At 34.3% G+C, this 267,306-nt stretch overlaps 7 protein-coding genes across 9 annotated transcripts; 3 read left to right on the top strand and 4 right to left on the bottom strand.

The window, feature by feature from the left end:
* The first annotated feature begins 632 nt into the window (after positions 1–632).
* Positions 633–14,094, top strand: LOC149413380 (uncharacterized). Of its 2 annotated transcripts, none has more exons than XM_089644868.1 (2): positions 633–797; positions 10,374–14,094. In XM_089644868.1, the coding sequence occupies exons 1-2, from the start codon at positions 737–739 to the stop codon at positions 10,805–10,807; spliced, it is 495 nt and encodes a 164-aa protein (XP_089500994.1). In that variant the 5' UTR covers positions 633–736; the 3' UTR covers positions 10,808–14,094. The 2 variants fall into 2 exon arrangements, with proteins under 2 accessions (XP_089500994.1, XP_089500993.1); XM_089644867.1 differs by lacking the exon at positions 633–797 and adding an exon at positions 9,399–9,865.
* A 1,125-nt stretch (positions 14,095–15,219) lies between these two features.
* Positions 15,220–20,316, bottom strand: LOC149413381 (uncharacterized). Of its 2 annotated transcripts, none has more exons than XM_089645021.1 (5): positions 19,919–20,316; positions 19,644–19,780; positions 18,269–18,406; positions 17,298–17,851; positions 15,220–16,451 (listed from the first exon to the last, which is right to left on the bottom strand). In XM_089645021.1, exons 1-5 carry the CDS (start codon positions 20,151–20,153, stop codon positions 16,172–16,174), a joined length of 1,344 nt encoding a protein of 447 aa, XP_089501147.1. In that variant the 5' UTR covers positions 20,154–20,316; the 3' UTR covers positions 15,220–16,171. The 2 variants fall into 2 exon arrangements, with proteins under 2 accessions (XP_089501147.1, XP_089501148.1); XM_089645022.1 differs by having other exon boundaries at positions 19,644–19,797.
* A 211-nt stretch (positions 20,317–20,527) lies between these two features.
* Positions 20,528–49,142, top strand: Ddx1 (ATP-dependent RNA helicase Ddx1). Its single transcript, XM_089645472.1, has 13 exons — positions 20,528–21,026; positions 21,943–22,060; positions 25,422–25,588; positions 31,853–31,987; positions 41,907–42,096; positions 43,385–43,572; positions 43,856–43,986; positions 44,187–44,324; positions 45,008–45,222; positions 46,214–46,329; positions 46,444–46,554; positions 46,665–46,799; positions 48,015–49,142. Exons 1-13 carry the CDS (start codon positions 20,577–20,579, stop codon positions 48,114–48,116), a joined length of 2,196 nt encoding a protein of 731 aa, XP_089501598.1. The 5' UTR covers positions 20,528–20,576; the 3' UTR covers positions 48,117–49,142.
* Positions 49,143–50,460: 1,318 nt separating this feature from the next.
* Positions 50,461–56,424, top strand: bonsai (28S ribosomal protein S15, mitochondrial). Its single transcript, XM_089644963.1, has 5 exons — positions 50,461–50,729; positions 51,173–51,306; positions 51,609–51,682; positions 54,382–54,503; positions 56,123–56,424. The coding sequence occupies exons 1-5, from the start codon at positions 50,533–50,535 to the stop codon at positions 56,364–56,366; spliced, it is 771 nt and encodes a 256-aa protein (XP_089501089.1). The 5' UTR covers positions 50,461–50,532; the 3' UTR covers positions 56,367–56,424.
* A 1,533-nt stretch (positions 56,425–57,957) lies between these two features.
* Dlish (Dachs ligand with SH3s) lies at positions 57,958–72,674 on the bottom strand. Its single transcript, XM_089644970.1, has 7 exons — positions 72,492–72,674; positions 72,183–72,376; positions 71,469–71,659; positions 68,654–68,802; positions 65,260–65,364; positions 63,477–63,592; positions 57,958–62,828 (listed from the first exon to the last, which is right to left on the bottom strand). Exons 1-7 carry the CDS (start codon positions 72,538–72,540, stop codon positions 62,664–62,666), a joined length of 969 nt encoding a protein of 322 aa, XP_089501096.1. The 5' UTR covers positions 72,541–72,674; the 3' UTR covers positions 57,958–62,663.
* A 1,420-nt stretch (positions 72,675–74,094) lies between these two features.
* Positions 74,095–76,906, bottom strand: LOC149413385 (uncharacterized). The gene has a single exon (XM_089645017.1). The coding sequence runs from the start codon at positions 76,761–76,763 to the stop codon at positions 75,207–75,209; it is 1,557 nt and encodes a 518-aa protein (XP_089501143.1). The 5' UTR covers positions 76,764–76,906; the 3' UTR covers positions 74,095–75,206.
* An 8,437-nt stretch (positions 76,907–85,343) lies between these two features.
* On the bottom strand, positions 85,344–221,457 carry Rph (Rabphilin). Its single transcript, XM_089644938.1, has 9 exons — positions 221,320–221,457; positions 124,772–124,844; positions 118,063–118,310; positions 117,421–117,655; positions 116,695–116,923; positions 92,020–92,241; positions 90,486–90,630; positions 89,196–89,444; positions 85,344–86,217 (listed from the first exon to the last, which is right to left on the bottom strand). The coding sequence occupies exons 1-9, from the start codon at positions 221,388–221,390 to the stop codon at positions 85,923–85,925; spliced, it is 1,767 nt and encodes a 588-aa protein (XP_089501064.1). The 5' UTR covers positions 221,391–221,457; the 3' UTR covers positions 85,344–85,922.
* Positions 221,458–267,306: the final 45,849 nt, after the last annotated feature.

The raw sequence follows: 267,306 nt of genomic DNA on the forward strand, positions 1-267,306 counted from the left end.
TTGACAAGAAGCAATTAAACATATGAGTTATTGAGTGTGCGCCTTCGACCTTAAACGACACTGTTCAATTTACGCGATCAGATTTCACACATCCAGCGATTGTAAAATTGCGGGCATGGCAAATATATATTATTATTTATTATATAACTATATGATATGAATAAACGTGTTATCTTTTACTTGGAATTTTCAAATATTGAATATTGAATGCTATTTACTGAATTAATATCAGGTTTTTATATTCATCTTTGAAATGTGGTGAAATTAGCAATTATAATTTATTGTTGATGATCAAATGTCATATATGATTTCTTTGAAAATTTCAATTGAAAATATTATTTGGTTTAGAAATTGGGTCAATTTTAGCAAAGCGATATATTTATGCGCTAATCGCGAAAAACACCCGCTATAGGATAGATTCTATTGTTTGAAGCTCCCGACTACAATGTGTTAACTTCGGAGCGTAGAAAATTTCTATTTAAGCTGCTTGAAGTTACCGACAAAATCAATAATGTTTGCATTGTAAATAAATAAAATAAAAGTAAATAGTTAAGTTGCAGCCCTGCAAAAGATGTTGGTACCTGCTAGCTGCTATAAGGACAAAACACATAAATAGTCAGCATAATGACTCAATATCCTTATAAATAGGAATACTCCTTATTGTGTAGTACAAAGTTTGTTTGGAAACCTGTCAACATCTAAGAAAGTAATCTATCGTGTGATTAATTATTTAGCAATGTTCGTTGTGCGCTATCATAATTTAATTCAACTGGCTTTAATATTTGCAGTCGTCTGCGGTAAGTGTTTACATCGATAATTATTGTTCTTTTGGAATAAATTATTTATGTAACGGTAGATTGGTTTATCAAATACAGCCCCAAGGAGATACTGAAACTATGTTATTCATTTACGAACACTCTGAATATTCAATGAATTTATTAGCTTATTCATGTCTTTTTATAAATGAAGATATTTACCTATACAGTATTTGTAATAGTTAAATTTCTGAATTTATTACTGGAATTCAATTTCAAAGCGTCGTTTTCAAATTTAAAAAATCCACTCAATCCTTAACAAATGGTTTGCAATCTTTAGAGCACAGGCGTAAAGTCCTTGTTTTACCGTTATTTCAATGGAAGACGCTCCGAGGAACTAGTAGCACCATTGGTCCCTCGACACCTGTGCATAGTCAGGAAACACATCAACCGTGGCATGCTCTACATTTGTACACAGTTGAAATTTGTCTCTTCAAACAACATGTTAACTCCTTCCTCTCCTCAAAAAGACCCTCCACACAGCATCTTCAAAGATTACATAGGTCCTGAGAAAAATTATTTTCCTCCGAGCCTACTGTAAGGAGGTAAGGTAGTAGTTAACATGGCGATATATATACATTCACTTTAAAAGCTTGGCAACCAAAGTTTTCTGAGCCATGTTTGAAGAAATCACGTAATGGAGATACAGAAGTCGTCAAGACAATTTCAAAGATCAACATTACATTTCAAGAGTATATTACTCAAAGATTGAGTAGAAAGCGGAAAACATGAACATCTAATGCAGCAGTATAGTCCTGGTCAGAGACCATTATTCAGAATTAAAATGTTGCTTTAAATGGCTTTGCCATGTTTGGTGACCAGGTCTGAATAGCCAGGCACTTCCCCACCTTTCTTTTCCCCGTCTCCTTCCTCTCTCTACTACCTTCAGCCTCACGAAATACCCCAATTGCTGATGCCACAGGGCATATGTGGAATAACTTCCAAACCCAGCCTTAAATAAACCATTTTTATAATGTCAACATCGAGATGCCTACTATGACTTCTTGAATTATTAACTCCTCAATGTGTTGATATATTCGAGGATTTTAGCAGAGAAAAGAAAGAAACCAGTACACATACGAACTCTCTTAGACAATCTTTATACTATAATAATAATAATAATAAATATCTTTATTGTGACAAATTTTCAAACTATAACTAAAATAAAATTAATATTTAAATTCACCTTTCAATACACCTTTCTCAATAATTTTAAATGATGGCCAAGAACACCCTTGAAGGGTGAAAGCCAGAAATAATGGAAAAAAAACTATAGAAATACATGTAAGACTGTTTTGTGTACATTGGTTTATAAATTAGAAGAGTATATAATTTTATCAATGGAAATTAATATATAAACAGTAGGTAAAATAAATGTAAATAATAGAAATGTTAATGTAGTTATATGTTAAGGTTTATCATAGCCCGCCTCACTAGGCTTAGCCTGTGTTGAGGCAGCTATATACCAAGTTTATTTATAGTACTATAACGTACCTACAATTATATAAAAAAATGAACAATCAATAGTTAGGTAGCATCAATATCAATACATCATATACCAAGTTCGTTTCTAGTTCTAATAATATACCTACAATTATATGAAAATACATACAATAATTAGGTTGCATCAATGACTGCGAATTTGGATGAGTGCACCGGTAAAGGCCCTATTATTACTTTTAATCCAAATTTTTACGCTATCTTTGAAATTTTTTTGTGGATGACATGTTTTTATTTTATCAGGGAGAATGTTATAAAGTCTAGTCGCAAGATATCTAAAATTTCGTTGTCCAAAAGTAGTGTGCGTTACAGGAATTTGAAGTAAGTCTTTGTTATTGCTTCGAGTACAGCGAGTATTAGATCTTTTTTCGTAGTATGTATGTTTATTTGTGTATAGGTGAGTGAGTATTGTTTTTGCGTATGTCTGCCGAACATCAAACACATTCATAATTTTAAAGATCAAGTTCGAGTCAGTAATTAGAGGAAGCCTAAGAATTATTTTTATAATAGTTTTCTGTGCCCTTATGATTGGGTCTAGTGCAGATTAAGTTCCACCTCCCCACGCTATGATACCATACTCAATAATAGATTGACAGAGTGCAAAATAAACCATTTTCAAGTGTTGTAAGTTGAGGAAGTTTCGTATCGTTCTGAAGAAGTGCATGGTTTTTCTTATTTTGTTTGCAATACTTTGAGTGTGAAGATTCCATTTGAGGTATGGATCAATGGTGAGGCCGAGGTACTTTATCTGAGCAGTGCGCTCAATGTAGGGACACTGACAACATTCTTCAGAATTCAAACATGTGTGTATTCTAACGCGTGATTTTTTTGAGGTTAGGATTTTCATGCATTAGTATTTGACAGATCACGTGGGATTTCAGACATGGTGTCAAAGAGAAAGATGCTCAGTATGCTTCAGAGTTACCGAAGCTCCCGATTTTTCGGGAGATCTACCGATTTTTCACTTCATCTCCCGATCTACCGAAATGGCACCAAAATCTACCGATTTTTCTCAGCGATTTATCGTTTCTCGTCGATTCTTTGTTTATGGTCCGCACAACAGGCAAATAATTGTCTATGGTTAAAAAAAAAAAAACTAAAAAATTCCCCGGATTCGGGAATTGACCAGAATATTTACAAAATACTGCAATCTAAGCATATCTCTATTATACGCGGTTCACACGGGGCGACTTTTGTCGGTCAACTTTTGTTGGTTGGACAATTGAAAGCTAATCGCCACGTGTGAACACTCAGTCAACAAAGTTATCAACTTTTTTTGTTGCCTAGCAAAAGTTGAAAGCCCGTCTACTTTTGACGTTCGAGTACGACCATCGCCATTTTGGTTTTACTTGTCGTTCGAGTTTTTCACCGAATCGCCCCGTGTGAACACATGTTTCAACTCGCTTGTCTTTTTTAGTTACTCGCGGGAAAAAGTAAAATTTGAAACGGACCTCCTTCAGCGAGGAGTATTTTTATTGTAATTAAATTTAATCTAATAAAATATAACAGGAGGAACAAATTGAAAGAAGCTATGAAGCGCCGCTTTACTACGTTTACATACAATCATTCTTGTCGGCCGTCGGCCGCCCATGCGCCGACTGCTTTTCCCGCTTTCTATGTGGAAGGACCCTATTGATGGGTATTATTTTTATGCTTTCCGGCAGCACATTATTATTTTTTATTCCTTATAGTTATGATATTGTTTTGTAATATGTTTTCATTATCATTATTATTTTGGTAACACATTGTTTATTATTTTTTTTTTTTGTATAAATATTATTGTTTTTGATATCTTTGTTTTACTTTGTACATCGTACAAAAAAAAAGGATTGTTGAGCAGTGATAGAAATGCGGAGTTGTATACTGCGCTCACAGCTTTTTGGGATAATTTTTGAAGGATTCTTACCAGATAAGAGATACTACTGCCCAATTGTCTTTTGTATACACTCAGCATGCTTGTAAAGGTTTAATTTTAATCTAATATAACTCCATTTATAACAATTTCTGTATAATTTCATTAACAATTCTAATTTGGCCCATGCACTTTCTTTTTGTTTTTGATGATTCAACTGAGATAATTGTAGGTATTTCTTAATAAAGGATTAAGGATTACTAAACAGTGTACCTACCGTTATCAAGCATCTGTCGCCAGGTGACAGGTGTTTTGAAAAAGCCCATGAGGTGGTTGATTGGTTCCTAAATAAAATTAAAATTCATAAATTTTTTCGTTTCATTTAATTGTACACATCCCGATGACGAAGGTCGTTACTTGTATGAATGTCGCTCACTTTTAAAAGTAAGTAGGTATTACATGATTTTTGACGTCTCGCAAAGTGACAGGTGACAGTCCAAGGTCGATGTTTCACAAAAATTTGCGCCGAGTTGCCAGACGTAAAATAAGTCCCCGTTAAACGTTAGGGCAAATTGCGTTATTCCACGGGCAACATCTACAATAATCATATTGACGGCGCTGCTTATGGGTTTTTTCGTTAGTTGTTAAGGTTATGCTTCGGAATAATAAAAGGGATTCGTATTATTGACAAAGGAGAAATTTTGTTAAAATAATTCTAGTGATCTCCCGATTTCTAAGAAAATCTCCCGATTTCTCACGATTTCTCCCGATTTTTAGGCGTAAATTCTCCCGATTTTGAATTTTTGAGTTCGGGAACACTGGTATGCTTTGACATTTCATCATGAATAGACTTACTAACGAGCAACGCTTGCAAATCATTGAATTTTATTACCAAAATCAGTGTTCGGTTCGAAATGTGTTTCGCGCTTTACGTCCGATTTATGGTCTACATAATCGACCAAGTGAGCAAACAATTAATGCGATTGTGACCAAGTTTCGCACTCAGTTTACTTTATTGGACATTAAACCAACCACACGAATGAATGCGTACAGTGCGTACAGAAGAGAATATTGCGTCTGTTTCTGAGAGTGTTGCTGAAGACCGTGAAATGTCGATTCGTCGCCGTTCGCAGCAATTGGGTTTGTGTTATTCGACCACATGGAAGATTTTACGCAAAGATCTTGGTGTAAAACCGTATAAAATACAGCTCGTGCAAGAACTGAAGCCGAACGATCTGCCACAACGTCGAATTTTCAGTGAATGGGCCCTAGAAAAGTTGGCAGAAAATCCGCTTTTTTATCGACAAATTTTGTTCAGCGATGAGGCTCATTTCTGGTTGAATGGCTACGTAAATAAGCAAAATTGCCGCATTTGGAGTGAAGAGCAACCAGAAGCCGTTCAAGAACTGCCCATGCATCCCGAAAAATGCACTGTTTGGTGTGGTTTGTACGCTGGTGGAATCATTGGACCGTATTTTTTCAAAGATGCTGTTGGACGCAACGTTACGGTGAATGGCGATCGCTATCGTTCGATGCTGGGTCAATCCACACCAAATCATCCAGGCCATGTCACCCACCATCTCAGATTTTGATGAAACTTTAAATTTTTAATCCTTCCATATAGATAAGAAAATATACCAAATTTTACCTTCCTACCTCAACTCGTTTTTTTTTATGGGCAGTTGAAGTTTGGGCAAAATAAGCGTTTTTACATATTCCGAGCACTCCGGAAGAGCTTGTACCTTCAATGAAAAAAAATTGTATCTTTGTCATTTATAGTGCAAATGCAATGAAAATTTTCAATATTATCAAGAAAACTATGCTGATTGCAGAAAAAAATAAATAAACCCTTTACATTTATCTACTTGACTTTAAAAAATTACCAAAAGTAATTTTTTAAGTAATTTTTGGGACGGAAAAGGTACTTTACAAAAAAGCAATATCTCGGGAAGGTACAGTGTTAATGAAGTAATTTTTTTTTTATTCATATCTACAAATAGCATAGAATCACATACAAAAATAAAATTCATGGCATTTTACTTGCTTCAATAAATAAAATCCATTTTAAACTTTTTTCAAACTTTTTGTAATTTTTTTTTATTCTTATCTACAATAAACATAGTACAACCTAAAAAAATAAAACTCCTGGTATTTTGTGTGCTTCACAGTGTAGAAACGTTTTTAAAATAAGAAATCTTTATCATACAGAATTGTTCTAGGTTTTTTTAAATCTAGATACAAAAATAAATAAAATCTATTTTAAACTTTTTTCAAACTTTTTGTGATTTTTTTTATATCTATTTTTAGTTTGTAACTGGGCAAGTTATAGTTTAGGTATATAGCTAATAATATAGGTTGAATGAATGGACTAATATCAAAGAAACAGTCCTAGAGACAAGTCACTACATGGAAATGATGTATCTGCAACAAGAACAAGACAGAACATGAAAATTACTATCTGCCTCATCACTAAGTTTGCAGGATACTACATGCTTTGTTTCCTCTGACATGCTTAGTTCTGAGTCAGCTTCAAAGCAGTGATCATCTATATAAATACAGTAGTTGTTTCATGTTATGGTGTACGTTGTTAAAATGTCTCTAATCGAAACAAGTTTAAAATGTGATGCAAAAATACCAAGATGTATTCAAGAAAAAGCTAATGACATGGACAGGCTTGTTGAGTTGGTTAAAAAAAAATTGGAAACACAAGTTACACGCCGTGAGAGAATTCAGCTTCTAACTCTCGCTCCAACTTCGTGGAGTAGAAAAAAGGTTGCTGAAGAATTCAGTGTTGGTGAATACTCAGTTCGTAAAGCACGAGAGCTACTAAATGAAAATGGTATCATTGCTTTACCTGATCCAAAAAAAGGAAAACCATTAGACCAAGGAACAGTTACTTTGGTTAAAAATTTCTACCAAAACGATGAATTTTCTCGTGTTATGCCAGGGAAAAAAGATAAAGTTAGCATAACCAAAAATGTTTATGAACAAAAAAGACTATTGCTTTGTAACCTGAATGAACTTTATGCTACCTTCAAGTTTGAATACCCTGCTTCAAAAATTGGGATTTCGAAATTTTGTTGGTTGCGTCCCAAATGGTGTGTGCCAGTAGGTTCTCCAGGCTCTCATTCTGTCTGCGTTTGTGCAATTCATCAAAATGTAGTGTTGCTTCTTAATGCTTGTGACAGTGAAGAAACGTACAATGATTTAATGGACTACTTAGTGTGCTCAAAGAACAATAGAGACTGTATGCTTCGACATTGCGATAAGTGTTCAACATCTAGTGAAAATCTTAAGAAACATTTGTTAGAAAAATTTGAAGAATGGGACCAAGAAGATGAAATTACATACAGTGCATGGGTAACTACTGATAGAACACAGCAGGTTTCAGTTACAGTTCCCTTTCATGAATATGTAGAACATCTTGTGAAGAGTCTTGTAAAACTTCTTCCTCATTCTTTTATAACAAAGTCTCAATCAAAATATCTCAAAGAGTCCCTAAAAGCACAGCTTCAGATAAATGAAGCTGTTGTGTTATTAGACTTCAGTGAAAACTTCTCCTATGTTATCCAGAATGAAGTCCAGGGTTACCACTGGACGCAAGACAGTTGTTCACTCCACCCAGTGGTAATTTACACTTGTGAAGAGCCTGGCAAAGATCTCACAGTGTCAAGCTTGAGTGTAATTTCAGATGACTTGGAACATGATGTAAGTTTCGTTTACGAAACTCAAAAAATTGTTGCTCAATTTTTAAATCAAAAATTTCCCCAAATTCAAAGTGTTCATTATTTTACTGATGGTTGCGCAGCGCAATATAAAAACTGCAAAAACTTTTTAAATCTGTGTCACCATCAAAAAGACTTCAACTTGAAAGCATGTTGGTCGTTTTTTGCTACGAGTCATGGGAAATCTCCCTGTGATGGAATAGGTGGAACAGTAAAACGTCTTCTAACTAGAGAAAGTTTGCAACTTGGCCCTGGCAACACTATCACAACTGTCGAGAGTAGAAAATATATATTTTTACTTGCTGAGAAAAGAAAGCTTATTCACTTGCAGGCAACAATTACAGCAGCGTTTTTCACAAGCTAAAACAATACCAGGCACTCGAGGTTTCCACTGCTTTGTTCCTCTGTCTGAAAATGAAGTTGGCACAAAAAGGATAAGTTCAGATTCAGATTATGCTTTGATTTTTAACTTCAGTGGGGAACGAAATCGCTCTGAGCAACTAAGTATGGTACAAATTTGTACAAACTCTTATGTAGCTTGCGTATATGACAACCATTGGTTTTTTGGACTTGTGGTTTCCAAAGATGAAGACGAGTGTGATGTATCAATCAAGTTTATGCATCCTTTTGGCCCAGCTCCATCCTTTTACTGGCCACATCAAAAAGAAGATATTTGTTTTGTTCCACTACAAAATATTTTTAATATCGTTGACCCTCCCACAACAAAAGGTTCAGGAAGAGCTTACTACTTTCTTGAAAAAGACGTTCATCATGCTGATCAAAAGTTCAACCATCTTATGGGTCAGATCAAGAATAAAAGTAAAAAATGAACTTGAACATTTATTTGTAAACAATATTATTGTAATGTACTTTCATTTAACCTAATCCTACATTGCCTGTTTTATTTTTATTGTATTTGTTTTTTAAAGAGTTAACTTTGTATTGAAAAGAGTTAAAAAGTTGATCTTGTTATAAAATATTGCTATGGTGTATGCATTCAGGGTAAGGAACAAGGTACATTATTTTGTTGGTGCCTTAAGCTTACATTGCAAGCTTACCAGCATGTTGTAAAGGACCGAATAAGTTTGACTTTTTTTATTTGCAAATACAGTATCTAGATTTTAAAAAACTTGGAACAATTCTGTATGATTAAGATTTCTCATTTTAAAAACGTTTCTACACTGTGAAGCACACAAAATACCAGGAGTTTTATTTTTTTAGGTTGTACTATGTTTATTGTAGATAAGAATAAAAAAAAATTACAAAAAGTTTGAAAAAAGTTTAAAATGGATTTTATTTATTGAAGCAAGTAAAATGCCATGAATTTTATTTTTGTATGTGATTCTATGCTATTTGTAGATATGAATAAAAAAAAAATTACTTCATTAACACTGTACCTTCCCGAGATATTGCTTTTTTGTAAAGTACCTTTTCCGTCCCCAAAATTACTTAAAAAATTACTTTTGGTAATTTTTTAAAGTCAAGTAGATAAATGTAAAGGGTTTATTTATTTTTTTCTGCAATCAGCATAGTTTTCTTGATAATATTGAAAATTTTCATTGCATTTGCACTATAAATGACAAAGATACAATTTTTTTTCATTGAAGGTACAAGCTCTTCCGGAGTGCTCGGAATATGTAAAAACGCTTATTTTGCCCAAACTTCAACTGCCCATAAAAAAAAACGAGTTGAGGTAGGAAGGTAAAATTTGGTATATTTTCTTATCTATATGGAAGGATTAAAAATTTAAAGTTTCATCAAAATCTGAGATGGTGGGTGACAAATCCAAAATTTTCTGGATGATTTGGTGCGGATTGACCCTGCTAACAAACTTTTTGTTGCCAAAAATGGAAGAACTGAACTTGGTTGACATGTGGTTTCAACAAGATGGCGCTACATGCCACACAGCTCGCGATTCTATGGCCATTTTGAGGGAAAACTTCGGAGAACAATTCATCTCAAGAAATGGACCGGTAAGTTGGCCACCAAGATCATGCGATTTGACGCCTTTAGACTATTTTTTGTGGGGCTACGTCAAGTCTAAAGTCTACAGAAATAAGCCAGCAACTATTCCAGCTTTGGAAAACAACATTTCCGAAGAAATTCGGGCTATTCCGGCCGAAATGCTCGAAAAAGTTGCCCAAAATTGGACTTTCCGAATGGACCACCTAAGACGCAGCCGCGGTCAACATTTAAATGAAATTATCTTCAAAAAGTAAATGTCATGGACCAATCTAACGTTTCAAATAAAGAACCGATGAGATTTTGCAAATTTTATGCGTTTTTTTTAAAAAAAAAGTTATCAAGCTCTTAAAAAATCACCCTTTAATAGAGGCATCGTCATGAGGTTGACCTGTAATATTAATGCTTGATGTGATGTATTTGGTTTTCTCGGCATTCATTATACTATGAACATAATATCTTAAAAAAATTATTCCATAGATCCTTACTTAGGCAATGTTTTTTTTTTTTAAATTACAGATGGCCAAACTGCAGATCAACTCGTTTCCAACAGCCCGCCCAACGATCCCATCATTTTAAGACTCGCCCGATCTACTGATAATAAATCTGATACCATAAGTCAAGAAGCAGAAAACGAAGTACTAAACACCAACGCAGATGAACCTACAAATCAAATAACCAACAAAGAAGAGTCTTTAAAAGATGATGAAAGCATTAAAACACCCAATAAAGATGAAAATTCAACAACGTCAAATGCCAGGAGCGCAGAAACTAAGAAGGAAAGCACTACCACTACTGCCAAACCACAGGCTGCAAGTGGCATGCCAACCGGACTACAGGGCTGGCCAGCAGGCAACAGTAAAGCAACTCTCATCATGGGCACTTTCCAAGCCATCATGATGCCAATGCCTGATTCTCCTGTAGGCTTTCCACCGGCCGCTGGAGCTGGATAATAAGACAGCTAAAACACAATACAACATAGCTAGACTCGCCACCAGAATATTGGTTTTTTTCTTTAGTCTATTTTAACAAGATGTGGGAAAGGAGCATTCCATGTTGACATGTTTACTTATGCGATTGCGTTTAGTTAAGAAAGATATTTTCTGTTATTCTAATGTTACGTGACATATATACACAGTTTTGATTTTATAGCGTTACTTTGTGTTCTTTATCCACAAAACGCCACACTGTTTTCCATCGTTGTGGATGTAGAACAAACCGACAAGCAATGCTAAACATTATGGTTTTATATGAAAAAAGTCCATTTCCTTAAAAATGGATCGTAGAACAAACCGGCTTTCGGCTATTCGGCTAGCGAAGTGTTAGAGAAAGGTGATTCAATTACTGCAGTGACCAGTGCGGTTCATGATTATTCTCAATGGGGGTTCAATCATAGTTCAAAGAGGAAAAATATATAAATTTAAATATCCGTTCACATAAAAATGTATTCAATTTTTGCCAATGCATCAAATATTTGTAAAAATTACACAAATAATATGACATCATTCAAGTGACATCTGGCGAATTTTATAAAAGCTTGGATGTATGATAAAGTGTACAGTAAATACTAGTTGGAGATGCGCCATGACAAAATATGAGTAATTTGGCCCTGGAAATAGAGAAGTATGTACCTCTCACTCTTTTAGAAAGATTATTGTATTTATTCAATTCAATTTATTATTTTTAAAACATTGCAAAATTGTTCATTTTAGTGCATTTTTAAAGAATAAATATAGACAGTGAGTATATCAACTATTCTACATAGTATTTAATAACGTAGCTTTCCTTTTAAACACTTTTGATGCTAAAAATGTCAATATCCGAATTGATTCTGTTCAATAGCTCCTCACCGGCATGACGATTGAGAAGTAAGCCCTGCAGGCTAGGAGATAGAACAGTCTGTGCTGTCGGTGGCGGAGGTAACCATTTGAAACATAGAAATGAATGCTCTCAATGATAGCTTTTTTCAAACAATCAGTCTGAAGAAATATATGCATCCCTTCTGACCTGTATATTGTTCATTCAGAGAATACCCAAAATAAAATCGGTAGGATAGCCACGTATGAAATATTCCATAGGAATTATCTCTCCGTAGGCACGTTCTGGATTCCGCTCCCATGAATGGATTTTCACACGGGTGGCGGGTGGATTTATGAGAAGAGTTTAATTTGCTACTGTTCGGGAGTTCACTGAACATACGCTCCTTAGAGAAAACCGCCACTGGTTGTGACTATAACCGATCCGTAAAAATATAAATATATGAATGTATATTTCAGAGATACATGCAGCACGGTAAGGCAGTAATAGAATATAATAACATACATATCTGTTTTTCAGTGCTTGGGTTATGAAACAAAACATGGCTTGTACTGGCGTCACACACATTTTGAATACAGATATTACAAAGCTTTACAAAATCGTATTTTATAATTTCCCCGGGAAATTAAAACATCACTTAATTTCCCAGATAAGCACATAAATTTTCTTTGTGTACATGAATTTGATGTCTTTGGAATGTTATATTTACCAGTAATGTTCTATAAATTCAGGGTTTAATTACCTGTTAATAATTTCACTGATAGGCAACCCAATGTAGGGTTGCTCCTGAAATTTGATAGGAATCAAATGTATACAATTTATTAATAATGTTAAATAAAAAGTTTTATATAATGAAAGTAATTGTTTGATTTCATATATGTAAAACTTTTTTGGATTGGTTTGGGCATGAAGAGAGGATGAACGGAGAAAGGGGTGCTGTAAGAATATATATGATGCAAAAGTGAATAGTAGAAGAAGTCAGGGATTCCCGAGGAAGAGATGGCACAGTGAAGTGTATCGAATACTTGAATCGGGTCATGTCAACAGTCAGAATCAGAAGAATATGTACAAGACGATGTATGAATATCATCATGTCATGCTGTGTGTGATAGTTCGAACTACGTAGCATAGATGACTCTAGTTCTAGTTGCTCATAAAATTTATAGGGTTATCCAATAGATGTCTCTAGTGTATAGGTGTGCCCCTCCATGTTCAGAAACGAAGTGGGCAAGCAGATAGGTATTTAGCAACAGAGATTTTGAGAGCAAAATAAAGAGAACGTTGTCTACACACTTGCTCAGAATTATAAGAGTTTCTAGTCTAAATAAAAACAAAAACTCGAACGAGCTAGCTGGAACCGATTCATACCGTCCCCGATTGCCGAGATTATGACAGCTCGTGAAGTGCTTTCGTGTGCGCTTCTTGTTAAAATTCACCTTCTTGTTAAAAATTTAATTAGGTTTATTGATTGTATATATACTTGTAGATAATTTTATAAAGTATCCCACCTTTAACAGCTCCATAACAAAACAAAGTGAAGAAATAATGGTTTAACTAGTAGCCCTGTTAGATAAATATGTTAATTATGTTAAACAGTTCATACCTTCTATTTAAAGCCCTTTTTATTTCAAATACGGGCAGTTCTTGATAAGAAAGGAAAGTGTCAACATTACTAAAACAAGTCAATACAAAATGTCCTTCATTTCGGTAATACCATACATAGCATTGGTATTTTTACTATATTTAATACCTTTGGGAACTTGTGCAGTAGTCGAAAATTCGCCACAAGAATATACAAGTCTAGAAGAAATGGACTCAAATGAATTAAAAGAATTCTTCAAAGACAAAGTCATCTCGATAAACAGCTTCAAAAATAAAAACGAATACGAAGAAAATAACATCGAATTTAATAGAAGCCCACAGCCAAAAGTTGACGTCTTGAAGATTAATACTGAAATGTCACAAGATACAGTGAGGTACCAACACATTCCTACTACGGAAAAAGCACCCGGAAACGTTGATGGAAAAAGTAACATTCCAAAGTCAGAAGAAACATTCTTGGAAGAATATATTGAAAGCAGTGAGGAATATATTGATGGAAATGGTTGTTAAAATCAGAAACTTCTTATAGAAGCCATCATTAATTTGAAGGAAGGGGTTTTTGAAAGTGAAAAGTGATTTTTGATTGGCAACTTCAGACAAATCAATGACTTTAAATTTAACTTTTACGGATTACTGTTTTAGCATCAGAGTAAAAATATAAACACACAATAAATAATGATCTTGTAATATACGTAATGTAAAAGATTTTCAACGTGAAACTTTTTTTTGATTGAATCTTTAAAAAATTTCTAATAAAACATAGTATATCCGAATATTGTTGCGTTTTGTGTTCTTTTTGTCAATAAAATAGGTATTTTGGGGCTCCATACTTCATGATTCACATAAATGACAATGCAAGCTGAAAATATTCAAGCTAGAAAATAAAATGATAATAATATTTGTTTATTTCAGTTGAACAGAGCGGTGAGTGCAATACTCTGTCTCTGTTTGCCGTAAAAAAGCATACATCTAAATAAATTACATGGTATTATGTTGAAAATACAAGTCATCTGCAAATAGTAAATACAGCGAATGTGTGATGACTGAACCAATATCGTTAATAAAAATCAGAAACAGAAGTGGTCCAAGGATAGACCCTTGAGGAACTCCAGAAAAAAAATGTATCACCAAGGGAGGCCCAAGAGTGCCCAGTATGCGTGGTTATACTGTACATTCTATGTCATTTTTATCATTTAGGTCATCAGTGATGACATGCCCCACATGTTTTATTTCGCGGCAGATTTTGACATTAGCTCCGCCGAGACATATGGGCGGAATGACAGCCGGACCACTGAAAATATCAGCAGCGATGATTTTTTACGTATGCTTCGCACATATGGCCAGAAGTAGCCTCATTGCTCTTGCCGATGGGGCTAATACGACTATGTCGCTTGCATAACTAATATTGTTCATACATACCCCGGCAATGTGACATCCGATTCTTGTTTTGTTCTATGATTTACTGAGTTCATCCATATACACGTTGAACAGCACAGGGGACATTGAGCCTACTTGTCTAACGCCACACTTAAGTTTAGCATTCAATGTGACAAAATTTTCCTGCTTTTTGTACCATGTAGTCAATATATTGACAATTTTCAGTGGTACTGTTGTCGTTTGGTCAGTTTTTTCTACAAATTATTATGATTAACCCTGCTTAAATCTAGGAAGCATGCATACACCATATTTTTTCTGACTTTGTACAATTCGATTGTCTGTTATATATGTTGTATTTGGCTGAGCATCCAGCTAATAAACGAAGGAAAAAAATCTGTGTAAATTTCATGATTTCAGAGTTCACAATTCTTTGTAGATATATATATATATTTTAGATTTGTAAATATAATAAAGGGGAAAAATAATTACGTTAACTAAAATATTACAAACACATTTCTTGTTTTTTTTTTTCTCATGATTTACCATACTTTTATTCTGTTATGTAAAATATAATATGAATCGCATTAACATATATATAAAATACACAATGAGCCACTTTATTGTTATTTACATAAAACTATTAATGACATTAACGGGTATTGTAATGTAACGGCCATGTTGTTACGCTTGTCTGCTGATGACAATTTTATCAAAAATATTTTTTAACATTTTACCTTTTAAATTACTGTATGCTTTCAAAATATATTAAAAGCTGCATCGGGCTGAATATCAGAGTCTAAAGGGAACCGTTAAAATGCGAAAAATTTGAAATGGTGCTGATCGTCAATTTTATGGTTAAATGTGTTGTAGTTTGAACCACCCAATGCTAACACCAATTGATTGAACAGCCATCTTTATAAAAGAAATATAACAATAACAAATTTACAAAATAAACCTGCCAAAGTTATATGCTGTTATATGTTTAGGGTATTATGCCGAGTTGCGCTACCTTCTTCTGTAGCCAACGTTTCGGACAGCATTACAGTGTTCATCATCAGGGCAGATGTGTAACGATTTCCGAAACGTTGGCTAAAAAAGGAGGTAGAGCAATATGGCATAATACTTCAAAAATAAGTCACGATAATACCATTGGCCGTTAAAATCTCAAATCATATTTCATACAAAATTTTATGAGCAAATAACACAGACGGAATTTTTTTTGAATAAACTCAAAGTTCAATTTTGAAGATTCAATAAATTGAGAGTAAAATTTAAGAACCGTGTTTAGCAACTGTATCAGAACAGCCAGGCATTTTCCAATCATCATCTTTCTTATCTCCTTCCCTTTCCCTCACAACATACCCCAATTGGGGATGCGATGATACCAGTGGCTTCAGATGGTAGCAAGCAGTTGATTCTCAAACTTGTGTGGTATTAAAAAATAAATTTTTAAAAAACCTGATCATTTTGGTCCTCGGTAGAAATTTGATATAATACCTCAAAACAAACTTGCATTATTGCTAGTCTTGTGTGTTGATATATTTCAGTATAAACTGTTGATTTCCATTGTCCAAACGATACTGATTCACAACCGTATTTTCTAGTATAATATGGTGGTTTAAAAGTTCAGGTTGCACGGTGGATTGCGGCAGTTCTACATGTTTGTATTCCATGGGCAATTCCACGTAGGAAACCACATTGTAGGGTTGTGATAATTCCGTCACTGTATTGTTGACATAAGTTATCTGAGATACTGGACCCTTGGGGGGATTTGGTTTTCTGGGATTTTTCTTGTATTTCCTAGAAAATAAAACAAAAAATATTTAAAATCAATCAAAATCCTACATTTAGTTTTCACCGCATGAGCGAACAGAGTTGAGAAAATACAATATATCCCTGTCTTGGTATCATACCTGAAGGTATCGAAATGATAATCTAGTCTCCTTCAATGGAAACAAGGTTTCCATTAAGATGCTTGGTGTAACCGTAAGTGACTAGCTCAGGTACATTGGCTCCATCGTAACCAGAGTTACGTTAACCTCTCCGAAACTGTGAGAATTGTAGAGTCCATGAGTCCAACCTGTGCTTTAATTTAGTTGTGGGTGAGTGTGATAGTTCAAGCTTGGTAAAATAGATGGCTTTACTGCTAGTAGCTCATAGAATTTATAGAGTTATCCAAGAGATGTCTCTAGTGTATAGGTTTGCCCTTCTATCTTCAGAACCGAAGTGAGCTAGCAGTTAGTTTCTAGCAACAAAAAGATTTTTTGAGCAAAATAGAGAGGACATTGGCCTACAGGCCATCCTACACACACATTCCAAATTAAAAGAGTATCTAGTATAAATAAATACAAAGTGTTTTGATGTAAAGAAGGTGTTATTATTTAACAAGATCCCCATTCACAACAGATATTATGAAAGTAAGACAAACATTCCCAGGATACAAATAAACAGATAGTATTTGAAAACCTTCTACTACCATCAATATAAATAAGCATAAAATGTTGCTTGTGCAATGTTGGATGGTTTAGTTAGCAGAGGATTTAACCTTTGATGCCACAGAGGAAACCCAGAGATTTGGACCACTCAACCAACTGACCAGTTCACAAACATGTATTAAATCACGCAATAAAACATAGCAAAAGTTACCTTAAAACCGGAGACATTGAAATAACATTGCTTTGTTGTCCTAACTGTAGATCCTCAGAATGATTCAATTCATTAGTCACTGGAAACAGATCAGCTTGATTAATTGCTGCCTGAATCAAATCTTGACAATCTGGAATCAAATTTGCCTTCACAGCTTTAGCGTGATTAACCACAACGGACGTATTAGAATTCTTTGAGTCAGAATAAGATTGATTTAAAACTTCGTAGATCTTTTCCATTTCTTCATTTACCGAATTCAAAACTTGCGTGTTTGATATAGTGAAGGCCATATCCTTTATCTTCTGAGCCAGGTCATTTAATTTCGTCTGGCCATTTTTTATATTTTCTAGTAACGTTGTAATTCGTTTATTTTCGATTTTTTTCATCGATACTTTCTGCAATGGCGGTGTTTTCTTTCGTGTTTTCTTTTTTGTATCATTTAAGTAAGGGGGATGTGTATGAGTTTTTTCATTTGATATTACGAGATAAACTCTGTCTCTATACATAATTTTCTTATCTGGATTTATGTAGTCTTCTTTAAGCTCATTCATGGTCTGTAAGAGATTGATCATTTTAGTAGTCATCACACGAGAGTCGCATTGTCCAGAGTTAGAGTAACTGGTTGGGAGGAATGATATGGGGTAGGATAAGGAGTGGGGAAGCAAAAGGTTTGGGAGGATCTGGATTAAGACAAAAAACAGTCCTACAGTAAAATACAAAATGTGAATATCGCAGAAGAGTCCGACCTGCACCGAACCGTCTGGAGCTAATGTAACTATGGCATCTCCGATTGGGGTATATTCTAGATCTAGTAAACAAACAAGCAATGTTTCAAGCTGAAGTAGCCCAGAACAGGGACATCAGTAGACGCTGCCTCAAAGCGACAGGTCCTCGACCTGATTGCAACAAGAGGAAGAAGAAAAAATGTAAGATATCTATATTTATATTATACTTAAAAAATCAAGGCAAACCTTTTTTCTATTGTGGCAATTGGTGTCAGCTTTCACAGCGTACTCGGGGAAGAACCGTATAACTCTTATGGTCAGTTTGGCCGGACAACCTATCTTCTTCCATTTCCTATTGGGTGGCTTGGTGTATGTGCTTGACGGCTGCATAAACAAACAACTCAATACAATTCAATTTGGAAATTTGTTACTTTGTTATGGAACATTTTTAAAAGAAACATTGGCCATACTGCTCTGGTAAAGGCTGTCTGAAAATAATCTGAAATCGCATTCGCATGGACTTCGTATAAGCAGTTTCTCACATCTGTGCCATGCCTGCAGTGCACTGTGCCGGTAGATGTTAATAGACCTTTCAAATGCAAAATAAGTTTGCACCGGCACACCAGTGAGAGACTCAATGGACAAAAGAGCAGAAAACTCATATACAGTGTCATTACTAAGAGCATAAGAATTCATTTCTCTGACTCGTTATTATGTAAAATAGAAAAAATGTGGAACAAACTACTGGCGTTATTTTCTCTAAATCATTTAATTTGGGTGTCAATAACATCAAACAATACTTAATGGCTTGAGTGTTGCCATATCCATATGAATCAAAAAAATCATTTCTCTCAGCTATTCTGGGGAAACTACTCACGGTAGATCATATACTTTTTTATCAATATATAGAGAAATTATCCGGTAAGACAGTACAATTTACAAAAACGTAATTTTGCAAAAAACAAATAAGTTATTACGAAAATACAACCAGCTGGCGGACGTCTATAATTTTGCATGGGCACTCTAAGAGTTAAATGATATAATTTAAATTGACTTTTTTTAATTATATCTAACACTTGAACCCAAGACCTTCGCCTTGCCAGGGCGCTGCTTTACCAACTGCGCCAATGGGACCCTATATAACTGTATCATACTTTGAATAATAACTACCAACAATATCTTCATTTTTCTCAATGCTCATTCTTATTGGCTATATGCAGCTATGCTATGTATGATCGCAAGATTCAACTCAAACTAAATGCAATCTAGATATAGTGTCTTGGATAATAGTGACATCTATTGACTTTTTTTGCAAGTCTAGGATGTATTTTTTTTAATAACTTAATGAGTGAAACCTCAAATTGTAATATTTAATTATTGGAGACAATATTAGCGAATCTTAAACAAAAATTTGAAACAGAAAAATCAAAAAAAGATATGGTTACGTCTAGAACTAGGACAAACTAAATGCAATCTAGATAGTGCCTTGGATAAATATATCCTATTCTTATTTTGGCAGTGCAAGGCGAAGGTCTCAAATTTTCATTTAAAAACTGTTAATATCATCTTCAATAATTAAACATTACAATTTGAGGTTATTCTAAAATTTAAATTGACTCACCTGAGCAGGTTTCGGTTTTGTTTTGCTTGGACCTGAAACGCATTCCATTTGAAGATGTGTGAGGACACAAAATGGCGCCCCTTGAGCTTGTATGTGAAAGTATTCTCTTCGAAAGGAGAAAAATAAACGCGGCATATCTAAAAATGTAAAAATACTAACCTTTAAATATTGTAAGATACAACGTAGCTCTAACATTATCAGTGTATGACTTAAAATTCAAAAAGTTTGTGAGTTCAATTTCTTTGGCTAATACGAATAAATAATCAGTAAAATACCTGTAATCTTCTTTTGGAGGCTAGTTCTTATTACGAATGGGAAGCCAAGTTGGTGAATTTGCCGAAAGAAGGAATTGCACTTATCTATTCCTCCTTCAATAAACCCTGTATACACATCATTTACACGCTCAAAATCACACAATATCTTGGATAAAGTTGTCCCGAAATCTGTCGAAGTTAAAGAATAACAGTGATTGGAAAGATTGACATCTTGTTCTTCCAAGTTTTCCTCCATGATTTATTAGCAACACTTTTGTGAATCTACTCTACTCTTCACTGGTAACACATGCTATCATGATATTAAACTTTCGTGATATTAAACCAGCAACTAAACGGGAAAAAATGTACAAATCGTAAAGACCAAAAAAACTATTCGTTCTATTTTGACTTTGTTTTGACATTTCACAACCATAGAACAAAATCAAAAAAGACAGATTTAGTGATGTAAAAACATATACCTAAGCTAATGGTTTGTAGGAAATATCGATCATATTGTCGGTGCTTTTCTAGCTTGTCTTTAGTCGAGAATGGTACATCTATGCTTTTGTCTTTGTCGGCTTCTCGTTCAGTTTGACGTGATTGGTTTATTTATGAGTTTGACCAAGTTTGACGTTTGACGTTCACGTCAAATCCGTATTTTTCTTGTCGCTGCATCACGATGACTGCTTTCGAGGAGTTCGGAGTGCTTCCCGAAATCGGGAAAGCGGTGGATGAGATGGAATGGATGCTTCCCACAGATGTGCAAGCCGAAGCAATCCCCCTCATCCTAGGCGGAGGCGATGTTCTCATGGCGGCAGAAACCGGCAGCGGAAAAACCGGCGCTTTCTGTCTACCCATCTTACAAATCGTGTGGGAAACTCTCAAAGATCTAAATGAAGGCAAAGGCAGTAAAATCATCGCGGCGACTTCTCCGTTTTGGACTCTCAGCTTCTTTGATCGCGGCGAAGCTCTGGCGGTGACTCCCGACGGTCTGAGATGCCAGTCGAGGGAGTTTAAAGAATGGCATGGGGGAAGGGCTACCAAGGGAGTCTTTGGGAAGGGGTGCTACTATTATGAGGCCACCGTTACAGACGAAGGACTCTGCAGAGTAGGATGGTCCACACAAACTGTAAGATTTTACACCTTTTGTTATAGAATGACTCAACGTTGCACAATTTTTACTAGTAGAATTTTAAAAATCTTTTATTATATTAACTGTCTGTCTTTACTGTTTGCTACATATCCACATTAGTGACCAGTTAGTAGCCGAGTGGAGAAATGCGTCAGGCCCCCGCTCACCAATCAGAGGCACTATTGCGTACTAATATCTAACGCGTTTCATTATTAGAATGCGATAAGCATTGTGCGTAGACCAGATACGGTAGTTTTAGTTTAGGTTTAGAGTGTTAAAGGTAAATGAGTGGAACTGATGTTTTCGCTCATGTCTTATCTAAATATAATACATTGACAATTCGTCGCTCTAGTTCGTTTTTATCCAACAGACCAAAGCGTAAATCGGGAGAAATAGCGCTTCAAAGTTTTTTTTACGAAAAACGCATATACAATGAAATAAGCTCATTGTAAGATAACTAAAATGATTTTAAGTGATAGAAATTATTATTTTTAAGTAAAATTCGTTCCAAATGTTTAAAATTACGCAGAAAACCGTTTTTAATTTGGATGAAGGACAAAGTGTTGGATAAACACGCTCGGAATGTTTTTAATTTTGGTGGACTTAAGACAAACTTCGTCTTGAAACACATAAAAAAATTTTTCACTTGTATCGTATAAATAAATAGTTTTTGAAAACAACTGCGTATTTAACTCAATTTCACCAAAAATGATCTGTTGGACAAAAACGAACTATAGCAACGAATTGCAAACATATTTTACAAACAATATTTTCCAATTATAATGTTTGAAGCAGGAGGAAATCAAATATTGTCAGGTTAATCGTAATCCGAAATGTTTTTCTCTCTTAAAAATTAAATAAAATGTGCCGGTACACCACATGTTATGTGAAACCCCATTTAAACTCCTTTCAGGCATCCTGCGACTTGGGAACCTGCCGCAATGGGTTTGGATTTGGAGGGACCGGAAAGAAGTCCAATGCCAAGCAGTTTGACGATTATGGTGAAGCCTTCGGAATGCACGATGTCGTAGGTTTGTTCTAATTCTATATAAATAAAAATTTAAATGTTTGTTTATTCAAAATCTTAAATCTCCGAAAGTTCTTCCCCGATTGCTTTCATATTTTGACACAACGTTGCATTCGAATATGCACGTGTTTTTATGTATCTATATTATATAGTTGTCACCTGTGACAGGAAAAAACATGCTTTTTTGAAAAACAGCGCCATCTGTTGGATGTAAAAGCAACAGGCGCTATTGTTTCTCTATCTACACAGACAGACTGACCCACAGCAACGTATAGCTAGTATAACGTAAAATAATAAGGAAAGTACCAAAAAAAAAAAAAATAGGCACAAAATATCCATACCAATTATTGTTGGATGTAAAAACTGTTTGTTACCCTTAAAAATAGGTAACTTAACTTACCAGGATGAAAACTGGAAAAATTTGTTTCTGCAGAGTCATAAAATTTTACACTTTTCAAATATAGAATAAAAATAATCTTGTCAAATCGCTTGTCCAGAGGTACAAAGATTCCTTTTATAACTTCATTATTTTCGCATCACACAACAGTCAAAACCACAGGCCAAGATAAAAATAGATGTGTCCTAACCCAAAATCTGAGCATCATTTCGATGAGCTGGAGGCAAACCACGTGACAATCATTTTGGCACCAGATGGGTTCTAGCACTTCTTGAATAAACCACGATTTCAGGTGTATTCGAACCGTTGTCAAGAGCTCGTTGAATAACCAGACTCTGCGCAGCAAAGCACACTAAAATTACTATCAAACTATCTTAAAGACAGAACACAAAAAACAAAAATTGGGAATAATTATAGTTCAGAGACACAGATAAAAAACGGAGTTCCGCAGGGAATTGTTCTTGGCCCGATTTTATTGTTAATTTATATTAATGATTTATCTAATTTTGTAATCCCTGGTAAAATTGTTTCTTACGCCGATGACACGGCAATAATAGTGGATGGTAATAATTGGACAGAAACTTTTTCGAAAGCAACTGTATGTATTTTACTTGTTTCAAAATGGTTAAAATACAACAAACTTGTCTTAAATACAGCAAAACATTTTACTTACCTTTTTATAAAAACATAACAAACAAACCAAAAGACAACCTTAAAATTAGAATCCATAATACAACTTGCAATCAAGAAATGTGCTTCCTGTGCAACGAACTCGCTAATGTCAAAAATATAAAATATTTAGGAGTATCAATAGATATTAATCTTAATTGGAAATCACATATTAATCAAACCACTTCTAAACTAAGATATCTTACCTACATATTTTATAGACTCAAGGAAATTTTAAACGCTGAAAAATTGAAAATTTTCTACTTCTCCCTGGTGCAATCTGCAATCACTTATGGCATAATAGGATGGGGTGGTGCACCTGATACATTTATTAAGCCTCTACAAATAATTCAAAAACACATAATTAAAGTCATATATGTATAACAAAAATAAAACACGACCTATTATACAAGGAATCTAAATTATTTAACATTCGTAAATTATTTTAATTACAAACTATGAAATATTTATTTAAAAACAAAAATAATTTCAAAATAAATGAAAACAGAATGAGCAAAAGAACAAATAATATATTTTACACCCCCCAAACCAATACTAAATTAATGCAGACACATAGCAGTTTCATTGGTCCTCGTACATTTAACCTTTTACCACTACAAACTAAAATGATAAATAAAAAGATAGAATATATTAAAGAGGTAAAATTATGGCTAAATGAGGCAGATATTGAAACGCTTTTACTATAAATTTATTAATCCTTTCTACAACTCACTTGCTGAAACTTTATAAACTATTGTACATAATGTTTTCTCTTTACTTTTTATAATAACTATAAACAAAAAAAAAACTTTTCTACTAATGTATATTATACTTAGGTACTTGAAATATAGTAATCGTTTTATATTACCCACACTCAGTCAGTGCCTTAGTGGGTTTTCATTTCTTGTGTATACTATTTGGTATTGTATATTATGTTATTATATACTATCTATTAATATGTATAATATGTGTAAAGAAATGAAAATAAATAAAGTAAAGTTTGCCAAAAACGTAACGGTTGGTAGCGCAGTCCATTGTGGTTTTCTGCGCAGGATCTTATGAGTCTTTTAAACTATTAAATAGAGTTGTGTAGTACAAAGTTGAGTGAGGGGAGTAAATTATTACACATTTGTAAAAGTGTCACAAATACTGTAACCAAATATTCGATTTTGGAAACAAGGCGAACTTTTTCGCCTGATATGGTATTCTCAAGTATTTTTTTTTACGATGCAAGCAATACGCCTACCATTGTAAAATGGACTATTAATTCATCAATTCAATGGCGCAATTGGCGCAATGCATCGATTCAATGGCGCCTATAAAACTCACACACAACCTCTTTACATTTCGCAAAAACTAATAATTAAAATAATATTAAAGAAATCATTTTTATATTCATCTGAACTCATTTTCAAAGAATTTAAAGTCAGAAAATTAAATACTCTTTTCCTGTATCACTCAACCTTACAAGTTTACAAAGATGATATCCTAAACAAAACCGTACCATTCAAAACACAGCAAATCTCTGGCAAAAATACATGTTACCAATTCCGATTTGTAAAAAAACTTTGGGTCAACAAAACTACAAATACTTAGGAACAAATTTCTTCAATAAATTGCCAGAAAATATAAGATCACTTAATGATAGATTCAAAGAATTCAAAACACAATTAAAAAATATACTGAAAACCTAAACTAAATTACATAAATAAAAGAAAAAGAAAAAAAAAAAAAATCTAAGAAACTAAACAAATAATACCTCATCCCATACACACAAGCAATTGCTTATTATGGGAGAACATTTAAAAATAATAATCATATCATAATATCTTTTTTCTTATTACTAGTGAAATATATATGTATATCACACATTGTAAAAAAATTTCTTGAATAAACATAATTTAAAAAAAAAAAAAAAATCAGCAGAAGTCTAAATAGTGATGGTACAATGTGATTTGTCTGTAAACTGTCAGATTCATTTATTGATAAATCAGTGAAAAGGAATCATACATGTCACCTCCACGCTCCGCGCACTTAGTGTGTTCCTTCACCTTATGGGCCCGTCTATGGTTTTTTAATCTGAAGTCAAAACACATTTTTTATAAGGTTTAGTGTAAATGTTTAAACCTTTTTTATTAAATTTATGTATTTATGCAGGAAAGATCAGTACCATTTTTGTCTTGATTAAAACATGTCTAGTGATAATATATTTTTATACTTTCAGTTATTGAACTAATGTAGATAGATGTGTTTGAAAGTTGGTAGTTGGTTAATGCCCCCTATTGTTCCCATATTTCAGGGTGCCTTTTAAACCTGGATGCCGGAGATATAAAGTACACAAAGAACGGTGTAGATCTGGGAGTCGCATTCAGACTAAATCCTCAGCAGAAGAAGGATACCTACTTCCCTGCCGTGGTGCTGAAGAACGCTGAGATGTCATTTAACTTCGGCGCAACTCCGTTCAAGGTATAAATCTATGAAAATTGTCAATTTTGGAGAATACATATACAGAAAAGTGGGACACGGTTAATGGGCGCATTTTATTTTAAATAAGATGACAATTTGAAACAACTATTTCAGTAATGGAAAATAATTAATTTTATTTCTTCATATGAAGCGGTTACTTTGTGATGTGACATTATAATTTAAAATTAAACAATAACTTTGTAAACATCACTTATAGTATAGAGTAGAATACATCTTAGCCTTTGAAATAATCGAGTATTTTTTAGATAAGTATTTTTATAAGCCCAGAAAAAAATAATGTATAGGCCTATGAAAACTGCTTTGAAGTTCAAAATCTCCTACTTACAAACCCATTTTCGGTTATGATTTTATTGTATAATGTGTCAAATTAAGTTATTTATAAAATGGTGGTAAAAAAATTAAATATTTATGCCTGAACATCCACAAAATAAAATAAAAGGCACTTTTTTGCCATGTTTTTTTCTTGCATAAATCAAAACAGGCGGATGGTGTTAAGCGGGAATTTAAACCTTATCGCCATCTACGTAAGGGGTTTTATTGATAGCGGCTCGATTTAAAATATTACACGACGTAGTGCATCGCCTTAAAAAATATATTTCTAGAAAGTGCATTATCTTGCAGTCGAAAGGTCGGAAGACGCATTGCTTTTTACCTTTTGTTGGTCTGCACGGTGTAAAATTGCCTTCCAGCAAGTTCGTCCCAACGATGGTGAGCTTTTGAAGATCTTTATTTTTCAAACACAAATTTGAGGCAGATAGATTTATTTTAGCTAATGGCTCTCAAGGACTTATCATTAATTTAATCAGCTATGTAAATATCAAAATATGTATAAACTATTTTCAAAAAATGCACTACTCAATTTTAAAGAAAAATATGAGTACCTTGCTGAACAACACACCTACACTACAAGGAAATCCTAAAAATCTTCTTAACATTCCAAAATTAAATACATCTTTCGGCCAGAAAAACCACTATTTCCATGCTATAAAATTATATAATGCCCTTCCTATTGAAATTAAAAACACCATGGATATAGAAAAGTTTAAAAAAGACATCAAATTATCTCTAACTAAACATGAAGATGAGGAAATCATTAAATTAATGTTAAGTTAAGTAACCCCCACGCAACCTATAGACAACAAACATAAATACTTTCTGCTTAATTTATTTTATATTTTGTGGGAAACAACAAATTAGAAGATGAGGAAATCATGATCAACACAAATACAACAACCTACAGTCCGCATCGGAACAGGAATACCCAGTGAGGAGGACTGAGAACAAACTACATCACTTTATATTTTTATTTTACTTAATATTGTATCTTTTTTACTTTACTTTATATTGCCGTTAAATAAAAAAATTAAAAAAAAAACATTATAGATAACTTCAAGGTGACAAATAGAATAGTGGATGCATGGAACAAACTTCCACAACATGTCATCGATGCTACTAATATAAACCAATTTAAACCTCGACTGGATTCCTATTTGGAGAGAAGAAAGGATTAATATTAAATTAAATTTAAAACAACTCAATTACTATTAAACTTATCGTGAAATCAGATGAGTGCATCAGCAGAATGCTGTCTGCTCATTAAGTAATAATAATAACTGCACACAGCATATAAAGCTACGCAAATAAATAATTTATAAATTTTAGAAATTAGAAAACATATAAATAAAAATGCAGACTTAATTAATAAGCAAAAAAATTTATAAACCCACTTTTAATAATTTTCCCACTAAACTGGTCTTTTCCGTCTTTGTAATTCCCAATTCTGAAAAACTCCGCCCACTCTTACCCCTCCCCACTTCTTCCACTGTTTAATTATAATCTATATTTAGTTTTTGACTTTAGTATATACTTGCTCCTGATGAGGTGAACTTTGTTCATGAAACATGTAGAGGTTATACACGGTGTCCAGAAACTCGTAGTACAAGCGGGAAACTGGAGATCTACACCACATGGGGAACCCAAATAATCATAAAGTTTTTTGATTTAAGCCAATGTTAGACATATTTAAAATTAGTTAATGTACTTTATACAAATAAATAAATTATTAAAAAAATAATATTAAGCTTGTTTGCGTTGGTTCGAGCACTACTGTATCTTAAGTTCCTTGACTAATCGTATTTTTGAAAACTATCGTGCGTCTCTTTCCTTCATATGTTAATAGAACCCAACATACTAGAGAAAGCTATATTTTGCGATTATGTCAGAGATAGGTATGAATATTAGAAGAACAGATGTTTTAACCCTGCAGAGCAGAAATATTTTATGATTTCACCGGGTTAAATGAAGGGTGATTTCAAAATAATGCTTTAAATCCGGGTTTCTTTATTTATTTTACTTTTAAATAGTTTTAATTATTTGGGTACTTTGATCTTCAGTAATAATTTATAAGAATTTGATCAAAAAAAAATCAACTTCTGACTCGATTTACTCGAAAACGAAAGCTCAAATCAAAAAAAAATATACTACAAAATCGACTCCAAATGTGATGTAGATTCACCAGTTTCCCGCTTGTACTGCGAGTTTCCGGACACCGTGTATATATTAAAGTGATGTAAACAGTTAGTTAGTTATTTGTGTTTTAATATAATAAATAATGACATCACAAAGTGAAAAGCTTTCAGAAGAAATTTTCTTCGAAAAATTAATAATAATAACAGCTATTTAAAATGGATAATTTGATGTCTTTTCTTAACTAACATAACTAAAATAATAATGACTACCAAATAAACAATCGATTTTAATTTTAACGGAATAACTTTAAAAATACATTATTTTCCATATCCAGAATAACTTCCTTCTAATTACCGATGCAAAGGTTTTTTTTTTTAAAGCATGCATATTAAACGTATCCCACTTTTCTGTATAATTAACATGAATTTATACATAAAAATTGGAATTTTGCAAACATTCATTTTTTCACACACAAATATTGAGTGAAAATTCACAAATTAATACAATAAGGAAGTTGAGTGAAAAATATTTTGACTTATAAAAAATATGTTCATGTAGATCAAAAAATATCGATTCTAAATATATAAATATATTTCTATATTATTATTCTTAGAATTAGTTAAACGTTCTTGAAAAAGCATTCAATAGCAATAGACTGTATACGCTCCACGATTGGTCGAAAGAATTCTGTCGTCACATGTGTCGTGACTTGTACGTACAACGGAACACCTATGGTGCATCTCTTTCTATTACATGAGAGATGGTCGATTTAGATGAGAGAGGTGTATAGGCCAAAAGTTTATTTGGGTTTGTCAAATATATGTACGTATTTGTTATTATTATTATATGAAATGGATTTCTAAAGATACATATTCGTATAGTGCTTTATAATAATATGTTGTTTATTGCATAACTCAGATGTTTTTATTATTATACATGTCACATAGCATGTGATACACTTCAGGCCGCCGGCCGCTCAGAAAAGTCTCACAGTGAACTGGGCTGTAAACCGTTATTTTACTTTTGGTCTTTACTTTTCTGCGCGGTGGTCCTGAATTCGCGCGGGGAACGTCAACAAGTAGCGACGGCGATACCGTACAAGTACCGTATCGGGCGTGAAAAGCAAATATTCTAACTTAAAATATTAATTTAACTATGAAATCTTAATCAATTTTCTTTTTTTTTTAATAACATCAATTATAATAGACGGTTAACATTGGTAAAAAAATTACTGGAATTCCTTGTTGAAGAATTAAATTTTTTTCCATACATAATGCTTAAGCGACGTGGTTTTCACAGTTCTAATGACGTCACACTACACCCCGCCTGTTACCGCTCGGATTCCGCTCGTTTTGGCGGGCTTAATAAAATTTAAACTTTGAGAATTAATTTAACTATGAAAACAAACTTTAAAAAAAAAAAAAAAAATACCAGTATTTAAGTTTGAATGCGAACATTGATAAAAAAAAATAAAAAAATGGACTCAACTTCCTTATTTCACAATTATTTCAACATGTCAATTAATTCAATCAAATGAATGCCCTTTGCAAGTAGTTCACCTCACTTGACCTGATTTGATTTTATTTTGTACCTTAAATAATACTCCTGGCATACTAAAATATATTTTATTCACTTGGCAAGGAAAAATAGTGTATTGTAATATTTTTCTAGCTTGTCATTTCGTCATTTGAAAACATATTTATTTTGTCTGTGAAAAAGTGTGTCACGAATTCCGTGTCGAATATCATAATTCCGATTTTCAAAAGTATAAATGATACTATATTTCTGCACAGGAAACCCTCATATTATGACTTGTTTTCATTAGAACGCTTATTTAGCTGGAAAATATAATTTTCTTATAAAGGAAAAAAATATTTCTCTAAATATAAGTAGTTATCCTGGAGAAACTGCATAGGAAAGATATAAACATTTTTTATAATTTACAAAAACATTATTTTGCAGAAAATCAGCTGGCACACTGTGGGCAGCTTGTCATTTTAGCTTATGTATTGCAAGGGTTAACTTAGTTATTTCAAACAAACTAATATTTTAATCTATTTTTAAATTAAGCATAGTTGTATCGAACGTCATCAGCATCATCAATATAAAATGTACATCAATTATAAAAAACACAACAAAATGCCATCATATTTACCACTGTCGAAAACTATTTAAAACCTTCCATAAAACTAATGTTGATAAACCTGCCTTACATATAGGTAACTCATGTTTAAAAACCTGCCCTGCCGTTTAACGGTAAATTTTATCGCTCGGACCTAAAAGGCAGTTGTCTCGCTTCAACTCAAGCAACCATCTTACTCTGGCTAGGCAGCCGCTGATTGGCTAAGCACAAAACCTGCTTGAGCGGCCCACGTGTATCCAAGAGATTTGTAAAAAATACAAATTTGCAAGCCCTTCCTGTAATAATAGGAAACAATGTTAACTAAATAATTATATACAAAGATACTTATATGTTAATTAAATAAGCTCGAATAGAAATAAAATATGTTACACGTAAGATAATTATGTAATCAGCGAAACTCTGAAAATGTTACAGAGATTTGACCACTTGTCTTGTAGAATATGTCTTATTATAACTAAATAAACAATATTGCGACGATGTGGTTTTGGCAGGGCGACAGAGGCAGATAAGGTCTAATATTATAAAATATTTCTATATTTCTGAGATAAACAGATTTAATCCTACAAACGTGGCGAGCTTCATAGCAAGAAAAAAGCAAGCTCGTTACGGGAATTTCATAATACAATCAAGGGTCGGAGGCGCGGTCCTATAGAATCTTATAAAGGCGCCGCAAAAACCGGTCCCTTCACCATTCTGCCATAAGCCCTGGACCGAGCAACATCTACCGCTGTCCGCTCTGCCTGACCCGCTTCGCTACCTGAGACCAACACGCTGTGTTTGATTTCAACCCGGTTCCCCCCCCCCCCCGTTCCACTTCCGCTGTAACCTGCAACTGCCTGCTGCTGAGCTCCCTGCTCACCGACAAGCCAACAACGCCCCGACGTCGTGGCGCCTCTGCCTCGGGCTTCACTGAGCCTTCCCAACAGCCAGCCTCGGAGAGGGGATCTGCCATTGCCTACTGAACCAGCCAGCGCCCCGCAGAGCCGTTACCGACTGAGCCTGGAGGGATACAAGAAGTTGCACCCGCAATAAAAACCAACCGCTTTTATAAAAGCGTTCTTTTCAATATGCAAATTACAAATGTCGAATATATCGTCTTTCTCAAGACGCATTTATTTATGCAAACATACAAGAGTCGATATTCCCTGGATCGAGGGGATTGAACATTGCCGACTGAGCCAGCCCGCCTGCCAGCCAGCCCGCCAGCGACACCCGGAGAGCCTTCCCTCCAGCGTGCGGTCCTGCTCACTGGCCCCGATGTCACAGAGCCGTTACTGACTGACCTTGGACGAATACAAGGAGTTTTACCCACAATAAAAACCAACCGCTTTTATAAAGGCGTTCCTTTCAATATGCAAATTACAAATGTCGAATATATCGTCTTTTTCAAGACGCATTCGTTTATGCAAACATATTACAATGGTCGATATTCCCTGCATTTTTATGGTATTTTAAATAACTCTGTAACGGTTCAAATGAAATACCTCAAGTGTTTTATTTGAATCATTACAAAGGACAAAGGTAAATGTGTGCCGGTGCTTATATTTTATAGTTTTTTCTTGTACAGGAGAACACGTCCCGTACAATAGTGATTGGTTCCTACACAAGTAACTTGGTAAATATTTCCCCAGCACGGCCCGCCCGCTGGCTACGTGGGAGTGAGCGAAGCCAGCCCCGACTGCACGAGGGCCAACTCCACTTCGGGAGGAGCCAACTCAGCCTCTTCCAAGCCTGTTTCTAACGCCCCGCAAGCCATCATCATTGAGGTAAAGACATCCATTGGTATTTGTATTATTTTATATCACCCTGGTGAAGACTATTCAGAATCAAAACATTGCTTAAATGGTATTAGCCGTATTTGGTGACCAGATCTGACTAGGCAAGGTACATACCAACCTTGCTGTCTCCATCCTCTTACCACTCCCTTTATCCTCACTACATAGCAATCAGCTGTTATGGATATTAGTGAGGCGAAACGAGATAGAGCTATATAGTTCATACATATAGCATTATTCCTATCTGCCTACACCGAACCCTCGTAAACCCTTGCTTGGTGTGGCCATCCCAAAGAATTTGATTATAAAAAGTACTTGACTTTAAAAAATACAACAGGGTTAAATGTGTTCCTTTCAGTAAATTTAATAAAAATTTCATGATAATTCTTATTTCCATACCGATGCCTTAGGGCCCGTTCCCACTTCCGTTTTAAAAACGGAGGCGGGTCCCGTTTTAAAAACGGATGCCCTAGCGGCTGTAGTGGATGTATGGAGCTGTTCACACTTGTCCAACACGATTTTAAAACGGATCCGGCATTTTTTGTCGGAAGGATCTCCAGCGCAGCGTGTCCGTTTTAAAATCGTGTCAGAACTCGCTCGCTCATAGTTTTGTATGGAGCTGTTCACACTTGTCGCCTAGTCGTTCTGGCAGAGTCCCCGCCACACCCCGACCCCTCCCCGCCCGCTCCCAGTCGCAAGGAAGCAGGCACGCTGCGTGCTTGTATTTGGTTATTTTGTTAAGTAAATAAATTAAAACATATTTTTTATCCTAGCAATCTAGCTCGCTAAAAACTCACGGACAAAATTTATTTTTTAGTTTTAAACTTTACTTATTTCTCTTTATTTTAAAGCTTAAATGAGCTGCACGATACACGGAAGAGCGCATTAGTTTGATAAACACATAATAAAAAAATATTTGATTTGTAATTGTTTTCTTACCTTAAAAATATCGATAGCCTTTCTTCAGGAAGAATGCACTCTCTTTAAATTTTGTATTTTGATGCGTTAAGCTCTCTGAAATTCGTTCCAGTAGATGGTTAAAGGAAGTGATAGACATTCTAAAATAATTAAAGAACTTTAGTTAATCACTTCTCTGGAAAGTTCCTATAGAAAATCTTTCACTCAAAATTTTCTATTAATTTTTTTCCTTCTTTTTAATAAGTACCACATGATAACAAGAGCTTCATCATCATCCATTGCGCACGATCGTCTACTGAAGAATTAGCAAATAAAATGTTTTGGTTGAATTGACATTTATTTGTTTTCGTAGAGTATGATCCGATTTTAAAACGGATCCGTTTTTAAAACGGAGGTGTGAACAGGGCCGTAGAGCATCCGTTTTTAAAACGGGACCCGCCTCCGATTTGAAAACGGAAGTGGGAACGGGCCCTAAGGAAAATATTTGGTTTGCACATTCAATATTTTCAAAGAAGAAATAATATTTTGGCGCAGTACTTAATTGTCAAAAAATCATACATTTCCGCTTAACACGTGATTCAATGGTGGCTGTCAAATATTGCGCCCAAACTGGACTAAAATCGATGTCAAATATAGAACAAGACCTATTTTCTTTACCGAATCCATTTGAAAAAATGACCTGTGTGGAATCTGTACAAAAAAACGTATTGTGTAAAACGCTCATAGGAACATGATTCCCGTGAAGGTGGACTCTATAATATTTTACACCGCTGGTTGTAAGTACTGATCTGTCTTCGCCCGGCGACACTTTGGATTTTGTAAATAATCAACTCTGATTACGCAAAGATGCATAATAACGTAACGACCAGAGATGTGCAAAATGGGTACCCAAAACCATTTGAAATGCCAAATGGAAATGGGTCAAAACATTTCCATTTGAAAATGCAAAATGCAAAATGGTTTTTAGAAAAGCATTTCAAATGCAAAATGCAAAATACCTATTTTCAAAATGCATTGAAAATGCAAAATGGTTTCTCAGGTTAAACAATTAAAATAATTATAGAATTTTTAAACAATTTTGTCATTTAATAATAGACATCAATGTAGAACAAACATATTACATGATGGTAAATACAAAAACACCACGACTACAGATTATGAAACCACAAAAAATTTGCGCGGGACTAATGTTGCCAACGTAAAAACATAGAAACTGCTATCTAACATTTAATATTACAGCGTCATGGCCCCATGTTCAGTATTTGAATCAGTATTTTTTGTAATGGTATCACTCAATTGCCAGGGCTCCTACCAGGGAGCAACTTGACAAATGTAAATTATCTTTCATAGCGAGGTTGAGGACCGACTGATATTTGGGGCTTATGAAAAAAAGATGAGTGGAGATAATAGGAAGAATGTTGCAAAAAAGCATTTAAAATGGAAAATGCATTGAGAAAAGCATTTAAAATGCAAAATGCAAAATGGTTTTTAAAAAAGCATTTAAAATGCAAAATGGAAAATACCCATTTTGCATTTTGCATTTCCATTTGAAATGGATTTATTTGAAATAAAGCACATCTCTGGTAACGACTAACCGTTAGTATGACCTTTTTTCTGATGCACCTACACGTTTACGTCACTTTTTGTGGCTAAAACAGACGACCTCTTGCTTCGACATTCGCTCACTTACTGACCATAAATACTCACTATATACTCATACTCACTAGATCGAAAACTTCGGGCTTTTTGTAACAAACAAATTGGTCCTAATATAGACAGTAAAATTTCCATTCGGTGCCTACTTATTATACTATAAACCAATGAAAAACTCTGAAAATTTATTCCATAGACTTTCAGAGTTTTTCATTGGTGGATATAGTTAGGAAATCATATGACGTCACAATATTTCAGTTCCAATTTTTGATTGGAGTTATACCACCCTGTTACTGACTGGAAATTATTTGAAAAGCTCTTTATACTATTAAAATACTGTTTTTATTTATTTAAGAAATGTGCCTTTTAAAATAATCTTACTAATAAATGGTTTAGACATTGTTTATCTTATAACAATGAGTATTTTTATTATTCCTATGTATTTAGAGTTGAAGGATGTAATCGAACTTTAAGCCAGGTATGGTTTGAGATTTTCACGGCCAAAAGTATCAGAGTGATTCGTTTTTGGGGTATTATGCCGTGTTGCGCTACCTCCTTCTTTAGCCAACGTTTCGGACAGCATTGCAGTGTCCTTCATCAGGGCAGATGTTTAAGGTTGTGGTGAAATGTGTGCTTATTTATTTATTTATTTATTTGAGGAACATAAAAAGTCTTAATAATACAATATACATAAGAGGATAACAAAAAAACAGACCAATTATTAATGTTCACAGATATATATTCAGAAACATAAAACTAACCTGTAAACGATAAACCTATAATATGCCTACCATAAACAGCAATAAATAAAAGTTATTATAACTATACTTAAATATACTTGGGTTGGAACGGGAAAGGGGAGGAGAGGGATAAGGAAAAGTTGCCACGCAAGTAATATTAAAATATTAGGTACAATCAATTTAACAGTCGTTAATATGAGTTAGAATGTGATACAATGAAATTCTGTAGTGATAGTAACTAGCAGTGAATATGTCAGCATGAGTGTCTATATTTGCAAATTTATTATTATAGTAGTTACATGTCCTTTGCATAAATTCATTTTGGTTGGAATTGGTATTGCATCTATCAATGTAGAAAAGGGTATTTTGTCTGCTGTATCGAATTGGCGCATGGAAATTTATTTTGTTCAGCAACTCCCGGCAGTCAACTTTTGAGTTAATAATTTTATACAAGAGCATCTGATCAGCGACAATCCTCCTTTCGAGTAGTTTCGTGATTCGAAAATGTTTCTCGATTTCGTCGTAAGAGTTGTATATGTTAAATGATTTAAAATTGAGGAATTTGAGAAATCGTTCCTGAACTATTTCTAACCTGTTAACATAAACAATATAGCACGGGTTCCAAACCGGTGAACAGTACTCCAGGTGAGGACGAACATGTGAATTGTAGAGAGTCAGATATGTCTTAGTATTTTTGAAAAATTTGCATGTTCTCAGTACAAAACCTAGACTTTTTGATGCTTTGGTGACAATGTTATCAACGTGTTTATCAAAGGTAAGTTTAGAGTCCAAGAAAACCCCGAGATCACGCACATAGTCTTTATTTGTTAAAATCGATCCAGAAATGGTGTAATCATGCAGTATTTTCACACGGTTACGTGTGAATGTGACTTTGCAACATTTGGAAATATTGATAAAAAGCTTATTTCTGAGACAGTAATCCGTCAGTCGATCAAGATCTGCTTGTAAACGCGCAGAACAGTCCGGGGAGCTTATAGGAAGGTATATCTTCATATCATCAGCAAATAGTAAAATTTGAGCGTTGTGAAAACGTAATATCATTAATATAGATAGAGAAAAGCAAAGGACCCAAAATGGACCCCTGAGGCACACCGGAAGTAATGATTTTCCAGACGGAGGAAAATCCACCGAGGCAGCCAAGAGGCAGACAAGAAGTTTGTAAAAGTTAGAAGATTAGTAGCAACAGAGCGACCTGCAAAGAATCCATGCTGAAATTCGTTGATCGAATTCTGTACCACAGAGAATAACTGGTCATAGACTATGTTTTCGAACACCTTTGAAAAAATGCAAAGCTTGGAAATGGGTCTATAATTATCTGCTTCACACTTAGTTCCCGATTTATGAATTGGTGTGATGTAGGCTCTTTTCCATATATCTGGAAATGTACCAGTCTTGATCGATATATTAAACAGTATTGATAGCGGGAGTGACAAATGATTTGCGCACTCGGTAATGAACAGTGGTGGGATACCATCCGGCCCAGCTCCCTTGCTAGAATCGAGCCGTTTTAAATATTTAGACACGAGGTCAGCATCGATAAAAACTGATCCCTTCGCACAAACCTGCTTAACTACAGAGTCATCGCAGGAAATCCCCAGAGGGTCAGCCGGTTCGTAGACAGAATGAAAATAATCTGCAAATAAATCACAGACTGCCTGTCCACCCTCGGCTGTTACATCCTTAAGATTTAATACGCTAGGAATAGATGCTGATAGTTTTTTCGATTTAACATATGACCAGAATGCCTTGGGATCTTTGGCGATATTCTCTTAAGCATTATTAATTAAGTCTTCGTGACACTTCTTTGCCATTTTTTTCTGTCTGGTGCGTAGCCTTGAAAAAGTAATGTAATCGGAAGGGTTCTTGTAGGTTGTATATAGTCTGTGAAATTTCTGCTTTTCACGAATAAGTTTTATTAATGATGAGCTATACCACGGGGGGTAGGAATATTTACCAGTACGCCTCAATGGAACCTTATCAGCGATCAAATTATTAATAATATTGTAAAAATGCGATACTGCAGGATTGACGGAATCGGTAAGGTTAAGTGCGTTCCAATCTTCTTGTGCCAGGCTATCTCTTATGTCATCATAATTAGCCTTGTGGAATGAGGGCCGTTTAATTGAGTTTTCCTTTATGACCGGGGGTTCAACGAACTCAGCAGTGATAATGATGGATTTATGATGAGCATCCTCAGGAACCAACGGATCGTTCGCGGGAGCTACGCGTACCAAAAAATTACAGAGAACGAGATCAAGAATTCTTCCTAATGTATTTTGAATACCATTATATTGGTGGAGGTTACAGTAATTAATATTGTCGATAAATGTTGAGCTTATTGTAGAAGTGTAGTTGCTAGGAATCAGGTTAACCTCACCCACACGAAGAGTCCAGGTAATATCGGGTAGGTTAAAGTCTCCCATGATAAGAAACTTGCCATCTGGTTGGTTCAAAAGCTTAATACCTAGATCATTCGAGAAGGTGGTGATTCGAGCATTGAAGTTGAAACTTTTTGACAGGTAGGTATGAACGTTAGTGAATCCTGTTGCACGTGGGATGCGAAGAGTAACCCATATTTCCTCATCCGTAGAACACCATGAGTAATTACAAATTGCATTGAGTTCCTTTTTGACAGCCAGGAGCACACCACCACCCATAGTTACACCTTCGATACTTCTGTCGCGTCGGAATACGTTGTATTTTGAGTCAAAAAGCTCACCATCTGAAATAGTATCTGTAAGCCAAGTCTCTGTTATGCCGATAACATCATAATCACCGCTCGTAACACTACGAAGAAATGTGTCAGTTTTAGTTCTCAGTCCACGTACGTTCTGATGAAAAACACTTAAAGGCAGTGACTCTTTTTCAGTTGAGTGTCAATTACAGGGATATGCAGAGAATGCGTGAACAGAATGTGAGGTATAATTATCTGCAGAAAATAAAATAGTAGTAATATCTCTAAGTAATTGTTCGTTACGAAAAGGAGTGGATGCCATAGAGGCATAAATACGTTGTAACATAAATGTGCACTTGGAAATGAACGCTTAATGAGCCCTTTGCACATCAGTATTACAGAATCCCGAGTAAAATTATCGAGTGACATTTGAAATATGACAAGTACATAATAATATGATGAGTACAGAAAGTGAGAATATCTTGCAGTTGACAGGAGTTGTGAACAGGATGATATAATAAGGTAATGTTGTGAGAGTATAATAAATATAATAGTAATGCAGTCGCAACATGAGAGGGAGGGTAGCGGGCGTGTGGAGGGAGAGGGAGGGTAGCGGGCGTGTGGAGGGAGAGGGAGGGTAGCGGGCGTGTGGAGGGAGAGGGAGGGTAGCGGGCGTGTGGAGGGAGAGGGAGGGTAGCGGGCGTGTGGAGGGAGAGGGAGGGTAGCGTGCGTGTGGAGGGAGAGGGAGGATAGCAGGCGTGTGGAGGGAGAGGGAGGGTAGCGGGCGTGTGGAGGGAGAGGGAGGGTAGCGGGCGTGTGGAGGGGGAGGGAGGATAGCGGGCGTGTGGAGGGGGAGGGAGGATAGCGGGCGTGTGTAGGGAGAGGGAGGGTAGTGGGCGTGTGGAGGGAGAGGGAGGGTAGCGGGCGTGTGGAGGGGGAGGGAGGATAGCGGGCGTGTGGAGGGAGAGGGAGGGTAGCGGGCGTGTGGAGGGGGAGGGAGGATAGCGGGCGTGTGGAGGGAGAGGGAGGGTAGCGGGCGTGTGGAGGGGGAGGGAGGATAGCGGGCGTGTGGAGGGGGAGGGAGGATAGCGGGCGTGTGGAGGGAGAGGGAGGGTAGCGGGCGTGTGGAGGGGGAGGGAGGATAGCGGGCGTGTGGAGGGAGAGGGAGGATAGCGGGCGTGTGGAGGGAGAGGGAGGGTAGCGGGCGTCTGGAGGGAGAGGGAGGGTAGCGGGCGTGTGGAGGGGGAGGGAGGATAGCGGGCGTGTGGAGGGAGAGGGAGGGTAGCGGGCGTGTGGAGGGGGAGGGAGGATAGCGGGCGTGTGGAGGGGGAGGGAGGATAGCGGGCGTGTGGAGGGAGAGGGAGGGTAGCGGGCGTGTGGAGGGAGAGGGAGGGTAGTGGGCGTGTGGAGGGAGAGGGAGGGTAGCGGGCGTGTGGAGGGGGAGGGAGGATAGCGGGCGTATGGAGGGGGAGGGAGGATAGCGGGCGTGTGGAGGGAGAGGGAGGGTAGCGGGCGTGTGGAGGGAGAGGGAGGGTAGCGGGCGTGTGGAGGGGGAGGGAGGATAGCGGGCGTGTGGAGGGGGAGGGAGGATAGCGGGCGTATGGAGGGGGAGGGAGGATAGCGGGCGTGTGGAGGGAGAGGGAGGGTAGCGGGCGTGTGGAGGGGGAGGGAGGATAGCGGGCGTATGGAGGGGGGGGGAGGATAGCGGGCGTGTGGAGGGAGAGGAAGGGTAGCGGGCGTGTGGAGTTGGAGGGAGGATAGCGGGCGTATGGAGGGCAAGGGAGGATAGCGGGCGTGTGGAGGGAGAGGGAGGGTAGCGGGCGTGTGGAGGGTAGCGGGCGTGTGGAGTAGGAGGGAGGATAGCGGGCGTGTGGAGGGGGAGGGAGGATAGCGGGCGTGTGGAGGCATAGGGAGGGTAGCGGGCGTGTGGAGGGAGAGGGAGGGTAGCGGGCGTGTGGAGGGGGAGGGAGGATAACGGGCGTATGGAGGGGGAGGGAGGATAGCGGGCGTGTGGAGGGAGAGGGAGGGTAGCGGGCGTGTGGAGGGAGAGGGAGGGTAGCGGGCGTGTGGAGGGGGAGGGAGGATAGCGGGCGTATGGAGGGGGAGGGAGGATAGCGGGCGTGTGGAGGGAGAGGGAGGAGTATACAATAATAATAGAATGAGCAGTATTTTCTTATGAAATTTTCTGGAGGTCGTCTTCCCTCCTGACTAAAAAAGCTTGTGAATTATCGTTTTTTCTCACTAAGATCTTACAGTCCTTTACCCATACAAATCTAAAGCCTGCTTCCCGTGCCTTGCTTTTAACTTTCGAGAGCAGAATCTTATTGTTAATTGTTAAGTGGTTGTTAACATAAATTATTGCTTCTGGTCCGGAATATTTCAGGTTGGTAGTGGTGATCTTCCTGGCCTTCTTAGATAATGCAAGAAATTCCTCCTTTCTCCGTTTGCTTGCAAAACGGATAATTATCGGCTTAACCTGGGCGGACTTGGTAGCCACTCGCGTCACTGTGTCCACATCTTCTGGTTGTAGTTCAAAACCAATCTGCTCGCCTATTTTTTGGCTATGCAGAGTAAGTTTTCTCCCTTCGTCATTGGCACGTTCTTAATTTCGAGGTTTTTCACACGGGAGAGCTGATCGCGCTCGTCCAGTTCGTATCTGAAGATTTCCATGTTCTTCTTGATGGATGCCACCTCCGAAAATAACTTGTCGACAGTCTCCAGTCTCTTCTCAACCGCCTCCACCCTCTTTTCCGTATCGGACATGGCTGCTAGAGCAAACTCGAGGCTCTTCTTTATGTCAGATATCTCCCCCCACATCGGCTTGATGCGAGTGAGCTCGACATCGATTTTGTTGAGCTTCTCCATTATTTCGGCCAGAGAACCAGCCGGTACTGTTTGTGAGGACGCCGCTGGAGTTGCAACTGGAGACCCACTGCGGGCTGCATTACGCATGCACGGCTTCATAATGTTGTTATAATCGGTTCACTTGTTTTGACTGGTCCAAATTGTGTTTATTTTATACACAGATAAACACTGGATTTCACAGCAACTGTCACTTGATCGAAAATAACTTGAAATCACTTATAGAATTAATAAATTAGAACCAACTGTAAAGTTTAAATGTAATCCAAGGAATCACCTCGGATCAGTTATTATTTGATAAATCGGTTTTAAATATAGATTAAATAATTTTTTTGGTAGAGTAAATGCCATGGGTACACAATGTTTATTGTTACGATTATGGCTTATGTATGAAAATGAGATACCGTGTTGCCAAGTCCAACCCTCTAAGAAGGAGGTAGCGCAACACTGCATATTACCCAAAAACAAATCACTCTAGAACTCAAAGCCATTTTTAGAGGTTCTGTACATTTTTTTTACACAATTGTTGTATTTTTATTAATATTTAATGAGCTTTTAAACAATTTAATATTTTTCATCCCCCGGCGTATAGAAAAACATAGTATTTATTTAAAACTTTGCATCTAAAACAGTTGTATTGTGCATCGTGGGGAGTTCTGCCCTTAAAGTCTGGAAAACCAGTGACAAAAGTGCACCAATGAGAAAAAAAAATGCCCGCCGACAAACGGTTAGTGTGCTGCTGGCATTGGAATTTCGCTCTATCTAGAATTTTTTGATATGCGATTTAAACCTGTATGCTATGAGAAAGTGCATACAATTTTTTAACAGAACCGCTTGCACTTGAAATACTTTAGAGTTCATTTACGATTTCTTTCAAAACGGGTCTGGTGTTCCAAAGGTTAAGAGCTCTTTTATGTTGGATTCTTTCAGTTGTGTATGAATTTACTTCATAATTTGGAGACCAAGCTGAGAAATATTATCACCTTTTATTTCTATTATCTATAGAAAAAACAGTTATTTGAATAAACATTTTGTTCTGCAGCCATCCCGAGAGCTGGCCGAGCAGACCTTCAATCAGATAGTGAAGTTCAAGAGGTACCTGGACTCTCCGGTGGTTCGCGAACTGCTGGTCATCGGAGGGGTGAACATTAAGGAGCAAATCGCAGTGCTCAATTCCGGAGTGGACATTGTGGTTGGCACACCTGGTAGAATGGAGGATCTCATTCAAGGAGGTGACATTATTTTATTTCCCCGATTAACCTTTAGTGTCCTGGTCCGCCATCAATAAGTTACGGTGCTCCCATAGCCGCTGTGCCCACATGATGCACAGATGGGGTCTTAAAGAGTCGGCGATGTGTGAATGTGGTGCGGTGCAGACCATCGAACATGTGGTCAACGAATGCCCGCTCCATTCATTCCCCAGCGGGATTGATGAGGTTCACATGGCGATGCGCCGGCTGACACTATTTTCATAATCACTTACTTGTTTATTTTGTAAAATTGTTCAGTCTTGACAGATAATATTATATTTTTTATATACAGGGTTTTTCAATGAGATGTGTTATTTTGAATAGCCCGCTATTTCGGTAGATGTTACTTTTGAAGCTGTCATTTTTTGACATTTGACAAGTAGAAACTACGCCATTAATAAAAATAGAACGATACACGCTTCAACAATGCATTGAAATTATTAAAATTCACTTGAGTGAATTAAATGCAAATCATCTTGAGTGATGAGGCCCATTTCCACCTCGGTGGCTTCGTCAACAAGCAAAATTGTCGCATCTGGGGCTCGGAAAACCCAAGAGTTATTGTTGAAAAGCCTCTCTATCCTCAACGTGTGACTGTTTGGTGCGGTTTATGGTCCGGCAGAGTTACTTTTTCGAAAATGAGGCTGGAGAAACAGTTACGAGATGATTAATGATTTTTTATTGCCTGAATTGGATGGTATTGATCTGGACAACGTTTACTTTCAATAAGATGGCGCTACGTGCCACACAAGCAACGATTGAATACCAAAATAACACCTCTTATTGGAAAACCCTGTATTTATACAAATCGTATATTATAATCTATCCTGTGTCGTTTCCCCAGGATAATTACTTATATTTAAAATTTAATATTTTTTTAGAAATGAGAATTTTTTTAACTCTGACGTTATGTAATGAAGTAATAGGCTGCCTTTACATACATAAGTCGCTCACGTAAGTAACTTATGACAAAATTACCAATGTAAACAACACTGTAAGTCTTGCTGTCGATTTCTTAGCACACTAAAGGTTAGGCTAGTTTTTTTTTGCACAATCTTTGGAGAGTTATGGCCACCTCTAGGTAACAACTCCACTTTTTTTTACATTAACTCCATACAGGAGGCCCTGAAGAAAATCATTTCTCTCAGGGCCTATGTCAACCTTGGGTATGCTGTGTGAAGGGTCTTTTTGGGGAGAGAAATGAGTGAACATGGAATTTCAATACAATTTTGAACCAAAAAGATTTATGTATTATTATCTTCTCCATCAGGATTCCTGGCGCTTACCCACTGCCGCTTCTTCGTGCTGGACGAGGCCGACGGGCTGCTGTCGCAAGGCTTCACCAACATGATCGAGAGTCTACATCGCCAGATTCCCAAGATCACCTCCGACGGCCGGCGCTTGCAGATGATAGTCTGCTCCGCCACGCTGCACAACTTTCAAGTCAAAAAGATGGCGGTATGTACTGTATTATTTTTGTCTTAATTAAACTAAGACTTGTGAGCTTTTAAATTGAATCGAGTTTTAATTTAACTACTGGGATGCTGAGCTCAATACAAACCACCTTGTGTGCCAGCCGTAAAATGGCATTTTTATTTGTTAATTATTCACTGTTGTTTTGAAAAATTATGTTTTTGTAACCTTATTATACTCATACACGGACGCCTTCAAAATGCTTTTATTTCAACCAATAATCATCTCCCCAATATTTACTGGCAGATGTTTATCATTTTGTTTCCAGGAAAAACTCATGCATTTCCCTACCTGGGTGGATCTGAAGGGAGAAGATGCAGTTCCTGACACAGTCCACCACTGTGTTGCCATCGTCGACCCTCAGAAGGATCGCTCCTGGGAAACGCTTCTCAAGAGCAAGTAAGTACAGTATAGTCTCTGTAACAATGCGTGTATATTAGTTGTTTCAATAATAAAATACAACAAATGTTTGGTTGTGAGTGAGGTTATGAAAGCATTCTAATTTTTTACTATTACTTTTGACTGTTTGGAGTATTTTGATGACTGTCTATGTTCCATCCTTGCTACATACTCATACATGTAATGTTTTTGTTTCTTAGGCACCTTCAAACTGATGGTGTTCACGCCATGGACAATATCCGCCCCGGGGTAAACAGTGCAGAATGCCTTTCCGAGGCTGTCAAGATACTGAAGGGGGAATACTGCAAGAGGGCCATAGATGAACACAAAATGGACAGGTATTTACATCAAAATTCACTACTAAATTTAATAATGTTTCCAAAACAGCTTCTAGTTAACTCGAAAAATCATGCACCCTTGTTGATTCTATTGATTAACTGTTATATCTCTGCTTACTTGCAGATTTCTGTGTTGGGAACTCTTTGATAAAGTAAAAGGTTCTTTACAATAATTGCGTTTATTTACGTTACAATAATTTAAGTCTGGATTTAGCTACACTGTTTATTACCGGAGGGTTGGTAATTCTCTGTTTCTAGAAGCTTGTTGTCTTGTCAATAATATCCCACAGGCAATTGCTACACTCTAGCGACATCTGTCAGACTCTGGAGTAAGCTTTCTGACTAGTGCCATCTATCGCTTGAATACCCAACTTTTTACCATACATCAGATTAACAATGATATAATTTCAATTGAATCAAATCCTACGCTATCAGTCTCATTACCAGTTTTCTTTACATAGACACATCCTCAAAATACCCTGGGCAGGTGGAGTAATGTTTATAGATGTAGTTCATGAAAAAGCCAAAGATTGTGACATCGTACTAGATATAAGAATAAGAGAAAATGCTGGAACAACATAACTTTTCTCTATTACCTCTACCCTCCAAAATTCCTCATTGGTTGTGACTAAGTCTCACTTTGTAACTGTTGATATAATTCTAGAGATTTTTCTTTATTTCAGGGCCCTTATCTTCTGCCGCACGAAGAACGACTGTGACAATCTGGAGCGTTATCTCGTCAGCTGTGGCCCACAGTACACATGCGTGTGTCTGCACGGGGACCGCAAGCCGCACGAGCGCAAAGCCAACCTGCAAGCCTTCAAGGACTGCAAGGTGCGCTTCTTCATCTGTACCGACGTGGCCGCCAGAGGGCTGGACATCACCGGATTACCCTTCAGTATGTATTGATTTTAATTCTTTATTATTTGTTCCCTCATTGCTGAGGTTGTGGCCTCCACTCCAAATTGCCTTGGTGAACAAGGCTCCTCTCCCCACGGTCTTGTGCTGCATGGAGAGACGCGGACACTGACGTTCCGGACACCTTTGATGTTCTATCAGTTCAAATCATCGGTAATCTTTCTCTGCTTCTCCTTCTTTCCACTTTGCCACTGACCATGAGCGTCTCAAGGTTTGAGTTCTAAGTTTGGAAAGTGACTTATCTAAAGTATCTCAGGATAAGTTGTCAGCCAACTTTTCGAATAGCGTTATAGAGTCCATGAGCCTGCAAACTCGGCCATCCAGACAAATCGGCAATTATCGAGCACTTAATTGAAACCGGTCATTAATTTGGATTTCTTCCTGAAATAGTGGGAAGACCCAAAATGCATTGAGCACGCCTGATTACTGAGGCAATTGAAATCCACAACAACTCTATTAATATCGATGGGGATGACAGGGCTAAGCTTAATCTTATTTGACGGTTACACCGAACTAAACGCCGAAAGCCATGTTAATTTTCATTCATTATTATACTGAAATACCGGCCCAGAGAGGATTAACTCTTGCAACATGTTACCACTTCTGTATACTTGTACACACACGTCACCACAATCTACACATATGCCCTGATGATGAACAGTGTAATGCTGTCCGAAACATTGTCTTGGCCGTGAAAACCTCAAATCTTACCAGTTTTTTTTTTTGCCTGTTTTGGGAGCCTAGCTCTTCAAAAATGGATATTGATTTTAGTAAACCTTTTTACATCCTAGGGATTGGGCATCCTCTACAAATGTTCTCCACTGGCTTCGGTCCTTAGAGATTCGTCTCCAGTCCTTAGGCCTTCCCGCCCTGCTCCATGGACGTTGCTCGAAACACTGGCTAAAGAAGTAGGAAGCGCAATATGGCATGATAATTCAACAATTAATCACAAAATGTTTATATTTTTTCAGTCATCAATGTGACGCTGCCAGACGATAAGGCCAACTACGTTCACAGAATCGGCAGAGTCGGCCGAGCAGAAAGAATGGGTCTTGCCATTAGTCTTGTATCCAGTGTTCCAGAAAAGGTAAAACATCATAAATGTTCATTACTATTATTATCTCAGAAAGTTTTTTCTTATCTGATAAATCTATTTTTATTTTGTGTGTTGCCGCATTGAAAATAATCGTTTTTATTTTAGGTATGGTATCACGGAGAGTGGTGCCCGTCGCGAGGTAAGAACTGTTCCAACACACAGATCACTGATAAGAATGATAAGAAGGGATGCTGCATCTGGTATAATGAACCTTTGGTAAGAATTACTTTTATTTACTTATTTTAAGTTGCGAGTGTCTCAACGTCAAATACACGATATTACACTTTCATTTGCATGTGAATAATTATTGTTTTTTTTCCCTGCAGTACCTCGGTGAAATAGAGGAGCATCTCCTTGTCACAATTCAACAGGTTGATAAAGACATTAAAGTCCCTTGCAATGATTTTGACGGGAAAGTGACTTACGGAGAAAAGAAGCACAGAACTGGATCTGGTTACAAGGTAATGCGGTGTCACATTATTAAAGTGGTGACTGATGTGAGCAAAATAAACTAATGTTATTATAACGAGCGAATATTTGAACAAACATTCAAGGCAGTCGTCAACTTTAACCCCCCGAGCGATTGCGATAATAATGGAAATATGAGTCCAGCAACCGGGATTTCCGAGCGTTCGATTTGGAAATTTCCCGCCCAATTAAAAAAATCATACCTCCAAATTCTGAATAAGGAGACATACAAACTGATTATAGTATATAGCCAATGAATTCACATATATTTTACAGCTTATCCCATATTTTTAGGATTAATAAAAAAATTATTATGAATGCATGAATTCTGTGTGTCAGTTCCTTTGAAATTGCTATTTGTGGTACTTATTTGGGTCAACATTAAATATTTTCCATTTCTATATATTGTCTATGGCCTACTTAATAATCACAGATACAAATATATATACATTAGCGGCTGTTGTTGCCAATCTTACTGATCAACTGTTGAGCTGACATTTTGGCTCAACACTGCTCAAACACACAACTATGCTCTTTCCAACGGAAAAGTGACGACTGAGCGATCAACCAATTTAAGCAAGCCTACTACTGGATTAAGTTTGCCTCAGTAAATGACTAGTTATAAAAAGTGTCGACAGTGTGAAAAATATTCGCCACGCCAAGACACGGTGGCATTAAAGTCAAGCAAACACTTTTTTAACATCTTACATAAGTTTGTTTAAAAATATAGGTTTATGTATTACAGTATTTAAAAAAACTTATATGCATTATCAATAAATACAATAATTAAGTCTTCAATATTAATTTTACATTGAAATTTTTTTACTTTGTTGTCATTTTATTGTCTATGAAAGTGGGCGGGGCCACTTAAGATAATCAACGGTAAAGATGTTCGGAAACAGGCGAATTGAATGTCACTGAACAAATCACTTGACTGATCGGAGCCTAAGATTGATAGTTCGAAAAGTTGGGAACAACTGCCATAGAAGACCACAAAAACATAAAATGGGAAAGTGTTATCTCAGCTTTCTACTAAAGCAAACTGCAGATCGCGGGAAAGTTTTGAAAAAAAGTAGATAAATTTGGCACATTATGGCAAGCGATCGATCAACAAGGTTTCAGACCTGTCTTAATATGCCAAAAATCGTTTGAGTGGGAATTCTCCTGTTTTGTTTATGATTGAATCTACATATTTTTATTTTTTTCAGAACCACGTTAGTCAACTAGTCCCTGTGGTCAGACAGTTGGCTGATCTCGAATCGCAAGCCCAACTCTATTACCTGAAGGCACATCACAAAACGGCTGCGTAAACTGAAAAAAAAAAACAAACCCCTCCTCGAATAAAGCTTGCTACTAATGTCTTACAAACTGTATTAAAAACATTATTAATGGCTTAACCTGTTCTATTGTTGTCTGTAACCCGTACTGATATGTTTACTACAAGTCTCTGGCCAAATTATTAGCCCACCATTTTTTTTTCTTCCAAACTATGTCTTGAAATATTGCATTTTTTAGCAATAATTTCACTTTGTAAAAGCACATTTTCAGTTAAAAGAAATTTCACAACATTTTATCTTCATTCATGACTTCATTTGTTGTTTTGCACATTTTGTCAAAAAAAAAAGTCGTAAGTTAGCGAAGTAAAAAAATATACAGGGTGTCCCAATTGTCAACTTCATCCATTGGAGGGCTGGTAGGCCGACTTATTTTTGTTAGTTATTGGCATTTTTGTTAAAATAGTCACCTTTGGTTTTTAGAGTGTCACAGCTACAAAATTCAATATTCTAATTTTTTTACTACCCAACCCTAAACTATAATATTTTTTTGCTTTTTGTTCAGTTAAGTTTTCATTGTAATTTTTTTTTAAAGATGTACTGCATTGCATCTACAAGCCCATTGGGCGTTTAAATAAAATTCGGTCAGTGGCCGAGTTGGCATCGCATCTGGTTCCCATTCTCTTAGGGTATTATCTTTGGGCATTGGTTGGGACCATGAGTCGTGAGTTCAATTCCTCGACTGGCTGAGTCCTCCATCACGACACAAGTAACATTTTCAGCTTACTTTGGTGGTAGTAGGTAGATTATTAGTAACCCGGTAACGTTTCTTTCTTTTTTTAAATGTGTTATTTTTAAATCTATAAATGCACTTATTATTGTGAAAGATTTCAAAACAAAATTTTCCATTTACTTACTTATTTTGTAAACATTTGCAACAAAACAATTTAACAAATGTAGGTTGGGCTAATAATAAACTGGTCAAAGGACTGTAATTTATCTACAAAACTATGTAATTGTGTTTATCTTAAAATTATAATGAATTAAATAGAAATGTGTGTCTTCTTGTTTTTTTATTTTTATTTCATTTTAAAAATCTACATTTGACCTTAACTTTTCGATCGGCGATTCTAAATTTTCACTGTGCGCCAGCTGATTCTATTTTTTATAAATTTTACCCTCTTACCAAATAAAGTGTTTATGTATGTACCGTTTGGGTGCCAATCGTCGATTCGTGTTTTAACGAAGATTGCCGATCGTCGATTGCGTCAGTCGTGTTCTGATTCGCGCGTACGTCTGTACGTAAAATTCTCATTTTTTCGAAACGCCTGGACTTCGGGATCCTCCTCCGCGTGATTCTGAACCAATATTCTTTAATAAAACACCTGAAAAATCATTGAAATCCTTGAAAATTCTAAGAATTTATGGGGTTTTAAAAAAATATATAGTTTCATAAAAAATAATGTTTTTTTGGTGGCATTTTACAAGCAACTGTATGAATTTTTTGGCACTCAAACGGTTAAAGTATTATATAATCTACCTGATGCGGTTAAATACTATTTTTATAAATCCCCAGAATAGCCAGTTATTTTCAGAGAAATTATTTAAGATACGCCTGCAAACAAGAGGTTACTTTTTATTTACTAGGGATCAATACCCGGCTTCTCTCTTTCTACTAATTGGAAATTGGGTTGCTTTTCTTTTTTATTAGTTTATCTGCGAATTCTAGGTTATATTATTAGGAATTCTAAAACAAAAAATATTTTGAAGTTATCTTTGTGAAATATCTCGGAATCGAATAGATCGATCACCGATAATTCCGTTTAGTGGTGGGCAGGATCGAAACATCGTTTTAATCGCTCGGAGTTCACCATGAGCAGTAGCTGCGTTTTTGTCTCGGGGGGGTTGATGGGTTTTAGTTCATACTGGTAATGATATGTTTATTTTTTACTTTTACGTTGGCCAATTTATAAATCGGACCGATCGGGAATTTCATATAGGGAACAAACATATATATATATATATATATAACTTTAAGATACATCTCAACCTTAGATCATTAATACAGCGCCCTCGAGTTGATTATTCGCAAAAATGTTTAATTTATTATTTCTTTATTATTTACCTTCCCAACTTATAAGTCGGAATGCCTTTTTTACACATACTAAATTTTTGACAATCGATTCCTTGTTCGATGACGTTTCAAAACGATTGTCTCGAACTGTGATTTCGAATGATTTTTGACAGAATTGGTTTGTCAACTAACAATGAATCGAAATATTTCGTTGGTCAAAAAGGATTGAGTAAATCATCGATTGTACCAATCGCTATTTTAGATTGTGCCCATCACTACGTCGAATTCTAAAACCATAGATAAAGTAAGTCAATTCGGTTTATTTATGGTCAATCGCATATTTTTTCTGAAGTTGACGTTTCCGCAATAGTTTTCATAATGTTGAAACAATTTGCTAATATCTCTATAAATCAAGTCAGAAATTATGCGTTTAAAAGTAATTTGAAAATTAAATGGATACGTCCAGAGAAAATATCATGCGTCAAACCAATAAAGAGTGGAGACTTAGAATCTATGCCAGAAAGACCTCTTGAAGATATTGTATTATGTTTCAAAGATTCAAAAGAGCTTGAAACGTACGTATTAGATAATTTAATTTGCCTTTATTTTTAAAAACTTCGGTTCATTAGTTTTCTTATCGCATATACTTACGCGATAATCTCGAAACAAAAATACGAAAAATGAGGTTATGTTCTCAATGCAATTCTTGTTGTTTTCGCCATTTAGGTGTATTACACTGGGGTGACTTGTTCAAAATTATCAACAATAACGTCACTATAATGACACGCATGTGAATGGTGTAAGAAGTCGGCGACACTCCAGAAATATATGGCATGACTCGGAATCAAATACTTGACTCGGATCATGTCATATGTTGTGTATAACAGAAGATATATTATGTTTGAATGGCTTTGAACCAGGGAGTGTGTGCTGAGGCGTTTTGTGGCGTTCTAACTTCCCTGCCTACCCCTGCGGAGAAATGGCGTGGCAATTTATAACATTATGATTATTATTTCAGAGCTGATGAGGCGGTGAGGAAGCTGTGTTCGATTGGTCACCACGGACACAAGTATTCGTACCAACTCCTGAAAAAAGAATTAGTAGAGAGGGTCAAACGCCATCAGTATGATGAGACCTCCCGTGAAGTGATACGTAAGATATCTCTAAAACAAAACATCTTCATAATCATTAAATGTTGCGGCTGGAAGTTACTCTATTGTTATTATTATTATAGTTGAACAAAAACTGATGATTGCTAAACTGTTCTCAGTTTGGCAAGTAAATATCTTACAATACGTTGTAGGCAGACAGTTGATGGCCTATTTTGATTGCCTAGCTCTTCCAGAAAAGATATATTGGTTTACCTGGCTGCTCGTGGAATCTGAACGTATTCCTCTAGCGCCACATTTCGAGAAACCGTTTTATGACTACGTAAACTTTATTTCTTGTTTCAGTTGCTGTTATGACAGCAAAAATAAGACACTTTCAGCGACATTTAGAAGTAAATCCCAGAGAGAATACAGCTAAGGTAAGTTAGGAACCTATGGTATCCCCAATTGGGGTTGTTGTGACAATAAAGGGAATGAGATGTTGGGAAGTACCTGACTACCTGACGAATCACAGGCCACGTTTAATACGATTTTTTTTTTAAATAAAACCTGTTTATTTACCTTAATTACTACAAAAGGCAACTATCTGCATTGGGAAGTTTTTCATTTTAATGTTTTTTTTTTTTTTTTCCATTATTTCTGGCTTTCACCCTTCAAGGGTGTTCTTGGCCATCATTTAAAATTATTGAGAAAGGTGTATTGAAAGGTGAATTTAAATATTAATTTTATTTAAATAGGCAACTAATTTTTATTTAAGTAAAATGAAAATTCGCTTTCGTTGTATGGAATGAAAGCCATTTACAATAATTTCTGTTAATGATATTTTCTTATATTGGTATTCAAGATTCTACACGAGTGGCTATTCTAAGATCATGGCCGACTTGAATATAATAAAATATTATTCATTTTTCAAAGTTCCCGCAAAATAGTGCCTACCATATGCATAAATTATTTATTTAGGTATTATTATTTTATTTAACTTAACCTAACCTTATCTAACCTAAAAAACATGCCTAAAAATTTATTTTATTTTAAGAATTCCGCCAAAATAGTACCTACGTAATATGCACAGATTGAATGGTAATAACATCTTTTCTAGCCATTCATATAGAAGCAGGAATACCAACATAAGAAAATGTAACATGGACAAAAGTTACTATAAAAGTGAATTGTCATTTTACAGGGCGATGCACTATGTAGTAATTTAAAATCATGTGTTTTTGGTTTGAAAATTTGGTCGCCTAGAAATGTTTCAAATGCTTTAATTAAATACTGCGAGTAGAATACATCCTGGCCTTTGAAATAATCGAGTATTTTTTTATAAGTCTTTTTATAAGCCCAGAAAAAAATAATGTATAGGCCTATGAAAACTGCTTTAAAGTTCAAAATCTCCTACTTACGAACCCATTTTCGGTTATGGTTTTATTGAATAATGTGGCAATTTAAGTTATTTATAAAATGATCGAAAAACATTTAAATATTTGTGCGTGAACATCCAAAAATAAAATAAAAGGCACTTTTTGGCCATGTTTTTTTCTTGCATAAATCAAAACAAGTGGATGGTGTGATGCGGGAATTTAAGCCTTATTGCCATCTACGTATGGTGTGTTATTGATAGCGGCTCGATTCAAAATATTATACGACGTAGTGCATCGCCTTAATTGAGAATTAGAATGTCAAAATTAAAAATTTCCCAAATGCAGATAGTTGCCTTTTATAGTAATTAAGGTGAATCAAAAGGTTTTATTTAAAAAAAAACGTATTAAGCTGACCAGTGGCCAGCGATCCCAAATAATTGCCGTCATTTCAGGCGATGTTTCGATTCTGAATGGTGTTTTTACACCAGGGTCAATCCGCACCAAATCATCCAGAAAATTTTGGATTTGTCACCCACCATCTCAGATTTTGATGAAACTTTAAATTTTTAATCCTTCCATATAGATAAGAAAATATACCAAATTTTACCTTCCTACCTCAACTCGTTTTTTTTTTATGGGCAGTTGAAGTTTGGGCAAAATAAGCGTTTTTACATATTCCGAGCACTCCGGAAGAGCTTGTACCTTCAATGAAAAAAAATTGTATCTTTGTCATTTATAGTGCAAATGCAATGAAAAATTTCAATATTATCAAGAAAACTATGCTGATTGCAGAAAAAAATAAATAAACCCTTTACATTTATCTACTTGACTTAAAAAAATTACCAAAAGTAATTTTTTAAGTAATTTTTGGGACGGAAAAGGTACTTTATAAAAAAGCAATATCTCGGGAAGGTACAGTGTTAATGAAGTAATTTTTTTTTTTATTCATATCTACAAATAGCATAGAATCACATACAAAAATAAAATTCATGGCATTTTACTTGCTTCAATAAATAAAATCCATTTTAAACTTTTTTCAAACTTTTTGTAATTTTTTTTTTATTCTTATCTACAATAAACATAGTACAACCTAAAAAAATAAAACTCCTGGTATTTTGTGTGCTTCACAGTGTAGAAACGTTTTTAAAATGAGAAATCTTAATCATACAGAATTGTTCTAGGTTTAATTACTTCATTAACACTGTACCTTCCCGAGATATTGCTTTTTTGTAAAGTACCTTTTCCGTCCCAAAAATTACTTAAAAAATTACTTTTGGTAATTTTTTAAAGTCAAGTAGATAAATGTAAAGGGTTTATTTATTTTTTTCTGCAATCAGCATAGTTTTCTTGATAATATTGAAAATTTTCATTGCATTTGCACTATAAATGACAAAGATACAATTTTTTTTCATTGAAGGTACAAGCTCTTCCGGAGTGCTCGGAATATGTAAAAACGCTTATTTTGCCCAAACTTCAACTGCCCATAAAAAAAAAACGAGTTGAGGTAGGAAGGTAAAATTTGGTATATTTTCTTATCTATATGGAAGGATTAAAAATTTAAAGTTTCATCAAAATCTGAGATGGTGGGTGACATGGCCTGGATGATTTGGTGCGGATTGACCCACCAGCGCGATACTGAGAGCATCTACCATTCTGTTGCCATGCAAATTACACATCAGGGATTTTTTTTGTAATTTCTTTAATTTAAAGTGGATAATTATGACACTTTGTATAATGTGTACTATTTGGAATGTTTCCAGGTTTTGTGTAAGGAGTTGATAGACAAGAGGAAAAAGTACCTTAAGTTTCTGAGGAGATGGGACTACAAACGATTCGAGTGGATTTTGGAGAAACTATCCCTCGAATACAAAGCACCAGCAAGGTAACATATATTATATCCCTAGATTAGTACACATGGTATGTAGTTTGTTTTTTTTCTTTTAACGCCTCTGGTATATTCTGTCAGAAGGTCAGAGTATTTCTGCTTTGCAATAAAATTCAAATAAATGGAATATTTCTTATATCATATTTTTTTTTTTTTTTTTTTTTTTTATAGTGAATACCTCACAAGAGTCCCAACTGCTCCCGTCTGGAGCCAGTGAGACTATGGCATCCCCAATTGGGGGATGTTGTGAGGCTGAAGGTAAGTGGGGAAGGGAAAGAGGAAGGTGGGGAAGTACCTGGCTATTCAGATCTAGTCACTAAACACGGCTAAAGCCATTTGGAGCAACGTTTTAATTCTGAATGGTGGTCTTACACCAGGGCGATACTGGTAGTATCTTCCACTCTGGGAAGATACTACCAGTATCGCCCATATATGGACGTATCAGAAAAATAAAAACTGTTTTTAAAAAATAATGAAATATGCTTTCAGATTTTATTATTAGAAATGAACATGGGTTTTCCAATAAGAGGTGTTATTTTGAATAGCCCGCTATTTCGCTAGATGTTACTTTTGAGCTGTAATTTTTTGACATTTGACAAGTAGAAACTACGCCATTAATAAAAATGGAACGATATAGGCTTCAACAACGCATTGAAATTATTAAAATTCACTTGAGTGAATCAAATGCAAATCATCTTGAGCAATGAGGCCCATTTCCACCTCGGTGGCTTCGTCAACAAGCAAAATTGTCGCATCTGGGACTCAGAAAACCCAAGAGTTATTGTTGAAAAGCCTCTCTATCCTCAACGTGTGACTGTTTGGTACGGTTTATGGTCCGGCGGAGTCATTGGACCTTACTTTTTCGAAAATGAGGCTGGAGCAACAGTTATTGTGAATGGATTGCGCTATCGAGAGATGATTAATGATTTTTTATGGCCGGAATTGGATGGTATTGATCTGGACAACTTTTAATTTCAACAAGACGGCGCTACGTGCCACACAAGCAACGAAACCATTGATCTTTTACGATTGAATATCAAAATAACACCTATTATTGGAAAACCCTAATATTTGAAATACAAAAATTTGCAAACATAAAAAGTTTAAAAATAGCTCATAATTTTTTTTAACTAAAATTACTGATAATTAACAAAAATAAAAACACACATTTTAATAAACAAATTTTTTATAAAAGTTTTTGTTCATGATTATAAAAAAATTCACAAAATTTCATAATTTTTTTTCAAAGTGCAGTCAGAAACTTTGGTTTCATAGAGATTTTCATTTTAATTCTGTGATGTGATGGGGTTAAAAGAAAGACTAGAAATAATCTGACAATATTTAATGTTCAGCACCCAAAAATATACCACTTTGTAATCTGATAACGCAAGAATGTAAAATAACGCATTAGGTTGTTTAGGTGGAAATAAGGCCCCTGTGCGTAGATGCGATTTGCAGTATTATGAGTTAATGCTGTTGGTGATACACGATTTGCGCACGGTTTCACACTAATTAATAATGGTTTATTGCCCACATTTGTTCACATTTTGGGAAGTGAAAGATTTTATTTATCTGTGTTGCACTTTGTGTGTAATAAGCCCCGTTTTTTTGTTCAGTTTCTTCCACTGGATTACGAGGAAAGAGTCCCTGACTAAGCTGACCGATATCCACTGCGAGGAGATAAAGAAGAAGAAGATGGAGGAATATAAGGCGGTGCTGATAGCGCAGCGGGAGAAGCTGCTGAAAGAGTTCCAGTTGGACCTCAGTGACGAGGACCACCAGGCCATGTTCCAGAAGTTGACCGTGGAAACTCAGCTGCGCCTCACAGACCAAAATGCAATTCAAGAAAAGCAGATTTAAGTTTATCATTCTGGCTTTTATAGTTCATTAGTTAATAAATTATATATAAAATAATAATATTTTATTTGATACCTTCTCATCATACGGATTCTTCTCCTTTTTTAAAATTTGGTAATTATTCGGGATCGCTGGCCACAGCTAATACGTTGTATGGGATGACAGCCATTTCTAATAATTTCTATCAATTGGTACTCCTGATTCTACATAAGTGGCTAGAAAATGAACGGCTAGAGACAATCGAATAACGTAAATTAAAAAATATATATAATGTATTTTAACACATTGTCGTCGGGACACGGCCTTTGCCGTTTTTCGCGGACTGTCGGTCAACTGCAGGACACGGCAAATGCCGTTTTTGTCGACTGTCGGTTTTTGGCAGGAAACGGCATTATATGGGTTTGTTATCAGCGTAAAATACCATGATTCATAAGTGGAATGGGCTCTTCAATTAGGCGAGGCAACCACAAAAGACTCTTTTTTGACAAGAAGCAATTAAACATATATAAGTTATTAAGTGTGCGCTTTCGACCTTAGGCGACACTGTTCAATTTACGCGATCAGATTTCACATATCCAGCGATTGTAAAATTGCAGGCATGGCAAATATATATTAGTATTTATTATATAACTATATGATATGAATAAACATGTTATCTTTTACTTGGAATTTTCAAATATTGAATATTGAATGCTATTTACTGAATTAATATCAGGTTTTTATATTCAGCTTTGAAATGTGGTGAAATTATGATGTAATCAAAGCAATTATAATTTATTTTTGATGATCAAATGTCATATATGATTTCTTTGAAAATTTCAATTGAAAATATTATTTGGTTTAGAAATTGTGTCAATTTTAGGAAAGCGATATATTTATGCGCTAATTGCGAAAAACACCCGCTATAGGATAGAGTCTATTGTTTGAAGCGCCCGACTACAATGTGTTAATATTCAGACAAAATAGTAACCTAACCTAACCTAAAAAGCATAAATTATTTATTTAGGTATTATTTTTAAATTTCACCTAACCCAAACTTTTTTGAAATATTCCTTTATTTATAAAGCATGTTTAACATTTATTTTATTTTTCGAGTTCGGTCAAAATAGTACCTACCTAATTGGCATAGAAAAAATTCTAGCCACTCATATGGTATTAGGAATACCAACATAAGAAAATGTCATCAACAGAAATTATTTTGGCTGTCATCCCTTTACAACGAAAGCGAATTTTCATTTTATGCAATTAAAATGCTAAAATTAAAAATTTCCCAAATGCAGTTAGTTTCCTTTTATATTAATTAAGGTAAATCAAAAGGTTTTATTTAAAAATATTTCATTTTAGCCGTGGCCAGCGATCCCGAATAATTACCTTAAATTTTGTTGTAAAACTGTACCAAGAGTTTCAAATCCCTGGAGACAGGGGGACTATACAGAGCATCACCAATCAGGAGTATTTTGTGAATAGGGGAAGGAGATGGGAAATACCTGACTATTCAGATCTAGTCGCTTAACTCAGTTAAAGACATTTCTAGCAATGCTTCAATTCTGAATATGTTTGTACCTTTTCTTATTGTGATGCTGCACAAGAGTTTCAGCTTCCCAGAGCCAGTGGAACTATGGCATCTACGAATGATTAAATGGATGAGGAAAAGGAGAATAGGAAGTCCAGAGCCAAGTTTTGATCGTCGGAGGTCGTCTCAAGTTTTGTAGCACAGAAAAAAAATTAAATTTTATCAAAAAAATTTATTGTATAAATGTGTAAAATATGTATAAAAATAAGCAATATTCAAGTTGCATTCAAATAACTAAATATAACTCAACAATATCATTTAGCAACAAACAAAATTCTTTCAACCGTACAGAAAAGATATCTACAGGCATGAAGACGCTAAATCCTTAACTAATTGGTACATGTAAAAAACAAAATACATATTTTCAAAAAACACTTTGGCTATATGTATTTTAAATACATACGTAATAATTATTCAGCAAGTTAATACATTTATTTTATTAATTTCATTTTGAGTTATATTCCTAAGAATTATTTTAGATATCTAAAAAATATTATTATCGTTGTCATTATTAAAAATCATTCCTATACAAAACGTAATCAAATATAATTAGATAAATATTAAAATAAAGAAATCACTAAATTACAAAAAATTGCAGTTACGGATCAGTCCAATAGCCATATAGTTAAAAAAAAAAAAAAAAAACTTATCGCAACATTTCTGGCATATATTTTTTATTAGATTCTTCGGAAACTGATAGTAAATTTATAATTAATTAATTTAATAAGATTAATTTTAACTCTCAACTGTTTCTCCGTACAAAGTACAGAACTGTTTTTAATCATTTTAACAAACATTTTGGACGGATTCGATAATCAAAAATATAAATTAAAGTATTGAAATTTTATCAACTACCTAATGAAAATATAAATAAAACGTATACATATCTAATATTTATCTCAATTGTAATGTATAATAGAAATTATCCCACATTAATTGCCCATTCATTAGGTTTTCAAATAATAGAAAAGTGAAAGAAACACGCCTTGTCCTCATTTTCACAATAATATTATTTGAATACAAAAATAATAAGTATTGAATTTGAACACTGAATAAACAAACCGATAGAAGTGTCGTGGAAGTGTCTAGAGCAGTGGCGGCTCGTAACTTTTGGGTGTACTAGAGTCCTAATATTACAAAAAATGGCATTATCGATGTTGTTGCAGCTGACAATGATTTTTTTTTTTTGGCGCACGGCTAAACTGAAATTTAGTACACCCAAAAGTCACGAGCCGCCACTGGTCCAGAGTGTCATCTGTGGCTAAAAGCCGAAAGGTTTTAAGTAAATTGACAACGTCAGTTTTTTAACGTTACAACATTTTTAAAAAGGCTGCCACACTAAGTTCCCACCAGAGTAAACGATAGTTCCCACCAGAGTTAACGATGGAATGCTTTTTTTATCGCCAAATATTTCAATATATTTCGTGGCCCAAGGGTTGTGGCGCTAAGTCGCGCTTATATTCTAAAAATAGAACATTACTTGTTAGTGCGCTTCGAGCGTAGTGGGGGGGGTTCAGATAAGAGCCTCGAAATTCACTCTGAGCGACCAAATAATCAGTCATGACTCCACAAAGGAAAGGTTGACATGAGTTATTCGTGCATCGTCGTGTAGATCTTGAGGTGCTCTAAAAAGTAAGATGAGCAGAAAAACAAAATTTATGCCCAGTGACGAACCAGAGACGTTTTCAAGCAAAAATGTAACTAGTCTAGAGATACTAACCATCCCAATTTTTTTTTTAAATCGTTGCAGAACGCACTTCTAAGGATTTTCTGTTCAGTGTATTTTATATATACTATTTCACTATGCATTGGTAATGCAGCCAATATACAGGGTGTTCTGAAACTAGTGAAATACATTACTTATTCATTTAACAATTGGCATCACAATACCCAGACTGACAATGCCCATAATAATAATATATTAAATGTACAGAATAACATATGTTTGAACTGCATCGGGAATTGAACCCACAACATCCCAAATCAAAGTGAAGTGCTTATACCATTGCACCCGGGAGATTTTTACAACTGAAGATAGATATGAACTGCAATAAATAAAATTTGATTGGTACAAAATTGATAAAAGTGAACTAGTTAATTCTTTGTCCCATTTCCCACAATTGGTATCAAGTTAGAAACTTTTTACTACTTCTCTGGGGATAATGTTTAGTTTATAGTTTCACCTGCAAAATGTTTATGGGTACAATAACTATTATTTATGTTAGAAAAGAGAAAGAGAGATTCATTAACAGATCATTTGATTGCATCTCACAAAGTAAACACACTTTTATTTCATAATCACAATAAAGTTCCTCATTCCCACCAAATTTACTAAGCACAATTCAATTTATATGCAAGACACGATATTGTCGACCGAAGAAACAATACTGCTTAAGTGACATGCAGTTTAAAAAACACTTTTTTATGAAATTCGATACAATAGTGAATTCTGCCTATGTCTGAATACTTCGTAATACTACCACTAGATAACGCATACAGTGGCAAATAAGCAATAACAGACAACCGACATCGGTTATCTAAAATATATTGGCGTGAAACAGAAAGTTGATGTTGTAAATATGTAATTGTAAAGGACGCGAACAAGTTTTTTGTTCCTCCAGCACAATATATAGATATATTCGTCGACGATATGTCGATGATATGATATGTTATACCCAAATTAAAAACAGTGATGTCGCTGTGTTATCCTCAATCATAAGTGCAGTGAAACGGTTTCATGATAACTCAACACAATGACAATTCAACACACCTTTAAAAAGTGATATAAAATCCATAAAAGTCAATAAAAGTTATGAAAAAAAAACTAGTCTGTAAACCTTACATGTTTAACCTTTCCCTTACTGTGCTAAAAAAATCCACGCGTTCCGGTGCTGTGTAGTCAATACACATCTCAAAATAAACGATTTAATATCAGAAAAATATGTATATTCATCGCTAATCGCTTATGTTTATTATGTTTAATATCAAAAGTGATAAAAATTGTAATTTAATTGTTGAAAACATGAGAAAACCATCGGCAGATGCTAAAAAAACGTGCGAGGGGTCCACATCTAACGACGGCCTGCGACCAACTGGCTGGGGGCTAGCACATACACAGCTATGCGGTCCTAGGTATCAATGGTCTAAATAAAAATACAACTGCGGAAGTGTCGATTTCTCATGTTCCCGCGTAGCGAACTAAAGCGAGACATCAATAGCGTGTCATTTCCTCGCACACTCTTCGCGTAGCATTGTCACACGGTTGATTGTATTGGTGTATTTGTTTCCGATTTTTAACAAAAATTTCTGATTTTTAATTGAATTTGAAAACTATGTAAAATATTATTTTTTAATTCAGTGCATAAATGTATAACGGAGGAATACCTAAAATCTGAACACAGAATTTATTATATTTATAGAGTTATTAAAGTTATTAGAAGCAATGTGTAGTAAATACACACCACAGATAAGGAAAGGTTAACCTAGTTTTTGTTTCATCACTTTTTAAAGGTGTGTTGAATTGTCATTCTGCTGACTTTTCCGGTCACCGAGTGAAACATACAAGAAACTTGTTATTATTATACAACTTGTTTGACTGAACAAATAATAACGTGCCTTTAACAGTAAATGGCGAGAGAAGGCACGATGTGGCAAATTCAATGTTGTTAGAAAATATAACATGCGTCGTTCATCAACCAAGCATTTTTAATGAAATAATAGAATCAAATCAATAATCTGTGTGAATCAAATTTGTCCTCATGAAATGAAAAATGTACTGTGAAATTTATGGCAGTCAACTTTTTCACAACTCGTAAATAAAAATTGTTAAAATCTATGGCAATAAGGTCTCGTCAAAACTTCATCTTTTTACCACTGTTAACCCTTGAAATGCCGAACGCCAGTCTCCCGTGACCTAATATTATAATACCCTGGTGTGCGAGGGGTAAATTGCTGAGCTGCCCGCCGTGCGCCGGTTGATACTATTATCGTAATAACTTGCTTAATTTTTGCAAAATGATGTTTTTGTACATTGTACTGTCTTACCCGATAATGAGTTTATAAGTCACACGAGACTATACGGTAAATAAATATAGTTTATTCGTTTGACACGAAATTTGCGACACGCTTTTCACAGATAAAATAAATATTTTTGCAAATGAATAGACGTCAAGCTGGAATAATATTAAAATACATTATTTATTTGCCAAACTCATAAAAAATATTTTAGTATGCCAGGAAAAATTTTTGATGTTCAAAATAAAGTCGAGGCAAGTGCAGTGAGCTATTAGCAAATCCATGGTGAATTCGCCGTCACGCGACAAGTACAAACATCAGAAATCCACGGTGGATTTCTTGGCACACTAGAGGTTAACAATCAATAATTTACAACTTCTCATGGACCCTTGGCTGTATCATTTGCAATGTGACAAATTGCCACCAATATCTATTCGAGCGCTTGGTGTCATATACATTTACCTTATTATTTAATTAATGCCTTTCCTCAAAATATTAATATGGAAACTGCTTACTGCAATTTGAAGCCAATAAATCTACCTAGATTTATCTGTTTGTCCCATATTTAGGTTAACGTTTTGCAAACTTGGCTTAATATGCCAAAAATCACCCGAGTGAATATTGACTGATTCAAATTTCAAACATAGAAAACGACTATTGATTATTGTAAAAGAACGGCTTGGTTGATGTCCAGACGACATGTGTGCCTAATACTATAGGCTGGTGGTAGCGGGGGGACGTGCGTACGCCTTGGGGATGAACCCGTACCGCCGGGTCTTGGGTGCGTGTGCCCACAGCCATCCCTCCACCGTCTGGTGCAGCAGATCTGCATACACCCACTCGCCGCGGCGCACCGATAGATCATCCGGCGCTTGTGCCTGTGGATAAAATTATGAATGTGTTAAATTTGACTAACTTTTTCAACAGTTTACAGCCAGATACAATATGATAGCCATGTTCGATGGCGTAATAAGAAGCAAGCTGGAGTATGCTAGTGGTGTACTAAATACATTAATATGCTGTGTCGTGATCTAAGAAAGCACCCCAATATTTTGATTATTATTTAGAAGATTGTCACCCTTTATTAAATTGCAACACCGGCCGCTCGAGTCACAAATGGTCCGACCGGACACACTAGCGACTCAAGCGCCACTCTGTTTTTGGGCATCCTAAAACCAATACGTCGTTACCTTTGTAAAATCACTTTCGCTCAAATGTTAAACATAACCTTCCGTTGAATAAATAATTAAACGTGGAAATTTCTTTTACTACTCCGAGTCAACGGCCCTGCTACCACGAGTAAGTATTCATGGCGAACTACAATCCACATCCTGAAACTTCCACAGCTGAAACCAATCCAGAAAAAATCCTCAGATCTTTTTTATAGTGCATTACTCTATTGACAGTCCATTCCCTTGTAACTTGTTCAAGATACCACACGGCAGAACAATGTTCTAGCACTTTGAATACCCACATTCCCATATGGATAACACACGGGATAAATAATCTATGAAGAACGCGCTCACCTTATAATCGTAGAGCATGACCAGTTCCGTGCCATGGTACCTTGGGTCCGGTTCCGGCAGGGGTGCGGGGGGAGGGGCGGGCACCGGGGTGGACACTGCCCCACTCTCTCCACCACCTAAATAACCAATAAACATAACATTTGTCATACAACTCTCCTTTTTGTCATCTCCTTTGCCACCCACTTCACGACTTGGAACTCCGCAGAGTCATGCGATGACCAGTGTTTTTTGATATAGTGTTTATCTTTTATAAGCATAAACTTTTTAATATAAGTGTGTTTGTCGGAAGTGACTTGCTAGGTAAGTATGTTTTGGTATCTTTTCTAAATAATAAATGTAGATCCTAGGAAATAAATTGTACAGCGCCCTTGAGGTGATTTTTCACAAAAACGGCGCTCTACAAATTATCCAATTATTATTATTATTATTATTATTCCGGACAGTAGTTGCAAAATTGGAACTGATTGTCGGAACGATTCAGACAAGCTTTGTACATAACAAAATTATTTTATTAATTAATAATTCTATATTCGAATGTGTATTTCTTTTGTTTAAATTTTTTAAAGACCTCGTAATTTTTCACGTTTACTAACAGTGTTTATTCGAAATTTAAATTTCTGATGTCCTTTTGGAAAGCAATGATCCCAAGGCAATTATTGTTTTTTTTTTTTTAAATACTTTCAGCTTCACAAATACTACAATTATAACATCCCGTGATTTTTCATGGGTCTGCGCTAATATATAGGTCAACAATTTTAATGATAAATTAAAAAATATCAAAAACGACCCTTGCAGGGTGAATTTCTGACCTGATTCGTTGAGCAGTGTTGGAGTTAAAAGTGGTAAAAGTTTCTTGTGTAATGATGGAGAACTTAGCTAACAGGGGATTGAACCTGCGATGTCTGGATGAGGAACTATAGAACGCTCAACTGCTAAAGAGTCCAGTTTGTGTTGGCTTCCAAACCGAAAAAACCTGCACAAATATCGTGATGAAATTCACTGTTTTATAGTTAAGATTATTAGTATGTATATCATAGACATATGAATATTAGTAGACCTGCCCCAAGTGATTAAAAGCGTTTTATTCCCCACTCCCCATACCGGTTCCATTGGAGCCGGCTGTGCTCGCTTATGGCCTCAAGTGAATTTAGAAAACGTGACATCATCATTCTTGTGCGAACTATGGTCGAGGCATCATCGGTTCATTTTACGAAATAACACGGCAAAATGGTGGCTTGTGGTATGAAAACTTGTAAAAATAGATGTGAAAAAGAGAATAAACCCAATTGTCGTATTACATTCCATATATAAGCATTATTTTACTTTATTTTAAGCATATTCACAGTATAATATGGATCAGTTGTAGAAACATATACTATCACATCGAGATACGTCTGGACGTGAAACACAAAGCTGGTTGGTTGCTGGGAAGTAAATTATGAACATTTATAAAAGTGTCTTAACTAAATACGTAAACGAAATATTCGACTCTGAAAATAGAAGAAATTTATTTTGCCGAATTTGGACTTCGCAAATTTGTTCATAACGTGGCAGTAATTAGCGCTCCCATGTAAAAATGTCTATTCATTCAAAAGCAGATTTTACTTTTAAGAACTAAATGGTGATATTATAATGCGAGATGCCTATATACTGTCAGATTGATTTATTGACGAATCACAGTCAGCTTTACCCCCTTCGTTCTTCAACAGTTGATTTTACCCCCACCTTTAATTTCTAGTCTATATATTCATATGTCTGTGATGTACATACATATTTGACTTACCTTGTATAACATTATCAGCCGGATATACAAATCCCGAGGGAATGAAACCCTCCTGTCCGTTGCTCCTAACAACCCAGAACCAGTCAGGGTCTTCTCGATTTAAAACTGGAAAAGAGAAAACATATTTTATTTATGTGCACAACAGACAGAGCGTCAACATTAAAACGATTACAAAGAATAAATACAGTCCAATAAAGGTGTACAACAATAAGTACCTATGTAAAACAAAACACAATATCAAGCTATAACTACAGCACTCTTTTAAGTGATTAGAATATGCTTAAATTATCACAGAAGGATTTTCACTGACTTGGTATATCTATATAAAATTCTAAATTATGCATTTGATAGACCAGAATTGCTTGCATTTATAAGCTTTCGGATTCCAATAATCAATACTAGAAGTGCGGATTTATTTCAGAGCAGAGATTCTAGGACTAACTACCAAAGTATTCCTTATTGCCCAGAATACTAATGGAGGGAAATAATTATGCCAGTGAGTCAGTGGATATCTTCAATTTATCACTAAATAAATACAATAAATTATTACCAAGGCAGTCCAGTTATATATAATTTTTACTAGGTATTCCTATCTAAAAGCCCTTAAAAAAGGCGTTAATAATTAAATAAGAAATTTTTGTTGTTTGTTTTTGGGGTGTTATGCCGTGTTGCGCTAACTCCTTCTTTAGCCGACGTTTCGGACAGCGTTGCAGTGTCCATCATCAGGGCAGATCCGGTAGATCCGCTGTCCGAAACGTCGGCTAAAGAAGGAGTTAGCGCAACACGGCATAACACCCCAAAAACAAACAACAAAAATGCTTTTGGCCGTGAGAATCTAAAAACTTACCCAAATAAGAAATTCGATAAATTTTGTAAAGTTCTGGGGGCTATTGCTAAATATGTCCGGAATCTTGCCAACCACCCAGTTTAACCTTCTCCCAACCTCTTGTGCGATTGTGTCGACTATACAGGGTGTCCGGGAATAAAGTGCGCTAACTTCGGGAGGTGATTTGACATGATGGTAGAATTAAAAAAGATAAATAACTTTTTCGAAATTGCAATGTTTATTTTTCCATAGAAGATGATTCATTTTTACCTAAAAATTACCTTAAAATGTTGGAATTTCGAAAAAAAATTATTATCTTTTTTACTTGTATGTACTATCATGTAGAATCAACCCCCCAAGTTAGCGCACTTTACCCCCCGGACACTGTATATTCAACACATTCCTGCACAAGAGCTTCGAAGAAGGTTAAGTTGGATCTTTAGAAAGGAATATAAAATCTTCGACGTTTCTTCGTAGACGGTGATTGATATTGATTTTGATTATAGCCAAGAGGGAAGATTCTACAAGGTTATTTACAATTTTTGAAAGAAATTTGATGTAATTTTTATCACAACATTCATTTAATGTTTCTAATTTTAAATATTCTGGGCGTTTCTTACAGTATTTATACAGGGTGTATCGGCACGTACCCGACAAACTTTAACCAGCTATTCCTTAGCACATTAGGAGTAAAAAATGTTATGGGCACTTTGCTGTCCGGTAACATTTTTTTTTAATTAAAAACAAAATTTTTTAAAAAAAGCTCCTTTTAAATATAATCTCTTGAATAAGACGAGGGGAAGAGGATGAAAATTGCAGTACATACTACTCTTTTGTAAATGTTCCCTTTGCATTTGAAAATCTGTACAGTGAAATCTCGATTAATTGATTTCTTCAAGTCCTGAATTAATTTCATACAAAACTCACAAAAATAGATTGAGTCGATCATTCGTCCATGCATCGTTTTACGCAGTTTTAATACTATTTTAATCAATCGATTGCTGCCGGCGGCCGCTTCTGACGTTAGTTGTGCATACTTTTATCTTTTTACTTTCAAAAACTTTGACTTGAGGAAAAAAAAACTACCTCTGAAGATTTTAAAAACACTTTGTATCAGTTAGATAACAACTATTTAATTTTAATATTGTTCACTTGGCGGCCATTGTTAATGGTGTAAAAGTTTTGAGGTTAGATTTTTTCATATTTTATTTAACCCAAATTATGAACCTAAAATAGGTTTTTAGTTTGGGTTTAATTAAAAAAACTAAATTTAAAAACTAGCCTAAAATCCATTTTTAATATTATTATGCAGGGGGGTATAACTAAAATACGGGAAAAGACACGGTAATCTCCATTGTTTGTGACATCATATTGTTGCCTAACTATATCCACCGATGAAAAACTCTGAACGTCTTTGGAAAAGTACTGGCTGAATGGTGCATCTGTGGTTGTAATATATGTAGTAGTTTTGGTGGATTTGAATATATTATTGTTTATTTATCCAATATTACCAAGATGTCCGTCAGTTTGTGGCTCTCATTTCTAAATCGGAAGCAAAAAGTCGAGTGGTTCGTTATGAAATTACGCATTGCCAACGCGAATCTTGAATACATGTTTGTAACCAAAAAATAGGTGAAAATCTCTCTTTGTTTTGTTTCTAATTCGCTAATTTGTAATAGCCTTAATTTATCTTCATCGCAGAAATTAACCTATTTTCTTTTTCAGACAGCACCCGAGTTCCTGTCAGGAATGTGCGTATTGTGAGGCCGCACTGGATCGTGATTATATCATGCTAGGTAGAATTCCATCGGTCTACCTCATTCATTAATGATTTAACCTGTATCTATAATTTATTGTGACGTAGTATTGTCGCACGCATAAAATTTGTCTATATATATGCATATCTATGGTTAAATTGAGGACCAATTTGTTTCATACAAAAGCCCGAAGATTATCCATGATACCGATCTAGTGAGGGGTATATTTATGATACCGATATAGTGAGAGGTTTATTCATGATACCAATCTAGTGAAGAGTTTATTCATGATACCAATCTAGTGAGGGGTTTATTTATGATACCGATCTAGTGAGGGGTTTATTCATGATACCAATCTAGTGAGGGGTTTATTCATGATACCAATCTAGTGAGGGGTTTATTTATGATACCGATCTAGTGAGGGGTTTATTCATGATACCAATCTAGTGAGGGGTTTATTCATGATACCAATCTAGTGAGGGGTTTATTTATGATACCGATCTAGTGAGGGGTTTATTCATGATACCAATCTAGTGAGGGGTTTATTTATGATACCAATCTATTGAGGGGTTTATTCATGTTAATATGTCAAAACACAGCGTGAAGAAAAGACATCAAATTATTAATATTTTTAACAAACTATTAAAATGCATTATTTTCCGTTTCCGCTAGCTAAAATAGTTGTTTCTCATCAATACCTAACTGATACATAGTGTTTTTTTATTTATAATGTGCCTTGTTTGTGTATCTGTATTTTACCAAGAAATCTAAGACTGACTTATAGAAAAATCGAAATAAAAAGGATGTTTACCTGTAACAAACTCCCCTCTCTCAACAGGTACATCATTTTCATCCCTTGCTTGGAACGTATAAAGCACTATACACCTCCCCGACGGAGCTTTACTGAAGGGGCACCCATCGCTCTCACTGCCGGCTTCAGATCTGGACTCATTGCCAGCCCTGAAACATAATAATATTTCTCAATATGGTTACTAAATAAACATAAATTCACTGGAGCCTGTTGTTGTTGGTACATATGTACTTCTCATAAATGAGGCGTACAGAAAAATACTTAACTTACAACAAAGCTCTCAGAAGAAGGACCTTAGTAGAGACTTAACTTTCCACATAACTTCTAGTTGGAAAACTAATAATCAATTATTCAGTGTGCATCTTGCTGAAAAAAATATTTCTGTAGGAACTTTGAACATCTAGAGGACTCTGATTAAATTTAAATACTAGCAGTACCCCGCCGCGCGTTGCTTTGGCTCAGTCTGTCTGTGCGGATAGAGAAACAATAGCGAGTTTTGCGTTTACCTCCAACGGAAGGAACTGTTTTTCAAAAATCCATCTATATAAAATAGGTATAAAAAGACACACATATTCGAATCCAACGTTGTGTCAAAATTTCAAAGCAATCGGTGAAGAAAAATCAGCGTTTTAAGATTTTGAACCATCGAACACTTTTTTTTTATATAGATAGATTATTTACTTATTTTTTGGGTAAAGGTTACGAATTCCGCTTCACGGTAAATATGGAATGTTTACTTTGAATTTATACTTGAATTTAGTTATATTATTACTAAAAGTTACTATAAATATTGGGGAACCTTTAATAACGCCTGCTCGCGTCCCCTTTAGAGTTATATTCAAGTAGTTTGTGGGCTACGCTAGGTTTGTATAGACTGGTTTATGATTTAATTCTAATACGATATTATGAATATAATCCAACTCTTGATATGAACATAGTCGCCGTCGGCTGCGACTATAACGGCACCGCATACTAATTGACATATCGCGTAAGTGACTTAATAAACGATATTAAAATTAAAAGTGCGTATTTTTCCGTCTCCCCCGACATAATAAATCATGTTTTGAATTAATAAAGCTAAATCCATTTATTTGAAAGTGAAATATTGCGTATTAAGAGTGAAGCGGAATAAGAGAAAAATAACATTTTTTGTAATATTGACTACATTTTATTCTTTTGACTGTCCAACTAGGAAGGATTCCAGTTTTAGGACAGTCAAGATTGAACCAAAGAAGAAAAGAAGTTATAATGGTTGAAACCAACCTCAAATACTACAATAAATCTAATAATATATGTCAAAATTATAAATAAACTCGAAGAAAAATCAAAGTACAGTAGGAACGGCTAAAATCAGTTTTTTATTCAAATGTAAATAATATTCCAATCTGTGTTGCCATGTGTAGTAGCGAGGATGAAGAAGTACCTACCTACTTCATTGAAAATAAGTACAGGTACTTCTTCAGAATAAAGCGATTCTTGCTTGTGTAATGGTGTACTGTAACATGGAGCTACTGTGGGGTAATAGGGTGCAGGCCAAGGTTCGTAGAAAAGGCATTTGAAATGATTTATTTATAATGCGTTAGTAATATTATACTAATTATTATATTAAAAGCAATGTTCGGAATAAAAAAGAAAAAACCCAGGAATATTTGCAGTTTCACTTATGCATTGATGATGCAGAATCGAGGTTATTTACTAGCCCGTTGTACATATTGCCTTTAAAGACATTCAAATATTCTAATTGAAAGTCTCAGCTAGCAAACTACAGGGTTTTCCAATAAGAGGTGTTATTTTGACATTCAATCGTAAAAGATCAATGGTTTCGTTGCTTGTGTGGCACGTAGCGCCGTCTTGTTGAAAGTAAACGTTGTCCAGATCAATACCATCCAATTCCGGCCATAAAAATCATTAATCATCTTTCGATAGCGCAATCCATTCACCGTTACTGTTGCTCAAGCCTCATTTTCGAAAAAGTAAGGTCCAATGACTCCGCCGGACCATAAACCGCACCAAACAGTCACACGTTGAGGATAGAGAGGCTTTTCAACAATAACTCTTGGGTTTTCCGAGCCCCAGATGCGACAATTTTGCTTGTTGATGAAGCCACCGAGGTGGAAATGGGCCTCATCACTCAAGATGATTTGCATTTGATTCACTCAAGTGAATTTTAATAATTTCAATGCGTTGTTGAAGCGTGTATCGTTCCATTTTTATTAATGGCGTAGTTTCTACTTGTCAAATGTCAAAAAATGACAGCTTCAAAAGTACCATCTACCGAAATAGCGGGCTATTCAAAATAACACCTCTTATTGGAAAGCCCTGTATCATGACAAGGAAAGTGTTGAGAATAATAATTGACCGGTCAGTTGACATCGCGTTTGGGTCACACCCAGGCGTAGTGTGTTCAATTCCTCGCCCACAACACAAGCAACATTTTCCGCTTACTGTGGTGATTGTAGGAGATTTTCAAATATTGTCAGGTTATTCATAACCCGGAATGTTTGTCTTTCTTTAAAAAAAAAGTATTTATACAAAGAGACACACATGGTGGTAGATAATCTCAGTATCGCCTTGGTATTAATTGACTGTTAAAAAACAAAATTTTATTGACATTAATTTAACTCGTATGTACAAACTTAAGTGTGAGGAAATTAATTTAGATTTACTAAAATAAAAATTATATATCTAGTGAAGAGGGAAATAAGACAGTTTTTTAAAGCAAATATTGAGTCACTAGTTCTCCTGGTACAGAAAATTGCCCATCAGGGTTGGGGAGGGGGAAGGGGTTGGGTTGGTTGGTCATTATAAGACTCACTGAGTGGTATCCTGCTGCGTGAGATCTGAGGATGCCCGAGGGAGCTTTTTCTTGAGGTCTGGCAGCAGATGGGGGGAGTAGGGAGCGCAGTACGAGTGAGGAATGAACCCCTCCTGGCGCGACTCGGCCACTATCACATACACCCAGTCGTTCTCACGGTACAGGATGTTCACCACCTGGCCGCGCTTCACCTAGATACCACAACCAAGATAAAAAAAACTTAACAATTGGTGGGATGATATGAAAGGTATCTGGGGGTAAATTTCAGTAACTTTGGAGATGATTCTATATAACAAATTTTTCTATGCAAAAAGTACTTAAGTCTGTAGTGTAAGATCGAACTTACCCGATAAATATGGCGAGAGTGAAAAGTGGCAACATCACAACTATGTCTAATTTGTATTCATGGAAATCCCACACAAACAATAACAGACGAGAGGTTTGACATTTACACAAATGCAAAAGTTCTGATTTTGGTTAATACCAGAGGATTGCAGTTTCGACAAATTTACTTGAAGCAGCACAGCTGCTTCTAACAATAGTGCCAAAAATATCAGTTAATCATTTTCTACATAGGTAGAAAAAAAAGTCAGAATGCAAAATAGCAATTCCGTGTACTTAATTAATTTTTTGACATTACGATTGTATATATTGATTGTAAAAAATAAGGGTCCAAATTGCAGAACAATAATAATATTATTATCATCCCCTTACCTCCAGTTCGTCATCTACACAGGGTGCAAAATCGTGCAGCACGACCATCTTCGAGTCCGGGCTCAATCCATGCTCTTTCTCGATCCCGACCCGAACCAGGGTCTCGATGCTCGCGGAGCCAGTGATCCTGCCCATACCAGGGCTGAGCCCGGAACTGGGACGGGACAGTTCCTTGTCCACATCTCCACTGACCGCTGAAAACACACGACTTGTCAAATTGGGAAGTCAGGGGTCATTGACATGATAACACATACCATTTGCGCAACTTTCCCACGGTCTGTAAACCCGCAAATGTCGGACACAACTCACATTTTTTCTTTTTCCCGCGCCGTATCCTGACAGGGCAGAGGAACGCCATACTCAAGTTGTTCTCATTATTATTGTTGTTTATGTGTTCGGATTTGTGGGCGCGAGTCGATCAACAGCATAAATAAACCACTCACATCAACAGGTAAACAGGTAGACGTATCCAGAAATTGGCTGTCGCGCAAGCGCAGGTACATTCCAACAGGTACATTTGTTTAGTGTTGCTAGTTGCCTGGTTGCCATTTACTTAAAACTTAAAAGTAATTTTTAATATTTTTTATTCGGGACACTTGATGACAGCTCAGCATAAGTTTATACAAAAATAGAATATAATAATTAGGATGCAAACCCTTTAACCAATGCTCACCTCACACAAACACAAAAATAAAATAAATTCCATTCAATGAACGCCTCAATTGCACATGGCTGAAAAACAACTACAATAATGAATAACTAATGTAAAGCACCACCCATGAGATATTATAATAATTACTGCTTGATAATTGCAAATATTAAGATAACTGTTTATTAGTACTGTTAACTTTTATTAGAGAAAAACAAATAACCTCACAATTTTAAAAAAAAAATCCTACTACCATCACAGAAAGTGGACATGTTGCTTGTGTCGTGATGGGGGACTTATACAGCAATACAGCCGAGGAATTGAACCCACAACACCTTGGTGAGAACCAGCCGCGATGCCAATCCAGCCACTGATACAAAATAATCAAGATTGTAATCAATAAACAATCTCGCCAATTGGCATTCAATATCGCGTAAGCGACATAAAACATGTTCATGTTCACTTATCCTTTTATAGAAAAAACGGAAATATAAACAAATTTTCGGCATTGTGTGGATGAACATGCGTATTGGACTCAAAAATATTACAAGTTGAAAGGAATTAAAATATCAATTTTGAAATTCAAAATTGACGAATTCACAGTATTACATGCCAAACGACGATATAATTATCAACGAAATATGAAATAGAAAAAACTTTTTTTTAAATTTTTCATTTGTAGACGTTGTCCATGAGTAACCTGAACCTAAATTAAAACCCTGGACAGAGCATTAGTACAATTTTGTATGAACTACATTGATGCCAAATGTATGACAATCTTTTGTATTTTCTGTATAGATGATTTGTATGGAAGCTGGTATAAAATCAGAGCTGGCTCTGTATAAGGTGTTAGATTAGCGCTTTGCCTCCTTGGTTCCCGGGGCGGACATTATGAATAATGTATCTTGTTATGAATTATTTTCGAATAAATTGTTTTCAAGTTATGCTCATGGCAACACTGCGGCAGAAGTAATCTGTTTTACCAGCTGATTGAAGTGATGGAACTAAACAATCCGACAGGTGGATAAGGATTCCATACATAATTAATTCAATTTAAAAAGTTTTCATTGAAATGCAACAATGTCTACATCTACTGTAAATATTAAAAAGAAAACAAACTATTTATTTGTAAATTATTAAAGTCAAATTTTAAGTATTACAAATTTATTTGTGAAGTGGGAAAAGAAACAACAACATTATAAATAAAAAAAGTTTACATTGTTTTATTATCAAGAAAAACATTAATTAATTAAATAGCGTAATTTTTATTATTCCTCTGCAAAAAAAAACCCAAGAGGAATGGTTGGGTGACCTTCTTCAGACACAACTTAAACTTTGATTGTAGGTCAAAAAACTGAATAATTATTTTTTTATAGCAAATATCTAGAATGGATATGTGCTACTAAATTCATTTGTGTTTCAAATTATAAGCTATAAAAATTCAATTTTTCGCCATTTTAAATTGACTGTTTATTTATTTATAGAGCGGAGACGGTTTACATGTAGTTCCCGTGAGCACTTAGGCCGTAGGCCCATTGTGCTATTTCCCATTTTACCTCATTCCTTTAAAAGTCACCCGGTCCCTTTTATAAAGTTCACCAGGGTTGTCATTGGATATGTGGCTATGTCTTCTGGTTCCACAATGTCTCTTCCCAGGTCTCATCTCTCCTCTCCAATCCCCCTTGGTTCCCTGGAGGCCCCACAAGGGAAGAGAGCCTCATCTCTCCTCTCCATTCCTCTTTGGTTCCGTGAAGGTCCCACTAGGGAAGAGTTCACGAGGTGGTCTCAAAATTTCTTGCATCATTCTCAAATTGTGGTCAGAAACTTCGGTTTCATAGAAGTATACATTTTTATTCTTCTGTGGTTAACTTCTGGATTTGAATATAAAACGTAGTGTTTTCTCTTTCTAACTCTGTTTAGTTCATATTTCTCAGCATGATGTAAGAGAGATACAATGATTTCTATCATACCATATGAGCTGTTTCAAAAGCGAACACACAGACTTTACGAGTATTAGCTATGTGTTTGCAAAACCGAACAAATTAGCCTGATGGTTTAATGGCAAATACTTTATAATTTGAAACACTAGATATTTACAGCAGCACATATCCGTACAATTTATTGAATCAATGCTGTTTGTAGGTCCCATTATTATTTGAAAATCTTTGTGCCGAAGGTTGTTTATTTTGATCATGTACAATCTTTTCCATGCACAGCCGTTTGAAAAAATTGTTTTGAATTATTTAATATTTCAATGAGTTTGGTTTCAATTGAATACCCGCCATGTTTATGTTATGTATGATATTTTAACTGCTTTATGAGGCCTATAAATCACTTGGAGATCAATACCCTAGGTTATGAATACAAAAGACTTTTTAAACTGCACCATTATTTTTAGTTTCTACAATATCGTCAAAATTTTCTTGAACATTTTTTTCTACCGTCAATAACTTTGAAGCGTCGATAAACTTTGCACCACCATTTTGTTGATCTAAGAAATAAATCATTTTATCAGATGAACCCATTACATTTTTACAAGATGATTCGGTACTTGACGATTGAATAATTTTCCAGTAAATTGGTTCAGAAATTTGTTCAGGTTCATTCTGAACAGAAAATGGAATGAATCCTGCGTCACAAATTGACGAATTATCCATTTCTATACCTTGTACAATATTCCCAGCATTATCGAAATTTTGCTCAAGAATTAAAGAATCGTTAGAAATAATGTTTTGTGGACATTCATTATTTGCAACCTGCTGTGATGCATATAAATCGCTTTTTTTAAGTATCTTCAAATTTTCTTTAAATGTATCCAAAAGTCCTTTAACCAAAGAAAATTCATTCGGTGTAGTTAAAGATGAAACTATTTCACAAAATTCTTTTTTCAAAATTTCTTTTTCTTCGTGTTGTAAGTCCGATTGATCTTCTTCAGTTTTGCCATCTTGAATGTTGGGAAACACAATATTGCAATACTCATAAACTTCTTGATGTTCGACCATTTCTTCGTACAAATCATCATTAGTCGTGGAAGTATTCTCAATCAACGTATTTGCTCTGCGTTCAATGTTATAAAGATCTTTTTTAGTCAACAAATTTAATCTTTTTAATCCACCATCCGGTATGTTATTTCTCACCTCGTTAAGAATCATATTATAATGTTTTTTGTTGATTATTTTACCAGCCACAAATTTGCGATCGGAATTGGAAAGATTTAAGTGTTCCACTTCGTTTTTATGGCCGACATGAGTCTTTCTGAAGGAGACGGAACATTTTCCGCTTAGAGCTTCGTAAACTTTGAATCCTGCCGGACAAATCCCATCTATTTTATTGCTGCCTGTCATTTTCAAACGTCTGATTCCTTTGCCTTCAGAAACGTAATATCCAGATCTATGACAGACGTAATAATGTTCGTTGAAGTATTTGTTCTTGCAAGAACCTCTTTCCTTTACAAATTTTGATTTGGATTCATTCTCCGTGTTTTCCTTCCACCGAGTGAACTCTTCCAAAGATCGAAATTCCAAGTTCTCTGTCTCAATTTTGATACTATGCACATTGTCAAAATGTTCGAAGAACGTTTTCTTTGTTACATCTAAACCACAAAGCGGACATTTATGAGTAGACTTTTTAGTAGGGACGGAACTAGAATGGAATTTACGTTCGTGAAATCGTAAATTGTTTATATGATTGAACTGTCTTCTGCAGAAACTGCATTTGTATTTGTATGTTTTCGTTGGTTTATCAAGATGTTTGCATTTTTCCGAATGAGCTATTTGCACATGTTCAGTGAGGATAGACAATGAAGTGAATACCTTTAAACAATGTGAACAGGTGAAGTTGTGTTTCTCACAGTCGTTTTCAATTTGTAATGAAGAAGCTTGAGACTGACAGACGTTAATTGAAATTTCCTTTGCGGGCTGCACAACCTCCATGTTGTAGATAAGTTAAAAATATTAGCTTTTTACGTAACTATTATTGTCTGTGTCTTGTTTTCCTCGGAATATCCCAAATACGAAGCAAAAATAGGTCATTATTTTTACGTTTGAATTACTGACTTCAAACATCAAAACAACTGAAAAACTGAAGAACTGTCATTTTTTGACAGATGAAGGGATGGGGCTTGGAGGGAATCGATATTAGTTTCTTTTTTAAATTTTTTAGTTTCAATTGCAAAGTTTGTACATGATCTAGGTACAAAGTAAAATATAAGTATAAATCACCTGAGGAGGCCTGTGGTTTTTAAACTTTTGTATTTAGTTTCAAGTTGTCTTTACATCGTCTTCATAATGTTTGTAAGTTGAATAACACTTTGTTCTCCTAGCCATGTTTTTACTTTTGTTTTAAATATATTCATTTCCGTTTTTTTTTGTTCGATTTGGTCAAGCAATGTATAGTATCGTAGCATAGAATTAAATATTTACCTGTCCAAAAGATGTTTGGGGATCAGGAGAGAGGCACGAAATGAAAGAAAGTTGTGAAGGTCACATGTGTTTATTGGTAAGTCAGTTGCCGTGACGAGGAGATGATGTAGGACAAATGTTGAATACTCCGGTTGCTGCGATGATGTGGTGGTCGAGCGCGGGTCAGTGAGTCGACGCCGGGCGCTGGTGACCGGGACTCGATGACTGTCCCGCGCTCGACCACCACATCATCGCAGCAACCGGAGTATTCAACATTTGTCCTACATCATCTCCTCGTCACGGCAACTGACTCACCAATAAACACATGTGACCTTCACAACTTTCTTTCATTTCGTGCCTCTCTCCTGATCCCCAAAGTGGTGACCCCGACGTGATCTGCAGCCTGACGTGATAGTGTTACCCCGACTCACCGGTAACCCCGTCTTAAAATGGGTGATCAGTTAAGGCACCACGGAGCATCATGCGCCAGACCATCTCCGCACAAGCGCGGATAATAGTGCCACCATGGTAATCTGAGTGTATCTTCAGCCTGTGTTGTGAACATGTGTTTTGCAAAAATTTTTTTTTATGAAGTGTCACACTTTAAAGACGTTCGTCTCTGAGCTATTTCTTCAATCGCAGCCCTCAGCAAAGCTGCTGGGAAGGGGGTGTCTGTGGCGTCGAGAATAATCCATTGAATGAACATTTTTAATTGGGGTGTTAATATCTGTGCACATTCCCACCGAAATAATATAAATGTAATAATTGTTAACACTCTGTAAATGTTTCAAACAATAAATAAATAATAAATAAATAAATGAATAATTAATAATAAACCGCTCGACCTACTTAGTACCTACTCCCGAATTATGTACCTGCATCGCATCGTAAACAAAGTATGCAGGGACCTACTTGTCTACTCGCGACAATACTATCGCGCACTCAGTCTGGGACATTACGAGAACTCGTCAGAAGGTTCGAGTCTTCCGCCTATGCATAATTGCCACGCTGTCGAAGGTTCCCGAAACACACAGTCTGTGCGAGTGCCTAGAATTTAGTTGCCATCCATCTACCTATTGCTACCGTCGGCCGTGTAGTATAAATAAGCCCAACACAGCGAGTCAGTCAGTCATCATTCCGCCGTCAGTCTACAAGGATCAACGAGTGATAGCCCGCGCTACTCTTACTAGCGCAAAGGACATATACCCGGCTTCGCCCGTACCATCATGGACTCTATCGGGACATCATCTTAGCGCCTTGTCCAGATCGCCGTTCCTGGCAAGCGCTGCTCGGATTACAAGCGCCCTGGTTCCAGCGTCTCTGACCAGCGCTTCTTCCACGCTACCATGACCACCAAGAGGACACGCAGCATCCTCACTGGTCACACCGTTCCCGTTCAACCGCCTACAAGGTCCACCGCACCTTCGGCCGTTTCGTCAGCACTGGAGTGCCTGAAGACCTACGTTCTTCGCCAGTGCCTGACCTTCATCGAGTCCCGGTCACCAGCGCCCGGCGTCGACTCACTGACCCGCGCTTGACCTGCCATCACAGCCAGCATCCGGTGTATTATTCTGTCCTACGTCCACTCTCGTCACGGCTACCTGACTCATCAATAAAACACAATGACCTTTACCACACGCCTTTTATTTCGTGCCTCACCACTGATCCCCAAAGATGTATTCAAAGTGGGAGTAACGAGTTTATTTTCTCTTAGTGCTCTGGTTGAGTATTTAAGTTGGGCAGTGGAGTATTAGATATTTTTTTGAATAAAATATTTTATTAATAATTTTCCTTCTAACTGAGAATTTTAGTGATCTTTTATCTCTAACTTGTGAACGAGTTAGAGATAAAAGATCAATTTTTCTGCTCGGCATGACGGGGATTATAAAAACAAAAGAACACATTTAAAAATTTATATTATTTATTGTTTAAAATCAGCTGTAAAGACTTACTCGATTACATAAAACATATGTTCAAAGCGTCAATAATCAATATTGTTTAATAAAACGTGCTAATAGGAAAAATGTTTTTTTTCAATTCGCAAGACTTATAAAAATATTTCAGAATATATTATAACATAAGCGTTTTTATACAATAATGGGCCACAGTTATAATAATAAAATATTTATTAATGTATTCGAAGTTATATATTTCCATCAAATTAATTTGCTGTGAGTTCCGAACATTTTTTTTATAAATTTCACATAGCTTATCAGTGTATGGTGTATAGTTAAATATATACTTTAAAAAATGTTCATACTCAACATATTTTTGATAATCCTTGTCCGCAAAGCCACCAACACATTATATACGATTTTTGACAGCAAAAAACAAGATGCCAACCTAACATGACCTAGTGGAATTAAGTTCGTAGAGGTAAATTGACGAATATGTGAACTTACTACGTGGAAGAAGTTTAGATCGATAAGGTCCGATGATTAGTGGTGAACATTTGTGGAAGAGGTCTTGGTTGCAGCGCTATGATGATAATCACCTATTTGAAATTTATTATAATGTTTTCTGTACCACAAGCCATATTCAAACATACTTACAACAAACTAAAACCATATTTTATCATACAGTTACAACAATCCTAAGCAATACGTAGTTGACTGAAGTAGAAATTTTTTTCAACATGGGAAAAATATTGCCAGATCAGTGCTAGACAAAAAGTATGTGAACGCCATTCTTCTAATCGATAGCCATAACAATATAATTCACAAAAACAGGAGTAGGTAACAGGATATTTAAAAATGTAGATGGATTCTTATAATATTATATTTACATTACATTATATCGTATATGAAAAATACATAAGCAAAGCAGCAAACATGTTGGTACATACATTCTCGTATCGCATTTTGTTATCCGCGTGCCTAATGCGATATCATTTTAAGGCTTATATTCTCGTTTCATCATTTACTAGAAATAATACATACGGAGTAATAAGGAACGTACTTGACTTACTTTAACCAGTGATTCTTGACATCATTTGGACTAAAAATGTAAATGAAATTTTGTTCTCCGGTGACATTTTTTTCTTTTATTAACTAAAAACATATTTTTAAATCTGTTGGAATTTGAAATTTAGCAAGGGTTGAGGGGCTGGGAGGTTACTTGGGTGAGTAACCAGTCATGGCTTTGTGCTGTTTGGTTTTGATGAGTCAACTCAAGTACGACCCTTAACAACCTGTATACTTATACACATATTTTATAAAACAATGAATAACTATTTAAATGTCGTGAATAAAAGTGTTTAAAAAAAAATATTTTTTAGGATATTTTCAATACATATTATTTACAAAATGATTGAGATTAATCAAATTTATGTTTAAATGAAGCTATAATTTTAAAGTTTCATTAAAATGTTTGAGGTTTCAACACTGAATAGACACACACAGAAGTGTGTTGCGGGCGTATCCGTCTGCTCGAACTAAGCTTAATGTTCCCTCACTCCTAGTGAAATTGATCAAATTTTTGAAAAAAAAATCGAATTCATTGGCCTGCTTGTCTTATGTAAATTGTTGACATCCGAATTCTTTAAAATCAGCATAGATAACACTTCATGGGTCTAAATAAATTAATCCTATTGGTATTATCAAATTTTTAACAAAAATACTACGAGCCTGTATTTCAGTATATTCAGGAATGTTATTAAATGAACGATACACTTGTTCAAAGTAATTACCATATTGATGAAAGAGATTTTTCAGTTAAGTGATTCGCTAAAAAATCGTCAGTAAAACAACCAGAAGATGGTACATATTTATTTATTTTGTTTCATTATCAATAATCATTTCAAGTAAAACATTAAGATAATATGAGAAATACCAGTAAAATTGAAAAAAAAAACTGACGCGCTTCAGAAAATTAGATTTCACTTTTCAATTACATGGCTGTTTATGCCGATATGGCAGTCTGTTGATTCACATTGAACTAATAGCAAAGCCCGTTAAGATTTCAGTGAAATATTTACATACAGTGAGAAAATTACAACTAAAACGAGAGTGGGAAATCATAGTCCAGTTTACACACATAATTTGAGAACCATAGCTTATGTGACTTTCATACCCCTTACTAAAAATGCGTTTAATTTTACACAACTGATAAAAACCCATTTAAGGTACATAATGGTTTTTTTTAACAGTTATGTTAAATTTGAAACACATTTGTTAAAATGTGGGAAGCTGACGTAAGAGAGTGAAAAGCGACAGACAAATAGATAACCTAACTTAAATTAACCACGACCGCATATCTTCTCAGTGGAGGGTGTCATACCTCTCAACTATGTCCTGGAAAAGACTTATGACTTCTTTTATAAATATTCTTCTGTCATTTCGCCTTTTGACATCCTGTCACATGCAGGGCCGGCCCTGAGCCAAACGGCGCCTGGCACGAGTAAATTTTGACGCACGTTGTCAAAACCAGTAGAAGCATATGTAGGTGATCACTGTAATCAATAATATTCGGATGATTTGTATTTTTGTGTAGCGCCGTATTGTGAAAAATAATCTCAAGGGCTGTGCATTAGGACTGTCAGGTGTTAGTGTACGAACACAAAGAACGCGTGTTTCGGCTTTCAGATTAGCCGGCGAGTAAGCGGCCGACTGGCGCAGGCGCGCCGACAAGAATGTTTGTATCTAAACGTGTGAGAACGCACATAGTGAAGGCAGGTTCAGATTTATGTCCGCGCGCTGGCCCGCCGAGAAGCTTTACCGGAATGAATTCTTAATTCCGGCTCGCGGGTGCGGCCGGTTAGTGAAGCTTGTTTTGGAAGCTAGTGTCAAAACCTCAATAAACAAGTCCTGTCAAAATGAGCGACTTACTAATTGCTGCTGTTTTTAACAAATCGCCGATCTGGGATAAAAGAAGTTTACATAGCAACAGAAATGTTGTCGACAAGTGCTGGAAAGAAATCAGTAAGGATATGAATGAAAACGGTACGAACTAAGAAAATTTTATAATAACCTCAAATGTCACGAGTGAAATAAGGTATATTTAAAAATCTTTCTTCGTCCGCCTTAAGCTCACTAAACAGTGATGATATTCACCATGACTTTTTCTAGTACTATTAATTGGATGAATACCAATTGTTTTATTTCTTAATTTCAAGAAAGAATTCTACAAAAGTAAAAATTTTCTTCCGACAAGCTTGACATTTTGTTAAAACTGACAGCTGCTATCAGGCTACCGCGCAAATGGCGCGGATTTAACCGGCGTTCTATGTGTCCACAACTCGGCGCCTATCTTCTCCGGCGGACTCAGGCACTGAGTGCTGGTAATCTGAAAGCCGAAACACGCGTTCTTTGTGTTCGTACACTTAGGCACTATCAGCGCCATGACAATTCGGTGCCCGGAGCGGACTGCTCCAATTGCCCTACGCGTCGCAATTGGAGCCCTGGTCACGTGAAACATGACACATGATCCAACTCAAGTCTTCCGTGCGTCCCAGATATTTTATTCCATCGACTTGCGTAACATGTATTTTCCTGACGTTCTTTTCTAAATGCTCAAACCATCTAAACCTAATCTTTTATCACCGTCCCCAATCTTCAAAACCTATCTTTAATATTTAAATAACTTATTGAGTAAAACCTCAAATTGTTATATTTAATAATTGAAGTCAGCATCAACCACTTTCCACCGAAACATGCGAAACAGAATATGATTAGATCGCATCTTAGAATTGATAATAAAAATGAATTAATTCGATTTTTTTTTAATATATTCAAAAAATTAAGATAAAAATGAGGGAACCTTGTTCCTAGTCAAAGTATGATGCAATTGAAATATGATAATTTTGGAAGTTCTAAGTCGAAGTATGATATCGCAAAAAAATACTGAACTTGATACTGTCGAATGGTACTGCTCAGTGGTAAAATCAATGCAATTCCCCGGCAAGGCAGGGTTCAATTGATAGATGCGACTAAATCTTTTTGTATTTCTTGTTCCCCTTTTTTGTTTGAGATCGGTCAATACTGTCTTCAATGATTAAACATACCAAACCTCAAAAATCTCTATCCACAGCATTCAGTCAACTACTTTAAAATAATGTCAATTACATGCCTCACTGCCTCATCAGGGTTGGTCAGCCTCGCTTCTAAGGAACTTTTCACTAATGGACTCTTGATTCTTATATCAATTTCCTTATCTTCCATTTAATCTCTAGTAAATATACGAGTCTCAAATAGCAAATCTTGGAACATTTACTTATAGCTCCAAGTATTCACCGTTCACAAATATTATATTACATAAACTCGAAAGCTAGATTCTGTAAGGTCTTTCTGTAACATCCCGACTTTATTTTCCACCCTCTTAATAACTTATATGCTTCTTAGTTTTAAGCTGAATTCGCGGAGAAATAAAACATAGATTTGTTACATCGCCACGTAATTTTAATACAAAAAAAAATTGTGGTTCATTTTTTAACGTTTGAACCAGGATTAATTATTTTTTGATGAGCTATTACTAAAGAAAATATAAACTTTTAATTTTCTTGCTTTTACAACGTGACATCAAAAGCTGACAATTAATGGGCCGTGATTGACATAAAATATTTGTAACATAGCTATTTTTTTGAAAAGATACCATTATTTTTCGTGCTATTCATTTTGTAAAACTTAATCGTTATTTTGGCATGATTACAAATATACGACATCTTAATTCTAAATCATAAATCTGTGTCTGAAGCAGCAAAATTCTCGAGCTTTAGGATTATTAAATTTGCACAGCTGTTTTGCCTGTAATTACAAGGTGTACTAATTTACTATATAACTATTAATTTCATTTATTTCACACACATTCTTCAAAAATATACCAATATATTTTTGAAATAATATAATAAACCAATATATTTTTGAAATAATATAATATACCGATATATTTTTGAAAACAGTTATTCTTTAAAAGAACGATTTCCGACAATCCAAAGAAACCACAGACAGCATTGATTGAAAATACTATTGAGCAACACACATTACAATAATTCGATGCTACTTACCAAAAAGCGTAAAAATATTGATAAGCAGTTAGCACTTATTACGCAGAATCTGCTTTAACAACGATTCCTGTATTTTTTTTCTAACGATATTATCTATGGTTCTGTTTCAGTAAATCAGTGTCATTGCTCATGTCTATGGTCTGGTAACTTGAATATCTATGGTTCTGTTTCAGTCAAGCAGTCCCTAGGGGGTATAACTCCGATCAAAAATTGGAACCGAAATATTATGACATCACATGATTGCCTGACTATATCCACCGACCAAAAACTCTGAAAGTCTATGGAATAAACTTTCAGGGTTTTTCATTGGTGTACAGTATAATAAGTAGGCTCCGAATGAGAATTGTACTGTCTAAATATTGGCATATCTATGGTTTTTAGGACCAATTTGTTTCATACAAAAAGCCCGAAGATATCGATCTAGTGAGAGGTTTATTTATGGTCATTGCTCATGTCTATGGTCTGAGAACTTGTATATTTTTGTTTCTGTTTCAGTCAAGCTGCAAGTCATTAACCTAAAAAGCCCCGGACGGAGCTATTCGAGAACATTTGAAGCCGCGGAGCGAGGGGGAAGATGTTTGAAAAATGTCAAAAACTACTTAATTTTTTTTAGTTACACAACTTTGCATACAAATCAATTCAAAAGCTAGTCATATATGATGGCAGCTAGGCAATTTCCCCGCACCCTAAATTTGGCTTCAATGCCGTTAATTTAAATTCTCAGTAATGCTCTGTCCATGACTTTTTAGGTCTATGCTGTAAGTAGTGCCACCGTTCGTATCTATGTTCTGGAATCTGATTAACTACGCAATCCAACCCGTGCAACTACAAACCCTTCGATAGACCTATTCGAGAACAATACATTTGAATCCGCGGGGTGAGAGAGAAAATTTAAAAAGTTTGTCTTTTAAGATGGCTGGCAGGTAATTTCACCTTCATTTGATTTGGCTTCAATGTCATTCACACAAAATTGCATTAATGCTCTGTCCACGTCTTTTAAGTTGAGCGGTGCCACTACTCGTATCTATTATCTGGCAACTCCACTATCGATGGTTCTGTTTCAGTTAAGCTTGTGTCTATGATCTGTCAACTCCATTATCTATGGTTCTGTTTCAGTTAAGCTTGTGTCTATGATCTGTCAACTCAATTATCTATGGTTCTGTTTATGTTAAGCTTGTGTCTATGATCTGTCAACTCCATTATCTATGGTTCTATTTCAGTTATGCTTGTGTCTATGATTTGTCAACTCAATTATCTATGGTTCTGTTTCAGTCAAGCCATGAACCTAAAGAGCCATGGACATAGCTAATCGAGAATAATTTGAAGCCATGGGGGAGGGGGAAGATCTATTAAACTGCCAAAACCTACTTTTTTTAATGACATATCCCATTCCTTGTCTCATCAAATACCCCAAAAACTTAAGCCTTTATAACAACACAAATAAAATATAAAAGTTCATTATGCACCACATTGCATTCAAATCATTTCGAAAATTTGTCATACAAGATGGCTGCCAGGCAATTTCCCCTCACCCTAGATTTGGCTTCAATGGCATTCATATAAAATCGTACTTCAGGGCTTTTTAGGTCCATAAGTCATGCAGTGTCACTGCGCGCGTCTATGATCTGGCAACCCATTATTCTGGTTCTGTTTCAGTCAAGATTGTGTTTATGATCTGTAAACTTCACTATCTACGGTTCTGTTTCAGTCAAGCAGTGCCACTGCTCGTGTCTATGGTCTGGAAACTTGATGCAGTCCAGCCAGTGTTTCAACCTCTTCCCCTTGCTAGCAGATCCAATCACCAAGCTACCGAGGAAGTCATTGGGCTTTCCGTAGTCCTTATCCCAGACTGTGAGGGCTAGACTCTGCTTTGACAGCTCCGTTGGGCGAGTTTCGAAGAAAAACTCCTCGTTGTAGACCGGATTCAGGTTACGCCATTTGATGGAGGTTTTGTGCTTGCGGTGATAGGGGTCCGGATCCAAATGACTGAAAAAAAACAAATCAATTAATAATACTATTAAAAATAGGCCAAGTCATTTTCGGAAATGCTGTATGGAGGGTATTCAGGGAACGGAACGAGTTAATCTGTGCCTTGAAGAGTTACCAATGCCAGAGCAATTTATTTATATAAATACGCCTAAAAAGGCTTTAAAATAAAAGTGATACATGATGCAGTGTACATAGGAGAATATCTGTATTATACAGGAGATACTGACAGTAAATAGATGTAATCCATTGTAAAGTAGGTACAAAATACACAATTGTAAAATTGTGATTATAAGTATAATGAGAAAATATTAAGAAATAATAAAAATGAAACTAAATATGAGGCAACATTAGTAAAACGTAAGAGTAACATAAAGTAAAAAATAAATTACAACAACACTACATATAAGACAAAACATCAAAACTAATTTACCAACGCTACTCTAATTTGTAGTATTCGAAAAAGTGTTGGTATAGATTATGCTTAATTCTATAAATGGAGTCAAAAAATAAATCAATAGCACCCCCATACTTGTTGCCCAGATCATGCATCCTATTGGTCAGTGAGTGTGTCTGATAGTTGGTCGTGTATGTATTGCAGAAGAATGTTATAATTTGTCTTGTATTCCTAGTCGGCACATGGAATTAGCAATGAAGTAAGTCTTTCAAAATAACTTCCGCTGGCTTCGACGGAGTCTCTGTTCCTGGACTGGTCACTTAAGATACGTAAAGTCTACATCAACATATTAGTGTTGTTAAAAATATATATCTCTATTACCGAAAGAACATTAAGCTTTGGTTTTATTTAGTAGTTTAAAATAAAGTTTTAAAATAGCTAGTTAATGACATGAACGTGTCGAAACCGGTCGCTAATTAATAAAATTTATACGTAACAAATGTACATTGTGAATAATAAAACTCATAAAAAACAAAAAAATGTCTAGAAATTGTTACATAGTGAATGCCAAAGAAATACAAAAAAAATAATAAATAAATAAGCAAGTTCTGTTCAAAGAAACACCATTAACTTTAATGGTGTAATTTTAAAGGCATTTAAAAAATAATTATCTATTTGGTCATTTTAATATAGATAATCCTCAACCTCAACCCCATAAAAGTGCTAATCGAAATAAACGTCGCTATTGCCAGTCGTTCGTGTTGTTTAGGTGAATCAGCAGAGGTATTCGGGTCCATGGGGTGATATTTTCTAATTTTCTTTTTGGTGGCGGACAAATTTGCCCACAGTACTTATCTACTGCGAGGAGGGCCAGATCGGGAGAGGCCGATTTAGACAGCAGGACTCTCGACCCATCGCCTTGCAACCAGTGGCGGCTCGTGACTTTTAGGTGTACTAGAGTGCTAATATTACAAAAAATGGCATTATTGATGTTGTTGTAGCTGAAAACGATTTTTTATTTATTTTTCGAAAATTGTATTTTTGCATGAAGATTTTCAGGAAATTTCAGTTTGGCCGTGTAAATAAAAAATCGTTTGCAACTACAACAACGTCAATTATGCGGTTTTTTGTAATATTAGCACTTTTGTACACCCGAAATACACGATCCGCCGGGGTCACAATGAGGCTAAAATTACCTCGTCCTCTCAACGGCCAGTTTTGATATTCGAAAAAATTTCCAAATAATTTTTTGAATGGTATATTCTGCGGTGATATTTATTTACGGCGGTTAGGTAAAATTCTTAAATCAAACAATTCCGTCTTAGAGCCCCGTAGTAAGCGTTCAAAGATGGTTTGAAAGGAAGATATGTTATACAAATGTTAGAGGGAGCACCCAAATTAAAAAAAAAAACAAACAATTTAACGAAAATGGTGAAAATATTTAATAAATCACGACTATTTTGAAATAGAGCAAAAATCTCTCGACAAATGTTTTAGTTGCATTTAAGATAAACTGTGAATTTTTTCATGCCTTTAACATATTAAATAACAAAATAAAACTTGTTTTAAATAATTTTCGGAGTTTACTTTGCGATTTGTTTCTATCGAGGGAATTTCAAATAATTAACATTTCGGCAAAACAAATGCACAGATAGTATCTTCAAAAATAACGTAATATTTTTTTGGAATTTAAAAAGTAAAGGAGTTAACGAGAAACTTATTATAAATTGATATAGCATCAAGTTGCTAGATTAATATGATTGCAAGTCAGATAAGTAATACAAAACAATGCTTGCACTTGGTTAACTGTGAAAAAGAAACTAATAAGCCTCTCTTGTCCATGGCACTAATATTGATGAAAGAATTCTAATTTAACCCATTAGGAGCTGCATGTATCATATTTGCGACAGTAGCGTACAGGATACGCCGTTAAAATCTCACATTTGATACAGCAGCGTATAAGTAATCTAATAACATAAAAAACAAATCACTTTTTAATTTTATTTTTTGCTTTAAATTATTTTTTATAACATTACATAATATTGTTATTTAATTTATTGAACGTAAAAATATGGAATAAACGGTGAAATCTAGATTGTATTTAAACCGCATTAATCAGTTTCGTTCGTTTCCATGTTAAAATTTTTGAGACACAAATCACTCGAGTGGAAAAAAATGATTTGTCTGCAAGAGGCTTCACTATGGTTTGATAATACATTAGAAAGGCAAAACAATTGTAACCCTAATAATAATTTTACTGCAGAACTTTCTTATAAATATAAATAAACTGTTTTTGTTTACTAAATTAAATAATAATATTATTAAGTATGTACTAGAAAAACTTATAATTAAAATTGATTTCTACAGATTATGCTTGATAATAATAGATAAAACATCTACAGTTTAAAACAGAAGCTATCCATAGCCAGTTCGATCAAAGAATTCTGACTTAATCCCTCTGTGGAACCTCATGTATCATGCCGCCATCAAAATATCGCATTCAATTCTCCCGGTTCTATCGTGTAAAGCATAAGATTTGTCCAAAATAAATAATGCAATTTAAATTTAAAACATTGCCTACAGTTTGACAAAGGGGTCCGAGAAGCCATTGCTGTCCATGGCTGGTAGGTTCCGACAGCGGCAAACCAGCACGGCCAGAGCCCTGCGCTTTGTGTTGTAGCACAGCGACACCAGTAGCTGGGGCTTCATGAGACGCTCTCCCAGGGCCTCCTCGGCTGACAGCGGAAGGGTCAGCTCCTGGGGCCTGCCGCCAGCTATGGAGGCCCCGGTCAGCGGGAGTGATGCAGAGCCGAGGATGTCGCAGCCATACCTGGACAAGGAAAAAACATATTACACGGTGTATCCGACAGACCGATTTTTCCCAACGTGATAATATATTTTTTCAAAACCATAAATTGTGATGTATGGTAATAAGTTGAGTATTTAAGCGATAGATGGCGCTAATCATAAAGCTTACTCCAGAGTCCGTCAGATGTCGCTACAGTGTGATGGTACAATGCTTGTAAGGTTATAGTGACAGGGAACAAGCTTCTCGAACCTGAGAATTACCAACCCTCTGGTAATGAACAGTGTAGCTAAATCAAGACCCATTATTTGTAACGTAAATGAACGCAATTATAGTAGAACCTTTTACTTTTTAACAAAGAGTTCCCAACCCTTAAATCTGCAAAGTAAGACAGATATAACAAAAATGGTTAAATATATCAGTAGAGATCCAAATGAATAAACTTACTACCCTATCATCTAATCTGGGTATCATTTCGACGAGCTAGAGGTAAACGGCGTAACCATATTTTTGGCACCAGGAATGCTTTGAATAAACAACGATTCGAAGAGCGCACACTGAAATAATTAATCAAACCCTGTCAGAAAAGTAAAGTTTGCTAAAGTAAGCCGAAGGTTTGCAGCGCAGTCCATTGTGGGACTTTTCTGCGCAGGATCTGAATGTTTCGTTTTCAAGTTGAACGAGGTGGGTAAATTATTACACATTTGTAAAATTGTTTAACTAAATAATGTAACCAAATATTAAATTTCGGGAATAAGCCCGAACTTTTGTTTACCCGATTTGGATTTGCAGTTAAGTTTTTTTACACAGCCATCAATTTGCGCGCCATTGTAAAAATGACTAGTAATTCGTAAGCAGATTTTATTTACGAGGACCGAATGGCGATAATACAATGTGAGTTGCCTGTGTAGTGTCTGATTCATTTATTAACAAATCACAGAAAGGGGGACGGTCACATCGTCTCCCGCGCTCCCAGCAACTTGATTTGTTCCCCTTTCACTAATTGGCCGGTCTAATAAATTGAATGTCTGAATATTCCCATGAAAAGGTATCTAAAATTCTTACTTGTCTTCGTCGAAGAGAGTGATGCGGAAAGTCTTGGAGTCCAGATCGCTCTCAGTTATTCCATAAAAAGTGACTGTTTCGTTGAATTCTGGGTTTCGCGTCTTGTGGACAGTTTTTGTGCGAAGTCGGTTGCATTTTGTGCCCTCTGAAAATATAAATGTACTATAAATAAAGCAAGATAAAAAGACCTGGGACATTTATCCACTGGAGCTGTCTAATCAATTTCACATTTTCGCCAGCGGATGCTCGTGGGTGTTTGCAAAGTGGCCAGAATTTGGCCAAAAACGCTCCAGTGGATAAAACGAAGTGTTTTAGAAATAAATGATCTGTATTTATTGCGTTCCTCGCACATCCAATGACAATAAGAAAAGCCAATCTTTAGCAAAACACCTTATCGTGTAACATACTGAATCGTTATAAGCAATAATTAGTCGCCTGAAATATCCATACAAATTGAAAATATCTCCCGAGTAAACATAAATGCCGCCGACGGGAATTGAACCCGCTCCTTCTGATGTCCGGTCAGGTGCTCTGGGCCACCGAGCTACGTCGGCTCATTTCCAAAACGCCAAATAATTCAATATGAACTACTACTTCAATAAAAAAATTCTGTTTATTATATTTATTCACCTGTAAACAACCAACTTTATTTTTTGTAGGAAAGGCTTTGTTAGTGCTAAATTTCCCACTAGATGGCGTCGAGACATATTATATCTACATTTGTTGGTAAAATGTAGCTATGCATAAAAAACATTATCTTATAAACATCAGTTTATCATTAAAAAATAATAATACTGAATACAGAAGACGATAAGTATTTCTGTTTTGATTTATGCAAAAAAATCACCAAAATGCATGTTTTATTTTATTTTGTCAAAAACTTTATCCTTTCAAAATAAGCTCGATTATAGCAAAAGTCAAGATTTGTTCTACTCACAGTAATGTATATTTGTAAGCGATCAATTTTTATAGTCCGAAATCACAATTTTCGATTAAACTTTACCACGAATTTATTGGTTTACCTAATGAATACAAAAAATATGCTCTGGATAAATTGAAGCTTTACCTATCGCTTCTGTTGAGTAGAATTAAAATAAAATTGTTAATTACTTTACAAAAAATACAAGCGCAAACTAATAAAAAAAATTTCATTAGAAATGTATGAACACATATAAGAAACAACTTTTTATCTAATCTTGTATCTCTCGGTCAACTTTTTTCCTCTTAAAAATGATCACAAAATAAATAAAAACAAAAATTCGCGCTAAATTCGACCGTTTCTAGACTCTGTTTGCCAAGCGTTTTTATTCCTGTTACCTATTTTCGCGGTGATATAAGGCACCATAAGAATATACACGTAGATATGGACTAGTGGAGGTATTGAATAAAGCACTTTGTGTGCGACTGTTCTCATTGTCTGAGGTCAAAACAATGCGCAAAGGAATATTTTCGACGAGACTGTTATCATGTTGTCGTGTAAAGTGTGCCTACTAGTAGTGTTTTGAAGAATTCTATATTTGTATGAGATGTATACCTGGTGGAAGTATCTCCATGGCACAATAGGGGTCCGCCAGTCCGGCGAGGTCTGTGGAGGGCAATCCTCGTGCCCGAATGGCCGTGCAGTGCAGCGTGCCGTCGGCCCCGTCGTGCTGCAATCGAACTTCTGCGGAACCGCACGCGCCCGGGGCTGCACACAGAGGGAACGATGAAGACACTACGGTGGTCTGACCGTTTGCCGTCAAGTTTGTTTGGCCATCTGGAAAAAATAATAAAAGGCTATATTGGGTTTCCGGTGATAAGTCCGTAGCGATGGTTGCAACACATTGAAAAATTCAATTAGTTTTCGGTAATGTACTGAAAATTGGGACAAGGTTAACACGCACTAATATATATATTTTTTTTAATCAACAGTAATAGAAAGCAAGTAGGTACTTCAGTTACTGGAAAATAATGCATTTTATTAGTTATTTTGTTAAAATTAAAAACTATTGTTTTAGCGGATATTGTTGTTGATGTGAAAGTTTTGAGGTTAGTTTTTTCTTCTCCTATTTAACAAAAACTATGAACCTTAAAACCTATTTTAGATTCTTAGTTTGGATTTAATTTTTAAAAAAATTAGTGTAAAAACATATTTTAATATTATTATGTAAAAACATAGCGTGAAAAGACGTCAAGTTACCTGTTTTTTAACGAAATAGCTATTAAAATGCATTATTTTTCATGTTCAATTACTGTAATAGTTGTTTCTCATTGTGATCTAATTGATACAAAGTGGTATAAAATAAAATATGTCTATTAACTGTGTGTCACTTTTCTGCATATTTACCCAGTTTTCTTTAAAATCGGCACAGATTTCTTAAACCTACGCCGGTAGGTTTGAGAAAAATCCTAGCCAGCCGTTCAAATGTAACCCGATTTTATACTAGAAAGTAAACAACGAATCGTTTTTAAAAATATCATACTAAATACTAGGTTCACCAAAATAGTAGGTTATGTACAGGGCCGGCGTCAAACGGTACCTGTTGCTAGTAGAAACCTCAAGGGCGCTATAGATATATTTTTTTATTTTTTACTTTTTTATTATATTATTTTTAAATACATAAACGGCTATAAGTACTGCCTTTTATAAATAAACATATAATAGAGTACAAAAGTAAGAAAAATAATATCATTACATAATAGTAGTTTTAAACTTAAAAATAACATACAATTATTTTGTGTATCACAACCAAAAATAACAAAAAAAGAACAATGAGAAATATCCTCATTTCATTTCAACATGTCCATATTGCGTATATAAAGTTACATTATGGAAAAATAATTTTTGAGTGCATGTTTATATTGTGCTAATTTTAAGAAATAAATGTCACCGATGTTAGTATGTTGATTTCCCAAAATGTGTAATCGACTGATTGGTGAGTAATAATGTGATAATGTATGTGTGTTATTATAGTAGAACGGTAGAGTCAGTCTATTGTTAGCGCGACCAGGGCAATGAAATCGTATTAGTTCTATTAAATCAGGGGTATCCAGGACCGAGTGAATTAATAGATCATAGATTTTTCTGCGATCTGATAAATTTACGAGATTAGTCCAGTTTAATAACAAATTATAGTCCACGGATTCTTTTGGAATACCTAATTTAAAATTAATATACCTAAGGAATCTATGCTGGACTTTTTCAATCGCTTGAATATGGATATTGTAATGTGGAGCCCAAATCATAGAGTTATATTCCAAAATGCTTCTCACTAGCGTTATGTATAAAATGCGAATAGTATCAATGTTACAATTTTTTTTGGTTATTCTAATAATAAATCCTAAAATCTTCATTGCTCTATTAATAATATTAGTTATATGGCTAATAAATGTAAGTTTTGAGTTAAAAATAATACCTAGATCATTTATTGTTTCTACTGAGTTTAATATAATTTTGTCAAGATTGTATTCATAAATTGTCGGTTTCTTCATTTTATAAAATCTTATTATTTGACATTTACTAATGTTGAGTGCCAGTTTATTGCATATACACCAATTAAACAAGTTGTTTAAATTTTTTTTGTAAAATTATGCAATCAGAAATATTTATAATTTTTTTATATAATTTTAAATCATCAGCAAATAACATGATATGAACATCGGAAAAAACGTCTACAATGTCATTAGTAAATAAAATAAACAGTATTGGTCCTAAATGGGAGCCCTGTGGCACACCACCAGTGGCAGAAAAGGCATCCGATATTACGTCATTTAACTTTACAAAGAGCTGTCTATTTGTTAAATAACTCTCTACCCATTTAAGAAAGTTCCCGATTATACCCATACCTACTCCTTAATTTATTTATCAATATTTTATGACAAACTTTATCGAACGCCTTGCTGAAGTCAGTATATATCGAATCTACTTGACATTTATCTGCAAAGGCATTCGCTATAAAGTTTTCATATATTAGTAGATTTGTCAGAGTTGATCTATTCTTCATGAAACCGTGTTGAAACCTTGTTATAATCCCATTTAATTTAAAAATAATTTTATCCAAAATATTTTTTTCAAATATTTTTGGAATAGTTGACTGTATACACATAGGTCTATAGTTTCGTATATCGCATTTGTCACCTTTTTTAAATATGGGTGTGATGTAATTATTTTTCCATGCAATTGGAAAATATCCCGATGACAATGACATATTAAAAATTAAATAGAGGGGATACGACAAGGCATGTATGTATACAGTGTTTCAATAGAATCGGTGGTATTTTGTCAGGACCCGAACTTTTTTTATATCTAATTTGTTAATATGGGTTTTAATTTCATTTATATCTATGTGTATGTTAGAAATTTGTAAATTGATGTTAAATGAAAAAAAAGGAATTTCACTATTATCAATTGTGTTGTCATATACATCTTTAAAAAATGAAGCAAATAAATTAACAATCGTTTCTGCATTATTTCCATTTATGCCGTTATAATACATGCTAGCAGGTATATCTATTTCATTTCTTTTTACTGACTTTGAGTACTTCCATAAAGTGTTCCATATTATCAGCTAGTCGACGCCAGGATCAGACTGATCCAATTGCGCCTGCACAGGGTCGGCCCTGGTTTTTGTAAACAAGCCACACTTTCTTAATAAACTGTTTATTATTTTTCTTTTATATTTCCGAATTGGTAGTTTGCAAGATGGTGTACATTCATCCTTAGTGGTTGTATCGCACGTTTTATGTCATTTTTTTGTTCGCGATGGCACTCCTGCCGCTATTTAGTGATGTAATAATAAAGACATTATGACAGATGAGGAATTTTGCTGTATATTTAACAAAAGATTTAAAATTTAAAAAAAATAGCTCAATTTTGAAATTGCATCAGGTGAAATCACATTGTTTACTAGAATATGGGAGTGACAAATTACGAAGTTACTACTGTCGTTTAGAGGAAGCTACAAGCCAAAAATGTGTATATTCTTGGTATGCCTTATATCGTAGGTATTAGGCATTAAAATCGCTTGACAAGTCGAGTCTAGAAACGTTCGATTTCAAGCAAAAAACTGGTTTTTACTTATTTTGTAAATAATTTTATAAGAAAGTAAAAAAGTTAAACAAGTGAAACTGTCACAGATAATCTTAGCTATAATACTGTATTTTTAAAAAGTTGTTTCCTTTTTAAGTTCTATTGAAAAATATATTTTTTAGTAGTTTGCATTTATATTTTTTTAATGAGTAATTTATTTTTTATTTGTATTCTACTCAAGAGAAGCGATAGGGAAACTTTCAATTTATCTAAAGCATATTTTTTGGTATTCATAATGTACACCAAATCGTTATAAAGATTAATCAAAATAGTGATTTTGGCATTAAGCTTCGCCTTAAGTAAACCTCACTAATTAAACTATCATAATCACGGTGTCATTTAATATGCTCTCGCTAAAACAACACGAACATCAGCAGTAACAGCGAGTATCAATAATAAGCGGCGCCATTTGCAAACTGTCGTTGCGCGATGGCGCTGACTTGATAACGTGACATGGTTGTCAATCTCATTAGAGTCAAGCCGACGATTTACTTAGATTATTATTTTTTACGATTTTTTTACATCAAATAACCATATAGAGTTCCCAACAATGAGAGATTTTTTGAGATGAAAAAATCCACACTGAGTAAGTACCCTACCAATAAATTGGGCAAAATAACATCCTCGTAAAAAATTTCGACATGTTTACAAAAACAGTTATTTATTTTACCTCGCGTAATTTCAAATCTAACTTGTATAACAATGGTAATTGAGTTAAATAACAGTTCAAGTGACAACAGCAGTGGCGTACATTACTCTGTGACCAAATGTGGGCTGAGTGTAGTTTTTTGACGTTTTTTGATTCGACACTTATGTAGATCAAAATATTTTAATTTTAGGACCATACATATATACGTAATTGAAACCCTACGGTGTGGTGTGGTAGAAAATACAACCAATCAAAAGGGAATAATAATAAGCGTTTTATTATCTTCCCCTTTTGTAACAAATAGATATAACGATATCCTCCCTGGGATCTCCCATGCTGAGGATTTAATTTATATATTATTAGAATTTAGTAGTTGGGACAATATAAAGTAATTGTAAATATATTAAACAGTGTTTTTCTTAAATAATTGTAAATATAATAATACGTGGCGTTTTTGAATACCATTTGTTCAGTTGAGTGGTTTCGTTTTCAGTCTGTATTTGGTGTCAATTATCTATTTCTGATCTCCCTATGTTTTGTATCCAACATTTTTAATGTTAAAATTTTGTTGTTAGTTTTGAATGAGAGTGGGATGTTGCCGTAGAGTTTAGTACTCTTTTGCATAGTGTTATTTTTGTAGTTGCTTGTTGAATATATGTTCGACAAGCGTCTTTGAACATAAATGTTAATTAAAGGTAATGAATTAATTTGAACCATTTAACCGGACATCTTTATTGTTTTTACTCCTCTGTCTAAATTAATTTCAGCTGAAATAGGTAGGCAATAAACTTTTAATGGACGACACTATTTCTCAAATACAAGCAATACTCACTCGTAATAAATTATTCGTATTAATTGTTAATACTTGTTATTTGATAGTTTTTGGTGCAAGCATTGTGGGGATGTCAGGTGATATACGTTGTGTTTCCCGAAAAATAAATAGATTGAAGAAGCCAAGTTGCAACTACAATAATGAATTCGTCAAATGGAAACCATTTATTAATGCAGAGCGATAGAGACATAAGACACAAAAAAATCTCAATTTTTAAGAAATGTATTTCTTCTGTTTATGGTTCGTTTTTCTTAGGGTGGGTATTGCTTTTCAGTCTTTATGGACTGGACGCCACTGGACATCAGCCAATTGTGACGGGAAATGGGACAGAGATGTTTTAGGGTCTTGTTTGCTTGTCTATCATTTTCTTTGATATGTGGTTTGAAAGTAATTAAACTGCGCATCTACCAAGCAAAATGTAGTCCACTCTGATAATGTAGAGTTTACACAGTGTCCGGAAACTCATAGTATAAGCGGAAGATCGGTGAATCTAGATTACATTTGAGTTTTAGTTTTCGAGTAAATCTTGTCCGAAATTTATTATTATTAATGTGAAATATGAAATATGAAGAATATTCTTTTAAGTGCGTAGTCCCAATTAAAAAAAATAACATTTTAGTTGCCGAAAGCAGTTAAAAAAAAAAAAAAATACTTAATTAGAAAAAAAAAGATTTTTTTCTGATGTAGCCTCTCCAGTTTCCCGCTTGTACTACAGTTTAAATAATTTCTAAATGCCGTAAATGAGATGTCATTTTCAGCTGTTATAAATAATCGAAGGCAGACCGCAAATTTAATTAGGTAGGAACGTTATACAGGGTGTCCGGAAACTCGTAGTACAAGCGGGAAACTGGTGAATCTACATCACATTTGGAGTCGATTTTGTAGTATATTTTTTTTTTATTTGAGCTTTCGTTATCGAGTAAATCGAGTTTGAAGTTGATTTTTTTTTTTTTTTAATCAAATTCTTATAAATTATTACTGAAGATCAAAGTACCCAACTAATTAAAACTATTTGAAAGTAAAACAAATGAAGAAACTCGGATTTGAAGCATTATTTTGAAATCACCCTTCATTTAACCCGGTGTAATCATAAAATATTTCTGCTCTGCAGGGTTAAAACATCTGTTATTCAACCCTAAACACCAGAAAAAACTTTAACCCTAAAATAGCCGAAAAATATATTTTTTTGGTTTTTTTTTTTTTTTTTTGAAAATGCTCAAATCAAAAAACTTTATGTTTTTTTGGGTTCCCCATGTGGTGTAGATTCTCCAGTTTCCCGCTTGTACTACGAGTTTCCGGACACCGTGTATAATAAAAACATTATTGTTAAAAACTCTGATTTTCTAAGCAGATTAGCAATTAGCATACGCGGATACTTAAAAAACAATTTATTTAAAATCTGATTAAATTAGTCGTATTCCAGTTGAGACTGTACGCCTTTAACAAATAAATCGACAGTTTTCCTTAAAACATGTCAGTGAAATACGAATGTATTATGAGGATGTCGAAAGACATGTTCATAAAAATTATAATATTTTCGCATTTCGTCGGATATTTTTAGCATAAGCGCAGCTGCAAGAGCACGTGATCCGATTTCTGAATTTACTGATATTTAGTTGGGAATTGGCGTGCTATCACGTTTTTAACAAGATTTTAGTATGTACGATGTAAGATATAAAATTACACCTTTCGAGATATTTACAAAAAAAGTTACATTTTCCAAGAAGATGGCGTGTTTTTAGAATAAATCATATCAACAAATAAAATTGTCCAAAGAAGCGAAGTTAGCAGTCCACAACGGAGTGCTGGTACCTACCTTGATGTATGGAAGTGAGGCATGGAACTGGCAAAGAAAGGATGAAAGTAGATTAAATGCTGTTGAAATGAGATCCCTGAGGCGTATGTGTGGTAAAACCATGTTTGATCGTGTGAGGAATGTGGAGATCCGCAAAGAGTGCAAGGCTGATGAAAGCGTAATGAGTAAGATTAAGAAAGGGACGCTTAGATGGTTTGGGCATGTAGAGCGAATGAGCGAAGATAGGAGTGTAAGGAGGATATATGATGCAAATGCGAATGGTAGCAGAAGTCGGGGACGCCCGAGGAAGACATGGCACGACCAAGTGAATCAGATACTCGAGTCGGGCCATGTCAAGAGTCAGAATAATAGAAGAGTATTTAGGAGACGATGTATGAATGTGAATGAGGCAAGAAGTGTGGGCCAAGACCGAGTTGTTTGGCGGTCCGTCCTCTCTGCCTATCCCTGCGGGGAAACGGCGTGATGGTTAGTAAGTTTGTTATTTAACAAATAACTAATTTGTAACCACAATCATTTTCACAATACGTTTGATTTTTAATACAACTCGGAGGAAGTTAGCTAAATTATAACCTATTCTATCGCCTCGTTACCAATTATTTAAATAATTTAAAAAATAGTCCAGGAAACTCCATATTTTCAACAAAAATAATTTATCAGATTATTACATAAATTATCTTGTCAACTTATTCAAAATCACTCAGTCCGTTACTATCCTAATGGGCCACTCGCATCGTCTTTTGTCCTGGTTTAGGCAACATTTTAAAGACATTATTTTTTATCGAATTATAGAAAAATTAAAAATTTGAATACGCGAAATCGGACCATTTTTTATTAATTGAAAAGACAGGACATAATATAAGATCCAAAAAAGAGAAACAAACAGCCAAAAATCGTTTAAAAAACGACAAAACCTACGTGAATGGCATAGGAGGAATAACGAGGAATACCAAAAATATTAATCTGCTCCCACTGAAAAAGCCGACTCAAAATTGCAGAAGCTGACCTAGCATCTGATTCTGTCCATGCTTCGCAACCTGCCAACTCAGGGCAAATTCATCGTATTCCTGGAAATACTATTCGCGGTAAGAATGGACGCGGGATTTTGGTCAACTAATTAAGGGCCAATCATCTCACAGAACTTCAGCTATGAATATAGTCCGCACCTCTCAAGGACCAGCTCAAATTACAGATTAAATCTAGTGGGCACTATTCGATGAAATAAGCAGGAAATCCATGAACAATTGAAGAACTCGAGATCTCGACCTATTGGCAGTACTACGTTTTCTTTTGATGGCTCTTTGACACTTCTATCGTACATGCCAAAATCTGCAAATATGGTTTACCTTTTATCTTCTTGTGATGAAAATGCAATAATTAATAATTCAAGTGGCAAACCAGACATGATTCATTTCTACAACCAAACAAGAATTTGATCAAATGTGCGCCTCGATGTCGTGCAGCCGTAAAACTAATAGATAGTCAACGGCTGTATTCTATGGCATCTTAAACATGGTTTTTGTCAATTTTGCTGTAATTTATGGCCACAACATAATCAAATAAACCCTCAAACAAAAGAGAATTCATTAAGCAACTCAGCACAGATTCGGTCAAGCCTTGGATGAGGATGACACTTGAAGCTATGACTTCAAAATATAAGCCAATTTCTCGCAAAACCTACTGATTCAAGTAACAAACTGCTTGCAGAAGAACCGAAAAACGTAAATACTGCACTTTTTTCTGCTAAAAAAAGAGTAGGTATGTCAAAGTTAGTGTGCTGTAAGTGCAAAAAGTCAGTTTGTTCTGAGCACAATGTTGATATCTGTGTAGATTGCTCTAAAATTATAGATTACTTTTAATGTTTGCTCTAAGAATAAGTAATTAATGTTGAAAAAATATTAGATTAGTTAAAAAAAACATATGTTCAAGTTGATTTTTTTGGTTGAATATAAGCATAATGTTTTGATTCGTTGTAATAAATACCTGTGATAGTAGTTTCATTGATAATAGTATATGTTATTATTTGTTTATATACCAACCTTAACATTCCTTCTAAAAATAGGACACAAATATACCTACTTATATTTTGGCCAACAGGCTGTCATTTACATGTGTACTCCTCTGAGGCGTATGTTAAAGCTTTATGTACCTATAAAATAGATTAGGCTTCTAGGGTTAATAAATAAATCACATCCGTCATAATTCAAATAAATGCGGAGAGCGCGGACGCTTTCTTTTATAGTTAAAAAATGGATTCATATAACCACCGTAGGATGCAAAATTGTAGGATCGTAAAAATAATTTTATTATTTTTATTTTATTTTTATTTATTTTATATATATAAATATATAAATTACAAACAATACAAAACAAAATGAACCTTTGTCTGTCCAACTGGGAAGGATTCCCGATTCAGGACAGCCGAATTGTGTATTTAGTACATAATATTCTTACAATGGAATGGCGATGCTGTCAAAACAAATTTTGAGAACATTGTTGATTGCATTCGAAGTGACAGGATGGGTTCTTTATCCTTGAAAGAATCGCAAAGATGTAATTTATTACCAGGGTCAATTTGGATATCATTAGTAATTGCATTCAGAACAGATGAATGGTTTCTTTCGGGACATCACAAGTCTGAGATTCTTTCCAGGGCATTTTGGAGAACATTTACAATTGTATAGTTAGAATTTCCACATTTATAAATCAGTATAAGACATATGAATCCTATAGTACTATATTTTTAGAATTTCTTACGTGATAGAAATTAAAAATTGTAGATAATATTCTATAATCCAAAAGATTTCTTTATCCCTTATTCTTTCTTGACCGCGTTTGCATGCTGCAAACCGTCTGCAAATACAAGTGAATTAATGTCAAGTGTCAATTTGAAAAAGTCGACGGAAGCCTCAGTGTGAAAAGTGGAATTTTATTAAACCTTAGATCTCTGCCATATTGTCGGTTATGTTTCTTAACAACGCTGTCAAATGGCATGGGAATTTGTGTGTATTTCCGCGTTGTAATAAAATCTAAATAAATTGAAAATTTCTGAACGTATCCAAAAACTAAAAAATGTATTTGAAAGGTGATAAAATGCGCTTTTAAATTGAATTATTTGAAGTAAATATATTATTTTTTTAATCTTATATAACTGTACGAAACAATATACTGTCCGTACAATAACTGTAGATACGAAGGTAGCTGGGTACACGGGTCAGCGTTTTCAGTCTTGGTAGAGGTAGTAGATGTTGTAGAAGTTCGTGGTAGAGTTTAAAGCCACGATCAGAGAGGAATTTATTTCCAGATCTGAACTGACGAAAAGAATTTAATACTTGGAAAAACTGAATTTACTACTGAATAAAACACTTGAAAATATTTCTTGAGACTTTTGGAGACTTGGAGATGGTTCTTCAGGAGAGAGGATTCTCTTTCAGAGGTAGTTGTTGAACTGACTTTGTATGGAATTCGGTTCTCTATTTATAGAACGTTTTCAAATCGAACCCTCTCGGAGGCGTTCTATCCTCTTTCGTGAGGAGTAAAGTGGTTAGGTATTTTTCCTCTCTGCAATTATCTTGTTGAGAGGAAAGTTATATTTTAATATGATACCTTTCACCAAGTCAGTTCAATCTACCAAAACCATCTCCCGCAGTCCCGTTTATTTATTTTATAAATAATTATACAAATTTTCATATTGGGTTTGAAGTTAAATATCTTTGGTTTGAACATTTCCCAAAGGGTAACAAATATAGTTAGATATAATTATTCATGTTATTGTATTAGTATATAATCATTTCTTGATGTTGATATTTATTTCGTAGTTATATCTTGCATCATTTTTCCGTAAATCCAGTCTGATGATATCACAATTAATCACATTTGAATCTGTTATCAGTGTTTGATAAGAAATTCAAGGTGACATGCTGGGCTGTGATTGGTTGGAGACGGCGGCCATCATGGAATTCCATCCGGGGAGTAGTGGAGGGGGTCCTACGTAAATACTGAGTAGCCTTCCTAGCCGCGGTCACTTCGTGGGTTGGTGTGTCCGAGGGAGGTGATAGATGATTATTTTCAGATGTGTTTCAGGTTCTGCTATTATATTGCTATGTAATTATCTTGATTAATCACATATAATACATCATTTGATTGAGTTATTTTGATGTAAAGATCTCCAAATGTGTCGGCGACACGGTATCAAGCGGTTTCGGGGTTTGAGTGTTTTTGTGATTTTGGCGTAAATATGAATTCTCTTGAAATATTCTGGAGGTCTGGATACGTATGATACAATAACTAAAAAAAAAGTTTTAAAAATGGCAAATCTTACGTTTTTTTCCAATAAAAAACTGAACTAAAATAACTGAGAGCGGAAAAAAATAAAAGTGAAATAACTTATAAAAAGTAAAGTCACCTCACTTTTGTCGTTTTATACAAAAATAATTCATAAAAAATTTACAAAATTTATCTCCAAATTGCGGTCGGCATGTTTGGTTTCATTTAGGTTGTACGTTTTAATTATTCTGTGTTTAACTTCTATTTTCAATTTATACCGTTGTGTTTTCTTTCTAAAACCGTAAAGATCATATTTTTCACCAGAAAGTAAGGGAGGTACAACGATTTCTATAATACCATATGACCTGTTCCCAGAAGCGAGCAAATACACTCCACGGTTACTAGCTGTTGGTTCGCTAAACCGGACAAATTAGCATGAAGGGGTTAAAATAAAGAGAGAAAATCGGAGAACGGGCACTATTATTTAATTATTCCATGAGCTAAAAAAATCAATTTATTTATTTTATTATTAAAAAAATAACAAGTTTCAATAGTGCGTGCAAGTGGCTTGAAGCATTGAACTAAAAAATACGAATACTAAAGTAATGTACTGTTACAATAATATCATATAATTGACACAAATTTTGACACCATGAGTATTACCTTACAATAGGGTTTTAATCTTCACAATATTTTCATATTCTATTGTGATGAATAGGATATAAGTTCTGACTGTGGTAATGTACCGTCAGTTGGGCAAAATCTGTGGTGAATATTTTAGAACAAGGACAGGAAGCGACAAAACTCAAAATGAAATCGATTGTTGCATTTTTCTTGATAGGGATATCTGCATTGATCATTGCCACGGTAAGATATTCCTTTTATTTTCTTGATAGGGATATCTGCATTGATCATTGCCACGGTAAGATATTCCTTTTATTTTCGTGCTCAAATTGTGCTAGCTTTACAACATCCTTTTTTTATACCGATCCTCATATTGGGACCCGTATGAAAAATCTTCGCTTTACACGATATTATTTTCAAACCTACAGATTTCATACAGATAGTTGCCATTAGGGAATGTATAATATTTTGGGACGGCATTGAATCCTCAAAAAATGGCAACACCTTGAACATAAGTACATTTATTTTTTTATTTTTATTTCTATTTCTCCCGTGTTGTAAAGATATAACTATGATATTTGGATTATTTATTTATTGTATTTGTTATTTACTGAAGTATATTATTTTGTTTTGTATAGATTTGTTAACGTCATATTACGTTATTTAAGTTTTTCATTTAGGTATTAAAGTATAAAAAGGTATAAAAAGCTGGATACTTAATATAGGGAGATCTTAAATAGAAAATATACTGATATAAAACACATACTAAAACAGAATCAACTGAACTATACCAAAAAACACTATTACATGATATATGTTCATAGTTAAATTCAAATGTAACTTTGCTCTAATATTAATTTTCTTATAATTAAATTATACATAATATGTAAATGAAATCCTCAGCACGGGAGATCCCAATGAGGATATCATTATATCAATTTGTTATAAACAAAAAGATAATAAAACAATTATTATTATTATTAATAGGATATTTTTAACATTTATTTATTATGTACTTCATTTAATGTAATTTTTTTAAAACACCTATTATGGGGCTACTCCCCAATTCAAATACGAGGAATATTTTCTAAAATTGGGTTGGGCAGTTTCATAAAAAATACTCTGTTTCGCAATTAGCTTTGAACTATCTGTATTTCTAAATCTATTTTAATATTTTTGTATATTTAATAAAAATAATAATCAGAGATTATGAAACATTTGTCATTTGCGAGCTGTGTCACGTGCTTGATCGTTTTTGTTTATCTGTTCATCGTTTGAACCTTTAATACAATGATTTTTAAAGGTTTATAGGCATAAGTGGGTACCTATGACTTATTACCTGTATCTTGATTGATACGATATTCGTATAATATATGAGGTGAAACTACCAAAACACATCAGCGCAGATGATAAAGCAATGGCTGTCACAACACAATTTCTATTATTTAATTAATAAAAGTATGTCACATCTTGAAGTTAACAAGCATAGATACTATTTATTTTTTGAATTAACATACGTATGTAAAGTTCTCGTAGGTATATATTATTTAAATATTGAAGACAATATTAGTGATTTTTTAAACGAAAATCTGAAACAGAAAAATCAGAAAAGGAAACGGTCACATCTGGGACTCGAACCCAGGACCCTTGTCTTTCCGGGACAATGCTCTACCAACTGCGGGTCCCATTAGCGCAGTTGGTAGAGCATTGTCCCGGAAAGACAAGGGTCCTGGGTTCGAGTCCCAGATGTGACCGTTTCCTTTTCTGATTTTTCTGTTTCAGATTTTCGTTTAAAAAATCACTAATATTGTCTTCAATATTTAAATATTACAATTTGAGGTTTTACTCAATTAAGTTATTCCGAAAAATTAATATATATTATTTCCTAAAAACCAAATATCCAATCGTCATACATACACGCGAAATTCACAATACTAAATAGTACAACACATTCACAAACAGTAATAAATACACATTACAGTATTTTTATCAATATTTTAAATATAAAACTGTAGTATGGTAGGTAATATAAGATGATAGATGTCAAATAATGTACGCCTTATTATACTGAATGAAAATCAGTACCAAATTAGAACACTTCCATTTTTCATCCATAATAGCTAGGAAGAGACAAACTTGATGAACAAAAGGACGGTGTAAAACCGAAAGATCGATTCAAGTTTAGCTAGCGCCGATCGCCGATGGAAGAATTCTAGTGTTTAAATAACATCAATCCCACACAAGTTTGAAACTAGTCAGTAATATTTATAATTTACTAGAACATGCTTACAACTATTTTATCAGTCTTATATTTTATATATTTTATCAACTAAATGTACTAAAATGTTGAATGTATATTATCAAAATGTGACTGGACTGCGTTCTAAGACTGATAGATTTTATTTTAATGTTACCAATAACAACTATGAAATTATTATGATAACTGAAACTTGGCTTGTAGACAGTATTGCTAGTGAAGAGCTATTTGACAACCGTTACCTGGTATTTAGGCGCGATCGCAATGAGCAAAAAAGAGGAGGTGGAGTAATGATTGCGTTGAAGAAGCACCTCATAGCTCATGAACGTAAGGATTTTAACACGAATGCTGAAGACATCTGGGTGACTGTTACGATTAATAATTTCATAAAAATTCATTTATGCTGTGTTTACATACCTCCAGGAGTCAATCACTCACAAAATATAAATGAATTCATGGATAAATTATGTGAACTTCGAGGACTACATCACGATGATCATTTTGTCATATCGGGTGATTTCAACTTACCTCAAATTAACTGGTCTTTAAGTAATGGTAATAGTATGCAAATTACGAATGGCTCTAAATCTGAAATTATTTCCAAACTATCTGACACCCTTTCATTTACTGATCTATCACAGTACTGCACCTTTCCAAATAATAATCTTACATACCTAGACCTTGTTTTTAGCTCGATCCCTGTAATTGTATCAAATACTGACCAGTATCTCATCCCTGAATGTAAACATCATAAAAGCATTCTTGTTGACATTAAAATATCTCTGGAAACTCCTATGGTGGACAACAAACGAACAATCAATCTTTTTAGGAAAGCTAACTATGAAACAATAAATAACGTCCTTAGTAGTATTGATTGGGATGCAGAATTTTTAAATCTATCAACCAATGCTGCTATTGACCGCTTTTATACAATTGTATATGAAATCATTCGATTAAACGTCCGTCAAAGGAAGTTCATATTAATAATTCTTATCCCTATTGGTTTAGTCCAGCCCTAATAAAACTGACTAAGGAAAAATATAAAGTGTTTAAAATGTGGAAAAGGTGGTCCAATCCTTTATACTACCATGAATTCTGTATCCTTCGATCAAGGCAAAAGAAATTGTCTAGAGAATGTCTTAAACAATTTATAACAAACGCTGAACTTAATATATCTCGTGACCCTAAAAACTTTTGGTCTTATGTTAAAGGAAAAAGAAATAATTCTGGTTTGCCTCATGTTATGAAACTGGGCGAAGTGACTGCTGAAAATCCTTTCGCAATATGTAAATGTAACCTGTTCTCACAGCATTTCGTCTCCACCTTTAATTACAACACTATTTCCGATGTACACTCTACCAACTATCATTTTGACAATCAAGTTAATATCTCCTCGGTATCAGTTTCAAAACAAAAAATAGAAAAAATAATCGATACTATTTCTAGCTCACTGGGTGCGGGTAGTGATAAAATTCCGGCTTTCTTTATCAAAATGTGTAGCAAGGTAATCTCGAAGCCCCTATTATTGCTCTTTCAATCCTCATTGAAAGAAGGTATCTTTCCTGATCTTTGGAAGAGTGCTCTCATCACACCTGTTTTTAAGTCTGGGGCTAAAAATGATGTCCAGAACTATCGACCGATATCTAAATTACCAATCTTTAGTAAAATTTTTGAAAAAATTGTTCATGAACAACTATATAACTGCATCGAGTCTGTAATACTCGTGAACCAACATGGCTTTATGAAAAAAAGATCGGTTGTATCTAATCTTGCCATTTTCATTGAAAATATTACTAAATCAATGGATGATCAAATCCAAGTTGACGTAATCTATACAGACTTCTCAAAAGCGTTTGATAAAATTGACCACAGTCTTCTTTTGTCCAAATTACTAGCTTTGGGAATTCATGGGGATTTATATAGATGGTTAGTCTCCTATCTTAATGGGCGCACTCAGGGAGTAACAATAAATGGTTTCATCTCTGAGATTGTAAATATACCCTCAGGTGTGCCCCAAGGATCTCACCTGGGACCGTTAGTGTTTACAATTTTCATCAACGACATTATAAAATGCTTTAATTATGCAAATGTTCTACTTCTCGCTGATGATATGAAAATATTCTTGCCTATTAATTCTATAATTGACTGCTTTAAACTACAAGAAGATCTGTATAGGCTTAATGATTATTGTATCCGCAATCGTCTCAACATGAACACTTCTAAATGTTATGTAATTACCTTCACTAGATATAAAATTAAGTTTGACCGTAATTATCATATAGCTGGCCAACTACTCAAAAAAGTTACACAAATTTGTGATCTAGGTGTTATACTTGACAGTAAACTTACATTTGAGGCTCATATTGATATGATTGTTAAGAAAGCCCTTAGAATGCTAGGATTCTTATTCCGTATTGGAAAAGAATTTAATAATATCATAACACTTAAAATATTGTATTTTTCTTATGTTCGCAGTCATCTTGAATTCGCTTCTCCCATATGGAATCCTCAATATAATATTTACATAAATCGCATTGAAGCCATCCAAAGAAAATTTGTCCATCATTTAAATTTCAAACTAAATTCAAACCTTGACGTAAACAGCTCGATGGACCTTTATGGACTTAAGCCATTAAAAACTAGAAGAGACTCCGCAGATATAATATATCTCCATAAAATTATCAATGGCTTTATTGATTGTTCTCCCCTTCTGTCTGAAATTAATTTTAGAGTCCCGAGCGTTAGAACTAGAGAAAAATCACTTTTTCATCTCCATAAATGTTCTACTAATATAAGACAAAATGCGTTTATATTCAGAGCCTGTAGTATATTTAATAAGAATTTTAATGATATGGACATATTCTCAAGTAATTTAGGAACCTTTAAAAACTAACATTAAATAATTCTAAATATTCTACTTGAAGTTATCATGTTATTTCTTTGAATCCTTTCCAGTTACTTACCTTCCAATTTATACTCATGTGTTCAATTTAGTTGTAGGTATACATTTATTATATTGTTATTATTGCTATTGTGTAGTGCTTTTATTGATTGCTGCTGTGTTGAAATTTTACAATACATTTTGTTTTGAATTTTAGTTGGTTATTAGTATATCAGTTAAATTTAAATTTTTGAAATTTAGCTGGTTATTAGTATATTAGTATATCAGTTAACTTTAAATTTTAATTTATTTGTGTTCCTAGATCTGTTATTATTTTTTATTTATTATTTACAATTTTGTATTTTTTGTAAATTTCTCAGGCCACGGGTACAGAACCCTTAGTTTCTTGTTTTAATATTTTTTATTATTATTATAATTTTAAGTGAAAATCTGTTATTGGATTTTATCTTTATTATTTAGTTTATTCTTATATATGTAAATAATCTGTTGATTTTCCCAAATAAATAAAATAAAATAAAATAAAATAGTCCGGCATTAAAAAAATAAATGAAACAATGTGCCACATTAAAAAATGACATTTACGTCTTATTTGCTTCATTTGCTGCACTTTGAATGATGAGTCTATTTATTAATTTCCAGTTCGGGGTGCCCCTAAATTCTAACGAGGGTCCCTTCGGCTTGCACCGGATCAGAGAACGTTCCCCCCGTCACCCGAGCCGCCACGGAAACGATCGGGACTCGTCGTCCAGCGAGTCGCACGAGGGAGGCGGCTACGGTCAGCAGTACCCCGGGTACCCCCAGCAGTACCCCGGGTACCCCCAGCAGAACCCCGGCTACCCCCAGCAGAACCCCGGCTACCCCCAGCAGTATCCAGGCTACCCCCAACAGTACCCAGGGTATCCGTACCCCAATGTGACGGCCTACCCGACTTATCCCACTTACATAACTACTACATATCGTCCGCCAAGTAAGTCCAATACATTATTATCACTATACCGATCATAGATATTGGAAGCGAAGGGAGATATGGCATGGAAGCATGCCGACCATTGATAATAGAAACACGGGAAGTGTGCCATGAACCATTTTTAGTTTGAAACCAAAAACCTTATATATTGCTGTTAACTTCTTATAATGTTAACTGTGCTACTGCCATTTTAATAGTTCTGGTATTATTAATATAATAATACTCCGAGTTAGATTACATAATCCTTCAGGCTAATATACTTAATGATACTACGAGTTAGATTACAGGAAAAAAACAATTTAAATCAATAATAATTTTGTTTTTGTTAGGAAGCTAGAAAATTAAACAAAAAAATCGGTAAGAATTAAGTTTTCTTTTTAACATATCATTCGTAATTTTTTTATATAACCATTTACGATAATATAATCATAGACATGATTAATTCGCGAAGTAATATAAAATAAAATCTTTGAAATTCATATTCAAATGAATTGAAATTGCGGTCGCATGGATTTAGCCCACGTGAAACTCAGCGTAAGCTTGTCCCAGCGAGAGTTCGCCATTTTAACATTATCATTTTAATATTTTCATCCATAATTATAATTTATTTCAAAAACGATCTAAAACCGAACATTCTGAAACGGTTCCAACTGGCTACAACGTAATTATGGCATAGCAACCACAAATGTCTGGTAAGACGGATGTGACGTCAACTCAACAAACATTTGGCGGCAAATCGAAAATGGCACGCTTTAAAACGTTATGGAAAATGTATTCAACATAAAAATAAATTCGAAAATAATCAGAGTAATTATTTTTTTAGAGAGTAAAAAAACAGTGAATTTACTAAACCCAACTCAAAAGTTTTCTATTTTTAAAAACACGTTTGTTTGTTTCAGACAATACTTTCGGCTAGAGAAGACCCTCCAGCCCTTTGGATCATATCAGATTTTTTTACCAGCATTAATTATTTAATTTAACGGATTGCTTTGTATTTATCCAATAAATGATGAAATTATATTTTTTGATATCTACATAACCTTTCCAAAGAGTTAGAAACATAACATAAAGACAATTTTTCTTCCTAGCTCCTAAAATCTTTAACCTTATCCATGAAAACCTAAAAACCGTGAGTTAACCCCATTCATTTAAAAAACAAATTACGAAATGGATCCTCACACACGGAATACATTACAACTACAATACCCATTCATTCTACACTCTATAAATTTAATCACCTTTCAGACAAAATATAATATATCCTTATTTCCTAACTTAGAGGTATAGTATGTACATATTTAATTAGTGTGATCTATATACTAATAATTTCTCCTTCCTCCAGTTCTCCATCCTCTTCTTGCAACCGAAACTAGATATACATCATTTCTGTTTTTTTATATTATAGTAATGTATAGATTCTATGTCCGCAAACTGTAAAATTCACCCTCCATAACACAGGGTCATCCCTAGCATGGAGGGTGAAATATCACAAAAAACCACACGTACTCTCTAAATCATGTATCAATAAAATAAATAAATAAAGACACATTAAGTCTAAAACTATTTGACAACCATCGACTTGTAACAGGTACTGAAACATAGATGACGCTACGATCTTTTAAAAGGTTTTAAAAGGCAACACTAAGATGGCTAGCAGGAAAATTAAAGTAAGTTAAAAAAAAAACAATGCTCAAAGTACATAATATTTTTTACTTTCGTCCGAAAGTAAAAAGTTTAGTAGTTTTTTTACTTAGCGATATTCAGAACTTTGTTGTAGGTACTAAAGGATATGATTTAACGTAATATTCTAATACAGTTTCATCTTTAAACTTTTGAGAAAGAGACCCTTGCTTATATAGTGGTGTACAGGGTGGAAAAAAAAAACAATTTAATTCAACAATAATTTTGCTTTTGTTAGGAAGATAGAAAATTAAACAAGAAATCAACTGGTAAAAATTAAGTTTTCTTTTTAACATATCATTAATAAAAAAATGCATTTCGTCTTAGTTGAGGATTGAACCTTCTTCCCCAGGGACTGACTGAAATGAGGGATGATACCGAATATATTAATTGCTTTGAATTTTTATAATTTCACAGAAATGTGTATGGGCGTTTGTGTGTACTTGAGGGCCACTAATAAGTTGATAGAATGCATTGTCATCGACAACGAGTCTATCATCCGAGTTTTAGCTCGATCGGATGTTGGAAAATGGGTTAATTTACACTTCTAAGAATCCATTCAATAATTTATTTATTTATTCATTCAAAAAAAGGAAAAATAAATAAAATTAATGGATTTAAAAAGTATGAAAATAACATTGTCGAATTGAAATGCGAGTCTAAATTTAAACGGAATTGGTGAATGTCGCTACGCAGTGACTATGCACCCATTATCTTTGGGTATTTAGTGGATTAGAGGGGACTGCGAGTCGGTTTTATAAACTAGTTCGATAAGTAGATCCTATAGGTATGCACAAATAAATTCAGACGTTTCCTCTTTAAAATGATTTGTATTTACTACACGTAAAACATGTGAAAAATTTAAAACCTACCTAAACACGAATAACATCCAAGAACAGGGGCTAGTCTGTCCTGTTTCTTTCTAGATAGCTGTTATCAAATAAATTGTAACTCGAAAATCTGTTACCACAATTCTACAACATTACTGATTCAAGAAAAATAAACAACGCGCGAAGGTTGATATTGGTGTAAAATATATGTAACGCGTATACATAATGTTTATACGCATTAAATATAATTTGATTTGTTCGAGAATTCACAAGCATTAGATCTGTCAACTGCCACGTGTACTATTTAACCAGGGCCGGATCTGGCATAGATATAGATGGAACTTGTAACCTGGGGGCGAACTCGTAAAATATACTAGGGATCGCTTACGGTGGACGGAATAATGATGCCGATGGTGGGTGCTTGAAATCCGACAGTGGCGGCTGAGTGTGATAGTGTGCTAAGTTTGAAAAATTCGACATCATTGATTTAATCCAAAATAATTTTATTTTTATTTTTTTAAATTTTCAGTTTGGTAGTGCACTGCACCGATTTCCTGAAAATCTTAAAAAAACGAATTTTCGAAAAATAGCGTTTTCAGCTACAACGATATCAATAATGCCATTTTTTTTAAAATATTAGCACTCTAGTACAGCTAAACGTCACGCGCCGCTAGTGGGTTTACACTCCCTAAACATCTCACTTATGTACGCCCCTGACTGTGCTATGTTTTTTTAGGTGACCGGATAAATTATCAAAATGATAATTAATCACATCTTTAAAAAGTTATATAAAGTCATGGAAAGTGATGAAACAAAAACTTTATTAACTGGATTAAGTAGGTTAGGTTAGGTTAGGTTTAAATTTTTTTTTTTCATCGTTTCTAATGACTTATATTACTTTTTAAAGGTGTGTTGAATTGTCATTGTGGTGAGTTATCATGGAACCGTTTTTTTTAATAACAAACGCAATTAAATAACAAGAACAATAGTGCATTATCCAAGGTGGATATTTTCATTTGCGAACTTACCAAATACTCGTACAAGAGGAAAAGAACATTTCTCTGATAGTTTGTGAATAATTTTATGTCTCTATTGTTTATACATATCTCTATTATGATTTGATTTATATCTACAACCTCTCTCCAGGGATATAAATGTTTTGTTTTGTAAATTTTTCGTTTTATATAAAAAAAAATTGTATAAATTTTTGAATTCATATTCCTTTCTTACAAATTTAATTTACTCATTTCTTATTATGCTGTCTCAGTAGAGGTAAGTCAAAAGGAGGAAATCCATAATTGGTTTTACTTTGGCCATATTTTTTATTTATTTATACTTGGTTTTTACAGATGTTACCTATCTCTTACGTGAGAACTATCCAGTTACAAAAACTCAGTTAAGTTACAGACAAAAATCTACAAATTACCTACACACAGGTAAAAATTCAATTAAATACAGGTTACGTACAATTAATAAACCAAACAAATAATAATATAAAATTATACATAAGCTCAGTAAATGATAAATAATACTAGGAGAGTTACAGTGATACATAATATAATTATCTTAACATATTATTATTTAGCAGTAGCAGAACATTTTTTTTGAATCTGTATAGATTATTGACGAAAATATCTACTTCAGCACACTGAATCTTACTATACAAGCGACACATTTTGGTCAGAGGGCTAAAATAGGCAATATTAGTTTTGAAAATATTCAGGTGAAAAATGTTATGGTGTCTTAAACAATGGGAATTGGGGACATTTATTTCAATATTTCTAAGATATAATACTTATGTACAAACTGAAATAAATGTAAACTGTCCCCAAAATGATTTCCCGAAAATTAATAAATAAATAAATAGTCATAAAAAAATAAATAAAAGTTTTCTTGGCTATTTAACTTTTCACACCTGGTGTAAAAAGTTTTGCTTCCGGCCCTGCCACCACGAGTTTTCTATTTGTCTCGCGTCGACAGGAAAATAATTTATCCCAGTGTTCGTGTGCGGATTATTGCGTCCAAGAAGAGGGATTGAGTTTAGACACCAGTTGTCTGTCTTATATATAGGCTAAAATAAAGTAGCCTCTATGTGGGCGTATCATCGACCAGTAAATGAAATTGATCGTAAACGGTTACAGTGTGACGCCTCACATCGTTTTGCCATTTATTAGCCAGATATAACTTTAAAAATATGCAGAGAATAAATAAATTGTGGTAAGACTTTGCAGGTATAGTCGATAAGTACTGAGATTTTTGCAAAATTTAGCTGGAAAATTAATTTCGAATTGTTGGCACTTTCAAATTGAAAAAAATATACGTACACGTATAATCCTAATCTATGTATAACTATATATGTGTATATACATGAATGTTTCTTTGTGCTCTATTGACTCATGTCAATAATTTAAACTATTCAATGCGCTTACATACAGCACACATAAACAAACACTCACACATACAACACACGTCACACACACACCTATAAACTACATACGTCACCTGGTAATTAAGAAATAAACATACCACTTAGCAGACATTACAAGGAAACATATCATAGGTACACAACATGAAGTATCTTATTCCTGTATATTGTTTCATCTCTGTAAATCATCTACTGTTTGTTTCTATAATATAAAATAAAATAAACATAAAAAATAAAACTACTTCAATACCGCTGAAAATTTAAAGGTTTGTTCTTATTAGTGCCAGGAGTGTTTAGAAAGTGGTTTAAATTAATAAATTACTTATGTGTGGGGTATATGATAAACGAAGAAAGTTGTAATTGTATGAATTGGAAGAGAATGTTTGAAGAAGTTGAGTTCACCCGTGGATGAAATGTCGCGAACAAATGAAAAGATATTTATTACAAGACAATACTATTATTTTTACCTTAAAAATAGTCCCAGTAATAAATATATTTATAAGTCCCCGAGCAACACCGAGTACACGTCAGTTAGTGATATTATAACTGCGAAAGTATGTTTGTTTGTTGGTCCTTCTTTCTAGTAGCAAAGGAGCAAATGATCGACGTAATTTTTTGCATAGTTGGAGGTCTAGGAAGTGACAAAGGCTACTTTTCATCTCGGAAAAACAATTCACTCTACAGTAATTTCTTCCTAATTTCACGTGAACGAATCGCGTGGGTTTTACCCGCTAGTATAGTATATTTGGGGCACGTTGCAAAGTGGAAGATACTCTCAGTATAGCCCCGTTGAAAGACCTATAGGTATGAAGAAATGAAGCGTTTGGCGGTGCATGACCACTGTCTACCAACGCAGAACGGCGTGATGGTTGGTTAGTTAGTTTAGCCATTAACTTATGAAAATTTTCATCGTTCGCTACTACAGGGTTTTCCAATAAGAGGTGTTATTTTGAATAGCCCGCTATCGGTAGATGTTACTTTGGAAGCTGTCATTTTTTAATATTTGACAAGTAAAAACTATGCCAATGATAAAAATGGAACGATACACGCTTCAACAACGCATTGAAATAACACAAATATCAAAATAACACCTCTTATTGGAAAACCCTGTGTTATTATTTGCGCATATTTACTTAGTGAGTTGGTTAATTATGACAGCAAAACTTAATAGTGTCTTCAGTGCCATACAAATTAATTAATGGATTCATTAAACCCACACTGAAATTAGTTATAAATGTCTAGTGGTTGAGGGTTATTTTGGATTACAAAGCATTTTAACCAAGTGTTGTGTCTCCGCAGTGTTCTCAAAAACTCTCTGATTCAATAAAATTCCGGCTTCAAATAAAATCTTAGAATTTTATTGTGTATATTTAAGAATATGAGTAAAACCAAATATCAGTAACGAGTGACTAACCAAGAACAAATTAAATGAACACAGGTTATTCACATGGTACCTACATGCTAGTGTATACCGTGTTCTGATCAACAGTTCAAAGAATATGTGTACAATCAAATATTAATAAACCAATAGCATATTAAATGAACACAGGTAACTCACACCGTACATAAGTAAGCCAGTGTACGTACACCGTGTTCTACGCAACAGTTTCAATTATATCAGTAAAACCAAATAGCACCAACGAGGGACTAACCAAGAACATATTAAATGAACACAGGTAACTCATATGGTACAGAAGTCCAAAAATATAAGAAAAACCAAATATCAGAAACGAGGGACTAGCCAAGAACATATTAAATGAACACATATATCTTACGTGGTAGTGAAGAGTCAGTGTACACGATGATTTGCTCAAAAGTTCAAAGTATATCAGAAAAACCAAATACCAGCAACGAGGGATTAACCAAACACATATTAAATGAACACAGCTAACTTACATGGTACAGAAGAGCCAGTGTACACCGTATTCTGCTCGATAGTCCCGAGGGTTGGCGGCAGCGGAGTGTGCGATGGGCTGGAGGCGAGGCTCCTCGAGCTGCCTTTGCTTGGTGTTCTTCGCAGACTGGAGGCCAGCGCGCCAGTTCTTTGGGAGAAGCTCTCCATTCTGTTCAGGCTAAGCCCACTGAAGCCATGTTGAAGAGTGTCCTGGTCGGTGTCTCCGCTTTCCTGAAGGATTTATTGAATTATTAAGAGGCTTTTATACAGAAATAGTACAATTATACAGTTTTTTTTCTTCTTTTTACACATATTTATTTAGTGATAAATTGAAGAGTTCCTCTGACTCGGTATAGTTATTTTCCTTCGTTAGTATTCTGGGCAATGTGGAATATATTATGTCAGTTAGTCATAGCAATAGCATTGAAATAAAACCTGAATTTCAGTATTACGTAGTGGAATCCGAAGACTTATCAATGCAAGCAATTATGGACTATTAGTAATTTTATACACAGTGTTTACGTCACATCTGGAGTCGACTTTGTGATATAATTTTTTTTTTGTGTCATGTTTTATTAAATATTTTTAATATTCGCTTACGGTTAGTAATGATAACTGTTTTTTTCATACTAGCGCGCTCATTCTATCATATTACCTTCTTTTAAAAGCATCTTCAGTAATTTTCTTCTTCTTTTTGAACGCTTTTGACGAAGCCTTAAGATTTGTACCTGTAATGCAGACATGGATCTATACGCCGTCAAGCAACTGCCTCTCCTCAGCAGGCTGTCCTGGTGGAAGGACTCCCTGGACACCTGCTGGATGCTGGCGGAGGTGGAGGTTCCGGGGGCTCCGGACTCACGCCTCTCAGGAAGGATGTACTGCGGAAGGCCATGATAGAACCAGGCGCCCGACTTCTTCCACATCTCGCGGGTTTCGGAGCACAGATTGCAGAGCCATTTATCACTGAAAAATCGAAAGGTAGTACGGATATACAATAATATAGTTGGTGCACTGGTCGAATTCAAAAGCCTATCGAAATGGGATTGGTCCAAGCATGGTACCTTGGGGGATTCCAAAGTCTGACATTTCTTTATTATTTTTAATACGATTGATTTTTTAGTCTTGAGGGCGATTTTTTTAAGTAGTTGGTTATCCATTTAATCGCTTTGATAGATCGACCGACATTCCGGACACCTTGTGATATTTTATTCAATTCATCTTTTGCTTCTTCTGCTTTCCACTTAGCCAGTGACCGTGATTGAGTTTTCAAGTGTATAAGGATATTTGTAGGCAGATTTTGGCTGCATAGCTCTTCTTGAGTGGATTAGAGACTTGCTGTCATCATTTATCAAGAGTATCTATCTACCCACCTATTGATGGCGCTCTCCGCGCAGCACTTGCAGCAGAACCTATTGCGGCAGCCAGCGCACGTCTTGAGCGGGGTGAGCAGCGGCGCCCTTCTAGAGCACTCCCGGCAGCGCGCGGCTGAGCAGCGAGACGGCGGGGGCTGGGCGGCCACCTGCGGCTGCGAAGAGCGACGGAGGCACTCGACACGCTCTACTAGTCTGCCCACGCGGCGCGCTTCGGCTAGGCCGAGGGCTTCGGATCGCCTGATGACCTGAAGAAAAATATTATACAGTGTTTACCATAACTGTGCAGAAAGAAAACTAGATGACAAGATACCGTAAAGTGATACCAAGTAAGTATCCCAGCAGAAGGAACCCAGACGTAGGCTTAGGAAGGTGTATCAAGAGGAAAGCTGTGAAGAATAGTGGAGGTAAACCACATTTCAAAAACACATAAAATCAAAGTCGAACCGCAGCGCAGCGGATGCTCTACCGACCGCTCTGCATGTCAAAAGCAGGAACTAAGTATTTAAGAAATGCTTACTATTTTCTACACAAAAAAGGAAAAAATCACAAAAGTAACAATCGGTGCCATCTAATGGTAGCTCTATTAGTTAGTAAAATCAGCAACTAACAAAACATTACATTAACATTATTATGATAGCTTTCTTTTGTGTAATTGTGCGGAAGAATAAAATTGATTTTAAAATCCATTTCGATTTGTTTTTAATGAACGCATATCTTTAAAGTGGAAAATAACCCACTTTCTGAGATCCGATCGAACTGAAACTCGGCAGATACACTCGTTGTCAATGACAATGCATACTATCATTGTGTTGCTTGCATACTATCAATGTATGCATTGTTATTGACAACGAGTGACAATGCGTACAATTACATATACACGCGGACACATCATATACGTTGTATCTTCCAGAATGCGACTATTACATATTGCTCAGTAAAATTTAACCTTCTGGCCAGTTCTCACAATTCGTATTTTTAAAGATAGTGTAGCTTCCCACATTTGCAGATTCGACCCTACAATAAAACAATTCATTGGCCTGGTATTTTTATAAACATATTGCCTTGTTTGTATCATTTATGATTTAAGAATTGGTGACATTTTACTGCAAGCGGCGGCAGCTTTCAAATAGAGCTGTTCGCCTTCGATTTTATGATGACCCTAGTTAAACCATTATGCCTAAAAATATTTGCCAATACCTTTCCCACCCCTGTCCCATAGTAATAAAAACCCCAAATAAAGTTTCATCTCCCTCAAAATAATTCCTTTAAAATATTTCTATTGTTTAAGTCACGTTTGTATCATTAAGAATAGTTAAATGCATTTTATTTTATGTTAAGAATGTTGTTTGCCAACGAGCGGGTGGAACATCTTTATTTTGGTAAAATGTCCTTCAGAATTTAGTTTAAATACAGATACCTCCCAGAAAAAGGACAGTATTAGAGTGTTGCTATAACTGGTAGGTACATGCGTACCTAGGCAGTCAGTCGTGAGATAATTACTAGGTTTATGTAAACCTAGGGAAAACTGAAGAATAAAGGAAACTAGACCTTTATTTCTTTCAGTTTAAGTTTTAGCAGAGGAAAATAAGATCCTCTGCAATTATATTGTGAATTAATAAATTTATATGTCAAGAAGAAGAAGTGTTTTCCTGCATTCCATCTGACGGCGTGTTCTCGTACCACGATAGCAGAAACATACGTACATCTCTGAAATTGGTCAAAATTACAGCAGTTAAAATACGAAATAAATGTCAGTCCTACATGATCGGTATCTGGTAAGGTTGGTAACGCGATTTACTCCAGTACCTGGAGAGAAAGCTTCAATCCTTAGTCAAACCAAAAGATAAAATAATCGTGGGTTGATATTTAAAAATAAAATTCGCTGTTTTTCGTACTGCCTATATGTTTAAGTCCACCTATCCTCTGTGGACGCCACTGCGAGTATGTATAGGTATAAAAAACAAAAAGAAACATTAGAAATACTAGCAAAACAGGAGTTTGTATTGACCACAATGGTCAATAGGTCAAATGGTGAAACTACAATGGTTTTGGATTTCTTTTCAACATCTATAAACTTTTGACCTGTACATGTACATAAGTCAACACACTAACTTTCTACTATTGAGCCAACGGAAATGAAAAGTTCCAATTTGAACCAAACTTCGGTTAGATAACAAAAGCATGAAGTTACTTATAAAGGCCTTTGTGTAATTAATTATTTTGTCTTGCGGTGGGAAAACTGAAAAGAAAAATACAGTTATTTTTATATCCTTTTTATCGAGAATTCATTACCTATACAATCAATTTCCAAAGTGCTTTATGGGTCCAAAAGATAACGGGAATAATTTTAATTGTTTCTATACAACGTATAATAACGGACCTCAACACTAGCGACCAAATTCAAATAAAGAACCACGAAAACTATGACTAATAATGGAATATGAAAAATGCAGTAAATGACCCTAATAATAAATTTATATTTTAGGTTAATATAAACAGTAACTTACCATTAAAATATTTTACGTAAAACGGTTTTAAAAATGTATAAAACGTTTTTCGACTATGAAATTAGCGATGTGCACCAGATTTTATTTTACGTAATTGTAAAAAGCATTCACTTTGTGGCTCATCATAATTTTGTAGATTTTATTTTCTCTAGACAATGAATTTTTTGAAAACTTCCCCTCAGAAACATCTGAGATTATAGTAATACGTTTATCAGAATTAATTCTAATAAACCCTGCGGAAAGATCATTTTTCTAAGCCTGATAGGGTAAATTTGGCCGTAGGTCTGTCCAAAACGAAGGGCCGCGCGACGAATATTTCTGTAGACGCTTTCTTCACTTACGTCGTTAGGATTCCCACTTTGTTTTATATGAGTATTTTCTCGGAAAATTCGACCATAGGTCCAGACAATACAGCAGGGCAGTGTATCGCATATTTTTGTACTTGTTTTTTTCACTTACCTCGGTAAGATTTTGACTTTATTTTGGGGTATTGTCTCGTCTTAAACACATTTCCAATGGATATTCTATATTATTATCTAATTTATATTATGTACCTACAAACCTAATAAGAACATAGAAATGGATAGACAACTCTGCTATACTTTTGATTTATGTTGTTGAATTCCGGCCATAAAAAATCATTAATCATCTCTCGATAGCGCAATCCATTCACCGTAACTGTTGCTCCAGCCTCATTTTCGAAAAAGTAATGTCCAATGACTCCACCGAACCATAAACCGCACCATACAGTCACACGTTGAGGATAGAGAGGCTTTTCAACAATAACTGTTGGGTTTTCCGAGCCCCAGATGCGACAATTTTGCTTGTTGACGAAGCCACCGAGGTGGTAATGGGCCTCATCACTCAAGATGATTTGCATTTGATTCACTCAAGTGAATTTTAATAATTTCAATGCGTTGTTGAAGCGTGTATCGTTCCATTTTTATTAATGGAGTATTTTCTACTTGTCAAATGTCAAAAAGTGACAGCTTCAAAAGTAACATCTACCGAAATAGCGGGCTATTCAAAATAACACCTCTTATTGGAAAACCCTGTAGTATAAAATAAAGTCGTTTTCCACGTCTGTCTGTGTGCTTAGTTCTTCTAAATTACGCAACGTATTTTGATAGGGTTTTCTCTATCATTAAGAGAATTTCTCCCGGAAGGTTTATATATATAATACATGCATATTATATTTATAGAAAGTTTGCATGTTTTGCAATCAAGTCGTAAAAAATATATTCCGTCACTTACATTATTAACGCTTGCTAAACCTTACGAGATCCATCAAAATAATGTACCACGAAATTGTATATCTTACAAAGACCTACAGAAAAATCCACGATGGTATTATATGTCTATCTCCTAAGGATAAATCCTAGCAACGCCGGGTATTATATATTTGCGCAAGTTACAGAGTTAAAGATGCTCTCAGTGTTCCCCTACAAGATGACCACGAATCAAAATTGAAACGATATTTGAAATGGCTTTTGCCATAGTTGGTGTGACCAGATATGAATACCCAGGTACTTTTCCACCTTTCTCTTATCCTACTCCTTCCCTCCACGCTACCTTCAGCTTCACAACGTACCCAGAATGGGGATGCCATAGTCTCACTAGCCCCAGACGGTTACGGTATTCACAAAAAAACAATAAAAACAATATCTTAAATCTTCGATTGAATCATGGATTTCGCAACAATTTTATGTGAATTTGGTCTCACATTTTGGACATAAATAATTCATTCTAAAAATGCCTTCCAAGTAGATTTAAATGGAAACAAATATCGACACTGACTACGAACATTTTTGGTTCTAGCCCATTTAGCACGCGTTCTGCGTTTTTTACAGTTGCCTGGCATTGTATATTGTAGTTTTGTATTGGAAATTTAAGAACCTTTAGTAGGTAGTTATCCTGGTACCGCAAATCCAGGAATTAGTAGCTTTTCATCTAATTAATTTTCATTCTTCTTTGAACTCGTTTAGTGCCTCGAAGCAAGCCCTTTTAAGGAGATGCACTACGTCGTGTAATATTTTGAATTGAGCCGCTATCAATAACAACCCTTACGTAGCTGGCGATAAGGTTTAAATTCCCGCTTAACACCATCCTCCTGTTTTGATTTATGCAAGAAAAAAACATGGCCAAAAAGTTCTTTTATTTTATTTTTTGGATATTCAGGCATAATTTTTTTTCCGATCATTTTATAAATAACTTAATTTGCCACATTATACAATAAAATCATAACCGAAAATGGGTTCATAAGTAGGAGATTTTGAACTTTAAAGCAGTTTTCATAGGCCTATACATAATTTTTTTCTGGGCTTATAAAAAGACTAATCTAAAAAATACTCGATTATTTTAAAGGCCAAGATGTATTCTACTCGCAGTATTTAATTAAAGCATCTGAAACATTTCTACGCGACCAAATTTTCAAACCAAAAACACATGATTTTTCATTACTACGTATGGCATCGCCTTAAGGGGAGTTTTATTCGAAAAATAGATTAAGTGCGTGCTCACATTTTCAGTGCTCAACTCAACATTTTTTTCGTTTTTTAGTTGTGGTTTAATTGCTGAATATATAATCCCTGGATGCGTGATCTTTACCTAGTCTAGTCAGTTCAAGAGTACCTACTCGACATATTAAGAATAGGGACAATAGAAATCCACATCCGTAGGCAAACCACGTGACCATATTTTTGACACCAGGAGGGTTCGAAAATGCTTTGAGTAAACTACGACATCAGTCGTACATTGACCGCCAAAGAGCGCACATTGAAATAGCCAGACCTTGCGCAGAAAAGTAAAGATCGCTAAATTAAGGCAAAATTTTGACATTGTGGGAATTTTCTGAATGTTCGTTTTTCAATGAACCGCTTGGCGTAACGACGCGAAAAATGTGTGAGGTGGGTAAATTATAACACATTTGTAAAAGTTTCTATCTAAATAGTCAAACAAAATATTCAATTTTGAAAACAAGTCCGACCTTTTGTTTACTCGATTTGGGCTTTTTAGTTAGTTAGCAATTTGCGCGCCATTGTAAAAAGGACTATTAATTCGTAAGCAAATTTTATTTTCGAGGACCGAATAGTGATATTACAATGCGAGTTGCCTGTATACTGTCAGATTCGTTAATTGACAAATAAACTTGGTTTGTTCCCCTTTCCTTAATTGTCTGGTCTCTTAATTTAAATGCCTATGATAGGAACCTATTTCAATGTTACCGTTCCCAAACAAATTATTTAGCAAACTTCCTCGTCTACATAATTTAGCAAAACGAATATACAAATGATATCGACATTTTAATGTAACCAAATCCACGCTTAAGACACTTTTTTATGTCAAGATATTATTTCTAATAATTTCAGTTCGTACAAAAGATTAAATAAAAAATACCGATATGTGTCGTCAATTTAGTTACGACCTTTCGACTTCCAGGCCACAGGCAGGCTAATAATTTGATTATCTGTTCACATTATTGGAAATTTATTATGAATTTCACTAAAAGTAAGGCAAAATAGAGCTTAGGTACTTCAGGCGCAAGGGCAAACCCACAATACACTTCTATTGGTTTACTACTTCAGTGCATATTGAATCAGTGAAAGGAATCGTATCACAGTGAGTCTCTAAATGCATAAAATAAATAATGAAAATTTAAAAAAATTACGCTGAAAATCCTAAGTGCGGTTACAGGCAAAGTTGAGAGAAGTAACAGAAGCCAGCTATTCCATAAATTTTATGTAAGTTTGATGAATCAATTGCATCTAATTACGCTGTCTGACAATTAACAATTAAGAGCCCTGCCATCGTCGCCACCATTAAATTACATGAACCGACCAGAAACACAAAACAAAATTTAACATTTTTCTGCAAACGTACACAACCAACTATCAGACACACTCACCAACCAATAGGATGCATGATTTTGGCAACAAGTTTGGGGGTACTATTGATATATGCACAGGGAATTAAGTGTAATCTATACCTTATACCAGAAAATAGATGAATTCTGCAAATTAGCGTAGATAATGTTGTTTTAGTAATTTGTCGCATAGTATTGATTTTTTATTTATAAAGCGCAGGGCAAGGAGGTTCGCCATATCTAGGCGATGGTTCCCCGACCCGAATAGTGTAAAGGAAAGAAGATTAGATGAGATATTAAAAAGGTAGAAATTCATTAAATGGGTACATTTGATTACCTCCAATATGGCAGCCTGTTCCGCCGGGGTAAGCGGAGAAACGCCTCGGGGAACACACCAACCCGTGCGAAGTCTGAAAAAAGAAAATCAAAATTCAGATTAATGTTAAATAAAAACCTCATCACAAACTAGGTTCGATGCGATGAAATCGATGAAGTCACACGGAGAGAAATCGATTTTTGCCCACACGATACAATCAACAGGCTTTATTGATAAAACACCAATTTAAGAAAGTTTAAAATACGTTATAATTAGAGACACCCATTCATAGCATAAACGATATTTTCGCGAATTAAAGCGATAAATGGTGTTTTAAAAGATTTTTTAGTCGCTATAATCTTGTATTGACAGATCGTAGAACGACCATGATAAACTCCACTGTAGAAACAGGTGCCATGCTGCGTTTCAATCAATAATACAATAAACACGTTTCAAGTGATTTTGCTAATTTAATTGTTTTTCCCCTCTTGCTGACTCCCATTCCTTGTTGTTATCCTATTTAGCTATAAACGCTATGAAAACGCAAAATTAAAGCCATAACAGCTATTTTTTTCAATAATTAATGCTAAATTTCTTAAAAATTAAAGCTATGAACGGGTGTCTCTAGTTATAATGCAAAAATATTCGGATTTTCATAAATTACTATTCGTATACTAAAAGTTTATCGTAAATTTTTTTAATTCATTCGTAAGGCTTGCAATTCTGTTTTTATCGCAATTACCAATAATTATAAGAGGTTCTTAATGAATTAGCAATACTCATTTTTCTCTGTGTATTCTTGCTTGTTTTTGAGGTGGAGATATATTTAAAAATACAGAATTTATTTAACAGCTCTCGCAATAAATTATCAGAACTTAAATAGTATCAGTACTTAATTAACGTGGGGTATTAAATTTGATTTAACCCCTTGGGGGTTAGACCTTGACATAATACAGGGTTTTCCAATAAGAGGTGTTATTTTGAATAGCCCGCTATTTCGGTAGATGTTACTTTTGAAGCTGTCATTTTTTGACATTTGACAAGTAGAAACTACGCCATTAATAAAAATGGAACGATACACGCTTCAACAACGCATTGAAATTATTAAAATTCACTTGAGTGAATCAAATGCAAATCATCTTGAGTGATGAGGCCCATTTTCACTTCGGTGGCTTCGTCAACAAGCAAAATTGTTGTATCTGGGGCTCGGAAAACCCAAAAGTTATTGTTTAAAAGCCTCTCTATCTTCATCGTGTGACTGTTTGGTGCGGTTTATAGTCCAGCGGAGTTATTGGACCGTACTTTTTCGAAAATGAGGCTGGAGCAACAGTTACGGTGAATTGATCGCTATCGAGAGATGATTAATGATTTATGATTTTTTATGGCCGGAATTGGATGGTATTCATCTCGACAACGTTTAATTTCATCAAGACGGCGCTGCGCCACACAAGCAACGAAACCATTGATCTTTTACGATTGAATATCAAAATAACACCTCTTATTGGAAAACCCTGTATTATCATGTCACAAATATTCTAGGTTGACATTCATTTCGAAGAGATTCGCTGTTTTTTTAACATAGCCCAAAATGAAATTCTGTAGATTTTGATGTTACAAACGGACGCACACCATCAAACATATTTATTAAAGAAGAAGGTAATACTAATAAATCTAAATGAAACGTGAAACAGAGCAAGACACATAAAAATAAAATGGTAACGGTCTCAATTAGAAATCGAACCCAGGATCTCTGTCTTACTGGGACAACACCTCTCGGCCACTATTATTTTACGTTATTTTTGTCGATCTCATATTTCAAATTCAGAATGAACAATATTATCTTCATCTAATGTTTTACTTCTATTATTTTTTAATGAATACAAAGTTCTAAAGATTTTTTTTGTAACGTAGATAGTGTCTTGGATAAACAAATCTTATTTTTATTTGTATGGAACACCTATTGATTTAAGTCTAAATGAATATTCAATGTTAAAAAATTAAACATATTTTTTAATGCGAACATAGCCAACGTTTTAAAAACGGATGGTATTTCTTTGCAAATTGTCTATTCCTCTAAAAACAAACAATAATTACAAAAATTCGCAAACCTCGACCGGGGGAACCATTTGGCGGTTTTTAAGTATGTCAGTTTCAATATCAGTATTTGTATGAACACGTGTTACACAGTTCTGATAAAAAAATGATTTTGACTGATACTTTGTTAGGAAATCTTTCAATTCATTCGTTATAGGTCTGTAGCCCCATTTTTAACAGGAAAACGAAAAAATATTGAATTATGTTTGTAGTTAATTTGAATATTGAAATATATTTGTAGTTAATTTGAATATTCAATTAAGTTTGTAGTGAATTTGAATATTACGAAATATGTTTGTAGTTAATTTGAATATTGAATTAAATTTGTAGTTAATTTGAATATTGAAATATGTTTGTAGTTAATTTGAATATTGAAATATGTTTGTAGTTAATTTGAATATTGAAATATATTTGTAGTTATTTTGAACACTGAATTATGTTAATTAGTATGTTGAATACCGTTTGTAGTTATTTAATTTGGATAGTGTTTAAACATCGCCTTTTAAGCATTTTCTTTTTGTACCTATATACTTACTCCTCCCATAAACACGAGCTCCTCGAGCCCACCTTATAAAGTAGTAGAATAATTAGGGAATAAAAACAATTTTTTTGCACACTGTTATAATTTGAAATCTTGTATTATTTTTTAATAAATGAGTAAAACTGGGAGTAAACATAATAAATTAAAAACTTAAATTTTACCAAATAGGAAACATGTGGTTCTATCCCTCCCCCCTCCCCCTCCACCTTTATACATTTTGCTGGGCTATTCAAACTACAAAGTTATTTCCATAACGAATAACTTTAATAGAAATTGTAATTACATATCAAATCCCAGGAGATTTATGAAATTGCGCATAGTTCACAACTACCTAAACATGCTTATCCCAAGACTACATTATTTATTTATTTATTTGCTAATGTCCTTTTTAAGGGCTTTTGCATATGAATAATAAAAATTAATTCTATAATTATTTATACTGTGCCTCAGTAACAATCTTTTGTGTTTGTTTAGTGATAAATTAAAGATATCCACTGACTTCGTATAATTATTTACCTCCATAAGTATTCTGGGAAATGAGGAATACATATTTTGGTAGTTAGTCCCAGAATTTCTGCACTGAAATAAATGCCAACTTCCAGTAATACGAATTAGAATCCGAAAACAAATTAATGCAAACAATTCTCGACATCAAATGCATAATTTATAATTTTTTTTTTTAAATTGTCGGTGAAAATACTTCTGCCCGACTATTTAAGCATATTCTGATCATTTAACCTCTCGGGCAACTCGTATGGTGAGAAATATGAACTAAACGAATTTAGAAAGAAAAAAAAACACAACGCTTTATATTCAAATCCAAAAGTTAATCACCGAAGTATTAAAATGTACACGTCAATGAAACCAAAAGTTACGACCAAAGTTTGAGAAAAAAATATTAATTATTTTTTACATGAAACTACAAAAAATAAACTAACTAACTAACCATAACGCCGTTTCCCCGCAGGGGTAGGCAGATAAGGCCAGATAAGGCCAAACAACTCGGTCACACCACACACTCCTTGCCTCATTCACATTCATACATACTCTTCTATTATTCTGACTCTTGACATGGCCCGACTCAAGTATCTGATTCACTTGGTCGTGCCATGTCTTCCTCGGGCGTCCCCGACTTCTGCTATTATTCACATGTGCACCGTATATTCTCCTTACACTCCTTTCTTCGCTCATTCGCTCTACATGCCTAAACCAAAAAATCAGGTGACAATAATGTTTATAGTACATTTTTATAATAAAACGCGTAGTTTTTTTCGTTATTAGTGATTTTAGTCCAGTAAAAACTTAAGGTAAGCTATTTTCAAAAACAATTTTTAGTTTTCAGATACGTTCGATAATATTCCATTTATTTAGATTTTGCCGCGAAGCGGAAATACTCGAACCTCCTGACGAAATATGCAAGAGGCCTGAGGGCTTAAAAGTGTATTTTAGTTCAAAAAAATTCATCATTGTAACATTGTTTGTAAAGTAATAATAATTATTTTACAACTTTAAAAGATTTATAATATGATAATTATTCATTATTTCGTGAAATATTTTTACGTCGATTCCCTGTATTTAAATCGCTGTATTGAAAATGTTTGAATATTGAATTTGTAAAAGCAATCAAAAGTTAGAGGAAGTTATCGGTCTTGGATTCGGTTATTTATTTAATGACTAACTGACGTATACCTGGGGTTGCTCAGGGATTTATACATTTTTGGGTAAAGTTTGGGGTGTGAATTCGTTTGAATGACAACGTGGTGATGCCAACACATGATCATGCCATGTCTTTGCTTCCAAGTCATACATTCTACATACCTACCTCTTTTTTCGTTCATCACTTACGTCCCATTTTGTTACGAATAATTATTTGATTTGTCTCTCTCAGGAATCCCTGACATTTTTTAACATTCACTTCATGTATTGTTATGAAATCCACATTGTTGCTGCTGAAAAAACTGCATTATGTAGTCTTTAATTCAAATCCGTGTCTCATTCCAGTTCATAGATAATTAGTCATTTTAGAGCGTCACCAACTTCTTCTACAAATTATTATAAGCAATAATTCGCCTGAAATATCCATACAAATTGAAAATATCTCCCGAATTGAAAATAAGCCGACGTGGCTCAGTGGTCCAGAGCACCTGACCGGACATCAGAAGGTGCGGGTTCAATTCCCGTCGGCGGCATTTATTTCTATTCGAGAGATATTTTCAATTTGTATGGATATTACAGGCGACTAATTATTACTTATAATAATTTGTTACCCTTTATGCTATGCATAAAAAAACCTTGTCTTGTAAACATTAGTTTATCATTAAAAAGAATAACAATTCTTTTACCATTAAAACGCACTCGTACGGGACAAACAAACACACATTCAATTTTAAATATATATATTTATTCAAATAATAAATTATTATAATCATAAGTATGGGTTGTTTCGCAGAATTTGTCCTATTCAAGTTCTGTTATTATGTCATTATAGGCTGGTTGCTTGACAGAATTGAAATAGTAACAGAGCTTGAAAAAATCTTTTACATAAATAGAAAAAGAGCGTTGAAATTTGAAATATTGTTCGAATTTTCCGAAACAATCCATTCTTTTAATTATAATAATTTATTCTTCAATATATCTAATGATCTTTGAAGAGCAAAAGAAAAACGTTTTTTAATGAACATTTTATTTGTATTTTTATCTCAATACCGCTCAAAAGTTATAACAGTCTGGAACCAGTGGGACTATGGTAGCCCCAATTGGGATGTGTTGTGAGACTGAAGGTAGAGGGGAGGAAAATGAGATGGAAGAAGGTTTGGTTCGCCCCCATCTTGAATATGCTTGTGTTATCTGGTCTCCTTTTTATTCTGTCCACATTCGACGCATTGAATCTGTTCAACATCGGTTCTTAAGAGGGATTGCTAGGAGGCTAGGTTTAGAAAAAGGCAAATACTCATATGATGAAATTGAACTAACTCTAAACCTCTCTCCTTTGGAAGTCCGTCGGGAAAGAAATGACCTCATTTGCTTCTTCAAAATTATAAATGGTATTATTGATTCACCTACTCTACTGCAACTCATTCCCTTCAATATCCCCTCGCAAAGACTCAGAAATAATGAACTGCTCTTCCTCAACCATCATTCGACAAATTATGGATATTATTCACCATTGTCCAGAATGTGTAGACTGGTCAACTCAAGTCAAAACGAAGAGACAAAGTCTGAATGATTTTTGCCAGTCGCTAAACAAGTGACGGAATATTATAAGTGTCCTGTGGTCCTGACCCACGGTGTATCCTAGACTTGATTTGACTTGTCACTTTATTTTCTTATATTATATCTGCCTTATGTCTTTGCTTTCATGTACCTTTGTCTACTGCTGTATTTTTCATTTTATTGTATTCTTGTTATTATTTTGTAATTTGGACGATGTCCGTTAATAAATAAATAAAGAAAAAGTATGGAAAGTATCTGGCTGTTCAGATCTTGTCATCAAACACGACTAAAAAGCATTTAGCAACATTTTGATTCCGAATGGTAGTCTTTTTATCTCAAGTCACAAATAAATACGTATTTGAAAAAATATTAATGATAATTGCTAAATAAAACATGACGGTCACCGTAGTCGAGGGTAAGGCTCTTGACTAGCAAGCCGCAGGTCGCGGGTTCAAATCTCAGAGTGCGCAAGTCAATTTTATTTGACTAATTTGTGTATTGCACAATTTAGTAAATTAAATAATATATTTGCAGTACGTTCCAGTTTGGAAGATACACTCAGTATCACCCTGGTGTAAAACCACCACTCACAATGGAAACGTAGCTTGAAATGACTTTGGCTGTGTTTGGTGACCAGATCTGAATAGCCAGGAACTTTCTCACATTCCTCTTCCCTATCTCCTTCCCCTCCCTACTACCTTCAGCATCACAACATACCCCAATTGGGATGTCATAGACTCACTGGATGACGGTTAGGAGCAGTTGGGATTGTTGCGCAGTTTCACATATGTATATATATATTTAAACAAACGTTAATTTTAATATGTTATTCTAGTTTAAAAAAAAAAATCTAATCAAACGGACCAAAATATGCCGCTTTCCAGCAAAACAATTTTCAATTGATCAAATAAAAGAGAAAAACGTTATGTTCTCTTGAAGCCTGAAAAAACCTTATTTGAAAACAGCATCAATCGATATTTTGCAAGCCTTCACCGCGATTTATCGCATTTAACGGGAAAATAAGGTCACGTCACAGCTCTATTAATATGCAAAATACAAAATGCACTTCAAAAGGTTCGTGACTTATGCTGTTTAACGCTTAACTACAGAAAATAATAAACTAGATTAGGCATTCAATTCGCTAAACATACTGTCAACTAATCCCTCTGTTCGTTCCAGGTAAGCCGCTTGATATGTAATAATAGCTTTCAAAATTGTACCATACATTGTATTTCCATTGAATATTTCCAGGAAACTGTGTTGTTGACGATTATGTCGATGTTGTTTTGTGATGTCCACCAATTAAAACCGGTTTGCATCAGAGTGGTTCAAAGCTTCGGGATCGCATCCAAAATTCGCGCGTTCAATTCTTTGCAAGCTAAGTCCTCCATTATTGCTGAAGCAACATTTACAGATATTAATGATGGGAACAGGACAAAAAATAAATATTTTTAATAAAATCGAATACTTTATTTTTAAACACGAGTTCTTATTATTTTTCAGATCGACTGGTTTCGCTTAGATTAAAAGCTTCGTCAGGATATAAATAATAACGTGAAAGCGGCCGATGTGAAAAATAATAAAAACTCGTGGAAAGTATTTGATTTTCAAAATATAATGTCTAACCACAAAAGTAATTACTTCCTTTGAAAAAAAAAGTTGACTGGACATCAAACGCAAAGTCCTGTTTCAACTCGACCGTTTGGCATTTCATCTGTCTATAAATTTGTATCTCCGGGGTTTTCTTGTAAAAATCCAACTTTAAAAAAATACACTTGAAATTTTATTGTGATAGATATCTTAATTAGCAGACGGTTGGAATATTATGGACCCCGACCTTGAGATTCTCGCTTTATTTATTTCTCTATTATTCCTCATAGCTAACACCATCTATGGGTAACCTATTAGACTATGTTTGAGCTCATCCAATAGGATATTAGAGGTCGTACGTTCCGTTTCAGGTTTCGAAAAACTGTTTCACCCACTTTGTTATTCAAGCAAGCCTTAGGACGGGTTGTTTCGGAGAATCTGAACAATTCATCAAATTTCAACGTTCATTTTCAAGTTCTGTGAAAGACTTTTTCAAGTTCTGTTTTTATTTCAGTTTTGTCAAGCAACTAGCCTAAAATGATATAAAAACAGAACTTGAATAAGTCTTTCACAGAACCCGAAAATGAACGTTGAAATTTGATGAATTGTTCAAATTCTCCGAAACACTTTGATTAAACGGCGAACTTTGACAAGGCACTACGGAACCTACCTGCCTGAAGAAAATTGGAAAAAGAACTGACAATCATAATTCAAAGAGATTGTGAAGTTTCTTTTGACAAATTGTATAATTCCTTATTTGAATTTTTAAAATGCTGTATTAACTATTATTAATACCTGCGATAGGCATGTTCAAGATTTTTATACTCTGATATCGAGCAAGTGAAAGACCACCTTCCAGAATCAAAGCGTTGTTGCTTGAAATTGGTGTAACCGTAGTTGGAAACCAGATCCAAGTACTTACTTACTTTGCTTTTCATCATCTCCCCATCTCCCCACTTCCTACAGCTTCTCAAGAAGATTTTTTGTACACTAATTTCCTCACTTTAAGTTCTAATTTTCCATTTATTCTAAAAGAAATTAGCCGTTTTTGCAATATTTCTAGTCAACAAATCAAAGTCACAGTTAAATTTTAATTCATTGTCGATTATAATTCCCAAGTATTTAATTTTTTCTACTTCTTCAATATTTCGATTGACTATATTTAGCGTCATAGTTTTATTTAGTTTTTTACCTAACACCATGAATTTTCTTTTAGTTACATCTAATTTCAACGTTTTTATATTCAACCATCTGGATGTGTATTACACAGTTTGATGGAACAGTAGTTTAGGCATTTGACTACATCATTATTGCATATAATAAAAAAAAGTGGTCCCAAAACAGATCCTTGAGGAACTCCGAGGTAAACTCCTTGTTAGTTGTTTTTATTTAAAGTTTTAGTGTATTTGTAATATATTACCATAGTAGATTAAAAAAATGTTAAATACCACATATATATAAATTATTAATTTTATAACGACATAAAATAAATATTAATGTTCCCCAATTAAGCGATACTATTGTTCCAATCTTCCCATTTCTTCTTCCCTTTGTCCTCCCACATTTCCTTCTGCCTTACAAAATTCCTAAAATAGATACAATAACCCCGTTGGCACAATTATTATGTGGTATTCATATATAAAAAAAGTATTGTATCCACCTTGCGGATTCTATTTCAGAATGATTAATTTATTCTTGCTAGCAGAGCTATGCACGTAAAATGAACTGTTTACAGGAATACACTAATCGATTTTGCAAAAAACTCTCAGGCTGCGTTTCACGAAGAACTGATGCAAACATATTATGAGAACCTTCATTGTTGAAATTTCATTGTCTTGCATGAAAATAGCAACCCCTTTAGTATGTCTACATTGTTTGCACTTAATGACAAGTTTCTTTGTCATTTTCTGAGAAAATTGCATCTTTCATCTTAACCTCCCAGTTACTTAAAATCCTATTCTTCTATCTATTTTTTATTAACAGAATATATTAAATAATGCATATTGATAGAAGTAAGTAAGAACATTTTGGAGGATTGTGATTATCGCCAATTTAAATGGGTTGTTGGCTAAATGATTCTGTGGTTCTCCAATCCGCAGAATCCAAGGTTGCGTGATTACTCTCGGTGTGTAAAAATGAGAATTCGAATATTTTCAATTTAGTTTTCATATTAACAAAACTCACGTTACAATTATTTTATGAACAAAAGAGATCGCGTACGTTAGAAGAGATTTAGGGCTAAACCGGCGGCTAGACCACTGGAGAGAGAATGAAATGGTTCGTAAGGCATCGAGGCACCTAAGGCATCGTTCGTAAGGCTTGCGTAAGGGATCTCGCGGGAGTTTGTAATGTTGCCAGTGTGTTATTGTTATTTTCTGGAGATGTGAACTCCCTATAAGTTACCTTACAACATCATTAAGTGTACAGCAGACGGGGCTTAATATAAAGAAAACTGCAAGTAATAACAAAGTATATATATATACCAACCGTTTAATGACGGTTAACAACAGTATGTTATTTCATAAGGGTCAGTCAACAGTATATTATTTCATTTTTTGCATAAGGGTCAGTATATAGTATATGCTCCAAGCTATTAATTTATACCTCCCTAACTCGTTATTAACTATGCTACCCAGTGTGGTTGAAGCGACGGTTAGATAATGAGATAAAAAAAACATTGCAAAGTTTTTTGTTTACTTCGTTTTAAAGTGATATTTTAGAAACCTTAAAATAATACATCTTCCCTATTTCTTTTCAAATGTTCGCGCTGTCACATTTTTTTACAGTATCTTATAAAATAGCCGTACTCATTTTTCTCCTTGTACCGATAATATTACAAAAGTTTCCCATAAATAGAATTTATCCATTAGAATAATGTTAGTTCCTATACTTTTATTCCTTTTTTCTAAAGCTTTTTAAAGACTTTGTAGTTTGTGGTGTGGGTATTACGCAACATTCTTGGATATCTTGTGGCTAAAAATAAAATACGAATGCAATACAGAATGACGCTTGCAAACGGATATATTTCCCCGGAGCATTAAAGCCTCCGCATAACCAATTTATAAAGAGTTTCTAGTTAACTCTTCAAGTTTTTAAGTCACAAAAAAATAAATGTTATTTTTGAAGATAATATCTATACATTTGTAATGCCGAATCGTCAATTATATGAAATTCCCTCGATAGAAAAAAATTCGCAAAGTAAGCTCCGAAAATTATTAAAAACACGTTTTGTTCTTTTATTTAATATGTCTATGTCTATTATACATTCACATCTTCGGATCTACCGGATCTGCCCTGATGATGGACACTGCAACGCTGTCCGAAACGTCGGCTAAAGAAGGAGTTAGCGCAACACGGCATAACACCCCAAAAACAAACAATAAAAATGCTTTCGGCCGTGAGAATCTAAAAAAAACTTACATGTCTATTATATGCCTGTGCACGAAAAAAATCACAGTAGGTATATCATAAAAAAAAGACAAAAGCATTTATCGAGAGATTTTTGCTGTATTTCAAACGAATCGTCTTTTATTAAATATTTCCATCATTTTAATTATTATCGTTTTTTTTAATATTAGCGCGCTCCCTCTAACATTCGTATTTACATATCTACCTTTCAAACCATCTTTGTACGCTTACTACAGTGCCTTGATGGCTGCATAACAAATTATTCCGATAGAAGAATGTCAAACCTTTTAAAGCCATTTACAGATGAAAAATAAAAAGTTTTCTTCAAACGGTCTTTAATTAAAGGCCTCCGTGGTCGAGGGGTAAGGCTCTCGACTAGCAAGCCAGAAATCGCGGGTTCAAATCGTGGCGTGCGCAAGTAAATTGTATTTGATTAATTTGTGTTAATTCTCATTTAAAATAATATATAATGTGTAATTGTGGCACGTTCAAGAGTGGAAGAAGTTCTCAGTAGAGTCCTGGTGTAAGACCACCATTCGGAATTGAAACGTTGCTTGAAATGGCTGTGGCCGTATTTGGTGACCAGATCTGAATAGCCAGGTACTTCCCCACTTTCAATCTTCTTCCCCGATTGGCGATGCCATAGTCTCACTGGCTCCAAACGGTTGGGAGCAGTTGGGACTGTGCGGTTTAAGATAAAAAAAAACAACCCGTTTAATTCTGATCTCCTTTTAATTTTTGTTTTACTGCTCCATATAATTGGACAGTTTTAATCTTCTACAAATTATTCCACACTTTTTCGTAACTTGAAATTAAAATGCTTTTATAAAAACATGATAATGAAGTTTCAAAAGTTTTCAATTTCTGAACTTGAGTTGAAATACCAACAAAAGATATGAAAAGGCTTCGCGAAAAGGAAATATATTTTAAGTTTTATAAACTCAAACTATTATGTTTTCTGATTATAAAAGTTGAAACTGAAATCTTGAAAACAAAACAGAAGAAAACTCAATTTGAAGTCAATAACTTATTTGTAAATAACTGCAAATGTTTTGAAAGAGAGGAAATGTTTTTCAATCCAATGAAAGGTATCAGTTTTAAATAAAACATATGGAGAAAAGGCTGGACTGAATTGTCAATAGTTTTGTGGGAGAATGAAGTGAACGTGAAGTGAATGAAGTGAAGTCTTGAAGAGACCCATGTTGTAAGAGGGAGAGATTTTGACTTTAATTGAAGATAACAAATTATTATAAGAAATAATAACCCGCATCTTCTGATGTCCGGTCAGATGCTCTGAACCAACACGCCAAATAATTGAATATATACTAGTACTTCAATCAACAATTACTGCTTATTATATTTTTTCCACCTGTAAACAACCAACTTTATTTTTGTAGGAAAGGCTTTGTTAGTGCTAAATTTCTCACTAGATGGCGTCGAGACATATTATATCTACATTTGTTGGTGAAATATTTTGACTTGTTAAATAATATTATTTTTTTAATGATAAACTATCGTTTATAAGACAAGGTTTTATGCATAGCACAAAGGATAACAAATTATTATAATCAATAATTAGTCGCCCGAAATATCAATACAAATTGAAAATATCTCCCGAGCAAAAATAAATGACGCCGACGGGAATTTGAACCCTCACCTTTTGATGTCCGGTCAGATGCTCTGGACCGCTGAGCCACGTCGGCTTATTTCCAACACGCCAAATATTGCCAAATATTATAATCATCTATGATTTAAGATTTTCACGGTCAAAAGTATTTTTGTTTTTGGTTTTTGGGGTGTTATGCCGTGTTGCGCTAACTCCTTCTTTAGCCAACGTTTCGGACAGCATTTCAGACAGACAACACATCTGTGTTGTAACACATCTGCCAACACGGCATAACACCCCAAAAACAAATAACAAAAATTATAATCATTTAACAATTTTAACGATATTTTGGGCGACTAATTATTGCTTATAATTATTTGTTATCCTTTGTGCTATGTATAAAACCTTGTCTTATAAACGTTAGTTAATCATTAAAAATATAATTTAATTGAAGAGTTAGTTCGTAATCCAAACGCTGGTGCTGCTTGATATGGCTCAAGTTGTGTTAACGTCCAGATAGCAAGCAATGTAATTTTAATAAAATAAAATGTTATTTTACATAATTTTTTGGCCCGAATATGGCAGACTTGGTTAAACCGTCCGGTTTAGCTGATAAGGATAGTAAATTATGAAGTGGAAGTGGATGGTAGAAAGTATTGGGGGCGCCAAAGGAAGATATGGCACGATCAGGTGAATCCAATAATTGTGGTGTATGTGATAAACTAAGAAAGGTTTGTAAGAAGAATGCGGAAGAATGAGCCTGGAGCAACAGTTACGGTGAATGGATTGCGCTATCGAGAGATGATTAATGATTTTTTATGGCCGGAATTAAATGGTATTGATCTGGAAAACGTCTACTTTCAACAAGACGGCGCTACGTGCCACACAAGCAACGAAACCATTGATCTTTTACGATTGAATATCAAAATAACACCTCTTATTGGAAAACATTGTATATATATATATATATATATATATATATATTAACCCTCCGGAAGAAATTCTCTAAATGATAGTGATAAACCTATCAAAACCTGACGCGTAGTTTAGAACAACTAAGCACACAAACAGACAGACGCGGTAAACCACATTATTTAATACTATTTAATCGATTAAAGATTATGTTGAGAGCTGAAAAAAGGTGCGTTCACGAAGGGACACATTATGAATCAAAAAGGGGTGCTAATTTTAAAACTTACAATATTTATCTCGCTTACACGTAGAGGTTTTACTATTTCTATAATAACAAACGGATTTTCAGCTTTGATGGTTAGGATAGGATTAATAATAATGATAATATTTCCGTAACAATGTTGTCTTACATTGAATGAAAGGCGTGTAAACGTAATAATGTTCATTCCCTTTTACACGAAATGTAAATTTAAGGGGAAATGTCAACATTACAGTCATGTTTTGATGCATGTAGCAGAAAGGATTAGCATGTCCAACGAAATTTCAAAAGAACTTCAGACGGTATGTTACTATTCTTTGGACTATGTCTTCTATGTCAGGCTGTAAAGTATTAGAACTTCAAACCCTGGTGATCCATTACTTCAGAGGAAGCTACAAGCCAAAATGTGTATATTCTTGGTATTCCTTATATCGTAGGCAATAGGCATTAAAATCGCTTGACAAACAGAGTCTAGAAACGTTCGATTTCAAGCACAAAACTGGTTTTTATTTATTTTGTAAATAATTTTATAAGAAAGTAAAAGACTTAATCAAATGAAACTGTCACAGATAATCTTAGCTATAATACTGTATTTTTAAAAAGCTGTTTTCTATACGCGTTCATACATTTCTACTGAAAATTTTTTTTTTTAGTAGTTTACACTTATATTTTTTATTATGTAGTTTATTTTTATATTTGTATTCTACCCAAGCGAAACGATAGGAAAACCTTCAATTTATCTAAATAATATTTTTATGGTATTCATAATGTACACCAATTCGTTATAAAGATTAATCAAAATAGTGATTTGGCATTAAGCTTCGCCTTCAGTCTTGAACGAGCGGTCTCAAAGGATTAGCGAAAGGATTAATTAGTGGTAGTATTACGCCCGTATTAGTTTATAACTTTTCACTTGGTTTACCTCCGGTTTTAATCATAAAATGGTTCATATTTAAGGTATATTAATTTACTTACCGACATCGTAATAATCAAGCAAGTAAAGTTATTTTAATCTGATGAGAACTCCTCAAGTCTCAGCGGTTTTATATTAAAAAATAAAATAAAATGAACAATGTCAAGCCGCAAAGATATTGCTTTCTGCGATGAAATTACATTATTATGGTTCTTCCACATTTAAGAAATCCACGGCACAGCATCGTCTTGTCAAGTCGTGACGTACGCTTTATGTGCTGAGTACTTTAGCCGGGTATTTAGTCTACTTTGTCGGATTACGTCAAAAGCTCTTTATGACGTAGACAGATCAGCCGTCAAATCCCACTTTTATCTACGTGCTTACAGGCTTGATAACTACCACTCGCTCTGCTGGCAAGCAGGTACGAGCTTTTCCTTGTTAATCAACTAAAATAAAGAACGTCCTTTAAGGCGAAGCTTAATGCTAAATCACTATTTTGATTAATCTTTATAACGAATTGGTGCACAATATGAATACTTAAAAAAATATATTTTAGATAAATTAAAGGTTTTACTATCGTTTCGCTTCAGTAGAATACAAATAAAATAATAAATTACTCAATAAAAAATATAAATGTGAACCACTAAAATTTTTTTTTAAAAATAAAAATGTATGAACGCGTACATGAAACTACTTAAAAAAATACAGGATTATAGCTAAGGTTATCTGTGACAGTTGTTTTTTTTCCATTATTTCTGGCTTTCACCCTTCAAGGGTGTTCTTGGCCATCATTTAAAATTATTGAGAAATGAAAGGTGAATTTAAATATTAATTTTATTTAAATGGGCAAATTTCAAAATTATAATGAAAATTGGAGTCGAGTTCAGACTTAGAAGAGATATCTGTGACAGTTTCACTTGATTAACTTTTTTGATTTCTTGTAAAATTATTTACAAAATAAATAAAAACCAGTTTTGTGCTTGAAATCTAACGTTTCTAGACTCCGTTTGTCAAGCGATTTTAATGCCTATTAGATACAATATAAGGTATACAAAGAAAAATATACATTTTTGGCTTGTAGCGTCCTCTTAAGGAAAATTTTGCAATGTATACAAAATGTTTAAACACTTTTGCAATGTATACAAAATGTTTTTTTAGATAACACATCTGCCCTGATGATGGACACTGCAATGCTGTCCGAAAAGTTGGCTAAAGAAGGAGTTAGCGCAACACGGCATAACACCCCAAAAACAAATACGAAAAATACTTTTGATAAAATCTTAAATCATATTTAAAATGTTTAAAGCTTTATATTCTAGATTTTATTAAGCAGATTCAATTATAATAAAACTTTTTTTCTTCTTTTTAATGTGAATACCTACCGCACAAGAATTCCAACTGCTATTGAGATTGTCAATGTTTATTTGCGTGAAATCAAAAATGAACTCCAAATTGTTTCAAGCGCAAGCGATTCTGTTAATTTTTTATGCACTTTCTCATGGCGTAGAGGTTTAAATCTCATCTCAAAAAATTCCAGCTTAGGCGAAATTCCAATGCCAATATATTTTTTTTAACCGATCCTACCTTGTTTTCATATTTACAGTAATGTGGATTCCAAATAGTGCTTCCATATTAAAGTTTACTTCTGATTAAGGCACTGTAAAGGGAGGGTCTTTGAAAGGTTTGCATATTCTGTGAATAAATCCCATCATTTTAAGTGATTGTCATATTTATTTATTTATATATAAGCCTAAAAAGGCTTTTACATAAAAATGATACATGATGCAGTGTACATAGGAGAATATCTGTATTATCCAGGAGATACTGACAGTAAATAAATGTAATCCATTCATTGTAAAGTAGGTACAAAATACACTATTGTAAAGTTGTGATTACAAGTATAGTGGGAAAATATTAAGATATAATTGAAAAAAAAACTTAATTAAAAAAATCAAGAAAACTAATATGAAGCAATATTAGTAAAACGTAAGAGTAACATAAAGTAAAAAAAGAAATTACAACAACACTACATATAGGACAAAACATTAAAACTAATTTACCAACGCTACTCTAATTTGTAGGATTTGACAAAGTGTTGGTATAGATTATGCTTAATTCTATAAATGGAGTCAATAAATAAATCAATCAACCCAATCAAAGCTCCCCCATACTTGTTGCCCAGATCATGCATTCTATTGGTCAGTGAGTGTGTCTGATAGTTGGTCGTCTATGTATTGCAGAAGCATGTTATATTTTGTCTTGCATTCCTAGTCGGCATATGGAATTTAATAGTGGCAACGATGGCAGGACTATAAATTAAGTTGTTAATGACTCTGTGTAACCCAGCCAGTTCTGAAATAATTCTCCTATCAGACAGTGTTATTAGATGCAATATTGATGCATATTTGATGTGTACATCATACATTAATCAACATTTTTTACCATAATAAGGCCTGAACCTGCACCTCACATTTTAAAACATCGATGAAGTGCAGAACATAGTTACAAAGATTAATGATACCAATACCATATTATTAATAATTTTTGTTTATTGGTGTCAAAGGTTAGTCTCTAACGAAGGTTCGATAGGCGATCCTTTCGGCATCCGCCTGAGCTTTCGAATTGGGTTAGTTCGTAATACGATATTTGATCTAGCAATCTGATTACGTGATCAGGCCGAGCAATTAATTACATAAATGATAATAGCTTCGATGTACGTTACGTCTGTTTTTGTGAGAATGCCGCCATTGGTACTGTTATAATCCCAGCCTATGCTATAAATCTAAGTAATTAAAGTCAACCTTTATTTCTTTCTACATCTTAATATTACTGTTAATCTTAGCCGGTGCCCCAAAAGTAAGCTATAATGGCAAACATTCATTTCTTCGGCACTTTTAAAAGGAACCCTATTATTTTGGGAAACCAATCAATGATGCAATATTCAAATTAGTCACATGACCCTTTTTTGCATCTTAGGGATTAAAGTCCACAATGCTCTCACGGTCCCAGAGACGTGGAATACTATATAAACAGGAACAAGCTGTTCCCCTATGTTCACAATTAACATCACTTGTGCTGCTTACACGCTGCACCTCTACGCATTATTGTCATTGTCATTTAATTAATGTACTTATCATTTAATTAAGTAAATAAGTGTACTTCTATCTAAATAAAGTAATTCAACTAAATCTATAAAGTTGTTATTGTGTGGAATCCATACAGGGTGTATCGGCACGTACCCGACAAACTTTAACCAGCTATTCCTTAGCATATTTGGAGTAAAAAATCTTATGTGCACTTTGCTGTCCGGTAACGTTTTTTTTTAATAAAAAATTTATTATTCATATTTTCACCACATGTCACCACTGTTTTATCCTTTGATAAAGTTTGAAAACCCATCTGGCAAATATTTTATTCGAATTCCGTTGAATAATGCACGTGTGTACCTATATTGGCGCACGTTTACAGTCACAACGAAATAGCACGGCACCATTCGTCTCATTTTTAACTATTATTATTTAGTGTGTGCGAAAGAGCGAAGACGCTTTTTGACACACTTGCTTATAACAGCTGTTTAACACGAAACGCAATGCCCATGACAGTGATGTAGTGTGGAAATTTTAATTTTTTTTGTTTTTAATTGAAAAAAAAATGCTACCGGACAGCAAAGTGCCCATAACATTTTTTACTCCAAATGTGCTAAGGAATAGCTGGTTAAAGTTTGTCGGGTTAGTGCCGATACACCCTGTATATTCACCTCAAGATACTTACACACTGGAACTCGTATCACTCCAAGATACTTACACACTCACACCTGCAGATCTTACATACACATCCTCAGTGTCCAGATCTCTAAATTATATATCAACCACGAAGAGAACTTCTCGACAACCGCTCGCCGTACAGAGTTAAGTTTTTATTTACTGCGCCTCAACCGAGGGTCGTAGCAGTACCGTCTCTTGACTTTATCAGATCTTTTAAATTGATCGTGGACATTTGTGACGCTGCCGCTTTATGGCTTTTATATTACTTCGGTATGTTTTACTCATCTCGGAGAAAAACAGAAGTGTTTATATATATATATATATATACTTGCTTTATACATATACCGACAGTTTAGAAGCTTCTCGTCTGATGTCACTTAAAATCATACGTACCGGAGCATTTGGTTCCTTAGAATGGGCAACCTGCCTATATTGGAACTAATATAATATGTAATAAGACATGGAGCATTTACACCATAGCCATCCAAATTAATAAACGAGGGATAGTTAGGGAAAGAGTAACAAAGGTGTGACCGTTTAACTTTGGTGATTTGTCAATAAATAAATTTGACAGTATACAGGCAACTCGCCCTGTAATATCACCATTTGGTCCTCGGAAATAAAATCTGGATAAGAATTACTAGTCCTTTTTACATTAGCGCGCAAATTGCTGGGTGCGTAAAAAATGTAACGAAAAGGATTACTACTGCTTCAAGGATTACACCCATTCATATAATAACTTCGGTGTATTATGCCATGGTACATTCACACCTATCCTCTCTCTTGCCTCAAAGAAACTGATAGCTGACCTGCAGGTCAAAACCGAGCTCTCAGAAATGTTCTTGGTCTTCCATGGGACACACATGTCAAGGACATCTATTCAATTTCCGGTGTCGTTCCTATCACAGTCCTTCTCAAACATGAAATCACGACCACCATTCTACAAATTACCCAACTTTACTTTACAATCAAGACATCCACAGCCACACTACACGGAATAACAACAAAATCCGCATTCCTCTAACACACACTACGAAATATGAAATAAAATCTTTGCGTATACACTCTATAACTCTCTCCCAGATATAAAAATTCAAAGTAAGGCTTTAAAAGAATTTTTTTTTTAAATATATGAAAACAAAAATACGTAATTTTAATAAACAAAACAAAGTAAGTCGTGTTGTACTTTGTTTCTTTCTCTCTCTATCTCCTTTTCTATCCACTGTATTTGTAATCGAGCATAATCTATTTTACCAATGAATTGGTGGTAAGTAATTTCTTCTAAATTCCTACCTTGGCTCTGTGCTTATGTGTATATCCGTCTGTTTCCTTTATATATGTCTGTTTCTTTTATTGTTCATTCTTGTTTGTTCTACTTAACCTCCCCTTTTCTATTTGTGTACTGTTTCGTATGTGAAACTTATAATTGTGATATCAAATACCAATGTAAAATTGTACCTATTAACTCCCACCTTTGTATTATAAGTTCCTCTCGTCCTGCAGTGAGTTTTATAACTCATCTGGATTGCTCTAGCAAGAAATAAAAATAATAAAAAAATGCTGAATCGAGTAAACAAAAATACGGGCTTGTTTCTAAAATGTTATATTTTGTTACACTATGTAGTTAGACACTTTAACAAATGTGTAATAATTTAGCCGCCTTACTCAAATTCAGCGTCGCTACGTCAGGCGATACGTTTAAGAACGAACATTCAGATCCTGCACAGAAAAGTCCCGCAATGGACAGCGCTGCAAACCTTTGGCTACTTTAGCGAACTTTACTTTTCTGCGCATGGTCTGGTTTTTTCAATGAGCGCTCTTCGGTGGTCAATGTACTACTGATATTATAGTTTATTCAAAGTATTCTCGAACCCTCCCGCCCCTCCTGGTGCCAAAAATATGGTCATTTGGCAAACCAGCTCGTCGAAATAATACCCAGATTTCGTGTTAGGGCAAGTCTATTAACTTGAATTTCTATACATGTACACATTTTATTTAAAAAAAACGCACTGTGTACGATTTGTGTCTTTGCATAGAAACTTTAGAAAGATTTCAATACATAACTACTTATATATATAGCCTTACCATCATCGGGTATACAATGTGTCAATGTAACAAGAAAACGTATGTTATTACAATCATGTATTTCATCAAAGTCTTGTTCTGAAATCATTTTCCTGATTCGTGTTTTTGTCCAATTTGTTAGTGTTGTATTCAGGTGTAGTAAGTTTGTATTCATTGCCTTTGGCATTTATATAGTTTCTCAGTTCGTGTTTTATGCTTTGTTGTTGTTGGATAAACAAATAAAAGAAACTGGTGATTTAAGTTTTCTTTCCAATCGGCTTACATCATATCGTAGGCGTATCTTGAGGCTAGGTGAATTTGATTGAATTTCAGAAAGTGATTTTCAAATGTCAAAGTAGGGCACATAATTAATCCCATTGGCCTATCTGGGAAAAAAGTAATCATAAATGTCTTAAATTTGTAAATTGGAAACATAATTTTCTATGTTGGGAGAGAGGCTTCTTCGGTTACCTCTCCAGGAGATGGAAAATTGACGTGAGAAATACGCATCTCACGCACAGCCTTACTGAAAGACAGCCTGAATTCTCACTGCCTCTTAAACTCTGGTCTGCCATCAGTGAGATAAGGTCCTCCAACAGCCGCTGTGCCCACATGATGCACATGTGGGGTATGTGACTGCTGTGCGGTGCAGACCACCGAACAAATACCCGCTGCATTCATTCCCCGGCGGGATTGATGAGGTCCACAGGGTGACGCCTGATACCCTGGACTGGCTTACTGACCTAGATATTCCGCTCTGAAACCCTCACCATACGAAAAAAGAATAAGTTCAATTCAAACTTCTTGGGATTATCTGTTCTGTTCTAAATCAATTGCTCCCACAAATAATATCTTGCATATCTACGTCAAAGCAAACTAGACTACTTCTAAATAATATATAGAGGGTTTTCGAACTGGAATCTGGGGTTATCAAAGGCTTCTTGTATATTATTCTCCCACGTAGAAATCACTCCAGTACCGAGTTGAATCGTAGGGGGGGGATTGTCTACCCCCGAGGAAGGTGGAGTAAGGGGGTGATAGAAAAAAATACTTAAACTCAAGTGGGTGGAAAACAGAATTTCAACATCTCAATTACTCTCTAATTGTAGCGCGTGACATCATAGACAAATGGATGGAATACGAAAATAAAACTGTAGTTCAAGGGAATTACGATAATCATATTTTTTAAACATTAATTCCACATAATCTTTTATGGAGATACTGTGTGTAGGGAAAAGAAAGAGAGAAAGCTCTGGAAAGTAAAGAGGTATGAGGGGTGGGTGGGAATGTAGGAGATCAGTACGTACAGGAGTGACCGACGTGTGAATCAATCCCTCCCACTGCGGTGAAAGGTTATAAGTTGATAGAATCCGGTTGGAGAGATAAGAGGGTCTTCTTTAACCGGCCTGCCACGCAGTAGGATGACTGCGAGGATTAGAAAAACCTCGCCTCATTAACCCGGGCACCCCTGCTAAGTAACCTAACGTAGCGAAACACTTTGGTGACCAATGACAGATTGGTATAAAATAAATAAATAAAGATAAAATCATGATGTTATCTACATAGTATTGAGAGCTTTAAATTACAGTGTACTCTGAAATTTAAGAGGAACGGCTGTTTGCACTTATTCAAACTTAAAATTAAATTCTCTAATGGCTCATATTTTAATATTTAAACATAAATAAATAAAATAGCCCATATTCGTACTAGATATTTGATAAATCTTTTATTTTATTTTAAATGCACATTTACAGTTATACATAACCAAAAATAAATAAACATTTTATTAAGTAATAATCGCGTTTTTGAACTGTTGAATATTTAATTGGAAAATATTTATATCAGGGGACAGGTAATTTAGTAACAGGGTCATTTTTCCGAGCGGCATTTCTAATGGTAAGTTAGTTCTGCATTTTGGAACGACAAAGGTTCTGTGCCTGCGCGCTCTTGTGTAATTGTCGGGGACATAAAACTCTAATTGTTCTATTATATCGGGAATACAGGTGTTAGCGTTTAGAAGTTTATATGCTGTTGTCAGCAAAGCAGTTTTCCTTCTATCGGTGAGGTTATTAATACCCAGCATGCCGGACAAAAAGGCTGATGGATATAACCAGGGATAATATCCGAAGTCTCTAAGACATAAATATCTCAGAAACTTCTTTTGTACTTGTTTAAGTTTGTAAAAGATAAGTTTTTAATAATTCTTAATAATAATTTGTGAATAATTTTAGATACAGTCGCCATCTATGGATTGTTTGAATAGTTAATTATTAGAAATAGTGTGAATCTGTGCTAACATTTTAGAGCTCTAATTTGTCGATAAGCAGTTGCCTTTTTTTTCATTGTGTATATCAACAATCTGTCAATGGATTAGTATTTTTAATCTATAAAGGGCCTGTTCCCAGTAAAAAAGTGTTCTTTCCTTCAGAAATTTATTACAGTAAACAGTGTTGTTAGCTGTACAAGGGTCGGGCCCGTTATCAATAAATTGTTATTGTCAACGTAGATATTAGAAAAAGCATGTTTTGTGATACAAAATAAAAAAGTTAAAATACGACAAAAGTGTTTCCAGTAAAGGTCAAAACCAGAAAAATATACAGTACTTTCTCTATCATTTGAGAGTAAGTTAAATCCATTGGTCCCCATATTACAGAACCACTTTCCAAAATGCTACGTACTAAACTATAGTATAGCACACGAATCGCGGCCGAGCTGCAAAAATGTCTGGAGTTGCTTATCACAAATTTTTGAAAATTGGTGGGGTATTTTTACCTCAAATCCAAATTTAGGTTTCTTATGAAAAGGGTTGCGCAGCCGTACCTCTAATTAGGAGCGTTTTTATGGTAGAATCATGTGGAAATTTTGGTGTGTTATTACAACTATATACTGTCAAGCTTAATACCTAATTCAAAATAATTGTATTTTAACTAATTTCTAGTTCAAAATAGTACTATATAAAAAAAAATTAATTTGAATATATATGCAAATATACATATATATTTAATTATTGAAGACAATTGATAAAATTAAGTTAAGACCCAAACCAGATGTTGAACATGAGCTTGGTTGTTATTCAAACAGTTTGTATTTTTAAGGACAGATGGCACTTTGTCGTTTTTCCTCCCTCCAACAGGCTGAAATTAATAAAACGCCTAATAACGCCATGATCATCCTCTTCTGCATCTTTACTTTTCAAGAAACAACATCTCAGTCCGTTTTAGAATAAACTATAATAAATATACAATAATATAAGCGATTTCTAAACGAAAATCTGAAACAGAAAAATCAGAAAAGGATACGGTCACATTTAGGACACGAACCCAGGACCCTTGTCTTGCCGGGACACGGGGACCGTATCCTTTTCTGATTTTTCTGTTTCAGATTTTCGCTTAGAAATCGCTAACATTGTCTTCAATAATTAAATATTACAATTTGAGGTTTTACTCAATAAAGTTATTCCGAATAATAAATATACACATATATTTTTATTACATAATATCAAATTATAATTATAATATAAGATAATTCATTTTAGAAACAAACCAAAGAGTTTTGTTGATATTTTTTTATTAATCTTAAGTTAGCTCACATCGTCGTGTGGGCTAATACTTTTAGAAACATATAAATAAGTTACAGTAATTGGCAAACAATGGATCTTTAAATTTGTGGAAATATGTTTTAAAGCCATAATATTATTCACTAAAGTTCCTTATTGTCTCAAATGTTAATGTTTTTTGTATTTCACAACGCGTTATTTCTCTGTTTCTTGCCACATTTATAAATAACTGGTTCTTAATTGAACCTTATGAAGTCCATTAGGGGAAAACTAACCCCACGGATATCCAATTATTATTATTACGCCAATATCGGACAAGAAAACACTATCAATTCCCGCTGACGCACACGATTAGCTACTGTCCTAGCAATGTGTGAGAATGAACACATAAAGTAAACAATAACATACAGAATAAATTTAAAACAAATAATATTAACTTTTGTTTCCAGGGTAAATGTATTTATATTAAACAAAAAATATTATAATTAAATAAAATAATATTTATTGTTTAAAACCACGAATTTTTATTAATTTTAAGACCGACCGGTTTCGCTTCACTCGAGCATCGTCAGGGTACAAAATTAAACTAATCAATAATACAAAATGTGTCTTTATATATACATACAGAGGGAGAGAGAAAGTAAAACCAAAATGAAACAACAATATACATATTAAAAGAAAACGATTAGTGTGTATAAATATTATAATAATAGGCATTAATAATTGTAAGGTGATTAAGGGATACTGGGAATTTTACAGTTTACAGGGAATATTCCCAGTATTGGGCTTTTTGACAAATCTAATTGATTATTCAGAATTAAACTTTTGGTTTTAATGGCTTTCTTTATTTCTAGTGCTTCTAGATTATTCAATTTGTTACTATGGTCTTTTTTATGGAGAATCTTAGCACCGGTGCTTTTATTGAAGGTATGATCTTTTTCAATAAGATGATTGGCAAACTCTGAAAAGCCATTGCTATTTAGGCATCTAAGATGTTCTTTAATCCTAATGTTGACATTGCGCGTTGTCTTCCCGATATAAAACGCTGGACAATTATTACAATTTAATTTATAAATTCCTGCATGACTAAGTGTGTCATCTTTATCTTTAGAATTGACTAAATTTTTTTACCTAAATTGTTGTTGGTATAAAACACCGGTTTGACTTCAGAAGGAAGGTTAACTATACTGCAGGAAGAAAAATTATTAATGAATAGAATACGGCGCCATTGGAAAGGAAGATTATTATTATTAATATTATGTGGACTATTTGATTAATTTAGTAACTAAGTTAAATAATTTAGTACTTAATTAAATAATTTAGTAATTAAGTTAATCAATTTAGTAATTAAGTTAATTAATGCAAAAATTCAGTTAATTAATTTAATAATTAAGTTCATTAATTTAATAATGTAGTTAATCAATTTAATAATGAAGATAATTATGTGAATTAATTTAATAACAAAGAAAATTAAGTGAATCAATTTAATAATGCATAAAATTAAGTGAATTAATTAAATAATTAAGTTAATTAATTAAATAATTTAGTGAATTAATTAAATAATTAAGTTAATTAATTAAATAATTTAGTGAATTAATTAAATAATTAAGTTAATTAATTTAATAATTAACTTAATGAATTAATTATTTTTTTAGTATATGTATACAGATACACAGACGTACATACTCGATCGTTTTGAACTTACACCTTCGGATGTGTTTTTGTGCGTATTTCTAATGTCACTATTAATTATTAGAAGTCATATGTCATATTGACCAACGGATTTGTTTTTCATAGTTACCTATCATCATTCAAGTGAAAAATAAGTTAGATTCCCAAAACTGGGCTGACTTCGCAATCACTCTTCAAAATGCATAACTTTTCTTAAATTTAATAGGGATTTTCACAAACTAGGAATTCCGTTAAAAATGTGTGAAAGATTTAGTTTTTTTTCTGATTCTGATCCTTGTTTTGAAACGTGTAATTTTAATATTCACAACTAGCTGTATCCCGCCAAGCGTTGCGGTGGCTCAGTATGTCTGTGCAGATAAAGACACAATAGTGCGTATTTACTTTTACGATCCGTAAGTGTATCGTAATGATAGTGATTTAATTTGTCATCAAAAACAATGCTTCAATTGGTTGTTGATATTGTTTTCTTCCTAATGCCCGGAGACCCACTTGAAATTTATTTGGTGGAAAACAAATATAGGTCAACTTAAGTGGAATTACTCAGTTCTAGGTTTGCTCTCAAATAATATTGGTTTTGGCTGGAAGGTTCGTACGTGGTCAGCATCCAGCATTTACTACAGTCAGCGGATTGTCTCAAAGCTCGGATTCACCCGAGGTTTCGCATTAATAGCTTTCACACACTGTTTTTTAAAATATTTTTGTTTCAACTGCATTTTATTGTATCTTAGCTGAATTCCCGGCGTTGCCCGGGTTTTATGCAAAGTTTTTCTAAAGTCAGATGTAGATAATAATTTTTCTCCTATTTTGAACGTAGGTGTGCACAATTTCATATATTATAATGTGTAAACGATTAGAGTGATGACCGAGGGCAGTTAAAACAAGGTTATCTTGAAAAGCATAACTTTAATGGAGACTCAACACTTTGATCTTTTGTTAAGGGAAGTTAACCAGTGATTCCTGACATTATTGCGTCCGGCGACATTTTTAATTTTTTTTCAACTAAATACATAGAAAATCATATTTGATGATACGTAGAAGAAATGTTTTGAAAAAAATACATCGAAATGGTCACTGGAGAGCAAAATTTATTTTATATTTTTAACTTCATAAAATGTCAGGAATCCCTTGTTAAAGTAAGTCAAGTACGTTGCTTGACAATAAATTGGTTACAACTTTGTAATCATTCAAAAATATAGCAGCCATAAATATGTGAAAAATTAGTTGTAGGTAATATTGTTAGTTCTGAATTTGAAATATAGGATCGACAATATTTCGTAGATCCCAATAGCCGAATTGATTGAGGCATTGTCCCGGTAAGATAGATGTCCTGGGTTCGATTTACAGTTAAGATCGTTACCTTTTTATTATTTGTGCCGTGTTCTGTTACATGTAATGTGCGACTCATACATATTAGGTTAGATTACCAATTAACGCTGGATGAATTCTCGAACACGGAATTCAAAAAACCTACTAACCACAATCACCCTACTAGGCATAGAGAAGCACAAATGCTTCAAATTAATAAATCACAAAATGTATGCGGAGATAGAACAAAGAGGCATAAAATTCCTGAAATGTTTAACGCATTACATGAAGACATGAAAAAAAATCTATTTCAAAAGTAAAAACAAAATATAGAACTCTATAGAACATGAAAACAAATACATATATATGTATCTATGAATGTATAACTTTCCACCTCCATAGAACATGAAAACAAATACCTATGTATCTATGAATGTACAATTTTTCACCTCCATGGAACATGAAAACAAATACCCATGAATCTATGAATGTATAACTGTCCACCTCCACAGAAACACGAAAACAAATACCTATGTATCTATGAATGTATAACAGTCGGTGGCCGAGTTGACATCGCGTTTGGGTCCCACTCAGGCATAGTGTGTTCAATTCCTCGGCTGGCTAAGGCCTCCATCACAACACAAGCAACATTTTCAGCTTACTGTGGTGGTAGTAGGAGATTTTCAAATATTGTCAGGTTATTCTTAACCCGGGAATGTTTATCTTTCTTTAAAAAAAAAAAAAAATAACTTTGTGAATTATACATAACTACACATCGTAGAAAGTAATTGTTTAAATAAAACCTTATTTCAAATACTACAATACGCATCAAATAAAATTTTATTTGCCGGAAATAAACCTAATTTGAATTCATACTACAACCATAGAGCTACAATTAGATGCGCTACTGCATACTAATATCTCGTCGAAACTTGCTCCGGCTTCAAACCGGATTCGGTACCGGTAAGACGTATGCAAAACACAAATGTAAAAAAATAATGAAATAATTTTTTAAATTTTCGATTAGATTTAAGTATTAAAAAAAAATCAAAAAAACATTTATTCCACAAAAATACAGAGTTCAAAGGGTACAATAAAAAAAAAAACAGAGGTATTTAAATTATGTAAGGTTTTCATTTAAAGTGTAGTGACATTTGTTTAAAAGAAATGTTTTTAGTGATGATTTAAATTTAAGTATGTCGGTTATTTGTTTGATGCTATGTGGAAGGTTGTTATATACTTTAATGGCCATGTAGTGTGGTCCTTTTTGAAATATAATTTTGTTTGCTTTTGAGATAAATAAGTTTTCTGTTAACCTTGTAGCGTGTTTATGTGATGAGTTTTTTGTGGGAACTTTTCTGGAGATGATCGAACTAACAGGCATAACTCCATTATATATATATATATATATATATATATATATATATATATATATATATATACATGAATCCCGGTGATCAGAGTTTGTAATTTTTTGTAGGACCTCTTTTGGATGATAAAAAACATCTTTGGCGTTTACTGAGTTTCCCCAAAAAACTATTCCGTATTTTATCATTGAGTATACGTATCCATAGTTTGCTGTGATTATTGACTCGATGTTTAAGATATTTTTAAGGGTGTCTAGAACAAAATAAAAGCTACTGATTTTTGCTACAACTTTAGTTACATGTTCTTTCCAGTTTATAATTGCATCTAGTTGTATTCCCAGCAGTGAACAATTATCTATCTATCTATTAGAATTATCTTATTTCTTCAATTAATATTATTTATTCATGGATATAATTTACTGAAGATGTGTATTTTCTTTGATTTATCTGTAAATTTAATTTTCTTTTTCTCTTTATATTCTTAATCCTACACCTGATATATCGTATCGTATTTCTCCATCTGCAGTAGGAAGTATTTGTATCGCGCACAGGTGGCAGGTGGGAACTCGTAACCAGTAACATAGTGTGAGAAGCTCCTGTTCTTTGTTTTGCTCCAAGTTGGACAGTGCCACTGGACAGATAAACAAGTAGAAGGGTGTCGTGGAGGAGTCAATAATGATTCAATTCAGTTTATTAGCCACACCCCTTCAGTAATTATCTCTTCCTTATGCTTAAATTAGTGTAAATATTAAAAATTATGAAATTATTTCTTCAATAGATAATCAATTTCATTGGCCTGTTTCATATCAGATAATATGTTAGATTTCAAACATGATATTGTGCTATGTAAGTTTAGGTTAGGTCTAACTATAGATGGTTAACCCTAACCATCACTTTGTAGCAACACCGAATAGAAAAAGAAGACAAAATGTTATGTTTTTTTAATGTAAATACCGCACAAGAGTCCCAACTACTAAAAATCGTCTGGAGCAAGTGAGACAATGGCAATCCAATCGGGGTATGTTGCGAGGCTGAAGTTTGTGGGGAGGAGAAGGAGATAGGGAAGAGGAAGGTGAGGAAGTACCTGGCTATTCAGATCTGGTCACCAAACATTGCTAAAGCCGTTTCAAGCATCGTTTTGATTCTGAATAATAGTCTTACACCAGGGCAATACTAAGAGTATATTTCAGTCCGGAACCCGCAGTTTTACTACATATTATTTTTAATTAATACAAATTCATCAAATAAAATTTACTTACGCACGCCGGGATTTGATCCTGCGAACTCCAGCTTATTCCATCGCTAGTCCTTACACCTCGACCGCGGAGGACTATTTCAGATACCAAGTTAGATTTCGAAATAATTTTGTTTTAGGTTCTTACCTTGGATGTATTTCATCCAGTCATCTCCTTAACCATCACTTTGTAGCTACACGGAATAGAAGAAGAAGACAAAATACTATGTGTTGTTTCATACAGCGTTCATACAAATGAAGTACTGAATTCCGCAAGTCTAAACTTTATCTCTAAGACGCACAGTTGAAACCCGCGCTGTGCAAGCGGCTTCTCTACAGAGCGTCAGACAACCCCAATGAAATATACTGAAATAATTGTATTGTTGATAGAATGATGTTCTCAGTCACAACACGAATGTAAAATAATACGTTACAAATGTCATAATCCAAAAATATCTGCAAAATAATATTTTGTACGTACCGCGTACATTTAATTATCTTTCAGAAGTTGTCGTAAGTTTAGGCTTCCTAAAACAAAACTTACGTGCACAAAAAACAGCATGTTTTGTAAAGGACAAACTTTTTAATGACCCCCAAAAAGCCGTAAAGGAAGTCACGAGTTTTGGCACTTTTTGCTGAAGATTATTTAGTTAATTTTACATCAATTTATATCTCATCATCTTTATTTTTTAGACTGTATTTTAGTTTAGTTATTGTATTATTTCCTACTAGATGTATGATTTTTTTGTACAACATCCACCGGCTCAGGTTGTGAAGTCAGTCCGGGGCTTTATGGCGGATGAGTTCGCCCACCAATTGGGTGGAAGGCAATATCGCGAGAGATTGGTTGAGGAAGACCGTTTGACCTCTCCAGTTGGAATCTCTCGGAACATCGCCTTGCACTACAGTGGGAGGAATGAATTCATACTCCTGGTCACAATGATCTCCGGATTCATACCCACGCTTCATGACCTTTTCCTTCCCTAAAAAGACCCTCCACACAGCATTTCCAAATACGAAATAAGGCCTGTGGAGCATATCTTTTATCTTCTATAAAAACAAAAATGTAAATGTTATTTTGTTCAAAATCTTAAATCTCCGAAAGTTCTTAACCAATTGCTTTAAAATTTTGAAAGCACATTGAATTCGAATATGCGTGTATTTTTTATATATTTAGATGTCGTCTGTGATAGGTGAAAACATTATTTTTTTAAAACAGTGCCATCTGTTGGACTTAAAAGCAAAACGCGCTATTCTTTCTCTATTTGCACAGACAAACTGAGCCACATCAACGCCTAGCAGGGTACTTCTAGTGTTAAATAAAAAACAAAAATAAACAATTTCGACAATAATTATAGTAAAAAATTAGCGATTTTAGTTTTTACCGTCCGCTTAATTAATCAATTTATCAATCTGAAACTGTATAACTTATTGGTGTATCGATGTTTCAGGCTGTTTCAATGTCTTATGTAAACTGGTGACATCAGTTTACTTTCATTTCAGTACATATCGCACTTCTAAGTATAACTGGTTCGGTGTTGTAGGTGGTACGCCTGTCTGGAAAACAATTTATACGGTTTTTCAAGTAATTGGATTCTGAATAATACAAATGTGAGGAAACGATATTATTTATTATGCCTTATGTGTGTTACGAGAAACGAGACTAGATTGCATTATATTAAAATACTACATTGATCATCTTCACAACACCCGTCATGTAAGGAGGAATCCAGTAGTTCCACCCACTACAAACACATCACATGTGCAAAGACAATACTCCTACTTTAGGCCTAAAGTGTTCAACCTCATTCCCGAAACATGGAAATTGAAAAGTGCTAGCGCGTTGCGAAAATGAGTTAGCAATTGGCTTCTGGACATGGGGAGAGTCGAGAGCAAACTCATGCTAACACAAACTCACATATCTAATATGAACTAATAAGTGTTTAATTTAAAAAAGTGTTAATACATTTTTTTTTGTACTTTTTTAAGTACTTAGATAGAAAAAAAATAATAGCGTTGATAATATTATGTTAAATTTTATTTTTTATCTTTCAAAAGGCTATTTTATACTTAAGAGAGATATGGATCTAAAGTCACTTTTTTATTTCAAGTTTAAAAAGGGTTATTTTTGTTCCTAATAACTTGATCTTCATTGTTGTTATTATTTAAATTTGAATTCACGAATCTTTTGCGAGGTTTTATTTCGATTACTGTATAATAATGACTAGCCATTTAATAAATAAAGATTCGAAATTTTAAAATTGGAAATTCATATGTTACACGGCATATATTCTGGTCTAGTAATGTGTAATTTCTATCACCTAAGAAATTCTAAAAATATAGTACTATAGGATTCATATGTCTTATACTGATTTATAAATATGGAAATTCTAACTATACAATTGTAAATGTTCTCCAAAATGCCCTGGAAAGAATCTCAGACTTGTGATGTCCCGAAAGAAACCATTCATCTGTTCTGAATGCAATTACTAATGTTATCCAAATTGACCCTGGTAATAAATTACATCTTTGCGATTCTTTTAAGGATAAAGAAACCATCCTGTCACTTCGAATGCAATCAACAATGTTCTCAAAATTTGTTTTGACAGCATCGCTATTCCATTGTGAGAATATTGTGTACTAAATATACAATTTGGCTGTCCTGAAACGGGAATCCTTCCCAGTTGGACAGACAAAGGTTCATTTTGTTTTGTATTGTTTGTAATTTATGTATATATTTATTAAAAAAAATATTTGTTATGTTTTTACATGTCAAATTAGACGTCTATGCTGTTCGAATGCCTTGAAATTTTGACATAACGTTTTATGTCAACATTTCAAAGGAATCGGTGAATAACTTTGGGAGATTAAAGATTTTGAACTAACGAACATATAAATGTTTATTTATATGGATGTATTTAACACAATTTTTTTTAGATATTTTCAAATTCGTAAATGGAGCCTAATTGAATTAAATTATTTTGCATAAACATTCTGCTGGGTATTTTTTCTTAATTTGGTATTTGTATTTAAATTTATTGTTATTTCATGCACAATATAACGAAAATGTATAAGAAAACACGTTTTTATTAATATAACTTTATCAGTTTTATTATTTTTCTAATAAAACCTTTTAAACTCAAAATAACTTCTCCTCTAAATTAAAATTAAGACTTGTCAAAGCATAAAATCACCTAATTTTTCTTGGTAAATATCAAACTTTTTCGTGATTTTTTATACTAGATATAAGAAGACGTTTTTTGAATTTGAGCCCAAACTTTAAAAACTAGGAAGTTACAAACAATTTGTTCATGTTGCAAGCAAAATGCAGTGAACTTATTTAACATTTTGTACAGATAATGTTAGTTTTATTGTCCGTTTTTGAGGGAAAATGTTGGAAAATGTTGTTTATATTTAAGATATATATGGGTCAAATCGGACCCGAGACAAAACGTAAGATGAGTCAGGGTAAGTGCATAGGCCTCTTAGCTTTGTTATAAATTATATTCTATTAGGATATATTACAAAACACTATATTTTGTTCCCACACAAAGATGGTGGCTATTACAAGCATCGGTTGACTTGTGACGCCATATCAAATTATAACAGACGTTTTATGTCAACATGCGAGTAGTGTGTATCTTTTCAATCCATCTTCTGTTCGATGTCAACATACGTAGTGTGTATCTTTTCAATCCACCTTATGTTTGATCTCAACATGCGAGTAGTGTGTATCTTTTCAATCCATCTTCTGTTTGATCTCAACATGCGTAGTGTGTATCTTTTCAATCCATCTTATGTTTAATGTCAACATGCGTAGTTTGTATCTTATCAATCCTCCTTATATTTTTAAAAACTCTGGTGCCAGGACGCTGTAGTTAGTTGAGTCTTTATTTTGAATTGCATTTTGTGATGTACATACTGATTTTATAATTTGGATTGTGATTAATAAGACTAGACACACTCCCCCCCCATAAATATTTAGCTATAGGGGAAGTGCAACCCCTTGGTAGATGCAGTTATCCCACATTTTTAATGAAAAATCTTCCTATTAATGATGTGCATTGCATTTTTCCTTATTTTTATTCAGTAATTGTCAAATTTCAAAGATAGTAACTATGTTACTCTGTATCTATGAACTAATACGAAAACTGACGGCTGACACTGGACGCGCGTGCACATCTACATAGGAGTTTTTATGGCATTTTGTGTGACTGAGGAATATTGGACACGGGGAGTGTGAATAATCAATCATAGGTTTGTCAATTGTATTTTCATTTTTTGAAATGTCACCGGAGATCAAAACGGCATTTTAATCCAAAACCAAATAAACCCAAGAATTGCTGGTTAGGAACAATATCAATATATCAATATCAATCAATCAATGTCACTGGTATAATTGCGATATATTCTTTAATCGTCTGGAGAAAGTGAGACCATAGGATCCCCAATTCTGGTATGTTGTGGGGCTGAAGGCAGTGGGGAATGAAATGAGATGGGGAAGATGAAGATGGGGCTATTCAAATCTTGACACCAAACACGGCTAAAGCCATTTCATGCAGCCCTTCCATTGTGAATGGTGGCTTTTCACCAGGGTGATACTGTAAGTATCTTACCACACTGGAACGTGCCACAAATACCTATACCTATAATAATGTGCCTGTGGCGACATGGCTTTTTTTTATACAAATCTACAGATTTATTCCGAGATTGATGAAATTTCGCACACTCGCTCTTCAAAATGGGAGGAAGATGACTACTTACATGAGATTTCGAAAAATCACTCCTTACTCTTTCCCAGCAGAATTTAGATATTTCTTGATGAAATTTTGCGCACTTCACGTTCAAAATAAGGTGAAAATAATTACTGTCAAGAAAAATGACGGAGACTTCACCCAGAATTGTATATTATTTTTTAATTAATAAATTATGAAAAACCACGCCGGGATTTGAATCCACGATCTCCGGATTCGTAGCCGATCGTAACCACTCAACCTGGCTGTCGTGACATAAAACATAAATAATGTTTCATCACAAAGTTACCAATTTCCAAAATAGCAATATTGCAATTATTACGATTTCGACATGGTTTTAGTGACATGTAATTATTTCCCCGACAACCCGTCCGACAAAATCAATGTCCTTTGATATTAAATTTAAGTCTAATATTCAAATTAGGTCAGCAAAACAGGAAGGCTAAATTCATGCACTATTTGTGGCATGGCAACTATCCGTGGCAACGAGCAACTTGTCGGTATTTCAAATATTGCATCGATAATAATATCGATCATGATGTAAACATTTCTGAACAGCTCTGGATAAATTGACCTACTGAAAGCAAACACGAATGAATTTTATGTGAATAATGAAACAAATATGTAATGTGTGTTTTTTTAGAAGTTTTTTTTGAATTGGTAACACCTTTTCCAGAAGCAGCCAATTTTTATTGATTTTTTTATTCTAGATAAAAAGAAAATTACATTTTCACTTATTTAACTAGAAATAACGAATACATTACACATAAATATATTACACAACGATATTATTCACTTTCATTGTTTTGTTGATTGAGCATTATGCTGAACAATTTATTTTTTAAATGTACCTACACTTGTTTCATTTTTAATTTCATCTGGGAGCCAATTATATATGTTGCTCCCCTCGTAACCAATGGATTGCTTGCCATAATGAGTATGTTTTGTGTTTAAATGTATTTTATCGTGTTGCCGTGTAAAGTGTGTGTGTACTTGGGACGTTTTAATGAGTTCTGTATTTGTATGTATGAGTTTATTATTTATTTTGTAAATAAGGAGACATGTATTATATTCATTTATTATTTATTCATATATTAATTTGACAGCTGATTTCACCATTTTAATGATTACTGATTACTAACTTGTGTTCCGCAATTGAATGGCATTTTGAAGAGCTCGCCGAAAACAATTAATTGAACGAAACATTCGATGAGCGCATAATTTTGTGTGATTTGGCCTCCAGGATCAAGTGAATCATGGATTTTTTTAAGATTCTTTTCTGTGGGGATATTCAAATTCGCTAGTCTACGTCACTAAACCAGAGACGATGAACGACTTGGAAGCAAACATTCGTTGCGTTATTAACGGTATACTATATGATATGCTTGGAAATTAGGTGACTCAGCAGGGGTGATCGGGTTCATGGGGTGAGGTTTGTCCAGGTCTTGGCGGTGGATGTGTCTGCACAACTGCGGATCGGGAGAGACTGGTTAAGGGAGACCTTTTGATCTCTCCAGCAGGATTCTCTCGCCTTGAACCACAGTGGGAGGGATGGATACGTCCCTCACTCCTAGACACACTGACCCCCAGGTTTTTACCCCGTGCTTTTCCTCCTTATACATTTTTTCCCGTATTCCTACCTTGTACCTTTTACAAGGCAGAAATCCCAGAACGTAATATCATTCCTTTCCTTCCCTAAGAGACCCTCCACGCCGCATTCCTAAATATGATATAGGCCCTGAGGATTATTATGAATTATCAACGGTACCAGTCGAATTTTTACTTATTTTCTTTCGTACTGATCAATAACATCACAATTTGCTGAAATGATCGATATCAAATAAAATGTCAGATGTGACTTGCGCATGTATTCTATGCATGTCACTTGTTGGTTGATGATCTGGCGTGTAAATAGCACAGACCATCAGGGAATATTCTAAATCCCTATGAAAAAAAATTGATTGATCAATGAATTCACTCTGCAGGGAGAAAATAACTTAAGCCAGCCACCAAAATACATATGAACAGAAAAGACTCACCAGAGAATCCCACTTGCAATAAGTTTTGCTCCTTGATCTTCAATCAGCACAAAATATATTTGAGTTCGCACTAGGAGATTATAATGTCACCAGCTCTCAAGAGAGTAGAATTATTAATGAATAATCAGCACATTGCAATAATACGCACTGCCATGATTTGTGACATTTATTGTGACAAAAAAATATATTTCAATCATTTTAGTCTTCAATAGACCTCTTTTGACAAATGATACAAACTGGATGAATCCAACTGATCAATGCAAAAGGTGACTGTAGTCGGTTATAATTCACCTGCAGAGCAAATCCATCCAAAAACAACCAGAGATGTCTCTTTTGTCCATTATATATATTAAAAATTAATTAATTCATATATTATGTTTGTAATTTAAAAATTAATTCACATTAATTTTAAATTTTAAATCGACTGCTTCTCCACTTGTTATTTTCATAAATAAGAAAGTTTTTTTTCCCTGCTCAAGCTTTTAAATTAAAAGTGTTAAATTGTAACAGTCTGAAAAAAAGTAAAAAGTAAACAAGTTTGAAAAAGTGAAATGCTCTCAATCATAATACCCTACAGTTTTGCTTTGACGTCCGTAAATTTTAATAATAACATTATTTTATGAAACAATTATTCTTTGTCCGTCCAGTTTATGAAATATGAGATTTTGTTCGGAGAAGTCAAAAGGTTCTTTCCACAACTATTATCTGAAAGTTTTACCGTTACAAGCTTTTTCTCTTATCTCCCCTTCGAACGTTTCCTTCTTCTTTCCGCGTATCTTCCCCTATCTACAATACATAGAAATACACTTTATTAGGTGATCCCACCGCTTACTTATACCTACACGATATTTTTGGGCACATACTTATAATTGCTATAAATTATAAATTTTATTGTGTGAAGCTTTGGTTTGTTCCGACTTCTGCCAAAATTTAGACACTTTTTCTCTCTGGACTTTGCAGGTCAACCCAAAATTTTTAGCACATAATCTCATCGCCATCATAAGCTAAGAAATATTTGTATGTACATTTCGTATTATGCATTTAAATGTGAAAAGAAACGAGACTTTAAATCAAATTATCAATCAGCAGTACAGTAATCAGTCAATAAAAATATGCGCATTCGTCAGTCATTCTGTCATCGAGTCATCCTGTCGTCCTGTCTACCTGTATTCCTGTCATCATGTCATCATTTTTCCTTTCATCCTGTCACCTTTTTTTTTCTTATCCTGTCATCCTGTCGTAATGTCTTCCTGTCATCATGTCACCCTGTCATCCTGTCATCCTTTCATCCTGTCATCCTGTCATCTTGTCAATCCTCTAATGCTCTTATCCTACCATCCTGTCATCCCATCATCTCGTCATCCTGTCAACCCATCATGCGGTCATCCCGTAAGCTTCTCATTCTGTCAACCTGTCGTCCTATCAACTTGACTTTCTGTCATAACATCATCCTATCATCCTATAATGCTGTCATCCTGCCATATATTTTTTCACATTCAATGAAACAATGAGTTTTCGTAAACATTTGGATTACGACTTTGGTATTTTAATTGTAACTTTAGATCACTAACTAAATCTAATATTTTTTATGGTTTTAACATAAATCAAATTGAACATTTAAATAATGCTTACCCAGTGTATTCTTAACCAATGTCCAAAGTCGATAAAAGTCTTAGATTTGCGATCTTCATAAATAACAGAAAAAGCTAAAAGTAAAATATTCAACAGACCTTTCACACCTCACCGATAGAGGGAACTTAGTCACTTCCACTTGAGTGGAATCCGAGTGGAGTTTTAGTACCACACTTACCTAAGTAGAGCTTAAGTGTCGGGAGGTCAGGAGTAAGTACATACTCCACCTTAATGGCCCTTTACGCTGGCGACCAAATTATTGGATTGAGAATTACGATTTCTAAGATTCAATATTTGAAGAAAAGCTTTAAGTCGCATAAAAATCCGAGATGTAACAATGCCACCCTAACGTAAATACATTTATCAAATTGATTTATATTTTATCTTTTCTGAATGACCCATAATTTTAAAAAGAACATCTCTCTTCGGTCGACTCTCCGGTGTTACCAGGAAATATAAAAGAAACATTTTTTTTGTAAATAGCTATTCAAAATTAAATAAAAAGTTAAAGGAGCAAAACTGGCTGACCACGAAACAGATGCTGACATTGAAAGCGATGATATTTATACGTAAAATAATAAAAAACCTGTTACCAAAAAAAATTCCATACAAAATTATAAACAACTAGCTGTGGGGACTTAATTTCGTTATTCGAGCTTAACACTCATTTTCCTCTTATTTTGAACGTCAAGTGTGCAAAATTTCATCAAGAAGTATCGAAATTCCAGTGTAAGAAATAGGAAAGGGGACGGGGTGGTTTTTTTTAATATCTTGTAGGCAGTAACATTCCTCTTATTTTGTGAGTCAAGTGTGCAAAATTTCATCAATCTCGGAATAAAACTGTAGATTCTTTATACAAATCGAAGATAGATGGAATCCAGAGACAACACAAGATCTTGCAGACTACCCAAAAGAGTAAAAGTCAAAACGCAACTCTGTTTATTCCATGGGATGAAATATTTCATTATAAAAACTACACCAAAATAAATAAAACATAGTTTGTAAGAAACGCAAAGCAAAATAAAGTATTAGTATCTAAGTTATAATTAGTTGTCTAATTTTTATACTGAAATGTACAAATAAATAATTGAAAATTCAAAAAATGTTTTACAAGAAAGTAGAAAAGAATAACGTTCTGTCGGAACCTTGATTTTTGCGATGTAAATTTGCGTTCTAATGCAAATTTTTCGACACTAACAGCCTTACTAAAAACATAGTGTAAATATTACGCGACGAGTAAAGTCAGAACACCCAAAAACTTATTTAGCTACTTATTATCATGGCGTGGTGCCGGCTTTACCACACTAACGTTGAACGGGCGTTTAAGAATCTAATTAGTAAGACGGCTTTCATTTAAAATTTGGAAGAAGTAAATTAAATGCTAAAACATGCTTATCGAAAGAAAAACGCATCTTCGACAGTGGCGGTCGGTCACTTTTTGTAGAAGAGATGCTGGACATCAAATGTTTATACTCGTACTTACTACGTACTTGATATCAAATATGCACATCTAGACGCTAGCCCACAAACAAGATACAATAAGGTACCGTCTGAAATTGTCTCTATAAATCCATTAAGCTCCATAACTCAATATTTACAGTATCCAGAATAAGTTGTTTTTCCGCAAATGGCCGAGACACAAAACTTTGTCGCATTAATTATTATATTATGAATATTCAATAAGAATTCGACTTCAGTATTCAAGCTCAAAGCAAACTGTCAAAGTAGCGCGCGCATAAAATCCAATGGATTAGTAATAGAGTATACGATTCTGTTCAATACATATGAGGATTGAATATGGCTTTTGTACGTTGGATGCTGTCATTAATTTCGTATAAAGTTGACGAAGATATTGGCTTGCGGGTCTCGAAGAAGTCAGGAAAGTCCGTTCTAGCATTTTGGATACGGTTTACAGTTCGCTTCCAAACCACAATATTATTGCTTGTATACGTGTGTTTTACGCGTTTCACAGTATTTGAGAATGTATGTATATTTAGACTCGCTCGCGCTGTTTTCTTATAAGTCTTATAATAATAATATTTGTATGAAATCTTGAAATTTGTAAAAAAAATCACATTAAGGTCACTGTAGAAATATTAAAATATTTAAATTGCTGTTTACGGCTAGAAGTCCAAATTTTTTACTCTAAAATGCAAGGGATGCGGAGCATTCACAACATGTATGGACGGACCGCGCCTGATTTACGATCATGTTAGAAAAACAGAGCTGCATTTGATGTATTTTGCGATTTTTATTAAGTTCTTTAATTAAATAATACTCGGATACAATAATTTGGTCGCTAGTGTAGATTTGCGTTTAGATGTATGAATGTATGCGGTAAAACCTTTGATTCCGCAACAAGTTGTGAATAAGTTGGGCTGGAATCGGTTAGGGGCGGTTAGACTGTAATAGCCACAGGCCATTACGGCAATAGGGGTGGGAGATTACATGGAAATCGGGTTAGCAAGAAACAGGTCGCCACAAACACGTAATTGGCTTGTTTGGTAACCTTTACATTAGCTTAGAATTTCTTTGAATATTCCACAGAACCTTGCAATCATAGGATGGTTCATTTCGTATAGATTGTTTATTCTTTGGGACTACCTATGTCATTGGGAGGTTCCATGTAGAAATATTGAGAATTCTTTAAGTATATATGAATACCGATCAAGAATCCCAGGTGTTCTCAGCCATCTGGAGCCAGTGAGACTATGGGACCCCCAATTTGGGTATGTCGTGAGGTTGAAGCTGTGGGGAGGATATGGGGAGATGATGGAACTGGCAGAGAAAGGATAAAAGTATGCTGTAGAAATGTTGCGTATATGTGGTAAAACTATGTATGATCGTGTAAGAAATGCGGAGATCCGCAAATAGTGCAAGTCTGATGTAAGCGTAATGAGTAAGATCAAGAAAGGGACGCTTAGATGGTTTGGGCATGTAGAGCGAATGAGCGAAGAAACGACTGTGAGGAGTATATACGATACAAATTTGAATGGTAACAGAAGTCGGGGGCACCCAAAGAAGACATGGCATGACCAAGTGAATCAGAAACTAGGGTCGGGCCATGTCAAGAGTCAAAATAATAAAATAGTATATATGAATGTAAATGAGGCAAGGAGTGTATGCCAAGACCGAGTTGTTTGGGAATCCGTCCTCTCTGCCTACCCCTGAAACGGCGTGATGGTTAGTTAGTTAGTTAGTTAAGGTGGGGAACTACCTGACTCTTCAGATCTGGTCTCCAAATACGGCTACTGCTATTTTAATTCTGAATGGTGTCTATCACCGGCCATACTGAGAATATCTTCCACTCTGAAAAGTACTGGAAATATACTCGAATATATTTTTAATTATTAATTTAATTGAGAATAATACAAATTAATTAAATTTTAATTGAACCCGCGACCTGCAAGCGTGTTTCGTGATCCAAAATTCTGACAAATCGAGCCTCAAACAAAACTATGATTCATCGTCATTATGACATTTAAATGGGATTGCAATATACGATGTTAGGCAAGTGTAAAGTTGCGTTTACACCAAAGTCTTCCACTAAGTTTTCAACAAGTTGCGGCAATTTGTTGCTTTTTCTATAAAATACAGCAACTTTAACTGTCTTCCACTTGTGGAGAGACAAATCTTCCACTAAATTTTGGTTTCCCGCGGAGTGTCGGTGTTCCGTCACGCCGTTTGCTTTTGACAGGCCGTGTGCTAACCAATAGTATGGTCAGAATTTGAACTGTGTAGTTTAAATTCACACACGTCAGCTATAACCCCGGAGTGCCGTGAGCCACACAATCGCACAAAAAACGTTCGTCCTGTCAAAACCAATGTGTATACTATCGTTAGTTATTTATCGGAATAATCCTTTAATACGTATTTTATCGCAATCCAATTCAAAATAAAGAGAGCTACCGTACAACGATCACCGTTCCAGTGCTGACAGATGATTCTCGAGATGCAGATTTCATTCGCCACCCGTTAAGTTGATTGTGAATTAACCTTACGAATTGTGTTTACGCATTCGCCTGTCATAAGCCATAGGCTTCATCCTGTGGTGTGTGTGGAATAGAATAGCCCTTTAAAGTATGGTTATCCCAACCCTTGTTCGTTCCTCGAACAGTCGGTAAAGATCAAAGAAAGTTGACTACTAAAAGTGGAAGATTTGTTGCTGCGCGCTTTGCGCTAGCAACTTGTAGAAAACTAGTGGAGAACTGTTCCCCCTCCACGCAAACTTACAAACTTCAATAACAAACTGAAATGTTTGATTTTGAGATTTTAAACAAATAACCGAGACTTGTGTACGAATCACCAATAGCCAAAAACGTAATGTAACTGCTAGCTTTTCTTGGACAGGTACTGCTTTCCTGTAGTTTGTGTCACGTTTCTTGATTTTATGTCCGATCATTGAAATCAAATACTCAAAGTCACTACTGGTCATTCTCAGAAAGTTTTTGACACTCCCGTTGCACCTCAGCTCACCACTCAACGGATCGACGTCATCTTGGAGATAATGCCTAATTCTTGACACTACTGCCTTTGCCGCCAATTCTTTGGCAACAAGTTTACCATTTGTTGTTCTAAATTTGAGAAGAGCAACTTTTAGTTGTCAATTTTGGTGTAAACGCGGCTAGAAAGACAGAACGCATACTAAATGGACTAGAACTAAAATGTATTACGTGGCGATATTGGTTTTCAATCAAATCAACATGGATGGCTTTTGGATTATGTATTATATTATATTCTGTAGAGATACCATAGTTCCTCTAGCTCTAGACAGTTGGCGTTCTTGTTCTCAAAAAACACACGGTTAAAATTTTTTTTAATAACATTTGTTTTTCAACATCCCAGATTTTTTCAAAGACTTTTTTACGTTTTTTCTGTCTGTGTAAATTCTCTATAGTACTTGTACCTACATTATCCCCAATAACCAAATCGTATAACCCACCTTTACATATAAATAGCCTTTAATTACGGCCAACATAATTAACGGAAGAAAATCTAATTATTCACCAGATGATAGGAGAGATAAATACTTTGTTTCCAGGTAAATCCAAAACTCCCACTAACTAGTACGTACCTGGAAGGTGGGAAAATTGATAAAGGTATGGGACAATAATTTTCATTTGAAGGAAAACAAAATACAGGGTGTTTCAATAAGAGGTGTTATTTTGATATTCAATCGTAAATTATCAATGGTTTCGTTGCTTGTATGGCGCGTAGCGCCATCTTGTTGAAAGCAAACGTTGTCCGAATCAATACTATACAATTACGGCCATAAAAAATCATTAATCATCTCTCGATAGCGCAATTCATTCACCGTAACTGTTGCTCCAGCCTCATTTTCAAAAAAGTAAGGTCCAATGACTCCGCCGGACCATAAATCGCTCCAAACAGTCACACGTTGAGGATAAAGAGGCTTTTCAACAATAATTCTTGGGTTTTCCGAGCCCCAGATGCGACAATTTTGCTTGTTGACGAAGCCATCGAGGTGGAAATGGGCCTCATCACTCAAGATGATTTGCATTTGATTCACTCGAGTGAATTTTAATAATTTCAATGCGTTGTTGACGCGTGTCCCGTTCCATATTTATCAATGGCGTAGTTGTTACTTGTCAAATGTCAAAAAATAACAGCGTCAAAAGTAACATCTACCGAAATAGCGAGCTATTCAAAATAACAACTCTTATTGGAAAACCCTGTAGAACAGTTGGAACAAATTTATTATTTGCGGTAAAGAAAATAATACGTCCATGTTCAGGCTCATATTTTAATTAATTCCAACAAATTCGTAGTTACACGGAGAAAATTGATTACAGCTTTTTTTTACAATCAATATAATGTTAAAAATGTGACTGTTTGTATTCAGAATACAACTTGTGTCCACGTAGATGTCTTATCCGAATAAATATAATATCGAGATACAAAAAAAATTTAGGAACACGTGTTCCGAATTCTTTATTCGTGTTTTAATTCATTCTTTCGGGCCTCCGGCCCCATTTTCAACAGGAAAACGAATAATTTGACCAGAGTTTTAATAAATTAATAATATTTCAGTAAGTTTTCTATGAGTAAAATATCTTATTTTTCAGACCGATACGGGTTTAAGTTATTTTTTATTTAAAATTGACAAAGACAGTACCTTCCCACTAAAATATTTTATTAATACATTTATCAGAATTAATTAAACTAGGCCTGCTAGGGTGAATTCGACCGTAGGTCTGTCCAATCCGCAGGGCCGCGCGCCGAATATTTTTGTAGACGACTTCTTGACTTACGTCATTAAGATTGCCATTTTAATTTAGGGTGTTGTGTAGTCTTGATATAATGCCGGAGATGCTTCGCACGATGATTTTGTCTCTCACAATGCATGCCGTTTGAAGTCCACTCCAGGACATAGGTGGAAACTTGAGTGAGAAATGCCCATCTCGTACATAAGCTCACTGAAACAGCCTGGATTATCATTGTCTCGTAATTTCTGGTCCTTCATCAATAGGATAAGGAGCTTCCACAGCCGTCATGCCCACATTAAGAATAAATGGTCCTTAAAGAGTCGGCTCGGTGAATGCGATGCAGTGCCGAACACCGAACATGTAGTCAACTTATCTCCGCCCCATTTTTTCTCCGGCGGGATTGATAAGGTACACCGAGACCGAGTTGTCCATCTCTATCCCCCACCATACGAAAGAAGTTGAAGTAGAAGAAAGATATTCAGTTATGTATTGATTACTCTTTTAAGAAGTCTTCCTTATTCTCCATTGAAGGAAAGTCATGTTATAAAAAATTATGCCCGGTATATAGGTTGATTTAAAGCTAGGCTTGGTTTGAATGTCGAGCTTAGCGCGGATTGGAATATAATTTGTATATGGATCGGAGGCCTAGGTAGCAATAACATTACATGTGTTGCTTTGATTTTTATAGAAGAATGTGCTAAAATGTGCTTATTTTTTCTATTTAAAACCAAATTACTGTCTACGTTAGTGATACATCTGTGCTCTCTACTGTCATCCAGAGATCGAGAGCTTTCAAAATGTCAAATGTTTTAGGCGAAATTAATTTGCGAATTGATTTTTTGATGAAGTTTCTCAATTCTATCAGTATGATGCTGATTGAATTATAAATAGTGTTTGTTTGCTGGAGTCAACGCACTATTCATTAGAATATGGCGAAAAAACCCCTGAAAACACTGTCAAAACGTTGAAAAAAGAAAAAAACTCTCTTATAATACCTTACCAGACTGTTTGTCTATTTTAGATTGATTATCAATAATAACATCGATGTCTCTCATTGCGCGATAAATAAATGAAACAGTAGATACTGATAAATTAAAGCAATTTACGTGCATTTCGGTGAGATGAAAGTACGTAATTAATCATGTAAACGTCATATTTGACATTTTTTACTGCTAGCGCCTCGACGCCTAAAATAGGAACTATTCTTCGGCTTACCAAGGCTTAAGCGGCCCCGATTTAGCAGGCTTAAATTTGAATGATGAATGTGGCACATAGCGAGGATACGGACCGACTGATATACCGGGCCTATGTGACAATACAAATAAGATGAGATAACGACTCAAAGAACATGTGGCTTCACAATGCCGACACAAAAAGTCACGAAACGGAAAATAAGAAAAATGTAGAGTAACTGTTAAAATGTTGTAAGTTCTGTAAAAAGGGGTTTAGTTTGGCTCACAGATAAAAAAATATGTACGGGTAATTTAATATTTTACCGAGGTTTATCGGGAAAACCCAATTTCAGCTATTTCATGTCAAGCCCTACGATTCTCTGTCAGTTTCAATTTCCTTCCAGGTAAATTTATTCTTAGGTCCACAATAATACCTTCAGTTTCAGTGTTTTGGAATATTTTTATCAGAATTACCCTGCAAGCCTTATCATCGCTTTAATGTCGTGTCATGTTCGCAGGGGCGGACTTATAATTGCGATTTTAACAAATATCCTTTTAGTAACGTTAAAAACTTTTTTTTAATTAGTGTCTATTTAATAAGGTTTGATGAGAGTTACATTATATAAAAATCTATAATATTTCATTTATATAGTTTCTTCTTAGTCCTCCTCACTATATAGGTAGTCCTGTGCTGAGGCGGACTGGTAGATTTCTTTGATTTTCTGTTATTTAGTTTCTAAGATGTTTTTAGTACATTTTCTAGTATGTCTGCATTAATATCTTTCACCGATGTTTTGATTTTTTCCTTAAGCTTATTTATCTTTTCTATCTTTTTCAAACTTGGAGGAAGGATGTTGTAAAGTTTGGTTGCCAGATATATGTGGTTTCTTTGGCCAAAACTTGTCTTGAATTTTGGAACATCTCGTATATCCCTTTTTGAGGCTCTTGTATCATGTATCCGAGTTTCATTAGGAGATATTAACTTGATATTAAATTGTGCACAAAGTGTGTATGATACAGGATATAGGCTGTAAAAAGTGCATTCAAATAGTGTCCTGAAGCAAAATATGCATTATTCATGGCACGATCAAGTGACTCAGTTACTAGAGTAGGGCCATGTCAAGAGTCATCGAGATAGAAGAATAAGTATGAGACGATGTATGAATGTAAATGAGGGAAGAAGTGTGTGGTGTGACCGAGTTGTTTAGCGGTCCGTCCTCTCTGCCTACCCCTGCGGGGAAACGGCGTCCTGGTTAGTTAGTTAGTTATTTATATTTCACCCTTTTAAAAATGTCGGTGAACGGTTCAACGTGTAAAACTTTAAGAAAGGGTACAACCGTAAAATCCGATCGTACAACGGCTGAACCCGTAGTAACTGTACACGGAGAAAAATGAGTATTGCTGATTTATTTAGAATCTCTTCAAATCATTTGTAATCCGGTTAAAAACGGGATCGCAGGCCCTTAATGAATGAATTGATAGGTTTCCTGGTAAACTTTTAGTAAAATACAATATGGTCACGATGTTGGAACACATGTTCAAAAATTATCCTAATATTTTGTTGCATTTCATGATTATATATTATCAAGGCAAATGGAGGTGCTTAAAATTACACGCGTTCCGATATATTGGAAATTTACTAAAATTCTGTCAAGAAACGGCCTGTAATCCCGTTTTTTAACCGGATTACCAATAATTTGAAGAGTTTCTTGATAAATTAGCAAACGCAGAAACTGTAGCAAATTTAGCCACAGTATCAACCATAGCGAACGTTCATGTATACTGTAGAAACCGTAGCAATCAAGTAAATTTTATTTGATTAATTTGTGTTATTTGAATTCATATATAATATACTTGCGGCACATTCCAGAGTGAAAGATACTCAGAGTATCGCCCCGGTGTAAGACCACCAATCAGAATTGAAAAGTTGCTTGAAATGACTTCGGTTGTATTTGTTAATAGGTAATCCCCCACCTTCCTCCTCCTCATCTACTTCCCCTTCCACTATCCTTCGGCCGCACAACATACCCCAGTTGTGGATGCCTCTCTGGCTTCATACGGTTGGGAGCAGTTGGAACTCTTGTGCGGTATTCATAAAATAACCGCAGAAACCATAGTAAAGGTTCGTAGAAAATGTATTTAACTACGTTCTCTATACAGGGTGTATCGGCACGTACCCGACAAACTTTAACAAGCTTTTCCTTAGCACATTTGGAGTAAAAAATGTTATGGGCACTTTGCTGTCCGGTAACATTTTTTTCAATTAAAAAAAAAATCCACACTCCGTCACTGTCATTGGCATTGTTTCTCAGCCGTTATTAGCAAGTGTGTCAAAAAGCGTCCTCGCTCTTTCATACACACTAAATAATAATAGCTAAAAATGAGACGAATGGTGCCATGCCATTTCGTTGTGATCGTAAAAGCGCGCTAATGTAGGTACGTACGTATATTTTTCAACGAAACTCGAATAAAATATTGCCAGGTGAGTTTTCAAACTTTGACAAAGGATAAAACAGTGGTGACATGTGGTGAAAATGTGAATAATATTTTTTTATTACACTTTACATTTTTTTATCACCAATACCATGCATTAAAAGCATTCAGCAGTCTAAGACTTAAAAATAAAATTGAGGAAAACAATAATAAATTCAGAAACAAAATTACAAAATGGATTAAAGAACAAAAAAGACAATATTACCAAAATTTCATAACGTAAAATAATAATAAAAAAACTACACTTAACACACAAAACCAATATAAAACACGGTTCCATGATAACTGAACACAGTGACAATTCAACACACCTTTAAAAAGTGATATAAAGTCATTAGAAACGATGAAAAAATTAAAATTTAAACCTAACCTAACCTAACCCAACATAACCTAACCTAACCTACATAACCCAGTTAATAAAGTTTTTATTTCATCACTTTCCATGACTTTATATAACTTTTTAAAGATGTGATGAATTATCATTTTGATGATTTATCCGGTTACCATAAAACATACATCACTCACGAACACACAAGATTATATTTTAAATGTATTATTTTCTCTTTAAATGTATTATGTATACTTTATTTTTATTTTATAAAATGAAGGCCTCAGCACGGGTAAGCCACCCAGTGAGGCCAACATTACTGGATAACTGGATAACAACATGACCGGTCAGTGGTTGAGTGGGCATAGCGCTTGGGTCTCTTGGGTTATTCGTAACCCGGGAATGTTTGTCTTTCTTTAAAAAAAAAAAAAAAACTCTGAAATGTAAAAAATATTGTACCAAAATAAAATAAAAAAATTCTGTGCTGGATGTCAATATACGAACTGACGAACGTACCACTTTGTAGAAATATGTATTTATATCTAGATACCTACGAAATACCTCTTTTAATTATTTTTTTTAACTTCTAAAATACTGATTGTTCAACGATGAAAATATTTATTAAAAATGAAAATATTATTTATTACACGCCCTAGTCGGCTTTTCTTTAAAAAAAATACAAGCATTTTGTATCAGAGTAAACACTTAAAAATTAATACAATAAAGAAGAATGTAAATATAATGGCAAAAATGAATCCTTACGCATATAATTGAATTTAAAAGATTCAACAAAACAAAATGGTAGAAGCGGAGAAGTTATATGGGTACATATGTTTATTTGTGTCTAGAAGAATAAAAGTGATAGAATATACAACATTTATACTGATTAGTTTTCAAATTAAATATATCACCCAGATCAGGATATTTGTTTCCGAGATTGTGAAGTCTCGGAATCGGAGAATTTTGGTAAGCTAGTGTCCTGGTGTTATTGAAGTAAAAAGGTAAGAAATGTCGGTATGAATTTTTGGGAACATGGATATTGATACATTGAAGTAATTCGGGACAGTCAATTTTAAAATGTAGTATTCTTTGTAACAGTATTAAATCTGTGCTTATTCTTCTTTCTGAAAGTTTCAATAGAGACATTTTATCCAAGAGGTAATTGTAATTTATGTTTTGTATAGGAATATGCAATTTATAATTTATAAACCTTAGAAACTTCCGTTGAATCTTTTCAATATCGTCGAAAATTCACATTTTTTATTTTTTTTGGGTCAATATTAATACCCTTACTGCCCCTGGTTGCTTACACTACGATAATGCAATAACATCACATATATTTTTCGAGATTAGTACGTTATGAGTCAGGGAATTCATTATCAGAACGCTTAATTACCAGAGTACTGACACTGGGCTCATTCCGTGCGATTAGCATGTGGAACACGATAAAACTATTGTTTTCACGAATCAAGTGCGCCGAGGCCAGGATAAATTGATATCGGGCAACAGTGTGGAAGTTGGCTGCTTTATAGATTAACGTATTACCTCCATTTGAGTACCAGATATCCTGGCTGAAATAGGATTATTATAGGATCTACCTGATAATTTCACGCTAGGTGCCAACACAGGCTTGTGATTCTTCCCACAGGTGATGGCCCCTGGGAGGACTTACTAGGATAATGATCTCGCAGGAAATGTGTATATTTTAATGTGAAATCTCACCCGTAGATGGCACTAGATCAGTTTATTAGGTTACCCATAGATCCATTGAATGTCCAAGGGTTTTTATATTTTATTTTTTATTTGAAACCCCACAAGAGTCCCAACTGCTCCCAATCTTCTGGATCCAGTGAGACTAGGACATCCCTAATTGGGATATGCTGTGAGGCTGAATGTAGTCGGATGGTAAAGTAAATGGGGCAGAGGAAAGTGGTTAAGTACCTGGCAATTCAGATCTGGTCACCAAACACGGCCAAAACCATTTCAATTCTGAATGGTGGTATTACACCAGGGCGATACTGAGAGCATCTTCCACTCTGGAATATGCCGCAAATATACTATAATTTAAATTAACAATTTTGTGAAATAAAGCAAATAAGTCAAATAAAATTTACTTGATTTGAACCTGCGACCATAAGCTTGCTAGTCGAAAACCTTACCCCTGGTACACGGAGGCTATGTTTTGATGTCCCGCAGATTTATTTAATACGAGAGTTAGTGAAAAACCTAAAACTTACAACATTCTCCAACAATTTTATGTCCAAATTATGCTAAGTTCTAACTATATATATAGTTAAATTTGTTACCTGTACCGTATGTACAGGATTTTCCAATAAGAGGTGTTATTTTGATATTCAAAGAGCTATCGAGAGATGATTAATGATTTTTTATGGCTGGAATTAGATGGTATTGATCTGGACAACGTTTACTTTCAACAAGACGGCGCTACGTGCCACACAAGCAACGAAAACATTGATCTTTTACGGGAAAAGTTTCCGGACCGTGTTATCTCTAGAAGAGGTGATCACAATTGGCCACCGAGATCTTGTGATTTAACACCTTGCGACACCTTCTTCCTTTGAGGCCACGTGAAAGAGAAGGTCTACGCCAACAGCCCAGCGTCGATTTAAGACCTCAAATATGGAATTCGTGAGGCTATCGAGGACATAAGGCAGCCACTTTGCGATTTGGTTATGGAAAATTTCATGAAAAGGATATGGTCCTGTAGGCGTGGTCGTGGTGGTCATTTGACTGACGTTATTTTTCACTATTAACGGCATACCTTCCTCTTTATAATGAAATAAACATTCGATCATTTATATTAAAAAATGGCATTTTTCTTTCAATATCACAATAACACCTCTTATTGGAAAACCCTATATTACGAAAACCATATTTTCTATCGCTTTTCACATTGATGTATTATATTTAGATGTGAAATGAAGCGAAAAAATAGGTTCTGCTTCTTTACCTCCAACTGACCTCCAATTCTCCCATCGCTCTAACTTGAACTACCGAAACCGGTCCATGCACACCGCTTATCGCGTTCTAATAGTGGAACAAGTAAGTAATTGTAGCTCTATGCTATTACAATGTTAACAGTGCAAACTGTTTTTACAAAAAATAATATAAATAATGGTTTGAAATTGCAATGTTCACATCATTTCACAAAGTAAACATAATTTTAAAATATTAACTGTTTATATTTTGACGGCTTTCGTGGTTGACGGGTAAGCTCTCGACTAGCAATACGAAGGTTGCTGGTTCAAATCCCGACATTCACAAGTAAATTTTATCTGAAGAATTTGTTTTAGTATGTATTTCACAATTTACTCATTTTAAATAATTTATTTGTAAGGAATAAACAGCTTTTACATAATATAAAATGATAAATATAAATATACAAGTTAACTGAAGTCAAGCCACACAAGTTTCTTATGCTAAAGTTCATTGGAAATGAAGTTTTAATATCTTAAAATTAATTTTGTGTTAGAGGAAGGGGAGAGGAAGAGGAAAATAGGAAGAGGATAGGAGATGCTCCCGATACATTTCATAATCTCATATTAATAATCGATCGTAAGCATTGCTTCATATCGATATTTCTTTAGGTTATTACCAAAAATGTCAATGCTGTAAAATTTTGTATTATATTTTGCACATATACGAGGAATTGGGGAATTTTTTCGAATATTTGTTCTACACGAGGGTAAATAAAATAAATCAGATTGTCGGGTTGATCTAGACGGAATATGAAGATTTATTAAATTGGTAAGTTCTGGTGAGTCCAGACCATTATTTAGGATTTTAAATAATAAGATTTGATCTAAAATTAGAAGTCGTGTTTGGAGGGTGTTAAAATTATGAAATTTATTAGATTCGGTATAATTTCAGAAGTGTAATTTTAGTTTATCTTTCTATTTTTTTATCTTTCTAATCTTTCGATATGGGCTTGGTATAAAGGAGTCCAGATCGGTGTACAGTGTTCCAGGTGCGGGCGAATATATGAGGTGTAAAGGGAATATAGAGTGTTTGTGTTGTGGAAGGGTTTTGCTATACGAACCTAGGATTTTATTGGCTTTGTTAATGATGTCATCAGTGTATTTGATAAAGTTTAATAATATATAGAATACGTGATGGCGTCATTATTTTGAGAGTTTATAAATTAAGGCTAAAATTTAAATACATTATCGATGTTTTAATAGCCGTTGTAAAAACAGTTTCATCGGTAACATAGAACTTATTAATCATTTACCATTTAATAACTTCACTTTCGAGAGCTTTACAAGTGCATTTATGCAAACATCCCCGATAGTTGATATTGAACCTCTCATATTATCGTAATTGAGACATTAGTTTGCAATAACCTAGTTGAAAACAAATCGAAACTTATCAAAGTAACTTTTATTTACGTTGTAACATAATAAAAGTTGTAACGTAATCAATGTTGTAACGTAATAAATGTTGTAATTTAATAAACTTTGTAACGTTATAAACGTTGTAACGTAATATACTATTTAACGTAATAAATGTTGTAACTTAATAAACGTTGTAACGTAATAAACGTTGTAACGTAATAAACGTTGTAACGTAATAAACGTTGTAACGTAATAAACGTTTTAACGTTATAAACATTGTAACGTGATAAACTTTGTAACGTAATAAACGTTGTAACGTTTTAAAAGTTGTAACGTAATAAACGTTGTAACGTAATAAACGTTGTAACGGTTTTTTAAATTTGACATGCCAGACGCAAAATGACATTTTTGTTACGATTAGAGGTACAAAAATCAACAAATATAATCCAAAACATTTCTCAAAAGTTGTGAGTATGTTAAGAGTTTTAATTAATATATTCCTAAGCACAACAACAGGGGAATGAGATGGAGAAGAGGTAGGTGGGGGAGTACTTGGCTTTTCAGATATAGTCACCCAACACGGCTAAAGCCATTTCAAGCAACGTTTCAATTCTGAATGGTGCTCTCAAACCAGGCTGACACTGAGAGTGTATTTCACTCTGGAACGTGCCCCAAATATATATGTATATATGTACCACTTTTTAAAATAAAATTTACTTCAAACCCGCAATATCCGGATTATTATCCGGACCGTAAAAAAATAAGTTGTTCTTGTTCCACAACACAGTAGTAACTTATTGTTTTACAACACAACAACAAAATGTATTGTATGGCTGCAATCCACAAAGGTTTCAAATTGAATATGCAAATGGTCCGATCAAACTTTATTAAGAGATTTAATCAACCCAGCATCCTCGTAGGACTTAATACTGCACACAATATGATACCCTACTGGGAAAACAGTAACAATATCAACGATGAATTCTTAAACAATTTCCCCCGTATCGAGCGATGCACACACACTATTTCATCTGCAGCTAGCGATGAAGTAATACTATTTCCCCTGCATCAGGTGATGAAATCTCATTACTTCCCATTTATTGCATAAATGTCTACGGAAGGCTTCATAGCAGAGGTGTTTCAAAGCTTTGCATACATTCCGTTTGAAATCATTTTATGAGCTTCATACTAAGAGCTTAGGAAGAAAGGATCTATTTTAATGTTGCAATCGAGAAACTGCTGGGATAAGGCCTTTAAAACTACAATATAGGATATGCCCGGATTGTAGTATAGGAGAAAAAGGGAACACACACTACAAAATATGCCAGCTTCCAGTTGATTTACAAGTAATATGTATGTTTTATATAGTATATACATTCCTTAATATTGCACATCAATCTTTCCTGTCTGAGTTATTGCTTTCAGCATCTTTACACTAAGCATACTGCGAGTTTCAAAGGTAGGTTTTGACATTTTTTCTTGTAACAATTATTCCGGTCATGGTATTTTTAAAATGAATAATTTAACGTTTATGACGGCTTTAAACACTTATTTTATATATAGTTTGATAGGATTTTCATTATCATGTAGAGAATATCTTCCGAAAGATTTTTATATATAAAAAATGGATATTATATTTGTAGCGTCGAGAAAAATCTAAATTAAATAATTAATAATAAACCGCTCGACCTACTTAGTATCTACTCCCGAATTATGTACCTGCAGTCCAAACCGCAACGTAAACAAAGTGATCTACGTACTACGAGACCTACTTGTCTAACGACAACAATAATATCGCTCGGTCTTACACATTACGAGAACTCGCCAGAAGGTTCGAGTCCACGGCCTATGCATAATTGCCGCGCTATCGAAGGTTCCCGAAACATCCAGTCTGTGCGAGTGCCTAGGATTTAGTTGCCATCCACCTACCTACTGCCGCCGTCGGCCGTGTAGTATAAATATGCCCGACGCAGCGAGTCAGTCAGTCAGTCAGTTATCTACCAGCCGTCAGTCTACGAGGCTCAACGAGTGATCAACCGCGCTCTTCTTACTAGCGCGAAGGACGTATACCCGGCTTCGCCCGTACCACCATGGACTCTATCGGGACATCATCTTAGCGCCTTGTCCAGATCGCCGTTCCTGGCAAGCGCTGCTCGGACTACAAGCGCCCTGGTTCCAGTGTCTCTGACCAGCGCTTCTTCCACGCTACCATGACCACCACGAGAACACGCTGCATCCTCACTGGTCACGCCGTTCCCGTTCAACCGCCTACAAGGTCTGCCGCACCTTCGGCCGTCTCGTCAGCACTGGAGTGCCTGAAGACCTACGTTCTTCGCCAGTGCCTGACCTCCATCGAATCCCGGTCACCAGCGCCCGGCGTCGACTCACTGACCTGCCATCATCAGCCAGCATCCGGTGTATTCTTCTGTCCTACATCATCTCCTCGTCACGGCAACTGACTCACCAATAAACACATGTGACCTTCACAACTTTCTTTCATTTCGTGCCTCTCTCCTGATCCCCAAATATTTATTGAAAGTAGAGAAAAGTCGATTTTTGTAATCAAATGGTAAAAAAATATTTTCGGGCGCTTACATTGCTAACGCTGGCTAAACCTTATGAGATACATCAAAATAATGTACTATGGAATTTTATATCTTAAAAAGGCCTACAGAAAAATCCGCAATGGTATACTATGTCTATTTCTTAAGCATAACCCCCAGAAACGCATGGTAAACGTCAGATAATTTAAGTGTAAGATGATTATTTCTTATCACAGTACGGAATATACGGTATAGTCTCCATAATTTTCGGATTACTGGAATATTTAATATTGGCTGAATTTTCGAGACATAGCACACAATCTTAAATATATACGTAAGCATAGATATCACCAATATTACACATTTTGTTTGTGATTTTAATAGAGGAACACATTTATTTAACGTGGCAAAACTATTTTTACAGTCATCGCGGATGTTTTAAAATGTTAACGACTGCAGTTTATATTTTAAATATATCTATTTGATTTTCACTGTTGTCTTCGGTAATGAATTAAAGCAAATCTTAGAAGCGGAAATTAATCCACTTTAGACCCAACTGCCCACAACCGCCGACAGTCAGTGAGACTATTGCAATCCCAATTGGGGTATGTTGTAAGGCTAAAGGTACAAGAGAGAAGTACCCGGCTATTCAGAGCTGGTCACCAAACACGGCTTAAGTCATTTCAAGCAACGTTTCGATTCTGAATGTTGGTCTTTACTGAAAAACCAGGGCGATACTGAGATAATCTCTCTGTAATTTCATAAATTCGTAATTTCATAATATCGCAATTAGAGGCGTATGAGGCGTTTGACGTGGACTATTGGATTGTTTACGCATGTAGGGCGGATGATCGAGGAATATAGTGTAAATACAATGTATGACGCTAAAGTGAATGATAGGAGAAGTCAGGGTCACTTAAGACGAGACAATACCCCAAAATAAAGCCAGAATCTTAACGACTTAAAGTGAAGCAATCGTGCACAAAAATATGCGACGCTCAGATCTGGAGTATTTGGACAGACCTGCGGTTGAATTTGCCCTATCAAATCTCTAAAATAAAGTGGGAATATCAACGACGGCGGCCCGGTGTAATGGATGGACCTACGGTCAATTTTGCCCTAGCAAGCCTAGAAAATCTATATTTCCGTGGAGTTTATTTTAAATATTTCTGAAGAACGTATTACTAACATCTCAAATTTTTCTAGAGGGTTCTCTCGGGAAGTTACTAATTCATCGTCTAAAAAAATTAAATCTGGTGCTTATCGCTAATTTTATACTTGCAAAACGTTTTATAAAATTTTCAAACTGTTTTTACATAAAATATTTTAATAGGTCCTTTTTTTATTAATCTTTAATATAAATACGTCTCATCAGAAATAATTAAAATGTCAGCTTCGAACCACCCAACGTTATTAATCTTGGAAGAATTATTATTGATCTAAGGAAGATGGAGTGATTAAGAATGAAGCACAAAATGTATGCAAAGACAGAGTAGTTTGCCTACTCCTGCTGGGAAACGGCGTGATGATTAGTAATTAGTTAAAAGTCTTGAAACAAGCTTGGTTTTATAGTCAGTGCGCGATCGTATTGCTTCTTTCAATACGTGTCCTTGAGGCCCGTGACTATTTAATATCAGTGGCGGAGAATAACGCCCAGAATTGCCAAGAACAAAGTAAATTCTATGCACTTTATGATAATATTATTAGAGCACGTCTTGTCACTTTATGAAGGGTCCGAACTCAGTGGCGGACTGATGAAGGATTCCCGACAAACAAAAAAAAATACTTTTTTTCTGTATTCTCACGATTTTTGGAAAATTCATAAAAGCTTTCCTATCAGTTTAGGATCCAAGCAATGATAAAGGCACTGCCTCTCTAGACCTATATATATATACAGATTAATTGGTACCCATCGACCAATCGATGTTTATTTAGTACCTAATTTACGCCCTTTTTAGTGGTTTTTACATATAAGTAGTAAAAATTATGTAATCATGTGGATTTCATGATACTACATGGTAGAACACGTCAGGGATGCCCGAGGAAGAGATAAATCAAAAAAAAAAATTGTGTTAAAATAATATGTAACTGGTGAACAGAGAATGAGATGTAAGAATAATGTAAGACATAGAAGTGTATGATTGAAAAGATCGAAGACGCCCGAAGAAGGCATGGCACGATCAAGTGAAACAAATCATTATTAAAATACAATAATATTATTTCCACCTTAAAAATGCACCCAGTAAAGTTGTCAGGGACTCTAGAATTCACAATCTCAAGCCTAGTCATTATATCTTTCAAAATTTTTGAACAATTTTATTGATAGCCCATTCCTCTTGGGATGCTATGATTTATATGTACCAGACCACTACAGCCGAAGTCGATACCATGACTTATTCAGAGTACCAAAAGGCAAAACCGACGTCCTGGCAAAGTATAGCATGACGAGGAAAGTGGTGCTGTTGAACGAACTAGCAAAGAATTTGGATGTAAATGACTGTTCTCTAAATGACCTAAAACAATTATTGAAGAGTCACTTACCCAAATGATGATATGATGTAAAATTGTACTGTAACTGGAATGAATGTTCTGTTGTACAATAAAAAATAAATAAAAAAAACTTAAGTAAAAATACCTCGAAACATTTATAAGTCCCCGAGCAACATGTCAGGTACATGTCGGCTTGTAGATTATAAGAAACGATGTCTAGGACTGGGTCTTCGGTAAGTACACTGAAATAGAATTTGATATTTTCCATTTACCATTTATTTTATTTTTTAAAATTTTATTCAGATCTCTTATTAAAGACGGGTTGTTGCACAGAATTTGAACAATTCATAAAATTACATAGTTAATTTTCAAGTTTAGTGAAGGTTCTATTCAAATTCTGTTATTATTGGAGTTTTGTGAAACAACTGGACAATAATGATATAAGAACAGAACTTGAAAAAAACCTTCACAGATTGTGAAAATCAACTTTGAAAATTGATCAAATTCTGTGAAACATCCCCTCCTAGTTTGTTAATTTGAAATATTTTTTTAATACTCTCTACTCCTTCAACATAAAATATCCATCTAAAACGTCAACCTAAATGAATAGAAAACGTCTTCCAGTTCTCTCCTGTCAATGCTCCAAGGCCTGACATAAAATATGTCCTATTATAGAGGGTGCCTCGGGCCCGGCACGTCCAAATGACTCAATGAACGAGACGAGAAAATTGTTTCACGAGACAACAAAGACTGTGTTTAATTAGATTTGAATTTCTGCATAAAAAATAATATTTCTGGTAATAATTTTACGCAGACAGCAGTAAAACTGGCAACCATAAATTTCTTTCAAACGATTTTTTTTATTACTGAATAAAATGAAACGATTTTAAACTGTTCGTTCATTCCATTATTACAGGAAAAAAAGGAAAGGTTATTCTTTAAAATATTAAGACGATACAGTATCCTAAAATAAACCCAGAATCTTTACGACGTAAGTGAAGCAGACGTGCACAAATATATACGATGCGTTGCCCTGTATATTGGACATTGTTAAATTTGCCCCATCAAATTTCTAAAATAGAGTGATGAACTCGTGTAAAAACAATATTCGGCGTAATGGATGGACCTATGGTCAACTTTGACTTAGCAGGCCTAGAAAATTGATCTTTCCGTGGAGTTTATTTTAATTATTTTTGATGAACGTATTACTAAAATCTCAAATCTTTCTAGAGGTATCCCTCGGGAAGTTACTAATTCATGGTTTATAAAAATAAAATCTGGTGCTTATGCTGATTTTATAGTTGAAAAACGTTTTATAAAATTATAAAACCGTTTTACATAAAATATTTGAATGGTAAGGACCTATTTTTATTTATATTAAATATAAATATCTTATATCCGTAGGTATCCCTCAAGAAACATTTGAGATTTTAGTAATACGTTCATCAGAAATAATTAAAAAGTGAGCGTTGAGCAAACCCCCGTTATTAGAGTTTTATGTCGCATTATGTATATGAATATATAGTTTCTGGCGGTCAATCTGTCAGCCACTAATACTGTGATATTACGGCCAGCATGCGCGTGATTATGTGTAACTTTTTCTACTAACCTGTTCTTATTCCTCCGTATCATCTATTATGAGTAAGAAGGTAAAGTTTACATTTATTATATCCACGTTTAATGTTAACACAATATTCTAAATAGTATAAAACAAAATCGCTATAAGTTTGTGCTTAATTCTTATAAATCTACACCATGGATTTTGATAGGGTTTTCACTATCATTTGGGGATTTTCTTCCAGAATATTTATGTTAATATGTATATTTATATATTAGGGCGTCTCAAAAAAATTAAAGTTGTTTTTTTTTCAACGCATACCCTCTAATTTTGTTTCAATAATAACAAAACAAAATAATAAAATTTCGTTTACTTGGGACCACTGCAACCCGTGCCGACTTGCATCGAAACATGTTAGTACTTTACATTAAGATGCCCGCGAGCAAACGGTTTGATGAGCTTGTAGTAACTTGTTTTTTGTTAATAAACGAATATCACTCATTTAGTCAAGATGTCATTAGATTTACGCAGTTCTAAAAATAGTAAGTATATTTTTAATAGGAATCATAAAACACCAAATATCGGGTTCTTAACTGCCATCTAATGGACAAGTTCTTGAAGTTTTGTTCTACAATATCCGGGAAGTGAATTTAACTGTCAATCAAAGTGCTAATTTCACTATCCGCGAGTGTGTTATCTATTGGGAAAAGGCGCGTAGATATACCAACCAAATCTTTACCTAATTGTGTGGAAAAATTTGTAAACTTATATCAAGATTGGAGGGACTTTGAACAACGTCGTCAAGAGTTTGTTAAAAACTTAGATAATTTATTTGACATTGCACACGCCGATGCTCTTGAATTAATAAAGATAGAATCTTCTTGCAGCGGCAAAGAGAGCCAGGTCGTCCTGGCTACTTAGGGGGGGTTGACAAAAAAACTGACAGATAAAGAAGAGAGAGCTCGCCTTAGAACAATCGAGGAAGAAAAGCGGCGTACTAAAATTTTATCTGCGCCAACTCCTTCAACATCGTCTTATGAACCGTTACAAAACGAATCATCTTCTGATTCTAACGAAGACACAAATTTAGAAGATTCTCCAAAACCGCTATAGAAAACTCAACCTGAAACCAGAAAAACGTCGATGCGAACAGACTTAATTACTCCAAAGTTAGTCGCAGCGCTAGACAGGTGCCAGTTAAGTATGAGAGATTCTGTTTTCCTTCTTGAGGCGCTTGGATATAAAATTGATCAGTTTCCAATAAGTAATTAAATAAAATTACCGGTAAGGATAAGGCGGCACTTTTAGACGTTTGCCTGTTCATAGTAACAGCCTATGTCAAGCCATGGCTACAATGTATTATAGCAGTTAAAGCACCTTACCAGAAACAAAAGACCTTTTGAAATCGATGAAAGCTTACGAAAAAAAATAATGAAAATATCTCAATGGCAGTTTTACAGAAGTTCAGTAAGCATTTATCGTATTTGACGACGCTGTGGATCAAACAACTAAAATAAAAATGCCCGAAAATATCAAAAAATATAATTCATCAACCCATGACAAACGTTACATCCCATCGAAGGAAGATCTTGATGGTAAATTGTATGGTAAGTTCAATAAGTACTTACATTTATGTTTTGTATTGAGGTTTTTGTTCATATCATTAAGTGAATTTTGTTTCAGAGAAAAATATTTACGACTTCATTTCAGTCAAAAGCAAGTCTTTGTTTAATCGTCTGAAAATAGATGCCAGTTTTCTTAACGAATGCCTTACGATGTGATCAAATAATGCTTCGTATCAAGAAGCCAGAAACAAGGTGTCGTCGTTGAGGGTAGTGAATGATACAGCTGAAAGAGCTGTTAAGTTAATGCAAGATTTTAATGGCTTAATCACGGTCGAAGAGGAACAAAAACAATATTTGTTACGATGCGTTCAGGAACACCGGAAGATTTATCCTGACTGTAAAAAACAAACTTTGAAGAGAAAATTTAATCAATCATCCATTTTTAAATATGAAATACTACATAATTGAACATTTGTGCATTTTTTTATTTTATTTATCCGACAAAAATGAATGTTTAAAATCCTTCCATATTAACTCTGTACAAATTTTTGTACCATATGTTTTGCATCAAGTCGGCACGGGTTGCCGGTGTTTAATCAAAATAATATTTATTATATTAGTGATTGGGATCAAATGGAATAAAATAAGAGGGTATGCATATTTAAATTCATGAAAAAAAATTCTTCCTTTTATCCTGGGACACCCTAATGTATATAAATAAGCTTTATAGAAACAATATTACTTTTCTCTCTTTTTTTTGTCAGTTTTGTGATAAAATCTGTGGAATTTGTTTGGAAAATTCAAATGTAGTCTAGATATATTTAAAGGGTAAAATGGAAAAAGTATATCCTGTCACCTGCATACATACCTACATACGACCGGTCAGTGGTTGAGTGGGCATAGCGCTTGGGTCTCACCCGAGCGTCGCGTGTTCGATTCCTCGGCTGGCTAAGTCCTCCATCACCACACAAGCAACATTTTCGGCTTTCTGTGGTGGTAGTAGGAGATTTTCAAACATTGTTGGGTTATTCGTAACCTGGGAATGTTTGTCTTTCTTTAAAAAAAAAAAGTCTAAAATGAACCGAGAACGTCAAGTTTAAAAAATTTAACTATGTATGTCATATTGGTATACAAGTTTAAAATATCTTAAGATAAACGAAATCATGTTATACATAAAACAATCCATGGTGCATGAAAAATAGGCAGAAAATGTATTTTGTAAAAACCAGTGTCATATATATCCATATAAATTATTTATATGTATATTTTTAACGCAAAACCGCACAACAGTCTTAAATGCTCCCAACCTTCTGAAATCATATTTCAAAATTTCATTAAGACGATCAAATTCTGCTATGAGTGGTGGGAAAGGGGATTCAGATAGTTTATCGAATTCTCATATCTTTCTCATTCTGAAGGACAAGTGTGCAAAATTTAATCGATCTTTCAAATGTTTTTGGCTTTCACCCTTCAAGGTTGGGGCCATCATTTCAAATTATGGAGAGAGAGAAGGTGAATTTATATATTAATTTGGTTTAAATTGGCAAATATAAAAATTATATGGAAGATTGTCCAATTCGGACTTCAATAGAGACGAGAGATAGCCAAAAATATGTGATTTAAAGTTACCACTTCTAGATCACAGAAATTACAATCTGGGGAGTCAAGCGCGTGAATTTTAAAAGGGTGAGAAGGAACGAAACAAAATCCACTTCTCTTGATGGTATAGTCCTTTACCAGGTTGCCTTGGATTGACTAGCAATGCTCTTATTTATTCATTTTTTAAGTTATCTTTTTTCTATATTCCATAAATCTTGTGTTTTTTTATTATAACTTTACGATGATTTTATTAATTGAACTCAAACACAGGAACCTAGTCTCTTTATGCTGAAGAATTGTTATTATATTTTTTAAACTTTATAATACACTGTGTCATATTATAATTAATATTAAATATATATAAAGAACACAATTTTAAACTTTTTTCCACTTGTTGGTTTCCACTTTTTTCCAAACAAGTGGAAAAAAGTTTAAAATGGTGTTCTTTATATATACCTTTATATTTATAATGGAATTCCACCACGAAATAACAGTTTCAAATATTAAAATAATTAATATTATTTCTTTAATAATTGCTTATTTCTTTTGTGGCATCATTTTCATTTAAATTAAGTAAATGAATTTGTATTCAGCACCATTTAATCAAAAAGGAACGAAACTGGTTAAAAATTATAAAAAAACAAATGTAAACATACAAATACAACGGATTTACAATTTGATAACTTTGAAATTTTATAAATTTGAAAAAGTCAATTAAATATTATTAATAGCCTTTTTTTAATTGCCATATCTAAAATTTATTTTCAAATTGATCCAAAGATAGATATTTTTTGTTATTTATACATCTTAGTCAATCTTTGATTTTATATGATTATTATAACGTAGAAGACAGATTGTAAGTATTTACGCCAAACAATAATATCGTGAAAAGTACATTTTTAACGGTATAAAAAACATTTGTGTAGATTTGTTTACACAATCATATTGCGCACACGTACCTACATTGTGTGCCTACATGTACATATTGTGTACACGTATTATTCACCCAAACATGGCAAATGGGAATCAGCCACTGAAAGCCCGATTGAATTGAGCGCATCAAGGACCCTGCGAACTTCGTGTATTGTATGGATACCGGAAAACAAAGGGAAAATCAAACACAGCTATAATATCCTGCATGCTTTTAGTCATCTATTCTCCTATTCAATAACCGGGTTCTCTATTGTGATGTAATCCCCCATTTTAAGCCCACTCGCTTTAAAACAAATCTAGTTACCTAATAACAGGAACGGAACATTAGACAATTGTGTAGTAAACGTTTTACTTTTACAGAAAATTTCCTTGGGAAAAAATAATTCTTCTACAAAACAACGGTTTATTTCAAAAAATTCGAACAGTTATCAAATTTCAAAGTAAAAATTCAAGTTATGTTATTATGAAGCAACCGGTGCACAAAGGAATGATGACAGAACTTGAATAGAAATTTACATGAACTCCACACAGGAGGTCATGAGGAAAATAAGAGCTGGATGCTGTATGAAGGATCTTTTTTAAGGAGAAGGCGGAGTGAACATGGGTCTTGAAAAGACTTGAGAAAAGACTCATGTAGAAAGGAGGAAACACAGAAACTGGAAAATCGATTTGCAGCTGTTAAACTCTAGAATGAGTTTTGGGACCGATTGTTTCAGAGAATTTGAACAATTCATCAAATTTCAACGTTAATTTTCAAGTTCTGTGAAAGTCCCATTCAAGGTTTGTTATTATATCATTATGGGGCAGTTGCTTCACAAAACTGAAATAAAAACATGACTTGAAAATTTGATGAGTTGTTCAAATTCTGTGAAATAAGCTGTCCTTAGAAACCACCCATTCACACGTGACAAATTTCAACCATAAAAATAATGTTGGGAGAGTATTTGGCATATTCCTCGAGTATGCACTGGTACCACAAGGATCAATGACGCCAGTTCCCAGGAGCATTTTCCATTGAAATACCGATAGAATAAGGACAATATATTAATAAATCATTTTAAACGTCATACAACTAAAAATTAGGCATAGGTAAACAATGTGGCGTAACCACAGTTGGGTTGGAAATAAGCCGACGTAGCTCAGTGGTCCAGAGCACCTGACCGGACATCAGAAGGTACGGGTTCATTTCCCGTCGGCGGCATTTATTTTTACTCGAGAGATATTTTCAATTTGTATGGATATTTCAGGCGAGTTATCAATTCTTATAATAAAATGTTATCCTTTGCACTATGCATAAAAACCTTGCCTTACAAACATTAGTTTATCATTAAAAAATATTAATAAAAACTAATGTACTTACAAAACTCAAACTCGATTTAAAAGTTTTTTTTTGGTTGATGCAGTGGAAATAACATTGTACAGCTTATATTTTGTTTGTCGAACTCACAAATCTAGAATACAATTTTATTACCACCGTTTAAACGCACCATCTACATATTTAAGATGATTGGGGTCAATTACCACCAATAAACCCTCTTTAATACATAACTAGATCGTACATATTTAAATGAAATGTTTACTAAACAACCGAGCTCAGCTCGGGGATTTAACCACTGGAGAGAAAAAACCTAAACTGTCAGAAGTGTATCGTGGGCGTGTCTATATGCACCAGTTTACTTTACTTGAAACCTGGGTATCAATTTGACGAACTGGAGGAAAACCACGTGACCATATTTTTGAGTTCGAGAATGATTTGAATAAACTATGACACAAGGGGGGCACATTGAAATAACCAGAATATGCGCAGAAAAGTACAGTTCGCTAAAGTAGGCAAAGGTTTGCAGCTTTGTCCATTGCGGGACCTTTCTGCGCAGGACCTGAATGTTCGTTCTTAAACAAACCGCATGGTGTAGCGACGCTAAAATTGAGTGAAGTGCGTTAATTACAACACATTTGTAAAAGTGTCTAAATAAGCAGTTTTATTAAATATTAAAATTTTGGTAACAAGTCCGAACTTTTGTTTCCCGAAATGAGCAAGTTACGCGCCATTGTAAAAAGGGCTAGTAATTCGTAAGCATAATTTATTTTTGTGGACCGATTGGTGATATTTAAATGCGAGTTACCTGTCTACTGTCAGATTCATTTATTGACAAATCACCGATAGTGGATTTTATTTTTGAGGACCGAATAATGATATTACAATGCGAGTTGCCTGTATATTGTCAGATTAATTTGTTGAAATTCACGGTACATTGGGACGGTAATGCCACTTTTCACGTGTTTTGACAGTTCAGTAATCTGGATAAATATGATGTTTGCCAGAAGGTAAATAAGCACAAATTATTTAAATAACCCAAAATAAACCTAATTACCTAATTTGCGTATGGTTTTCCGTCTCCCTCTAACAGTACTCTTTTTTGGGACGTATTTAACCCAAAACTATTTAATCTTAATTTACTTAATTTTTACCAAAAAGACCGGGAATATTATGAGTTTATTACTGATTGTGAAAGTGTATGGTATAATATGTTTGTATTACTGACTGTGAAAGTGTATGGTATAATATATGTTTTTTACTGATTGTGAAAGTGTATGGTGTAATATGTGTTTATTAAGAATTGTGTAGTGTATTACTGTTCATTATTGTTAATTTTGCACGTATTTTGATATATCATTGACGGCAACAGCCAAAGTAAATGACAGAAGCTTTCATGTTTTGTGATATATCTTCAAGGTGTTCCCATTTTATTATGATTTAGTACAGTTCCAAAATATTATTTCTTCTACAATGGCAACTATTTGTATGAAATCGTAAGTAGGAAAAGTAAGTTCTTCGGAGATATTGGAGTAGAAGTCATGATCCGCAGTAATGAGGCAGCGACTCAAGAAGAATAGATCGCACTTCTAGGGGTTTACTGTTCGGTAATTCCTACCCCTAAGATCCGAGAATTCTAAAGAAATATTACATTGATGTTTCCGAGAATTCTGTAATCCTACCTACGATATCCAAGAGAGACCCTTAGGATGATTGAGGCTCTATAATGTGACGAAAGGTTTAATTCGGAGCAAATAATCCCTTCAAATTCCTCGTATATACTTATACCTACTTAAAACGAGAACATTTTAAGCAAACACGATAAACATCTATTTTTTCTCTTAGCGTAGTTCTTCATCCTTGCTTTTTTAAATTCATCTAGTATTTTAATTTTTATTTTTTCGTGATTTAACAAATACAAATCTTGGAAGTAGAAATTAACCCACTTCCCGACATTTGCTAGAGCTGAAACTAGACAAATAGATTCCTTGTCGATGACAATTCATACTATGTACTTTTGATGGCAATCACGCACATACACGAGAACATATACGCATTTCTCTAAAATCGGATGACATTACAGCATTTAATTTACGAAATAAATAAAGTTGCCCTATTGCGATTTGATTCAGTTGTAAGTGCGATTGACACCTGTCCCTGGGGAGGAAACTTCAATCCTCACTAAAAAAATACAAAAATTAAATAACTATTATAATATGGTTTATTCGCACTCTTTTAAATAATAGATAATACCATGTGTAATTTTTGTAGTAATTAAATAACTTTTAAGGCAAAGACCCAATAAAGATAAGCACAAACCCATGTTATCAATTTTAAAATACGTAGTTGTGTGCAAATAAAACTACTAATTTCACTTGTAAGTGCATATGTGATGGTAGTGTAGACAGCCTTGATTTAATTAACCTCATTGAATTTCATATACTTACAAGAGCTACTCATTTTAAAATCCTGTTTAAATGTAACAATTTCAGGACTGAGCATTTCAAATACTCGCTTGTACCTGGATTACATGAAGTTAGTCATAGATACGCAGATATAGCAGATCTGTTTAACTGCACAGAAGCTAGGTTCAAAAAGGATATATATATACATTTTTGTTGTTTGTTTTTGGGGTGTTATGCCGTGTTGCGCTAACTCCTTCTTTAGCCGACGTTTCGGACAGCGTTGCAGTGTCCATCATCAGGGCAGATCCGGTAGATCCGAAGATGTATATACATGTTTATAATATTAAATATATATACATGTTTATAATATTTTGTGTGTACTTGTATATCATTCTAGAGTTTGTATTAATTTTATACTTTCTGTCGTTATTTTATGATCACAGTAAATTGTTATTTTTTTTGAATTTTTACTGGTATTATGATTATGATTATGCTTGTATTCTGTGACATGTAATTATTGTGTATGGTATATTTATATTGTGGATATTAAATATATATGTAAGTAATGTAAAATATTCCTGCGTATCGCGTAGCATTATTCGCGTTTAGATAACTTTTAATGTTCAAACTGTTATCATATCAGACAAGCAACAAAATATGTACTAACCTTTAATAATAAAAATAATAATTTCAGTTGCTTGTGTAAAAGTGTAAGTGTCATTTTCAAAATTAACTGATTGTGTACCCATAAAGAAAAATTATATTATTTTACATTTTCATTATAATTTTCAGATTCAACAATAATTTTGAGTGTAATTCAAGAGTGTCTTGAGTGTTCAATATTTATACACAGAATTTTAAACAATGAGATTGACTGTACTGAACTTTTGGCCCTTATTAACTTTAACATACCTTTGAGACGTACACGACATACAGTGCTATTCCACACGCTAAATTATAAAACAAATGCAGCATCTAATTCGACATTTAACCGAGCTCTTCATACTCTAAATAATATTTGTATTAACTCTAACATTGACATTTTTTCGGATTCACTGTCCAAATTCAAACGTGGCATCATGTCAATAATTTAAAGAATTCAATGCACATACATACAGACACACACACACACAAACACTCACACATACATTACACACGTCACACACACACCTATAAACTACACAAGTCACCTGGTAATTAAGGAATAAACATACCACTTAGCAGACATTACAAGGAAACATATCATAGGTACACAACATGAAGTATCTTATTCCTGTATATTGTTTCATCTCTGTACATCATGTACTGTTTGTTTCAATAATATAAAATAAAAAAATAAAAATGATTCGAGAGTTCACAAAATCCTGTGATTTTTCGAGGGTCTGCTCTAATAACTAATAATAACACTTCAATAGCGTCATTTAGTGACATTTTATCTCAAGTACTTTTTACTCTGTATGACGCATAATTCCACTGCTCTTACTAAAAACGTAGAGAAAATTTTATTCAATATATTCAACCCTGTATTTGAAAACATTACTTAATAATGTAAAAACTGTCATTGTTTATGTGAATACAGCACAATAGTCGCAACTTCTCCCAACCATCTGCAGCTGGGGATATTATGGCATCCTGAACTAGGAAACATTGTGAGGCTAAAGGTTATGGGGAGGCGAAGGAGATAAAAAAAGAGGAAGGAGGGTGAATACCTGGTTATTCATATCTGGTGACCAAATACGGCAGAAGCCATTTCAAGCAATGTTTCAATTTTGAATAGTCTTACACAATTTTGAATGGTCTTACACCAGGGCGATACTCAGAGTATCTTCTATTCTGGAACGTGCCGCCAATATACTATACAGGTGTATCGGCACGTACCCGACAAACTTTAACCAGTTATTCCTTTGCACATTTGGAGTAAAAAATGTTATGGCCACTTTGCTGTCCGGTAACATATTTTTTCAATTGAAAACAAAAAATTATAAAAAAATCCACACTCCGTCACTGTCATTGGCATTGTTTCTCGAGTTCAACAGCTGTTGGCAAGTGTGTCAAAAAGCGTCTTCGCTCTTTCATACACACTAAATAATAATAGTTAAAAATGGGACGAATGGTGCCAAGCCATTTCGTTGTGATTGTAAAAGCGCGCCAATGTAGGTACGTACGTATATTATTCAACGAAACTCGAATAAAATATTGCCAGATGGGTTTTCAAACTGTGACAAAGGATAAAACAGTGGTGACATGTGGTGAAAATGTGAATGGTAAATTTTTTATTAAAAAAAAAATGTTACCGGACAGCAAATTGCACATAACATTTTTTACTCCAAATGTGCTAAGGAATAGCTGGTTAAAGTTTATCGGGTACGTGCCGATACATCCTGTATATATATATATATATATTTTTTTAATGAATAAATTGTCGAAAAAAAATATTAAATAAAATTTACTTGCCCACGCCGGGGTTCGAACTCGCAAACTTCGGCTTGCTAGTCGAGAGCCTTACCCCTCAACCACGGAGGTCGTCATTGTTCAAATCAAAATCAAAATTGTTCATGGAAAGATATATATCTACAATATTTGCACAGCCAATGAGGATTATCTTTCTGTTTTAAAAACTTGAAATTTCTAATCTAATTTCGAAGTATTTTAATAATCTTAAAAATTTCTTCTTTTTGAAGATGTCGTAAAAACAAATACCATTTTAAGAACCTCGATAATATATTATTAGCTTTTAAGTTTTTGTATATATGTATTATAATTTGATATTAATAAATTGGAATATTTTAATTTCAAACATGGAAAAATTAAAAAAAAAAAACACGCTAATTTTTTTCTCCAAACGTCGAAATATTTTAATAATTCCCAGAAAATAGCAACACAAAAAGAGATTTTAAATTCATTTTAAGCGCAACATAAACATTGATTTCTATGATTTGTTAACCTAAAAATACACCACTTTCATAGAGATCTTATTAAATTAACGCGGCAACAGTCAATTAAAAAATAATATGTCTGAAATAACCACGCTTTTTTGCTTTTTTAAGACCGGAATTTCAGGTGTCAATGAGCTGAAATGCGACGTTGCTATTTGTTTTGGAGACCCATTAAAGATATTTTTTATTAGTGCCATCTCATATCAAAACTTTTACAGTCTTTATACAATATGTAACAAAAACAACGTTTCACCGAAGAAACAACAACAAAAACGTTAAAATGTTTAATTAGTACAGCTTTATACTTAGATATAGGCATATAAAAAACATCAGCTAACGTTTGTGAAGTGGATTTTTTTCCAATCCAATTCAATTTGATTAATTATTTCAAAATGAGCAATCACTTCCACTATACCCTTGTTTAAACATCATTTTAATTACCCTGCACAAGTCCACACTAGATGGTTGAAAGATTCAAGTACGTGATGAATCATCAGTACACTTAGCACTTCTGCGAAAAGGCTTCACGGAGAACTGCCATTAATTTCCTTTTAAAATCGACGCCATGGGAATTGTGGGAACTGTTAGCAAGAGTAATCAGACCCGGTCCTTCGCGGAACAGATAAATAAATGTCTGGTTATAAAATTGCGTAATAAAATTGGGTGTTCAAAACTAGGCTTAGCGGATGAGAAACAAGCGGTAGAAAATAATTTATTATGAGATTGCTAATTGAGGTACTCCGTTAAAAGCCTTCAAAACGTAGAAGATTACTAAGCAGAGCGCTAAAAGATTATAATTTATACAAAAGCGCGATTATAATTTATACAAATATGTATATATAAAAATGAATGTTTCTTTGTTTGTCCTCTATAGGCTCAAAGTTTGTTCTTATTAGTGTCAGGAGTCGTTAGAGAGTGGTTAGAATTTTAGAAGAAGCCGGAAAACCCGAGGAAGACTTATGACTTAATCGATATAATGTAATTGATTAGTAGTAACAATATGGTATACAGTAGTGAACGGTATAAAAAGCCGGGGACGCCAGAGGAAGAGTTAAGTCATTGGAGAGGCAGTCGATTTAAAATTTACCTTATAATTAATGGGAATTAATTTTTAATATACAAACATAATACAAGAATTAATTAATTTTTTAATATATAATGACAAAAGAGACATCTCTGATTAGATAAGGATAGATTTTTCTCTGCAGATGAATGATAAACAAATTACAGTCACCTTTTGCATTTGATCAGTGGATTCATCCGGGATTGTGTCATTTTGTCAAAAGAGGTCTATTTAAGACAAAAATGATTAAAATATATTTTTTGTCACAATAAATGTCACAAATCATGGCAGTGCGTATTATTACAATCAATGTGCTGATTCATCTTGTGTATTAATATTTCTACTCTCTTGTGAGCTGGTTGATCTTATAACCTTATAGTTCAAATGCAAAGATATTGTGCTAATTGCTGCCTGCCACCGAATCTGAAGACCAAGGAGAAGACCTCAATTGCGAGTGCCATTTTCTGGTGAGTCTTTCAGTTCATATGTATTTTTGGTGACTGCTTTAAGTTATTTTCTCCCTGCAGAGTGAATTTTTTAATCAATCATAGGGAAATAAAATATTCCCTGATGGTCTGTGTTATTTACACGCCAGATCATCAACCAGTCATTATCTCTGCATTTGAATGAGATACGTAGTCGAATAAAAGTCGTTTTAATATGAACAATATGGTATACAGTAGTGAATAGTGGAAGTCATGGCACGATCAAGTGAAGTAAAAAATTATAAAAAGTTGACTTTTTCAATTATTTAGAATAATATTGTTTCAATTTTGAAAATAGACCCAGTTTTCAGGTACACTAGAATTTACGACCCCGAAACTTTACTTCGGACCATTCATAATGCCGAACAACACCGGGTATATGCCAGTATTTAATCTCTAATAAAACAAGACTTATTTAAAATAGAACAAAAATCTCTAGATATTTATTAATTTATTTAGAATTAATGGCATGGTACAATGTCGAAAGAAGTAAGAATTAGAAGATTATTATATAAGTGACACAAGACAAAAGAAAAAGATTAAATTACATTAGTGCAAGGTAGAAATAAACAAGAAACAACAATAAAAAACCTTTTATGCAGTGAGGTCATTAAAATGCTTAATCAGTACAGCTGTATATTTAAATATAGGCGTATCAAAAACATCAGCTAACAAAGCATAAGAGTTGCCAATGGTGGCTAATCTATTTATAACAGAATTGTAGCCTGAAACCGTAGTATAATTGTCACAATAATACATACTAGGGAACCTAGCTCTAATAGTACGAACATGAAGTTATGAAGATATTATCTTCAAAAATAACTTTTAAAGTTAAGTTATATTTAGACGTTGGTGACAATCGTCTTACCAGCCAGCGGCGTTTTCAGTGTCATAATGACGTTGTAGCCAGTTGGAACCATTTCGGAATGTGCGGGTGTTCATGAAATGCATGAAAATATTAAGAATACTCATTTTAGTATAATGATCAGAATCAGAAAAGTAAACATAAATCTGAACACACTTTTACTGGTATTCATAATTTGTGAAAATGCTCCATTTCTAAATAGTGTAAAATAAAGTCGCTATCCGCGTCTGTCTGTTTGTGCGCTTAGTTCTTCTAAACTACCCAACGGATTTTGATAGGGTTTTCATTATCAATTAGAGAATTTTTTTCGAAAGGTTTATGTATTTAAAACATGCATATTATATTTATAGAAAGTATAGAAAAGTTGATATTTTGTAATCAAATCGTAAAAAAAATATTTTCAATGGCTTACATTGCTAACGCTGGCTAAACCTTCTGAGATACATCAAAATGACGTGTTACGGAATTGTATATCTTAAAAAAGTCTACAGAAAAATCTTAGATGATATATGTTTATCTCCTAAGGAAAAACCCCAGCAGCGGATAACGCTGGGTACACGTTAAATAGTAGATGTTAAGAGGAACGGCTGGAAGCTTAATTTTGATTTGAGACCACAATACTTAACAAAACTGGATAGTTATATATATATAGCGCTTGGGTCTCACCCGAGCGTCGCGTGTTCGATTCCTCGGCTGGCTAAGTCCTCCATCACAACACAAGCAACATTTTCGGCTTTCTGTGGTGGTAGTAGGAGATTTTCAAACATTGTTGGGTTATTCGTAGCCTGGGAATGTTTTTCTTTCTTTTTTTTTTTTTTAAAATATATATATTTTTTTTTTTTTTTTTTTTTTTTCCTTCTGAAGTCAAACCGGCGTTTTATACCAACAACAATTTAGGTAAATTTTTAGTGAATTTATAAATTAAATTGTAACAATTGTCCATTGTTTTATATCGGGAAGACAACATTAGGATTAAAGAACATCTTAGATGCCTAAATAGCAATGGCTTTTCAGAGTTTGCCAATCATCTTATTGAAAAAGATCATACCTTCAATAAAAGCACCGGTGCTAAGATTCTCCATAAAAAAGACCATAGTAACAAATTGAATAACCTAGAAGCACTAGAAATAAAGAAAGCCCTTAAAACCAAAAGTTTAATTCTTAATAATCAATTAGATTTGTCAAAAAGCCCAATACTGGGAATATTCCCTGTAAACTGTAAAATTCCCAGTATCCCTTTATCACCTTACAATTGTTAATGCCTATTCTCTATTATTATAATATTTATATACACTTATTGTTTTCTTTTAATATATTTTTGTTTCATTTTGGTTTTACTTTCTATCTCCCTCTGTGTGTATATATAAAGACACATTTTGTATTATTGATTAGTTTAATTTTGTACCCTGACGATGCTCGAGTGAAGCGAAACCGGTCGGTCTTAAAATTAATAAAAATTCGTGGTTTTAAACAAAAAATATTGTTTTATTTCATTAATTATATTTTTAATCAAAATATATAGAACGCGTATGTACTTTATTTATTTTTGTTTAAAATTAAATTTATATTCCATTCAAGAATTAATTTTTCTAGATTTTAGAGGCAACTTTAGCAATTATTTGTGTAATAATTAATTAATTTTAACTTTACAGGTTTACTGTTAATAAATTAATTATGTCTTAGGAATACTACTTTTAATACATAAAACATGGAACATATTCTGTGCACATTTCTATTCTGATGTCCATTATTAACAGTGAAGATTTCGTGTTATAAAAATGAATAGTTTGTAAAAATAGTTACTTCGTTAGTAAGTTCCTTGGCCGCCTGCAAAGTAAAATGTATCTAGCTGTCTAAATAATACGTTTTGAAGGTTTTCGAGAGTAATTTAAAATGTGACCTACATCCGTTCAAGAGTAATATGAATTCATTGAACGAAGATCAGCATTGTGATGTAGAAATATCAAGAATAAATTAAAGTTCGCAGCTGCAATATTCAGTGCGCTTTCTCACTATAAATACCCAGCGCATACTACCTTATAGGGTATACGTGCATATAGGACACAGCCTGCATATTAAAGTAAAGCATTTGAATATGCGATCAGTACAGCGAATTGCTTTATTCGCGGGAGAAATCCGCGCCGGATCCGGTGGAGTAATACAATTATTGCGAAACGGCGACTAAACGAGAATAATCGCTGGAGTTTAAAAGAAAATAAATTAAATTTTCTCTGTTTTTTCAGCCATATTACAGTTATTTCCAGAACTTTCTCGATTTTTCTAGCGTTTTCTCTGTTGTTTTCAGCACTTTCTGTTATTTCTAGCACTTTTTCTGCTTTCCCAAAATTTTCCAGATATTTCACGAACTTTTTCTTCATATACAGGGTGTCCGGAAACTCGTAGTACAAGCGGGAAACTGGTGAATCTACATCATATTTTGAGTCGATTTTGTAGTATATTTTTTTTTGATTTTTAGCTTTCGTTATCGAGTAAATCGAGTTAGAAGTTGATTTTTTTTTTAATCAAATTCTTATAAATTATTACTGAAAATCAAAGTACCCAACTAATTAAAACTATTTGAAAGTAAAACAAATGAAGATACTCGGATTTGAAGCATTATTTTAAAATCACCCTTCATTTAATCCGGTGTAATCATAAAATATTTCTGCTCTGCAGGGTTAAAACATCTTTTGTTCAACCCTAAACACCAGAAAAAACTTTAACCCTAAAATAGCCGAAAAATATTTTTTTTGGTTTTTTTTGTTGTTGTGAAAATGCTCAAATCAAAAAACTTTATGTTTATTTAGGTTCCCCATGTGGTGTAGATTCTCCAGTTTCCCGCTTGTACTACGAGTTTCCGGACACCGTGTATATCCAGCACTTTCTATGTTTTTCAGAACTCTCTATGCCATTTTCAGCAGTTTTATTATCTCTAGCAATTTTTCTGTTTTTCCAAATTTTTCAGATATTTCCTGAACTTCCTTTTTATATATATTCATGTATCCAGCATTTTCCTTTTCCCAGCATCTTCTCTGTTATTTCTAGGACTTTCTCTGTTATCCAGCACTTTTTTTTTTTTTTTTTTTTTTTTATATTTACTCCACACAGGAGGCCCTGAAGAAAATAATTTCCCTCGGGGCCTATGTCATCTTTGGGGATGCTGTGTGGAGGGTCTTTTTTGGAGAGGAAGGAGTGAACATGGGTCTTGAAGAGTCCCATGTTGTAGGAGGGAGGAAACACAGAGGCCGGCAGTTCGTTCCACAGCCGAGCTGTTGAACTTAAGAACGAATCGTAGAAGCGACCCGTTCTCATGTGACAAGTGTCAACTGTGTACAAATGTTGGGCGCGCGTTTGGCGTGTATCCCGACTACGCACCGGTGCCGAAGGGATCAATGACGCTAGTTCCTCAGAGCATCTTCCATTGTAATACCGATAGAACAAGGACAGCATACCTACTTGACGCCTGTGCTCTAAAGATTGCAGTCCGTTTGTTAAGATTGGGGAATCTATCAAACGGACCGCCCGTTTCTGCACAGAGTCAAGGGTTTTTTTCAGGTATTTTGGGGCTCCAGACCAGAGATGGCTGCCAAATTCGACAGTAGGGCGCACTTGCGATTTGTACAGGGTGAGCAGTTGTGTACTATTAAAGTATCTGCGGGCCCTGTACAGTACGCCCAGCTTCTGAGAGGCCAACTTTACTCTGGCTTCGATGGAGCCCCCGTACCTGAGCTGGTCACTTATAGTTACACCAAGCATATCAATGGAAGGCCTGTTCGGAAGATTGCTTCCGTTGAAGGAGACTAGATTATCATTTGGATCCCTTTTAGACGTAATCAGACAGGATCGGGTCTTTGAAACATTAAATTCGACGAGATTATTTTTACCCCAGGAGGAAATACTCTCGAGATAACCGTCCATTCTCTGCTTCAAAGCCCTCCGAGCCGTTGGAGTTTGTGTGCCCTTTGGGGGCTTGTCAAACAAAAGCTATCATGAACTGTACTGTCATCCGCGTAACAATGAATCGGTGCACATGTCAAAAGGTCATTGATGTGCAACAAAAACAAAGTCGGAGACAGAACCGATCCCTGTGGGACGCCAGCATTTATGGAGTGCGAGGAAGAGGTGAAACCGTCAGCAACCGCCTGAATCGACCTATCCCTTAAAAAGTCAGCAATCCACGTACACAGGGATGCAGGAAGTCCGTAAGAATGCAATTTGTTGACAAGTCCTCGGTGCCAGACCCGGTCAAAGGCCTTGGATATGTCTAGTGCGACCGTTTGGGTCTCACCGTGACGTTCCAGGCACCGCCCCCAAACATGCGTCACATACGCGAGAAGATCACCGCACGAGCGGTTCCGCCGGAATCCGTATTGACGGTCGTTGATAATTTTGTTCTTCTCGAGGTATGTGAGCAGTTTGTCGTTGATCACACGTTCCATCACTTTGGACAGAACTGATGTGATCGCTATGGGGCGGTAGTTGGCCGGGTTGGAGCGGTCACCTTTCTTGGGAATAGGGTGAATGACCGCTTTTTTCCAACCAGAGGGCACAGTGCCACACTTCAGGGACATTTTGAAGAGCTTTGTCAAAACTGGAACTATTTCCGCAGCACACCTCTGCAATACCAGGGCAGGTATTCCATCAGGTCCACTAGCTTTGTTAACATCGAGCCCCCGTATGACGTGGAGTACATCCCGATGCCGGATCCTCAGCTTTTTCATATAGAAGCCGCAGTGAGGAACCGACGGCGGAACAGCACCCCCGTCGTCGAGGGTCGAGTTTTCCGCAAACATTTTCCCTAATAAGTTAGCCTTTTCGGTGGCGGTGTTTGCTAGTGAGCCGTCAGGTCTGGTAAGAGGTGGCAAACTGGGTTTGCAAAAATTTCGACCTATTGAGCCCGCAAGCGACCAGAATGCTCTGCTGCCATGCGGGCAGGCAGCCAGCTTTTTGCTGATCTGCAGGTCGTGTTCGAATTTCGACCTATTGATGATTCTCTTGCATTCCTTTGCCGATTTGTTGTATGCTGATCTGCTTTCGGGCGTTCGAGATGTGTTGTAGGCTCGGTAAGCCGCGTTTTTTCGTCGGACTGCTTCGGAGCATTGTCGACTGAACCACGGCTTTGAGCCCACACCAGTTTCTTTAGTAGTCGATTGTATGAAGCCATCCATCGCCGATTTGATGACTTCACCAATCTCCTGGGCACATCTTGAAGGGTCCGAAGTCCGAAAACAAACAGCTGACCACGGAAAAGCGTTGAAATGGGCCCGCATACCGAACCAATCTGCTGACCTATAGTGCCACACTTTTCTCCTCAGCCTCACATTGGTTGGCACTATTCCTTTTGTATAGATACTGCACGTTCTCTATGATTTCTCACACTTTCTCTCACTATTTCAGTAATTTCCGGAACTTTTTCTTATATATCTGGATAAATCCAGCAGATTTCTCGCTTTTTTAGTTATTTACAGCACTTTCTCTATTTTATTTGTTTTTCCAGCACTGTTTCAGTTTTTCCCGAACTTTCTCTTGCAAATCTGAATTTATCCAGCACTTTTAAAAAATGTTCCCAAACATTCCTTTCACCATTTTCCAGTATTTTCTCTGTTATCTCTGTTTTCCCAGTATTATTTCATTTTTCCGCGAACTTTCTCTAATATATTTGGATATATCCAGCACTAGAAGAAGAGAAGAAAGTAGGAGAAAGTCTTTCTCCTTTTATTCCAGAATTTTATCTGCTATTTCTAACACTCTTCAATTATTTTAAGAAATTTCTTGGGTATACTTTTATTTTCGCAGAAAAATATTTCTTTTACATTGGTTGGGTCGTTCAAACTAATTACATATGATAACCGGAAAATGGACGATTAGCGCCACTTGAATTTTTAACAACCCTCGATAAACGCTGATTATGGGCCCGTTTAAACTGTTGAGCACAAACGTTGTTCTCGACAGCTGATTTAAAATTAGTCCGCGTATTTAATTTGTGCTATTTCACAAAATAAATAAAAATATACAATCATTAACTTCTCCCAGCCTTTGTAAGAGTTTAAATGTTTTGGAAATTCCTTCTTAATAATAATATACATTAACTTTAATACAGTCAAGCAATTATTGGGTATTCTGTCAATTAAATATTATTCCATTACACACAACAACATTGTGACTACGTAATTTACGTAATGATTTTTGCATTTGATGAGGATGCAATTAGCAACACTTTGAACAAAGGAAAGTGCCCTACCTTCAAGTTTCCGGTGGCAACAGCAATATTATGACACATATATTAGTTTCACGGTAAAAGAAGTGAAAAAGAGTTTACTTTGAGAACGGGTTCGTAATAGAAACTGGGTTATCCTTCTAGCGACAAAACATGAATAAGTACAAGAAAGGAGAACAGTTTAACTGATAAACAATCCGCTGTTAATAAGTAGTTTGCCATCCCTTGTGCATTTACAAATCTAAGGTGTATTGGGGCTGTTTTACGGAGTTCATGACTATCTCCATAGTTTCTATTATACTGGCCAACACATTTTGTATGACCGTTTTGCATGTTTGTATATTTGTTTGCACAATCCTTTCCTGTTTCAAGTCGAGGCTCGTTATAATTCAATAGAGATTCTTTTTTCAAATGTTGTATCGTCTTGTTTGTTGTTGAAAGTTTGAAAAAAGAATTGTCATTGAGGTATTACCTATTATTTTTTTGAACAATTTGGATAATTCCTTATTTGAATTTGAAAAATATTACATGGTTTATAAATAAGTAGGTACCTAGGTACTTTTTTGTATTTATTGGGCATTAACTATGTAACAATTTCTAAACATTTTTGCTTTATCGAGTTTTATTTTCCAATGTACATTTGTTACTTAAATTTTGTTTACTTTGCTACTGGTTTCAATACAACCGTGCCATTCTTAAAACAACAATGTTAAAATTGCTGATTTCCTAAATATTAAAGATTGCTAGTTACTTTGCTACCGGTTTCGACACAACCGTGTCATTAACTAGCAATGTTAAAACTTTTAGATTTAGTTTTAAGATTGCTAGTTACTTTGCTACCGATTTCGACACAACCGTGTCATTAACTAGCAATGTTAAAACTTTTAGATTTAGTTTTAAGATTGCTAGTTACTTTGCTACCGGTTTCGACACAACCGTGTCATTAACTAGCAATCTTAAAACTTTTAGATTTAGTTTTAAGATTGCTAGTTACGAGTACTTTGCTACCGGTTTCGACACAACCGTGTCATTAACTAGCAATCTTAAAACTTTTAGATTTAGTTTTAAGATTGCTAGTTACTTTGCCACCGGTTTCGACACAACCGTGTCATTAACTAGCAATCTTAAAACTTTTAGATTTAGTTTTAAGATTGCTAGTTACTTTGCCACCGGTTTCGACACAACCGTGTCATTAACTAGCAATCTTAAAACTTTTAGATTTAGTTTTAAGATTGCTAGTTACGAGTACTTTGCTACCGGTTTGGACACAACCGTGTCATTAACTAGCAATCTTAAAACTTTTAGATTTAGTTTTAAGATTGCTAGTTACTTTGCCATCTGTTTCAACACAACCGTGTCATTAACTAGCAATCTTAAAACTTTTAGATTTATTTTTAAGATTGCTAGTAAATGACACGGTTGTGTCGAAACCGGTAGCAAAGTAAAAAAAAAATAAGTAACAAATTTACATTGAAAAAAAACACAATTAAACAAAAAAGGTACTTACGTACCTACTTAGAAATATTTTGATGGTTACTCTTCACATAACTACATTAGTGTTAACGATTTTTGTAAAATTTTGTTATCCAGAAACCAAAAATGCTGTCCATTTTGATGCATTATTAGTTCTCGTGATTTCTGCTTTCGGAGCTGACAAGTGTTTATTTTTCGTAATCAAATCACTTTCTCGGCTTCCTTTGCAAATGAAAGTCACAATTTTAAATCAAAAAGTATTTTGTTTGATTATATTCCGATTCTAATACATTAATTTACGTTTTTCTACAAACTTCGACGGCGTGTGGGTTGTAATTAAGGTCCCTATATTATTTAGTAGTCATTAAAAAAAATAATACACTTGTAGCCACACAAAAAAGCAAAACCCATTAATTAATTTATTTTATATTATAGAAACAAACAGTACATTGGTTACAGTAATTAAACAATTTATAGACATTAAATATTTCAAATAATGTCTCATATGTGGTTTATATATATTTAGTATTTACCAGGTAACGTGTGTAGTGTATAGGTGTGTTGTGTATATGAGTTAGTGTGTGTATGTATATGTATGCGAATTGAGCAGTTTATATTATTGACATGATGCTCCTTTTAAATTTGGGCAATGAATCCGAAAAAATGTTAATGCTTGAGTTTAGACAATTATTGATCGAATGTGTGAATTAGATGCTGCATTTGTTTTGTAATTAAGCGTGTGGAATAGTGTCGTATATCGTATATATCTCAAAGATATGTTAAAATCAATTAAGGACAGTAGTTTGGTAAAATTTATGTTAGTGTTTAAAATTCTTTGAATAAATGTTAAATCAGCTACCACTCGCCTTTTTGTTGTAAAAATTGAAATGTACATTCAATATTCAGTTACTTATTGTTGAATTTGAAGGTAAGATATTTTATAAATTTACAGTTTATAATTTGGATTCTAAATTTTTATGCACGGAAAAGAAAGAAACACGGTAGATACGCCCATTTCGGCATAATCATGCTATCTCAATCATACCTTTAGACATACGTTCATTACAATTAGATAACTTTATCAAATGGAAATTTTCTTTAATGTGGCTCGAAAACGTTGAAATATTTAAAAAAAAGAATTGCTAATAAACAAATTTGGAATCAGTACATAAGAAATTTGTTGTTGTTTATCTCTTTGGTAAAGCCAACTAATAAGTTTTAGAAGTAGATCAACGCAATGTAAACAACATATAACTTAAATATATTTGTCTTTCATTTTTCATAAATATGCAAAGTTTTAATTTTATTTGAACATTTCTTGGTTCACAAAACTCTTAAACCCTAAAGACTGTCGAAATGTATTTTCCAGATAAATAACTCTACAATTATTCTTCCACTTGGCTGAGTTTCAAGCCAACGATGTTCCCAAGATCTATTTTTAAAAATCTCCTTGTATTATTTTTCAGCTTCAGTGCCGGCAACCCGGGCGTTAATTTTATTGTGATTTTTATATAACTGCTGTTTTTATTACTATTATTGTATTTTTTTATTACTACTGTTTTTATTACTTTTATTGTGATTTTTAATAACTACTGTTTTTATTACTATAATTGTAATTTTACATAACTACTGTTTTATTACTATTATTGTGATTTTTCAGAACTACTGTTTTTATTGTGATTTTTAATAACTTCTGTTTTTATAACTATAATTGTAATTTTATATAACTACTGTTTTTATTACTATTATTGTGATTTTTCATAACTACTGTTTTTATTACTTTTATTGTGATTTTTCAGAACTACTGTTTTTAATGTGATTTTTAATAACTTCTGTTTTTATTACTATAATTGTAATTTTATATAACTACTGTTTTTATTACTATTATTGTGATTTTTCATAACTACTGTTTTTATTACTTTTATTGTGATTTTTTTATAACTACTGTTTTTATTACTATTATTGTGACTTTTCATAACTACTGTTTTCATTACTTTTATTGTGATTTTTAATAACTACTGTTTTTATTACTATTATTGTGATTTTTTATAACTACTTTTTTTATCACTATAATTGTAATTTTATATAACTACTGTTTTTATTACTATTATTGTGATTTTATATAACTACTGTTTTATTACTAACTGTTATATTTGCCCACCTCAATAGACAAAGTCTGTTCTGAGGCGGATAATAAACATATTATATTTATAAATATATTCATATTTTGTATTGTTATATTAAATATTAATATTTTTTATGTATAATTGTACACTATAAATATAACAAAACACATATACAAAAATATAGAAAGTAGATGATAATAAATATTACAAGCAAGCAGTTTGTTTATTTATTGTTTTTGTGTTTAATTCGTAGAACTCCATTTAATTTTTTTATAAATTTAATTTAGATTAAATTTGATAATATTATTATTAAGTTCTGCAAGTGTTTTAGTTTTTTATTATTGTGACAGCTGTTTCGGCTTACAAGGCCGACAGTTTGAAAAGGCTTGACAGTTTGAAAATGGCCTTGTAAGCCGAAACAGCTGTCACAATAATAAAAAACTAAAACACTTGCAGAACTTAATAATAATATTATCAAATTTAATCTAAATTAAATTTATAAAAAAAAAAAAAAAAAAAAAGCAGTTTGTTGTATATTTTATTATTTTGTAACATTTGTATATTTAAACACTGTAATATTGTAGTACCTACTCTCTTCAATTTGGTTAGTAAGAAATAGGATAGTGCTGTAGAAATGTATTATATATTTGTACAGCGCCCTTGTGGTGATTTTGCACAAAAACGGCGCTATACAAATCATCCAAATTTTATTATTATTATTATTTATATCTTTACATTTGTAATGCCGAAACGGTAATTATATGAAACTCCTTCGATAAAACTAAATCGTAAAGTATCGTAAACCTATTAAAAACACAATTTGTTCTATTATTTAACATGTTATAGGTAAGAAAAAAATCACAATGTATCTTTAAATGCAACTTAAGCATTTATCAAGACATATTTTCTCTATTTCAAACGAATCGTGTATTATTAAATATTTTCACAATTTTCACTTAATTATTATCGTTTTTTAATATTAGCGTGCTCCCTCTAACATTCGTATTTACATATCTCCCTTTCAAACCATATTTAAACGCTTACTACGGGGCCTCAAGATCGTTTTAACCATTCTGACCTTACGCACCGCGTTATATTTACATCACGTCTTTTAGTAAGGCTGTACATGTTTTTTTTTTAATTTTAATTTTAAGAAAATGGCTTCAAAGTGAACACGAAGAATTTATCAAATATTAATGAAAATGCATGATTTTGCTTTCTGAAAGAGTTGTTCCTCATTGTAATTAAACTGATACGAAATACTTTTTAATATTTTTTATGTATTAAGGATAAAACGCGCGTATGCTTATTTACCATATTATATTTACATATTTGATTTCTACACGTTCTAAGTCAGATGACATGTTATAATACATAAGTCGCTGAAAAAGATTGGGTTTTCCTAGGCTTTGATCTTAAATTGCTTAGCATCGACTGATAAAGTCGCCCACGACCAGTTAGTCAACATAGCATTATTTCATACCTAAGTAACAACAAGTACCTTATGGCTATTTATAAGTTCCTCTCTGAAAATATACAGGAGAGCTTCAACCTTCGTAAATGCCTCCTACCGAGAGATACAAGGTCATATTTGTGCCAACCTCACCTTCCCCCTTCCCATCTCCATCCCTACCTCCTCCCCCTCGTAAAGTGTGTCAGTGTGTCAATCAGTCGATACGCAGCACAACATTATCAGCATTATCGTCTAATTAGAACCCGGCCTCTGTAGTTTGTATGGTGTAGGAGCCATTGGAATATTGGAGTATGGGTGTATTTTTACGTTTAAGAAAATACAATAGAAGGACATAGCCCTAGTTTTATTATGCAAACCGGTTTCGCACACACATTATATATTTTATAGTCCAGCTAACTAATAGTTGACAGTTAACCCGATAGAATTGTTTTGCAGACATATGTTAAGAGGAAGCTACAAGCCAAAAATGTGTATATTCTTAGTATACCTTATATTGTAGGTAATAGGCATTAAAATCGCTTGACAAATGGAGTATAGAAACATTCGATTTCAAGCACAAAACTGTTTTTTTTTATATATTTTGTTAATATTTTTTTAAGAAAGCAAAACTTTTAATCAAGTAAAACTGTCACAGATAATTATTGCTATTATTCTGTATTTTTTAAAAGTTGTTCCCTTTATGCGTTCATACATTTCTAATGAAAAAAATTTTTTTTTTTAGTAGCTAACATTTGTATTTTTTATTGAGTAATTTATTATTTTATTTGTATTCTACTCAAGCGAAACGATAGGAAAACCTTCAATTTATCTAAAGCATATTTTTTGCTATTCATAATGTACACTAATTCGTTATAAAGATTAATCAAAATACTGATTTAGCATTAAGCTTCGCCTTAAGTCATCTTTTGCTTAGTTTTAGTGAAATATTCACATCTATCTATACACGGTGTCCGTAAAGTCAAGTACAAGCGGAACACTAGGGAATCTACATCACATTTGGAGTCAATTTTGCATTATAAATTTATTTGATTTGAACATTCGTTTTCGTATAAATCGGTTTCTAAGGACGGGTTGTTTCGGAGAATCTGAACAATTCATCAAATTTCAATGTTCATTTTCAAGTTCTGTGAAAGATTTTTTCAAGTTCTGTTTTTATTTCAGTTTTGTCAAGCAACTAGACTACAATGATATAAAAACAGAACTTGAATAAGTCTTTCACAGAACCCGAAAATGAACGTTGAAATTTGATGAATTGTTCAAATTCTCCGAAACAACCCGTCCTAAGTGTTTAATCTCATTTGTTTAACGTATTTTCTTAAAAGAATTTTTATGTTATGTAGCCTAATTGCCCGCATTTATTACAAGTTTCCAGACACCGTGTATATATGTATATATTTAAGAGCATTTTAAGCAGCGTGGTTTTGTTTTTCATACAAATCCACAGTTTTATTCCGAGATTGATAAAAATATACACCCTCGACCTTCATAATAGGAGGAAGAACACTGTCTGCTTGAGATTTCCAAAAACCACCCACATCCTCTCTTCCCAAGCCTCACAGCAGAATTTTGATACTTCTTGATGAAATTTCGCACACACGACGTTCAAAATAAGAGTAAAATTACTGTTTTAATTTGAATAGGAAAATCTCGGCGCAAACCCCTTTAAGCTGGTGTCAAAATTCTAACCAAAGGAATTCAATTCTATGAACGGTTCAAATAAATTGAACAGTCTTACATAAATAGTTTTATGCCCGTTAGACCTACGACATCTAACTTACTGCTTTACAAAAACTTTATTTACAACGCTCTGTCAAAAGGTCACCGAGTTGACTCGATGTATACTGATTTTTGTAAAGCCTTTGACACTGTTTCTCTTTGCATCTTAATGGAAAAGGTAGAACGTTTGGAACGAATGGCTTAGAAGTTATTTATCAAATAGGAAACTATCTGTAAATTATGTCCAAAATCTTTTTAAACTTTTTTGCATTATGTGGGGTCCCCCAAGGTTCCCACTTAGGACCAATTCCATTTCTACTATTTATTAATGACATATCTTTAATTTTCAAACATTCAGTTTCTTCTATTTGCCGATGATCTAAAAATATTTAAATCAAAAACAAATTAAACCTTAATATAGACAAATAACAAACGATCAATTTCCACATATCAAAAACCTCATTATTATTCAACTACTCAATAATATCAATCTTTAAAAAGTCTGTGATTTCAATAACCTTAGCATTATTTTTGACACCAAATTACGCTTCTTGAATCATATTACAAATTTTACCAGTAAAGGATTACAAATGCTTGGCTTTATTCTCAAAATCGCAAAAGACTTTAATAACCTAAAAAACATAAAATAACCATACACATCTCTTGTTAGATTTCAGGCAGAATATAATTAGTACATTTGGTCTACTCATTTTAACTCTCTATTTTTTCAATTTTAACTTGCTTACAAATTGAAAAAATTAAAAATATTTCTTTATTAATTATTATTTTTTTGGTAAACTAATGTTTAAGACAAGACTTTTTATGCATAGCACAAAGGGTAACAATTATTTTACAAGCAATAATTATTAGCCTGAAACACTTGGTCGTTGGCGTCATGTATCTTTTATCGGGAGATTTTTTAACGTGGATGAGTGTTTCAGGCTAATAATTATTGCTTGTAAAATAATTATTTCTTTATTAAATTAAAATTGGTATTCGCATAAATGAAATCAATTATATGAATTTACGAAGTATACTCGATTTATCGAAATTATCTGAAACGCGAAAAATAATTAATCTTCTTCTATTGAATATATAAAATCTTTAATTTTAGATTAATTTCATTAATTAATTTCTTGACATTACATGTATATCCGAAGCATACTAGATGAACAATAAGTTTTTGTTGAATTCTGTCATGGAAAAGATTCACATAATTGGCAATGAATTAATAGATCTTGCTATTTTCGTTTTAAATTTTGATACATTTAGAACCAAATTAATTCGTCACTTTTTAGTAAATGTCAATCTATGCATATGCTTTAGTATTCGTAATAACTTGTTTTTAATTATAATTTTTTTATTTCAACGGTTATATTATATATTTTATTTCATGCTTAATTTTAAAATTTAAAACAATATTATTTATATTATATTGTTGTTACTTTTAACTTATGTTAAGTTAAAAAAGTTTGTTAAGATGAAGTTAATGTTTTTTTTTATTTAATTTATAATCTTATTGAAAAAGTCCAATATGGCTTAAATAAACAAACTGTCGACATAATTTTTGATTGAAATCTGTTTATATAAATCACACTTCTAAAAATATTAGTTTTTCTTTCACTGCACAAGAGTACCAACTGCCCGGAGCCAGTTTTCTACCTATCTGCGCCATAACTTGGCCAGGAAACTCGGGGTCTAGAGTCATTTATATATATGATCTATAGTGCCCGAAGCAAGTGGGACTATGACAACCCCAGTAGGAATATATTGTGGGTCTGAAGGTTACACCAGGGCGATACTGAGAATAATACTGAAATGGCTTTACGGTACATAAATATTTTTTTATAAAAACAAAGAAAAGTTATTTTAAATTATTATCGATTTAATAATTAATGTTCTTCAGTGCAAATGGAATCTGTCCTCATAATGGGCAGTGTAACGCAGTCTGAAAAGTTGGGATGATAATACAAAAAAATTTGGCTGTAAAAATATCAAATTATATTTTTTTAATGTTTCGCTTTTTGGGATTGAAATATTTTGAATAGTAATTAATTTTAAACGTTATGAAAAAAATACTTTTAGGAAGCTTTCATGAAAAAACGTACGTTTTCCTAATTATGCAAAAATCTTTCAAACGCTCGTGGAAATCTTTGAAGAACTAATTACTTCTCAGTTCTAATCAAATTTTACATAATATTTTAAAAGCAATTTTCTCTTTAAAATTCAAATTAAATTTATATTTTAAAGGGACTGTCCACTACGGAGTTGACATACTTTTTATTAGACGAATTCAGATTCGAGTTCAGAATTCCCGGTTTGAATTCCGACGAAAATATTTTCTCTAACATTTATTTAGTACAAAAAAATACATTACGGCGATGCACTACGTAGTAAAGCAAAATCATGTGTTTTTGGTTTGAAAATTTAGTCGCCTAGAAATGTTTCAGATTCTTTAATTAAATACTGCGAGTAGAATACATCTTGGCCTTTGAAATAATCGAGTAAACTTTACATAAGTCTTTTTACAAGCCCAGAAAAAAATAATGTATAAGGCCTGAAAACTGCTTTAATGTTCAAAATCTCCTACTTACGAACCCATTTTTGATTATGGTTTTATTGTATAATGTGGCAAATTAAGTTATTTATAAAATGATCGAAAAACATTTAAATATTTTTGCCTGAACATCCACAAAATAAAATAAAAGGCACTTTTTGGTTATGTTTTTTTCTTGCATAAATGAAAACAGGTGGATGGTGTTAAGCGGGAATTTAAGCCTTATCGCCATCTACGTAAGGTGTGTTATTGATAGCGGCTCGATTCAAAATATTACACGACGTAGTGCATCGCCTTAATAGTACATTTGCGGCACGTTTAGTGTTATAGATACTCTCAGTATCTCCCTGGTAAAAGACAACCATCAAATTGTTCAAATGGTTTTAGTTGTGTTTGATGACTAGATCTTAATAGTCCGTCTTCTCTCCTCCCCCCTCCACTCCCTTCAGCTCCACAACATGCCGCTATTGGGGATTCCATAATCCCACTGGCTAAAAACAGTCGTTCGAGATCAGTTGGGACTCTTGCAGAATGTTCGCATTCAAAAAAATATAAAGGTTTAGTTTTTATTAGAGTTTTTTTGTAATCAGTTGTCGGCATTAATTATCCTTTATTTTGAACGTCAAGTGTGCATAATTTCATCTTGAAATATTAAAATTCTTTTTAACGAGTGAGAAAAGGCTGATGGTGTGGTTTTTCTAAATCTCTGTCTTATTTTGAAGGTAAAGTGTTCAAAATTTTATCAATGTTGGAATAAAACTGTAGATTTGTATTAAAAAAAACCTCCCACAGACACTTTTCATAGCTGACATGTTATAATGCTAATTTATTATGAATCTCTTCAAATTATTCGAAATCAGGTGAAAAACGGGATTGCAGGCCCTTGATAAACTTTTAGTAAAATACGATTCCTAATATTTTTGCATTTCGTCATTATATTATCAAGGCAAAAGCAGGTGCATGAACGCGTGTTCCGATATATTAGGAATTTACTAAAAGTTTATCAGTTTATCAAATTATTATAAAGGTATTACTTAAGAAAACTGTACTTTTCCAACAAAATTGCTTTTTAAATTGTTTCCAGTACCAAATATTGATGATATATTTAAGCAAACATCCATTATAAAAATGTGTAAAGAAAAAAATAACACAGAATATCAAGAATTTTACAAACTGATGAGAAATGGAAATCAATTTATTACGCCAATCTTTAAAACAACTCAAATGCAAAACCATTATATTTACCAAGCCATAAAAAAACTACAATAATCTCCCTTCCGAATTGCGCTGTATTACGAACCAACAAGAACAAATAAATAAAATCAAACTTTTTTTTCCAAAAAAATTTTTAGTAAAAAAATATATATTTATAGTAAAAAAATTATTATTGTAAAAATTGATTGTAAAAAATATATATATATATATTATATATAGTTTACATTTAAGAATCTAAGTAAGAATCGTGGCTCCCTTATCAGGCACAAGAGCTCCTCTTTTCTGATAAGGTATACATGACCAATTACGAACCTAAATATTATGTTTTGCAAAATATGTATGTATTAATGTAACCCATATGATCTATATTAAAATAATAAAAAAAAAGTGGGTGTGTCAAGCCTACGCAAGACAGAAGTGAAACTTCTAGTTTCAGCTGATGCTTGGCGTGGCGCAGTTCGCTGGTGTCTGAGAGAGAGGAAAGAAGAGAAGAGAGAGAACGTTCGTGAGCGGCTCCCCCACCTCAACAAGGTTTCACTTCAAAAATGCCACAGCCGAGAATCGAACCTCGCTTAACTGATTGAAAGCCAACCACGCTGAGCACCAACTGTAAGCAAAGCCGCATAAATTGATTATATTATGTAGGTTCTGAAAATATGAGAGCTTGTTATGTTTTATAATGTTACCTACATCACACCCAAAATATAATATATTTTTAAAAATAATGTACAATGTACAGAAATAGAATCCCACACAAGATCGCGTAGTGCGCTCTAGCGAACGGATATTTTATCAGAGGGAGATAGTTTTAATTTTTTTTTCTGTAAATTATTACATATTATCAAAATAAATAAATTAATTAAATAAATGTAATACAATTATCATAATATACGGATTAGATAATAATTTTAATCCAACACAATAACGCAAAGCGCGCTCTAGCGGAGTAATGTTTTATCACAGTGAGATAAGTGTTTTTATTATTTTGCAATATTATTTTCTTTTAAAAAATGTTCTGACCTACTAAAAAATAAGATATTGAATGAAAAAGGCGTTAAAAACAAAAAAATAATGTGCGATGGCCGAGAATCGAACTCGGATCAACTGCTTGGAAGGCAACTATGCTGACCATTACACCACCAACGCCAGTTGTCGGGATGAGCTAAGAAGCATTTATATGTTACTTCAAAACTTTGACTAGATCAAATGAACTTTAATCGGTGGTGGGGGTACCCGCATTTTCGTTTCGGTCATGAGTCGGTTTTACTCCGGTCCTCGAAATTGCATGACGCGCGTAAAGAAGTTTCACTTCAAAAACAGACTTTTTTTAATAAATTAACAATACTCGTTTTTCTCCATAATAAAAACCAACCGAATCGATTAAAAAAAAACCGCTACAAAACCATTTGAATTTTTAGTGTTCGTAAGAAATTGTTCTCTCAACAAAGAATTTCACCAGATATACGTATTGGCTACCTCTGATTTATAACACTACATCCAAAGGTTCTATATCATGTTTTTCTATGCATGATAAAAGCCTTAAATCCATTAAAACCGTGAAAATCCACGTCCGAACGAATGCGAAACAAACCCTCTAAAAGTACATGTATATAATGCAGGGGAAGTTGGTGTGATCAGTGTTGCCGTGGCGACGGCACTGGTGCCTACCTACCCTGCCGATGATTTAATGTGATCATCCCCTGCTTACGCGGTCTGTCGATCAAATTCTACCCTTCAATTTTTTGGACCTCCCTTTTGGCAGACGAAATGATAATAATCAAAAATATCCAATATTATATTACGTAGAAAACTCAATGATGCGTTATTCTTGTACAAAATTGTAACAGATCTATCAACCATAGTTGATTTCATCACAGTGCTTAAATACAGCGTGTTACATTCAGACTTGTAATATATTCGTATCAGACATAATATATATTCAAAACATGAAAGAAAACACGACAATGGGGAAAAGAACCCAGGATCTCTATCTTATCGGAACAACGTCTTTATCTACTCGACCATTGGGACCTAATTATTATACACATATATCGATCTATTTGTCAGTATTATCTTATGTTTCAACTCGGACCCCTAGAGCGTTATCTTTACGTTACGTTCCGTTTAAAGATGGTGGCTGATTTAATACGTCGTATGCCTTGGTAGCTGGTGTGCACGATCAAATAAACCATTTATTTGCATATAAGTAGCTATTCTGGAGAAAACACTTAAAATTATGTATAGGGTTTTCCAATAAGAGGTGTTATTTTGAATAGCCCGCTATTTCAGTAGATATTCCTTTTGAAGCTGACATTTTTTGACATTTGACAAGTAAAAACTACGCCATCAATAAAAATGGAACGATACACACTTGAACAACGCATTGAAACTATTAAAATTCACTTGAGTGAATCAAATGCAAATCATCTTGAGTGATGAGGCCCATTTCCACCTCGGTGGCTTCGTCAACAAGCAAAATTGTAGCATTTGCGGCTCAGAAAACCGAAGAGTTATTGTTGAAAAGCCTCTTTATCCTCAACGTGTGACTGTTTGGTGCGGAAAAGGTCCGGCGGAGGCATTGGACCTTACTTTTTAGAAAATGAGGCTGGAGCAACAGTTACGGTGAATGGATAGCTATCGAGAGATGATTAATGTTTTTTTATGGCCGAAATTGGATGGTATTGATTGAGACAACGTTCACTTTCAACAAAACGGCGCTACGTGCCACACAAGTAACTAAACCATTGATCTTTTACGATTGAATATCAAAATAACACCTCTTTTTGGAAAATCCTGTACTACTGTTACAAAAAAATTATAATCTCATTATCTGGTAAAAATGGGACAATTTACAACAACATTGCTATTGTATCAATGTATGCCTTTCTTGAAGGAATTGAGTTTAAATACGGACAAATCTATTTATTCATATTCATAATGCGTATGTACACGCGCAACAAATAATTTGTCCTTATATTTTAAAACATAACTGGCAAAAGGGGTATTTTAATAAAATAATTAAATTAACGCCATCTATAAACGCGTAGATTATAACGTACGTTTCGGGACGACTTGGCCTTGTTGACGAAATTTTGTTTTAACCCGGACTACTCGGGCGTTTTTATTTATTTATTTATTTATTTATTATTATTACATTTATTACATACAAGATATACAAATATAAAAGGAAGCTTTGACTGTCCAACTAGGAAGTTTCCCGTTTTAGGACAGTCAAAAGTTTTGCATTTCACTTTTAGGTTACGTTCCGGTTCCAATTAAAGATGGTGGCTGTTTTAACACTTCAAGTGTCGAAAGAAATGGCACAATTGCAAAAAAAACAAATATTTTTATGAAAATAGAATCAGCCGACGCACGGTGAAAATTTAGCGTGGGCACCGACGGGTCATAATGTTATCGATCGTCGAATAATCGTGTTCATTTATTAAGTAGGTAGGTATTTAAGTACCTACTTACAAAATATTCAGAGGAAATTTTGGTTTTGATTTATTAAATATTAGATTTTTTCTAACTACTATTTTAATAAGATGATTATTATTACTCCGCGGGTTTTTTGCTGCTGGATGCTTTGCTGCTAAGTGATACTAACAAAAGTTAACCTATAATAACCCAATCTAACCTAACCTAACCTATCATTTTATTATTCATATAAGTAAAAATTCGAATGATTTGGTTTCATGTTTTTTTATTGGGTTGGCAGTGCCTAGACTTCCTACATACAAACGCGTATTATGCGCAAACTTCATATCAGTATTCTGTCAAAATGGTGCGAAATTATTATTTACGTAAATAATAATAAATATCAATATTTTTTCAAATTGTAAATGCAAAGATTTGTTGTTTTTCGTCATTAAGTTGAATCAAATGTTTGTTTTCTTTTGAAATGCGTATTAAAACGGTAGTTTGGTAGTTTGAATAGATGAAATTGTACGTATTTATTATGGATTATTTCAAATGAATTTATTCGCCATTATGCCGCCAGAGGTGCGTTCTGTTGGCCAATTGGGATACTACTCCAGTAGTAGCGTCGGTAAAGGAGGGATTGACATTTTCAAGGAATCCTAGAATGCGTGATATTTTGCTATGGAGGCTATTCGGAATTTACCCGAAACCTAAGATTTGAATTCGACCAATCAGAGGGCCGAAACCGTCCAGACGCTGGCGTAATAATACTATCAGATAAGTAAGTAGGTACATATTTTTAATACCCACAATAATAATATTTTTAAATTTGTTAGTTTCACAAACGTGTGTGTACATTTAATACGACGTGAAACAGACAAACACGAAATGAACTTAAACTGATAGTTCTATATTATAAGCGGTTCTTCATGCAGACTTTAAACTGTTAAACGAAAGCAAGTTAAATTTCGTTAATATCATTAAAAACATTGTAGGTAATTATTCTGATTTCACAGATGAAATTCTATAAAATGTCGCCTTAATATAGGCAATTTTGATAGCATCAAGAACAAAATAATATATCTGCAAAAATTTTACAAGCTTTGTTCTCCATTACAATTCAATGCTTTACGTTGTTCAGCAAAAGCTCCTAGTTTTTTTCAACACCTTGTCTTAATTATATTTTTTTTTCTGTGTCTTGTTCTGTTTCATGTTTTGTTTAGATTTATTATAGTATTATCTTCATCTTCAATGATATATTACGTAGATGGGAATAATCTTCTAAGTGATTAAAAGAAAATATGTTCCACTAAAAATTGAATATTTTTTTTAACTTTTCGAAAAATTCAATAAGTATCCCATATAAATATAAATCGGATATGTTTATCGGAGACACAATCTAGGCTAAAACCAATTATTTAGAATTTTGTAATCATTAAAAAAGGTGGTTGCTAAAAATATGGGAAAAAAAAGTTTACAAAATAATATTGTTAATTCTGAATTTTAAATATGAGATTGACGAAAAGATGTGTAATCATTAGTTCCCAGTGGTCGAGTGATTAAAGACAGAGATACAGGGTTCCATTCCCAGTTGAGAGCTTTATCTTTTTATTTCATTTTTCTGTATTTTGTTCTGTTCCATGTGCCGTTTAGATTTATTAAATTTTTATTTTTTATTTATTTTTTGGAATAACTTTATTGAGTAAAACCTCAAATTGTAATATTTAATTATTACAAATTGAGGTTTTACTCAATAAAGTTATTCCAAAAAAATTAATATTCACCCTAGACTTGCAATTCAATAGATGTCGCACATTAAAATAAAAATATAAGATAGGTTTGTCTAAAAAGACGCTGTCTAGATTGCATTTAGTTCGGGTTGAATCTTGCGATCATACGTAAAGATTAATTAAGACAATGTTGGTAGTTCTTATTCGAAGTATGATACAGTTAAAAGTGACAGAAGGGGATAGGGTCCCATTAGTGGTAGAGCGGTGATTCCTAGATGTGACCGTATCCTTTTCTGATTTTTCTGTTTCAGATTTTCGTTTAGAAATCGCTAATATTGTCTTCAACAATTAGATTTAGTAGAATTATCTTGTTTTTCAATGATACAGAGTCATAGTTTTAAAAAACACGTTTTTGTTTGTAAAAGAAATCCTATCATGACATTTTATATTGAGTCCTTAATAAAGCTGCCCACACATGTTATCGTGAAAATGTAAATTATACCTTATCAGGCACGATGATAATGGTATGAAATTACACTGCTGCACTCTACCAATAAGTACCTAGCAACCTTACAAATAGGGATTGCGATAAATATGTAGGTTTTTATTTTAAATGTGTAGGCACTTTCATAATTTGAGGTATCCGCTATTATAAGTAGGTATGTAAATATCATTCCAAAAAAGAAAAATTTAAATTAATATTTACGTAATAGATTAATACAGGGTTTTCCAATAAGAGGTGTTATTTTGATAGTCAATCGTAAAAAAAAAGGTTTTGTTGCTTGTGTGGCACGTAGCGCCGTCTTGTTGAAAGTAAACGTTGTCCAAATCATCACCCAATTCCGGCCATAAAAAATCATTAATTTTTATTATTTTTTATTATTTATTAAATTGAATATAATTACATTTAATACAATATAAGATATGGGTAGTCCCACAAAGCTGTGACAATCAGCTTGTCTGTAGGTTCTACTATTTAATGTTATAACATAATACACATTAGCTTAAGTATAAATATTAATACCAAATATAAATACATTTACTAACCACTTTTTTGTCAGTATAGGGCAGGATTTCTCATTATTTTTTAAGTTAAAAGTTTTCGTTAAATTTGTTATAAATCACAGGTATCTAATAGTCAAGTGTTCTGCTACCATACTTATTTGATATAAGTGGAATTTTCAGGCCTTTTTTCAGTAAATCTTGTTGAAAGTAAACGTTGTCTCAATCAATACCATCCAATTTCGGCCATAAAAAAACATTAATCATCTCTCGATAGCTATCCATTCACCGTAACTGTTGCTCCAGCCTCATTTTCGAAAAAGTAAGGTCCAATGACTCCGCCGGACCATAAACCGCACCAAAAAGTCACACGTTGAGGATAGAGAGGCTTTTCAACAATAATTCTTGGGTTTTTCGAGCCCCAGATGCGACAATTTTGCTTGTTGACGAAGCCACTGAGGTGGAAATGGGCCTAATCACTCAAGATGATTTGAATGTGATTTACTCAAGTGAATTTTAATAATTTCAATGCGTCGTTGAAGCGTGTATTGTTCCATTTTTTTAATGGCGTAGTTTTTACTTGTCAAATGTTAAAAAATAACAGCTTCAAAAGTAACATCTACCGAAATAGCGGGGTATTCAAAATAACACCTCTTATTGGAAAACCCTATACTTTAGGACTTCATTGCGTAGGTTTAAATCATTTTACTATAATACAAGCAATCGTTATATTTAATAAGTATGTTGTTATTTAAAAAATATATTATTATAAGATGCAAAAAGAGGCCTCGAGGGAAATCATTTCCCATACGGCCTATGTCATCTTTGAGAATGCTGTGTGGAGGATTTTTTTGAAGAAATGAAAGGGAGAACTTTTTAATGTTGTAGGAGGGAGGAAACATAAAAACTATAAACATATAACTATTCCACAGCCAATTGGTTGAAGATAAGAACCAACCGTAAACAAACGAGTTTTAGCTCGATCGGATGTCGGGAAGTAAGTTAATTTTTACTTCTAAGACTTGCGTTCATTCATTCATTTATGTATAATATTAAACTTACTCAAATAATATATCTTGTTTATTTTTTTTATTTTAAAACTATTACACACATATGCGAAAACCACAATATTGATCATACAACAAATCTGTTCGCTGAAGACAACAAGTTTGTAAATCCAAATTAACAAATAAACATGTTAATAAAAAGTTTACAAAATCGGTATTGCCATCCCTAAAGTCCCAGCATATTGTGACAGAACACGCAGAGCGCAACAGGTCGTATCCAGAGCAACAGTGTGCATATTAGGGAAAACGAAAATTTCGCTTTAAAATGCAGTAATAATATAAAAAATGGAGACTTACTTTGCACGGAGGGAAAGCTGCCGGTCATTTGGGCACACGTATTTATTCGGCGATCCATTGTAACCCATCATAGTTATTCGATTGTTCCACTGGAAAACAGGTAATTATAACCTTTAAAGATACGAGCGAGATGTTGACGCGCCGGTGGACAGAATTATACTGAAGTAGATGAACTGCGCGCTTGTTATGGTGGTATTTGTTTCAAATGTCTACGGCGTTGTTTGTTAGTGTGTGTTTGTTAGCTACAGTCTCCATTTTCCACTCCCCTCTGAATTTCCTTTCCCCGCCTTCTGTGATCCTGATCGATATTCTCTCAGATTTTCGCAGAGAAATAAACAGGCTAAATGTCAAACATTGTATTTCGAATTAATTTTGGCGGTTTGTTGAGTTGTTTTACGGCGGGCTTGAGAGGGTATTTTCTTTGAGCTTTGTCTGTATTTGGTTAGGTACCGCTTGATTGGTTGGTTCCAGGAAAACGACGAAGTTTTAGAACTAAATTAAATACAGCTAAACACTATTTATTTGTTTTGTTTAAAACATAAGAAAACTAGAAATTAATTACCCGTTTAAAATCATGGGATATTATAATTATTGAAGGATTCGTAAATCTGAAAGTTTTTAGTAAAGAACGCATCAGAATACGGACAATTGCTGCAGAATGGTTTATTTAATAACGTCTTATTGGGTTTTTAGATAACGATTATAAATTAAATTGAAAATAACAGTATTAAAAAAAATAAAAAGATTTTAAAAATTAAAGCACAAAATACAATATATTTGCTATATACCTACGAGTAGTAAAAATAAAAATGTATTTTGAATACGAAATGAAATATAGTGGCATATAAATTATTTATGATTACTCGTTATTTACATTAACTAAAAAGAACTGAACTAATTTGACTTTGAATGTGTCAAGATTTAAATTGAATATATCGGCGACATTTACAAGCTCATTCCCCATATATTCCTTCACAGTCTATGCATAACAGAATTGAACACGGAGATATTGTGAAATAATATATTCCATCTACTATGTATCGAAGGTACATGTAGTTCCAACAAACTTATAGCGTCAGGGCAGTCAAATCTTGAATTAATAATTTTATACGATAGAGATAAAATATTTTTCATCGTTCAGATAATTTCCATAAATTGAGTTTGCTCCGTAAATGTACATAATCGATTTCGTTCATAGGAATACTAATTTAGAAATTAATAAAGCGTAAAAAAATATTAGTTTTCATTTTCAAGCAATGAGATATTTACTTACGCAAAAACTTTTTACGTGTATACACGGTGAACGTGAATTATTTTATTTCTACAGAACTAATTTATTTAGTTTTTTTTCCTTTGAAACTAATTTACCTTAGGGCCTGTGTCATCTTTTGGGATGGTGTGAAGGGAGTCTTTTGTAAGGAAAGGAAGGAGGGGAAGTTCTACGAAGGTAAAAGGTATGAGGGTTGGGTAGGAATCTAGGGTTCAGTGTGTTCAGGAGTGATATATATTCATATGTCCATATTCCTGCAACTGCGGCACAAGGCGATGGGTTGGAAGACCAGTTGGAAAAGTCAAGAGTCTCCTCAAACCAGCCTCTCCCGATCTAACACGCCACGCAGCTGGTGGGTAGGAACACACCTCACTACACTAGCGCTACACTCGGGGTGACCTATGGCAAAGGTGTTGATTATCCAAAAAATGGTTCCCAGGGAGACGAGAAGATTTTGTCAAGAAAATGGAGCTATACAACTACAAATCATCCAATTATTACACACAATAAATTAATAGGTTACACGTATTTAATTTTGCTGTCATGCACTTAATTGTATAGACATTTTTTATAACATTTAACTCACGCAGGAGACCCCAATAGGAAATAAGTTTCTTAAGGTATAATATGTCATCTCTGGAGATAGTCTGAAAATGATACACATTGAGCAGGGGTGCTCAAACGGTCGATCGCGATCGACCGGTCGATCGCGAGTGCTTTTTGAGTCGATCTCGAGAAAAATTTCCCATTTTTCATGTCTTCTTTTTTTATTATTTATTTGTAGTTTGTAGAATTTAAAATATTGCAATCGACTAACTGACGAACATATGTCATCGTGCTTGCGATTAGCACTCGGTAATTACGTACCATCGTATGAAAAGTATGCTGAGGACATGCAGTGCCACGCTTCAACATCCAAAGTCATTATTTAGTTAATTTTAGAAACTAGAACTCGTTTGTTTTTTGTAAGAACCAATAAACTTGCAATTTTGAATAAATATAAGTTTTTTCATGGACTTTTTAGTGCAGACCTCCACCTACCTTGACTAAAAAAAATGCATATTGCGAACTAATTTCTGTCGTTCCTCCAAATTCTATGTGGATTCGTGGCCATGCAATTATGCAACGTCCCTATATATATATACACTTATACCTGCGCCATGATACACCCTACCTACATAGACGACAATTCTGCATCACACATACTTGCAGCCTCTTAGAGTCGATCGATCGGAATCTAATAATATTGAGGTAGATCGCCAGCAGTTCAAGTTTGAGCACCCCTGACATTGAGGATACAAGACTTGGAAAATAATATACCAAATCTTCCATAGAGCCCAAACCTTAGAGGGTACCCCGACTAGATGCCAAAATGATGCTCTTTGAGAGCACAGGACTTGGAAAATAATATATCAAATCTTCCATAGCGTCCAAACCTCAGAGGGTACCCCGATTAAATACAGAAATGATGCTCATTGAAAACACAGGACATGGAAAATAATATATAAAATCTACCATAGCGCCCAAACCTCACAGGGTACCCCGACTAGATACCGAAATGATACTCATTTAGGAAACAGGACTTGGAAAACAATATATCAAATCTTCCACAGAGCTTTATCTTGGGGGGGGGCAGCGACTTATTTTTTTGCGATGCACTTAAGTGTTTTACTCGTTTTCTCTAATTTATTAATATAAAATAAAGCATTTAGTGTAGGGATATAAATCCATTAAAATGTATGAAGGCGCATAACTCACGCCGCTAGGAAGCGCCAGTGTAACATGTTGCCATTAAAATGTATGGGAAATGTCAGAGTTGGAGATATTATTAACATTACAGGGTGTTTGATTAATCCCTTATTGTGCGGCTGGCTACATTTGCAGTCCATTGCAAAGCTAGGCGTTAGACATTTTGAAGGCATTTCGTTACTGCCCATTAAAATTACAAAGTAAAAAAATGATTTTGTAGAATCGTGTATATTATTTCAAATCTAATTTTTTTATTTTCCGACTTTTTGTCCGGGTTAAATCTTTCCCATAGGAAAAACTAAATCCACACACTTTTCTAGTCAATCCACACTATGCAAGTGGCATTGAACATAATAAATACAAAACAATACAAGAACAACACGTCAACTCACCAGAGATCAAATGGGAAAATAATTCACAGACTCCAGATATTTTCATATCAGAGGGTTCGACTCGGTAGAACTCCAAACAGGGCCTATAAATTCTATTGATCCCTCAACATAAATATTTAGAAAATCTTTCTTAATCCTACATGCATTTAAAATGACTGATTTTTGCATTTTTAGATATAATTTTTTTGATAGATCTAATACGCCTAAATTTTTAATGAGAGAGCTAGGTATAATGCCAGTAGATAAAAATATATTTTACATTTTTATTTTTAAATATTTAACCTTTTTCATAGGGGAAATCCTTATTCAATCTATGATTAAACCATAGTTACAATCACTCACAGACATACCCACAACCGAAATTAGTATAAATATTTTATAGAAAAATTCCTTTTTTTTAATGATTACATTAATAAGAGAGAGATATCATCTCAATATAAGATAATATAATAAAAAATACCGTTTTCTTTATAAAATTGTTTTGAAAGAAGCGCATCAAAATAATGTTTCGACTTCTGGCGAACCCCTTGAGAAAACATCTTGATGTATTGTTGTAACTAACGATGGAAGATAATACAATGTTTACAAGTGAATAATCTCTATGAAACAATACACGTTAGATAGAATCATCAAGGAAAAGATTTAACTTGGTCTACGTTTTGTAGCTTAAATTATTATTTTATTTCATTGTCTCATTATTTTTGCCTGCACGAACACGTCTAATGAAATTAAATTTAATGATTTTCGTGTATTTTGGGGACATCTAAGATGATATCCATTTCAATATTAAATTGTTCATTATTTCGTTAATGAGAGCACTTTTATTATGTACTAGCTGTATCAGGCCGCGCGTTTCTATGGCTCAGTGTGTCTTTTTAAATAGAGAAAAATAGCGCGTGTTGCCCATACGTCTAATAGATTGCACCGTTTTTTAAGCATGTTTTTACCTGTCACGGGTGACATCTATATAATATAGGTATATAAAAATACACACATATTCGAATGCATCGTTGTGTCAAAATTTCAAAAGCAATCGGTGAAAACTTTCGGAGATATAAGATTTTGAACTAACGAACATTTTTATTTATATAGATAATATGTGTATACAATATTATATCGTACACGTACATGTAGGATAATATTAGAAATGAAATAAATTAGGGAAACATAATATCCAATGACTGATTGTTACTCGACCGTTTTACATTTCGTCTGTTTGATTTTTTTTTGTTTTTTTACATAAGCTCTATACAGTAGGTCCTCAGAAAAATAACCATATTTTAAGATGCTGTGTGGAGGGTCTTACACATTGTATAAAGTATAAATCGATTATAGGCGATGTTACGAGAGAGTCCTGTTGGAGAGGTCAAAAGTTCTCCCTCAACCAGTCTCTCCCGATTTGGCCTGCCACGCAGTTGGTGGACAAACGCATATGTCGCCAAGACCCGGACAAACCTCGCCCCATGAACTCGAGAACCCCTGCAGTCACCAAACGTAGCGAACCACATGGAGTGAACTATGAAAGATGTGTTGGTAATCCATTTCTTGGTGACCGAATAAATCGTCAAAATGATAATTCATCACATCTTTAAAAAGTTATATAAAGTCATGGAAAGTGATGAAACAAAAATACTATTAACTGGGTTATGTAGGTTAGGTTAGATTAGATTAGGCTTAAATTTTTATTTTTTTCATCGTTTCTAATGACTTTATATCACTTTTTGAAGGTGTGTTGAATTGTCACTGTGTTGACTTATCATGGAACCATAGACATATGATTAATTCCTATGTCTGTGCATGGAACCAATTAAGCGAGTGGAATAGCTTTGTATGTCGATATAGAATATAATTAAAGTTGTGGAATATCACTGTATGTCGATATGGAATATAATTATGCGTATGGAATAGCACTGTATGTCGATATGGAATAGAACTGTATGTCGATATGGAATATAATTATGCGGATGGAATAGCACTGTATGTCCATATGTAATATAATTAAAGGTGTGGAATAGAACTGTATTTCGATATGGAATATAATTATACGTATGGAATAGTACTGTATGTCGATATGAAATAGAACTGTATGTCGATATGGAATATAATTATGCGTATGGAATAGCACTGTATGTCCATATGGAATATAATTAATGGTGTTGAATAGCACTGGATGTCGTCTTATTTTTTTTAATCTAACGTAAATTTGGTAAGTTTTTTAGATTCTCACGGCCAAAAGCATTTTTGTTGTTTGTTTTTGGGGTGTTATGCCGTGTTGCGCTAACTCCTTCTTTAGCCGAGGTTTCGGACAGCGTTGCAGTGTCCATCATCAGGGCAGATCCGGTAGATCCGAAGATGTGTAAATTTTGGTTGTCGAGTTTGTGCTTATTTATTTGTGGCCTGGGCCCGTCCAAGTGCGAAATGCCAACGGAAGTGGCGACATCTTGTGGCGAATTCTGAAAGCACAGTATTTATGATAGCCTGGGGCCCATCCAAGTGCGAAATGCCAACGGAAGTGGCGCCATCTTGTGGTGAATTCTAGAATTAGAAAACCGATTGACAGCGGTTAGAGTAGATGTACCCAGTATCAAGGTATAAATGCAATGGTTTTATATTGTATTATTATATGGTATTGGAGTATACTTAGACATGTTATTTGCGTTTAGCTTTGGTGTAGCCGTCAATTACCGGATACCAAGAGCTGTTGAGCTTAGCTCCGTCGTCTCTATTGATATTAAATGGATTTTTGTAGATTTCAATTGCCTCCATAATCAGGCGTGATCTATAAGTTTTGGGTCTTCCCAGGACCTCGGGAGCAAATCCAAAGTAATGGCCGGTTTCAATTAAGTGTTCGGCGATTGCCGATTTATCAGGGTGGCCAAGTTTACAAGCACGAAAATGTTCTGCTATCCTTTTGGAAATCGTCCGCTCTGTCTGGCCTATATAAACTTTGTCACAACCAGAGCAGCTGAGTTTGTACACTCCATCTGCTTCCAGAGGAAACTTAGTCTTTGCAGACCTCAGTAGGTCTTGGATTTTGGTGGTGGTTCCGAAGACAGTTTTGATGTTTTCTTTTCTCAACAGCCTGGCAATTCTGTCTGTCACATTGTGAACGAAAGGCAGGAAAGCACAGCCTTTTGAGTCTTGTTCAACTCTGTCTTCGTTTGTTGTAGATTTGGCTCTTAAAATTTGCCTAGTCTGACTTGCCGGGTAACCGTTGCGCTCCAGTGCATCGGTCAGTTTTATAAGTTCTGCTCCAAGTTTTGTTTCTTCACATATTCTGGTCGCTCGGGTCACCAACGTACGGATAAGTCCTCTCTTCTGCGCTGGGTGGTGGTGCGAATCAGCGTGTAAGTATCGATTCGTATGAGTTGGTTTCCTATATACGGTATGTCCTAGGCTACCATCGTGTTTTCGCATCACCTCCACATCTAGAAAAGGCAGGATTTTATCTTGGTTTTCCAGCTCCATTGTGAACTTAATTTTGCTGTGGAGAGAATTAAGATGGTCCAGGAATTCGTTAAGTTTCTCCGTTCCATGAGGCCAAATGGCGAAGACATCGTCGACGTAGCGCCACCATACTTTAGGGACAGCTGAAGCTGTATCAAGTGCCGCTTCCTCAAACTTCTCCACCGCTGTCAATCGGTTTTCTAATTCTAGAATTCACCACAAGATGGCGCCACTTCCGTTGGCATTTCGCACTTGGATGGGCCCCAGGCTATCATAAATACTGTGCTTTCAGAATTCGCCTCAAGATGTCGCCACTTCCGTTGGCATTTCGCACTTGGACGGGCCCAGGCCACAAATAAATAAGCACAAACTCGACAACCAAAATTTACACATCTTCGGATCTACCGGATCTGCCCTGATGATGGACACTGCAACGCTGTCCGAAACGTCGGCTAAAGAAGGAGTTAGCGCAACACGGCATAACACCCCAAAAACAAACAACAAAAATAACGTAAATTTTATGTTTTATAATTAAGTAGGTAGTTCTTTAAGTACCTACTTACAAATCTTATGATTAGAGGGGATATTTTGGTTTGATTGATTAAGAGAAAATGGTTCAAAACTGTTCACAGAACTACTAGTATTTAGACGAAATGACGAATTTGAAATTGTATCGGAGCTAGCCATAGACTAAATACACATCAATGGAGCCAGCGGAACTACTACATTCCCGATTTGGGTATGATGTGAGGCTGAAAGTGTTAGGGAGGGGAAGGAGATGGGAAAGACGAAGGTGGGGAAATAGCTAATATATATTCAGATTTGGTCACCAAAAATAGCTAATTCATTTCATGCAACGTTTCGATTGTGAACGGTGGTCTTTAACCAGAGAGATACTGAAAGTATCCACCATTAAGTGCCACATTATTAATTATTTTTAGTGAATAAATTGTGCAATAACGCAAATAAAATTTCCTTGCACACGCCGAGATATTAACCTGTGACTTCCGTATTCGTTGCCAAGGATCTCAACCACACGACAACGGAGCCACTTATATACGTTTACACTTGGTTTTCTTAGCTTATATAATGAACACAGCATAACGGTCCTGAGCCAGTGAGCTATGCTATCCCTACGCGTGGGTATGTTATGAGCGTGGAAGAAGTGGGGAGGGGATAGATGGGGAATGTTGGAAACAACCTGGCTATTCAGATCTGGTCACCAAACACGATGAAAGTCAATTTCATCGCGATCTTTCTCCAGGGTGATACTGAGAGTATTATGAGAAACACAACTCCAAATATTTTAAAACTATAACTTCGTATCATCAATAAATTTATTCCAAAACGTCGACTAACTAACTAACCATCACGCCGTTACCTCCACAGGGATAGGCAGAGAGGACGGACCGCCAAACAACTCTGTCTTCGTACGCACTTCTTGCCTTATTCACATTCATACATCGTCTCATACATACTCTTCTATTATTCTGACTCTTGACATGGCCCGACTCAAGTATCTGATATACTTGATCGTGCCATGTCTTTCTCAGCCGTTCTTATACTCCTTTCTTCAATCATTCGCTCTAAATGCCCAAACAATCTGAGCGTCCCTTTCTTAATCCTTATCATTACGCTTACATCAGCCTTGCATTCTTTGTGAACTTATTATCTCTGAATAATCAAAGAGAAATGGTAAGATAATAGTAATAATAATAAGGATAAATGTTTTATTATCTGTAACAAATAGAGATAATGATATCCTCACTGGGATCTCCCGTGCTGAGGTTTTCATTCACATGTTATTAAAATCTAGTAGTACCTAATAGTACATAATATGAAGTAATTATACAAAAAGGATATAGTGTTTTTTTTTGTGAAAAAATTCACAATATATTATAAGGTGTTTTTAGTGCTATTGATTGGTTTCGTTATCAATCTGTATTTGGTGTCAGTATATTTTCTATTTCTGATCCCCCTATGTTTCGTATCCAGATTTTATTTTAGATATAAATGTTTAAAAAAATCGGAAAAATAAAAAATAGTTAAAATAAATAAAAAATAAAAAGAAACGGCTTTCTGTCTTATGTCGGTCTTACCCGATCGGCATTTGTTTATTAGGTAAGTATTTAAAATGTTGGTATTTAAGTGCCTATTTAGGTACAAATCTTGTTATTCCAGAGGAATTTAGTATGTAGATATTTAAGTGCCTACTAAGGTACAAATCTTGTTATTCTACAAGAATTTGGTATGTAGATATTTAAGTGCCTACTTAGGTACAAATCTTCTTATTCCAGGGGAATTTAGTATGTAGATATAAGTGCCTACTTAGGTACAAATCTTGTTATTCCAGAGGAATTTAGTATGTTGATAAGTGCCTACTTAGGTACAAATCTTGTTATTCCAGAGGAATTTAGTATGTAGATATTTAAGTGCCTACTAAGGTACAAATCTTGTTATTCTACAAGAATTTGGTATGTAGATATTTAAGTGCCTACTTAGGTACAAATCTTCTTATTCCAGGGGAATTTAGTATGTAGATATAAGTGCCTACTTAGGTACAAATCTTGTTATTCCAGAGGAATTTAGTATGTTGATAAGTGCCTACTTAGGTACAAATCTTGTTATTCCAGAGGAATTTAGTATGTAGATATTTAAGTGCCTACTAAGGTACAAATCTTGTTATTCTACAAGAATTTGGTATGTAGATATTTAAGTGCCTACTTAGGTACAAATCTTCTTATTCCAGGGGAATTTAGTATGTAGATATAAGTGCCTACTTAGGTACAAATCTTGTTATTCCAGAGGAATTTAGTATGTTGATAAGTGCCTACTTAGGTACAAATCTTGTTATTCCAGAGGAATTTAGTATGTAGATATTTAAGTGCCTACTAAGGTACAAATCTTGTTATTCTACAAGAATTTGGTATGTAGATATTTAAGTGCCTACTTAGGTACAAATCTTCTTATTCCAGGGGAATTTAGTATGTAGATATAAGTGCCTACTTAGGTACAAATCTTGTTATTCCAGAGGAATTTAGTATGTTGATAAGTGCCTACTTAGGTACAAATCTTGTTATTCCAGAGGAATTTTGTGTTTAGGTATTTAAGTGCCTACTTAGGTACAAATCTTGTTTTTCCAGAGGAATTTTTGGTTTTAATTAAATAAGAGAACTATACTTTTCACTGTTCACAGAACTACTAGTTTATCTTGAGTTAGATATTCTTTTGTGCTCTAATATACGTTATTTATACTTTATGCTTCTGTGTATCTTATGAAAAAAAAAAACAATAACCCATCATGTTATTGTAAACAAACGCTTTTCTCAAAGCACAAAAAAATCGTCAAAAATTATTTCACCAACAGAGCGTGGTATCCAAGAGGGATTATTTGTTAAAATAAATAAAGGTCTCATTTTATTTCAACAAAATATTTCCTCGTAATATTCCTTGGGGATTATGATTCTTTTCTTTCTGTAGTTCTATCATTCTTTCTAAATGTATTTCGTCGAAAATTTGTGTTATTATTGGCGCTACCTTAAATCTTTAAACAGTTTGGTTTTAAACGGGTTTTTAATTTGTTATGGGATAATTTAATGCTTGCTCAAATACTTTACGAATTTGAGAAATGATTATTTAATCTTCAGAATTTTATTTATAATATTTGTAGAGATTTATTTTTAGGGTATTATGCCGTGTTGCGCTAACTCCTTCTTTAGCCAATGTTTCGGACAGCATTACACTGTCCATAATCAGGGCGGATGTGTAATTACGTAACCTAAAGAAGGAGGTTAGATGAATTGGGGAACTGCCGCGGAATATCATTTATTTTTATGGGATCTGTCTTGACTGATGACAGCCGCGTAATTACTGCCCTCCGTAAATTGTTCTGACTCGCATAAACCATCGTTCTATTTCCTCCCTCCCCTCTTTACGAATCTCTAGTCACGCCTCCACCCCCACTTCAAAACCTAATATATGTTAACATATAATAATTTTGTAACATTAAATCAGTAAATATTTTGCCTTGAGGAAGGAACAGTTGTCCCAAACCAATCGGCGATAATATAAAAAAAATATATTGTGGTTAAAACTAACCTAACGAACCATTGTGCCTGAAATGGCAAGATGGTTGGCAGAGAGGACATAACGGCAAATAACTCGGTCTTGGCACAAACTCCTTGCTTCATTCACATATATACATATATTAAGAGGAAGCTACAAGCCAAAAATGTGTATATTCTTGGTATACCTTATATTGTAGTTAATAGACGTTAAAATCGCTTGACAAACGGAGTCTAGAAACGTTCGATTTCAAGCACCAAACTGGTTTTTATTTATTTTGTAAATAATTTAATAAGAAAGCAAAAAAGTGAATCCAGTGAAACTGTCACAGATAATCTTAGCTATAATACTGTATTTTTTAAAGTTGTTTCCTTTATGCGTTCATAAATTTCTATTGAAAAAATATTTTTTAGTAGTTTGCATTTATATTTTTTATTGAGTACTTTTTTATTTTATTTGTATTCTACTCAAGCGAAGCGATGGGAAAATCTTCAATATATCTAAAACATATTTTTTGGTATTTGGTATTCATAACGTTCACCAATTCGTTATAAAGATTAATCAAAATAGTGATTTAGCACTAAGCTTCGCCTTAAGGGGTTTTTCATTCGAAGGTTTCTCTCGTAAAAATTTAAACGTAGGTAATTATTTTTGTTCAAAATGTTTACATTTGTGAATAAGTTTTGTTGGTCTTAAATGTTGTCGTTTTCGCTGTGTTTAAATTTTCCCTGCACCCTCAATGGAATGGTCGCCAGCGATAAGGGGGATCACACAAAGGGTAAAAGGTGACCTGCAAAGGTCAATAAACGATAACCCTAAAAAATCAACCCATCAAAGTGTTTTACATCTGCGAGTATTTTTAAATGTCTTTTAAATCTTTAAAAAAATGGTTTGACCAACGATTAAACCTTCCGATTTGAGAACTCTACTAACCTTGTCAAATGTCGATCGAGTGGGACCGACATCTATAAGAGAAATGCGTACATATCGTGTGTGTGGGCGTGATTACCACTGGAAGTTGATAGAGTGCACTGTCATCAACAACAAATATATCTGCTGGGTTTCAGCTCGATCATAGGAAAGTGAATATTTGCATTCAATAATTACCGAAAACAACAGTGCAACTCAATCCTGGCGTAAATACAAATCTCAATCTTTGCTAAAAGTAGGGACAAACATAGTAAAAAAATTTAAAAGTTACGAAAAACAATATTTGGATATTAATTGAATTTTTTATGTCAACGATTTGGATTCGTTCTACTACCTTCGTAATAAGCGGAAAATGTTGCTTCTGCTCTGTCTCCATTACAATGCCTGCCATCTTTTATGTTCCATTGCATTTGAAATTTAAAGCCCGAATGGTCAGATTTCCAGATTACGAAACACGGCCATATTTCATTTCTTTTGTTCTTCTTTATTATTTGTTGTGCAATTGTGGAGACTCTAGTAGAGAATTGAACGCGACACCTTAGTGGGAACCCGACAGATTTTTTCACTCAGCTACTAAACGGTCAGACTGTATTTAACCGTACCTAATCGCGTAGCTATCAATGTAATTATCAAAACCACTACTAACGTCGTTTATGAGAAAAGGGGAGAAGTTATATTAGAGTTAGTCCATTCCTACACGGAGATACTTACAAGCGACTGGAGTTTTGTGCGCGTAGCATACGCGCCGCTCAAGAATATCCGCCATGTTGTTTTGGCAGTGTTCGTATACGATGCTACACGTCGACTACGCATGTTGCCTTCGCGTCTACTACTCGTTTGACAGAAATTACTTCCAAACACGATTTGAATGTTAAATTTGTTCTGGAGGTGGGAATATATTCATGTTTATCTTCTAAATATATAAAAATCACGTCTCACTGTATTGGTACACTCTAATCTCCGAAACCGCCCAACCGATTTCATTGAAATTTTGTGAATGTGTATGGTTGGTTCCAGATTGAAATGTAGGATAGTTTTGAAAGAAAAAAAAAATTTCAAGGTTTTTTTTTAGATTTCTCATAAAAAATACATTCAATCACAATTTTTAATTTCCCTACATAGAAGACGGTCTGTAGCAGGACAACGTCTTATATTATAAAATGCATTCCAAATTTTTGAGTTAAATTCTAACTGGTTTCTAATCTTAATATTTCAAAAATTAGTACGTTTGTGCTAGGCAAAGTCGAAAAGTGTTCTGCCAATATCACTGAAATTTTCAATTTTTTTGTTATTAGTGGCAGGAGTGTTTAGAGTTTTGTATGTTTAAATGGTAGAAGTAGTCGGAGACGCGCGAGGAACACTTAACGCAATATCTTTGCACTTTGTTATGAGATACGGAGTCGAATTAAATTCGACGTAATGTAGTATTAACAGTAGCATTGAGGTATACAGTTGTGAATGTTGAAAGTCGTAGTCGGAGAAAGACATTAGCAATTACGAAGAATTGCGTATAACTATTTATAATTTACTGCGATACGTTAAAAAAATATTTAGCGGAGAAAGCGTGAATTGAGGTTGGAAAGAAATTTGACATCCTTCTCGTGTAGTTCCTTTGCGGTGACGAGTGCCGCAAATTAACATTTATTTAGTAAGACACCACTTTATTTTTGAATTAATAACAATAGCCAACCGGGTTTCGCTTGTCCCAAGCTTCATCAGGACTAAATATCAACTAAAGCAAATTAGATACAGGCACATATAAATATAGGTAAATGAAAACAATGAGTGAAAGAGATACAAAACAGATAGAAAGAGATGCAAATAGAAAATGTGGAGACAAATTATTAAGGATGATGAGGAGGGTGGGGGGGAAGGAAATAACAGTTTCAGCGGCGGAATAAATTTAATATGGGACTATCAGATAAATTAATTTGGTTATTTATTATATTTAAATTATTATTAACTGCTTTTTTATTTCAAGGGCTTCTAAGTTGTTTAATCTAATTCCAGATCCATTTTTATGCAATATTTTAGTTCCCGAGATTTTATCGAATGAATGATTAGATTCTATTAAATGATTCGCGAATTCTGAAAAGGCATTATTGTTTAAACATCGTAAATGTTCTTTTACTCTTAAGTTGACATTCCGGGCCGTTTTTCCGATATAAAAAGCAGAACAATCATTACAATTAAGTTTATATATGCCCGAGTGGCTTAGTTTGTCGTCTTTATCTTTAGTATTAATTAAGTATTTACCTAAATTATTATTAGTGTAAAAAGCGGGTTTTATTTCAGATGGGAATTTTTTAACGCTTAAAGAAGAAAAGTTATTTGTATACAGAACTCTACGCCATTGGAATGTTTGATTTATATTTATATTATTAGGGTTATAAGATTTGTTAAATAGGAATTTATTTGATGCTATTTGTTTCAATTTTTTATTAAGAATATTGTCTATTAGTTTTGTATCATACCCGTTGTTTAAAGCGATTTGTTTAATGATGGATAATTCGTTGCAAAAATTATTATTATTCAACGGAACGGTAACCAATCTATGAATCATGGAGTGAAATGCTGAATGTTTGTGGGATAAAGGATGGTTGGATGAATTGTGAATTGTAATATCAGTATACGTGGGCTTACGATAGATATTAAATTCAAATTTATTGTTAATTATACTTAAAGTTAGGTCTAGAAAATTCAAGGTTAAGTTTGTACCTAATTCTACAGTGAATTGAATTTGTTTGTGAAAGGAGTTTAATATTTTAAGAAAAGAGTTTAATTGTCTTTCAGTGCCTGTCCAAATGCAAAAAAACATCGTCAACATATCTTCTCCATAGTAAAATATTCTTTAAGAGAGGTGAATTTGAAGCAAAAATATTGTTTTCTAAGTTATTCATAAAGATGTCAGCGATAAGGGGGCTTGTAGGAGCGCCAATTGCTAGTCCCTCTCTCTGCTGGTAAATAACATTATTGTATTGGAAGTAATTTTGATTCAAACAAATATTAAAAAGACGAGATAAATCATTAGCTAAATCTTTAGACAAGTGAGAATTATTCAGTAAATTAGAAATTAGGGTTTTGCTTTCAGTGACAGGTACATTAGGGAATAAGTTGACTACATCGAAAGATATTAATTTGCAATTACTGGGAAGAACCAGGTCCTTTAGTTCATCGATTAATGCTAATGAGTTTTTGATAGTATATTTTGGGAAAAACACATTGGCATCGTTAAATACTTTTGTTATAAATGAAGATAATTTAAAATTGGGGGAATTACAACAGGACACTACAGGGCGAATGGGGCAATTACTTTTATGGATTTTCAGAAATCCGTAAAGTTTTGGTGCTTTGGGGTTTTTTGTTAAAAACTTTGTTTGGTTATAAGAATCATCCTGAAAAATAAATCCAATCCAAATCCAAATATATAATCCAAAAATAAATCCCATCTGACCCTACATCTAAATATTTAGATAGTATAAAATGTGCTATAAAAAATTCTAAAAACTCCATTTTTCAGGATGATTCTTATAACCAAACAAAGTTTTTAACAAAAAACCCCAAAGCACCAAAACTTTACGGATTTCTGAAAATCCATAAAAGTAATTGCCCCATTCGCCCTGTAGTGTCCTGTTGTAATTCCCCCAATTTTAAATTATCTTCATTTATAACAAAAGTATTTGATGTAGTCAATTTATTCCCTAATGTACCTGTCACTGAAAGCAAAACCCTAATTTCTAATTTACTGAATAATTCTCACTTGTCTAAAGATTTAGCTAATGATTTATCTCGTCTTTTTAATATTTGTTTGAATCAAAATTACTTCCAATACAATAATGTTATTTACCAGCAGAGAGAGGGACTAGCAATTGGCGCTCCTACAAGCCCCCTTATCGCTGACATCTTTATGAATAACTTAGAAAACAATATTTTTGCTTCAAATTCACCTCTCTTAAAGAATATTTTACTATGGAGAAGATATGTTGACGATGTTTTTTTGCATTTGGACAGGCACTGAAAGACAATTAAACTCTTTTCTTAAAATATTAAACTCCTTTCACAAACAAATTCAATTCACTGTAGAATTAGGTACAAACTTAACCTTGAATTTTCTAGACCTAACTTTAAGTATAATTAACAATAAATTTGAATTTAATATCTATCGTAAGCCCACGTATACTGATATTACAATTCACAATTCATCCAACCATCCTTTATCCCACAAACATTCAGCATTTCACTCCATGATTCATAGATTGGTTACCGTTCCGTTGAATAATAATAATTTTTGCAACGAATTATCCATCATTAAACAAATCGCTTTAAACAACGGGTATGATACAAAATTAATAGACAATATTCTTAATAAAAAATTGAAACAAATAGCATCAAATAAATTCCTATTTAACAAATCTTATAACCCTAATAATATAAATATAAATCAAACATTCCAATGGCGTAGAGTTCTGTATACAAATAACTTTTCTTCTTTAAGCGTTAAAAAATTCCCATCTGAAATAAAACCCGCTTTTTACACTAATAATAATTTAGGTAAATACTTAATTAATACTAAAGATAAAGACGACAAACTAAGCCACTCGGGCATATATAAACTTAATTGTAATGATTGTTCTGCTTTTTATATCGGAAAAACGGCCCGGAATGTCAACTTAAGAGTAAAAGAACATTTACGATGTTTAAACAATAATGCCTTTTCAGAATTCGCGAATCATTTAATAGAATCTAATCATTCATTCGATAAAATCTCGGGAACTAAAATATTGCATAAAAATGGATCTGGAATTAGATTAAACAACTTAGAAGCCCTTGAAATAAAAAAAGCAGTTAATAATAATTTAAATATAATAAATAACCAAATTAATTTATCTGATAGTCCCATATTAAATTTATTCCGCCGCTGAAACTGTTATTTCCTTCCCCCCCACCCTCCTCATCATCCTTAATAATTTGTCTCCACATTTTCTATTTGCATCTCTTTCTATCTGTTTTGTATCTCTTTCACTCATTGTTTTCATTTACCTATATTTATATGTGCCTGTATCTAATTTGCTTTAGTTGATATTTAGTCCTGATGAAGCTTGGGACAAGCGAAACCCGGTTGGCTATTGTTATTAATTCAAAAATAAAGTGGTGTCTTACTAAGTGTATGTTTTTTTTTCATTCAATATGTCACACCCCAAAGTATTTGCTTCCTTCAAAAAAAAAAAAATAACATTTATTTCGTTGTATGGGTGAACTCAAAATCATTAATTATGTTAGATCGTTTTTTATGTTGGAAAAACATATTAAGAAGTACAAGATTAATGTATCCTTTGCTAGAATCACTTGACATCGTATTAATTACACGGGCGCACTTGAAAAAACGATCAAGTTTAGTATAATTCGAAAAGATTTAAAGAGTAGCGTATCCGTAGGCTACTTGTGGTTACATAACAGTACACAGTATATCTATGTACGATGGGCCTTACGGACGAATGGTGAGGACTGACAGACCTGTTATAACCAGTTCATCTTTCTCAGAAACAATACATCCATCAGAAAGATGGGTTACAACGAAGCTATCAGCAGCAGTATCATATCAACGGTGTACCTATTGTAAATCCCAGACGCCTGTGGCGCTACCTAGAAAACAACATGGCAGCCGGTGTTTATTTGGGGAAAACAGGGCTCTATTGTTTGTTGTTTTCCTTCTTGGAATCGTTAACTAAAACCTGACATATTGGCTTATTATCTGAAATTGATTTATCATTTTCCATCAATCATTTCCATGGTTACTTACTTGAATTAGTACCTAGTAATTAATACGTTTCACAACATGCAGACCAGTGTGAAGGACGGTGCTGTCTTAGAATTTTTTTTTACATTATACATCTATTTTCAATTTTTGATCTAATTTCATTGAAAAAAATATGGTTTGACTGAGGATTGAACCATCCTTCGCAGTGACTGAAGTCAACCGCGCTAACAAGTGCGCCAAATCCAGATTGGGTACGACCTTCATTTACTTCATATATTAAATTAACTGATGTAATGTCTTACAGAACGGTTACATTGACTCGCCTGTCATCATAATTTTTTTAAATTTTTGGAGTTTCGCAATATTTTTGTAGTACATTTTACAAGTCCTTTTTTGTTTTTATACACATGATTCAGTGTCACGAATGTTCCGTTCAAGATTATTTTTATTAAAATAAATGTATAGTATTTTTTTTGAAAACGAGAAAAAAAAATTGTAAAAAAAACCTTTAATTTGCTCTAGTTTCCGAATTTGTGATTTTTTTAAACTTACTAAATCAAAACACTTGTATGATTTTCTTGATCCCGTAAATGAAATTATAAATATCGCTATCCTTTTCCCTCAGCAAGGTGAAATCGATAAATGTACAATATCAAATCGATAGGCGCAACTAGCGATGATTTTATACCTATTTTCCGAGTACAGTCGCAATGGTTAATACCCAGACCTATAATAATAATGAAAATGAACACACGCTGGCAACACTGACACATCTGTCTGTGAATTGACGTTCTTTAAAGTCGTTCAAAATATTAATAAATTGACAATGTCCAATTGAAATAATAACTTTAATATACACTGGGAGTCCGTACTTACTTGGAACGGAGTCAATTCATCGAGTCTTAGATGAATTAGTTAAATCTATATATGGTGTACACGATTTCTTTCAATTCTTAGAGCTTAGTTAGTTCACTTCCATTCATTAATAAGCCCTTTATTTTGCACAATGACACTATCCAAAAAGTTATGCATATTGACAGCTTATCCGACACCTTCAAGACCGCGCTAAAACTAGCGACTTTTGTCTACCTCGTATTCGGGCCGTGCTCGAAAATATCGCTAACTGGCCAAAGATGACGGATTTCTTTAATATCTTATTGATATAAGGCTTTATCGATCGTCCGTCCCAGACCTCCATAGCTGATTTACTGGTCTGGGTAAGTGTGTTCGGCACTGTAGTAGTCCCCCCCTGGAGTTGATCTAACCTAACCTAATCTAGGATTGTTAGAATTCTAAATGATTAAAGATGCCAAGAAATGCAACGCGAATTTTCTAGTAGCTCGAAAAAATCGGCTTGCCTCGATTTTATAATATTTTTAATCTTAAAAAATACTCCTAGCATACTTAAATTTATTATATTCGCTTGGCAAGGAAATAACGTATCTTAATTTTATTCTAGTTCGTTGTTTCGTTACTTGAAAACACATAACATGTGTATTTGAAATATTACGTTTATTTTATCTGTGAAAAAACGCGTCGCAAAATTCCATATCAAATGTCATGAATTCAATTTTCAAAAACATAGAACTGTTTTTATTTAGAATAAATTATGTCTTATTTTAATAATATTTTTATACTATTAGAGAGAAAAAAACACTCATAGAATATAATTATCCAGGTGAAACTAAGGAATAACACATTATCTTGTAAGACGGTAGAATTTAAAAATGTATAATTTGGCCAAAAACATGTTATTACGAAAATAGTGTCAGCCTGAGATTTCCATTATTACCCTGGCATTACAGGGGTAAATGCTATGCAAAACTCTAAAAGTATTAACACATCTTTAATATAACACCTCAGGCCTCTGGAACATTGACCCTTATATTTTTTGTTAAAGACGCTTTCAGAGATTTTTTGTGTATTTCCGCTGGCAAAAAATTAAAAAAATATATATCTAATTTTTGAAACACTTTAATTTGGAATGCAAACATATTTTTTTTAATTTGCTGACTTTACGATTTACGGTTTTACTCACTCTGCTAATAACATACTTTTATAATTATTACTTTTTGTTTGGAAAACATAATCTGAACGGTTTAGATCCTGAAAAAGCTGATTGTGGTATAATTACTGCGATATAATCAAATAATACGTGACAAAATACAAAATATTTCCACAGGAAAATTTCATTCAAATTACAAATCTATTGCAAAAAAATTTAATCCGTATTCGATGCAATTTGACAAACCGCAGGATTAATCGGCAAACGTAATCATTTTATGACTGGGTATCACTGCATACAAAATAATGCGATCACAAATTTCATGAAATAACAAATTAATTTTCCACAAAATAATAATCCCTCTGTGTCCATTATAAGCACGAAATTCGAGGTACAGCTTTTTGTTATCATTAAAAATTAATACGTATTATTTTATCCGTTTTGTCAATAAATTGAAATGAAAACCTTAAAATGAATAAATTTATTAATCTATTTGTAACCGTTATAAACGTAAAACGAAAATTAAATACAACAAACAAATACTAATAAAATCTTAGCATGGGGTCATATTGCGCAAAGCTGGAAACACAACTGGCGACAGCTCATCTCAATTTTATAGGTTTACTGAGTTCTTGATTTTTCAACATTTATATGTTTACAAAGTTCATGATTCCCTTAATTTTATATGTTTACAAAGTTCATGATTTCCTTAATTTTATATGTTTACAAAGTTCATGATTTTACAAAATTTATAGTTTTACAAAGTTCATGATTTCGTTAATTTTATTGGTTTACTGATTTCACGGTGTACTTAATTTTGTTGGTTTACAAAATTCATGATTTCCTTAATTTTATGGATTTACAAAGTTCATGATTTCCTTAATTTTATGGATTTACAAAGTTCATGATTTCCCTAATTTTATGGGTCAACAAAGTTCATGATTTCCTTAATTTTATCGGTTTACAAAGATCATGATTTCCTTAATTTAATGAATTTACAAAGATCATGATTTCCTTAATTTTATGGGTCTACAAAATTCATGATTTCCCTAATTTTATGGCTTAACAAAGTTCATGATTTCCTTCATTTTATGGGTTTACAAAGTTCATGATTGCCAAAATCTTTAAAAAAAAATAGGTCACAACTAGGAATAGATCCCAAAATCTCTTGTTTTACCAGAAAAGTGTCTTAAGCACTCGATCATTGGGACCTAGTTATTAAACGTCATATTTATCGATTTCACATTAAATCTAATATTTAATCTCATCTCATTTCGTTAACTTTTATTTTCTTTGTCTTGTTTTGTTTCATGTTTCGGTTAGATTTGTTAGTATTATCTGTTCTGGATGAAATATATTAAGCAACTCTATCTGTGCGAGGAGAGGTTCAGCTTGCAATAAACGGACAAGTTGAAGAATATGACGATTTTATCAAATAATAATAAATTAAATTATCAAAAATACTAATTTCGGTTGTCTGTGCGTGATATGTTAATCTTACGTGAAATCTGCTTCAATAAACTCAAATTTTCTTCGCATTTAAGTGTCATTTTCAAAATTGGAATCAGTTAATAATAATAATAATAATAATAATTGGATAATTTGTAGAGCGCCGTTTTTGTGAAAAATCACCTCAAGGGCGCTGTACAATTTATCAGTTGTGTGAAGAATTGAGACAAGTGATAAAGTATGTAGGTAATATAATATTTGTACAAAAAAATTATTTTAATTGGTGTTTTCAAAATTGGAACTGATTTATCAAAAATTCTTAATTTAAATGTGTAAAGTTGTATGGGTAATTCTATATTAGTTCACTGAAGAAGTTCGCTGATTCTTTTCATTGTCACTTCGATTTGAACTGTCATAGATTTATTGGGATGCATCAGAGTTCAAACCCGAGCGTAATATTCGAAGGCATGCGGGCAATGTCAACGGGTTAGTTTTGAACCCCGAAGGACGATACAGAATTGATTACTGCCTTTGTGGCTGAGCCGTAGGCTCCTTGACTCCGAACCTAATAATCCATGTACCTACCTACAAAAAAATAATGTGTTTTATTTTGGATGTTTCTTGATAATAATAACTCCTTTACAACAAAATAATCAGATTATTATAATTTATTATTAAGAATTGACCTGCGCCTTCTAATGTCCGGTCAGGTGCTCTGAGACCACTGAGCTCCGTCGGCTTATTTCCAACACGCCTAATAATTCAATATGTACTAGTACATCAATCAACAATTACTGCTTATTATATTATATTGTTGAACTTGTTTAGCGCATTAGAAAATGTATCTATATATTCATTAAATTAAGAAATGTTCTTAAGCTAAACAACCTGAAAAAAGTCTTATCAAAGGAAGCAAACACTTTGTGATGTGACATTATATATCAAATGAAAAATACACTTTGTAAAACACCACTTTTATTTTGAATTAATATTAACAACCAACCAGGTTTCGCTTAGCTCAAGCTTCATCAGGGCTTATTATATCAACTTGATATAATAAGCCCTGATGAAGCTTGAGCTAAGCGAAACCTGGTTGGTTGTTAATATTAATTCAAAATAAAAGTGGTGTTTTACAAAGTGTATTTTTCATTTGATATGAAAAAAGTCTATTACGCACTAGTCCAATCATTACTTCAGTATGGAATCATTGGGTGGGGAGGTGCATATGAAAAAAAATTTAAGCTCTGTAAAAGTGGTACAAAAACTAATTATTAAAGTAATTTTGAAAAAACAACCAACATTCTCTTCAGCATCATTGTTCAAAATTTTCAAAGTACCAAAAATTGAAGACCTCTATAAAAAAGATGCAATATTACAAATATATAAAGAAACTGTAATAAAAAAACTTAAATTTAACTCATCCTTAAGGCATAATTTTAACATCCAAATTCCTCTATTTTCAACTCAACAAATGCACAATAATTACATTTACAAAGGCACAAGATATTTTAATAGTCTTCCCGAAGAAGTGAAAAAAATACCAGATTTTATTTTATTCAAAAAAAGGGTCAAATTTATCTTTAAAAAAATTAATATCACCTTTCAAATGTTATAACTTCAATTCATGTTACAACCAAAATTAACGTCGCAATCCTCTTTTAAGTTTATATTTATTGTACTGTATTATGTTAATTACTGATATAAACATGAAATAATTGTGAAATAACTCCTACGCCAAGCTCAAGAGCTAGCACTCTTCATTGGAGTAGAAATTCAATAACATATGTTTTTCACTATTACCTATTATTACCTAATTTTATGTACAATGTATCAATGTTATAAGTTAAACAATAAAAAAATAAATAAAAATATTTTTTCACTTGTAAACTACTCGGGAGATATTTTTAATTTGTATTGGTATTTCAAGCGACTAATTATTGCTTATAATAATTTGTTATCCTTTATGCTATGCATAAAAAAACTTGTCTTATAAACATAAGTTGATCTTTTTAAAAAAATATTCGTATAATCAGGATCGAGTGTGTAGGACTGCCAGGAGGCCAACGTCCTTGTCGGATAATTCTATAACCTACATGATATATCTAAACTAGAACAATATTTTTCTCGTAGCTTTGACTATCAAACATTGATCGAAAAAAAATATCTGTTCAAGAAAGATTTTACATATTATACAAGTAAGGAAAAATTAGTTTTTTGGGCATTTGTTTTCTTTAGCTTTATCTTTACGGTGTAAATTTTAAAACCTTTATAATAAAATTTTAAGGAACGGTAGTTTCACAGAATTTGAGCAATTCATCAAATTTAATTTCCAAGTTCCGACAAATGTTCTATTCCGGTTCTCGTATTACATCATTATGCATGGAGAAAAATGGGTGTTGCTAATTTATTAAGAATCTCTTTAAATTTTTCTTAACCCGGTTGAAAACAGGATTGTCGGCCTTAAATAATGAACATATTATCACGATGTATGAACACGTGTTCATGTCGTTCATTTTCACATTTCGTCATAATATATTATCAAGTCAATTGCACGTGTTTCCATGTCAGAATATCTGCACCTGAAAATGCGAAAATATTCTAAATAATATTATGTTCGTAATTTCCTAAAACTTTATCCAGAAACCTGTTAATTCATCCGTAAGGCCTGCAATCCCGTATTTAACCTAATTATCAATAATTTGAAGGGGTTCTTAATAAATAAGCAATACTCATTTGTTTCCATGTGGGACAGTTGCTTGCAGAACTGAAATGATAGCAGAACTCGTTTAGAACATTCACAGAATTCGTAAATTAACTTTGACTTTGAAATTTGAACAATTCTTCAAATTTCAAAGTTAATTCTCTTCTATTTCTTTTATTTCAAGTAACTAACCTATAATTATATAATAACTTATTATTTATAACAGAACTTGAATAGGATATTTACAGATCTCGAAAATGAACGTTTAATTTTATGAATTGTTCAAAGTCTATGAAACAACCCATCCATAGTTTTATCCAAGTAGAAAAAAATTACAAAAATGTTAATATTTCTAAGAAAAGGTCTCAAAGTACCTACGGAATTTCAAATTTATTTTTTGATGGAATATTTTCTTTTCGTAAGCGGAAATTCCTCGAAAAAAGTTTGGACAAAGAAATGTCGAAATGAATTCTTCGTTTTCTTGAGATAAACATTTCCACGGTATTCAAATCCTAAAATCAGGGCTAAATCTATTTGATTTATAAATCACATTTGTTTTTGTCTTAAATACGCAAATATTTTTATGAAAATATTAACATCTGATTTTTATTTAAATTTAACCCTTTCGGTTGTTTTGTTGTGGACTTACTTAAAATCACATACCGATGGCTTCTATAAGACACCGGAGATCAAACATCTAGTTTTTTTTTAAATATTTTTATCTGAACAGGTACCGTAGAAGAATCACAACTTCTCCGAGCCGTCTACAGGCCTCTAGAACCGTCTAGCGAACCGTGCAGAGCCAGTGAGATTACGGCATCCCCAACATTTCCAAGATCACAGCCTCCGTTCTCGAGGGGTGGAGAAGCATTCGATTTAAAAATTTAATTTAAATTTAGTGTGAACTAATTTTTAATATACAAACATAATTAATTAATTAATTTTTAATATATAATGACAAAAGAGACATCTCTGATCAGTTTAGGATAGATTTTTCTCTGCAGGTGAATGATAAACAAATTACAGTCACCTTTTGCATTTGATCAGTGGATTCATCCGGGATTGTGTCATTTTGTCAAAAGAGGTCTATTTAAGACAAAAATGATTAAAATATATTTTTTGTCAAAAATCATGGCAGTGCGTATTATTACAATCAATGTGCTGATTCATCTTATCATTAATATTTCTACTCTCTTGTGAGCTGGTTGATCTTATAACCTTATAGTGCAAATGCAAAGTTATTGTGCTAATTGCTGCCTGCCACCGAATCTGAAGACCAAGGAGAAGACCTCAATTGCGAGTGCCCTTTTCTGGTGAGTCTTTCAGTTCATATGTATTTTGGTGACTGGTTTAAGTTATTTTCTCCCAGCAGAGTGAATTTATTAATCAACAATTTATTTTCATAGGGAAATAAAATATTCCCTGGATGGTCTGTGCTATTTACACGTCAGATCATCAACCAAGGGGTAAGGCTCTCGATTAGCAAGCCGGAGATCGTGGGTTCAAATCCCGACGTGCGCAAGAAAATTGTAAATAATAAATTAATTTACTGACTTAAAAATAATATATAGTATACTTGCGGCACATTCCGTAGTGGAAGATACTCTCAGTATCGCCCTGGTGTAAGACAACCATTGAAACGTTGCTTGAAATGGCTTTGGCCGTGTTTGGTGACCAGATCTAAATAGCCAGGTACTTCTTCACCTTCCTCTTCCCTATCTCCTTCCCCTCCCCACTACCTTCAGCCTCGCAACATTCCTCAATTGGGGATGCCAAAGTCTCACTGATTCACATAAAAAAAACTAAAAAAAACACAGAGCACAGGCGTCAGATAGGCTGTCTTTGCTCTACCAGTACTACAATGGAAGATGCTCCGAGGAACCAGCATCATTGATCCCTAGCATATATTTACATGGTTGACATGCGATCGGTTAACATGAGAACAGTTCTTGAGTTGAACAGCTCGGCTGTGGAACTATTTGCCGGTCTGTGTTTCCTCCGTCCTACACTACTTTTCAAGACCCATGTTCACTCCTTCCTCTCATCAAAAAGACCCTCCACACAGCATCCCCATCCTCCTGTATGACGATAAAGTATATTGAATAACCAAATTAATTTATCGTTTAGTCCCATTCTAGATATATTTCCAGTAAACCGCTCTGTTATTGCCAGAATTTCCACAATTATCCGTCCCCCTTTGTTAACCTCCCACTCAAACACCTAAATTATATTTTTGTGCATAAATCTGTCAATATTTTGTATCACAGGCTAGTTTAAATATTCTCCTGACGAAGGAAGGGTGCTTCCTAAACCGGTAGAGTGAAATTTAAATTAAAGTGGTCTAAAACAAATTTATATCTTTTATTGTACACATTTTAAAAGTCATGTGAATGTTCTGGTTTTATTGAGTCGTTTAAAAAATTCACAATTTGCTTGGTGAGTTTATTTCATTAAATTTTTCTTCACTTTGTCATTATAATTAAGTACCTTGCCTGATTAATTCAGTCGTGCACACTTTAATTATTAACTTTTTCAATCCATCAGTAAACGCACGCAAACAAGATGATAATCTATGCGCCATCCATTTCTGCCCTTCTTCAAACCCTATTACATTCCAAATTAATTATTCTGCAATCAGAAGTAGTGGTAAGGGTCCCCTCTTACCAGTACCGGACTAACCAAACAAACTAACTAAACGAGTAAACAACTGCCCATGGGCAATTCATCATGGAGCCCCACGAGTTTTCAAAAATTAGTATTCAATTATTTTATTTATAAAAAACATGCTATTAAGGCGATGCCATACGTAGTAAATCATGTGTTTTTGGTTGGAAAATTTAGTCGCCTAGAAATGTTTCAGATGCTTTAATTAAATACTGCGAGTAGAATACATTTGAAATAATCGAGTATTTTTTGGATAAGTCGTTTTATAAGCCCAGAAAAAAATAATGTATAAGGTCTATGAAAACTGCTTTAAAGTTCAAAATCTCCTACTTTTTTCAAAACCAATTTTCGGTTATGATTTTATTGTATAATGTGGCATATTAAGTTATTTGTAAAATGATCGAAAAAAAAAATTTATGCCTGAACATCCACAAAATAAAATAAAAGGCACATTTTGGCCATGTTTTTTTCTTGCATAAATCAAAACAGGCGGATGGTGTTAAGAGGGAATTTAATCCTTATCGCCATCTATGTAAGTGTTGTTATTGATAGCGGCTCAATTTAAAATATAACACGACGTAGTGCATCGCCTTAATAATAATAAGAATTTATTACAGAATGTATGCAGGGGTAGTGCAATGCAATACATTGCATATTTGAAATAATATACACAATTAGAGTTAGAAAAATAATAATAATACATAGGTGATTCCGATAGGCACAAAAAAGTGGAATTTAAGTGAAAAAAGATAAAATATAAACACAAAAATGAGTGTAAGTAGCCGTTTATGGAGGATATTTGCACATCTACCAGAGGGGCATCAGAGGTGACTCAATCCAGGCAACCATGGCAGTTGTGATTTTGTTACTGATTGGCGTAGTCTGCGCCATAAGCTTCCCGTGTGATGGCAGAGAAGCGCTCTGAAAGAGTGTACTCGTCGCTCCAGGAACATTTCCGTGGCGCTGCAGTATTTCCGTAGGCGGAATAGTTGGCGATAAGCATATTGTAAGCGACTTCATTGGGATGCAGTGTAATCCACCCACAGTTCTGACGTGTGCAGTAAAGTGCAAAATGCGTGGAAAGGTATCTTTTTAACGTTTGTACTGCAAAAGTGAAAGATATATACAATCACCATACTAGACGGCTGCCTGTTTCATGGTGAAAAACGGAAGTAATATTATTTTGTGTGACGTTTAAATATATGAATTAAACATATAAACAAGTAGAACATATAATAGAAAAAGACATGAATATGGTTTAGATTATATACATCAGTATGTTCTATAATATAAATGCACTGTCCCAGTTTAGGGGCGGACTCGAAGTAAAGTACAGGTAAAGCATTTTAAAGAGACCCGTGGCAATCGGCCGACGTGAGAAATGCCCATCTCGTGCACGACCCCACTGAGACAGCCTGGATTCTCACTGCCTCGTATACTCTGGTCTGCCATCAATAGAATAAGGTCCACTCATAACCGCTGTTCCCACATCAAGCACAGATGGGGCCTTGGAGAGTTGGCGATGTGTGAATGTGGTTCGGTGCATAACATGTGGTTAAAGAATGCCCGCTGCATTCATTCGCCACAGGGATTGATGAAGCCCACAGGGCGACGCCTGAGCCCCTAGACTGGCTCACTGATCTAGATGTTCCCCTCTGACCCCCCACCATACGAAAGAAGAAGAGAAGGAGACCCTTGCTTGTATAGTGGTGTTCGAATGGATCAAAAAAGAATTGAATTTGGTAATAATTTTGTTTTTGTCAGGAACCTGAAAACAGTTTGGCAGAGGTTTCTTTGGTAACCGATTTGTGCATAGCACTTATATTATTGATAAATTCAAAGATATTGTCTATTGACTTCAATTACACATGTCAAAGATATATACTCACAGACACAAATACTTCCTTTTACAGTCCTGCCAAAGTATAACATCACAACTGCCATTCTACAAATAATTCAACACTCCTCACACACCAACACTAAACCAGTCTTTAATTCTGACATACACCAGCACAAAACACGATCACAAAATCAAATACATTTATCATCATCTACTTACACGACCAAAGTTGGAATTAACTCCTTACAATACATTGCACATAAACAATATAACGCATTACCTAGTAATTTAAAACTTCCGGCAACTAACAAAAAAACATTGACAAAAGCTCTTAAAAGATATTTCCTTAGCAGTTTCATTAATGACTAACAATCTTTCTCTGGTACTTCATAATAACACCTGCGTTTATTTATTTTAATGTATTTATTTTAATGTATTTTATTTATTTGCCTTGTCCTTTCTAATGTTGTCTTTCCCGAAATGAGTTTTATAAACTCATTGGGAATAATACATTATTACTTTGTTATCATTTTGTAATGTATTATCTTTTAATAAAAAAATAAAATAAATAAAAAATGTATTGTTGTTGAAGAAATCAACAACAAAATGAATAATGAAATCTCGCAAATTAAAGAAAACGTCAAGAAATTACAAATCTCTCAGGACCTACTTACAGATATTAAAAAAACATTGGGTTACCAATTAGGGCAATTATGGCGCGCAGAGCTTAATCCGGCCCATTGCTTATTTCCTAAAGTAAACATCGTAACCAAAATCCTACCGGTAGGTTGAAACTGTCAATGTATAGGTAAAACTGTCAGGGTTTGAACTTTTAAACTTGGGTACGAAGTCAACACCATGATCAAACAAATTGAATCCAGCCACATCCAGGTTTTTTTTTTCTTTTGGGAATAGGTCACCACATGGTCTCACAGAAATTGTTGTCTCCCTTACATTGTGAGAAATGTGATCTAAACAGTGTTAGAAAGGGAAAACACCACGCTTTATATTCAAATCTACAAGTTAACCACCGAAGAATTAAAATTTACACCTTTATGAAAACGAAGGTTCCAAATGCAATTTGAGAAAAAAATACAAAACATTGTGAATTTTTTATTTATTATTTTTATACAAAACGACAAAAAATGAGGTGACTAAAATGTTTATAAAACATTTTGTCTAATATAATCGTCGGATTTCACAACGTAATACTAGAAGTCATGATTTATCTCAGTGCAGAAATTCTAGTCTAGAAGTCAGTGGACATCTTCAATTTATCTTTAAACAAATATAAAATGTTGTTAATGAAGCACTTCAGTTATGTACAATAAATAATGTATATTTCTTAATATTCATATGTAAAAGCCCCGACAAAGGGCGTTATTTAATAAATAAATAAATGAAACATGGGTTTTTTGCTACCGGTAATTTTATTTCAGTTTATAGTTCAGCGTTCAGTTTTGTGTTCAGAGTCAAAAAACGTAAGGTGAGCCATTTTTAAAACTTTTTATTGTTACATAGAAAATTTTAATATTTCTAAAATCATATGTTTATTTCTAACAATAAAATTTGAAAGTGATCATTTTCATCACCATTCAAATAAAAATTTTAGTTTTCGGATACATTCAGAAATATCCCATTTAATTGGATTATATTGTAAAGCGGAAATACTCCGATCTTCTGACATAATGTGCCTGGCCTGAGATTTGAAGCCATAATGGGAAATTTTTACCCCATGAAAATAGTTTTGAAAACAATAAATTTAAATTTTTGAAAATTGGAAGTTATCATTGAGTATAAATCGTGCTAAACATACTTTGACGGCTTCCGTGGTCAAGGGGTAAAGCTATCGACTAGCAAGCCAGAGGTCGTGGGTTCAACATAATCTGATTAATTTGTGTTATTTCACGAATTACCCATTTAATTCACAGAAGGGGAAAATACTCTTAATATTGCCCTGGTGAAAGATCAGCATTCAGAATTGAAATGTTTGCTTAAAATGGATTTGGCCGTGTTTGGTGACCAGATCTGAACAGCCAGGTACTTCCCCACCTTCCTTTTCCCCGTATCCTTCTCCTCCCTACTACCCCAATCGGGAGATGTTAATCTCACTGGCTCCAGACGGTTGGGAGCAGTTGGGACTCTTGTGCGGTTTCACATAAAAAAGACAAGCAATCTGGTAGCAAAATTAGTTTATTAATTAAATAATATGTTTGAAATGTGTATTTCTTTTGTTTAAATATTTGAAAGTTTTTTAACATTTGAAAGGTTGAATTATTCTTTTGACAGGCAACGATCCTGAGACGTATATATTTTTAAAACTTTGTGCTTCAAAAATTTTGTGATCATATGATTTTTCACGGGTCTGCGCTAGTATTTATTATGTAAAATTTTCATCACATGAAAAAAGTGAGGTGCATTCAAGAACTTTAAAAAATATGCATCACCTCTGTGGCCAAATAGTTGAGTCTTCAAATACAGACAGGTAGCAGGCTCGATTCCCGACTTTTCTCTTCCCGCAATTTTCTTAACTTAAAATACTAATGTTTTTGTTTCACTTCTAAGCAAATAAAGTGTTTCTGCGGCGGTAACATAACAACCAGGTACTTGCCGACCTTTATCTTTCCTATCCCATTGCCCTCCCCACTTCCTTAAATCTAAAAAAATAGCCCAATTGCGATACCAATTTGATATTTTGTTAATCTCGAAAAAAAAAAGAAAAACATTACGATAGTGAAGGTATTTTTATTTTATTTTTACATGACATTTTTTCGGATTCACTGACCAAATTCAAACGTGGCATCATGTCAATAATTTAAACTGTTCAATGCGCATACATAAAGACACACACAAACACAAACTCTCATACATACATTACACACGTCACACAAACACCTATATACTACACGCGTCACCTGGTAATTAAGGAATAAACATAACACTTAGCAGACATTACAAGGGAACATATCATAGGTACACAACATGAAGTATTTTATTCCTGTATATTGTTTCATCTCTGTAAATCATGTACTGTTTGTTTCTATAATATAAAATAAATAAATAAAATATGTTGACGCATAAATTTTCTATAACTATTTAAAATGTGCCATTTTCAATTTGCCGCCAAGACATGTTCATTATTTATTATTCGTGAATTCGGCGGCGTTGAAGTCACGTCGGTGATGTTTTTGATAGCCGCCTTACAGACATTGGCGTTTTCTATGTCATAACGACGTTGTAGCCAGTTGGAATCGTTTCGGAATATGCGGTTTTAGATTGTTTTAAAAATCAATAATTGTCAATGAAAATGACACATTTTTAGTACAATGATCAGAGTGAGAAAAATAAAATTTAAATCTTCCATGCACTCATTGACGATATTCTTAGTTTCTGAAAATATCCCATTGAGGTGTTTTGTCGAGTCCAGGGAGTTGTGACTTTTGCGCTCGTATTGACAAACGACACCCCGTTTTATAAATTATATTTACATTCGTCCATCACCAATCTGTCATGTCTGTGGGGAGGGGGAGGTGTGTCCTCACCCTCACAGGAGGAAATCCAATTTCATCCCTCCCCCCTCGAAACCCAGAATTTTCATTCTCATGCAAATTCGACCAAATGAATTATTATTTTTATTCGTGAAAATTCAATATATAGTTGTATGTAAGGCACTCGGAACTCACTCTGATGTTATCAGTTTACATAAGAGAATACCGACTAGAGTACAGGCCTGGGCGTTCGATTGCCAAATCACGAAGTCAGTGTTGTCACTAATCAAACTTCACCGTTTAAAATATTCTAATCACTTATTTAATATGCTTGCGGTAAAACAACACAAATCTGCAGTAATAACGAGTATGTCAACAATCGCTGATATTACAAACTGTCTTTGCTCGATGGCACTGACTTGATCAGTCCTGTACTGTAACTAGTCTTGACAAACCAATGAAAATTACGAGTTTTAAGATTCATCAAGATAATTTTAGTTGTAGAAAGAATTTTGATGTTATTCATTTCGACAGTAAATTACTTTACTTTGGGTCTACAGACACGCCCACAATACACTTCTATTTGAATAACTAAGTAAACACTTCTAATTTTGAAAATTACACTAAAATTCAAAGCTAATCTGAGTTCTAGGTTTACTGAACCGGAGTTACAAGCGGACCTAACATTATCATCAGCAAACTTTACTCTATGCACGTTTTGTATTAGTTTCAATGAACTGTAAAACTGAACTGAACACCAGACCTGTATGAATGACTGTAATGCGTTGGCATTGAACCCAAGTAGCCTTGTCACCTACCCGCCAAATAAACAAATCTGTTTCTATTCTCCCGATAGGGGACTGAACTACACACTACAACTGCTTACGAACTCGCGACCTTCAACATGAGTGTTAATTTTTAGAATTGGGAGGCGGGTATGGGTACTGTGTTAGGTATTATTAGAGCTTTTTCTCCTTGGTTCCTTGGAGCCTTGGCAAGTCAACGCCTGGAACACACGGACCCCCAGATTCCTAACAACCTTCACACCTCTCATACACTTCCCAGAATTTTTAGCGTCTACATTGAATCCCACAGTATGTGACAAAGACAAAGGATGAAGGAGACAGAAGCAGCTATATAAGCGATTCTAGTAGGTAGTAAGGCCTCTCTCTGTTCGCAGCTCGCAGTTAAGAACTATACTCTGTACAATATTCGTCTGTTAAGCTGGGTCCAGACATGTTCTTTTCTCCGTACCGTACCTCCGTTTCGTATCAGCGTCGCGATCAAGAACGCTAGTTTGGACGCCCGTTCGGTACGGTACGGTGGTACGGCGTCTCGATACAGATAGAGGTACGCTCCGATCCATCGCGAGTCGGTTTTTCGACCCGTTCAAAGGCGATACGGTACGAGTCTGCGCCAGTCTGGACGTGTTCGCGGCGTCTTACATCTTTCTCTGTTTTTGAACAATTCTAACTCCCACCAACGTCGCCTTTTTTGTTTTTTTTTTCGTTATATTATTGTGAATAACAATGAAGGACGCGCAAGCAATCGTCAAATTCTCAAACACTTCCGCAGTCGACGACATGGTGGGAGGAAATGACAAGCGATGATCGCAGCGACGTTACGGAGATACGGGCTCTTGATCGCGACGCGGATACGAAACGGAGGTACGGTACGGACAAAAGATGATGCGTCCAGAGTTTTTGGATCGCGACGCTGGTACGAAACGGAGGTACGGTACGGACAAAAGAACATGTCTGGACCCAGCTTTACAATAAACCATTAATAGTCCAACCGTGTACCATCATTATAAATATTCTAGGAATCTCGGCACGAAGATTAACACTCTCCTTCCTTCCCATAAAGAGATCCTCCGCAAAGCATCCACAAAGATGACATAGGCCCTATATATAGTGAGGTTACTGCCAAAAGTTTGTAACTTACAAAAACATATTATGGAGTAAACTCAATTTTAGAGTTAGATCTTCAATATAAAATTAGGGTTTTGGGAAGTAATTTTAATACTATTTTTTTTTAATTGTGTTGTTTAAACAAACATGCTTATTTTATACTTGTTTTTACCTGTATTGTCATAAAAAATTAAGTTTCAAAGTTTTATAAAAAAAGCAGTAGCTAAAAACCTACTTGCCGACATAAGAGGGGACACAAATTTATTCCAGATATAGATTATAATACATAAGCATTAAAATCATCGCTAACTCGAAAAACCAAAAAATGTAGTTACCAACTTTTGACAACCCGGCGATATTTTTTGGTAACAATGTGTTCGAGGAACGAACAAGGGTTGGGATAGCCGTATTTTAAAGGGCTATTCCACACAGATAAAGCATGGATAACGCCTATGGCTTATGACAGGCGAATGCGATAACACAATTTGTAAGGTTAATTCACAGTCAGCTTACCGGGTGGCGAACGAAGTCTGCATCTCGAGAATCATCTGTCAGCACTGGAACGGTGATCGTTGTACGGTAGCACTCGTTATGTTGAATTGGATTGCGATAAAATACGTTTAAGGGATTATTCCGATAAATAACCGGCGATAGTACACACATTGGTTTTGACAAGATGAACGTGATTGTTCGGCTCACGGCCCTCCGTGATTATAGTTGACGTATGTGATTTCAAACTGTACAGTTCAAAATCTGACCGTACTATTGGTCAGAACACGGCCTGTCAAAAGCAAATCGGCGTGACGGAACACAATGCATATATTGTTACTGGTGTGGAGTGTTGATACATCCAGGAGACCAGAGGTGGGCAGAGACGCAGCACGGAACGATACTTCGTGAGGAACCGCACCAGTTAACTATCTCGCAGCCAAGTTAGGGAGTAGGTAGTACTTAAAATTACTTTCCTCCTTTTATTAGTTTAAATACTTGACATATCATTTTAGTATTTTACATATTCCTGCGCAAATACATAAGTTACCATTAATAAATGACTGAATAACTGAGATTTCTTTAGTTTAAAAGCCTATAAGACAGAAAAATGCATGGGGTCATCGAAAGACCCACTTGGTTACAGACGTTTTGTTTGGCATCTTGGCGTGTCAAGAGTTAACATCGCATTATTTATCGCTACTTATTCAGATTTTTTTGTGTTTAATAAACGCAAGTGATTACAAAACATATTTTATTATAACAGAACCCCACCTTTTCAGGCACATTAAAATATTAGATTATGAGAGTTAGAAATAACTCCCTTACAAGGAAATCAACTGGTTCGAGGTATTGTGAATAAGGTGGAATTTGTAAACCTGTGTTTCTTTTAACAACTGTCAGTGGGATTATGGCATCCTCAATAATTGGGTTATGATATGAGAAAGAAAAAAAGTGGGGAATTGAAAGAAGTCGTGAGGAGTAATGTTAGGAAGTACATGGATATTTTGATTTTTTTAATTCAGGTAATCTGGAATGCTTGAATCAGCCGTTGGCGCTAGTGAGCTGGCGGTCATGTTAGTCGTGAAACTTTGTTTATTCTTGTATATTCAGGGCCGTCTCAAGCTGTGGAGACCCTGAGCACAATTATTGAAATTCCCCCCCTCATTTTCGTATCCATTGAAGAATTTCAAGGAATAGAATTTCTCCAGAATAAATGTTTATTATTATTTAAAGTTTTATTGCTACCGCTACGAATGAAATAGTTATAACGGGCCGCTATATAAGTAGGTCCACTGGATATAGTTCAGTGAAACCACTCACATTGTCTCAGTAACGTATTTTCACTCCATTATTTCATATTTTTACCATTACCAAATATTTTCAAAATACTTTCAGCTTCACAAATCTTACAATTATAATTTCCCGTGATTTTTTCACAGTTGAGTATAACCTATCACTGCGGTTCCAGCTGTCGGATACCGAAAATAACTGGTTCCTTTCTAGTTACTTTTAGAGCCCAATATCTGGGGACGAGGGGATTCCTCGAGGGAAAAAAGTGACACTATTAAAAAACCCACCACACAATATTACATCTTCTACCAAATAGAATTTACTGAATTCTAAAAGGAACCAATCTTCAGAAACAAAAAAATTAATATCGGGCGATCCAATTCTCAAAGTCACCGGGACAGTGTAATCGGTAAAGGAATATCCAGTTGTTATAACTCTACTTAAGGGAGTTTAATATTAATACTATTCAAGTTAAAGAAAAGGAGGAACGAGTAAAAAAAAGAAGTTACTTAGTTACAAAACACTCTTAAAATTTATTTTTAAAAAATGTATAAAGAAGGGTTAGTCTTAATCTAGCTTAATACTAGTCGTAAATTATAGTTCTTATCTGGAACCGCGGATCTCCATGTTCGCACTTATCACCGACATCACACAAGCGGCAACTTGGGTTGGATCCGAAGGGCGGAATTAGTTCTGCCTGGGCCAAGGCTCCGAAGGGCGGAGTCGGCAGGCAGCGACTCCTGAGTGGGCAGCTTCCTCGTAGGGATATCCTCGGTGCCGCTCCAAGGGGGAGAACAGGAAGTTTCTTGGCGGAGGCGAGACGGTAACTTCTGCTAGGGCAGCTCCCTGGTCGGAAGAGCCTCGGTGCCGCTCCAAAGGGGGAGAGGATTCAACGGACAGTTGATTATTTGGCACTGGAGAGTGATCATCTCGCCCCCCCCCCCTTGGGGCGGTCGCCGAGGAAGCTGCCCTCTCGGCAGTTCTCATCTCGCCTCAACAGCTGAAGACAGATTCCGCAACCAACAGTTGATTTTTTGGCACCCGACAGTCATCATCTCGCCTCCCCTTGGGGCGGTCGCCGAGGAAGCTGCCCTCTCGGCAGTTCTCATCTCGCCTCAACAGCTGAAGACAGATTCCGCAACCAACAGTTGATTTTTTGGCACCCGGCAGTCATCATCTCGCCCCCCCCCCCCCCTCCTTGGGGCGGTCGCCGAGGAAGCTGCCCTCTCGGCAGTTCTCATCTCGCCTCAACAGTTAACAGTTCCCAGTCAGCACTCGACAGTTCCCATTCCGCACTCGACAGTCATCATCTTGCCCTCCCCCTTGGAGCGGCGCCGAGGCTCTGCCGACCAGGAAACTGCCCTAGCAGAAGTTACCGTCTCGCCTCCGCCGAGAAACTTAATGCTGTCCCCCCTTGGAGCGGCGCTGAGGCGCTTCCGACCAGGGAGCTGCCCTAGCAGGAGTTACCGTCTCGCCTCCACCGAGAAACTTCCTGCTCTCCCCCTTGGAGCGGCGCCGAGGATCTTCCTACCAGGACGCTCTCGCCTCTCAAGAGTCGCTGCCTGCCGACTCCGCCCTTCGGAGCCTTGGCCCAGGCTGACTAATTCCGCCCTTCGGATCCCAAGTTGCCGCTTGTGTGATGTCGGTGATAAGTGCGAACGTGGAGATCCGCGGTTCAAGATAGAACTATAATTTACGACTAGATTAAGACTAACCCTTCTTTATATATTTTTATTAAATAAATTTTAAGAGTGTTTTGTAACTAAGTATAAGTAACTTCTTTTTTTCTCGTTCCTCCTTTTCTTTAGCTTGAATAGTATTAATTATTAACTTCCCTTGAGTATTGTTATAACACAGTGATGCCATTCCTTCCGAAATTTCGGTAGATCTACCAGTGCTACCTCATCTACCGATTTTCATTTTCGCGGCATGGCACCACTGATGAATATCGATCATCTCGATCATCTCTACCAACTGCCTACTGTCAAAACTGACAGCTGACAGCAGCAAAACAAATATTTTCTCCGTTCGTACATTTTTCTCCCAAATTAATTCAAACAAAGTCGTATCCAAATGGCATCTTCCGTTCTCGACCATTTTTTGCACGAATTAGACTTTGAGTCTGACACTGAAATAAAAGAGTTGATTTTCTTCCACAAAAACTAAATAAAGTTATTAAAGCAGATAGAGGTTATCAGATAGAAACCTCCAACCAATTCAACAAAGATAACTTGTCAACTATGACTGAAGAAAGGAAAGGTGAGTTTATATCACCTCAGCCTTCTGGAGAGAGAGAGACGACTGACGCATTGGCTAGTACAAGATATGTATTCTTCCCATCCTTGTATCCCTTTTTGATGTACCGTTGAAGAATCCCAACTGTGGCGTCCCCAATTTGGGGTGGTAAAGTTTGACTATTTATATTTGGTAATTATTTACTTTAACGCCGTAATTTTAGGCTCAGATTATGGAAATTGCTCTTCATTTCAACTTAATTACTACAAGAAACATCTATTTACATCGGGAGACAGTAATATCCATAAAGTCAGAAACCCTTCACCTTAACAGTTCGCGACATTGTAAATAAGTAAATGTGTAAAAAATGTAAATAACCAAGACTTTGTAAGCTTTTTAAGGTCATATAAAAAAATGTACAGTCAAAAAGAGTCCCAAATTCTACAGACTTAAAAATAAATATTAACTCTACTTTTAACAATAATGTAATATAATATCAATAGTAATTGAGTAATTTCTACGACTCGTTCTTGAGTTAGAAATCTCGGCTGTGAAATCTTCGTGTTCTCTCAAAAAAACCCTCAAAACATCATCCCCAAAGACGGCATGTAATTTAAAATAAAAAATATGTATATAGAATCTTTCCTCTGCCACGGAGTTCGTAAAACAACCATGTAGTATTTTACAAAAGAAAATGTTAGATTTAGTAAAAAGTAGCTGAAGTGTACACTATGTTGCTCGACTTTTCTCTACTTTCAATAAGTATTTTTTTTTTTTTTTTTTTTTTTTTTTTATTAATATCAATAGCAAAATTTGTACATTATGTAGGTTTAAAGTATAATATAAGTATATTTTTTGTATTTTTTTCACAGTCCTCCTCACTAGGGTTTCCTGTTCTGAGGCGGCCTGTAGTTTTTCTTAAATTTTTGTATTTAGTTTTGAATTGTCTTTACATTGTCTTCGTAATGTTTGTAAGTTGATTATTACTTTGATCTCTAAGCCATGTTTTGACTTTTGTTTTAAATATACTCATTTCGTTTATTTTTTTGGTTTCATTTGGTAGAGCATTGAACAATTTTATAGCATGGAATTTATTATTTCTCTGTCCAAAGGATGTGTTCAAACTGGGAGTAATCAGGATATTTTCGCTTTTTGCCCTGGTTGTGTATTTATGTTGGGCAGTGGAGTATTCGGATATGTTTTTTTTCAGTTTAAATAAAATATTTTTTGAATATAGTTTCTGTACATTGTAAACATTGAAGTTTTTGAATATTTCTTCTGTCGGAGTTCTAAGCGGAACTTTCAGTATAGTCTTTAATACTCCTTTTTGTGCTATATTGAGCCGCTCTGTGTGAGTGCTCAAGGCAGACCCCCATCCAGTTATTCCGTACTCTATTTGTGATTGACACAAAGCATAGTATACTTTTTTAATATCGTTTATATTGAGGATATTGCGAATGTTTCTAAAGAAGTATATGTACCTGGTTAGTTTTTTTGTAATTACATCTATATGTGAGTTCCAACGGAGATTATCATCAATTTCAATTCCAAGATATTTGATGCTTTTGGAGTGTGCTATAGTGGGACAGAGGCATGATAAGCCTTGATTTTTTTGATAAATTCCTTGGCATGAATGTAATTTGAGATTAAGGTCCTCTGACGGCTGCCCTCTGGCTGTTTTAGAAAATGTCAGATATTTTGTTTTATTGACATTAAGCGTCAGGGAGTTTCTTTTAAGCCAGTTTTGCAGGAGACCAAGTCCGTGTTCAGCTTCTTTGTAGGTATTTATCCAATCTTTTTCTTTAAATAAAATTACTGTGTCATCAGCAAAACTAATGATTTTTCCTCTTGTTTCTAGGTTACAGATATCATTAATGTATATTAAAAATAATATCGGACCTAGTACGCTTCCTTGTGGTACTCCATGGTTGATTAGGAGAGGTTTGCTTTTTCTCTTGTTAATTTGGACGCTCTGTGTACGCTCCGTCATATAGCTTTTTAGTAAGTTTAGTGTTGTACATGACATACCAATTTTTGAAAGTTTTGAAAAAAGTATTTTGTGATGTATTGTGTCAAAAGCCTTTTGTAAGTCTATGAAGATTGCCAAAGTTTTTTCTCCACTGTCTAAACTTTTAGTGATCATATCGGTAATTTTTTCTATGGCGTCACTAGTACTTAAGTTCTCCCTAAATCCATACTGAGTTTTTGATAATTTTTTATTGTCTTCTAAGTAGGATAAGAGTTGTTTTTTTAGTGTTCTTTCCAATATTTTTGAAAATGCATTTAGTAGGCTTATTGGTCGGTAATTGTTTATGTCATTTTTACATCCTTGTTTAAATATTGGTATAACAATCGCTTTTTTGAGGGCTGTAGGGAATATGCTATTCGTTATAGACATGTTGACTAAGTATAACTACAACTTACAACTGAAGTATGTAAGTGGTTCGATAAGTTCTTTACAGAGATATTTTATTGCGTTGGTTGAGATTGTGTCCTCCCCCGAAGAAATATTTGATTTTAAAGAAGAAATTGTGTTTTTGATATCGTCAGCTGTAATTTGTTTAAAATTGAGCTGATTTCCTTGCTCAGGTGGTTCGTTTATTTGTACATCTTCATTACATTTTGTAACTTGCTTTGCTAGATTTGATCCTATATTTATGAAAAAATTATTGACGTATTCAAGTATTTGGTCAGGATTATCAGCGTATGTCCTGGGAACATTGTTTATATTCAGCACGTCAATTGATGTAACGTTGGCAGATTTAGAACTGGTTATTTCATTTATTATTTGCCACATTTTCCTGGGATTTTGTTTACAATCTACAATTTTTTTCTTATAGTAGGTTTCTTTTGTACACATAATAACTTTTTTGCAAATGTTTCTGTATCTTTTGTAGTATCTTAACATGTGTATATCGTATGGAATTTTTTAAAGTTTCTTGTGTAACTCGTCTCTTTTTCTTATGCAGTTTATAACATTCTGTGTAATCCATGGTTTAATATGTACATTTTTGTGTGAGATTTTCTTAGTAATTTTTGTGGTATTAGATAGTATATTATTCTGAAGAAGTTCTATGAAATAATTCCATGCATCATTTGTATTGTTCATACTTTGCAGTTTTTTCCAATCGGTACATTGTAGATTATGTTTAATGATATTCCAGTTGATTTCTGTTTTTTCTGTTGTTAATGGTTTTTTCTTCATTTTATTTGACTTGTTTATTTTTATTGAAAGCATAGTTGTATAATGATCGGTTATAGTTGAATTAAATACAACAGTTTGAGTAATGTCTTTGGTTTTACTCATTATATGGTCTATGCAACTTTCACTGTTGTCCACTTTTCGAGTAGGAACATTTATTAAGCTTTCCAGTCCATGGGATGCTAGCATCTGCAGATATTGAATTCGCTTAGGGTGTCCATTTTCTAAAATATTTATATTTACATCTCCAATAATAAATATGTTTTTCGTTTCTTTAAGAAGGCAGAGTTCCTCGTCTACGGATTTAAGGAATGGGTCGATGTTTCTTGTTGAGGGCGATCGATAGATTGCTAATATAGCTTTTTCTTTACTGATTTTAATTTTTAAACAATTGGCATTTGTGATAATAATTTCTTCAACTTCGGCTTTTATTTCGTTTTTAATGTATATAATTACACCATCATTTTGTTTTTTGTTATTCAAACTTGAGTAGGTTGTATATCCAGCAATTTCCAATTTCATGTATTTATGATTTATCCAACATTCAGTAAGTATTATTATTACAATATCATTATATAATATTAGTTACATTAATATTATATGATATTAGTATAATATCCATGTATTATAATATATAAACCTTCCGGAAGAAATTCTCTAAATGATAGTGAAAACCCTATCAAACTCTGTTGTATAGTATAGAAGAACATTGCAAGGATTGTTTTATACTATTTAGAGATACCAATGTATTGTCACGATTATGAATTACTAAACGTTTATCCGGAAACGGCATATAATCTTGTTTTTAGGTCTTTATGATCTGGGATGTTCCCGAACGTTCCAGACTATTCTGGAACATTCCACAACAATCCAGAATGTTCCGGGATGATCTGGAATGCTCTCGGATGTACTGGAAATTTCTAGAGGGTGAAACGTCCAGCCCTTATATCTTCAAAGCACACCCTTCAGGTAAAAACAGGAACCTTCTTCATGAATGAGGGATAGAGGGCTACTACACCATATAACTCCCTTGATCGTACCGGGACTCGTTTCTGAGTTGTAGCAGCACGCACATTGTACACTTTCTTTTATAAAATATATATTGATTAAATAATTTGTATGGCGCCATTTTTCTCAAGGACGCTGTACAATAATGATGGTTTTCTATGCTCTATCTAATTTTATTATTCACAAATAGATACAGAAAACATATTTACCTGACAGGTCACTTCAGATAAACACACATTTATTTGAAGGTTTAAGCTTGTAGAAGACACAACTTTGCACGCTGAGAAAACTGGATTAAAATTGGTGATTTATGACATGATTTTACATTTGCAATTTTACCTTCATTACTATTTATATTACATATTTTTATTAGACACAATAACTTAACATATTTTAAAACATTATTTGATAATGTGGGCCTCACTGGTGTGGTAATGTGTGTGTTAATGTGGGCCTCACTGTACCCGTGCTGAGGCCCCCACTTTACAATTTAATAAAATTCAATAAAAAAAATTATTTGAAAAAATAAAATTTAAAAAAGGCTGTAATGAAAAAAATATGATGAGGTACGGTTCTACATAATGAAGTGTGTATTGTGAATTAGGTATATATGATGAGGTACGGTTGTACATAATGCAGTGTGTATTGTGAATTAGGTATATATTATGAGGTATGGTTGTACATAATGAAGTGTGTAATGTGAATTAGGTATATATAATAATAATATCTTTATTTAATAAATTTGCAACTATGAACATGTAAATATCTAGAATACATAAAAATTACAAAAAGTTGAGGGTTCTCATTATAATGTAAATAATAGAAATGTTAATGTAGTTATGTGTTAAGGTTTATCATAGCCCGCCTCACTAGGCTTAGCCTGAGGTATGAGGTACGGTTGTACATAATGAAGTGTGTATTGTAAATTAGGTATAAATTGTTAGGTACGGTTCTACATAATGAAGTGTGTATTGTGAATTAGGTATATATGATGAGGTACGGTTGTACATAATGCAGTGTGTATTGTGAATTAGGTATATATTATGAGGTATGGTTGTACATAATGAAGTGTGTAATGTGAATTAGGTATATATAATAATAATATCTTTATTTAATAAATTTGCAACTATGAACATGTAAATATCTAGAATACATAAAAATTACAAAAAGTTGAGGGTTCTCATTATAATGTAAATAATAGAAATGTTAATGTAGTTATGTGTTAAGGTTTATCATAGCCCGCCTCACTAGGCTTAGCCTGAGGTATGAGGTACGGTTGTACATAATGAAGTGTGTATTGTAAATTAGGTATAAATTGTTAGGTACGGTTCTACATAATGAAGTGTGTATTGTGAATTAGGTATATATTATGAGGTACGGTTGTACATAATGCAGTGTGTATTGTGAATTAGGTATATATTATGAGGTATGGTTGTACATAATGAAGTGTGTAATGTGAATTAGGTATATATAATAATAATATCTTTATTTAATAAATTTGCAACTATGAACATGTAAATATCTAGAATACATAAAAATTACAAAAAGTTGAGGGTTCTCATTATAATGTAAATAATAGAAATGTTAATGTAGTTATGTGTTAAGGTTTATCATAGCCCGCCTCACTAGGCTTAGCCTGAGGTATGAGGTACGGTTGTACATAATGAAGTGTGTATTGTAAATTAGGTATAAATTGTTAGGTACGGTTCTACATAATGAAGTGTGTATTGTGAATTAGGTATATATGATGAGGTACGGTTGTACATAATGCAGTGTGTATTGTGAATTAGGTATATATTATGAGGTATGGTTGTACATAATGAAGTGTGTAATGTGAATTAGGTATATATAATAATAATATCTTTATTTAATAAATTTGCAACTATGAACATGTAAATATCTAGAATACATAAAAATTACAAAAAGTTGAGGGTTCTCATTATAATGTAAATAATAGAAATGTTAATGTAGTTATGTGTTAAGGTTTATCATAGCCCGCCTCACTAGGCTTAGCCTGAGGTATGAGGTACGGTTGTACATAATGAAGTGTGTATTGTAAATTAGGTATAAATTGTTAGGTACGGTTCTACATAATGAAGTGTGTATTGTGAATTAGGTATATATTATGAGGTACGGTTGTACATAATGCAGTGTGTATTGTGAATTAGGTATATATTATGAGGTATGGTTGTACATAATGAAGTGTGTAATGTGAATTAGGTATATATAATAATAATATCTTTATTTAATAAATTTGCAACTATGAACATGTAAATATCTAGAATACATAAAAATTACAAAAAGTTGAGGGTTCTCATTATAATGTAAATAATAGAAATGTTAATGTAGTTATGTGTTAAGGTTTATCATAGCCCGCCTCACTAGGCTTAGCCTGAGGTATGAGGTACGGTTGTACATAATGAAGTGTGTATTGTAAATTAGGTATAAATTGTTAGGTACGATTGTACATAATGAAGTGTGTATTGTGAATTAGGTATATATCATGAGGTACGGTTGTACATAATGCAGTGTGTATTGTGAATTAGGTATATATTATGAGGTACGGTTGTAGATAATGAAGTGTGTTTTGTGAATTAGGTATATATTATGAGGTACGGTTGTACATAATGAAGTGTGTATCGTGAATTAGGTAATTATTATTTATTTTTTTCAATTCAATTAGTTTATTACTTTAAAAACATTACAAAATTACATTTTATTTCGTTTTTAAGTAAATTTGTAAAATGGTATTACATAATAAGTAAGCGGTGTATAAACTATACCAGCATCAATAGAGCTTGCCTTTTAAAGGCAGCTTCACCGATGCTAAATATGTCGATATCCGAATTGATTCTGTTCAACAGCAAGTCTGCTCTCCCCACCGGCATGACCTGCAGGCAAGTTAGTTCTGCAGGCCGGGAGATGGCACAGTCTATGCTGTCGGTGACGGAGATAACCATCAGGAACATAGAGACTAATACTCTCCATGATAGTCGGATTTTCAAACCATCCACGAATCAGTTTGAAGAAGTGTGATACAATATGCACATCTCTTCTGACCCGTAGATGGTTCATACCGAGCATGCCCAAGAGAAAGTCAGTAGGATAGAGCCACAGGTTATAGCCATACTCCCTCAGGTAGAGGAATCTCAGAAATTGATAATATAAGGTACGGTTGTACATAATGAAGTGTTTATCGTGAATTAGGTATATATTATGAGATACGGTTGTACATAATGAAGTGCGTATTGTGAATTAAGTATATATTATGAAGTACGGTTGTATACAATTAGTGATTTAGACCCGGGAATATTCCCCGGGGAATATTCCCCGACCTGAAATAAATTCCCGAAAACGGGGAATTTATTTTATTTTTAATAAAATGGCTTCTACACTTCTCTTGGATGCTTTATTGAGTGTAAGCATGTAAAGTAAGCCTGCAAACATTTGCAGTAAACGAAGCTGCCTCATCTTTACATCGTGATATGAAGAACAGCCTGTTGGATGATGATGTTTACTGGACAAGAGTGACATCATTAGCCGATGTTCTGCGACCGATTGTTTCCTGGATTACACAGCTAGAGGGAGACGACCCACTAACACACAAAGCATTGTATGCTTTTGAGGATATTGAGAGCAGTCTAAGTAAAACTCTTCCAGCGTCTCTACTGTCCCATGCCGAAGAGAAGCAAATACTGGAAAAGGCGGCACAGCGCAAAGAATTTGCTATTGCTCCGATACATCTGGCTGCTGCCCTACTAGATCCAGGTTCCCAAGGACATCTGCTAAGTCACGCACAGCAACTTGAAGCACTCGAATTCATTGACCAAGTATCAAGTCATATGGAGACTGTTGATAGTGCAAATGTTCTTGTTGATTTAGCCAATTATAGGGCTAAAGAAGAATCATGGAGCAAGGCATTCCTATGGAAGTGTGTCGATAAAATCACGCCAGTGACCTGGTGGAAGGGGATGTGCGGATGTTCTGATTTGTCACAGATTGCCATATGAATATTGACTGCTCCCATTACTTCAGCAGCCACTGAGAGATCTTTTAGCACGTTTAGTCGCATTCATACAACACGGAGGAATC

Source organism: Hesperophylax consimilis, chromosome 22 (genome assembly GCF_061612785.1).
Source record: "Hesperophylax consimilis isolate HC1 chromosome 22, BYU_Hcon_1.0, whole genome shotgun sequence".
In the NCBI taxonomy this organism is placed as follows: Eukaryota; Metazoa; Arthropoda; class Insecta; order Trichoptera; family Limnephilidae; genus Hesperophylax; species Hesperophylax consimilis.

Bases quoted from the DNA above. Each gene is read 5' to 3' on its own strand.
- LOC149413380 (XM_089644867.1), top strand. From the start codon at position 9,790: ATGCCACACAGCTCGCGATTCTATGGCCATTTTGAGGGAAAACTTCGG. The intron at 9,866-10,373 runs GTAAGTTGGCCA...TTTAAATTACAG, and splicing joins TCATCTCAAGAAATGGACCG to ATGGCCAAACTGCAGATCAA.
- LOC149413381 (XM_089645021.1), bottom strand. From the start codon at position 20,153: ATGGAGGAAAACTTGGAAGAACAAGATGTCAATCTTTCCAATCACTGT. The intron at 19,781-19,918 runs GTATTTTACTGA...TTACATTTTTAG, and splicing joins CCTCCAAAAGAAGATTACAG to ATATGCCGCGTTTATTTTTC. The intron at 17,852-18,268 runs GTTTGCCTTGAT...AATCTCTTACAG, and splicing joins ATTGCCACAATAGAAAAAAG to ACCATGAATGAGCTTAAAGA.
- Ddx1 (XM_089645472.1), top strand. From the start codon at position 20,577: ATGACTGCTTTCGAGGAGTTCGGAGTGCTTCCCGAAATCGGGAAAGCG. The intron at 21,027-21,942 runs GTAAGATTTTAC...AACTCCTTTCAG, and splicing joins TAGGATGGTCCACACAAACT to GCATCCTGCGACTTGGGAAC. The intron at 22,061-25,421 runs GTTTGTTCTAAT...CCCATATTTCAG, and splicing joins CGGAATGCACGATGTCGTAG to GGTGCCTTTTAAACCTGGAT.
- bonsai (XM_089644963.1), top strand. From the start codon at position 50,533: ATGTTGAAACAATTTGCTAATATCTCTATAAATCAAGTCAGAAATTAT. The intron at 50,730-51,172 runs GTACGTATTAGA...TTATTATTTCAG, and splicing joins GATTCAAAAGAGCTTGAAAC to AGCTGATGAGGCGGTGAGGA. The intron at 54,504-56,122 runs GTAACATATATT...TTTTTTGTTCAG, and splicing joins GAATACAAAGCACCAGCAAG to TTTCTTCCACTGGATTACGA.
- Dlish (XM_089644970.1), bottom strand. From the start codon at position 72,540: ATGGCGTTCCTCTGCCCTGTCAGGATACGGCGCGGGAAAAAGAAAAAA. The intron at 71,660-72,182 runs GTAAGGGGATGA...TGTGGTATCTAG, and splicing joins GTGTAGATGACGAACTGGAG to GTGAAGCGCGGCCAGGTGGT. The intron at 65,365-68,653 runs GTAAACATCCTT...TCTCTTTTCCAG, and splicing joins GAGAGGGGAGTTTGTTACAG to TTTTAAATCGAGAAGACCCT.
- LOC149413385 (XM_089645017.1), bottom strand. From the start codon at position 76,763: ATGGAGGTTGTGCAGCCCGCAAAGGAAATTTCAATTAACGTCTGTCAG.
- Rph (XM_089644938.1), bottom strand. From the start codon at position 221,390: ATGATGGGTTACAATGGATCGCCGAATAAATACGTGTGCCCAAATGAC. The intron at 118,311-124,771 runs GTAATCAAATGT...ATTTTTCTTCAG, and splicing joins AACAGGCTGCCATATTGGAG to GTCATCAGGCGATCCGAAGC. The intron at 89,445-90,485 runs GTAAGAATTTTA...TTCCTTGTCCAG, and splicing joins ACTCTCTTCGACGAAGACAA to GTATGGCTGCGACATCCTCG.